The 288358-nt window shown below is 43.2% G+C and overlaps 1 protein-coding gene across 2 annotated transcripts; it reads left to right on the top strand.

Annotated features, from left to right (window-relative positions):
- The first annotated feature begins 57369 nt into the window (after positions 1-57369).
- LOC142074787 (protein mono-ADP-ribosyltransferase PARP8-like) lies at positions 57370-261704 on the top strand. 2 transcript variants are annotated; one of them, XM_075135664.1, is made up of 26 exons: positions 57370-57466; positions 58305-58359; positions 176516-176553; positions 181742-181831; positions 183133-183203; positions 185604-185681; positions 190182-190276; positions 206547-206607; positions 207670-207760; positions 210741-210807; positions 212531-212656; positions 214766-215330; positions 217635-217688; positions 217792-217887; positions 239907-239999; positions 244025-244150; positions 245684-245749; positions 247082-247149; positions 247499-247547; positions 248370-248482; positions 248649-248721; positions 250698-250767; positions 253719-253795; positions 254741-254810; positions 260401-260485; positions 261495-261704. In XM_075135664.1, the coding sequence occupies exons 1-26, from the start codon at positions 57376-57378 to the stop codon at positions 261595-261597; spliced, it is 2571 nt and encodes an 856-aa protein (XP_074991765.1). In that variant the 5' UTR covers positions 57370-57375; the 3' UTR covers positions 261598-261704. The 2 variants fall into 2 exon arrangements, with proteins under 2 accessions (XP_074991765.1, XP_074991764.1); XM_075135663.1 differs by lacking the exon at positions 244025-244150 and having other exon boundaries at positions 57376-57466.
- Positions 261705-288358: the final 26654 nt, after the last annotated feature.

The raw sequence follows: 288358 nt of genomic DNA, 5'->3' as shown, positions 1-288358 counted from the left end.
AGGGGCGGATGTCTCGATAATTCAAAGATCTGAATGGTCCTCTGATTGGCCATTAGTACAAGTTTTTGCTGCCGTTACCGGAGTTGGTGGTACCCAAATACCATGGCAGAGTTTGCATTCTTTACTGGTGGAAGGTCCGGAAAATAAACATGCCATGCTGAAACCCTATGTTTTAAATGTCCCATGTACCCTATGGGGACGTGATCTGTTGCAACAATGGAATGTAGCACTTACGACACATTTTTAATGAAGGCCACTGAAATACAGCCGCGCCTGAAACTGACTTGGCTTACAGACAAGCCAGTGTGGGTTGATCAGTGGCCTTTGAAAGGTGAGCGGCTAGAAAAAGCTTGGGAATTAGTACAGGAGCAATTACAATTAGGACACATAGTGCCATCCACCAGTCCTTGGAACACGCCTATTTTTGTCATACCTAAAAAATCAGGAAAATGGAGATTGTTACAGGATTTGCGAGCTATTAATGCCCTTATGGTATCCATGGGGGCCTTGCAGCCCGGGACCCCAAATCCTACCATGATCCCTGATGATTGGCATTTAAAAGTTATTGATCTCAAAGATTGTTTTTTTACAATTTATCTACACCCAGAGGATTGTATTCTGTTTGCTTTTTCTGTTCCTACAATTAACAATGATCGACCTATGCAACGGTTCCATTGGGTTGTTTTACCTCAAGGCATGAAGAATAGTCCTACCATTTGTCAAATAGTGGTGGGAGAGGCACTTTTGTCAATTCGTCAACGGTATAAAAATATTGTATTGTATCATTATATGGATGATATCTTGTTGGCAGCTGAGACAGAATCATATCTCTCTCAAATTTTTGAGTGTTTGTCCACAGAATTACATCGATATGGATTTCAGATAGCAGCAGAGAAGGTACAGTCAGTTTCTCCTTGGAAATACCTAGGCTGGAAACTCTTCGAGTCGCATGTGTGTCCACAAGCCTTGCGGCTTGCTACTACTGTAAGTACTCTGAACGATCTACAGAAGTTGTTGGGCACAATCAATTGGGTGCGACCTCTATTGGGAATTACCACTCATGAACTGTCACCCTTGTTCTCGTTGCTGAAAGGGGATCCTGATTTGGCATCCCCCAGATCTCTTTCGGAACCAGGCCAAGAAGCATTGCAACAGGTAATGGATAAAATTAATGATACCTTCGCACATCGAATCCGGCTATCGTTGCCAGTTCGATTGTTCCTTATTTACCACTCTTTTCAGCCGTTTGCCTTACTGGGACAATGGGATGCTAGGGTACAAACTGAAAAGGATGCCTTATGCATTCTGGAATGGCTGTTTTTACCTCACTCCTTTAGTAAGACGTTGACCACTGCAATTGAAATGATCTCTCGTTTGATATCACAAGGCCGACTACGATGTCAACAATTGACAGGTCGAGATCCAGATGTTATGCATTTGCCTTTCACAGGAGATGAATTTTGGACATTATTACAAAACAGCCTGAGTTTTCAGATTGCAATGGCGGATTACATTAACTCCATAGAACACAACTTACCACGCCATCGACTTTTGAATTCCTTACAGTCTCTACCACTACAGCCACGCATATTATTAAGTTCTGTGCCTATTCCACAGGCGCAAACTGTTTTCATTGATGGATCTGGAAAAACAGGTAAAGCTGTAGTGGCGTGGAAGACGCCGGGAGGACGGAAAACGTCTGAACACCAAGTGGAGGAAGCAGATCAGGCCCCCTGGTCTTCGGATGTTACTTCTCTACCTGGATCTACGCAGGTAGTTGAATTAGCAGCTGCTGTTCGCGCTTTTGAATTGTTTTCTCAAATACCACTTAATATAGTGGCAGACTCAGCTTATGTCACAGGCATAGTACAGCGCATAGAGACTGCATTTATTCGAGAAGTAGATAATAAGCAACTATTTTCTTTACTAATACAGTTAGCACAGCTGCTGCGTGTTAGACGATTTCCATATTTTATTATGCATATCCAATCTCATACTAATTTACCAGGACCGCTCATTTCCGGTAATGCTGCTGCGGATGCACTCACTCTGATGGCAGTCCTACCTCGCCGTTTGGAACAAGCAAAATTATCCCATGAATTTTTTCATCAGAATGCTCGCTCCTTACGGAAGCAGTTTTCTCTTACAGCTGAACAGGCCCAGGACATCGTTCGTGCTTGCCTGGATTGTCAGCGGCTCACGCCAATGCCAGTAGTATCTGCTGTGAATCCCAGGGGACTGACTTCCAATGAACTATGGCAGATGGATGTTACTCATGGTTCCTCCTTTGGTCGTTTGCGCTTTGTTCATGTGTCTGTTGATACCTTTTCTGGGTTTTTGGTCGCAACGGCTCATACGGGTGAACGTGTTCGTGATGTTATCAAACATCTTCTTCGATGCTTTGCAGTATTGGGGGTCCCCCGTAAACTCAAAACAGATAATGGACCTGCCTATGTCTCTAAACGGTTGTTATTATTCCTACAGGCATGGGGCGTGTATCACGTTACAGGTATTCCGCATTCCCCCACAGGTCAAGCAATTGTGGAACGTGCTCACTCTTCCTTAAAGCTGATTCTTGAAAAACAAAAAAGGGGGAATCCGCTGGGAACTACCCCTCAAGAGATGTTAGATAAAGCCACATATGTATTAAATTTTTTAAATTTGTCAGGGACAAAGCAGCAATATCATTCAGCTGCTGACCGGCATTTTCGAACAGGAGAGGTTACTGAAGTGTATCCGAAGGTATTTTATAAACACTTAGAATCTGGTCTATGGAAAGGTCCGGTTCCCTTGCTTACCTGGGGACGGGGATACGCTTGTGTTTCTCTTCCTACAGGCCCATATTGGGTCCCTGCGAAGAATGTCAAGCCAGCGCAAGTGTTGGCAGATGGCCCAGAAAAAGGACCCGAGGAAAAACAACGAGAGGATGCTGCTCCTACGACAGTTCGGTAATGCAATCAGGTCAACATTAGTAATATGGTCTACAGTGCTGTTTTCTGTTCAATCTTGTCCCACGATAATGCTATGGGGAATTGGCACTACCATGATGTTTCAACCTGTGGAAGCTCACGTTTATTGGGCACATGTGGTGGACCCTCCTTTTTTCCGACCTTTGACATGGTGGGACGCGTCATTACCGATTAGCAATAGTGATACTTTATGGTCAGGTGGCATTTGGGTTCCCCCATCTCTAGATGGGAAAGATGATACATATTATGCTAATGACACAATGTTTGTTTCTGATTTTCCTCCATTATGTCTTACCGTAGATAATAAGTCAGAGTATTGTGTGATCGTTGAAACACAGCAACACTTAGTAGCAGTGTCACATGGAAGACGGGCGAACCTTACTATGGTCACCATTCCTGGGTTGGCATCAAAAAATACTATTAATAATGATATGTTAATTGGTGACTTTGTTCCTGATTTTCCGCAATGCATTTTGCACAAACTCTCATCGATCACACAATTTGGTTGGAAGCCATGCTTGGGAGAACGGCCTCGAGAGCAAAATCTAACCGTTGGTCGTATTATAGATTGGGGCCCTTATGGGTCATTTTGGGATCCATCTTTGAATCAATCTGTTTTGCCTTTTCAGAAAGCCAATCATTCAATAGTCTGGCACAATGGTGGGTCCGCAGGACCCATCCTGCAGATGGAGTATAATGGTTCATTTTCTCCTCCACAACCGAATGTGTGGCGTTTAGCTTTGCCCTTTTTTTACGAGGCAACTATCTCAAGTATGGATTGTCAACAAAACACAAGCTAATCTGAGTATAATACATGAAATTAATGTGACGGTATGTACTACTCATCCTTATCTTTTTGCTATGACTTCGCGTGTAAACATTACTCGATGTAATCACTCCTTTTGTATTCAGCTTTATTCTCCTTCTTTTAGAAGTTGTATATCTAAACATGATTTTAATGAAACTGCTTATATTTTTCCCCTTCGACGTCGGGCAGAACTATGGATACCAGTTAATTTAACCAGACAGTGGGAAGGGGAGGATGGTTTGGGTAGATTTGTTAGAATTCTAGTAGAAGATATAGATAAGTCTAAGAAAAGAGCAAAACGATTCTTAGGTTGGTTAATTTTTGCAATTATTTCTGCTGTTATTATTTTAGCAAGTGCCACTGCAGCTATCGCTTCCTTGACACAATCTGTAAAAACTGCACATGAGGTAAGTGAGGCATTAACCAATGTTACTAAAGAATTCCAAATTCAAGAGAAAGTTGATGAGGAGGTATTATCTCGGCTACAAGCCCTAGAGGCTACTGTGATGTGGTTGGGGGATCGGCAGGAAGCGTTAAAAACGAGAATTAGTCTGCCGTGTGATTGGGAACACGTACACAAATCTTTATGTGTAACCCCCTTACCATGGAATTCATCACAACATGATTGGACTTTTATTAAGCAACATTTGATGGGAGCATTCGATTTGTCATTGCAGCGAAATATTCAATCTTTACATGATCAGCTGCAGGATCAGATTCACAGATTACAGGAACTGACTAGCCAAAGTGTGTTTGACAGGTTACAGCAAGACTTGGCTTGGATAAATCCAAAAAATTGGTTTAATGGCCTCAATCTACGCATGTGGGTGTTTATTGGCATAGGGGCAGGAATGTTTATTTTGTTCCTAGTGTTCCTGCAGGTCCTTCGGTCTGCGATCCGCAACGTGCGCAAAATGGAAGCTCGCATCATGGTGACCCTACTTGCCAATGGGGTGGTGATAAACAAAAAAGGGGGAGATGTGGAGAAGAATTGTGGAGTTGGGAGTTTCGGCCAAGATAAGACAGGAATTCGGCCTGTGCGCTGAGAACTAGCAGACACGCACGTAAGCCTGAGATAAGACCTGAACACCTGGCTTAGTTGTCTCCTCTGTAAGGAAACTGAAAAACATCAAGAGAATTATGTAACTGGTTAACCGTGAGAATAAGCGGATCTGAGAGCAGTCGTGTGGATCTTTGCCAAAAGGAAGAGAGACTGTTTTTCTTAGTTAATAAGGGATACGAATTGGGTGATGATTGGGGGAGACAGCGGGACCTCCCCGTTATGGTAAAGGATATATTCTCCTGTATTGTAACAATAAAGGATTCTGTGCATGCTTATGTGAGAGTCCGTGCAACCATACACCACAGTAACTAGCGATAGGACAAGAGGAAATGGCGTCAAGTTGCGCCAGGAGTGGTTTAGATTGGACATTAGGAAAAATTTCTTTACTGAAAGAGTGGTCAAGCCTTGGAACAGGCTGCCCAGGGAAGTGGTTGAGTCACCATCCCTGGAAGTATTTAAAAGACGTGTAGATGAGGTGCTTAGGGACATGGTGTAGTGGGCATGGTGGTGTTAAGTTGACGGTTGGACTCGATGATCTTAGAGGTCTTTTCCAACCTTAATGATTCTATGATCTCCTGTTTAATTTGTTCAAAGGCTTGTCGTTGATCAGGGCCCCACTTGAAATCGTTCTTCTTCCAGATGACTTGGTACAGAGGGCTTACAATCAGGCTGTAATCTGGAATACGCATTCTCCAAAAGCCCACAACGCCTAAGAAAGCTTGTGTTTCCTTCTTGCTAGTTGGTGGGGACATGGCTGTTATTTTGTTGATCACATCCATTGGGATCTGACGACGTCCATCTTGCCATTTTATTCCTAAAAACTGGATCTCCTGTGCAGGTCCCTTGACCTTACTTTGTTTTATGGCAAAACCAGCCTTCAGAAGGATTTGGACTATTTTCTTCCCTTTCTCAAAAACTTCTTCTGCTGTGTTGCCCCATACGATGATGTCATCAATGTATTGCAGGTGTTCTGGAGCCTCACCCTGTTCCAGTGCAGTGTGGATCAGTCCATGGCAAATGGTAGGGCCGTGTTTCCACCCCTGGGGCAGTCGATTCCAGGTGTACTGGACGCCCCTCCAAGTGAAAGCAAACTGTGGCCTGCACTCTGCTGCCAAATGGATTGAGAAGAATGCATTAGCAATATCATTTGTGGCGTACCACTTGGCTGCCTTTGACTCCAGTTCGTATTTAAATTCTAGCATGTCCGGCACGGCAGCACTCAGTGGCGGCGTGACTTCGTTCAGGCCATGATAGTCCACTGTTAGTCTCCGCTCTCCATTGGACTTTCGCACTGTGGCCATATGGGACTGTGAAAGGGTGAGCGAGTCTTGCTGATCACTCCTTGGCTCTCCAGTCGACGAATCAGCTCATGGATGGGAATCAGGGAGTCTCGGTTGGTGCGATATTGCCACCGGTGCACTGTTGTGGTAGCGATTGGTACCTGTTGTTCTTTGACCCTCAGCAACCCCACAACGGAAGGGTCCTCCGAGATACCAGGCAAGGTAGACAGCTGTTTAATTTCCTCCATCTCCAGGGCAGCTATACCAAAAGCCCACTGGTACCCTTTTGGGTCCTTGAAATATCCTCTCCTGAGGTAGTCTATGCCAAGGATGCACGGAGCCTCTGGGCCAGTCACAATGGGGTGCTTCTGCCACTCATTCCTGGTTAGGCTCACTTCGGCCTCCAATACAGTTAACTCTTGGGATCCCCCTGTCACTCCAGAAATACAAATGGGTTCTGCCCCTTTATAGCCCGATGGCATCAGGGTACACTGTGCACCGGTGTCTACGAGAGCCTTATACTCCTGTGGCTCTGATGTGCCAGGCCATCGAATCCACACAGTCCAGTAAACCCAGTTGTCCCTTTCCTCCACCTGGCCGGAGGCAGGGCCCCTCTCGTCCTGGTCATTCTATTCGCTACCCACTTCTTGTAAGTATGAATCCGAAGTCCCTTCATTAAGGTCGGCAGTGGAATCAGGCCTTCTACTCTGTCTGGGGAACTGCTCTCTGGAGACTGGAGCAGCACTTTTCCTGGGAGAACCCCCTTGTGTGATTGTTTTTCCTTGCAACTCACGTACCCGTGCCTCTAGGGTCGAGGTAGATTTTCCATCCCACTGCCTCATGTCCTCTCTGTGGTCACGCAGGTGAAGCCACAGGGTGCCCCATGGTGTGTACTCTCTATATCCTCTCTCTTGAGCAGAAGAAGGCTGACTCCTAATGGCTGAGATACTGGTCCATACAGGTGGGGAGCAGGACATATCTTCTTTGAAGTGCTGGAACTTCTGGGACAGTTTCTCCACAGCAGAGACAAGGGAGGAAGAAATATTTGCTTCGTATTGCCAGAGTTGGCCAGCTGCTTCATCCACCGTTGGTGTCTCTCCATCTTTCCAGGTTAGTATTGCCAATGAGTTGGCATACGATGTTGGTGCGCTCCCTACCAAATTCCCCCACACGGTTTGTGTCCACCGGACTTCATCTGGATCTCTGGATAGTTGCTCGTTGTCCAGGTCATCATAAATCACCTCCAGCATGGCTAATTCCCTCAGGTACTGGATACTTCTCTCCATGGTGGTCCCCTTGCCTGGGTGGCATATAACATCTTCCTTGAAGGGATACCTTTCCTTCACGCCTGACAGCAGTCGCCTCCAGAGGCTGAGGGCCTGTGTCCCTTTTCCAATCGCTTTGTCAATGTCCCCTTCCCTAGCAAGGGATCCCATCTGTCTGACTTCCTTCCCCTCTAATTCCGGGGTACTGGCCCCATTATCCCAGCATCGGAGCAGCCAGGTGACAATGTGCTCGCCTGGACGATGGCTGAAATCTTTCCGCATATCTCGCAACTCACTCAGGGATAGCGATCAGGTGGTTTCCGTTTCGTTTATGAGTTCTTCCTCTTCCTCCTCCCCTCCTCGTGATGGCCCTGCTTTTCCATCATCCCTTTTTAAATGACCTGACTTTCGCTTCCAAGATTTCTTGTTGTGTATAGGGGCGACTGATACCACCAAGGGTTGGTCCTCTGGTTCAGCTGCAGTACCCGTTGCAGGGGTTGAAATATCCGCAGTGCTTGTTGTGGGGGTTGAATTAGCCGCAGTGCCTGTCGCCAGGGTTGGAGTAGCCGCAGTGTCTATTGGTTTGTTTTCCTTCTCTTCTCCCTAAGGGTGCTGTACAATACCGAGCAGTGTTTGGTAGATACTAGCCGGGGCCCAGCACAGTGCAATAAGTTGTGCCTCTTTGGAATAACCACGGCATTTTTTTTTTCAAGCATTCTATCATTTCATCTGTATCCTGTAGTTGTTCAGGAGTAAAGTTCCAGACCATTGGAGGTGAGAAGTTCTCTAAGTACCTGTCTGTATTCTCCCACATGCCGTGCCACCCATGACCATCCAGCCTCGGGGCAGGTCTCTGGGTGATTTTTTAAAATATTTGTTTAACCCTAAACAAGACCTGAAACACATTCAGGAGACGTAGCAATAGGAGCATGCTGGCTTGAACATCCCAAGGATATTCAAAATTCTCAAAAGCTGGTGTAACTAGCCTGAAGGAGAAAGGGAAGGTGAAAGAACGGGGGAAAGCATCCCCCTCTGTCTTCCCCATAGACTGGTTCTCTGAGGAGAAAAGGTGAAGAGTTTCATTATTAATAATTTCCAAGAGATGGTGCCCGAGGTACCGAGATGACATCAATACCAAATACAGATACCAAATTAATTTTTTTACCAATAATATTATCGTATCATAAGCCGATGTTACACAGTACAGCAAAGAGATAATCCTGACCCATCTCCCAGAAGTGATTGATAAACAGTACCACAGGGAATACATACTGCAAATAAGGGTTTACATAATACAACCATGCGAACAAATAAAACAACATTGTGACCAGCGACTATTAAATGCTTATAACAAATTTATTTTAACACAGTCTGGTCTGATCTGTCGTTATCTCAACCCTTCGTGCCCCACATTGGGTGTCAAAAAGGACTGTTGTGGTTTAACCCCAGTCGGCAACTAAGCACCACGCAGCCGCTCGCTCACCCCCCCACCCCCTCCCCTTAGTGGGATGGGGGAGAGAATCGGAAGGGCAGAAGTACGAAAACTTGTGGGTTGAGATAAGAACAGTTTAATACTTGAAATAATAAAATAATAATAATAATTATTATTATTGTTGTTGTTGTTGTTGTTGTTGTTGTTATTAGTAATGAAGAGGAAAACAACGAGAGAGAGAGAAACAAAACCCAGGGAAAAAAAACAAGTGATGCAACCACTCACCACCCGCCGAACGATGCCCAGCCAGTTCCTGAGCAGCGATCGCGCCCCCCGGCCAACTCCCCCCAGTTTATATACTGAGCATGACATCATATGGTATGGAATATCCCTTTGGTCAGTTTGGATCAGCTGTCTTGGCTGTGCCCCCTCCCAACTTCTTGTGCACCTGGCAGAGCATGGGAAGCTGAAAAGTCCTTGACTAGCATAAGCACTACTTAGCAACAACTAAAACATCAGTGTGTTATCAACATTATTCTCATACTAAATCTAAAACACAGCACTATACCAACTACTAGGAAGAAAATTAACTCTATCCCAGCCAAAACCAGGACATTCAGAAATGATAAGGTTAGTGATAACAAACTATGAGAAAACAGAATATTGGGTATATTAAAAAAAATCAGCTGTCTTAAGTGCTTGCATTTGGAAACACTGACTGGTGAGTAATTAGGAATTTTAGGAAAAGTATCTCTATTTAAACTTTACATACTAAGACTAATCCACTCCATGTATTAACATCCAGTGTATTTTCTTCTTCTCTCTCAAGCTAATTCTTTTCTCTCCCTTCCAGAGAGAAACTTTGACTTGTTCTCACATGGCAATTACTTGGCAAATGTGACAGCTGTTTTAGAACAAGGATTCATATGTTGAACCATACTCTGGATTATAAGAACACTTTTCTATTTAATAAAACCTCTGATACAGGGAAATTGCTAGTTTATTTATCTGGAAAAACTTTGCTAAAAGTTTTCATGTCAGAAGGAAAATAAATGAAGCTCTGAAAATTGCTGTGATGTGTTGATTATTGGCTGAAGAAAAATCCAGATGATAATTTGTACTTTTGCAGCTCTTTTTTTCCAACAACCACTTTTATGTTCTCAAAGCCCAGTCATTTCCGTTCGTTTATTTCTCTTAATAACTAAAGCAGTAAAATAACCAAAGGACATACATGATCCAGCAGTTTCCTTAGCTGAATGTATACTTTTATAAAATCCACTCAAATTGTGAAAGGGCAACTAATGCACATGTAAGAAGAACAGGGAAAAGGAAGAAACAGTCAAAAGGGACTGAAAACCTCTTGAGGTGGCAGTTCTGATATGTTTCAGGGATGGTGCTTAGTTGCTTTCAGTATCTGAAGCTGAATCATCAAGACCTTATTAGACTCTAGCTAGATTTTTCTAATGTTCGAGGAACTTTAACGAGGAGGTAACATTTATTTATGGATACAAAATTTTTAATTGGAAAAGCATGAAAATAAACAGTGGGAAATAGGAGAAACAATTTAGGATTACTTCAGAAATAAGTCTTGCAAGTATGGCCAGGAGATAATTTTGCAAGGCCAGGAGATAATATGTGTTACTAATCTGTGGACCACTATCAAAAAGATGTGCCAGTGTAAATGCTATGCAACATCTAGATGGGTTCCCCATTCTGAGGTAATAGGTTATAATAAAATAAAAAACAATGCAGAATGTACATGGTCTTGAAGCCAACGCAATATATTGAATGATACAAGACTACAAAACAGAATTTTATTGTCTTCCCCAAACATTTATCTTTTGCTTGCTCTCTCTGAAGTATTTAACTAAACTGACCTCTTGGCTGGATTTAAAATTACAGGCCACATTATGCAATCTGCATACTCTGCAATTGCTTACTCTGCAATGTCTGCATACTGCCAAATGGCTGTAAATCCCAGTATCTCCTGTCACCTCCTAGAAAGCAATTTGCAAGATTAAGCATATAATCTCTATTGAGAATTCTGCCATTTATCAAATGTTTAATGTCACTTCTAAGATTTGAGCTGTACATGAAATAAAAATTTGGGCTGTAGTGCTTTAGAAACATATTTCTTAAAAATCTTAAGTCAGATTGGCAATACTGATCGTACAAGACACTATATGAATTGTTATTGTGCAGGTTTTGATTTTGTGCAGGGTTGCAGATGGCTCTGCTCAGAAAAGGCTTTGTTCACATGGCAAACACACCGTTATCAGAAACTGGCAACCAGAATGTCAGTCAAGTAAAATTTTTGGCAAACAGTTCTTTTTGCCTCTCCCCCCCACCCTAATGAAGCCTGAACAAAATTGACATTTTTTAATGGAAAATATAATGAAAAAACAATATTTTGTTTAAAACACAACTTAGATTGAAACCTTATGTACAGACATCTAAAGGATTTTCTACAATCTGTTAGTTTAATGTAGAAATGAAGTTCACTGTGATACCAATGCATGCCACCCCATCACAGGGTTTGTTTTGCAAGCTGTTGCTTCAAAATGTGCAGAAAATATTTTAAGTGTCTCAAGCAAGACCAGATTTTGAGGGAGGTAGTATCTTTCATTACAGTAATGTACCTGGAAAAAGTAAGCCAGCCTCTGATCTGAATACAATTTGAGAACAATTACTCTGTGTAATTGTAATTATACTGAGGGCATGTAGTCTCACCTACTGCTTTAATATCAGGAAGAAGATCACCTCTGATAAGTCTTTCTTTTTCATGATTTTTGCATTTTCCAACCTTTCAAACTCTTAAAAATAGTTTCTCTTTTGTTGCAAAGATAAAAATAATGAGAGGTCTTGTATACAATAAACTATACAGGAAAGTCTCCTCTATTGTGCTACTGTACTTGCTCAATTATTAGTAGCAGTAAGTGAGAGCACTAAATTGTCTAGTGAAACAGGCCTTGTTTACATCATTGAAATTAGGCTATGTGGGGCTCCTGCTCTGGGGGAAGTAATGCATGTGCTACACAAGATAATGCTTTTCTGGGTTTTTTTTGTGGGTGTGGAAGCTGTATGGAAGGGAGAAGAAAAAAGAAAGAAAAAAGAAAAAGGATTGCAAAAGTTGTGATAAAATCTTCGACACTTTTACTGACTGCAGAGTCATCATAGCCAAAACTGAAGAACTAAAGTGGGAAGAACTATGCTGTCATTTGGTCACTTCATAACTTCACAGAACACAGGTAAAATATGTCTCTATCCTCATCAGCACAGAGGCAGAGACCTCAGTCCATATGCATTAGGAATATCTAACAGTAGTGACTCTGAGTGAATGTGAATATTCACTCTCCTAAAACTTAAGAATCCGTATATGTGTTGGCAGAACCACGCCATCTAAGACAGCGCAAACAAATGTACCCTGGAATCTGCACGCTACAGGAATATACCCATGTTTCTTGTACGATACAATTTCTGTTAAAGAGAAAATTCAGTTTCAGGGTTTACCACAGTGATGATTCTCATAGCTTTTAATTCACCCAAATGTAACATCTATGTAACAGGTACAGAACTATTTAAATACTCTCTGAAATTATGCGTACTCAGAATTGGATAGCTTAGTACTTTAATAAAAAAGTATGTTGGTCCAGAGAGAGGTGGTTTTGGATATTTTTCTTTGTGTGGGAAGGAAAACACCATTCTAAAACAAAACAGCCTACAAACATTTCTAGTTCTTCACATGTAGAAGAGCTTCTTTTAGAAATTGATTGTTGTCCAGTTTGCAAATATTTTGTTTGGAGAAGTGGAAACTGCATGTAGCAAACAGAGTTCAGACAAAGGAAGGAAAGCCACCAGAACTCTAATAAAGAAACTTCCTTGTCTGCAATAAGAAAGAGTATCAGGAGTCAAGCTTTGCATGTCTAGAATTTGTGGAATATTTATTTGTAAAAAACCATTTTCCCTTGTTGTCTTTTTCAATCTGACTATGCATAATAATCCTACAGTTTCTCTGATGCCTAAAGCAGTACATGCTCTTTAATTCATCTAGAGCCATAAACTGCCACATTAGAAGTGTCCAGTGGGAACTGTGAGAGAGGAACTACTGGGCTGTGGTACATTCATCTTACGTATCCATTTAGTCCTATTAATACATAAATTTTACTTGACACTGGTAATAATGGAGTTAAAAATGCACTTTACAGCTGAGCTTATGTCACACCAGAAGGCTTCAAAGATGAACTTCTGAAGGTGACTTTTTAAGAGCAAATTTGATCTGGGAGGCATTTCCACGAAGGATTCATCAGGGTTATAATATAACTTGTACAATTTTATCAATATTTCCAGGGAAAAAATACATATATATTTTTAAGCAGAAGATGCCTAGAATAGATTAGTATTTAGAATGTGAATTTCAAAGGGAAAAAGAATGGTAATAAGTAATTTTTACTTTTAGGTCCGATTCAGCAATTGTTAATATATTTCCAAATATTTCTGAATGAAGCAGCTGGGGAAGGATTAAGCAAAGATAACTTATCATAATTGAGTTTTACCTTTCAATACAACAATTTAAAAAAAAAAGTCCTTATGAAGAGAAGAATGTGCAGAACATATCAATAGTGAAAAATCTACAAAGGCAATTGTATTGGGCTTACGTGGCAAGGTTTTGGTAGCGGGGGGACTACAGGGGTGGCTTCTGTGAGAAGATGCCAGAAGCTGCCCCCATGTCAGGCGGAGCCAGTTTCAGCTGGCTCCAAGACGGACCCACCGCTGGCCAAGGCTGAGCCAATCAGCCACTGTGGTAGCACCTCTGTGATAACATATTTAAAAAGGGGAAAAAACTGCTGTGCAACAGCAGCCAGAAGAGAGGAGTGAGAATGCGCGAGAGAAACAACTCTGCAGACACCAAGGTCAGTGAAGAAGGAGGGGGAGGAGGTGCTCCAGGCACCGGAGCAGAGATTCCCCTGCAGCCTGTGGTGAAGACCATGGTGAAGCAGGTTGTCCCCCTGCAGCCCATGGAGGTCCATGGTGGAGCAGATATCCACCTGCAGCCCATGGAGGACCCCACACCAGAGCAGGTGGATGAGAGTTACTGGAACCAATAGTAAACTCTATTGTAGAATTTCAATTTACAGTATAAGACTTAGTTTGTTGTAATTATTGCATTTTAATTAATTCAGCCACAAGTTAGAATCAGTAATGCTAAGAAAGCTTTTTAGAAGAAAAAATCATTTTGTTTTGACATCGGTAAGACTTTAGAAAGTGTATTGCTAAGGGTTGTGTAATTATTTACTGGAAAATAAGGTTTCGTAGAAAAATGTAAATCTGTCTACTGTGAGAATGTTGGGTCATTCTGACTATTTGGATGACATATATTCCTCTGACTGACTTCTCATAGTGTTTGAAACAAGTCTGTCACAGGAAAATGTGATCTCTCTATGTGGACCCCATTCCCATGCTTGACAACATTTAATGTGTTTGTCCTCACATCAGCCTTGTGGGTAATGTTAACTCCGGTGAGACATTAAGTGGCTCACCTGAGATAACTCAGGAAAAGGGTTACACTTGACTGTTCTTTTCTAGCTTGTTCTGTCCTGTGCCAGGTTCTTTTTGATTCCCCAGGATAAAGCTGGGTAGATAGAAAAGACTACTCAGGGTGCACTGAAAAAGTCAGAGGCATTCCCTGCTGACCTGTTTTATTACTCCTCTTTCTTTTAGGAGAGAGCGAGTCATGCCCTTCGTACAGACAGCATGTTTGGACTAGAATTGAGTTGCCCCCTCTAACAAACAGCACAGACTGCAAGGTGAGCATCTGAGACTGCAGACAGCTGTGTGAACATGGTGATTTTCATGCAAGCAAATGTTTGAGTGCTTTTACACATTGGCATTATGTTGGAAATTAGATTCCAAGTACGAGTGGCCTGAAAAATTGCTGTTGTGCAACAGGTTCGTTATGCTCTAGGATTTCTGCAAGGGATTTGATTGTTTGTAGATCTCTAGGACTTAATGGTTACTGGTCTCCTGGACTTACAGCTAGTGTAGTATATCAACTAGGAAAAAGGCTATTTTTGAAGCTGAAGCTTCTTGCAGAGGTGTCTTTTCTGGGCTTTACAGATAGATACTGTCCAGCTTTACTCTAAAAGTGGTGTGCTCACTCCTACATTTGAATTGTCCTGGGGTCTTCAAACTGGAAATAAAATTTCAGTTACAGTTTCTTATTGGTACACACTTCTTTTAAACATGCCTGAAAGTTTCATAAAATTATTTAAAGCTTCTCATGAAGTTGCTAAAACAAAGCCTATTAATTCTAAATTACTTTAATGCTTTTTTCTTCTCTTGATAATACACCCTTGAGGATGATGGTGCCTCACTATTACAATGCATCAAGCCAGGGGCAGTGCAGGTGTTAATTACATTATTTAAAGTAATCATTAAATAGTTTGTACTTCACACAGAGACTATGACCTCCATGCAGTAAGTTAATTGAATTTAGTAGTAGGAAAATAGGAGAATATATCTGGATTGCAGAAGTCACTGCCTGAAATCTGTGACTAGAGTGGTTGGAAAATACATGATACTCTTTTCATAGGCCTTTCTTAGTCAGTGTTCTACTTAATCTTGATAAGGGAAAAATGGACTCTTTATATGAGTATGGACAAACCTCCTGCATCATCTAGTACATCCCAGTTTATCAGTGCAGCATAATTCATCACTATTTCTACAGCTTCTCTGCAGACCCATCCTTGAACAGTGAAAGAGAAACTAGTTCTAAGGCAGCTCTCATTACAGTGCAGTAATTTTTCCAGCTGTTGTGTGCTGCAGAAGTTGCTCTACCTACTGAAACTCCATGAATCACATCTTTCCTTCCTAGTAGGAAAAAAAATGATTCATGTGCATTTATTACTTTTATGGCAGTTTCCCCTTTAGGCTATGTATTCGTTCTTGAAGACCTTTGTGCTCTTTAGCAGACCTTCAAAGCATGCTCTGTGATGTCTCGGGTAGAAGCAATACAGGTGTTATTACTGGAGAAACAGGGATCCTTGCAAGGAAAGCCCATCTCTAGATGGCCTTGTAACAGGGAACATGATACGGCCCATACAACACTTAATCTCACTAACAGATTAAGTAATGACCTTTCAATTATCTCATTTCACACTTTTTTTTGCAAGTTGCAAAAGTGAATCTCTTTTCAAGTACTTTTTGGTGGTGTTAAGCTGATGTCAGAAGAAAGGGGGACATTTTTACCGTCTACGTTTTCCTAAAACACATACTGCGTAACATTGTATAACACACAAAAAACCCACCACACTCGGAGCTTTTCAAAAGAGGAACTTTTCAAAAGAGACAGGATCTTGTAATGGCAACCTGAAGTCAACTGAAGCCGGAAACATCACCGTTTCCAATTCTTTGTCTGTATGACAAGTATGCAGCTTATCTGATTCACAGTATGACTGTCCACATTTAGTCCTAAACAGGCATCCTCTGTAGTTCAAAAAATTAAACTTCTGGGCTTTTAAAAAGGAAGCAAAGTACAAAAGGGAGATATCTCACAAAAGGACTGGATTTGTCTGGGAACTGAGCAAACATTTTTTCCAGAAGATTTCTACTGAGAACAGCAGTGCTATCGAGTAACACTTTTATGTTAGGACAGTCTCTTATTCAGATAATGCCTTTGTGCAGTGTTTGCTATTTTTTCACTCCTACAGCAGAAGCTAGAAAATAATGTTTATCAACTGCATATTTGTTTCTTGCTCTCTTGATGTTACCTGCCTGCGATAGCTTTCGCCATTTTTTTTGCGTGTGCATATGAGTATAATTTGAATGAACAAGTACAGACATTAGTTGTATTTCTTATTGGAGAAGATGAGATAAGAAATGTGAATATCATCCCCTTAATGCTAAGTTTATATAGTATTTTTTTCTTTATCACTCTTCTTCCTACATAGACCTAGAGGGAAAATGCTGTCTGTAGAATACTATCCGATCATGAACTACAGGCACAAAAAAATGGCTTATAGGAAACATGCATTAAGTTCTTCACAGTGTCTCTGAGGCAGCAGTTTTACTGTCAGTAGGCACTGATCAGAGAGCAGGCAGGAACGTACTTGGGATCATACTAAACTGTAGTGTGTGATTCGCTGTCCTTTTAGGAATGGTCAAATCTCACCCAAAGTCCATGGACTTCTGGCATGGATGAACTTGGACTTGAGTTCTGTATCTGAAAGGCAGTGTAGATGCATCCAAAACAAGCCATGTTTATATAGACCCCAACTAACAAGGAATATGCAAATCAGGCTTAAAACAAAGCAAGAAACCTTTCTCCAAAGCAAAATTAACTTTTTGTATGATAATGACAAGTCATTAGTTTCCTTTCACAGATAACAGTAATCTGCCCTGGGGCACAACTCTGCAGGAAAGAAAACCTCCTCTTTATAGGTTCTGCCTTGTTATCCCTAGGCAACTTCACTGCCAATACTGACATATTGACTTTCCAGCATGCTGGATTCAGTGACAGTAGAGAGGGTAGATGGGTAGTGGCAGATGTTTTATTTTGGGGAAGAAGGTGGTCTCTGCTCAGCTGGGAAATTAATTGACTTTTATCACAGTATATCTTCCACTAAACATATTTTAAAATTGCAATCTCTGTTTTTCAAATCAGTAAGCTCTGTTAAGCTAACAATAGGAAAAAGTGCACATATCTGCAACAATTAAATGGTGGGTTAAACTCGTGCATAAAGAAATCACTGATACATATCAAGAAAAACTTTCCCTTTTAAAGACGACTGAGAGTAACATCCATCTCAAAATCATACACAATCTGCCCTTCTCTGTGAGTTCTTACCAATTCTTGTTGCAAATATTTATCATTACTCTGACAGAAAATTAGAAAAGAAAAATGGATTTGTTTTGACTTCTTTGCACTTTCTGCTGCACTTTATGTAGGGCACATTTATGCTTTCTGGCTAGGCGAGCGCATGTCTGAACCTGAGCTCTGTCTAATGAGTTAGAGGAATATCCTACTCCTGGCACGCCATCTAGTTTCCTCTGTGATTATGACTAGAAATCTTCTCAGAGTAGAGCCAGCCCTCCTGGGGGAGCTTGATCTCTCCCTGATATTCAGTGTAAATTGTGAACCTCCTGAATTCCAGCTCTGAACAACAGAGGCGCAGTGCCTTGCAGCAAACAGCCCTGCAGCCAGGCTGTGTTTGGACACCAGACACCAGCGGGTTAGGAGCAGAGGCCCTCGTAGCTGGTCCAAGCTCAGCAGGCACTGTGAATGCACTTTTGAATGGTATTTCCCTTGTTCGTGTTTGTCTGAGACTGCAGAGAAACTCCTGGGACTACAATGTCTGATACTATTTTAAACACAGCTAAGAATTTGATAGCATTCCTCTATTATAATAAATAACTTTCTTGTACATTTTTGTACATAGTCACCTGCGACGAGCGAGGGAAGGCAGGCAGTCGACTCAATGTGAGTGATAAGGCCAGCTTCAACTTTATTGTAAAACCCTACACATATTTATACACTAAGTTCTACCTTATGCATACTTGTCTCACAATCATTGGCTTAGCTCTAAAAATTACATTATCATATTCCTCCTACTTTCGGTTACTGCTATGTGGTCCGGGTTCCATCCTGTTTTCCCTATACTGTACTTTCTCAAAGTTGCTTATCTGCACAGAGCAAGGTCAGCATAACTTTCTTTTCTCCCTTGTCTGCATGACTCAGAATTTTCCCACCGCGGCCTAGTCTGGCTAACTTTCTCCAACATTTCCCCCTTTTTCTTTTTGGACCACCAATACATTGTGGTTCATTTTTACAACATTATTTAAAATACAGTGATATGCTATTTTTACTATAACTATAATTGTTAATAAAATACCAAGCCAGCGCTTGCGCAGTGCCTATGTTAGGCACTAGGGAAGCAAATACATTGGCTGTGGTTGACCATAATTCTATATTGTCGTTACAATCTGCTTGCAATTGATGTATAGACCTTTTGTGTCGATTTGTCGCTACTGTAGTTATATTAAGCCAACTTTGTCGGCTAACTGTGAGCAGAGTTAATTTACCTACATAACAAGGCCCTCCAAAGGCGTTCTTTGGAATGCCAGGCCATGCTCGATCCCCACAGATCAAAAAATATCCGGGGGGAAGAGCTTTGGCCATATCATTGTTCCACAAAGAGTTATTGGTTCCCTTCATACTCCGTCCATAGGCACCGAGTGTTTTGGAAGCGTTATAATTCCCACTATATTGGCCTATTTCGAATCCTTTCGTAAAAGGTGAAACAACAGTCCAACCGGTGGTATTAACAAAAGGGTTGTTATCATCAGTGCGGCTGCTTATGCCGATCAATGACTGAAAGGTCTGGGCCTGTGCGGCAAAGCGGCTAAAACTGCCAAACACAAAACATGTCTGAGTAGTAACGTTATCAGTTGCATTTCCAATTTTTTCTGACCCCAAAAGGTCAATTTCTTGGGGGTCCCAAGGGAGAGTATGATTTAGGGCTCTTATTAGTTGTACCGAGCAATTTGCTACAGTAACATTTATACAATTAACTGTTACAGACGTCCAATTATCAAAATCTCTGGCAATAATTTCAGGAAAGCCTATCAGACATGTTTTAAAGGGCTCAGTTGCCGTAGCTGAACTCAGGCAAAAATCTGTCATCCCAGTTTTATTTGCCCACGCCACCCATAAGTTCGCACGGCTGGGCAACGGCATCGCTGGGATCAGTACAGACAGAGCTGCATTGATCATCATCAGCAACAGCAGCTTTGGTCCAGCGGCTTGGAATCCACTTCGGCCCTGTGGGAGTAAGTACACACATATAACCTCTACCCATATACTTCACTTCTGCTGGACCTTTCCACAGTCCGGTTGCTGGATCTCTATACATAACGAAAACTGGCTTGTCATCCTTATTTTCTTTAGGATAACCATGCACCCATGCTGGTGGCTCTTTCTGATCTGCAAAAATACATAAATGATTTAGCACAAAAAGAGTCTTAACAAGTCTTTCTTGTACATCTGAGATTTCCCTAAATTTTTGCAAATATTGTTTCAGCGTTTGATGCGCCCTTTCAATGATAGCTTGTCCCGTGGGTGAGTGCGGAATACCAGCAGTATGTCGCACTCCCCATGTTTGGAAAAAACGTTTCACTTTGGCGCTTATGTATGCAGGGCCATTGTCAGTTTTTATCGTTTGTGGCACTCCCATAACTGCAAAACAACTAGTCAAATGTCGCATTACGTGGAGTGCTCGTTCTCCTGTTTGTGCCGTGGCCCATATAAATTTGCTATAGGTGTCAATCGTAACATGTATATATCTCAGTCTGCCAAAGTCAGCAACGTGAGTCACATCCACTTGCCACAATTCTCTGGCCTCGAGTCCCCTGGGATTCACGCCGATTCCGAGACCAGGCCCATGGTGGCTACACGTAGGACAGGCCCGCACAATCCCCTGTAAAATGTCCATAAAATATCCATAAATGTACACAAAATGTCCACTGCATTCATTTAGTCCATGACTTTGGGCTCCATCTGTTACGGTGGTCACTCAGGTCAGCAGAGGTGGTGCGTTGCGTGGAGTTACTGGGCACCAAAGTTGGCTCAGGTCGGGTCACTGCTGCACTTGCGCTGCTTCTTGTAAAGTTTGTCCTCCGTTGGTTCAGGTGGTTCCTGATGCTTGGGCATGGGCTTATCCACAGTCACAGACGCCTCGGGGCGTCCTGTCCCGCATGGACTCAGCCACAGGTCACAGTCCCTTCGATTCGAGTTCACGCTGCAGTTCCAGCCTGTCCAGCACAGCAGCACAGAAGCAGCAGCGATGCCCTGGCCATCTGCCAGCCCAGGCGCATCCCCATTGCTGTTATCAGAACGTTCCCAGGCACAGCACAGTAAGACGATCAGCAGTGCAGCAGTACAGCAAGCAGCGACAGCAAAAAAGCAGCCACTAATGAGCACAAGACTCTAATACACATTAAGGCAAGCAAGCCCCATGGCAAGCACAAGAGCCTGCGAATTAATAGCTAAACAGCAGTAACAGCTATAAATTCAATCTAGCACATTCCAATCAAACGTGTCGTTATCTTGAATTGTAGTCTTTGGTTGCTATATTTGGTTACTATATTCCAGTAAATATCCATTCTAATACTCTCACAGTCTCCCCCTTTTTCTTTTTGCACTGCGTGAGTGCACCAATAAAATGTGTGGGGCCGTGCAAAACGGTTAAGTCCACAGGTAAGTCAGGGTCAATACGATCCACTGCTCGGTCAACGATGTGGGTACTGAGTTTTTGAATCACAATCGATAAGTCCTCGTAATATAAAAAGTCCTTGGAGACCACTGGATGATCGCCCCAACAACAACGCTCCATGAGATTGTCCATTGATAACTATGGGCCCTTTAATTCCTGTAGCAATTTTTTCGCGGCCAGTCGTCAATTAGCGTGACATCTACTGCTGTTGCCAGATCCAGTCCGAGGCTCCCCCTGGTTGCTGGTCGAAGTTGGGTAATGGCGTCTGGTATCTCTGCACTGTCATTTGGTTGGGGGCTGCCGTTGGCCTGAAGGTGACCGGAGCCGCGATTGGTGTCGGCGCGCTGCGGCTCTTGGCGCTCGGTTTCCCGTTTCCCGAATGCCGGCAGACCGTAGTATTATGATTATTCATTTGACAGTTCTGGCAGCTCCCGACATTGTCGACGCAGATGTCCTGGGTAGCCACATCGGAAGCACTTATACTCTCGTCAGCCAGTCGTCTTACTTTGGTGGGCATCCGGAGGCTTCAGTGGGGCAAGAGCTGCAAACGCCTGTCCCTGCGCCTTGACTAATTTTTCCCCTAGTTCTCTGGTTGTTTCAACTAACATGGCTTGAGCTCCTACAGGAACTCTACTCATTCGCTCTAACATGACTTCTATGGTGGCGTCTAAGGGTAAGGTGACAAGGATGCCCTTCGTATAAGTATTACAATTCTCTAATACACACTGTCTCAGCAAAGGTCCTTTCATAAAATCTGCCATATCTGCGCGGTCAATAGCGTCTGTGACTCTTTCTACAAAAGATGCAAAAGGCTCCTCTCTTCCTTGTTTAATTGACATATATGAGGGAGGAGCTGGTGTAGTTTTAACTTTCTGCAAGGCTTCTCGTGCTAATTTCATAGATTCTAACAACACGTCTGGGCCAGTTTGCATCTGCATTTCTACAGAGGCAAAAGGACCTATACCCATTAGTTGTTCTACAGTTACTCCAGCTAAACGATCATTTGGGGCTCGGGGCGAGTGCGCAGATATTTCACAAAGTCTTTGCCAGTGAGCTTGCCAAAGTAATTGTTGCGATTGCTTCAAAATAAGCCTCATTATGTTCTTAATATCTTCTGGACATAGCATTCCGCTACCCCAGATATAGTTCAGCATTTGCCTTGCACATTAACTGTGTTTCGCAATTGATTTAATATTTTCCAATCTAGGGCCTGATGCACCCCAGTCATAGCCCCCGCGTTATCTACCTGGTAGATTACCGGGAAGGCTTGAGGGCTAATTTGATCTAATAAATCAAAATCTTTTTGTTCAACAGCTTCTCGTGCTATTTTGTCCCAACCAACCCGCACTACACGCGGCTGTTGATGAGCTTGGGACGGGGGGGGGTGGGGGGGAGGTGGGTGGGGTGGGGTGGGGGGGGTGAGGGGTGGGGGGGTGTGGGGGGGGTGAGGCCTTTAGAAGACTTTCAGCTTGAGCAGTCTCCTGTCCGCTACCGTCTACCCTCTCATTTTCACTTGGACCCTCCCCCTCCCTTTCCCCCGGCGGTGCGGAGGGACAAGCCCTTTCTGTCGGCGGATCAGGAGGGGGACGAGAGGGTCGGCAAACAACGGGAACAGGAATTCCCGAAGGCGGAGGTGAAAAGTAGTCACCCCCTGCTGTGAGACGTCCAGCGGCAGGATCGGACTGCTCAAGCCGATCTGAGGCGGCTGTAGCTATTCGCCTTTCAGTTTTATATCTTTTTATACAATTAATAACATCTCTCCAAGATTTCATTAATTTTCTTGCTGATTTATCATCATCAATTACTAGATCCCACAAACAATCTCCATAAAAACGCCACTCGTCTACTTCAAACATACTTTCAGGGTCTTTAAAAAACCCTTTCGCTTTCCCTAACGCAATTAACCCAGCCAGGTCTTTTAATTGGCTTACTCCCCGCTCTTCTAAAAAGCATTTTAAAATATCAAAGGCTACCTCTACTTCCATTGCGCGCTTCTCCTGACCCTCTTAATTATCCGGTCGTTTGCAGCCTTTTCCCACGGGTAGCCTTCTATCGGACGGCGAACCCCTTCTTAATTATCCTGGGTTCAAGCACGGATCAGGCACGCCGCGACAGCGTCTACTGATCTTCTGCTCCCTGGTCGCTGCTACCAGTGCTTCTCCGATCTCGCTGTCCGGTGGAAAACAGGGATGGGGGGTCCCTGTTCGGGCGCCACTTGCGACGAGCGAGGGAAGGCAGGCAGTCGACTCAATGTGAGTGATAAGGCCAGCTTCAACTTTATTGTAAAACCCTACACATATTTATACACTAAGTTCTACCTTATGCATACTTGTCTCACAATCATTGGCTTAGCTCTAAAAATTACATTATCATATTCCTCCTACTTTCGGTTACTGCTATGTGGTCCGGGTTCCATCCTGTTTTCCCTATACTGTACTTTCTCAAAGTTGCTTATCTGCACAGAGCAAGGTCAGCATAACTTTCTTTTCTCCCTTGTCTGCATGACTCAGAATTTTCCCACCGCGGCCTAGTCTGGCTAACTTTCTCCAACAGTCACCAACCAGTTCTAGATTCCTACCGTGTTTTGTTATCTCATTGGACACTTACACATTTAGTCCCTTTATTGTTCTATTTTAAAACTTCAAAAATAGCTGAGCAGCCCATGTTTGTCTTCCTTTTTCTGAGCTTTCTATTTCTTCTTTTAGATAGGATGTGTCTAAAAGTGAATATTCCACTTGTTTTTAAATGTGCTAAAATTATCTATATAGAGTGCAATATAGTTGCACTCCATATAGTGCAATAATGTTTTGGTGTAAAAAGCTCAGAATGCAACAAGACTTTATAGTGCATTATATCAAGCACTGAATACTTTTATGAAGGTAACAGCATTCACTCATTGCTGAGACAAGCTAGTTTTGAACTGCTGACCTGTAAGATAAAAGGAGAGGTGATCATTCTCTGGAGACACCTAAACAACTCTGTAGTTTTAAATGTAAAAAAATTTCATTGCTCCTTGCTAGAAGATACTGCATGTTTGGTTGTTTTGGGAGATCATTTTTTTTTTTTTTGAGTGGAGGGGACAAGAGTCAGGTGAGACTGGTTGTGGTAAATCATGCATTTAGTGAAACGTCACAGTCATAGCATGAATGTTCCTAATAACTGAATTTTACTGATTGTATTGAACTGCTGAAGTGTCAGTTTTCTCTGACTTGCATTACATTGTTCTGCTGAGTATTGCATAAAAATTTTGAAGCTATGATACAATGTACAAGACATTTTAAAAATGAGCACTTTATTGTACGGGTGGTTTAAAAGGAGGTGTGGAGAGTTTATGGTCAAAACAGAGGGGAAAGGCTAGAATAAGAAATTAGCTGTGTGGTTTTATAGGGGTCTTTTATTCCTAGATTTGAATGCAGTTTCAATATTGATTACTTTCATAGTGAGCTCTAACAAAGAAACAGAACTGGCACTTGAGCTTGCAGAGAATTTCAAAAAAGCAGCAGAAATACCATGGTCATGAAGAACTAGTACAACCATGAAGAAACAAAATGAACTTTTTTAAACAGAGTGTTTTCAATAGAAGTTAGTTTGGTGACAGTTGAAAATCTTTCTACTTTTCAATGTGTATCAAACCCCTGCATTTTGCTCAGTCAAGAGAAATGGACATTGTAAGTATGCAGGATTGCATCTAAGAATGTCTCATTTCTTCTTGATAGCAAGCTATAAGATGATGAATATTGGTCATGTGACTAGATCAAGAAGTGTAAATGTTTTAACATGGTCTGTGTGATCTTTTTGCTGTTATTTCTGATAATGCTTACATCACCTAAACTTTTTTAAGCATTATTCATCTCTCTTATGCCTATTATAATAGTAAGTTGGATTGTGACTGTGTTGGGTCTGTTTCACATGCTTAGAAATCTGAGAGGATACTGAACACAGAATGTCGGCAAAGACCTCTCTTTGTAGCAATCAACACAAAATGAGGAGATGGCCTTAGAAACGATGCTTTGGCTCTTCCTTGTGAACACTAAAATGCATTGTTTCAAACATTGAATGCTATGGTTAATGCTGACATATCTGCCTAAATGCTACTGAGGACATCCCTGTAATCTGATAATTACCAAAGCAAAGCCTTAGTTATCTAGTTGTAGTTGATAATTCCAGAGTTCTAGTGATGGTGATAAATACATTGTGAAAAATTTCAGCACAGGAGCTTTTGAGAGTTTTCATTTCTTTTAGAGAGAAAAAAAATTGCAAAAATTTTGGGTCAGGTCCTTAAAGGTCATTTGGCACAGCACCTTAAATATCTTTAAGTGCTAGATGCTTCATGTTGCAGACATCTAGTGAAACCAGTGGGAAACCTAGGGAAACCACTCTTGGGAAATAGTGGTGGTTGTGCGTCTCTCAATTTCTTTGCATGCCTTTCTGTATGTGTAAAGTCAGCACCTACTTATTTCTGGTTTTTTCCCTTCCTGTACCTACCTAAACCTCCATGCATTCAATGTTTTCCCCTTTTCCCTTCATGGTGAGAAAAGTTGTGACTTGAGAAAGTTATACCCCAGAGTAAGACTCGTGTCCTTTTTTCTTGTCTTTGCTTGCACTAAGTTCTCTCTCTGATTATAATTCAAATGCTGTTCTAGATTTCGTCTCGATTGTTTATTTTCTTGGAGCAAGGAATTCACGTACTCCTGCACATGAAAATCTGTTCACCTATCATTATGCTGAATTTAGAACAGCCTATTCAGTACCACAGTCAGCAGTTTGCCTATGTTTTTATGCATGTAGTCCGTCATCATTTGTATCTTCTCAGGGCTCACACTTCCCCCCCTCAACAAAGGATTGTCATTTTTCTTCCCTATCCCTCAGGCTTGTCCTGACACTTCAGAGCTTTGTCCTTTTAACAGATTCCCTTCTGTCCCAGGTCCAAGAATGAAGACAATGCTTTTATTTTTGTACCTACTTGGCATTGTTTGTGAATTTTTTCATTGTTTTGGTAGCTATGCTTGTACAGACACTTCAGAATATATTGATTTCCTTAAAGAAGAAGGTAAAGCAAATCTGCCTTTGTCTCTCTAATACAGTACTAAAAGTACATAACCAGATATTGCAAGCTCATTTTCAAGGCAAGAGTTATTGATAACAACATCCCAACTAAATTGCACTTACTACATTTATAGTTAGAACAGATGTAGAGATCTAAATTCTGTAAACTACACAGATATAGCTCTTGGCACAATATTTCATACTGACAAGAGAATGCTGAAAGAGAAATGTAGCTGGATAAACTCCTAAAATACTCAGCACTGATTTATGCATTTTGGTAAACTCAGTCACAAGAGCAGAGCTAGGTAAATAATAGGAAAAATTATTCATGGAGACATTTACAAATCCCTTACAATTTGGCTATTGTCCCACCCCTTATACTTGCTTGTTTAAAAAAAAATATTCAGCAGGATTGTTTTATTGGATGATGTCAATATTCAGCCATTATAATTCTTGTACCAATATTAGTATTTACATTTGAGCCAGAAAATTATTTTCTTCTGTTTACATGGTCAAGAAAGACACAATATTATGTAACATAATTCCAACACATATCATAGATAAAGTATTATAATTGATTAAAGATATGATTAGAGTGAACAGTTTTCAAGCAATACAGTACTTAATAGCTGTTCACATAAAGGTGTTTAAATAATGAAGAAGTGATAAATACGTTCATAAAAATGACAGGGCAAAGGTCTTCAGCATTCTGAGGTCCTTTCAACTGGGACTTCTGCTGTTGAATCAAAGAAAAAGGAAAATCATATTTGGTTTGTATCAAGCTAAACTTATTTTTGTCATCTCTTTTTTGTCATTGAAAGAGGAGATAGAGAAGTTATGGTCCATTTGACACAAAATTGTTCTTTTCAGCCTGAAACAAAAAGTTTCATTTTGGGACACTCATTTTAGGAAAAACAAGAAGTCATAAAACTGCACTATGAATAAACATCCTTTTATTTTATAGCTTACAAGGCCTGAGGAGACCTCATGTTGTTTGTCTCACATTGCCTTTTGACATTTATTGAAGTATTTTATAGAAGGTGAAACAGCTTCAACAGGAGCACCCTGCTCCAGAAAATTCCCCCAGCTTCTAGGTAGAATACTTGGTAGAAGCCAGGTTTGGTTTTGTTCCTGCCCTGAGTGGAAAAGAGCTTTTATTTGAGCTGCATGTGAAGGGAGAAGCAATGAACCTTCAGCTCTGTTGTTTGAACAGTCACTCGGGAGGATTCCAGGCCCTTGCTCAATGTACTTTTGGTTTAGACAAAGAGAAACAGCTTTACAAACACAGAGCAAGAGCACTTGTCCGAGAGCAGTGTATTTATAGCATTGTGGTGGTGCATTCATACCCCCCTTCTTCCCTGGGCCACTTGTTGATCTGGGCCGCCTGTTGATCTCAGAAATTTCCATGAAACCTCGGCCTTGGTGTATTGAGTCTGGCAGTTGAGCACTCCTTGACTGTATCAGAAACTCTGCACAGCTGAGGCTGGGAACATACTCCTACTGTCTGGCCCGGGTGTCCAGCAGAACAACACCGAAACCTTGAGAATTCTTTAGTAATTACCACCTGGGACTGTGGCCAGGATGGAAATTTACGGATGACTAAAGCCAACCATCTTGCGAACCTATAAACGGTGGTCCTGAGTGAGGCCCTTTGAGCTCTCCTGGACCGCAGCAGCTGCACCCAGCATCTCCCTCTGAGTGGGACGCCTCTCAGAGCTTGCGATCTTTCAGGCCTGCGATATTCGGAGGACCACTGGATCCTGGGTGAGTCCCTTTCGAAGCTCAACCCTTCGCCCGTTGAGAGGGAATGCCTAGACATTCGACGTGAATATTTCTTCACTGAAATCGAGGGGAATTTTTAACAGGTATACCTTCTGTATATTTTTATATATATATATATGTTTCTCTGTGTGTGTGAACTAATAGTAAGCATAATCTGTAATTAAGTTGTGATGGTAGTAGACTTACTAACCTATTTTGCAAATATTGAATAGTTAATGATTAGGCGTTACTAAAGTTTGTTAATGATTAGTTGATAACTAAGTGTTGCTAAATTGTGAATGAAACCTAGACTGTCCCTGAAATATAAACCCTTAGATGATTTTCCCTTGTATGTTTCACCCATGTAATAAGTAATAGAGTGAACCTTGCCATCGAATTCTATTAGGTTGCACCTTTATAAATCTCTATTAAAATCACTTTCTGCTAATTTCTTTGACGGTGATTCTTTAAGCGGCCTCTAAACCACTCACTCGCGACAAATTGGCGTAGTCGGCAGGATGGCAAGTAGTATCACTGATTACTTACTCTGTTCATAACCGTAAGATCTAAGTCTCCTGAAGAGGAAGGAACTCAGTTCAACTTTCCCATATCTTGAGTGAATGCACTAGCCACATTACTCAATGAAGGAGAAGATTATTTTCTGCTGGGAACCAGAATAAATAATTCAAGATCTCCCTTAGAAGGCATTTTTGTTACTTGATAAAAAGATCAATTGTTCATATATCACTCCTAAGAAGGAAGAAGGAACAAGTAAGAGGAATGTCCAGGAAAACAAGGTACAGTTTGAGCACCTCTGGAGTTTGGAAATCCTTGACTCTCAGAAAAATATTTGATTGACATAGTCATTAGTGTTCTCTAAGGCCATGTTTCTCAAACAGTGGTCTAGGGTCAAAATATGATCAGTGAAAATGGCTGTAAAATAGAAGCAGGGAAACAAACACAAAAGAGGATAAAGGGATAAAGAGATAAAAGCAAAAAAAAATCAGATTAAACTTTGAATATGCATTTATATGTGAATGTAAACAACAGCCACTGCAACATACTGTACAAGGTAGTTCCTTCATTCCCCTCCCCTCCTCCTCCCCCACAATGATGATGACATTTCACAGATTAAGTTCAAGCTTCCACAGTCCACTTACTTACCTTCTACCTTTGGCTGTGTTTTAAGACCCTTTGCTAGGCCAGCATAGGAACTTGTGCAAACCCACAATGAGCTGGTGCGGGGAATGAAACCAAAAAATCAGGTATACAGAAAAAGCAATTTTGGGCGAGATCAGTTCTTGAAGTGGCTTATTACAGCACTATACATTAAGCAACATGCTGGTTCAAGACAGGGGACAGGACCACAGCAGACCCCATTGATAAGTTGTAGCTATTCTGAGAAATTTCCCAAGTCCAAACTTGATCTCGCATACACTGATTACAGTCAAGTAGTCTACTTCTTGCACAGGCAAGAACATAAATCTTATAGTCTAAAACATTGTCCTGGTTTCAGCTGGGATAGAGTTAATTTTCTCTCTAGTAGCTGGGATAGTGCTGTGTTTTGGATTTAGTATGAGAATAATGTTGATAACACACTGATGTTTGAGTTGTTGCTAAGTAGTGCTTACGCTGGTCAAGGACTTTTCAGCTTCCCATGCTCTGCCAGGTGCACAAGAAGCTGGCAGGGAGCATAGCTAGGACAGCTAACCCAACTGGCCAACGGGGTATTCCATACCATATGATGTCATGCTCAGTATATAAGCTGGGGGGAGTTGGTCGGGGGGCCACTGCTTGGGAACTGGCTGGGCATTGGTTGGTGGGTGGTGACCAATTGTATTGTACATCACTCATTTTGTATATTCTTTTATTATTATTATTATTATTATTATTATTATTACTATTCTCCCTTCCTTTTCTGTCCTATTAAACTGTCTTTATCTCAACCCACGAATCTTACTTCCCCGCCCCCCCCAATTCTCTCCCCCATCCCACCGGGGGGAGGGGAGTGAGCAAGCGGCTGTGTGGTGTTTGGCTGCCTGCCGGGTTAAACCATGACAGTCCTTTTGGTGCCCAACATGGGTCTCGACAGGTTGACATAATGACAGATCTGACCAGAGCGCATTAGAACAAATTTGTTATAAACATTCATTATATTAGTTTGATAGTTGCTGGTCACAATGCTGATTAATTTGCTCTAAAAGTTGTTGTGCTTGTTCTCAGAGTTGTGTTATGTAACACCTTACTTGCATTATATGTTCCCTGTTGTGCTGTTTATCACCTCTGGGAGCTGGGTCAAGGTTATAATTTTGCTGTACTTTGTAGCACTGGCTTATGATATGATAAAATGGCTGGTCATGAGACTAATCTGGTATTTGTACTCAGCATTGTCGTAATCTCCGTACTTCAGGAGCCATCTCTCGGAAACTATTAATAATTACACTTTTTACCTTTTCTCCTCGGAGAGCCAATCTACGGGGGAGACAGCTTCCTTCATCTTCACCATCTCCTCCAGGCTGATTACAATAGCTCTTGAGGATTTTGAAAATCCTTGGGATGTTCAAACCAGCATGTTCCTGTTGCTCCTACTCCTGAATGTGTTTCAGGTCTTGTTTAAAGTTAAATAACTATTTAAGAATACCACCCAGGGATCTGCCCCGAGGCTGGATAGTTATGAGTGGCAGGGTGTGTGGGATAGCATGGGCAAGTGCCTAGGACAGTGGCCACCTCCAATGTTTTGGAACTTCACCCCTGAACAAGTGCAGAATCCTGAAAAACTAGTAAAGCATTTGGAAAAAGTATGCTGTCACCCTGGCAATTCCAGAGAGACACAAATCACTACAACGTGCTGGGGCCTGACCCATGCCTACCGAGCCCTGTTCAACACTATCCAGAACCCTCAAGGGGAAGAGAAGGTCTCCGGATCTGATGACAAAATGACAGGCACTGTGGTTACTCCAACCCCCGCAACAGGCACTGTGGCTACTCCAACTTGCTCTTTCACCACCGTGGGCTCCAGCCCCATCCCTCACTCCCTAACCCCAGCGTGTCCCCACCCCCTCTGCCATAGCTCTTACATTTGTCACAGCGTAATTAAAGATTAATTGGGCCAAAGAGACGGACTGAAAGGGAGCATGAATCTGTGGCCGTGCGGTCAAAGCACTCACTAGGGAGTGACTGGAAATACCCTAAATCCCGTTTATGTACTTTGTTTGGTAACTGTTCTTGAAACAGCGTTGGAAATCCAATTTTTCATTTAATTTCATATTTCAAATTTTCCTTTCAGAGCGAGTCTTATCCAGTAGGTATCAAGCCATGTTTTTCCTGTACCAAAAACATTTTTCAGCCCTGTGGTGGGAAGCAGAAGAAGCCCCGGTGGCAGGGGAAGGTGCCGAGCCCCAGCCCTGAGGTGTTCATGGCACTCTTGGGAACTCCAGCACCTCTGAGTACAAATTTGAAAATAAGCATTTCTTCACAGGTCAGAAAGCAGAAGACAAACTAAGTATGAAGCGGTAGAGGCAGTGCCCTCCTCTTCCCTCCCCATGAGGCCTGTCCTGTGTGTGACAGGCCCAGAGGGCACCAGCAGGCCCTGCCCGGCCCCCCGGCCTCTCCCCACCCTGCCCGTGCCCAGGACCCCGTTTCCACCCAGACCAGTCTGTCAGCCCCTGCCTGGGCTACGTTTTTGGTGTGCCTGTCTTGGGTCCTGCCCACAGGGTGGAGGTTAGGCCCCTGTTACAGCTTGTCTGCAGTCCAGCTCCTCTCACTCCTGACAGGGCTCCCCTGGAAGGCCCCAGAGCCTGGCTGGGGCTGTCGATGGGCACTGTGACCAGACGTCTGCCTCTAGAAGAGAAGCAATATGCCCTGTTCCCTGATGGAATATCCCTTTGGCCAGTTTGTGTCAGCTGTCCTGGCTGTGCCCCCTCCCGGCTTCATGTGCATCTCCAGCCTTCTCAATCGGTAGAGCATGAGAAGCTGAGAAGTCCTTGACTAGCGTAAGCACTACTTAGCAACAACTAAAACATCAGTGTGTTATCAACATTATTCTCATACTAAATCCAAAACACAGCACTATACCAGCTACTAGGAAGAAAATTAACTCTATCCCAGCCGAAACCAGGATAGTATCCACCCCTTATTCTATACCATCTTCGTCATGCCCAGGTCTTGCATTTTCCAATACATTCCAATTAATCACCACCACTCTTCCTGTCTTTTGATATGTACACACAGATATCATTCCCTTAGTCTATGAGCCATCCCTCTAATGTGTTCGTTGAGTTCATTTAGTCCATGACTTTGGGCTCCATCTGTCATAACAGTCTTTCAGGGCAGGAGAGATGGTGTGTGGTGTCGGATTCTTGCATGCTGAAGCAAGTTCTGGTTCCATCACCACTGCACTTTGCTCGGTTTCATCAAAGTTCATTCTTCATTAATCTGGGTGATTCTTACTGCAATTCCATTGATATGACATATAGCAACCATAGAAGTGATGACATACAGTATTATATAACAATTAACATCATACAATTCAGATCATTGGCTATTTTCACCCAAAATCAAATCCCCTTGAGGTACACACTGGACTTCCCCATCCTTTCGCATTACCCACCAAGGGCACCCAGGTCCTTGAGCAAAAGCAATCCCACGAATGGGTTTTCCCTTGCCAGAGGCAGGAGTAACCCAGACTGTCTTCCCCAGCATATTTCTTATGTGCACGACAGGGACTTTATCCCCCTCTACAGTACGTAAGGGTTTGGATTGGGCAGGGCCAGCTCGAGTGACAGATCCCCTAGTGTTGACTAACCAGGTGGCCTTTGCTAAACGTGTATCCCTATGCTTGAATGTCCCACCACCCATTGCTCTCAGTATAGTCTTTAGCAGCTCGATTTTCCCAGAGGCTGGTGCGTGATAGGGGATGTGATATACCCACTCAATGCTATGCTCTTTGGCCCAGGTGTCTAGGAGGGTGTTTCAGAAATGAGTCCCGTTGTCTGACTCAATTCTTTCTGGGGTGCCATGTCGCCATAGGACTTGCTTATCAAGGCTCAGAATGGTGTTCCTGGTGGTGGCATGGGGCACAGGATATGTTTCCAGCCATCCGGTGGTTCCTTCCACCGTGGTGAGCACATAGCGCTTGCCTTGGCAGGTTTGTGGGAGTGTGATATAATCAATCTGCCAGGCCTCCCCATATTTATATTTCAACCATCGTCCTCCATACCAGAGAGGCTTTAATCGCTTGGCTTGCTCGATGGCAGCGCATGTTTCACATTCATGGATAACCTGTGCAATAGCGTCCACGGTTAAGTCCACCCCTCGATCACGAGCCCATCTATATGTTGCATCTCTTCCTTGATGGCCTGAGGTGTCATGGGCCCACCGAGCTATAAATAATTCACCCTTATGTTGCCAGTCCAGATCCACCTGGGCCACTTCAATCTTAGCAGCCTGGTCCACCTGCTGGTTGTTTTGATGTTCTTCAGTGGCCCGACTCTTGGGTACGTGAGCATCTACGTGACGTACTTTTCCAACCAGGTTCTCTACCCGGGCAGCAATATTGTGCCACAACGCGGCAGCCCAGATGGGTTTACCTCTGCGCTGCCAGTTGTTCTGCTTCCACTGCTGCAACCACCCCCACAGGGCATTTGCCACCATCCATGAGTCAGTATAGAGATAAAGTTCTGGCCTTTTTTCTCTGTCAGCAATGTCTAAAGCCAGCTGGATGGCTTTCACCTCTGCAAACTGGCTCGATTCACCTTCTCCTTAAGCAGTTTCTGTGACTTGTCCTATAGGACTCCATACAGCAGCCTTCCATCTCCGATGCTTTCCTACAATATGAAAGGATACATCGGTGAACAGGGCATTTTGTTTCTCATTTTCTGGTAGTTTGTTATATGGTGGGGCCTCTTCAGCACGCGTCACCTCCTCCCCTGGGGATATTCCGAAATCTTTGCCTTCTGGCCAGTTCGTGATCACCTCCAAGATTCCTGGGCGATTGGGGTTTCCTATTCGAGCCCGTTGTGTGATCAGTGCAACCCACTTACTCCATGTAGCATCGGCTGCATGATGTGTAGAGGGGACCCTCCCTTTGAACATCCAGCCCAGCACCGGCAGTCGGGGTGCCAGGAGGAGCTGTGCTTCAGTACCAACCACTTCCGAAGCAGCTCGAACCCCTTCATATGCTGCCAATATCTCCTTCTCAGTTGGAGTGTAGCGGGCCTCGGATCCTCTGTATCCCCGACTCCAGAACCCTAAGGGTCGACCTCGAGTCTCCCCTGGTGCTTTCTGCCAGAGGCTCCAGGTAGGGCCATTCTCCCCGGCTGCGGTGTAGAGCACATTTTTTACGCCTTGTCCTGCCCGGACTGGCCCAAGGGCTGCTGCATGAACTATCTCCTGTTTAATTTGCTCAAAGGCTTGTTGTTGCTCAGGGCCCCACTTGAAATCGTTCTTCTTCCTGGTCACTTGATAGAGAGGGCTTACGATCAGGCTGTAATCTGGAATATGCATTCTCCAAAAGCCCACAACGCCTAAGAAAGCTTGTGTTTCCTTCTTGCTAGTTGGTGGGGACATGGCTGTTATTTTGTTGATCACATCCATTGGGATCTGACGACGTCCATCTTGCCATTTTATTCCTAAAAACTGGATCTCCTGTGCAGGTCCCTTGACCTTACTTTGTTTTATGGCAAAACCGGCCTTCAGAAGGATTTGGACTATTCTCTCCCCTTTCTCAAAAACTTCTTCTGCTCTTTTAGCCCATACGATGATGTCATCAATGTATTGCAGGTGTTCTGGAGCCTCACCCTGTTCCAGTGCGGTGTGGATCAGTCCATGGCAAATGGTAGGGCTGTGTTTCTACCCCTGAGGCAGTCGGTTCCAGGTGTACTGGACGCCCCTCCAAGTGAAAGCAAACTGTGGCCTGCACTCTGCTGCCAAAGGGATTGAGAAGAACGCATTAGCGATATCATTTGTGGCATACCACTTGGCTGCCTTTGACTCCAGTTCGTATTGGAGTTCTAGCATGTCCAGCACGGCAGCACTCAGTGGCGGCGTGACTTCGTTCAGGCCACGGTAGTCTACTGTTAGTCTCCACTCTCCATTAGACTTTCGCACTGGCCATATGGGACTGTGAAAGGGTGAGCGAGTCTTGCTGATCACTCCTTGGCTCTCCAGTTGACGAATCAGCTCATGGATAGGGATCAGGGAATCTCGGTTGGTGCGATATTGTCGCCGGTGCACCATTGTGGTAGCGATTGGTACCTGCTGTTCTTCAACCCTCAACAACCCCACAACAGAAGGGTCCTCTGAGAGACCGGGCAAGGTGGACAGCCGTTTAATTTCCTCCGTCTCCAGGGCAGCTATACCAAAAGCCCACCGGTACCCTTTTGGGTCCTTAAAATACCCTCTCCTGAGGTAGTCTATGCCAAGGATGCACGGAGCCTCTGGGCCAGTCACAATGGGGTGCTTCTGCCACTCATTCCCGGTTAGGCTCACTTCGGCCTCCAATACAGTTAACTCTTGGAATCCCCCTGTCACTCCAGAAATACAAATGGGTTCTGCCCCTTTATAGCCTGATGGCATCAGGGTACACTGTGCACCGGTGTCTACGAGAGCCTTATACTCCTGTGGGTCTGATGTGCCAGGCCATAGAATCCACACAGTCCAGTAAACCCGGTTGTCCCTTTTCTCCACCTGGTCGGAGGCAGGGCCCCTCTAGTTCTGGTCATAGTATCCGCTTCTCACTTCTTGCAAACGTGAGTCAAGAATTCCTTCATTACAATCCAAAGTAAGATCAGCCCTTCTACTCTGTCTGGGGAACTGTTCACTGGAAACTGGACCGTCGTGAGACAGGGTTTTCCTGAAAACTGGAGCAGCATTTTTCCTGAGAGAACCCCCTTGTGTCATTGTTTTTCCTTGCAACTCACGTACACGTGCCTCTAGGGTCAAGGTAGGTTTTCCATCCCACTGCCTCATGTCCTCTCCGTGGTCACGCAGGTAAAACCACAGGGTGCCCCGTGGTGTGTACTTTCGATATCCTCTCTCTTGAGGAGAAAAACGCTGACTCTTAATGGCTGAGATACTGGTCCGTACAGGTGGGGAATAGGACCTATCGTCTCTGAGTTGCTGGACCTCCCGGGACAGTTTCTCCACAGCCGAGACAAGGGAGGAGGAGATAGTTTCTTCGAAATCCCGAAGTCTGCTAACTAAGACATCCACCGTTGGTGCTTCTTCCTCTGCCCAGGACAGTACTGCCAATGAACTGGCATACGATGCTGGTGCGCTCCGTACCAACGTCCGCCACATGGGTCGCGTGCACTGGACGTCATCTGGATCTTTGGGCGTTTGGTCGTTGTCCAGGTCACTATAAACCACCTCCAGCACGCCTAGTTCTCTCAGGTACTGGATACCTCTCTCCATAGTGGTCCATTTGCCTGGGCGATATATAACATCTTCCTTGAAGGGATACCTTTCATTCACACCTGACAGCAGTCGCCTCCAGAGGCTGAGGACCTGTGTCCCTTTTCCAATTGCTTTGTCAATGCCTCCTTCCCTAGCAAGGGATCCCAGCTGTTTGGCTTCCTTCTCCTCTAATTCCAGGCTACTGGCCCCATTATCCCAGCATCGGAGCAGCCAGGTAACAATATGCTCGCCTGGACGACGGCTGAAATCTTTCCGCATATCTCGCAGCTCACTCAGGGATAGGGATCGGGTGGTTTCCGTCTCGTTTATGAGTTCTTCCTCTTCCTCCTCCTCTCCTCTTTCATCATCCCTTTCTAAACGACCTGACCTCCGCTTCCAAGATTTCCTCTTCTGTACAGGGGCAACGGATACCAGCAAGGGTTGGTCCTCTGGTTCAGCTGTAGTGCCTGTTGCTGGGGTTTGGGTAGCTGCAGTGCTTGTCATGGGGGTTGGAGTAACTGTAGTGCCTGTTGCCGGAGTTTGAGTGGCTGCAGTGCCTGTCGCAGGGGTTGGAGAAGCTACGGTGACTGTTGCTGGGGTTTGAGTAGCCACAGGGGTTGTCGTGGGGGTTGAAGTAGCCGCAGTACCTGTCGTGGGGTTTTGAGTAGCTACCGTGTCTGTTGCCGGGGTTGATCTCCCGCTGCCCACCGCCCCTGAGACTCGCCGCTCCGCCCGCCCCGACGAGGCACCGCCGTTTGCCCTCCCTCTTTTCTTGTTCCTGAGGGTTGATCTCTGGACAGTATTCCTGAATAGTTGTTTAACCCTAAACAAGGCCTGAACAACATGCAGGATACATAGCAATATGAACATGCTTGTTTGAACATCCCAAGGATATTCAAAATTCTCAGGGAATAGTGTGGACATCTTTGTGAAGAGGATAGAAGAAAAAGGAGTTTCTGACAATATGGAAGGGAAGATGAACAAGTGGGAGAAAGTGTCCCATCCTGTCTCCCCCTTAAATTCATCCTCCGAGGAGAAAAAAGTGCAATTACTAATAGTTTCTAAGAGGTGGTTCCCGAGGTACAGAGATGACGGCAGTGCCGAGTACAGATACCAGATTAGACTTACGACAAATGATTTTATCACCTCATAAAACAGCAGCAAAATGATAATCTTGGCCCAGTTCCGAATAATGATAAACAGCACAAAAGGGAACACATACTGCAAGCAAGGTATTACATAACCCAACATTGAGAGCCAGCCCCACAACTTTGACAGCCAATACATCAACATTGTGACCAATCAATATAACGAATGCTTATAACAATTTTTCCTTAACACACTTTGGTCAGATGTGTCGTTATCTCAACCCTTCGAGCCCCACGTTGGGCGCCAAAAAGGACTGTCGTGGTTTAACCTGGCAGGTAGCCAAATACCACGCAGCCGCTCACTCACTCCCCCCCCCCGCTCCCCCCAGTGGGACGGGGAGAGAATCGGAAGGGTAAGAGTGAGAAAAACTCGTGGGTTGAGATAAAGACAGATTAATAGAACAGAAAAGGGAAAATAATGATAATAAATAATGATAGAATATACAATATGAGTGATGCACAATGCAATTGCTCACCACCCGCGCTGACCGATAACCAAGTAGCGATCGGTGCTTCCTGGATCACGCCTACCGTTCATATACTGAGCATGACGTCACATGGTATGGAATACCCCATTAGCCAGCTGGGCTGGCTGTCCTGATTATGTTCCCTCCCATCTTGTGTACCTAGCTCAGTCAGTAGGCATAGGAGCTGTCCTTGGACTAGGAGGGCACTTAGCAACAACTGAAAACATCAGTGTGTTATCAACATTCTTCTCATACTAAATCCAAAACACAGCACTAGGAAGAAATTTAACCCTATCCCAGCCAAAACCGGGACAACCCTAGAGGCACGGGTACGTGAGTTGCAAGGAAAAACAATCACAAAAGGGGGTTCTCCCAGGAAAAGTGCTGCTCCAGTCTCCAGAGAGCAGTTCCCCAGACAGAGTAGAAGGCCTGATTCCACTGCCGACCTTAATGAAGGGACTTAGGATTCATACTTACAGGAAGTGGGTAGCGAATATGATGACCAGGACTAGAGGGGCCCTGCCTCCGACCAGGTGGAGAAAAGGGACAACCGGGTTTACTGGACTGTGTGGATTCTATGGCCTGGCACATCAGACCCACAGGAGTATAAGGCTCTCGTAGACACCGGTGCACAGTGTACCCTGATGCCATCAGGCTATAAAGGGGCAGAACCCATTTGTATTTCTGGAGTGACAGGGGGATCCCAAGAGTTAACTGTATTGGAGGCCGAAGTGAGCCTAACCGGGAATGAGTGGCAGAAGCACCCCATTGTGACTGGCCCAGAGGCTCCGTGCATCCTTGGAATAGACTACCTCAGGAGAGGGTATTTTAAGGACCCAAAAGGGTACCGGTGGGCTTTTGGTATAGCTGCCCTGGAGACGGAGGAAATTAAACGGCTGTCCACCTTGCCCGGTCTCTCAGAGGACCCTTCTGTTGTGGGGTTGTTGAGGGTTGAAGAACAGCAGGTACCAATCGCTACCACAATGGTGCACCGGCGACAATATCGCACCAACCGAGATTCCCTGATCCCTATCCATGAGCTGATTCGTCAACTGGAGAGCCAAGGAGTGATCAGCAAGACTCGCTCACCCTTTCACAGTCCCATATGGCCAGTGCGAAAGTCTAATGGAGAGTGGAGACTAACAGTAGACTACCGTGGCCTGAACGAAGTCACGCCGCCACTGAGTGCTGCCGTGCTGGACATGCTAGAACTCCAATACGAACTGGAGTCAAAGGCAGCCAAGTGGTATGCCACAAATGATATCGCTAATGCGTTCTTCTCAATCCCTTTGGCAGCAGAGTGCAGGCCACAGTTTGCTTTCACTTGGAGGGGCGTCCAGTACACCTGGAACCAACTGCCTCAGGGGTAGAAACACAGCCCTACCATTTGCCATGGACTGATCCACACCGCACTGGAACAGGGTGAGGCTCCAGAACACCTGCAATACATTGATGACATCATCGTATGGGCTAAAAGAGCAGAAGAAGTTTTTGAGAAAGGGGAGAGAATAGTCCAAATCCTTCTGAAGGCCGGTTTTGCCATAAAACAAAGTAAGGTCAAGGGACCTGCACAGGAGATCCAGTTTTTAGGAATAAAATGGCAAGATGGACGTCGTCAGATCCCAATGGATGTGATCAACAAAATAACAGCCATGTCCCCACCAACTAGCAAGAAGGAAACACAAGCTTTCTTAGGCGTTGTGGGCTTTTGGAGAATGCATATTCCAGATTACAGCCTGATCGTAAGCCCTCTCTATCAAGTGACCAGGAAGAAGAACGATTTCAAGTGGGGCCCTGAGCAACAACAAGCCTTTGAGCAAATTAAACAGGAGATAGTTCATGCAGCAGCCCTTGGGCCAGTCCGGGCAGGACAAGGCGTAAAAAATGTGCTCTACACCGCAGCCGGGGAGAATGGCCCTACCTGGAGCCTCTGGCAGAAAGCACCAGGGGAGACTCGAGGTCGACCCTTAGGGTTCTGGAGTCGGGGATACAGAGGATCCGAGGCCCACTACACTCCAACTGAGAAGGAGGTATTGGCAGCATATGAAGGGGTTCGAGCTGCTTCGGAAGTGGTTGGTACTGAAGCACAGCTCCTCCTGGCACCCCGACTGCCGGTGCTGGGCTGGATGTTCAAAGGGAGGGTCCCCTCTACACATCATGCAGCCGATGCTACATGGAGTAAGTGGGTTGCACTGATCACACAACGGGCTCGAATAGGAAACCCCAATCGCCCAGGAATCTTGGAGGTGATCACGAACTGGCCAGAAGGCAAAGATTTCGGAATATCCCCAGGGGAGGAGGTGACGCGTGCTGAAGAGGCCCCACCATATAACAAACTACCAGAAAATGAGAAACAAAATGCCCTGTTCACCGATGTATCCTTTCATATTGTAGGAAAGCATCGGAGATGGAAGGCTGCTGTATGGAGTCCTATAGGACAAGTCACAGAAACTGCTTAAGGAGAAGGTGAATCGAGCCAGTTTGCAGAGGTGAAAGCCATCCAGCTGGCTTTAGACATTGCTGACAGAGAAAAAAGGCCAGAACTTTATCTCTATACTGACTCATGGATGGTGGCAAATGCCCTGTGGGGGTGGTTGCAGCAGTGGAAGCAGAACAACTGGCAGCGCAGAGGTAAACCCATCTGGGCTGCCGCGTTGTGGCACAATATTGCTGCCCGGGTAGAGAACCTGGTTGGAAAAGTACGTCACGTAGATGCTCACGTACCCAAGAGTCGGGCCACTGAAGAACATCAAAACAACCAGCAGGTGGACCAGGCTGCTAAGATTGAAGTGGCCCAGGTGGATCTGGACTGGCAACATAAGGGTGAATTATTTATAGCTCGGTGGGCCCATGACACCTCAGGCCATCAAGGAAGAGATGCAACATATAGATGGGCTCGTGATCGAGGGGTGGACTTAACCGTGGACGCTATTGCACAGGTTATCCATGAATGTGAAACATGCGCTGCCATCGAGCAAGCCAAGCGATTAAAGCCTCTCTGGTATGGAGGACGATGGTTGAAATATAAATATGGGGAGGCCTGGCAGATTGATTATATCACACTCCCACAAACCTGCCAAGGCAAGCGCTATGTGCTCACCACGGTGGAAGGAACCACCGGATGGCTGGAAACATATCCTGTGCCCCATGCCACCACCAGGAACACCATTCTGAGCCTTGATAAGCAAGTCCTATGGCGACATGGCACCCCAGAAAGAATTGAGTCAGACAACGGGACTCATTTCTGAAACACCCTCCTAGACACCTGGGCCAAAGAGCATAGCATTGAGTGGGTATATCACATCCCCTATCACGCACCAGCCTCTGGGAAAATCGAGCTGCTAAAGACTATACTGAGAGCAATGGGTGGTGGGACATTCAAGCATAGGGATACACGTTTAGCAAAGGCCACCTGGTTAGTCAACACTAGGGGATCTGTCACTCGAGCTGGCCCTGCCCAATCCAAACCCTTACGTACTGTAGAGGGGGATAAAGTCCCTGTCGTGCACATAAGAAATATGCTGGGGAAGACAGTCTGGGTTACTCCTGCCTCTGGCAAGGGAAAACCCATTCGTGGGATTGCTTTTGCTCAAGGACCTGGGTGCCCTTGGTGGGTAATGCGAAAGGATGGGGAAGTCCAGTGTGTACCTCAAGGGGATTTGATTTTGGGTGAAAATAGCCAATGATCTGAATTGTATGATGTTAATTGTTATATAATACTGTATGTCATCACTTCTATGGTTGCTATATGTCATATCAATGGAATTGCAGTAAGAATCACCCAGATTAATGAAGAATGAACTTTGATGAAACCGAGCAAAGTGCAGTGGTGATGGAACCAGAACTTGCTTCAGCATGCAAGAATCCGACACCACACACCATCTCTCCTGCCCTGAAAGACTGTTATGACAGATGGAGCCCAAAGTCATGGACTAAATGAACTCAACGAACACATTAGAGGGATGGCTCATAGACTAAGGGAATGATATCTGTGTGTACATATCAAAAGACAGGAAGAGTGGTGGTGATTAATTGGAATGTATTGGAAAATGCAAGACCTGGGCATGACGAAGATGGTATAGAATAAGGGGTGGATACTATCCTGGTTTCGGCTGGGATAGAGTTAATTTTCTTCCTAGTAGCTGGTATAGTGCTGTGTTTTGGATTTAGTATGAGAATAATGTTGATAACACACTGATGTTTTAGTTGTTGCTAAGTAGTGCTTACGCTAGTCAAGGACTTCTCAGCTTCTCATGCTCTACCGATTGAGAAGGCTGGAGATGCACATGAAGCCGGGAGGGGGCACAGCCAGGACAGCTGACACAAACTGGCCAAAGGGATATTCCATCAGGGAACAGGGCATATTGCTTCTCTTCTAGAGGCAGACGTCTGGTCACAGTGCCCATCGACAGCCCCAGCCAGGCTCTGGGGCCTTCCAGGGGAGCCCTGTCAGGAGTGAGAGGAGCTGGACTGCAGACAAGCTGTAACAGGGGCCTAACCTCCACCCTGTGGGCAGGACCCAAGACAGGCACACCAAAAACGTAGCCCAGGCAGGGGCTGACAGACTGGTCTGGGTGGAAACGGGGTCCTGGGCACGGGCAGGGTGGGGAGAGGCCGGGGGGCCGGGCAGGGCCTGCTGGTGCCCTCTGGGCCTGTCACACACAGGACAGGCCTCATGGGGAGGGAAGAGGAGGGCACTGCCTCTACCGCTTCATACTTAGTTTGTCTTCTGCTTTCTGACCTGTGAAGAAATGCTTATTTTCAAATTTGTACTCAGAGGTGCTGGAGTTCCCAAGAGTGCCATGAACACCTCAGGGCTGGGGCTCGGCACCTTCCCCTGCCACCGGGGCTTCTTCTGCTTCCCACCACAGGGCTGAAAAATGTTTTTGGTACAGGAAAAACATGGCTTGATACCTACTGGATAAGACTCGCTCTGAAAGGAAAATTTGAAATATGAAATTAAATGAAAAATTGGATTTCCAACGCTGTTTCAAGAACAGTTACCAAACAAAGTACATAAACGGGATTTAGGGTATTTCCAGTCACTCCCTAGTGAGTGCTTTGACCGCACGGCCACAGATTCATGCTCCCTTTCAGTCCGTCTCTTTGGCCCAATTAATCTTTAATTACGCTGTGACAAATGTAAGAGCTATGGCAGAGGGGGTGGGGACACGCTGGGGTTAGGGAGTGAGGGATGGGGCTGGAGCCCACGGTGGTGAAAGAGCAAGTTGGAGTAGCCACAGTGCCTGTTGCGGGGGTTGGAGTAACCACAGTGCCTGTCATTTTGTCATCAGATCCGGAGACCTTCTCTTCCCCTTGAGGGTTCTGGATAGTGTTGAACAGGGCTCGGTAGGCATGGGTCAGGCCCCAGCACGTTGTAGTGATTTGTGTCTCTCTGGAATTGCCAGGGTGACAGCATACTTTTTCCAAATGCTTTACTAGTTTTTCAGGATTCTGCACTTGTTCAGGGGTGAAGTTCCAAAACATTGGAGGTGGCCACTGTCCTAGGCACTTGCCCATGCTATCCCACACACCCTGCCACTCATAACTATCCAGCCTCGGGGCAGATCCCTGGGTGGTATTCTTAAATAGTTATTTAACTTTAAACAAGACCTGAAACACATTCAGGAGTAGGAGCAACAGGAACATGCTGGTTTGAACATCCCAAGGATTTTCAAAATCCTCAAGAGCTATTGTAATCAGCCTGGAGGAGATGGTGAAGATGAAGGAAGCTGTCTCCCCCGTAGATTGGCTCTCCGAGGAGAAAAGGTAAAAAGTGTAATTATTAATAGTTTCCGAGAGATGGCTCCTGAAGTACGGAGATTACGACAATGCTGAGTACAAATACCAGATTAGTCTCATGACCAGCCATTTTATCATATCATAAGCCAGTGCTACAAAGTACAGCAAAATTATAACCTTGACCCAGCTCCCAGAGGTGATAAACAGCACAACAGGGAACATATAATGCAAGTAAGGTGTTACATAACACAACTCTGAGAACAAGCACAACAACTTTTAGAGCAAATTAATCAGCATTGTGACCAGCAACTATCAAACTAATATAATGAATGTTTATAACAAATTTGTTCTAATGCGCTCTGGTCAGATCTGTCATTATGTCAACCTGTCGAGACCCATGTTGGGCACCAAAAGGACTGTCATGGTTTAACCCGGCAGGCAGCCAAACACCACACAGCCGCTTGCTCACTCCCCTCCCCCCGGTGGGATGGGGGAGAGAATTGGGGGGGGCGGGGAAGTAAGATTCGTGGGTTGAGATAAAGACAGTTTAATAGGACAGAAAAGGAAGGGAGAATAGTAATAATAATAATAATAATAATAATAATAATAAAAGAATATACAAAATGAGTGATGTACAATACAATTGGTCACCACCCACCAACCAATGCCCAGCCAGTTCCCAAGCAGTGGCCCCCCGACCAACTCCCCCCAGCTTATATACTGAGCATGACATCATATGGTATGGAATACCCCGTTGGCCAGTTGGGTTAGCTGTCCTAGCTATGCTCCCTGCCAGCTTCTTGTGCACCTGGCAGAGCATGGGAAGCTGAAAAGTCCTTGACCAGCGTAAGCACTACTTAGCAACAACTCAAACATCAGTGTGTTATCAACATTATTCTCATACTAAATCCAAAACACAGCACTATCCCAGCTACTAGAGAGAAAATTAACTCTATCCCAGCTGAAACCAGGACAATGTTTTAGACTATAAGATTTATGTTCTTGCCTGTGCAAGAAGTAGACTACTTGACTGTAATCAGTGTATGCGAGATCAAGTTTGGACTTGGGAAATTTCTCAGAATAGCTACAACTTATCAATGGGGTCTGCTGTGGTCCTGTCCCCTGTCTTGAACCAGCATGTTGCTTAATGTATAGTGCTGTAATAAGCCACTTCAAGAACTGATCTCGCCCAAAATTGCTTTTTCTGTATACCTGATTTTTTGGTTTCATTCCCCGCACCAGCTCATTGTGGGTTTGCACAAGTTCCTATGCTGGCCTAGCAAAGGGTCTTAAAACACAGCCAAAGGTAGAAGGTAAGTAAGTGGACTGTGGAAGCTTGAACTTAATCTGTGAAATGTCATCATCATTGTGGGGGAGGAGGAGGGGAGGGGAATGAAGGAACTACCTTGTACAGTATGTTGCAGTGGCTGTTGTTTACATTCACATATAAATGCATATTCAAAGTTTAATCTGATTTTTTTTTGCTTTTATCTCTTTATCCCTTTATCCTCTTTTGTGTTTGTTTCCCTGCTTCTATTTTACAGCCATTTTCACTGATCATATTTTGACCCTAGACCACTGTTTGAGAAACATGGCCTTAGAGAACACTAATGACTATGTCAATCAAATATTTTTCTGAGAGTCAAGGATTTCCAAACTCCAGAGGTGCTCAAACTGTACCTTGTTTTCCTGGACATTCCTCTTACTTGTTCCTTCTTCCTTCTTAGGAGTGATATATGAACAATTGATCTTTTTATCAAGTAACAAAAATGCCTTCTAAGGGAGATCTTGAATTATTTATTCTGGTTCCCAGCAGAAAATAATCTTCTCCTTCATTGAGTAATGTGGCTAGTGCATTCACTCAAGATATGGGAAAGTTGAACTGAGTTCCTTCCTCTTCAGGAGACTTAGATCTTACGGTTATGAACAGAGTAAGTAATCAGTGATACTACTTGCCATCCTGCCGACTACGCCAATTTGTCGCGAGTGAGTGGTTTAGAGGCCGCTTAAAGAATCACCGTCAAAGAAATTAGCAGAAAGTGATTTTAATAGAGATTTATAAAGGTGCAACCTAATAGAATTCGATGGCAAGGTTCACTCTATTACTTATTACATGGGTGAAACATACAAGGGAAAATCATCTAAGGGTTTATATTTCAGGGACAGTCTAGGTTTCATTCACAATTTAGCAACACTTAGTTATCAACTAATCATTAACAAACTTTAGTAACGCCTAATCATTAACTATTCAATATTTGCAAAATAGGTTAGTAAGTCTACTACCATCACAACTTAATTACAGATTATGCTTACTATTAGTTCACACACACAGAGAAACATATATATATATATAAAAATATACAGAAGGTATACCTGTTAAAAATTCCCCTCGATTTCAGTGAAGAAATATTCACGTCGAATGTCTAGGCATTCCCTCTCAACGGGCGAAGGGTTGAGCTTCGAAAGGGACTCACCCAGGATCCAGTGGTCCTCCGAATATCGCAGGCCTGAAAGATCGCAAGCTCTGAGAGGCGTCCCACTCAGAGGGAGATGCTGGGTGCAGCTGCTGCGGTCCAGGAGAGCTCAAAGGGCCTCACTCAGGACCACCGTTTATAGGTTCGCAAGATGGTTGGCTTTAGTCATCCGTAAATTTCCATCCTGGCCACAGTCCCAGGTGGTAATTACTAAAGAATTCTCAAGGTTTCGGTGTTGTTCTGCTGGACACCCGGGCCAGACAGTAGGAGTATGTTCCCAGCCTCAGCTGTGCAGAGTTTCTGATACAGTCAAGGAGTGCTCAACTGCCAGACTCAATACACCAAGGCCGAGGTTTCATGGAAATTTCTGAGATCAACAGGCGGCCCAGATCAACAAGTGGCCCAGGGAAGAAGGGGGGTATGAATGCACCACCACAATGCTATAAATACACTGCTCTCGGACAAGTGCTCTTGCTCTGTGTTTGTAAAGCTGTTTCTCTTTGTCTAAACCAAAAGTACATTGAGCAAGGGCCTGGAATCCTCCCGAGTGACTGTTCAAACAACAGAGCTGAAGGTTCATTGCTTCTCCCTTCACATGCAGCTCAAATAAAAGCTCTTTTCCACTCAGGGCAGGAACAAAACCAAACCTGGCTTCTACCAAGTATTCTACCTAGAAGCTGGGGGAATTTTCTGGAGCAGGGTGCTCCTGTTGAAGCTGTTTCACCTTCTATAAAATACTTCAATAAATGTCAAAAGGCAATGTGAGACAAACAACATGAGGTCTCCTCAGGCCTTGTAAGCTATAAAATAAAAGGATGTTTATTCATAGTGCAGTTTTATGACTTCTTGTTTTTCCTAAAATGAGTGTCCCAAAATGAAACTTTTTGTTTCAGGCTGAAAAGAACAATTTTGTGTCAAATGGACCATAACTTCTCTATCTCCTCTTTCAATGACAAAAAAGAGATGACAAAAATAAGTTTAGCTTGATACAAACCAAATATGATTTTCCTTTTTCTTTGATTCAACAGCAGAAGTCCCAGTTGAAAGGACCTCAGAATGCTGAAGACCTTTGCCCTGTCATTTTTATGAACGTATTTATCACTTCTTCATTATTTAAACACCTTTATGTGAACAGCTATTAAGTACTGTATTGCTTGAAAACTGTTCACTCTAATCATATCTTTAATCAATTATAATACTTTATCTATGATATGTGTTGGAATTATGTTACATAATATTGTGTCTTTCTTGACCATGTAAACAGAAGAAAATAATTTTCTGGCTCAAATGTAAATACTAATATTGGTACAAGAATTATAATGGCTGAATATTGACATCATCCAATAAAACAATCCTGCTGAATATTTTTTTTTAAACAAGCAAGTATAAGGGGTGGGACAATAGCCAAATTGTAAGGGATTTGTAAATGTCTCCATGAATAATTTTTCCTATTATTTACCTAGCTCTGCTCTTGTGACTGAGTTTACCAAAATGCATAAATCAGTGCTGAGTATTTTAGGAGTTTATCCAGCTACATTTCTCTTTCAGCATTCTCTTGTCAGTATGAAATATTGTGCCAAGAGCTATATCTGTGTAGTTTACAGAATTTAGATAATTATGTAGGAAGATGAAAAATTAATTTAATTAAAAAAAATAGGGTTATAGTATAGAACTGTCTGTAGCTGCATAAAAAAACCCACCAAGACACAGGAGCTAAGATAAATCTCCTTATGTAACATTTTATCACTGTTTTGCACACCAAAACCTTATAGAGCATCTATAAAACTGAAATAGTTTAAAGACAATGATGGACACATTAATAATTGATTTTGGGGAACAGTAAATGTATAAAGAAAAGTTTGTTGAAACACTATCAACTAATTATTTTACTGGAAATTTCTTTTCAGCCTTGAAAATTTTTTAAAGATTTATGTGTTAGCCTCATGGTTTTCACCATTTTGAAAGAAAAAAAGGAAAGCATCAAATGTAAAATGCTATATAAAAATATATAATAACTAAAGTTTACATCTAGAAATCAGTAATAATGACCTAGTTTCAATTGTGGCTGTTTTTCTATACTATTCCCATAGACTAATTGAGTCAGTCTGTTTACACAACTATATATTTTATGTTGTGAATGTTAGAAGAAATTGGTCTCATACTACACAAGTTTTAGTATAAACACACTGTAAGCCTTGTAAAACAACCTTATCAGTCACAAGACAGCTCATCTACATTTTATAATATATTGAATTAGTGTTTATGGGTGTTAGATGGGACAAAATAAATACAAAGTTCAACCAAAGCAGATGGGGCTCCAACAGGATTTGTAAAATGGGTTACTTCACTGCTGGCAGCCTAGATCTCATTTCAGAGAAAAATAAAAGCAGAACTGAGGAAGAAGAGGAAAGAGAAAAAGGTCACATAGAAGATCTGAAAAACACACTTAATCCAGAAACATTTTTTGCATTTTTTCCTCATTAATTTTGTGGTTTTGAAGTAATATGCCACCCCTCTGGGCTAAGGTAGAGGAATTGCCTTCAAGAGGGTATCTTTACTTTACTTTTAGGATATAACCTTGGTCTAATTGCATGTTTTGTATATCAGAGAAGGAACTGAGAAGGTAGATAGCATTGTGAATGCTCAAACCCTCACACTATATAGGCATTGCTTCATTAATGGGCATAGCCCAACCTCCTTCCTCACAAAGGCATTTATGAATCTTTTCAACAGTGACAGTGAATTATTTTGATATCCTTTTCAAGAATATATTGTATTTAAGGAGAGTTACTTTTAGTATTTATTTAAATAATATTATTAGAAATATATAGAAATAATATTATTGGAATAGGCAGAGCTTCACTAGGCTTACAGAAAATGCCACTTTTTTTATATGCTGCACGCAAATATATGGGGTTTAAAAATCAGTATGGCTGTGGCACAACTAAGACCTGTGTTTAAAAACTAATTAATTGTTTCATTTTAATTCACAACTTGTCTTGTTCACATCAGTAGGACTACTCATGCTGAAAGCTTAGATGTGATTTGCAAAAGCAAGGTCTAACTGAATTCACAATTTCTGCAATGAAGGCTTGGTCTTCAATATTAATTTTTAATACACATGGACATTATTTTTTTAATAAGAAGCAAGAATACTGACATGATCTCCTTTAAAAAAAATCAAGTGAAGTACTTAAATATTTCTCCTCTTCCAAGTAAAAGCAATCTTACTCCTTTTCTCCCAGTTATTTCTGGATTTTTTTTATTAACTCCTCTACCTTTTTTCTCCCCTTCCTCCCTTCCTTTCCCCCCGCCAAACTGTAAATTTACCTCTGACGGATCTTTTTCTTGTAAACATTGTACACTTTCTTTTGCATTTGATACATACGTCTTTGAGGGGTGTCAGGTTTTGTTTCATTGCCACTTCTTCTGTTTCACCCATTTCCTATCTTGTAGACAGCCAGCAGTCTCACCACTGGACATCTTAGACTGGTCATCTACTGAAAAACCTTCTGAAGTTGAAGTTACCACATGGTTTTAAAAGGAAAGACATCTACTTTATATGTGGTAAGCATGATTTTGTACTTAAACTGTACAAAGTGCCTCAAATACATAAAAGGGAGTGGATTTGTTTCTCCAAATACTTTGGTGGTTTTGACTTATAACTCCACAGCCTTTTTGCCTAAGAATTTTTTAATTGTTCCAGTCTGTTTGGGGTATAGCAAAGACTGCAGATTTTTACTAGTTTAGGTTATGGTGTTATTTAGTTTTTAATAGCGACTTCTGCATTCTGGATACTGTTGGCTCACACTGTACCTCAGAGTTAAGATAACAGGGAAACCAGGGAATGGGTTGACTTGTAGTAACCATGAACGTGGCCTGCAAACAAATTATCTGGATAACTACCAAAAGATATGGTCAATGGGATGAATACTGTACACTGTACACATTTGCCTGGGTTTCCTAGCAGCTAAAGAAATAAGCAAAAACCCACACAATGTACTCCCTTGTATGAGTTTAATGTTAAATACAATACCTGAGCTATTATTTATAAAGAAAAAAACCTACTCTGGCTCCTGCCAGGTTACACAACTGTTTTACCAGATGAGAAACAGCCATAAAAGATGGCCTATAAACAGCTAAAAAGCTAAAACCCTTTTCTTAGCCATAGGGGCACTGGACAGGAGACTGTGGGAAAGTGACTAAAGAAGACATCCATATGGAGTCTGAAAGTTAGGCTGTTGTATGCAAGCTTGGGATGCTTTTGGTAAGAGTTAGATGAGACAGTTTCATACACTCATTAATTATTGTAAATGTCACTTTATTTTATGTTTAGTTCCTTAAGATTAAAGAGTGCTTTGGTTTAAGAAGACTGACTGAACATTGCATTAACCCCTGGTCCCAATCTTCTGAAGGGAACAAATGCAGGCACCCAAATCTAATTACATCTATGGGGTTAAACACAGTTGGTTGTGCAGCAATAGCTGAGCAAATGCTAAATGAGTTTGCTTGGGTACAGGAAACAGTGTAGTTGCAGCAGCATGAAACTCTGCATGTGCTAATTTTCCCTCTTTCCTGGCCTCTCATTTAGAGTTAGGTCAGAGATCAAAACAGTACCCCACCGCTTGCAGTATGAGACATGGTCTACTGATGGAATTAGTCCTCAGTTTCTAAGGGCTAATCTTGCAAGGCACTGAGTGCTTCCCACCCTATCATTTTCAGCTAAACTGAGAGTACTTGGCAGTTCCTTTTAATTTTGGATTATAAATTCTTAGTTAAGATCATGCACAGGTTGGCTACAATGGAGGTTGTTATAGCAGGAAAGCATCAGTACCTGATAACAGATGGTGACATGGTGAATCATATTTACTGTTGCAGAAAATTGACTAAATGGAATATTTTTAGCAAGGTAAATATTTTACAGTTTGAGTACTTTCTGGCATGACTATTTGCAATTAAGAAATTGCAATCTGGATATAGGCAACAGAGGAGTTTTGTTTTAAGGGTTTTTTTAACCATGCATTTGCTCAGCAATTGAGAAATTTGCCAGGTAATAGGAGAAATGAGGGTAACGGGCAGAGACTGAAAGATGAGATGACATTAGTGAAAGAGGAAAAACAAGAACAAGTTAAAACCATCATTAGAAAGTGTAATGCTAAGAGTTACAATAAATTGTGGCATCATTTGGGACTCTGCATTATATACTGAACATTGCTGAGGGCATTTATCATGCCAGCAGCCATAGGCTTAGCTATTGTGGGCTTCAGTGACATCTGGAAGGATGAGTACTTGGTCTTTGATGGAAAGTTAGAGGTCACTGTCATAGCAACCCACACATCTGTGTGTAGCACCTGTACATCCTTTTGCTTTGTTTGAGGTGACTACTACTGCTGTTTAATATGAGATTTTTTTTTAAAGAAAAAAAAAATACGATCACTTTGGAAATTTCAACACTGAATTGAAAAAAACCCAAAGCCTTGGTCCTCTGGTACATCACTTCAATGCTTTTTTTTTTTTTTCCTCCACTGCTATTCCAAAAAAAAGCAAATAAAATATGTAATGTTAAAATATGTTAGCTGAAGGTTTCCCCCCCCAGGCTAGATGAGAAGGCTTAAAATAATTTTTAAAACCTTATGGTGGATTGGACAGATGATAGTTTAAGCTATTGTTTCATATTGTAATCTAAGTCATTACTTCAGTTTTTATCACGCAAAAATATTTAAAGCTTTTATTAACTATTAAGCAGTATTTTAAGTCATGTTATTAATTCCATTTTAACTGGCATGCTTTTTTTAAAAGCTATGGCTTTTTATCAATGGACCAGTGCTAACCCACTGAAAAAATCAGTTAAGATGCTTTATTCACAGTGAAATTCACTCTTAAATCAGGTCCACCATGCTAGTGTGTTTTTAATCCAAGTCATCACAGACTTACAGTGACCAATCTATTAATACCCATTTAAAAATTTTATAACTTCATCATGATTTGAGTGGCTTTTATGGACTGCTTTGGCTAAGGATTGTGGCTACATAGAGTGGCAATGACTACTTGGAAGGACAACTAAGAGCAGTGGTGTAGAAGACAGCTGCCTTGAAATCTGTCTAAAACTGGAACAGGCTTAAAGAAAATTAACTATAAACTCAGAGTGTTTACTTGAATATTATCTTACATCAGAATATTAGATTATAGCTGCTAATAATAGAGTTCTAGTGAAAATTATACTAAAGTTTAAAGCCAAATATTTTTTTATGCTTTGTGTCACTTCTCTGTTGGTGGGAACAATTAAGTGTGGCTCCTACATCTCTCACAACTTAGTGCTTATGTTTTCAGACTTTAATGCCACAGTGTCATTTAGAAATGACTGTGTCATTTTGAGGAAGCTTACTGGAAGGGTAGCATTGTGCTTTATGCTGTAAGAGTGGAATGGTATTGATCCTTTAAATGTTTCACCTCTCAGAGCTCATTGTCTACAGACATCAGTGAGCTTTGCTGTATTGGTGACTGGCAAATAGTGCTTGAAACTGGAGAAAAAGCAGAGTTTTAGTTTGTTTTGTACTAGAGTTTTGTCTGGGGCATGTAAAAGTGGAGACAGGGTTTTTTAATTGTTTTGGAGGGTTGATGGCAGTTTTGTGTTTTGGAGGGGTTTGGATTCTTTTCCCTCTCTCTGCCCTTTTGAATACTCTCCCATATTAGAAATATAGGATATCTGCCAAATTATCTCGTTGCCCTGAGTTCTGTATATTCCCTTCAATGGCAAGTCTGCATATTTTTTATTTTTCTTAAGACTCCTAATATGTATTTATATGTAAGAGGAACATGTTTAGAAAAATATATAAAGAAAATACTTTGGGACAGAACAGGGTGTCCTGATGCTTACTGAAACATTTCTAACAGCTTTACTAATAGGTGGAAAGGGGTTTTTTTCCTCTGCATAAAATGAAAAAAATCTGCTTAGTCTAAAGGAGGCAGAAATTGGCTGACCAGAATGAGCAGAAATTGGCTGACCTGTGCATTTCCTCAATAACTTTCTCAGTCATTGCTCACACATTATTGAAACACATTCACTGTGTTGTTTCTCTCTCTTTAGATAGTTTGCCCATTACATTTTGAGCCAATCTTCTCACATAAATTTTATAATCATGTAACTCCACAGATTTCAATTTCTTTTTATCTGCTTTACACCTCTGTAAATGTTATCAAGTTCCCAGGAATACAAACATAAAAGTTACTTTTGTTTCTTTTTTACTTAATTGGGGTAATCAGTTCAGTACAATCTAACTGAGCTGAGCTGAACTTGAGACAAAACTAGAAACAACATGGGATGATTTTCAAGACTGAGAAAGCAATTGAAAAGACATACATTGAATTCCCTTGAGCCAAGACCATTACTTCCAAGACCAACTGTCCTATTGTTCATGAAATTACTTGTAAAACTCTTCAGAAAGTTTCTTCAAGAGGGTGGTATAATTTACATCGTTATAGGGATTACAGCACACATACAGACACTGTTGCAATAACACTTAGGGTACTTGGATATCAGCAATGTCAGCAGCTCGTCAATCTGTACAAATTTAAGGATCAACTCTAACTCTGAAGATTCACCTTGATTTTCTAACACTTCCATTTTCAGTATTTTAATCAACAGAATAACCTCAATATATAATCTAGCTTTTCCTCACTGAAATCAACCATTCCTCCTATAACAGTACTAGAGTCATCAGATAAATCAAGGGCCAAATTGGCTAAGAATCTAGAAATTTAAGAGCCACTTACAATAGATAATAATAAATGGAATAAATAACCAACCATATTTCCAGACTTCTCATTCTATTCAGTTGATGCTGTGAAACCAGATACCAACCATATTAGTTTTCCTGAAGACAGTAGTGTTTCTTTGTGGATGACTTTTTAATTCACTGTTACCAAGTCTATGAAAATAGTCGAAGGCTTAAAAAGGCAGTCAAGAATTGTGTTAACTGACACAACACTGAAAAGAACCCTGTGGTCAGAATAAGCTGTGAGCAGAATTGTCAGCATAAATATCCTGTAACTATCTAATAACCTTCCCCCCTTCCCAATCCACATGGGAAGGATAACAGACACCTTTCTCTACAAGGTTCAGGACCAAAACCCCACCAGAATAAATCAAGTTCTGATTACATCTTCTAATTATGATTAAGGGGAAGGCAGCAAGTATGGCTGCTGATGTCCTAGCTTGAATAGCTAGAAAAAACTCTAGAAAAGCATCACTCGTTGACCAAGCTGGCATAACTTGACAGAATGACAGTTTTACTGTATTACACTGTATTTCTGACTACAGTGAGAAGTTCTGTATCCTACCTTGGAAAAGTCTTGCCGCAGTAGAAGAGAATTTAGTGAACAGCACTGAAAAGTAGTCTGGAAATCTCCCTTCAAAGATAAATTGTCCTGTTCAATATCTTTATCAACGATCTGGATGAGGGGATCAAGTGCTCCCTCAGTAAGTTTGCAGACGACACCAAGTTGGGCGGGAGTGTTGATCTGCTCGAGGGTAGGAAGGCTCTGCAGAGGGACCTGGACAGGCTGGATCGATGGGCTGAGGCCAGTTGTATGAGATTCAACAAGGCCAAGTGCCGGGTCCTGCACTTTGGCCACAACAACCCCATGCAACGCTACAGGCTTGGGGAAGAGTGGCTGGAAAACTGCCCAGAGGAAAAGGACCTGGGGGTGCTGGTTGACAGCCAGCTGAACATGAGCCGGCAGTGTGCCCAGGTGGCCAAGAAGGCCAACAGCATCCTGGCCTATATCAGAAATAGTGTGGCCAGCAGGAGCAGGGAGGTGATCGTGCCCCTGTACTCGGCACTGGTGAGGCCGCACCTCGAATACTGTGTTCCGTTTTGGGCCCCTCACTACAAGAAGGACATGGAGGTGCTGGAGCGTGTCCAGAGAAGGGCAACGAAGCTGGTGAAGGGTCTGGTGCACAAGTCTTATGAGGAGCGGCTGAGGGAACTGGGACTGTTTAGTCTGGAGAAGAGGAGGCTGAGGGGGGACCTCATCGCGCTCTACAACTACCTGGAAGGAGGTTGTAGCGTGGTGGGGGTTGGTCTCTTCTGCCAAGTAACTAGCGATAGGACGAGAGGAAATGGCCTCAAGTTGCGCCAAGGGAGGTTTAGGCTGGACATTAGGAGAAATTTCTTTACTGAAAGAGTGGTCAGGCCTTGGAACAGGCTGCCCAGGGAAGTGGTTGAGTCACCATCCCTGGAAGTATTTAAAAGACGTGTAGATGAGGCGCTTAGGGACATGGTATAGTGGGCATGGTGGTGTTGGGTTGACGGTTGGACTCGATGATCTTAGAGGTCTTTTCCAACCTTTATGATTCTATGATTCTATGATTCTAAATTATTTTCTTAGAGGCAGAGAGTTATATCACGTGATGGATTTTTGTTTTCTTTAAACACTACCTGCTTTTTCTTATAATTTCCCTTCTGTTCCCTCCTTCAGACATGAAATCTTTTCAAGATAGGAATAAATATGGAATCTTTTTAACCTCACTTTTTTAGCTATTTCCACTTAAGAACAAATAACAAAATAATGATTGTGTTTCTCCCCTGTATTTGAAATCAACGATACATGATTAATACAGACTTGCTTAATGAAAAAACACTAAAACTACTGGGGTCAGTAATGAATAATCCATGGGAGCTGTTTAGAGCTGGGTGAATACATAAAAAATGAATTTTATGAATATTCTTTTGATTTTTTTAATCAAATCTGTTTCCACTGTGTTCACACCCTTTTTTTTTTTTTTATTAATTAATTATTCCCTTTGCTCTTTGGCTGATGAAAAATATTTGGTTTTGCAGACTTGACCATTCCTTCTGAGTTATATTACGGTCATTACTTGTATTGCATTAGCACCCAAAGCCTCTAGCCTGGATTAGTGCTGACTGCTAGGCACTGTACCGACAGCCTGAGTCCTCTCCCGAAGCCCTTAGGTTTGAGAGACAGGTTTGCTGAAGACTGACGGGAGGGGAGCGAGATTAAATATCACGGTGGTTAGAGACGGGTTATAAACACGTTAATTCTCTTTTTATTGTTTCAATGGGCACGCATCCCCGTCGATAGGACGGACGCGGAGAAAGGCAGGGGATGGCACTCTGGTAAGGGTAGGCTGCCCGATTTTCCTGCCCGGGGAAGGGCCAGGCAAAGGAGCTCTGCCCGCGGTGGGGCCGGGGTGCCGCTTGCCGACGCCGCCCTCAGTGGCGGGTAGGAGCGCACACACCGCGGGGGCGGAAGGGCGCGGACGCAGGCGGAAGGGGAGCTGCGGAGGGGAGAGCCGCAGGGGGCCGCTCGCAGCGCCAGCCCCGCTGGGAGCCAGACGGCGTTCCCCCTGGGACAAAGGGCGAGCGGCCCCCGCTGCGGGGCCCTGCCCGTCCGGGAAGTGCCCCCTTCCCCCGTGCCCCGCCGGCGGCGGACTTGCGCAGCACGGCGCTGCCCGCTTCCTCTCCGGTGCCGGCCTGGGAGCCGCGCCGCCGTCTAGATCACTTGCCATTTGCATTTCTCCGCTGCTCGGGAGGAGGCGACAGCCTATGGCCGGGGCCGGGGCGGGGGGAGGAGGCGAGGGCCGGCAGCGGGGCCGAGGCCATCGAGCCGCCGCCTCACAGGCTGCCCGCATGGCTCTGTGCATCCGCCTCTTCCTTCCCCCGCGCTGCCTCCGCCCGGGGAGCCGGCGGGTGCCGTACGTGTCGGGCCGGAGCGAGGGGAGGGTCTGCGGCTCGGCGTCGCTGCAGCAGTGCCGGCCCCGCCGTGCCGCCAGGGACCGGGTGCGGGCGCCGCCGCCGGCTCTCCGCGCTGCTGCTGCGCGGCGATCGCCGCTGCTGGCGGGAGGGGCAGGGATGTGAGCGGTCGGGTCGGCTTGCCCCCCCCCCTTTATTTTTTTTTTTCCTTCCAAAAACAGACCAAACCAGCCAACCAACCCCCCAAAACCTAGAGGGCGTGGGGGGTGGGGGGATCCCGCCACCCTCCGCTGGATCTATTGTGAGGAAATTGCCATTCGCCGGCAGCGGCGGCACATCTGGGCGGGCACTTCTGGGCATGCAACATCGGCTCCCGCCGCCTTCCTCCTCCGTCCTCCAGCCGGCCGAGCGGATCCCTCCGGGGCGCGGGGAGACTCCTGCTCGCCAGCCCCAGGGTCCGTCTTTCGGACTGAATATTAAAACTGGCAGCGCGGGGGGTGGGGTGGAAATAAAGGCTGCTTTTTTTTTCCTCTGGGATTTATTTCATGGGGATGTGTTCAAGGCAAGAGAGGATTCAGAAGGATATTGACGTTGTGATCCAAAAGTGCAAGGCGGAGAAGGACTGCCTGTTTGCAGGTGAGTTTCTCTCCCGGGCGCCAGGTTGGCGGCGCGGAGGCTGCCGCCGCCGCCCGCCCGTCCCAGACCCCGCTCCCGCCTCGGCGCGGCTGCCCGGGCTGTGCCCGTGCCCTTCGCTGCCGTTCCCGGGAGCGGGGGCCGCCGCCGAGCCGGCTTGTGCCTGCCCTCAGCCCCCTTCTTCCTCTTCCTCCTCTCCTTCCGAGGGCATTTGAGGGCAGATGAGACCAGGCGCCGGCTGGGAAAGCGGGGGGGCATCCCGAGTCAGGGAGCGTGGCAGTGGCCACGCGCAAAACCGGGCGGGTGTGTGCGAGTGTGCGTGCCCCCCACTGCCTGGCGCAGCCCGCAGCTGCTGGGGCGAGCGCCCAGCCGAGCGCAGCCCTGGTGCTTTTTGCTCCGGCGGGCGCTACACGGCTGTTTTCCGGGCGGCCGGGTTCCTGCCATCCTCGGTGCATGCCTTTATCCCCGCACGCCCGCCTGGCTTCAGGGATGGGGGCATAGCAAGCGGTAAACGTCCCCCCTTCCGTGCAAAAAAAACCCGGGGTTTCGCCGCTTTCTTGGCGGGGACATGGAGGTGCCGGCAGTGGTTTACCGTCGCAGGAGCCCGGTTTGTGGCTGCCTGTTGCCGTTTCTGACAATGGAAATCCCTGCCGTTGCCATAGCACCGGGCACTTGTTGCGAGGGGCTGGAGGGGGGGGAGTTGCTGCATTTCCTCTGATTCATGCCGACCCCCCACCCCCCCACACACCCCGTGTCGGTAGCAGAATGCTGGTCTGCAAAACCTCAGCTATTTCAGCCAAAATAAAGACAAGTTGTAATAACGCAGCTCTTTGTATTTCAGATTTCAGGTACTCAGACTCCACCTTTACCTTCACCTATATTGGAGGCTCCAAAAGGTACTTTTTTTTACAGTAATGACTCCCTCCATTTCCTGCTGGCAGTGAGGTGCAGTGGTTCAATACCGTGGCAGGCTTTTTTGTTTCCTTTCCTTTCGCAAAGAGGATCAATAAATCATCTGCCTTCGTGCAAATGTAAACTGAGGAGGAAGTGTCGAGGGATCAGAAAGGTGATCCTAGTTGTTGGAGGCTTGTACCTCTGAGTGCTGCCCTGTGGCGCTTCACCGTTTCTCTTTTTTTAATTTATGTGTATATGTAGAATTTCTGCCATATGTAAACTTAACAGAAACACAGCAAAGGCATCAACATATGAAATATAAAGTTAATTCATCTTAAAAAACTGGAAAAAGTTATTATTTTAATAACAAATAGGCCAAATTTCACATCAGCACCTTATTCTCTTGCATGAGAGCCATATTTAGTCCCATGACAGATGCGAGACTGTGTGCAATTGACCAAATTAAACTACTGAGACATTAAGTGAAACGTCAGTATAGCTTCTAAGGCTAAAAAGATGTTTTACTGAATGGTAGTTTAAATATTATTTCTGAGTGGTTACGAGCTTTTGGTTATAAACTGGATTGTGCATGTACGCTTTTTTTTATTATATTTCACCATTTGCTGTGTTTTTCTGTTTTCAAAAGGAAATATATGTAAAAGCTTGAACACACATCCTTTTTGTTTCCCTGGCTCTTAGTTACCTTTTACTTAATATGGTATTTACAGTATATGCTAGGTCGTCCTCTTATCTTTTAGCTGAATTTCATTAGACTTGGCAAGATGTCTTGGTTTTATTTTTTTTGTTTTAATTTTTTTTTCTCAGACAGTTCATCTGATATCTTTGGTGATTGTTTTTCTTTACTGGGGTACGTCAGGTTAAAGTGTTGTATTCTTTGCAAGTGAACGTTCCTACAGCAACGTTCCTACAGCCATCGGTTCTCCCTTGTGCATGCTTCGGGGCCTGGCTGCAGGACCAGGCTCCCAGATGGTCCCCAGGCTGCGAGACTGCTCAGAAAAATGCTTTCCCACCTCACTACCCTGCCTCTTCCTACTAAAGGAAAAGACAACTTCTATCATTTTCAGTGGAGTAGAATAGTTCAGTTCACCCAGTAGCTGAGAATCAGACGTATTTTCAGGTTGCTTGTAGTACACTTTAATTTAGGGATTTAGTATATGTTTTGTTTTGGTCTTGTTTGAAAAGACAATGTTGAAAGGCTCGATACAGTAAAAATTATCTAACAAATATTATTTATCATGTAATTAAAACAATCAAATTTGAAAGTTACTTTGCACTGTTTTCTAAACCAAATATTGCAGCAAGAAACCAGGAAGTGAAACCTGTCTATTGTTTCCATTTTCCAAGCTGAATAAAGTAAAAAGCCTAAGGGCATAACTGATGTAAAACAGACTGGTTTATAAATGTTGAAACAAAACGTTGTCACTTCTACAACGAGAGACGGAAGATGGCCTTACATCCTGCAGCCTTGAATTTTAACTGGGATCAGCATTTGCTTAAGGAAACTGTTGACTGGAAACTAGTCTCAGGATCTTGAAAATTCAAACTGAATTGAGAAATAAAAGTTATGCTTAGAGAAATTGGTGAAAGCGGGTTGTTACTTAGAGCATACTCAAATTTCACTTTCCTTTTGACATTTTAAAGACATTTAAAAGGCATCCTTTGAGAGAAGGGTTTCATGTTCTCTGCTTGTTTGTATTTTGATTTAGAAAGATGTTTTACAATATTCTTAGTATACAGTGGTGTACTGAGCAGCAAGTTTATGGTAGTAAGCTCTCTTGTGAAGTACATAAAATGAAAACCCTAAGCCTTGACCATTAAGGGCCAAACTTTTCTTTCTCACATCGAAGAAGAGTTAGTGGTTTCTTCTTAGAGAAGGTGCTTGCTGAGCAGCGGCTATGCTGTACCGTGCGTAGTGTTCGGGCAGGTCTCCAGTAGTGGTGGGTTGACCTTGGCTGGTCACTCTATCACTCCCCTCCTCAGCAGGATGGGGGGGGAGAAAATAAGATGGAAAAAACTCGTGGGTCAAGATAAAGGCAGTTTAATAAAGCAAAAGCAAAGGCCCTGCGTGGAAGCAAAGGAGAACAAAAGATTTATTCTCTACTTCCCATCAGCAGGTGATGTCCAGCCACTTCCCAAGAAGCAGGGCTTCAGTATGCGTAGCGGTTGTTCCGGAAGACAAATGTCATAATAACGAATGCCTCCCCTCCTCCTACTTTCTCTTAGCTTTTATTGCTGAGCAGATGTCATATGGTATGGAATATCCCTTTGGTCAGTTTGGGTCAGCTGTCCTGGCTATGTCCCCTCCCAAGATCTTGCCCACCCCCAGCCTACTGGTGAGGGGGGAATGTTGGAGAGACAGCCTTGATGCTGTGTGAGCACTGCTCAGCAGTAGCCAAAACACTGGTGTGTTATCAATACCTTTCTAGCTACCAATACAAAGCACAGAACTATGAGCCTGCTATGGGGAAAATTAACTCCATCTCAGCTAGTCCCAATATACCAGTACAGGCTCTACGAGGGTCAACAACGGTGACATGTATGTGGTATCAATTCGGGAGAGCACAAGGCTATCTAAGGATCTTTTTCTTGCATTTGGCCATGATTTTTTTTCCTACTACCGTTGCTGCATCTGTGGACTTCCTGAGTGGTGACCCCATTCTTTTACTATTGCACTCAGGAATTGTCCCTAAATGACAAAACCTCTATTAGCTTGTGATCAGAGACTTGAGTATCAGCTGACAGGCCTTGTCCTGTTACTTCAGATATTTAGCCTGATGACTTTGTTTTTCGAACCAACAGGAACACAGGCTTTTGAGTAATGGGCAAAGGGGTGGATGTTCACTGGATGGATGTTCAAACCAAGAAACAGATTTAAATGAGTAAGAGTTGAAATGGTGTATAAGGAAGATTACAGTACTTTAGCACTCACTAGCCATGCTTGGAACTAAGTCTTTTTCATGTTTTATTTCCTTTAGATGTTCCTTTAGGTCAGTGTGTAACATGGCTTTGTTTTAGCCATAGTGGTTAGATACAAGAGCAGAGACCCCTGAAAGAAGACAATATGTTTTCTGTTTGAGAAGGAGGATTCTTTGTCTTACCCTTGTAAAAAGGCAGGTTACAATACTAGCAAGTTAAACATCACTGGGGGTTTTCCTCTGCATACTGTAGTTGTCCCTAGTGCCCATTAAGTCCATTTATCAGTGGTCTTAATTTATAAACTCAGAGCCAGATTCTTAGCAAATCAGTGTAAGTCCATGGAAGTCAGTGTACCAGTATTATTTCAGTTACAATGAGGACCTAAGATTTGTGTTTGTTCTTTAAACAGTTAAGTTTATCTGTGTGAGATTTTTTTTCTTGGGACCAGCTTCTCTGACTATCTGATTTTTCCCTGTTGCTTGGATTGATTGCACAGCCCCTTCTTACGTTAGTACTATTCAAATATTTAGGTGGTACATAACCACGCTGCAGATCAATCCAAATAGATAGGCCTGATCCGGAGCACATTTATCATAGCTTCAGTGGAGTTAACTTTTATTCCCACAGTAAAGTCCCGAACCAAACCCTGAGGGCATGATTTAGCTTTTGTTCAAGTACAGAGGTTCCAGTGAAACCAACTGAGAAGTATTATTTTTTAATTCATTATATAGACCTGTTCCAACATTTGACCTTTAGGTGATATTAAGCTATTATATTGTGTAAATAATATATGTGTAAATGATCACTGGATGGGCATAAATATGCTTCAAGGAGATTCTGCATTTGTAGGATTTTTCTTGAAATGTTAGAAGGGAAGAATCTCTGTAAGTACAAACATATTTGTATTGTGTGAATTATCATAAATAATCCTTTACCTATGTAGTTCAGTTAATCCTTTTGGACTGTATTTCATGTTCAGGCTGTACTTTTTTTTTTTTAAAATGCACTGTGTTCACACTTCTAAATTATTAGAGTTGTTTGACACTGCAGAGATGATTCCTGGTTTGGGAAGGTTGTAATCAGAAATTTATTAGTGAAGCACATCTTTGTGCATAATGTGGGCACTAAATATGGGGCAGATTGTTTATCAATTTAATAATTTTTAATTTCATTGTCAGAAAGCGATAGGTAGGGTGATAGATTTCTTATAAAGTGAGGTGTTCATTCGGGTGCTGTGACTGTGCAAGATTTACTTTTTAACTACATCTGGCAGAATATCAGAAATGGCTGGATTCTTTATGCTTTTTACTGCAGGATCTAAAAAGGATATTACAGTGTGAACATGTCAAGTTTTCTTTTTTTTTAAAAGGATCTCATTTCCTTTTTCCCATTATCTGCCCCTGTATGAAACATTGCTCCTCCAGGAACCCTGTAGACCGAACAGAACTGCTTATCTGTCATCTTTCAAATAGATATGCGTGATGCCCTGAAGTTGTTTTCACTTTATATGTCATTTGACATGGTTTACATAAAAGCAGTGCTTGGTTGTCCTGAAAAAAAGATGTTTCCTTTTTTTTAGTGTTTTTCTCACCCCCTTTTTTTTTCTGAGGCTAAAAAAGGACATCATATCAGTTCTGAAATACCTCTTTATTCAAATATGTACTTAACTCTCATTGGCAGTAAGGGACAGTGACAATAAGGCTGCACATGAGAACAGATCTAATACTGCAGCATATTGTAAAGAAACTAGATAAGACCTGTAAGAAGTAAACACACAGAATAATTTTGTCAGCAAAATTCCCTGTTGTGTTCTGCTTTCCCTACATGAGCACAAAGATTATAATAATGGCAGTTCTGCAGATGCAAGGAAAGTTGAATTTCAGTCTGAATTAATTGTTTATTTTTGCTTAAAATAATGAAAAATTGTTAACTTACACTGTTTTGATTTTGAATATTTGGCTATTTGTTTTTATTCAAGGGGTTATACATAGTGCTTAATATTGTAGTATCAGAAATTCTCATGTAAATTGATGAATGAATTCCCACCTCACTGTAGTAGTGAAATATTTCACAGTTGGGGAGCTGTGCCACTGAAAGAATAACTAAATTGCTTGTGGCTTTCTACAGCTAGAGATGAAAACCACTGTCTGAAGTCCTAGCGCATTATGTCCACCAGGTGTTTGAACCACTTGATGATAAATACATACAGATAATGTTTTTTTCCCCTTTAGTGGTATGCCCTATTGCTACTTACATGAATCTAATAAAACTCTGCCTACATCAGAGATTCCATTTGGTGAATAATTTTGAAATTCTCGTGTCACTATGATAATGCTGAAAGTCTTCAATACAAAAAAATGGTGAAGAAAAATGGTTTCGGGCTAATTGATGTGTGTTTTTATTTGAAAATTTATGTTCAATTTATATATACTGTAACAAAAAAGGAGAGAGAGAACTGAAAAATATTTTTAAAACTGAAACACTTTCCTGAACATTTTCATTTTTTTTTCCTTTCTAACCTAGCTCATCTGTCTGGTTCATTGCATGGCAATGTGTTTACTGGCTATGCAAGGTTTGGGAAGAGAAGGTTGGACTGCTCCTTTTAGAAACAGTGATGGCTTACATTAGATTAAAGTGTCCATGAAAGCATGACTTAAAAAGAGGAGAAAACAATTTTTATGGAGTCCATTGCTCTGAATGGTTTTAGTTTAGCCGGAACCATTTTTATACAGGGCTTAGGAAGGGCTGGCGTGAGTAGAGGTCATCTTCTGTTGCTGATGGCTGCGCTTAAATTTTGCTCAGGTTATTAAATATGTAATTACATTCCTAAAATCTATCTCTACTACAGTAAGATAGGGATGAAAACTAGACACACAGTGTCCCGGTTTCGGCTGGGATAGGGTTAAATTTCTTCCTAGTGCTGTGTTTTGGATTTAGTATGAGAAGAATGTTGATAACACACTGATGTTTTTAGTTGTTGCTAAGTGCCCTCCTAGTCCAAGGACAGCTCCTATGCCTACTGACTGAGCTAGGTACACAAGATGGGAGGGAACATAATCAGGACAGCCAGCCCAGCTGGCTAATGGGGTATTCCATACCATGTGACGTCATGCTCAGTATATGGACGGTAGGCGTGATCCAGGAAGTACCGATCGCTACTTGGTTATCGGTCAGCGCGAGTGGTGAGCAATTGCATTGTGCATCACTCATATTGTATATTCTATCATTATTTATTATCATTATTTTCCCTTTTCTGTTCTATTAAACTGTCTTTATCTCAACCCGTGAGTTTTTCTCACTCTTACCCTTCTGATTCTCTCCCCGTCCCGCTGGGGATAGGGGGAGTGAGTGAGCGGCTGCGTGGTATTTGGCTGCCTGCCAGGTTAAACCACGACAGTCCTTTTTTGGCGCCCAACGTGGGGCTCGAAGGGTTGAGATAACGATAGATCTGACCAAAGTGTGTTAAGGAAAAATTGTTATAAGCATTCGTTATATTGATTGGTCACAATGTTGATGTATTGGCTGTGAAAGTTGTGGGGCTGGCTCTCAATGTTGGGTCATGTAATACCTTGCTTGCAGTATATGTTCCCTTTTGTGCTGTTTATCATCAGTCGGAACTGGGCCAAGATTATAATTTTGCTGCTGTTTTATGAGGTGATAAAATCATTGGTTGTAAGTCTAATCTGGTATCTGTACTCGGCACTGCCGTCATCTCTGTACCTCGGGAACCACCTCTTAGAAATTATTAGTAATTGCACTTTTTTCTCCTCGGAGAATGAATTTAAGAGGGAGACAGGATGGGACACTTTCTCCCACTTGTTCATCTTCCCTTCCATATTGTCAGAAACTCCTTTTTCTTCTATCCTCTTCACGAAGATGTCCACACTATTCCCTGAGAATTTTGAATATCCTTGGGATGTTCAAACAAGCATGTTCATATTGCTATGTCTCCTGAATGTTGTTCAGGCCTTGTTTAGGGTTAAACAACTATTCAGGAATACTGTCCAGAGATCAACCCTCAGGAACAAGAAAAGAGGGAGGGCAAATGGCGTTGCCTCGTCGGGGCGGGCGGAGCGGCGAGACTCAGGGGCGGTGGGCAGCGGGAGATCAACCCCAGCAACAGACACGGTAGCTACTCAAAACCCCACGACAGGTACTGCAGCTACTTCAACCCCCACGACAACCCCTGTGGCTACTCAAACCCCAGCAACAGTCACCGTAGCTTCTCCAACCCCTGCGACAGGCACTGCAGCCACTCAAACTCCTGCAACAGGCACTACAGTTACTCCAACCCCCATGACAAGCACTGCAGCTACCCAAACCCCAGCAACAGGCACTACAGCTGAACCAGAGGACCAACCCTTGCTGGTATCCGTTGCCCCTGTACAGAAGAGGAAATCTTGGAAGCGGAGGTCAGGTCGTTTAGAAAGGGATGATGAAAGAGGAGAGGAGGAGGAAGAGGAAGAACTCATAAACGAGACGGAAACCACCCGATCCCTATCCCTGAGTGAGCTGCGAGATATGCGGAAAGATTTCAGCCGTCGTCCAGGCGAGCATATTGTTACCTGGCTGCTCCGATGCTGGGATAATGGGGCCAGTAGCCTGGAATTAGAGGAGAAGGAAGCCAAACAGCTGGGATCCCTTGCTAGGGAAGGAGGCATTGACAAAGCAATTGGAAAAGGGACACAGGTCCTCAGCCTCAGGAGGCGACTGCTGTCAGGCGTGAAGGAAAGGTATCCCTTCAAGGAAGATGTTATATATCGCCTAGGCAAATGGACCACTATGGAGAGAGGTATCCAGTACCTGAGAGAACTAGGCGTGCTGGAGGTGGTTTATAGTGACCTGGACAACGACCAAACGCCCAAAGATCCAGATGACATCCAGTGCACGCGACCCATGTGGCGGACGTTGGTACGGAGCGCACCAGCATCGTATGCCAGTTCATTGGCAGTACTGTCCTGGGCAGAGGAAGAAGCACCAACGGTGGATGTCTTAGTTAGCAGACTTCGGGATTTCGAAGAAACTGTCTCCTCCTCCCTTGTCTCGGCTGTGGAGAAACTGTCCCGGGAGGTCCAGCAACTCAGAGACGATAGGTCCTATTCCCCACCTGTACGGACCAGTATCTCAGCCATTAAGAGTCAGCGTTTTTCTCCTCAAGAGAGAGGATATCGAAAGTACACACCACGGGGCACCCTGTGGTTTTACCTGCGTGACCACGGAGAGGACATGAGGCAGTGGGATGGAAAACCTACCTTGACCCTAGAGGCACGTGTACGTGAGTTGCAAGGAAAAACAATGACACAAGGGGGTTCTCTCAGGAAAAATGCTGCTCCAGTTTTCAGGAAAACCCTGTCTCACGACGGTCCAGTTTCCAGTGAACAGTTCCCCAGACAGAGTAGAAGGGCTGATCTTTGGATTGTAATGAAGGAATTCTTGACTCACGTTTGCAAGAAGTGAGAAGCGGATACTATGACCAGAACTAGAGGGGCCCTGCCTCCAGCCAGGTGGAGGAAAGGGACAACCGGGTTTACTGGACTGTGTGGATTCGATGGACTGGCATATCAGAGCCACAGGAGTATAAGGCTCTCGTAGACACCGGTGCACAGTGTACCCTGATGCCATCAGGCTATAAAGGGGCAGAACCCATTTGTATTTCTGGAGTGACAGGGGGATCCCAAGAGTTAACTGTATTGGAGGCCGAAGTGAGCCTAACCAGGAATGAGTGGCAGAAGCACCCCATTGTGACTGGCCCAGAGGCTCCGTGCATCCTTGGCATAGACTACCTCAGGAGAGGGTATTTTAAGGACCCAAAAGGGTACCGGTGGGCTTTTGGTATAGCTGCCCTGGAGACGGAGGAAACTAAACAGCTGTCCACCTTGCCCAGTCTCTCGGAGGACCCTTCTGTTGTGGGGTTGCTGAGGGTTGAAGAACAATGGGTGCTGACTGCTATCACAACAGCGTACCAGCAGCAATATCACACCAAACGAGAATCCTCATATGGCCAGTGCGAAAGTCTAATGGAGAGTGGAGACTAACAGTAGATTATCGTGGCCTGAATGAAGTCACGCCGCCACTGAGTGCTGCCGTGCTGGACATGCTAGAACTCCAATACGAACTGGAGTCAAAGGCAGCCAAGTGGTATGCCACAAATGATATCGCTAATGCGTTCTTCTCAATCCCTTTGGCAGCAGAGTGCAGGCCACAGTTTGCTTTCACTTGGAGGGGCATCCAGTACACCTGGAACCGACTGCCCCAGGGGTGGAAACACAGCCCTACCATTTGCCATGGACTGATCCACACCACACTGGAACAGGGTGAGGCTCCAGAACACCTGCAATACATTGATGACATCATTGTGTGGGGCAACACAGCAGAAGAAGTTTTTGAGAAAGGGGAGAGAATAATTCAAATCCTTCTGAAGGCTGGTTTTGCCATAAAACAAAGTAAGGTCAAGGGACCTGCAGAGGAGATCCAGTTTTTAGGAATAAAATGGCAAGATGGACGTCGTCAGAGCCCAATAGATGTGATCAACAAAATAACAGCCATGTCCCCACCAACTAGCAAAAGGGAAACACAAGCTTTCTTAGGCGTTGTGGGTTTTTGGAGAATGCATATTCCAGATTACAGCCTGATTGTAAGCCCCCTCTATCAAGTGACCAGGATGAAGAACGACTTCAAATGGGGCCCTGAGCAACAACAAGGCTTTGAACAAATTAAACAGGAGATAGTTCATGCAGTAGCCCTTGGGCCAGTCCGGGCAGGAGAAGATGTGAAGAATGTGCTCTACACCGCAGCCGGGGAGAATGGCCCTACCTGGAGCCTCTGGCAGAAAGCACCAGGGGAGACTCGAGGTCGACCCTTAGGGTTCTGGAGTCGGGAAAACAGAGGATCCGAGGCCCACTACACTCCAACTGAGAAGGAGGTATTGGCATCATATGAAGGGATTCGAGCTGCTTCAGAAGTGGTTGGTACTGAAGCACAGCTCCTCCTGGCACCCCGACTGCCGGTGCTGGGCTGGATGTTCAAAGGGAGGGTGCCCTCTACACATCATGCAACCGATGCTACGTGGAGTAAGTGGGTCACACTGATCACACAACGGGCCCGAATAGGAAACCCCAGTCGCCCAGGAATCTTGGAAGTGATCACGAACTGGCCAGAAGGCAAAGATTTCGGAATATCCCCAGGGGAGGAGGTGACGCGTGCTGAAGAAGCCCCACTGTATAACAAACTACCAGAAAATGAGAAGCAATATGCCCTGTTCACTGATGGGTCCTGTCGCCTTGTGGGAAAGCATCGGAGGTGGAAAGCTGCTGTGTGGAGTCCTATACGCCAAGTTGCAGAAACTGCTGAAGGAGAAGGTGAATCGAGCCAGTTTGCAGAGGTGAAAGCCATCCAGCTGGCCTTGGATATTGCTGAACAAGAAAAATGGCCAGAACTTTATCTCTATACTGACTCATGGATGGTGGCAAATGCCCTGTGGGGGTGGTTGCAGCAGTGGAAGCAGAACAACTGGCAGCGCAGAGGTAAACCCATCTGGGCTGCCGCATTGTGGCAAGATATTGCTGCCCGGGTAGAGAACCTGGTTGTAAAAGTACGTCATGTAGATGCTCATGTACCCAAGAGTCGGGCCACTGAAGAACATCAAAACAACCTGCAGGTGGACCAGGCTGCTAAGATTGAAGTGGCTCAGGTGGATCTGGACTGGCAACATAAGGGTGAATTATTTATAGCTCGGTGGGCCCATGACACCTCAGGCCATCAAGGAAGAGATGCAACATATAGATGGGCTCGTGATCGAGGGGTGGACTTAACCATGGACGCTATTGCACAGGTTATCCATGAATGTGAAATATGCGCTGCAATCAAACAAGCCAAGCGAGTAAGGCCTCTTTGGTATGGAGGACGATGGTTGAAATACAAATATGGGGAGGCCTGGCAGATTGATTATATCACACTCCCACAAACCCGCCACGGCAAGCGCTATGTGCTCACCATGGTGGAAGCAACCACCGGATGGCTGGAAACATATCCTGTGCCCCATGCCAGCACCAGGAACACCATCCTGGGCCTTGAAAAGCAAGTCCTGTGGCGACACGGCACCCCAGAAAGAATTGAGTCAGACAACGGGACTCATTTCTGAAACACCCTCCTAGACACCTGGGCCAAAGAGCATGGCATTGAGTGGGTCTATCACATCCCCTACCACGCACCAGCCTCCGGGAAAATCGAACGATACAACGGGCTGCTAAAGACAACACTGAGGGCAATGGGTGGTGGGACATTCAAGCATTGGGATACACATTTAGCAAAAGCCACCTGGTTAGTCAACACTAGGGGATCTTTCAATCGAGCTGGCCCTGCCCAATTCAAACCCTTACGTACTGTAGAGGGGAATAAAGTCCCTGTCGTGCACATAAGAAATATGCTGGGGAAGACAGTCTGGGTTACTCCTGCCTCTGGCAAGGGAAAACCCATCCGTGGGATTGCTTTTGCTCAAGGACCTGGGTGCCCTTGGTGGGTGATGCGAAAGGATGGGCAAGTCCGGTGTGTACCTCAAGGGGATTTGATTTTGGGTGAAAATAGCCAATGAACTGAATTTTATTATGTCAATTGTTATATGATATTGTATATCATCATTTCTATGGTTGCTATCAATGGTATAGCAGTGAGAATCACCCAGATTAACGAAGAACGAACTAACTCTGTTGAAACCGAGCAAAGTGCAACGATGATAGAACTGAACGAGTGCAGCAGTACCGAAATGAGAACTAGCTTCAGGATGCAACAGCCCAACACCACACACCATCTCTCCTACCCTGAAAGACTATTATGACAGATGGAGCCCAAAGTTGTGGACTAAATGAACTCAATGGACATTTGTATATATTTATGTGTATATATGTATTATATGTATATATGTATGTATATGTATTATATATGTATATATATAAAAAAGATAGTGGTGATTAATTGAAATGTATCGAAAAATGTGAGACCTAAGCATAACGTAAATGGTATGGAATAAGGGGTGGATACTGTCCCGGTTTCGGCTGGGATAGGGTTAAATTTCTTCCTAGTGCTGTGTTTTGGATTTAGTATGAGAAGAATGTTGATAACACACTGATGTTTTTAGTTGTTGCTAAGTGCCCTCCTAGTCCAAGGACAGCTCCCGTGCCTACTGACTGAGCTAGGTACACAAGATGGGAGGGAACATAATCAGGACAGCCAGCCCAGCTGGCTAATGGGGTATTCCATACCATGTGACGTCATGCTCAGTATATGAACGGTAGGCGTGATCCAGGAAGTACCGATTGCTACTTGGTTATCGGTCAGCACGGGTGGTGAGCAATTGTGTTGTGTATCACGCATTTTGTATATTCTATCATTATTTATTATCATTATTTTCCCTTTTCTGTTCTATTAAACTGTCTTTATCTCAACCCACGAGTTTTTCTCACTCTTACCCTTCCGATTCTCTCCCCGTCCCACTGGGGGGGGGCGGGGGGGAGTGAGTGTGCGGCTGCGTAGTATTTGGCTGCCTGCCAGGTTAAACCACGAGAACAGCTTGTACTTAGCCCTCTGTTTATTGCTATTTCAGAATACCTGGGAGATTGTACATCGTCTTTCAATTTTAACTTTCCTATCAAATAGGGCTTAACAGTTTTGCCAGGATAGCACCATTTCCTGGAAGAGAAATCTGTGATATGAGACAGGAATCTAGTTTAGATATAACATGGAAAGTATTGTGATTTTAATTTCTTCATTAACGATTCTGTAGATGAAGTAATGTTGAATACAGCCTTGGGTATTTTTAAAAAACAAGCAATGTTGAGGGTTTGTGAAAAGCAAAATCCATGCCATTCCACTCACAGTCTCATTGAGCTCGCCTTTTTTTGATGATCTTGTTTTTGACAGATCCTTCTTGCCTTGCTGTTAGAAAATCAGCGGTGTCTGAAATTAACCCAATCCCCATCAGTGCATCTTGTAAAAATTACATACTTCAGTGATATTATAGACTTGTGGAAATCTCTTTCTAGTCTGGTGAAGTGAGGGGCTATCCTCTTTCAGCTGCATACTGTACTGATACTAAGAACAATACCTTCAAATTGTGAATGTCTGCCTTTCTGTGAGAAAAATGTGGTTTAAGGCACTTAAATGAATGATCTAGTTTTCAGAAGTGCCGAACTCCCACACCAGATAGTGGTCTCAGTATTACTGTGCATTGCTTAGCACTTTTAAAAAGCAACAGGTTCTTTATGCAGGTGTTTTTGTCGTACAAATCATAGAATAGAATCATAGAATAGTTTGGATTGGAAGGGACCTTTAAAGGTCATCTAGTCCAACCCCACTGCCGTGGGCAGGGACACGTATGCACTTGTCCTGGTTTTGGCTGGGATAGAGTTAATTTTCTTCCTAGTAGCTGGTATAGTGCTGTGTTTTGGATTTAGTATGAGAAGAATGTTGATAACACACTGATGTTTTAGCTGTTGCTAAGTGGTGCTTATCTAGTCAAGGACTTTTCAGCTTCTCGGGCCCTGCCAGCGAGAAGCTGGGATGGGGCGCAGCCAGGACAGCTGACCCAAACTGACCAAAGGGATATTCCATAGCATATGTTTTCATGCTCAGTATATAAGCTGGGGGGAGTTGGCCGGGGGGAGACCGCTGCTCGGGAACTGGCTGGGCATCGGTCGGCGGGTGGTGAGCAATTGCACTGTGCATCACTTATTTTGTATATTCTTTTATCATTGTTATTATCATTATTTTCCCTTCCTTTTCTGTCCTATTAAACTGTCTTTATCTCAATCCACAAATTTTACTTTTTTTTTCCTGATTCTCTCCCCCATCCCACTGGCAGGGAGGGGAGTGAGCGAGCGGCTGCGTGGTGTTTGGCTGCCTGCCAGGTTAAACCACGACAGTCCTTTTTGGCACCCAACGCGGGGCACGAAGGGTTGAGGTAACGACAGATCTCACCAGAGCGTGTTAAAACAAATTTGTTATAAGCATTCGTTTTATCAGTTTAGTAGTCGCTGGTCACGATGTTGGTTTATTTGCTCTCAAAGTTGTTGTATTTGTTCTCAGAGTTGTGTTATGTAACACCTTACTTGCCGTATATCCTGTTTATCAGTATTTATGTGCTGTTTATCACCTATGGGAAGTGGATTAAGGTTATTGCTTTGCTGTACTGTGTAACACTGGCTTATGGTATGATAAAATTATTGGTCGTGAGGTCAATCTGGTATTTGTACTCAGAATTGCCGTCATCTCTGTACTTCGGGAGCCATCTATCGGTAATTATTAATAATTACACTTTTTACTTTTTCTCCTCGGAGAGCCAACCTATGGGGGAGACACCTTCCACCATCTTCCCCTTCTCCTCAAGGCTAATTACAAGAGCTCTTCAGAATTTTGAATATCCTTGGGATGTTCAAACCAGCATGTTCCTATTGCTATATCTCCTGAATGTGGTTCAGGTCTTGTTTAGGGTTAAACAACTATTTAGGAATACCGTCCAGAGATCAACCCTCAGGAACAGACACGGTGGATACTCAAACCCCCACGACAGGCACTGTGGCTACTTCAACCCCCACAACAACCACTGTGGCTACTCAAACCCCCGCAACAGGCACTGTGGCTACTCAAAATTCGGCGACAGGCACTGCAGCTATTCCAACCCCCACAACAGGCACTGCAGGTACTCAAACCCCGGCGACAGGCACTGCAGCTGAACCAGAGAACCAACCCATGCCAGTATCAGTCACCCCTATACACAAGAAGAAATAAACAAGAAAATTAGCTCATTTAGTAAGGGATGAAGATGAGCCAGGGCCATCACGAGAACAGGAGGAGCAAGAGGAAGAACTCATAAACGAGGCAGAAACCACCTGATTCCTATCCCTGGGTGAGCTGTGAGACACGCGAAAAGATTTCAGTCGTCGTCCAGGCGAGCACATTGTCACCTGGCTGCTCCGATGCTGGGATAATGGGGCCAGTAGCCTGGAATTAGAGGGTAGGGAAGCCAAGCAGCTGGGATCCCTTTCTAGGGAAGGGGGCATTGACAAAGCGATTGGACAAGGGGCACAAGCCCTCAGCCTCTGGAGGCGACTCCTGTCAGGCGTGAAGGAAAGGTATCCCTTCAAGGAAGATGTTATATATCGCCCAGGCAAGTGGACCACCATGGAGAGAGGTATCCAGTACCTGAGGGAATTAGCCATGCTGGAGGTGATTTATGATGACCTGAACAACGAGCAGTTACCCAAAGATCCAGATGAAGTCAAATGCACCCAACCCATGTGGTGGAAGTTTGTACGGAGCGCACCAGCGTCGCATGCAAACTCATTGGCAGTAATGACCTGGAAAGATGGAGAGGAACAAACGGTGGATGAATTGGCTGGCCAACTCCGTCAATATGAAGAAAGTCTCTCTTCCTCTCTACGGGCCTGCATCTCTGCTGTGGAAAAACTGTCCGAAAAACTGTCCTGGGTGTTCCAGCAACTCAAAGAGGATATGTCCTACTCCCCACCTGCACGGGCCAGTATCTCAGCCATTAGGAGTAAGCGTCCCTCTGCTCAAGAGAGGAGACATCGTGGGTACACACCCCGGGGCACCCTGTGGTTTTACCTGCATGACCACGGAGAGGACATGAGGAAGTGGGATGGAAAACCTACCTCGACCCTAGAGGCACAGTGGCGCGAGTGAGTGGTTTAGAGGTCTGAACTAAAAGGATTATACTTATCTCGACTAAAAGGAAAAATAAAATTGGGGTGGGGAGATGCTGCTGCTGTTGTTGTTGCCATCGGTATAGGTTCATGTTCTCCTGTTAAAAAAAAAAAAAAAAGATGTTTCGGTGGGGAAGGCCGAACAGGTTACCCCTTTTAGAAAGAAGGAAAAATCCACCTAGTACTGATTTTATATTTTGCACCACTGCTAGCAGTAGCTTCCCAAGCCAGTGGGCCACGGGGTTTAGTTAAAGTCATAGGCACAGTTCCAATTTGTGGTAAATTTACCATAACAGGTTGTCCTGGCTGTAACGTTAGCAGACATTTTCTTTCATCAGTAGGGGGGGTATTAGATTTAGCTTTTACAAAGAATGCTCAGCTCACAGGGCTTCCAGTGGGTCCGTATCGATTGTTTAATTGATGGAGTACTTCGGAAAGTCGTGTATCCCACCGGACTTTGTGTGGCTTAAGGCTCTGTTTTAATAAGCCATTAGCTCGTTCTATCATCCCATTTGATTGGGGGTAGTAGTGGGTGTGGAATACCCATCGAATTTCTTTCTGTTTTGCCCATTCTTGCACTTCCCTATTTGTGAAATGTGAGCCATTATCACTTTGGATAGCATCAGGAGTAGGTAGACTAGAGAACCAAGAAGATAGTCCTCGTACTGTGTCTTTTCTATCAGCTTTTCGGCATTTAGTTGCCATAAGCAAGCTGGAGACTACTTCTACCCCTGTGAGGATATATCGATATCCTGCAGAAGATTTTAGTGGCCCAATGTAATCAATTTGCCATGTAGACCACAGAGTCTTTCCCTGACTGATATGTAAGGAGGGTGCTTTAGCAGGGTGATTCGTTTGTAATTTTAATCTACATTGAGGACATTCTGTAAGAATAATTTCACAGGTTTTCCTGTTTAGGGGCCAACCCTTACTTTGTGCAGCAAAATAAAGTGCTGCTTTACCTGTATGACCTAATTTTTGATGTAGCCATTCTCCCAATCGATACCACTCAGAATTTAAGGAATTTCCTATTTTTATTTTTCTATTTTTCGCCAATTCATCTACCTTTTGATTCCAATTTGTGGCTGGTTCATTATTTTTGGCATGAGCTTTCACCCATCCCATCTTGAATGGAGTGTCTCTGGCTATTTTAAGTAATAGTTGCCAATCTTGAGATCTCCAAACTGGAGATCTATTTACTTCCCAGTTCAGGACTTCCCACTGACAAAGCCACTGCGTGGCACCTGCCCACACGGCATAGGAGTCGACATAGATAACTTTTGCTCCGTTTTGTGCTGCTAGAACAACTGCCCTTAATTCTCCTACTTGTGCACTACCTTCACCTTCTTCTGTGATTTGTTTGCCAGTGTTGATGTTTAATGCAGCAGCCTTGTATTGCCATCTGCCATCTATTCTCCTTGCTGAGGCATCAGTAAGCCAAATATCTTCTGATGGTGTTCCCTCGGTAAAGGGAGGTGCATTTAAAATAGGTGAGGGTTTAAAAGGTTGTTGTAATGCTAATGGGTCTGCATTTATAGGCATCTGTAATTTAGAGAGTTTAGTGTGTCCTTCAGTTAATCTCATTTCTTCTGCAATTCCTGTCAAATAAGCATACCATTTCCTAATTGTAGGCTTTTGTGCAATTCCTTCTGTGGGAGCAGTCCCCTTTAGAACTGCTTCTAATAAATTAAATGGACCTCTGGTTTGTACAGGTTGTTCCTGGTGTATTTTCTCAGCTTGTTTCACTGCTCGGACTAAAGACAAAAGTCCCTTTTCCCGCTCGGAATATCTCTGTTCTGTCTCTTTAAATGCAGTCGAACTGAACATCAAAGGTCTTTTTGGTCCACCAGGGCCAGCTTGGAACAGGTTACAGTAAGTACCGTGTTCAGCGAAACCCCATTCTGCTATAATAGGGTCGTGGGGGTGTACTGGTCCCAATGATTGATATGCTTTTAATTCCTGAATTAGAGTTTTGACTGCCTCTTCATGTTCTGAATTCCATTCCCATGATTTTCCTTTTCGTAAAAGTGAATATTAGTGGGCGAGCAATGATAAAAAATCCAGGTACATGTTTTCTCCAATATCCTAAAGTACCCATAAGCTGTTGTAATTCTTTTCTAGATTGGGGCATCTGCAATTGTTCTATTTTACTTAGGGTGTCCGGTGGAATTGTTGCACTACCTGCAATCCACCAAATACCTAAAAATTTTACCTCTTTACTTGGTCCCTGACATTTCTCAGAGGGAATTTCAATTTCTGCTTTATGTAACACTTGCCATACTGCTGTTGCTGCTTCCCCTACCTCTTCAGAGGAATCTCCTCCAATTAGAATATCATCTATATATTGGTACAGTTTCACATTCTGTGGAAGTGAGACTGTTTGTAAAAGCTCAGCAAGCGCGGCATGAGCAATTGTGGGTGAATGTTTATACCCCTGTGGGAGTCTGTTAAAGGTGTATTGTATACCTTCCCAAGTAAAAGCAAATTTCTCTTCATCTTTTTCCTGCAAGGGGACCATAAAGAACATATCCTTTACATCTAATGCTGCCATCCATGGGTGTGCGGCTGCTTGTAATGTGGCTGTTAAAGTTGCAATATTAGGTACGGCAGCCGTTAGCGGAGCTGTGTTGGCATTTAAGCGCCGATAATCAATTGTTAATCGCCACCTCCCATCCGGTTTTCGCACTGGCCAAACTGGTGAATTATATGCGGAGTGGGTTTTGGAAATAATGTGCCATTTTTCCAGATCTGCTATTACTTCAGAGATCCCAGCTCGTGCCGCAGCAGAAATCGGATACTGCGGAACGTTGGTGATTTTTGAATCAGGGAGTACAGGAGCTGCACGGAGTACGCGCACTATCATTTCCTGATTTTTATCAGGGTTAGGGTCGACATTTGAACTGAAGGACCACACGCTGCCATCCGACAGACGCCAGGTTCGACCATTCAAAACATCAAAACCTAAAATATTTTCATTGTAAACTTTAATTGCAAAGCAAATAGATGATATACGCTTCTCACCCGGGAGCCATAAATTAACTTTTGCAGTTTGGCACATAACACTTGCTCCGTTCACTCCAGTGATTTTAACTCTTTGCCGTCCGGGTCGTATACCCAGCTTCTCGGCATCTTGCTGTGTTAATATTGAAACTTGTGCTCCCATATCTATTAAAAATTTTACCAATTGTTGTCGAGGACCAACTGGAATTAAAATATATTTTGCTTTAATGATGGGTCTAGCCTCATATTCAGAGGAATCTGAGGGGAACAAGGGGTCATCATTTCCCTCATCATAGTCATCAGGATCACCACAAATATCACCATTCAATTCCTCAGGGGATACAATTAATTTCCTAATCTGTACAATGTCAGGGGGATTGGGAGCCCACATAAGCATCATCTCGATCTTTTCTTCCAACTTTTGTGATTTCTCCTTTTCTTCCTGTAACTGTTTTTGCAGCTGCTCGATTTTCAAGGACAGTATTAATTCAGCTTCCTTTCTGCCTTCTATTTCTTCTTTCAGGTCCTGCTCCCTTCTATTGTTATTCTTTCTGTACTGATAAGCAGCTTCCAAACAGGTGCCTAACATTTTGCAAATAATTCCTTTTCCATCTTTTATATAGCCCCTGGCTACGTTTAGTTGTTTTTCCACAGCTTCCCAATCATGCCAATTATTACAAGCCCATTCTTCTGAGAATTTGGGACTTGGATTTATTCCATGTTTTTGTAAGTAATCAGTGATACTACTTGCCATCCTGCTGACTACACCAATTTGTCGTGAATGAGTGGTTTAGAGGCCGCTTAAAGAATCACCGTCAAAGAAATTAGCAGAAAGTGATTTTAATAGAGATTTATAAAGGTGCGACCTAATAGAATTCGATGGCAAGGTTCACTCTATTACTTATTACATGGGTGAAACATACAAGGGAAAATCATCTAAGGGTTTATATTTCAGGGACAGTCTAGGTTTCATTCACAATTTAGCAACACTTAATTATCAACTAATCATTAACAAACTTTAGTAACGCCTAATCATTAACTATTCAATATTTGCAAAGTAGGTTAGTAAGTCTACTACAATCACAACTTAATTACAGATTATGCTTACTATTAGTTCACACACACAGAGAAACATATATATATATATAAAAATATACAGAAGGTATACCTGTTAAAAATTCCCCTCGATTTCAGTGAAGAAATATTCACGTCGAATGTCTAGGCATTCCCTCTCAACGGGTGAAGGGTTGAGCTTTGAAAGGGACTCACCCAGGACCCAGTGGTCCTCCGAATATCGTAGGCCTGAAAGATCGCAAGCTCTGAGAGGCATCTCACTCAGAGGGAGATGCTGGGTGCAGCCGCTGCGGTCCAGGAGAGCTCAAAGGGCCTCACTTAGGACCACCGTTTATAGGTTCGCAAGATGGTTGGCTTTAGTCATCTGTAAATTTCCATCCTGGCCACAGTCCCAGGTGGCAATTACTAAAAAATTCTCAAGGTTTTGGTGTTGTTCTGCTGGACACCTGGGCCAGACAGTAGGAATATGTTCCCAGCCTCAGCTATGCAGAGTTTCTGATACAGTCAAGGAGTGCTCAACTGCCAGACTCAATACACCAAGGCCGAGGTTTCATGGAAATTTCTGAGATCAACAGGCGGCCCAGATCAACAAGTGGCCCAGGGAAGAAAGGGGGGGTATGAATGCACCACCACACACGGGTACGTGAGTTGCACGGAAAAACAACCACAAAAGGGGGTTCTTCCAGGAAAACTGCTGCACCAGTCTCCAGTGAGCACTTTCCCAGACAGAGTAGAAGGGCTGATTCCACTTCCGATCTTAATAAAAGGACTTCTGACTTAATGAAGGGACTTGTGACTCGTATTTACAAGAAGTGAGTAGCAAATACTATGACCAGAACTAGAGGGGCCCTGCCTCCAGCCAGGTGGAGGAAAGGGACAACCAGGTTTACCAGACTGTGTGGATTCGATGGCCTGGCACATCAGACCCACAGGAGTATAAGGCTCTCGTAGACACCGGTGCACAGTGTACCCTGATGCCATCAGGCTATAAAGGGGCAGAACCCATTTGTTTTTCTGGAGTGACAGGGGGATCCCAAGAGTTAACTGTATTGGAGGCCGAAGTGAGCCTAGCCAGGAATGAGTGGCAGAAGCACCGCATTGTGACTGGCCCAGAGGCTCCGCGCATCCTTGGCATAGACTACCTCAGGAGAGGGTATTTCAAGGACCCAAAAGGGTACCGGTGGGCTTTTGGTATAGCTGCCCTGGAGATGGAGGAAATTAAACAGCTGTCTACCTTGCCCGCTCTCTGGGAGGACCCTTCTGTTGTGGAGTTGCTGAGGGTCAAAGAACAACAGGTGCCGATCGCTACCACAACAGTACACCGGTGGCAATATCGCACCAACCGAGACTCCCTGATCCCCATCCATGAGCTGATTCGTCGACTGGAGCTCCAAGGAGTGATCAGCAAGACTCGCTCACCCTTTCACAGTCCCATATGGCCAGTGCGAAAGTCCAATGGAGAGTGGAGACTAACAGTAGACTACCGTGGCCTGAACGAAGTCACGCCGCCACTGAGTGCTGCCGTGCCGGACATGCTAGAACTCCAATACGAACTGGAGTCAAAGGCAGCCAAGTGGTATGCCACGACTGATATCACTAATGCATTTTTCCCAATCCCTTTGGCAGCAGAGTACAGGCCTGGTTTCGGCTGGGATAGATTTAATTTTCTTCCTAGTAGCTGATATACTGCTGTGTTTTGGATTTAGTATGAGAATAATGTTGATAACACACTGATGTTTGAGTTGTTGCTAAGTAGTGCTTACGCTAGTCACGGACTTTTCAGCTTCCCATGCTCTGCCAGGTGCACAGGAAGCTGGGAGGGAGAATAGTCAGGACAGCTAACCCAACTGGCCAATGGGGTATTCAATACCATATGATGTCATGCTCAGTATATAAGCTGGGGGGTTGGCTGGGGAGGGGCGATCGCTGCTCGGGGACTGGCTGGGCATCGGTCGGTGGGTGGTGAGCAATTGCATTGTGCATCACTTATTTTGTATATTCCATCATTATTATTATTAGTATTATTATTATCATTATTATTTTCCCTTCCTTTTCTGTTCTATTAATCTGTCCTTATCTCAATCCATGAATTTTACTTTTTTTTTCCCCATTCTTTTCCCCCTCCCACTGTGTGGGGGGCGGAGTGAGCGAGTGGCTGTGTGGTGTTCGGCTACCTGTCGGGTTAAACCACAACACACTTGGAGGGGTGTCCAGCACACCTGGAACCAACTGCCCCAGGGGGTGGAAACACAGCCCTACCATTTGCCATGGACTGATCCACACCACACTGGAACAGGGTGAGGCTCCAGAACACCTGCAATACATTGATGACATCATTGTGTGGGGCAACACAGGAGAAGAAGTTTTTGAGAAAGGGGAAAGAATAGTCCAAATCCTTCTGAAGGCCGGTTTTGCCATAAAACAAAGTAAAGGTCAAGGGACCTGCACAGGAGATCCAGTTTTTAGGAATAAAATGGCAAGATGGACGTCGTCAGATCCCAATGGATGTGATCAACAAAATAACAGCCATGTCCCCACCAACTAGCAAAAAGGAAACACAAGCTTTCTTAGGCGTGGTGGGTTTTTGGAGAATGCATATTCCAGATTACAGCCTAATTGTAAGCCCTCTCTATCAAGTGACCAGGAAGAAGAACGATTTCAAATGGGGCCCTGAGCAACAACAAGCCTTTTTACAAATTAAACAGTAGCCCTTGGGCCAGTCCGGGTAGGACAAGATGTAAAGAATGTGCTCTACAACGCAGCCGGGGAGAATGGCCCTACCTGGAGCCTCTGGCAGAAAGCACCAGGGGAGACTCAAGGTCAACCCTTAGGGTTCTGGAGTCGGGGATACAGAGGATCCAAGGCCCACTACACTCCAACTGAGAAGGAGATATTGGCAGCATATGAAGGGGTTCGAGCTGCTTCGGAAGTGATTGGTACCGAAGCACAGCTCCTCCTGGCACCCCGACTGCCCGTGCTGTGCGGGATGTTCAAAGGGAGCGTCCCCTCTACACATCATGCAATCGATGCTACGTGGAGTAAGTGGGTTGCACTGATCACACAACGGGCTTGAATAGGAAACCCCAGTCGCCCAGGAATCTTGGAAGTGATCACGAACTGGCCAGAAGGCAAAGATTTTGGAATATCCCCAGGGGAGGAGATGACGCGTGCTGAAGAGGCCCCACTGTATAACAAACTACCAGAAAATGAGAAGGAATATGCCCTGTTCACTGATGGGTCCTGTCATCTGGTGGGAAAGCATCGGAGATGGAAGGCTGCTGTATGGAGTCCTATACGCCAAGTCACAGAAACTGCTGAAGGAGAAGGTGAATCGAGCCAGTTTGCAGAGGTGAAAGCCATCCAGCTGGCTTTGGATATTGCTGAATGAGAAAAATGGCCAGTACTTTATCTCTATACTGACTCATGGATGGTGGCAAATGCCCTGTGGGGGTAGTTGCAGCAGTGGAAGCAGAACAACTGGCAGCGCAGAGGTAAACCCATCTGGGCCGCCGCATTGTGGCAAGATATTGCTGCCCGAGTAGAGAATCTGGTTGTAAAAGTACGTCACGTAGATGCTCACGTACCCAAGAGTCAGGCCACTGAAGAACATCAAAACAACCAGCAGGTGGATCAGGCTGCTAAGATTGGAGTGGCTCAGGTGGATCTGGACTGGCAATATAAGGGTGAATTATTGATAGCTCGGTGAGCCCATGACGCCTCAGGCCATCAAGGAAGAGATGCAACATACAGATGGGCTCGTGATCGAGGGGTGGACTTGACCATGGACGCTATTGCACAGGTTATCCATGAATGTGAAACATGCGCTGCCATCAAGCAAGCCAAGCGAGTAAAGCCTCTCTGGTATGGGGGATTATGGTTGAAATATAAATATGGGGAGGCCTGGCAGATTTATTATATCACACTCAGACTACGCTGAGAGCAATGGGTGGTGGGATATTCAAGCATTGGGATACACAGTTAGCAAAGGCCACCTGGTTAGTCAACACTAGGGGATCTGTCACTCGAGCTGGCCCTGCCCAATCCAAACCCTTACGTAATGTAGAGGGGGATAAAGTCCCTGTCGTGCACATAAAAAATATGCTGGGGAAGACAGTCTGGGTTACTCCTGCCTCAGGCAAAAGTAAACCCATTTGTGGGAGTGCTTTTGCTCAAGGACCTGGGTGCCCTTGGTGGGTGATGTGAAAGGATGGGGAAGTCCGATGTGTACCTCAAGGGGATTTGATTTTGGGTGAGAATAGCCAATGGATTAAATTTTATGATGTTAATTGCTATATAATACTTTATATCATCACTTCTATGGTGGCTATATGCCATATCAACGGAATTGCAGTAAGAATCACCCAGATTAATGAAGAATGAACTTTAATGAAACCAAGCAAAGTGCAACGATAAGAGAACTGGACGAGCGCATTGATAATGGAACCAGAACTTGCTTCAGCATGCAAGAATCCGACACCACACACCATCTCTCCTGCCCTCAAAGACTGTTATGACAGATGGATCCCAAAGTCATGGACTAAATGAACTCAACAAACATTTTAGAGGGATGGCCCATAGTCTAAGGGAATGAAATCTGTGTGTACATATGAAAAGGCAGGAAAAGTGGTGATGATTAATTGGAATGTATTGGAAAATGTGGGACGTGGCCATGACGTAGATGGTATGGTATAAGGGGTGGATACTGTCCTGTTTTTAGCTGGGATAGAGTTAATTTTCTTCCTAGTAGCTGGTATAGTGCTGCGTTTTGGATTTAGTATGAGAAGAATGTTGATAACACACTGATATTTTAGTTGTTGCTAAGTAGTGCTTACTCTAGTCAAGGACTTTTCAGCTTCTCATGCCCTGGCAACGAGAAGCTGGGAGGGTTTACAGCCAGGAGAGCTGACCCAAACTGGCCAAAGGGATATTCCATACCATATGATGTCATGCTCAGTATATAAGCTGGGGGGAGTTGGCTGGGGCGTGGTGGGGACCGCTGCTCAGGAACTGGCTGGGCATCGGTTGGCGTGTGGTGAGCAATTGCATCGTGCATCACCTGCTTTGTATATTCTTTTATCATTATTATTATTATTGTTATTATTATTATCTCTTCCTTTTCTGTCCTATTAAACTGTCTTTATGTCAACCCATGAATTTTACTTTTTTTTTCCGATTCTCTCTCCCATCCCACTGGCAGGGAGGGGAGTAAGCAAACAGCTGTGTGGTGTTTAGCTGCCTGCTGGGTTAAACCATAATACTTGCCTATGGACTGATAACAATTGTAGCTTTCATGAGTCAGACTTCTCCTGGGAGGACCCATTATCTCCAGGGAGCTTTATGTCAGACATTGTGTTCCCCTACTGCAAGGGCTAAACATCATCATACGTGCTTTTGGCATTACGTAATCCCATGGTCTTGCACGTGCTCACATACGGTAACGGAGAAAACAGTCTTGGGTAAAGGTTGGAGGGTGAGCATCTTTCTGTAGCTTACTTCAAGGCAGAGTACCTGTGTGAGCCCTGTAGAAGGCTTTGGCTTCTCCCATGTGTGGCGTGTCCTGGCAATTAGGATTGAGCTGAATCCCTTCGATGAAGTTCTTCTGAGGGAGACTTCTGTGGTGCTCAGTGGGAGCCTGTCTGGAGCAAAGAATTGAGGGCAAAGAGGAAGCTCAAAGAAACTAGCAAGCCCTCCGGATGTCTCCTTCCAGCCTCAAGGCATTGATCAGAAATAAAAGGAGCAACAGTATGTCTCTGTGTAATGAATTGTACTGTTTGCCAAAAGAGAGTACAAAAATGGTGATATACCATTTGTAAAAAGTAGTATATAATTAAAGAATAAGTTCCTTTCAAACTGTGTAGCATTCTGCATTTTATCTCATATCTTGTTTTACCCAGTAAGGTATTTGTGACAGACAGCATTTGCTCTCAAGTAGAAAAAATAGCCTATGGATTAGAGATGGTATTCCGGGTCATTAGCTTTTCTGCAAATGATAGAATATTTAATTTTAGGGTTTTTTGTGGGTTTGCTCTTTCTTTTTCCTTAATGTTGAAAAATCCATCTTTGATGGGGAGTAATCCCACTCATGTGATGGAGCTCACTTGGGTCCTCAGCGATACTCATGAATTTTTGATTTGGCCCTGACTACTCCTAGTGAATGGCAATCCAGGTGATTTTCTTCACCTGGGGGGAGTTACGAAGACCAGAGTTCTGTTTTCTGCCATCTTTGCAGATGTATTCTCATTTTGAGTACTTTCCTGGATGGTGGGAGAGCTGCAATTTATCCAAGGAAAAAGGCTTGCTTTCATGCATTCTTATCAAGTCGCTGTTGTTGCAGAGGGCACAGATAGAAGGCCAGTTGTCAAAACCATGCTTTTCTTCCTGTATCTTTTTAGCCTTAGCATCTGAAATCCTGGTTGTCACAGAGTCCTCTTTTAAGAATGTAATTTGCTGGGCCACATGAAAACCTCTTTACCTGTCACTCAGAATCAGTATTAAGCTGAGTCCCAAAATGGTTTCAGAGCTTTTTGTAGATTATAACTATTAGTTGAAATAGAAATGGTGATTTCTTCAAGAGGACTATTCTTTGAAAACACCTGAAAAGATTAAATTAAGTTTGTCCAGATTAAAACTGTGTGAAATCTGGACATTTCAATATATATTTGTACAAAACAGTGGGAACATAAAAAAACAGAAGAGTTTTACAGTACTTCAGACCAATTTTACAGTACTTCAGACCAAAAAATATTTGGTTAATGCCTTAGTACACCAGTTATGGACACTATCAACAGCCTTCCCTTATAGATAGGGAGTTATATAAATTAATGTTGTCTACTGGCTTAATATGGTTCTATTAATATTACATGAAATCTTTCGTACATGGTTGTAGCTCTAATGAAGTTACAGCTGAAAACTGAGCTTATTAATTCTTTTCTTTTAAGAAGGTACGATGTTAGAGAATTATTTTACTATAAAGACTTTTTAACCATCCTATAGAACAAGGCTTGTTAGGCTTGGCATAAAATTTCAGTAGTAGGATTTTGTAGGCTTATATGTTGAAAAAGGACTCATGTTTTATCAGTGGATGACAGGAAGAGTGAAATTGTATATTTTTAGGTGGCAACAGGAGGAACATAACCTCTGCAAGAATCTTCTTGGGCATACGCTAGTTTTGTTAACTCAGGCCAACAGAAGTTTTAAATTAGTTTAGTATTGGTCTCTAGAGTACAAAGTAGAGAGTCACAATAATCAGCCTACCAAAGATGCAAGCTCTCTTGCCTTTAGCAGACCTATGTGCACATGTGGGATCTACCTGAAGTGACCGTCTTTGATCAAAGAGGTTTCAGAGCAGGACAGAAAGCTGCTCCAGGTGGAGTGGCATGGTGCCCTGGTGCGCTTCCCCGGTGGCTGCCCACCGCAGGCTGCGGGGCAGAGCCTGGCAGCCTGCCATCAGAGCATGCGCATCCAAATGACTGCTCTCCTCCCATGTCAGGAAAAGTGTGACTCGTGGCAGGCTGAAAGATAGCATAGCTCCACAGGACTGTTTGGTGGGAGTTGGTCAGGTAAAATAAATAATTAACTACTTTGATGAAATAATATGGGGGGAAAACCTTTTGTTGCCAGCAAAAAGATCATCAGGCAAATGGAAGGAATTCTGTGAGTTCAGTATCTGTGAAATTTGGAAAAAAAGAGTTGAAGATGGATCACAGACCTTTCTCATTGCCTCTGCTTCCCAGAGTCTCTGAGTCCTTCAGGTTGAGCATAAAATATTTTCTCCTGGAGAGGAGCTAAGCAGAGAGTATTTCTTTTCCATTGCTAATGGAGCAAAGCCACCGAGGCGAAGGGCTCCGGAGCGGAGGATCGCGCCGGGGGACCCTTCCTGAAGCGGCAAAACCACGGCAAAAACCGCGAAGGCAAAAGCGCAGGGAGCGAAAGGGTGCCCCAGCCCCCCACCCCCGAGCCGGAGGAGAGAGCTCGTGACGAGCGGCAGCTCTGACTCAGCGTGGGCGAGGACGGGAGGGACGGCGGCAGTTTAAAACCCGGGGTACCCGCCATTTCATTCGAAGCCACCGAGGCGAAGGGCTCCGGAGCGGAGGATCGCGCCGGGGGACCCTTCCTAATGCGGCAAAACCGCGGCAAAAACCGCGAAGGCAAAAGCGCAGGGAGCGAGAGGGTGCTCCAGCCCCCCTCCCCCGAGCCGGAGGAGCGAGCTCCTGACGAGCGGCAGCTCTGACTCAGCGTGGGCGGGGACAGGAGGGACAGCGGCCAAACCCCCTCAGGTACAAGAGCAGCCCCCAGGGAGCATGAGCGACCCGGAGCGCGGCGAACAGGGCGCGGCGCGGCAGTTTGCGCCGGCAGGGCGCAGCCCCCCTCCAGGCTCCAGAGGCTAGCTCAACTCGTGGTCGTCGCCCTCCCAGGACCTGGCCATGGTATCCACTCGGCCGAAAGCCATCGCCAGGAGAAACGTGGCGACCCAGACGGAGCCCCCACACAAACATACATCTGTCCAGGTCTCCGGCTGCAGGGAGTGCCTGAGGCTGTCCCTTGTACAGGAGGGCAGCAGAGATGACGCCTGTGTGCGGTGTGACCAGGTGGATGATCTGCTCAGCCTGGTGGCAGAGCTGAAAGAGGAAGTGGAGAGGCTAAGGAGCATCAGGGAGTGTGAGAGTGAGATAGATTGGTGGAGCCGCACCCTGCCGTCCCTGAGGTAAGGGCAGCACACGGAGGCTCCGCAAGAACCGGAGGAACCCCTACCCTCTTGCCACCAGGCAGAAGGAGGAGACCCAGGCGATGGAGGGGAATGGACACAGGTCCCTGCTCGGGGTGCCAGGCGAACCCCCGCCCAGCCTCCCTCACCTCAACCTTCCCAGCTGCCCCTACACAACAGATATGGGGCTCTGGAACTTGAGGGCCAGACGAACGAGGACGAAGATGAAGGCCCATCCAGGGGGTTGCCCGAGGTGAGGCAGCCAGCCCCACAAATTACGACTGCCTCCGCTAAGAAAAAAAGGAGGGTAATTGTCATTGGTGATTCCCTTCTGAGGGGGACCGAGGGCCCAATTTGTCGCCCAGACCCATCCCACAGGGAAGTCTGCTGCCTCCCTGGGGCCCAGGTTAAGGACATTACTAGGAAGCTCCCTAGTCTCGTGCAGGCCTCCGATTACTACCCGCTACTGGTTATACAGGCTGGCAGTGAGGAGGTTGCAGAGAGAAGTCCCGAAGGGATCAAAAGGGACTTCAGGGCACTGGGGCGACTGGTGGGAGGATCGGGAGCACAGGTAGCGTTTTCCTCGATCCCTTTAGTGGCAGGGCGGAACACTGAAAGGAACAGGAAAACTCATCGGATCAACACGTGGCTCAGGGGCTGGTGCCATCGGCAGAATTTTGGCTTCTTTGATCATGGGGAGGTTTACACTGCACCGGGCCTGCTGGCGACGGACGGAGTTCAGCTGTCTCACAGGGGGAAAAGGATTCTCGCGTGTGAGTTGGCAGGGCTCATCGAGAGGGCTTTAAACTAGATTCGAAGGGGGAAGGGGATAAAACCAGGCTCACTAGAGAAGAGCCTAGGGACCGCACGCCAATGTCGGGGGAGAAATCGGCAGCCCAGCTCAAGTGCATCTACACCAATGCACGCAGCATGGGCGGCAAACAGGAGGAGCTGGAAGCCATTGTGCAGCAGGGTAGCTATGACTTAGTCGCCATCACGGAAACGTGGTGGGATGAGTCTCACGATTGGAGTGCTGCAATGGATGGCTATAAGCTCTTCAGAAGGGACAGGCGAGGAAGGAGAGGCGGTGGGGTAGCCCTGTATGTTAGGGAGTGCTTCGACTGTCTAGAGCTCAATGGTAGTGATGACGAGGTCGAGTGCTTGTGGGTAAGGATGAGGGGGAAGGCCAACAAGGCAGATATCCTGCTGGGAGTCTGTTATAGACCACCTAGCCAGGATGAGGAGGCAGACGAAATATTCTACCAGAGGCTGGCAGAAGTCTCCCAGTCGCTAGCCCTTGTTCTCGTGGGGGACTTCAACTTTCCAGACATCTGCTGGAAATACCACACGGCAGAGAGGAAACAGTCGAGGAGGTTCCTGGAGTGTGTGGAGGATAACTTCCTGACGCAGCTGGTAAGCGAGCCTACCAGGGGAGATGCCTCGCTTGACCTGCTGTTCACGAACAGAGAAGGGCTGGTGGGAGATGTGGTGGTCGGAGGCCGTCTTGGGCTTAGCGACCATGAAATGGTAGAATTCTCGATACTTGGTGAAGTAAAGAGGGGGGCCAGCAAAACCGCTACCATGGACTTCCGGAGGGCGGACTTTGGCCTGCTCAGGACACTGGTTGAGAGGGTCCCTTGGGAGACAGTCCTGAAGGGCAAAGGGGTCCAGGAAGGCTGGACGTTCTTCAAGAAGGAAGTCTTAAAGGCGCAGGAGCGGGCTGTCCCCATGTGCCGCAAGAAGAACGGGCGGGGAAGGCGACCGGCCTGGCTGAACGGGGAGCTCTGGCTGGGACTCAGGAAAAAAAGGAGAGTTTATCACTTGTGGAAGAAGGGGCAGGCAACTCAGGAAGAGTACAGGGATCGCGTTAGGTCGTGCAGAGAGGAAATTAGAAAGGCAAAAGCCCAGCTTGAACTCAACCTGGCCACTGTCGTGAGAGACAACAAAAAATGCTTTTATAAGTATCTCAATGACAAAAGGAGAGCCAAGGAGAATCTCCATCCTCTATTGGATGCGGGGGGGTACATTGCCACCAAGGATGAGGAAAAGGCTGAGGTACTCAACGTCTTCTTTGCCTCAGTCTTTAGTAGTCAGAGTGGTTATCCTCAGGGTACTCAGCCCCCTGAGCTGGAAGACAGGGACGACGAGCAGGATAAACCCCCCATAATTCAAGAGGATGAAGTTAATGACCTGCTAGGCCACCTGGATGTTCACAAGTCTATGGGGCCGGATGGGATCCACCCAAGGGTACTGAGGGAGCTGGCAGAGGAGCTTGCCAAGCCACTCTCCATCATTTACCAGCAGTCCTGGTTAACTGGGGAGGTCCCGGATGACTGGAGGCTCGCCAATGTGACGCCGATCTATAAGAAGGGCCGGAAGGAGGATCCGGGGAACTACAGACCGGTCAGCCTGACCTCGGTGCTGGGGAAGATCATGGAGCGGTTGGTTTTGAGGGTGCTCACGAGCCATGTCCGGGACAACCAGGGGATCAGGCCCAGCCAGCACGGGTTCATGGAAGACAGGTCCTGCTTGACCAACCTGATCTCCTTCTATGACCAGGTGACCTGCCTAGTGGATGAGGGAAAGGCAGTGGATGTGGTCTACCTGGACTTCAGTAAAGCCTTTGACACTGTCTCCCACAGCATTCTCCTAGAGAAGCTGGCGGCTCACAGCCTAGACAGGTACACTCTTCGCTGGGTAAAAAACTGGCTGGACGGCCGAGCCCAGAGAGTTGTGGTCAACAGAGTTAAATCCAGTTGGCGGCCGGTCACAAGCGGTGTTCCCCAGGGCTCAGTACTGGGGCTGGTCTTGTTCAATATCTTTATCGACGATCTGGACGAGGGGATCGAGTGCTCCCTCAGTAAGTTTGCAGACGACACCAAGTTGGGTGGGAGTGTTGATCTGCTCGAGGGTAGGAAGGCTCTGCAGAGGGACCTGGACAGGCTGGATCGATGGGCCGAGGCCAATTGTATGAGGTTCAACAAGGCCAAGTGCCGGGTCCTGCACTTCGGCCACAACAACCCCAGGCAACGCTACAGGCTTGGGGAAGAGTGGCTGGAAAACTGCCCAGAGGAAAAGGACCTGGGGGTGCTGATTGACAGCCGGCTGAACATGAGCCAGCAGTGTGCTCAGGTGGCCAAGAAGGCCAACGGCATCCTGGCCTGTATCAGAAATAGTGTGGCCAGCAGGAGCAGGGAGGTGATCGTGCCCCTGTACTCGGCACTGGTGAGGCTGCACCTCGAATACTGTGTTCAGTTTTGGGCCCCTCACTACAAGAAGGACATGGAGGTGCTGGAGCGTGTCCAGAGGAGGGCAACGAAGCTGGTGAAGGGCCTGGAGCACAAGTCTTATGAGGAGCGGCTGAGGGAACTGGGGTTGTTTAGTCTGGAGAAGAGGAGGCTGAGGGGAGACCTCATCGCGCTCTACAACTACCTGAAAGGAGGTTGTAGCGAGGTGGGTGTTGGTCTCTTCTGCCAAGTAACTAGCGATAGGACGAGAGGAAATGGCCTCAAGTTGCGCCAAGGGAGGTTTAGATTGGACATTAGGAAAAATTTCTTTACTGAAAGAGTGGTCAGGCCTTGGAACAGGCTGCCCAGGGAAGTGGTGGAGTCACCATCCCTGGAGGTATTTAAAAGACGTGTAGATGAGGCCCTTAGGGACATGGTTTAGTGGGCATGGTGTGTTGGGTTGACGGTTGGACACAATGATCTTAGAGGTCTTTTCCAACCTGTATGATTCTATGATTCTATGATTCTAATTTTATATAGTAATCTAGTGTGCACAAACCTGCAGCATATGTAGCCGCTTCAGACCATATCCAGTGCGTGCATGCATGTTGATTTTAGACAAGCAGTGTCAGCTTTCTTTTTAGCATTCTGTCCTTTCTTCTTTCTCAGAGGTTTTATAGCTCTGAATACATCTGTAGTGCTCCATAATAACTCTCTCTTTTTTTTCTTTTTTTTTCCCTCTGATTCAAATTTGTGTGCGTTTTTTAAATGTGCATGCAAATGAGTTTTGCCCCTCAGTTTCCTGGTAAGTTGCCACAATGGCCAGGAGGCTGGCATAGGTTCTGCACCATTGCTTGGGGGAGTGCTAATTTGTGACCAAACGTGGCAGAGCCTCGTCACAGGAAGAGGTTCACTGTTTCCTTTTTGTTGTTGCTGCTGTTGCATGAAGGACTATAGAAGAGAAATCTGGAGGGAGTGGTGAAAAGAAAAAGCATGGGTCGGCATTCAGCTCTGAGCTACATCACTGCAAAGTGGAAGTAATGGCATTCACTTCAGTCTGGCTGTGTGTGGAACGGCATCTTTACTAAAGAGATTGTGTGTTAAACACTGAAGACAGGATAAGATGTTATTTGTTGCCATATACTTTCATCTACAATTAAAATACTTTAAAAGACAATAACCACAATGTAAATATCTGTTTTCTCATTATCTGTTTACCTCTGTATTTTCTCCAAGAGCTGTTTATCATTTATTTTTAATGATAATGAATACTTCTGGCAGGAGGTTGAAACTGGGCATGTTGCATATTATGGTAGTGTTATTTCCTTCAGAGACACATTGCCAGGTTTTGTTTCATTTTATTTTGAAGGGCTGAGGATGACCAATACCACATTTTATTCTAATATTTCTAAATAAAATTTAAAAAAATAATAATTTATGCATCTGACTGACATGCCTTCAAGGCTCAGGTAGGTAAAACAGTCGAGCTGTTCTGCCCCTAGTATTTTTAAGTTCGTGTTGGAACAGTACATTGATTGGGACATTAGTTGCTACTGAGTGAGAATCCTTTACACCTCTCAAACTTCAGTGATTTCAATGTCTAATGATTGCAATATGGTCGCGATTAACTAGACAATATACTCTAGTGAAAAATTCTTGAATTGTGAGGTGAAGGCTGAGTGGGCTGGGGTGATGTTGGGACTTTCCTGCATAGATTATTTCTATTTTGAGGTCAATCGGTCAGAACTGCTGAGGTTTTTATTGTTGTACTTGATAAGTTTCAGGAGATTATTGCATAAAGATTTTCATTTTGCTGGTGATTGATTGGTATTTTGACTGAAATTAAATACATAAAAGGTTTCTACATTTAGCCTGTTCCTCTCCACCTCAAGACTATGTAAATTGATGAGATGACATAAGCCTAATTAAAGAGAAAGTGCAGTATAATTTCCTTTATATGGTTATATTTTGCCTTTATATTCCACTGATTTCAGTTAGACATTATTGGAGTAACTGAGGCAAATATTTAACGTTTGGCCAAATTTCATTTTGAAATAATTCTATTTATAGGTTGAATTGCTTTGATGTATTTTGCTGTCTTAATACCTGTAGCTGCAGTCATCTGCATAAAGGTGAAGCAATGATACTGGTTTTATTTACACTTGAAGAACTTAACCCTATGTATCTGCCTGGCCATCTAGCTATATATGTAATATATATTTATTTACAGAGGCTTCAGATACTCAGTAATTCCTTTGTTAGTATTATTTTCATTAACATTGACCATCTCACATGGTCAATGTCATGGTCAATAGCATTTTGAGAGAAGAATAAATGGTCAGGGGACTATCTATTAATTAAACTTGTGAGGGATTTTACTTTATCTGAGATTTCCGTCAGGATTCTCCAACATGTAACATGCCATGTTTATGTTCCTGATACAAGTATATGTTCATGTTGATGATGGGAAGTTGGGTCACTGAACTTTCAGCTTTCATTATTTCATAACCAGCTACTTCACAGTTACACTAGTAAAATGGCAAATGATCCTGCAGAGGTGTCTTGAGAAACAGCATGGTAAAAACATTCATCTTTAAGAATAAAATCTAAGAACTTTATTTTCTGTTGAAAGTAAAGATGGATGAACATACCAAGCAAGTGCCAGTGTACTAGTAAGAATGCAGTGGGGCATTTGCATCAGAGAAACTTATACTTGTTGGCCTTTTGAACCATTCTCAAAGTATCTGTGGAATGAAATTTATTTATTTCTTATAGCACCTGTCTCACAACACGTACTGGCCCTGTGTCTGGTTTCCTGTGCATCGGAGCTGCCAGTGTGGGGACCCAGCTTCCGGGAGGAGTGGCAGGCTGCCGAGAAGAGGCTTTGCAAAGCCTCAGCAAATGAAGAGGGAATGTCCTGAGGTGCCTGATAGGAAAAGCTGCCAGGCTTGTGTTGGGACACGCACTCTTAGGGAATTTAGGTACTTGCCTCCTGTCCAGAGTCTTGAAGCGTTAAGTATCTACGCTAGCCCTTTTGTTCCAAAATATGGCTAAATATTTTGTGGCAGTGGTTCCCTTTCCTTCGGTAGCGTATGATCCACTTTGAGAGTGCATTCCTGCTCTAATCCCCGGGGTAAAGGTATTAGGATGTTCAACTGTGAGACTCCACAGTACTTCCAGCCCCACAATTAGGCTGCTCTGGCCTGAAAACAGAGCTGGAGCCACTGGAGGAACCCAGCGCCTAAAAGTTTCTTAAAACCTCTGTATTGTCCAGGCCCCTTCTCGTTTGTCATTTAGCTGTGGAGGTTTCTAAAATTTGGTCTCACAATCCCTAAATCTTTTTGTATGCCTGTGACTAATTGTGTAAGACTGCTTGGATGCAGGCTCTGGAGCAGAAATGTAGGTGCTTAGGGGACATGGCTGGTTAGGAATGGAGATGTCAAAAGACTTTTTAATGAGCATTCAATCTTCTGTCTCCTGGGTCAGCCAATGAGTTCCTTTTGTGAAGTGAAACTCATCTGATGTCAGTTGACATAGCTTCATGTATTTTTCCATGGAATTTTGCTCTAAATCCATCTTTTAATACAAAGCAGTTGTGAGATCCTTGCCTCACTGTGGTGTTTCGAGTAAAATGGCAGTTGCAGCTCCAGCGTACCGTCTGTGTGAGATTTGGAAGCCACTGAATTGTTAAGGATACATCAAGCCCTTGACATCTAGGATATGTTTTATCAGTAAAGAAAAATAACAGATTATTTTTTTCACTGGTAAAGTCTGTGTATTCTGATCCCCAAATAAATAGATCTCATTCTTACAACTTAGCCTCAAACTGCCTTGGTGCAACATGGTTTATAACCAGTTTCTGCTCTCATGTGTTCTCCTTCTCAGATGGTATTTTTTAAAAAGGTTAGAGATAATGGAGGAGAAGGTCTAGATTAGATTATCATTCACAGATGGGTATTGCGTTGATGAAACAATGTAATCCAATCATGAGCTTATGAACCCGAGGATCTGTACTGTATGAATGTGTATACTTGCATTCAGATATTTGAAATCATGTTTAAGGTGTTATTTAATGGCATAGGGGAGGGTGACATATAGTTGCAGCAGCATGGACATCTGTGGATTTCAATGATTAGGAATGCTGTTAGGTCAATTTTAAAGCAATATGACTATGCAAATCTTGCCCTAATGTAGCTTTGGTGTATGTCTCACAACTAAATGGATGCTGTTGTCACATTTCATTATGAAGTCTACAAATGCAAAGGTTTAGTGACATCAGAGGATGTCACTGGCTTCACTGGAATGCTTTGGGACATTGCAGGAATAATGCTTTCTCACTGTCCCACGTCCAGCTTCATGCCTTCCAGTAGCTACACGGATTGAAAATCCAACTCGGGCCATAGCTCAGCCTAGATGATACACAAAAACAATCCTCAGCTGGGTGTGCTAGAGCTGCCTTACCTCCAGTCAGAGTCAGAACGGGTGTAGAGAAGGGTGTAACAAGGAGACAGTGGTGGAGAAAGTGGGGGAGAATGGGGAGCAGAAGATGGCTGGATACTGATAGGAAGGACAGAGGGAATGACAAGGAGATACACACGTACATTGGAAGGGGAAATGGAAAGACATGTGTAAGAGCTTGAGGCAGAGAGAAAACGCCGCCAACAAGAGCATGTGAGGAAAGATCGTGTCTGGAAAAAAAAGAAACCCTCTTGAGAAAAAAGGAGAGGATTTTAAAATGTGTTATATTCTAAAGAAATGTACCATTCCACATCAAAATGATTAAAATAGGCTAGGAATAGGAGTAAAGGGAAAAATATATTTTGTTGCTATATTTACAGAGACAAAACAAGCTACAGAAAAATAAAATAGAGCGAAAATCCTCAGAACCAGCATTTTTGTTTCCAGCAAACAAATTAAAACTGTGTTAATTATAGAATAGCTTTTGGACGTATATGGCCTAGGTTTCTTATTAAAATACCTTACTTTTTGGCTGCAGTCTGAAAACTAAATACTTGCATACTTGTATGCATAAAGATGAAGGAGAAGTTTGTAGCATCTGTCTAATTGTCAATGGGATTTTAAATATGGATTGCGATCCCGATTCACATAAATTTACTCGTATAAAGAGGTTACAGCAGGGGATGCTCAGGTAAGGATTCAGAACGAAGTCTGCAGAAGTATGTGGGGACTGTGGTAGGTAGAGTTACTGACAGGAGCTGCAGTGAGGTATGGGTCTGTTGCTGGTGCTATTATGCATATTTTAAAAGCAGCTCATGGTATTCCAAAAGTAAAAACCTGAGACAAGACTGGGCATCATTTAAAAGGTAATATCCTTGATGCTTTTCAAAGTTCCTTTTAAAGTGGAGATGGACAGTCTTGCTGTGACCTACATGAGTTAAAATAGAGAAGAAAGATAAGAAAAGTGGATCTGGATGGATTTGAAGATTTACAAAAACGTTTGGAGACATTCGTATTGCTACAAGAAATCAAAGTTCACAGCACATACTGTTATGATCTGTCTCCTACCATTATACCTGTTGTGGGTTAACCCTGGTGGGCAGCTCAGCCCCACACAGCCGCTCATTCACTCCCCCCCAGTGGGAGTCCAGCTGTCCCAGCTGTGTCCCCTCCCAACTTCTTGTGCACCCCCAGCCTACTCGCTGTCAGGGCAGTGTGAGAAGCAGAAAAGGCTTTGATGCCGTGTAAGCATTGCTCAGCAATAACTAAAACATCCCTGTGTTATCAACACTGTTTCCAGCACAAATCCAAAACATAGCCCCATACTAGCTACTATGAAGAAAATTAACTCTATCCCAGCCAAAACCAGTACAGTACCATACTTTCATACTGATAATTCAAGAAATATCTAACACATAAACTAAGAGGATGTGTGTCAGTCTGCACTGACGCTGGCATTTATGGGAATTTTTCCCCCTACAGGAAGAAGGAAATAAGTTGCTAATTATTTCGCAGCTCAGCAAGTCCATTTCTCCCCTTACTAATGACATTTAAATTGCAAACAATTTCCTTTGAAATGAATAAAGTTTGATGGAAGTATAACCAAGCAAAAAAAGAAGAAACTCATTCTCTTTTAATCTTTTTGTATGCTTCCCTTCCCACATCTCAGACTGTAGATCACGTTGATCCTAAATTGTAACAATTCCTACCTACCTGGATTTACATAAAATCCATAATAATGTTTTAAAGTATAATTGAAGCATGTTAAACAAATATTTGTATATGTTCCTAAGATTGCTTTAATTTATATAACTCGTATTTCACATAGGTGTAGCCACTAAATCTGCATGAAACAAAGGTCGTCTTTGGTGAAGTGAGACACCAGGGCACTTTTCCAGATTCAGGGAAATTAAGTTAGGTCAGGATAGCATTCTGCATTTTATTCTTCAGAGGATTTATTTACCTGACCAAAAGCTATTTTGCCTCCACTGATTCACTTTAAAATAAACCTTTGAGCACTTCTGTTCAACAGACATGGAAAAAAGTATGCCTGAGGGAGAATCTGATTTAACTCAGATCTTCCTTTTTAATTTAAGACTTCCGGTAGCAATGGGAACTTAGAGCTATTCAGTGGACCTGAAAGAAAGATGAATGACATTTTTATGCTGTCATGTATTTAATCCATCAGTGCTGAGACACTTTAAAATTAAAATATATGGTCCCATTAACTGTTTCTTACTGTATACATTTCTTAAAGAAGAGTGTCTGATGTGCACCCTTAGAGCAGTGCAGGGCTGTGGGTTAGAGCCAGTCATCTGTGTACTCTCTGGAAGCAGTGGTGGGAACATCAGCCCCCTGGCTCCCATTCTTTGAAGAGTTTCCTCTTTTCTGAAAGAGGAATAAGATTTATGTAAATGGATGCTGCCAATGCTGTTTCTTAACAGCCTCCCTTCCAAAGCATTTCATTAAGATCTGCTGCTGAAACTGCATGACCACTGAGGTCTGTAGGTAGTCACATTTGCAGGCAGAGGAGGAGCTCTGTGTTTCTGCCGTGTGGAACTGCTGTATCTGAAGGGTGGGATGTACTGGTCACTCTCCTAGTTTACTCTTTGCTGTCTTGCATAGGAAGCCCATATGTATAACCAAATATTCTCTGTACCAAAGCTTAGACTCTCCTAACCTTGCTCCCATTTAAGCATAAGTGCTCCAATTCTGCTGTGAAAGTGGCCTCTGTCTACCTGTAGATATATATATTAAAATACCTGTAGATATATAATATAATATCTGTAGATATTTATATATATGAATATATATGATCTATAGATGATATATATATGACATATATTATATATGATATATATTATATATGTAGATATAGGGAACTGGCGGATGAAGTTGCTAAGCCACTATCCATCGTATTTGAGAAGTCGTGGCAGTCCGGTGAAGTTCCCACTGGCTGGAAAAGGGAAACATAACCCCCATTTTTAAAAAGGGAAAAAAGGAAGACCCGGGGAACTACAGGCCAGTCAGTCTCACCTCTGTGCCTGGGAAGATCATGGAACAGATCCTCCTGGAAGCTATGCTAAGGCACATGGAGGACAGGGAGGTGCTTCGAGACAGCCAGCATGGCTTCCCCAAGGGCAAGTCCTGCCTGACCAACCTAGTGGCCTTCTATGATGGAGTGACTACATCAGTGGACATGGGAAGAGCTACAGATGTCATCTATCTGGACCTCTGTAAGGCCTTTGACACGGTCCCCCACAACATCCTTCTCTCTAAACTGGAGAGGTATGGATTTGATGGGTGGACTGTCCAGTGGGTGAGGAATTGGTTGGATGGACGCATCCAGAGGGTAGTGGTCAACGGCTCAATGTCCAGATGGAGATCGGTGACAAGTGGTGTCCCTCAGGGGTCCGTATTGGGACCAGTACTGTTTAATATCTTCATCAATGACATAGACAGTGGGATCGAGTGCACCCTCAGCAAGTTTGCAGATGACAACAAGCTGAGTGGTGCGGTTGACACGCCTGAGGGACCGGATGCCATCCAGAGGGACCTGGACAAGCTCGAGAAGTGGGCCTGTGTGAACCTCATGAGGTTCAACAAGGCCAAGTGCAGGGTCCTGCACCTGGGTCGGGGCAACCCCCGGTATCAATACAGGCTGGGGGATGAAGGGATTGAGAGCAGCCCTGCCGAGAAGGACTTGGGGGTACTGGCGGAGGAAAAGCTGGACATGAGCCGACAATGTGAGCTAGCAGCCCAGGCGGCCAACCGTATCCTGGGCTGCATCAAAAGAAGCATGGCCAGCAGGTCGAGGGAGGTGATTCTGCCCCTCTACTCTGCTCTGGTGAGACCCCACCTGGAGTACTGCGTCCAGCTCTGGAGCCCTCAGCACAAGAAAGACATGGACCTGTTGGAGTGGGTCCAGAGGAGGGCCACAAAAATGATCAGGGGGATGGAACGCCTCTCCTATGAGGAAAGGCTGAGAGAGTTGGGATTATTCAGCCTGGAGAAGAGAAGACTTCGGGGAGACCTTATTGCGGCCTTTCAGTACTTAAAGGGGGCTTATAAGAAAGATGGCGGCAAACTTTTTAGCAGGGCCTGTTGCGACAGGACAAGGGGGAATGGTTTTAAACTAGAAGAGGGTAGATTTAGACTAGATAGAAGGAAGAAATTTTTTACAATGAGGGTGGTGAAACATTGGAACAGGTTGCCCAGAGAGGTGGTAGATGCCCCATCCCTGGAAACATTCAGGGTGAGGTTGGACGGGGCTCTGAACAACCTGATCTAGTTGAAGATGTCCCTGCTCATTGCAGGGGGGTTGGACTAGATGACCTTTAAAGGTCCCTTCCAATCCAAACTATTCTATGATATTTGGCTTCTTTTTCTGAGGAACCTGAGGCTCTTCTGTACAAAGTAGCTCTCGTTATTGAATAGTCCGCCCTTTGTGAGAAGTTTTTCTATTGCTGTGCCTTCTGCATAGAAAGCATTTTGCGTTGTGAATGTTGTTTTAGGTGTGTTAGAAATGCTTTGTCTGACAGGAAAGGGTTATCATGTTTCCTAAAGATGCTCAGAGTGTGAATTCAGCTGACCTCCCCTAGGGAAGTCAGATTTTCCCAGGTGAGTGTTTTGTCCTTGGCTGTCATATACAGGTCTACCTGGTCATCCATTGTGTTTTTGAACAAGCACCATTGTCTGAGCAGCGTCTAATAGGTCTTCCTAGCTAGATCCTGATCTTTCAGAGAACCAAAGCAGTTTTTCGGGGGACACACTTTATATTGGTAGAAGCTTTTTAGAGACAGGTCAGACTTACTAGCTTCATCTCTTCACTGGTGTGGGTCTTCCTCCAAAAGTGAAGTGGTGGGGGTGAGAAAAGGGTAAACCAGGACAGGGAGTGGGATGCAAGGACACAACAAGTAAAGCTGTAGGGCTGCTGTTACCACAGCCTCCTCCTGTATGGTCAGTGGGAGATGGAGTTTGGGTCATGTAAATTATAGCTTCCACATTTCTTTGGGTTTTGTAGAGGCTACCACTCTTTTTTTTTCTCCACATGTTCCTTGAGCATGGGCACTCTGTTGTTACCCTTCCAGGCTTGGGACCGTGTAGCCTACAGGTCCCAATGCTGCTGCTGCTGCCTCAGGCGCTGCACTGCTTATTAACATTTGTTTCCAGAGGTTCACCTCCAGAGTGGATTTATGCTTTAACAAGTAGCTGTCAAGCGAGAAGTAAAAGAAACAAGTAGAAGGGTAGGTTCAACATGGGTTTCTTGTCTCAGTTTTGCTTAATTTAGCCTGTATTATAAACAGAGGCTGACTGGCTTATTTCATAGAATCATAGAATCATTAAGGTTGGAAAAGACCTCTAAGATCATCGAGTCCAACCGTCAACCCAACACCACCATGCCCACTACACCATGTCCCTAAGCGCCTCATCTACACGTCTTTTAAATACCTCCAGGGATGGAGACTCAACCACTTCCCTGGGCAGCCTGTTCCAAGGCCTGACCACTCTTTCAGTAAAGAAATTTCTCCTAATGTCCAATCTAAACCTCCCTTGGCGCAACTTTCTTTGCTGCTATGAAAAATTCTGTGGCCCTGGGCTGGGGTCTTCTGTGCTGGCTCTTGTCTGTGTAAACCACCTTCCCAGAGCCCAGGCTGATCCCCAAATTTGAGGCTTGCCTGCCTGCTGGGAAAGCCCTACCTTTCAGCCTGAGTTCAGCTTGGCATGTCTGTCTGTACATCCTTCCCCTCAGTGCCTCGGAAATCGCAAAAGGCAGCATCGGAGCCTGGACTCTTTTTTTGTTGTTGTGGAACATAACACCTTTTTCAGAAAAAACAGAAAAGCCATTTTGTGTTGAAGTAACCTTACTCATTACTTACTAGCTCTTAATTACTGCGGTGGGTTTTTTCCTGACAAATTGGTAGTTGTTATTGTTATTTTTTTTAGCGGAAGGAACACAATTCAATACGCTGTGAGAGTGAAAAGCAGCTGTTAGACATAAAAAGCGAGGCAGTTCATAAAGGCAAAACAGAATTCATGTGTTTTATATATACAGATTCACCCACAGCACTACAGACAGCATTTTCACGGTTTGCTTGTGCTATCTCCTTTTCTCTGTATTGATCGTTTTTAACTAAGGCGTTTGAACACTGCTGTAAAATTTTTGTCATGCTTTCAGTTGTACACGCATTTTTTAATCTGCAAAAATACAGGCTTCAGATGCCCGATGCAGATACTCTTTTGTTCTAAGTCCTTCCCTCTTGCACATTGCTTTCTGCTGTCTTGGCTTACTTTGGGTTTTTTGTGCCTCGGTAGAGACTTGAAACTTGAGGGGGGACAAATGCACCTAGCATTATGCAACATTCCTCTCCTCTAGCTGCAGTTGCTGCCATCCTGCACAGCAAACCCCGCACAGAATCACACAGGTCTTATGTGTGTGAGGGCAGAAAGAAAGGCTGACATACTCGTCAGGGAAGATGCTACCTCTGTGTGCTGAACATAGTTTTGGAGAAGGAAACTATCAGTTTCAGAGGGATTACTGTATGGGTAGGACCTAATAGTATGTTGCCAAAATTAATCCGATGAGCACAGAAGATTTTTTGAAAGGCTACTTTTTCCGTATGCGTAGCTGTTTACACAGTGACTTTACAATAGAGATTTGGCAGAAAGGTTAGTATGTTTTAAGCACCAAAGAGTTCCTGTTTTGTAGTATACAGTTAACCTGGTTTCGGCTGGGATAGGGTTAAATTTATTCCTAGTGCTGCGTTTTGGATTTAGTATGAGAAGAATGTTGATAACACACTGATGTTTTCAGTTGTTGCTAAGTGCCCTCCTAGTCCAAGGACAGCTCCGATGCCTACTGACTGAGCTAGGTACACAAGATGGGAGGGAACATAACCAGGACAGCCAGCCCAGCCGGCCAACGGGGTATTCCATACCATGTGACATCATGCTCAGTATATGAATGATAGGCGTGATCCAGGAAGTAGCGATCGCTACTTGGTTATCGGTCAGCGCGGGTGGTGAGCAATTGCATTGTGCGTCACTCATTTTGTATATTCTATCATCATTATTATTATTTTCCCTTTTCTGTTCTATTAAACTGTCTTTATCTCAACCCACGAGTTTTTCTCACTCTTACCCTTCCAATTCTCTCCCCGTCCCATCGGGGAGGGGGAGTGAGCGAGCGGCTGCGTGGGGTTTGGCTGCCTGCCAGGTTAAACCACGACAGTCCTTTTTGGTGCCCAACGTGGGGCTCGAAGGGTTGAGATAACGATAGATCTGACCAAAGTGTGTTAAGGCAAAATTGTTATAAGCATTCATTATATTGATTGGTCACAATGTTGATGTATTGGCTGTCAAAGTTGTGGGGCTGGCTCTCAATGTTGGGTCATGTAATACCTTGCTTGCAGTATATGTTCCCTTTTGTGCTGTTTATCATTATTCGGAACTGGGCCAAGAATATAATTATGCTGCTGTTTTATGAGGTGATAAGATTATTGGTCGCAAGTCTGATCTGGTACCTGTAATCAGCGCTGCCGTCATCTCTGTACCTCGGGAACCACCTCTTAGAAACTATTAGTAATAACACTTTTTTCTCCTCGGAGAATGAATTTAAGGGGGAGACAGGATGGGACACTTTCTCCCACTTGTTCATCTTCCCTTCCATATCTTCAGAAACTCCCTTTTCTTTTTTCTTCATGAAGATGTCCGCAATATTCCCTGAGAATTTTGCATATCCTTGGGATGTTCAAAGAAGCGTGTTCATATTGCTATGTCTCCTGAATGTGGTTCAGGCCTTGTTTAGGGTTAAACAACTATTCAGGAATACTGTCCAGAGATGAGCCCTCAGCAACAAGAAAAGAGGGAGGGCGAACGGCGGCGCCTCATCGGGGCGGGCAGAGTAGCGGGTCCCGGGAGCGGCGAGCGGCAGGAGATCAACCCCAGCAACAGACACGGTGGCTGCTCAAACCCCCAAAACAGGCACTGCGGCTACATCAACCCCCTGCGGCTACTTCAACCCCCTGTGGCTACTCAAACCCCTGTAACAGTCACTGTAGCTTCTCCAACGCCCACGACAGGCACTATGGCTACTCAAACCCCGGCGACAGACACCACAGGTACTCCAACCCCCGTCACAAGCACTGCAGCCACTCAAACCCTGGCAACAGGCACTACAGTTACTCCAACCCCCATGACAAGCACTGCAGCTACCCAAACCCCAGCAACAGGTACTACAGCTGAACTGACAGCTGGTATCCGACGCCCCTGTAGAGAAGAAGAAATCTTTGAAGCGGAAGTCAGGTCGTTTAGAAAGGGATGATGGAAAAGCAGGGCCATCACGAGGAGGGGAGGAGAAAGAACTCATAAACGAGACGGAAACCACCCGATCCCTATCCCTGGGTGAGCTGCAAGATATGCAAAGATTTCAGCCATCATCCAGGCGAGCATATTGTTACCTGGCTGCTCCGATGCTGGGATAATGGGGCCAGTAGCCTGGAATTAGAGGGGAAGGAAGCCAAACAGCTGGGATCCCTTGCTAGGGAAGGGGGCATTGACAAAGCCATTGGAAAAGGGACACAGGTCCTCAGCCTCTGGAGGCGACTGCTGTCAGGCGTGAAGGAAAGGTATCCCTTCAAGGAAGATGTTATATATCGCCCAGGCAAATGGACCACTATGGAGAGAGGTATCCAGTACCTGAGAGAATTAGGCGTGCTGGAGGTGGTTTATAGTGACCTGGACAACGACCAAACGCCCAAAGGTCCAGATGAAGTCCAGGGCACGCGACCCATGTGGAGGAAGTTGGTACGGAGCGCACCAGCGTCATATGCCAGTTCGTTGGCAGTACTGTGCTGGAAAGAGGAAGAAGCACCAACGGTGGATGACGTTGTGAGCAGACTCCGGGAATATGAAGACAGCGTCTCCTCCTCCCTTGTCTCGGCTGTGGAGAAACTGTCCCGGAAGGTCCAGCAACTTGAAGAGGATATGTCCTATTCTCCACCTGTATGGACCAGTATCTCAGCCATTAGGAGTCAGTGTTCTTCTGCTCAAGAGAGAGGATATAGAAAGTACACACCACGGGGCACCCTGTGGTTTTACCTGCGTGACCACGGAGAGGACATGAGGCAGTGGGATGGAAAACCTGCCTTGACCCTAGAGGCACGGGTACGTGAGTTGCAAGGAAAAACAATGACACAAGGGTGTTCTCTCAGGAAAAATGCTGCTCCAGTTTTCAGGAAAAACCTGTCTCACGACGGTCCAGTTTCCAGTGAACAGCTCCGTAGACAGAGGAGAAAGGCTGATCTTACTTTGGAGTGTAACGGAGAAATTCATGACTCACGTTTGCAAGAAGTGAGAAGCGGATACTATGACCAGAACTAGAGGGGCCCTGCCTCCAGCCAGGTGGAGGAAAGGGACAACCGGGTTTACTGGACTGTGTGGATTCGATGGCCGGGCACATCAGATCCACAGGAGTATAAGGCTCTAGTAGACACCGGTGCACAGTGTACCCTGATGCCATCAAGCTATGAAGGGGCAGAACCCATTTGTTTTTCTGGAGTGACAGGGGGATCCCAAGAGTTAACTGTATTGGAGGCCGAAGTGAGCCTAACCAGGAATGAGTGGCAGAAGCACCCCATTGTGACTGGCCCAGAGGCTCCGTGCATCCTTGGCATAGACTACCTCAGGAGAGGGTATTTCAAGGACCCAAAAGGGTACCGGTGGGCTTTTGGTAGAGCTGCCCTGGAGACGGAGGAAATTAAACAGCTGTCCATTGTTGGAGAAAATTAGCCAGACTAGGCCGCGGTGGGAAAATTCTGAGTCATGTTGACAAGGGAGAAAAGAAAGTTATGCTGACCTTGCTCTGTGCAGATAAGCAACTTTGAGAAAGTACAGTATAAGGAAAACAGGATGGAACCCGGACCACGTAGCAGTAACCGAAAGTAGGAGGAATATGATAATGTAATTTTTAGAGCTAAGCCAATGATTGTGAGACAAGTATGCATAAGGTAGAACTTAGTGTATAAATATGTGTAGGGTTTTACAATAAAGTTGAAGCTGGCCTTATCACTCACATTGAGTCGACTGCCTGCCTTCCCTCGCTCGTCGCAAGTGGCGCCCGAACAGGGACCCCCCATCCCTGTTTTCCACCGGACAGCGAGATCGGAGAAGCACTGGTAGCAGCGACCAGGGAGCAGAAGATCAGTAGACGCTGTCGCGGCGTGCCTGATCCGTGCTTGAACCCAGGATAATTAAGAGGGGGTTCGCCGTCCGATAGAAGGCTACCCGTGGGAAAAGGCTGCAAACGACCGGATAATTAAGAGGGTCAGGAGAAGCGCGCAATGGAAGTAGAGGTAGCCTTCGATATTTTAAAATGCTTTTTAGAAAAGCGGGGAGTAAGCCAATTAAAAGACCTGGCTGGTTTAATTGCGTTAGGGAAAGCGAAAGGGTTTTTTTTAAAGACCCTGAAAGTATGTTTGAAGTAGACGAGTGGCGTTCTTATGGAGATTGTTTGTGGGATCTAGTAATTGATGATGATAAATCAGCAAGAAAATTAATGAAATCTTGGAGAGATGTTATTAATTGTATAAAAAGATATAAAACTGAAAGGCGAATAGCTACAGCCGCCTCAGATCGGCTTGAGCAGTCCGATCCTGCCGCTGGACGTCTCACAGCAGGGGGTGACTACTTTTCACCTCCGCCTTCGGGAATTCCTGTTCCCGTTGTTTGCCGACCCTCTCGTCCCCCTCCTGATCCGCCGACAGAAAGGGCTTATCCCTCCGCACCGCCGGGGGAAAGGGAGGGGGAGGGTCCAAGTGAAAATGAGAGGGTAGACGGTAGCGGACAGGAGACTGCTCAAGCTGAAAGTCTTCTAAAGGCCTCACCCCCCCCACCCCCCCACCCCTCACCCCCCCCACCCCCACCCCCCCCACCCCCCACCCCCCACCCCCGTCCCAAGCTCATCAACAGCCGCGTTTAGTGCGGGTTAGTTGGGACAAAATAGCACGAGAAGCTGTTGAACAAAAAGATTTTGATTTATTAGATCAAATTAGCCCTCAAGCCTTCCCGGTAATCTACCAGGTAGATAACGCGGGGGCTATGACTGGGGTGCATCAGGCCCTAGATTGGAAAATATTAAATCAATTGCGAAACACAGTTAATGTGCAAGGCAAATGCTGAACTATATCTGGGGTAGCGGAATGCTATGTCCAGAAGATATTAAGAACATAATGAGGCTTATTTTGAAGCAATCACAACAATTACTTTGGCAAGCTCACTGGCAAAGACTTTGTGAAATATCTGCGCGCTCGCCCCGAGCCCCAAATGATCGTTTAGCTGGAGTAACTGTAGAACAACTAATGGGTATAGGTCCTTTTGCCTCTGTAGAAATGCAGATGCAAACTGGCCCAGACGTGTTGTTAGAATCTATGAAATTAGCACGAGAAGCCTTGCAGAAAGTTAAAACTACACCAGCTCCTCCCTCATATATGTCAATTAAACAAGGAAGAGAGGAGCCTTTTGCATCTTTTGTAGATAGAGTCACAGACGCTATTGACCACGCAGATATGGCAGATTTTATGAAAGGACCTTTGCTGAGACAGTGTGTATTAGAGAATTGTAATACTTATACGAAGGGCATCCTTGTCACCTTACCCTTAGACGCCACCATAGAAGTCATGTTAGAGCGAATGAGTAGAGTTCCTGTAGGAGCTCAAGCCATGTTAGTTGAAACAACCAGAGAACTAGGGGAAAAATTAGTCAAGGCGCAGGGACAGGCGTTTGCAGCTCTTGCCCCACTGAAGCCTCCGGATGCCCACCAAAGTAAGACGACTGGCCGACAAGAGTATAAGTGCTTCCGATGTGGCTACCCAGGACATCTGCGTCGACAATGTCGGGAGCTGCCAGAACTGTCAAATGAATAATCATAATACTACGGTCTGCCGGCGTTCGGGAAACGGGAAACCGAGCGCCAAGAGCCGCAGCGCGCCGACACCAATCGCGGCTCCGGTCACCTTCAGGCCAACGGCAGCGCCCAACCAAACGACAGTGCAGAGATACCAGACGCCATTGCCCAGCTTCGACCAGCAACCAGGGGGAGCCTCGGACTGGATCTGGCAACAGCAGTAGATGTCACGCTAATTGACGACCGGCCGCGAAAAATTGCTACAGGAATTAAAGGACCCATAGTTATCAATGGACAATCTCATGGAGCGTTGTTGTTGGGGCGATCATCCAGTGGTCTCCAAGGACTTTTTATATTACGAGGACTTATCGATTGTGATTCAAAAACTCAGTACCCACATCGTTGACCGAGCAGTGGATCGTATTGACCCTGACTTACCTGTGGACTTAACCGTTTTGCACGGCCCCACACATTTTATTGGTGCACTCACGCAGTGCAAAAAGAAAAAGGGGGAGACTGTGAGAGTATTAGAATGGATATTTACTGGAATATAGTAACCAAATATAGCAACCAAAGACTACAATTCAAGATAACGATACCTTTGATTGGAATGTGCTAGATTGAATTTATAGCTGTTACTGCTGTTTAGCTATTAATTCGCAGGCTCTTTTGCTTGCCATGGGGCTTGCTTGCCTTAATGTGTGTTAGAGTCTTGTGCTCGTTAGTGGCTGCTTTTTTGCTCTCGCTGCTTGCTGTACTGCTGCACTGCTGATCGTCTTACTGTGCTGTGCCTGGGAACGTTCTGATAACAGCAATGGGGATGCGCCTGGGCTGGCAGATGGCCAGGGCATCGCTGCTGCTTCTGTGCTGCTGTGCTGGACAGGCTGGAACTGCAGCGTGAACTCGAATCAAAGGGACTGTGACCTGTGGCTGAGTCCATGCGGGACAGGACACCCCGAGGTGTCTGTGACTGTGGATAAGCCCATGCCCAAGCAGCAGGAACCACCTGAACCAACGGAGGACAAACTTTACAAGAAGCAGCGCAAGTGCAGCAGTGACCCGACCTGAGCCGGCTTTGGTGCCCAGTAACTCCACGCAACGCACCACCTCTGCTGACCTGAGTGACCACCATAACAGATGGAGCCCAAAGTCATGGACTAAATGAACGCAGTGGACATTTTGTGTACATTTATGGATATTTTATGGACATTTTACAGGGGATTGTGCGGGCCTGTCCTACGTGTAGCCACCATGGGCCTGGTCTCGGAATCGGCGTGAATCCCAGGGGACTCGAGGCCAGAGAATTGTGGCAAGTGGATGTGACTCACATTGCTGACTTTGGCAGACTGAGATATATACATGTTACGATTGACACCTATAGCAAATTTATATGGGCCACGGCACAAACAGGAGAACGAGCACTCCACGTAATGCGACATTTGACTAGTTGTTTTGCAGTTATGGGAGTGCCACAAACGATAAAAACTGACAATGGCCCTGCATACACAAGCGCCAAAGTGAAACGTTTTTTCCAAACATGGGGAGTGCGACATACTGCTGGTATTCCGCACTCACCCACGGGACAAGCTATCATTGAAAGGGCGCATCAAACGCTGAAACAATATTTGCAAAAATTTAGGGAAATCTCAGATGTACAAGAAAGACTTGTTAAGACTCTTTTTGTGCTAAATCATTTACGTATTTTTGCAGATCAGAAAGAGCCACCAGCATGGGTGCATGGTTATCCTAAAGAAAATAAGGATGACAAGCCAGTTTTCGTTATGTATAGAGATCCAGCAACCGGACTGTGGAAAGGTCCAGCAGAAGTGAAGTATATGGGTAGAGGTTATATGTGTGTACTTACTCCCACAGGGCCGAAGTGGATTCCAAGCCGCTGGACCAAAGCTGCTGTTGCTGATGATGATCAATGCAGCTCTGTCTGTACTGATCCCAGCGATGCCGTTGCCCAGCCGTGCGAACTTATGGGTGGCGTGGGCGAATAAAACTGGGATGACAGATTTTTGCCTGAGTTCAGCTACGGCAACTGAGCCCTTTAAAACATGTCTGATAGGCTTTCCTGAAATTATTGCCAGAGATTTTGATAATTGGACGTCTGTAACAGTTAATTGTATAAATGTTACTGTAGCAGATTGCTCGGTACAACTAATAAGAGCCCTAAATCACACTCTCCCTTGGGACCCCCAGGAAATTGACCTTTTGGGGTCAGAAAAAACTGGAAATGCAACTGATAATGTTACTACTCAGACATGTTTTGTGTTTGGCAGCTTTAGCCGCTTTGCCGCACAGGCCCAGACCTTTCAGTCATTGATCGGCATAAGCAGCCGCACTGATGATAACAACCCTTTTGTTAATACCACCGGTTGGACTGTTGTTTCACCTTTTACGAAAGGATTCGAAATAGGCCAATATAGTGGGAATTATAACGCTTCCAAAACATTCAGTGCCTATGGACGGAGTATGAAGGGAACCAGTAACTCTTTGTGGAACAATGATACAGCCAAAGCTCTTCCCCCCGGATATTTTTTGATCTGTGGGGATCGAGCATGGCCTGGCATTCCAAAGAACGCCTTTGGAGGGCCTTGTTATGTAGGTAAATTAACTCTGCTCACAGTTAGCCGACAAAGTTGGCTCAATATAACTACAGTAGCGACAAATCGACACAAAAGGTCTATACATCAATTGCAAGCAGATTGTAACGACAATATAGAATTATGGTCAACCACAGCCAATGTATTTGCTTCCCTAGTGCCTAACATAGGCACTGCGCAAGCGCTGGCTTGGTATTTTATTAACAATTATAGTAAAAATAGCATATCACTGTATTTTAAATAATGTTGTAAAAATGAACCACAATGTATTGGTGGTCCAAAAAGAAAAAGGGGGAAATGTTGGAGAAAATTAGCCAGACTAGGCCGCGGTGGGAAAATTCTGAGTCATGCTGACAAGGGAGAAAAGAAAGTTATGCTGACCTTGCTCTGTGCAGATAAGCAACTTTGAGAAAGTACAGTATAAGGAAAACAGGATGGAACCCGGACCACGTAGCAGTAACCGAAAGTAGGAGGAATATGATAATGTAATTTTTAGAGCTAAGCCAATGATTGTGAGACAAGTATGCATAAGGTAGAACTTAGTGTATAAATATGTGTAGGGTTTTACAATAAAGTTGAAGCTGGCCTTATCACTCACATTGAGTCGACTGCCTGCCTTCCCTCGCTCGTCGCAGTCCATCTTGCCTGGTCTCTCGGGGGATCCTTCTGTTGTGGGGTTACTGAGGGTTGAAGAAGAACCGGTGCCAATCGCTACCACAACAGTGCACCGGCGACAATATTGCACCAACTGAGACTCCCCGATTCCCACCAATAAGCTGATTCATCGACTGGAGAGCCAAGGAGTGATCAGCAAGACTCGCTCACCATTTCACAGTCCCATATGGCCAGTGCGAAAGTCCAATGGAGAGTGGAGACTAACAGTAGACTACCATGGCCTGAACGAAGTCATGCCGCCACCGAGTGCTGCCATGCCGGACATGCTGGAACTGCAATACGAACTGGAGTCAAAGGCAGCCAAGTGGTACGCCACAAATGATATCGCTAATGCGTTCTTCTCAATCCCTTTGGCAGCAGAGTGCAGGCCACAGTTTGCTTTCACGTGGAGGGGCGTCCAGTACACCTGGAACCGACTGCCCCAGGGGTGGAAACACAGCCCTACCATTTGCCATGGACTGATCCACACTGCACTGGAACAGGGTGAGGCTCCAGAACACCTGCAATACATTGATGACATCATCGTATGGGGCAGCACAGCAGAAAAAGTTTTTGAGAAAGGGAAGAAAATAATTCAAATTCTTCTGAAGGCTGGTTTTGCCATAAAACAAAGTAAGGTCAAGGGACCTGCACAGGAGATCCAGTTTTTAGGAATAAAATGGCAAGATGGATGTCATCAGATCCCAATGGATGTGATCAACAAAATAACAGGCATGTCCCCACCAACAAGCAAAAGGGAAACACAAGCTTTCTTAGGCGTTGTGGGCTTTTGGAGAATGCATATTCCAGATTACAGCCTGATTGTAAGCCCTCTCTATCAAGTGACCAGGAAGAAGAACGATTTCAAATGGGGCCCTGAGCAGCAACAAGCCTTTGAACAAATTAAACAGGAGATAGTTCAGGCAGTAGCCCTTGGGCCAGTCCAGGCAGGACAAGATGTGAAGAATGTGCTCTACACCGCAGCCGGGGAGAATGGCCCTACCTGGAGCCTCTGGCAGAAAGCACCAGGGGAGACTCGAGTTCGACCCTTAGGGTTCTGGAGTCGGGGATACAGAGGATCTGAGGCCCGCTACACTCCAACTGAGAAGGAGATATTGGCAGCATATGAAGGGGTTCAAGCTGCTTTGGAAGTGGTTGGTACTGAAGCACAGCTCCTCCTGGCACCCCGACTGCCGGTGCTGTGCGGGATGTTCAAAGGGAGGGTCCCCTCTACACATCATGCAACCGATGCTACGTGGAGTAAGTGGGTTGCACTGATCACAGAATGGGCCCGAATAGGAAACCCCAGTCGCCCAGGAATCTTGGAGGTGATCACGAACTGGCCAGAAGGCAAAGATATCGGAATATCCCCAGAGGAGGAGGTGACGCGTGCTGAAGAGGCCCCACCATATAACAAACTACCAGAAAACGAGAAGCAATATGCCCTGTTCACTGATGGGTCCTGTCACCTTGTGGGAAAGCATCGGAGGTGGAAGGCTGCTGTGTGGAGTCCTATACGCCAAGTTGCAGAAACTGCTGAAGGAGAAGGTGAATCGAGCCAGTTTGCAGAGGTGAAAGCCATCCAGCTGGCCTTGGATATTGCTGAACAAGAAAAATGGCCAGTACTTTATCTCTATACTGACTCATGGATGGTGGCAAATGCCCTGTGGGGGTGGTTGCAGCAGTGGAAGCAGAACAACTGGCAGCGCAGAGGTAAACCCATCTGGGCTGCCGCATTGTGGCAAGATATTGCTGCCCGGGTAGAGAACCTGGTTGTGAAAGTATGTCACGTAGATGCTCACATACCCAAGAGTCAGGCCACTGAAGAACATCAAAACAACCAGCAGGTGGACCAGGCTGCTAAGATTGAAGTGGCCCAGGTGGATCTGGACTGGCTACATAAGGGTGAATTATTTATAGCTCAGTGGGCCCATGACACCTCAGGCCATCAAGGAAGAGATGCAACATATAGATGGGCTCGTGATCAAGGGGTGGACTTGACCATGGACGCTATTGCACAGGTTATCCATGAATGTGAACCGTGCGCTGCAATCAAGCAAGCCAAGCGAGTAAAGCCTCTCTGGTATGGAGGACGATGGTTGAAATATAAATATGGGGAGGCTTGGCAGATTGATTATATCACGCTCCCAGAAACCCGACAGGGCAAGCGCTATGTGCTCACCATGGTAGAAGTAACCACAGGATGGCTGGAAACATATCCTGTGCCCCATGCCACCGCCCGGAACACCATCCTGGGCCTTGAAAAACAAGTCCTATGGCGACATGGCACCCCAGAAAGAATTGAGTCAGACAACGGGACTCATTTCTGAAACACCCTCCTAGACACCTGGGCCAAAGAGCATGGCATTGAGTGGGTCTATCACATCCCCTACCATGCACCAGCCCCCGGAAAAATGGAACGATACAACAGGCTGTTAAAGACAACACTCAGGGCAATGGGTGGTGGGACATTCAAGCATTGGGGGACACATTTAGCAAAGGCCACCTGGTTAGTCAACACCAGGGGATCTGTCACTCGAGCTGGCCCTGCCCAATCCAAACCCTTACGTGCTATAGAGGGGGATAAAGTCCCTGTCGTGCATATGAGAAATATGCTGGGGACGACAGTCTGGGTTACTCCTGACTCTGGCAAGGGAAAACCCATTCGTGGGATTGCTTTTGCTCAGGGACCTGGGTGCACTTGGTGGGTGATGAGAAAGGATGGGGAAGTCCTGTGTGTACCTCAAGGGGATTTAATTTTGGGTGAAAATAGCCAATGAACTGAATTGTACGATGTTAGTTATTACATAGTACTGTATGTCATCACTTCTATGGTTACCATATGCCATATTAACAGTATTACAGTAAGAATCACCCAGATTAATGTAGGATGAACTCCGATGAAACTGAGCAAGGTGCAACAATGATAGAACCGGACGAGCGCCCGGAACTGGCCTCCACATGCAAGAGTCCCACACCACACACCATCTCTCCTGCCCTGCAAGACTGTTATGACAGGTGGAACCCGAAGTCATGGACTAAATGAACTCAACGGACGTTTTAGAGGGATGGCCCATGGACTAAGGGAATGATATCTCTGTTTGTGTATATATATCAAAAGGCAGGGAAAAGTAGCGGTGACTAATTGGAATGTATGGGAAAATGTGAGACCTGGGCATGATGTAGATGGTATAGAATAAGGGGTGGATATTGTCCTGGTTCCAGCTGGGACAGGGTTAACTTTCTTCCCAGTAGCTTGGGGGGTGTGCTGTGTTTTGGGTTCGGTGTGAAAGGAGCATTGATGGCCCATTGATGCTTTGGCTGTTGCTGGGTGATGCTTGCACCGGGAGGGGGGAGCACAGCCGGGGTGGTGGACCCAGCTGGCCAATGGGGTATTCTATACCATGTGACATCATGCTCAGTATAAAAACCAGGTGTGGGGGGGGGCTCGCCCCCCGTTCGTGACACGTGGTCGGCGGTCGGTTAGCGGCTGCATTGTGCATTGCCTGTTTTGTGTATTCTGTTATTGTTGTTGTTCTCATTGTTATTATTGCTGTTCTACTTAGTTTTATTTCAATTATTAAACTGTTTTTATCTCAACCCGGGAGCTTTCCTACTTGTGCCCTCCCGATTCTCTCCCCCATCCCACCGGGGGGGGGTGGTGATCGAGCTGCTGCGTGGAGTTTATTTTTGCTGGCTGGGGTTAAACCACGACACACACTCATCTCAACTTTTTTTTTCTTGGCCTCCTTGGTTGGTTGGATTCTTCTTGTAAGGACGATTCTCCCTCTGCCGGATCATTCAGTTTGGGAACAGCTGTGAAGAACCTGGGACATGAGGTCTGATTTCAGACTGCAAAATAAACTCCCATCTTCATCTTTGCACTTTGGCTTATTATATTAGGTAGGGCCTATTAAATCAGTAGGAAATGTTTATTAACTGCACCTTTGACAAGTATATATGATTAAAAGAAAGACACTTGTAAATTAGAGGTGTTTAACTGAAGGCCATAGCTTCTTGTTCATGGCTGTATTTCATTTATTCTGCTCAGCTGGAAAAGATTTCAGCCATTTAAAAAGCAGCAGCTGTTAACCTAGCATCTCATAAGGGAATGTTTGCATTTTCTTTTGCACCATCTGTTCTTAGTATCAGACAGTAGTGTAAATTAAGGAACTTCAGTATTGTCTAACGGTCTTGTTTGTTGGACTTGGCTGTTCCATTGTAACAACTTACTTAAAATACAGTTTGATAAGTTGTAGATTCACGTATGGTAGAGGTGGAAGGAAGAGTCTGTGGAGTGAAGAAGTACTTTAATGCAAGCATCTGTTGCACTGGGTTCTGCTAATAAAAATTTTATCTAGAAAATCTATCCTAATGATTAATGGGATTGTTGTCCCTCAAGCGGGGTTCGTTACCCGGTGTGCAATAAGCCAATCTCACACACAGAGCCAAGATATTTGTTTCTTTCGTGTCTGCGCATGGGTGCTAGGTGGTAACTCCACAAAGCTAGTGTTGTCCCTCAAGCGGGGTTCGTTACCTGGTGTGCAACAAGCCAATCTCACACACAGAGCAGAACAGTGGAGGTTCCCACTGAATTTTTCTTGGGGGGATTAATGCTCCTATTAGTTGTCCTGTCATTGCAATCTTTTTCATCTGCTTTCTGATTTCCTTTAACTACTTCTGTTTGTCCTTTCTGGTGGGCTTTGCAATGTATAAGTGCACCACCACACTGCTTTCTGGGCAGAAGTATTTGGAGGTAATATTTGGGCTTCAATTTCATCCCGCATACCCAGCTTTTTGCTCTCCATTAACCATAAAGCTACTCCCATCTCTAAAGAGTTCAATTTCTGGATCCGTTAGTGGCACATCCTTTAAATCAGGTCGGCTAGAGTATCCCCAGGTCCCTTAATAGACCACTTGGGCCTTTTTCTGGGATACCCGGTATCCAGCTAAACCCCAAAAAATTCAACAAATCAATATTTGCAGTTTTACATTCGTGTTCAGTCCTTGCTCCGAGCAAGATGTCATCCACATATTGCAACAAAGTGATGGAAGGATTCTTACCTTGCCAATCTTCCAGTTCTTTAGCAAGTACATTACCAAACAGTGTCGGGCTATTCTTGAATCCTTATGGTAACACAGTCCAGCAAAGCTGTATTTTCCTCCCAGTGGTAGGGCTCTCCCATTCAAAGGCTTAGAAGCCCATACTAGGGGTATCACAGCTTCCAGGATTTGTACTGGGATCCTGGTCCTCTCCTCTCCTTTCTTAGTCAGCAGACACAATTGGGCCTTCCATGCAGTCTCATCAGGCACATGTAGCTGAATAGACGTATCAGAGAACGTTAGTTTACACAGTAAGTTGCATCCCAATAATGGTAGAGGGCATTCTGGCATATATAGAAATTCATGAGTCAATGTAGTGTTTCCAATTGTACATTCCATAGGTTTTAAAAATGGCCTAAGGGCTCGTTTTCCCGTGACCCCAACAACTGGCATGCAAGTTTTACTTAGGGGTCCTTTACAACTAGTTACTACAGAGTGTGTTGCTCCACTATCTACTAAGAAATCTATAACTGCATTCCCCAGCTCCATTGGAACCAGGGGATCAGCTGGGGAGATCTTAATACTTTCCCCTAGTCCTCTTCATTCTGAGTCAGAGGTTCCCAACATAATCAGGTTAGCATCTGTCTCTTGCCCCCCCTTTCTCCGTAGATTCAACAAACCGTTTTTCCCTCCACGGACATTAATTTTTCCAATGTCCCTCCTTTTTACAAAAAGCACACTGGTCAGGGCCCAAAGGGGCACGGTTCGAGGGATTCTGTCCTCACCCTACCCCGTTCCATCCACTTCCTCCTCTCTCTCTGCCTGAATTTCCAGTGATTGCAGCTGCTAGCAATGCGGCTTGTAATTTTATTCCTTTCTGTTTTTCTTTAAGTTTTTCTCTTTTTTCCCCCTCATCTCTATTATTGTATACCTTGTACTCTATTTCAATTAATTGTGATGCAGACATTTCCCCAGCTTCATCTACTCGCTGCAGTTTCTTTCTAATATCAGAGGCCGATTGTCCCATACATCTATTAGCTTCATCCTCTGGATCTAAATCCGTCCATCTATGAGCAGTTTCACAGAATCTTTCATAAAAGGCTGAGGGATTCTCCTCTGACCCCTGCCTTATTTCATGTAACTTTGCCTTCCCTCCTTTCTACTGGACCCCCCTTGGGGACCAACATTTGCACATCTTCAGCCTCCCCACAGTCCATAACACATTCCTTTCCTTTTTTCACATCTCTCTCAACAATTCTTTTTATTTCCTTTCTTTTTCTTTCCTTTCTGCTAACATATACATTCCATTTGCATCATTCATCATCAGTTTACATTTCTTACGAGTTTCATGATCATTTCTCAAAGTGAAAAACAAATCAACATATATATAACTTCATTCCATTTCTCCATTCTTCTACAAAACAACATTAATTGCAAAATAGTATTATAATTCACCGATCCATTTTCTGGCCAGACCTCACCATCGTCCAATTTATAATATGGCCACCATTGGTTACAATAAGTTCTCAACCTATCTTTCCTTAGGGGATCCCCTCCAAACTTATTCCAATTTTTCCGGATGCATCCTAAAGGAGAGCATAGGGGGGTACCTTAGTGGAAGCAGCCGCACCCATATTACGCGTAATATTTTTTCCAAGAATTCCTCGGCTTCATACACTCAGCTCTGGCTCCCTGCCAGCAAAGGTAAAATCTTACTACTCACCCAGCGCCGACCCACTGTCGGTAAAGGTGAAATCTCACCACGCACTCAGCTCCGACCCCCTGTCAGTAAAGGCAAGATTTTTACTGCGCAAATCTTACCACGCACTCAGCTTCGACCCCCTGTCGGTAAAAAGATTTTACCACGCATCTACATGAGAAGCCATTACTTGAGCTCCAGCTGCGGGCCTTTTTTCTAGGCGCGTCTTATGCAGAGCAATCCCGAAAAGCAGCTACTTACCCCTGCAGTCCCTTACCTCCTTGCAAATATCTCGTATTGTGGCGTTGCACCGTTGCGTTGCCTGTCGCCCGTCAGTGGAGAGGAACTGGCGAGGTCCCCGATCAAGAGGTCGGTGCATGCTGGAGTCCTACCCGGTCCCGTCTCCCGTCCGGAACGGCAGGACAATCTGGGCAAGGCTAGAACGGCAGTCCCATCTGGGTCACCAAAACTGTTGTCCCTCAAGCGGGGTTCGTTACCCGGTGTGCAATAAGCCAATCTAACACACAGAGCCGAGATATTTTTCTTTCATGTCTGCACAGAGATGGGTGCTAGGTGGTAACTCCACAAAGCTAGCACACCTCAGTTAACACACAGTAAGTATTTTATACATTCCGAGCAACAGTTATCAGTACTTTTTACATTTACACTTAGTCATCCTTGCTTCTATTGGTTCTTGTATGCCTCATCTTCACTTAAAGTCACAGTGTCCTTTCTTTTTACTGCGCATATTCAGTGGGGAAGGGGCTTTGTTGGGTAGGGGGGCTTTCCTGCCCGTGAGTGGGTTTTTTTACTATGCTAATTAGGATAGTTCACCCGTAGTTCAAGTAGTTGTTTCTTTTTCTGTTCTTTTAGTGCTTATCTTGGTACTCCCTTATTTGGCCGACTTAGCATGTTTCTTCCAAGGCCATGCCCAGTTAACTCTCTACAGAAGTCGAATAATGTCTTGTTTCATTTCTCACCAGAACCTTCCTGGGATTCACCATCCTTGGTTCATCGAATCCCTAAGATAAACAATGTCAATGTAACCTAAAAGCTAACTATTTGGTTAGACTACAGGATGGCTGTCACTTTCTTTTTCTTTTATATAAAAAATGGAAATGTTAGGATAAAATTAAAGCAAGTGCAAATATATATGAATACTTTATATTTCACATAGTTGGTTTTCTGACCTTGGTGGAGAGTCTCAATACATGGCATATAGACATAGTCCAAAACTGGCTGTAGTAGTACTTTGTTTTCCCCTGAGGCTAAAAAAATAAAAGCTCCAGCACCATTTTTTTTTCATTGGTGTGTATTTTGTACTTGCACCTGATATGCTACATATAATAAAACTATGCTTGGATTTATATTTACTTCTACTTTGCATATTAAGGAATGGTGTAAGCTAGTTCTTGCATTCTTCACTAGAGCCACAGTGATGCATGAGCTGCAGACTGGGCCCTCAGCCAAGATTCATTTCATATGTGTACTTCTATGTGCAAGGACGTGCCTTCATTCTCAATGCATGTCTTCAAAGTTTGCAGGGTTTCTTGACACGGACATAGATGTATTCCACCTAGCTTTAGGTACTTACCTGGAACTGATGCTTCTGCTCAATAGGTGGAATTGATGTGAAGACTATTTTATTTAATATAACTCTCTAACTTTATTGCATTAATATAGCATTTTGTTCTTTCTTACATTTACTCTCTAATATTTTTGCCTTCTGATTTTGGTTATTTGATTCTGTGATATTTGACTATGTGAAGAGTGAATGATCAAAATAAGCTGGTTTTCTTTGTGCATTCTCTCTTCAGCTGTTCTGTTTTCCTCAGTGTCGTGGTTTAACCCCAGCCAGCAACTAAGCACCACACAGCCGCTCACTCACTCCCCCCACAATGGGATGGGGGAGAGAATCGGAAGGGTAAAAGGGAGAAGACTCGTGGGTTGAGATAAAGACAGTTTAATAGGGAAAGCAAAAGCCACGCACACAAGCAAAGCAAACCAAGGAATCCATTCACTACTTCCCATCGGCAGGCAGGTATTCAGCCATCTCCAGGAAAGCAGGGCTCCATCACGCGTAACAGTTACTTGGGAAGACAAACGCCATCACTCCGAACATCCCCCCTCCTTCTTCTTCCCCAGCTTTATATATTGAGCATGACGTCATACGGTATGGAATACCCCATTGGCCAGTTGGGCTAGCTGTCCCGGCTATGCTCCCTCCCAGCCTCTGAAGAGTACTTGACTAGCAGGGTACTTAGCAACAACTGAAAACATCAGTGTGTTATCAACATTCTTCTCATACTAAATCCAAAACACAGCACTATACCAGCTACTGGAAAGAAAATTAACTCTCTCCCAGCTGAAACCGGGACACTCAGGGAAACAATCTATTTTCCCCTCTCTGCATTTTAGAGAAAGCAAGGAGTTACAAATCTGTCTTTTTGTGCAAGCCTTTCAGAGTCCTGTATTATATCAATAGATGCTCTCCTCTTTGAAATCCATGATTTCTAGACTCTTTACTGAAGTGGGACCATTTAGCCTGTGTCCCGATCCAATGTCGGGGGAGGTTTCGATATGATCCCAAGAGCGAGATTAAGACACAAATGAGGTCAAATGCCGCATATCCTAAACAACTTTTATTATCAAAAGTAAAAATTGGTAGCGATAGGATAGATCAAAACAAAGACAGAAATCAAGCAAGCATTCGGGATAGAATTGCAAGAATAGTCACCACCATGTGATGCGCGGAAACAAACTCTACAACTCACAGAGAGTTATAAAGCAGGTATGTTTATTACGGCGCCGGGTGCAAGGGGGATCGCTCCTCCTAACTTGCACACCGGATCATGAAACAAGCATCCATTTATTACACAAAACATGCGTATTCATTATGGTAGGTTGGGTTATTACGATTAATGGGCGTAACTATGATGTCATCCTCAGGTACTCAGTATCATAAATCTCCTCCTTCTGGCGCTTGCGCACTGCCATCGGGTGGTCGTCTGTTGGGGTCTTTTGGATGAAGGCTCACAGTCTTCTTCACCATGTATTTTCACGTTTGGCCCAGAATGCTGAGTTGGCTGAGTTCCAAATCGCAAAACCCGGTCTCAGCCAGATGACTGCTTCTTGTAGACAATGGAGTTCCTGTTATCTATGCAAGTCTTGCTTGCACCAAGGTTGCAGCGTCTTGCCTTATTCTTCAGTGTGTTTACAACAGCATCTATCTTATCTAAGTTGCTAAGCTACAAATAGGTCGCGTTAACTTTTATCATCCTATTCTTCAATTCACATGGATCCGCGATGTCTCGGGAGCCCAAGTCTTTCGGTGCTTCGGCGGTGGGCGGTCGCGGCGGGGTCGGCGGTGGGCGATCGCCTCGGGCTAGTCTTGTCAGTCCCTTTTATTACTGTTCAAGGGCTGCAGTTTCCATGGCAACGGCACGTTGCTACATTCCTGTGCAACACGGAGTCTTGCACATAGCGCAGCCCCTGCAAACCGGAGGCCTCCGTGGCCTTGCAGCTGCTCTTCTTAGATAAGCAGTCTTTGAGACAAATGTTCTACAGTTCAGTCTCTCACAGCCTGGCATGCCATATTAAATCATGCAGTGCTGTAGCTTTTGTTTCAGTTCTGCATTTCTGTGTAATGAAGATAATTTAGCACTGTTGACACAGTATATGCTTGTGTGTGAGTTGTGTCAATAATATATTTCTAATATATTTTGTAGAAAGATTAATTAAGAAAGGAATTTTAATAATGCATGGAGAAGGTAAGGGTTCTGCTAATGAACAGACTCTAAAGTAACCAAGACAGTAATTTAGCTAGGATCCATTTTAGTGTATTTGTAAGTAGGCAAAATGTGAAACTTGTTTGGAACTCTAGGATGATCATATTAAATGGCCTTAATAGCTTTGCACTAATATTATAATTTAGTCATTATGGGGACAGTGGGATTTGGGTTTTGTGCTTTATTTCCTTACTTGACCAATATAGCCTATGTGGCAAGTCTCAAGGGAATAATAAATATACCTTCTATACCCTCAGGTTGTGGAGAGTTTCCTGTGCTCACACCAGCATTGTTGTTATTATTTTTTATTATCACTGACACTTAGATGGGAATTGTTAATTCTGTGTCCTAATATGAATGGAGAAAAGAGGGAGAATATTAATAATACAGAAGTCTGTGTATTCTCTAATGAGGCTTATGCATCTCATCCCCTTTAGTGTTTTTGAGTAAATACTCTATAATACTTGGAAGTATAGCTCAGGGAGGATTTTAATTGTAAAGTGCAATTTTCAGCTGAAGTTTGTTTTTCTCTCCCACCAAGAGGCAAAAAAGTCCCTGGTGGAAGTGGTGCTGAGATAAGTTTTAGAAAGACTGAATAAACTGAGGGGATGGAGTGGTACTAGGCCTCCCTGACAACTTAGTTCAAACTTGCTTTGCCATACACCTTATTTCTTAGTCATTGGCATATACTAAGAATTCGGGGAGAACTGGTCCTAGTTGCATAGCAGTTTTTATTATGTATAGAAATATTCACTGAAAGCTATTACACTTATTTCACTGTTTAGTCTCCTAAGATATTAGTTACTGCGGTGAAGATTTATCAGTGGTTATCTGCAGGAGTTTGAAAATATCATCTTAGTGCCTCCTACCAGAGCATAGGATCTCACTGCTGAGTTTTATGGCTGTCACTGTCAGGTCATCCATCCTGTTAGGCAGGAAAATAATTGGAAGGTCTAGGTCAGTCATCTGTCCAACATATATAGGCGAACCTACATTAAAGTCAGAAAAGTCACATCGTCTTATGCATTATGTATTTGCAAAGTCCTGGTATGGACATTCCTTCCCTGCTTACATGCAGGATCTCACATCTAAATCCATGAGTTTTAGTCCAGTTTTGCTGTGTGTTTGTGTGTTTCTGTAGTATGAGACCTTGATCGAAATGAGATGATAGCTTTGCTCGGATAGGTACTCTCGTAATATATATCTGTGCAAGGCACAGGGAGCCCTACTCTTGCCTGAGTTAATGTTGTACAAGTAATTAATTTAAGCTGTTCATAATTAAATTCAATTAAAGTGATTTTTCATAATAAATTGTCTAATTGTAAAAGTTTGTAAACATCTCAGCTTAGATACTGGCCTAATATTATTTCTTGTCTTCCTTATTGTGTTACTGGCAAGGAAATTGCAAAACAAACATATGTTACTGTTCCTGGTGACCCCTGGGCTGTTCCTGTGTCCTTTGTACTTGCCTTACCTGGCAGCTCAATGCGACAAAGTTGCCCCAGTGTAAACTTCTTATTTCAGCCCAAGATATTTTGCACATTGGCTCCCATGGAGCTTCTGCTCCTGTTTTCCCTCTAGAGTTCCTTTTATTATCTCTTTGCAATGAAATGTGTATTTGGTTGGTTGGTTATTTGCCTTGGGTGATGCATCATGTGCAAGAGGGTCTGCCACTGTGTTAAATATGGGATACTTAATCCGTTCAGGCCACAGAGGACATGAGGTTCCTCAACTACAATTTCCAGGATGCACTGAGGCCATATAAAAACATTTCAGTTGGAAGATATTTACCATTTTGATTGAAAACTCATCTGTAGGAAGCATATGCTTCTCATGGAATTTTTTGGTTTAGTGGAGACATGATTTTCAATGTTTAAATAAATAATGAGGAATTTTTAAACCCTTTCCATTTAGCATAATGAACTATAGCCCTTTTAGAGCTCTATGCAGACCAAGAGAGGAGAAATGGATGAGAAGAGAAGGTGAGAAAATAAAATGCAGAAGAAAATTGGGAAGGAGGAAGAGAATCTGATAGGCAAAACAGGAAGAAAGACGTCTTGGGGAAGAGAGGGAATGGAGGGTTTGACTGTCTTGCCATATTAGAATGAATTGAAGTTTGTCTGTATATCAGTAAGTGATTAAAAGAACAGAACAAAGAGAAACAAAAATTATCCCTTCAGTAATTTTAAAGCAATGTAATTTGAAGTGCAGGAATCCTTACCAAAAGTCTGTTAAATAATTTCTTTCATAAACAAATGTGCACTTTAAAACTGTAAATATAAACTGTAAGAAAAATGCTTTGGAAATCTTAGCTTTCCACAAAATCTGCAGGCTTCTATTTTCATGGGCAACAATGCTTTCCCAGTGTTATTTTGTATTTGAAATTTAGATTTTAGAAACTGTCAAATTAATGCAACCAGATTTTATTTGTATGCTGAAAATATAGTAACATACACATTTTTAAGTTAAAAATAGTCCTGAATTTATTGTTGCTTAGGTTTTTCTACATGATAGAGAAGCAAGTTAGCATGGAATATGAATAGTATTTTTTCAGGCTGCTCAGTCCTGAGAATTAGATTAGGTGGGAATGTGGAAAACAAGTGTTGTTCTATCTCCTGGCTGAGGGTGACAGAGGCCCCTGGGTCACCTGGGAGAGCTCAGTTGGCATTCTTTACAGAAAGCCAAGTGTTGCACTACATCTAAACAAAATGCTTTATATTGGAGGAAAGGGATGCGTGTTTTTTTTTCTTTTAATATTAAAAATAATCTCCGAGGCCCCTACAGGATTGTGACGTGCGGAAAACAGACTCCACAACCTAAAAGGTTATAAAGTAGGTATGTTTATTCAGCGCTGGGCAGCACAGGGGGTAGTCCCACCAAAGTCGTGCTGCACCAGGGTACTTAACTTACAGGGGTTATATGCAATCAATATATACATATTCATTACATTCCTCAGAAAAGGTGGTCTTATGGTAATGAGTTCCTGGAAGTCATTTACATAGTCCAAGCATGCGCAGTAAAATTAGGGTTAGGGTTTTTTCCTTCTCCGGTGGTCGTCCATAGTCTTCTTCACTGTGTCTGTTAGTTGAACTCTAGGCTTCCTTTGTCTATGTATGGTCACTTAATTAACTCATCAGTTCCTCGACTCTTGGAATGTAACGAGGCATCAGGTTATCTTGTCCTTTAACACTTATCCCTTCACAGTTGTTCATTGTTAGTGATTTACATAGGACACTTATCTCATCACAGGTGTTACATAGGAGGCCTAACGAGCCAGCTCAAGGTCTATCCTCTCTTATCAAGTGGGAGGATGCACTACAGTAAGGTCTCAGTCAGGAATTGTTAGTTAGTTTAGTAATTCAAGGATCCTGTTATCTACACAGCCTTTGTAACTTCTGCTTACAATATTTATTATGCTTATAACAGCATCTTGTCTATCCGAGTTGCTAGCTACAAAAGATTGCACTAGCAAGCCAGACAATGGCTCTGCTATTAACCCTTAAGTGTTAGTTCCCTCTATCAATTGTGTGTCATATTTGCCATTGGCTTTCTTCTATTTTTATTCCAGTGCCTTTTGTTTCCTTTCTGTTTCTCATATTGCTCATTGTGAAATACATATCAGCAAAGATATTTCTGCCAGACTTCTGACCTCAACATATCTAAATGAAGTGCCAAGGGTGAAAAGTTTATCTCTCTGCAAAGGAGGTAACAAGCTATCACTGAAAGTACAAGATTGTCATCTAAATCAGTTTGAAACTGAGGGAAAGAGAAAGAAACCATTTTCCATTCTTGTTTGTGTTAGGGTGTAGGGCATGAATGGATTAAAAAGCCCTCTGAGATAAGAATTTGCAGATGTTTCATATTTTGCTTGAGGGCTCTGTTCTGACCTGCGCGTAAAAGAAATAAAGTATAATACAATACCTTGAAAGACATGAATCTTTAAGCCCTGTGAGGACAAATCTTGTGTTCTTCAGTGATATATTGGTTTGGAGGATCACAACTAAGGAGAGATTTGATAAGCCTGCAAATATTTTAGATGAGTTATGACTACTCATGACTATCATGGAATTTGAATCCTGAGTGAAGACGTTGTCCTTGGACAATGGTCCAGTGAAACCTGAGCTCTCTGAAGTTCTACAGATCTTCTGAAAACAGTTGTCTCCTGTTTGACAGATGATCTGTGTTTAGCCAGTATTTCTGTACCATAGATTCAGACAGATATGGACAGCATATGGCCCATGTTTATGACTCTAGACTTACAAGGTGAATGTACTCTATTTATTGTGGCTATATGTCTAATCCTGGAAGATACGTCTAGGGTAGTTTCTTCACTGGGCTCAATATAGAATAGTAACTCATACTAGATTTTCTTGGCCTAGCACCTGCATTTGTCAAGATTTCAGAAGTTAAAAGGATCACCAAGAGAAATAACCATCCACATACGACAGCTGTCAGCTCTTTGACTGTATCAGCAGGTTTCAAGAAAATCATACTTGAACTGGAAATGCAGTGAACAGAAAACCTTAGTGCCTCTTCTGATGCACTGTTTTGCAGTTTGGTAGTGCTCGTGCCTCTGTTGTTTCTTTTTTTGTTTCTTTATCACATTGTACAAACATTAGTGAATCCATTTGGTGTTACCCACCTTTGGGTCTGCAGTCAGTAAAAAGTGCCTGGGTTATTCTCACGTTGGGAAATAAATCTGTAGATGTGTATTTGGTATTGACTTGAGAGATGAAGAATGTGAAAAGGCATCTTCAGATCTGCTCTCAGATCAGAAGCTGCTGGGTTGAGGAGTTTATACACACAGGCAACTGATTATTCTGTCTATATCTTTAGGGCTGCTCGAACTAACGCTCTCTGAAAGCACTACTCTTTTGGGTATACCTGTGGTTGCTTGTGAAAATTTTTGTCTCTGCCTGAAAGCACCTGTCCTCTCTCTTTGTATGAGCAAACCTTGATCCTTTCCCCTTATAAATGTAAAATCAAAGTCAGTCTGCAAGGCTGTACTATCTCAGATAGAGATCTATGAACCGTGTCAAATATTTGTTATTGGACAGGTTTAACTGGACACCTGCATTTTTAAAGGTTGTAACAGAGCATGTACCTGGTGCTGTGTAATGTTTAAACCTGAATAAATAAATAAGTTTATCTACCAAATAAGAAAAGAGCATGGGAAGGAATTCCCAAGTCATCACAGGCAACTCTATAATGTAATGACTTTTGCAACACAGCAAAGCATTAGAGAAAATGGTCTCAAAATAACAAGAGACACTTGAATTTAAATTAATATATATTCATATTTCACTGAAAATGAGCATAAATGCCTTCCCTCTTAAGCTAAGAACAAGGCAACTCTTGATTTATGTTCATGTACAAAGCGTAGGACTTGTTTGGGGCAATCTGCGTTTTGATCGCCTCCTGTACAGAGGGAGTTCCTCTGCCTCCTTCTCCATGCAGAAAAGTTTCTTCTTTTTAATGCTTGCTCCTTCCGTGGTGACAAGGAACAAAGTGTACTGGCCTCCCCCTTGGCTGGCCTCGGCCTCTCCCCTCCGCAGCAGGCAGGGAGGCACATGTGGGTAAGGGCAGAAAGGATGCTCAGTGTGTGGGAAGCAGAGTGGCTCTTCGGGTTGCAGAAGAGGTGTGGGCTGGGGTCCCCACCTTTCTGTTGGAGGAAAGGGATACTGGAGGTGTATGGGGGCAGTGTGCGATACTGAAGGGCAAGAGGTGCCCGCTGCTGCTTACCACCTGATGAGAGCTTTCTGATCCCCTTGAAACTAGCTCCTCCTATCCCCCTACCTTTCCAAAAAAAACCCACTTTTTCTGTCATCCCCTTTCAACCCACTGGAGTTTCATTACTGCCGCTCCAGGATGCATGCTTTGCCATTGCTGGGAAAGACTCTGTGCCTGTGCTGCTGAGAAACAATGAGTCAGCTTGCTCAAGGGAAGGAGGAGGAGATGAGGAAATTTCCTTTTATGATAAGTCTTCTCATACTTCCTGCTGATTCTGTTTTGGGCACACTGGTTCCAGAAGCTGTGGGTTGTTTTCTGCCCAGCTTCTGAGTGTATGAAAATTGTTCCTTCCCTATGAGGATGCTGGGCTCACCTACTTCTCCTGATTCTAGGTGTTAATATCCTACACCTTTTGTCATCTAGAACAAAAGGGATTATGTTATCATCTCCACTTGAAGTGTAGTGTAGCAGGGGGGCGCTGGGACAGGAGGCAGAAAGCCCTTGCTGATCTCTGTAGAGTTTGAGAGTCCAGCGATGTTGCAGAGGTTTTCTGAGGCACTCCTTACTCTGAGAGGCTATTGTTTAGGGTCTAATCCTGTGGGATAAATATATTCCCATTAAATTCATTCATTCTTAACTTAACTAAAGCATGACTGGACTCACAACACTAATAGCAAAGAAGTTTTTGCAAATAATGCACCATCCATTTGATGGATGCAATAAAAACCCCACCTCTGCCTCTGTGTTTGGAAGGTCAGATTCTGAGGGTGAGCGTAACAGTGATGAAATGATTTGAATATAATATGCATCTAGATAAAAATGATGACAAAAGAGGTAACAAAATAGTGTTGTTCAGTTCACTTGCTGGAAACATCTTGCAAGTGCTTCATTTCTATTTCATGCTGGAGTTTAGAACTGCTACAATAGTGACAGAAGGAAAAAAAAATAGAATTACTTCAGCTCTGTTCTTTGACCCACAGATATTCTTTAGTGTGGAAAATGAGTCATGAAGAAAAGATATTTTTACTTTGCAATGGACATTAGAGAAATGTTGATCTTCAAACAAACAGTGTGTCAATTGATTTACCAGTCAAAAGGTCTGGTCCTGCTTTCATCCCCTTACACAGATCTTCTTTTCTTTGAAACCGCTGGGAAGTCACAGCAAGAAGTGACCAACTTGAGCTGCCCAGAATTCACAAACAGCTCAGACATGGCTCCAACTTTGGCAGTTGTATGACATGGCTGACGTGAGGGCTGTGCCAAGCTGCTGGGCTATCTGAGTCTCTGTGGAAGAAACTGGGGCAGAACCTTGGCAGAGATTGATTGTCCCAGGCCCTTTTGCAAGCGCTGCCCCAGCCCACCCCGCGGTGGCGTGGTGGGGCTGCCAGGACAGGGCTCACTCGCCAGCTCTGCCTAGGCTCTGTTGGATGCGGCCAGGGTTGTTAGTTGCTTTTGCAGGTGGAGGCTTTGACATATCACAGCTTTGCAAGCAGTTTTTGAGAAGTCTTCTGTCACAGGTGAAAAGTAAAGTAAGAACTGATTTGTGAGCTGGCCTCTTGGTTTGAGAAAATTATCAGCTGGGATTGGGGGGAGGCTGCTGTTTACCATCTAAGAATTTGGCTGCTAATTTACTTTTACTTTGTATTTTATTTTGGAGTAAAAGGCTTCAATATAATGTGTACTAAACATAGGCTTTTCATCTGTAGTTTTCAAAGCATTTTGCAGAAAGGGAAGAGGAAGCATGAGACTCAAAGCCATGTAAAGGAGTTTATCAGTTGCCAGGTGCAAAGCTCAGAACTCATCCTCATTTGTTTTCACTGGGCCATGCTTTTATAAGTCTCAGCTGTTCAAAGATGCTGATGGCTCAGCTGAATGTAAAGCTACAAACTTACAACCACAAACCAGTATTTATCACCCCAAACTTGTTTTCTGGCAAGCTAATGTAACTTTCCCCAGTAGAAGTGTAGATCTTTTATTACAGTTTCTACATCATTATTACACTATTATTACATTATTAGATTTGTTAGTATTTACTCTCAGATTTCAAGTTTGCACAGGTAGAACATCTGGAAAGCTTTCTATATTGTTCCATGATAACTGATTGTCGTGGTTTAACCCCAGCCAGCAAAAATAAACCCCACGCAGCCGCTCGATCACCCCCCACCTCCGGTAGGATGGGGGAGAGAATCGGGAGGGCACAAGTAGGAAAGCTCCCGGGTTGAGATAAAAACAGTTTAATAATTGAAATAAAACTAAGTAGAACAGTAATAATAACAATGAGAACAACAACAATAACAGAATATACAAAGCAGGCAACGCGCAATGCAACTGCTCACCGACCGCGTGTCACGAACGGGGGGGGGGGCGAGCCCTCCCCCACCTGGTTTTTATACTGAGCATGATGTCACATTGTATAGAATACCCCATTGGCCAGCTGGGTCCACCACCCCGGCTGTGCTCCCCCCTCCCCGGTGCAAGCACCACCCAGCAACAGCCAAAGCATCAATGGGCCATCAACGCTCCTTTCACACCGAACCCAAAACACAGCACACCCCCCAAGCTACTGGGAAGAAAGTTAACCCTGTCCCAGCCGGAACCAGGACACTGATCTTTGGAAGTTTGTGAGCTGTGAGGATTATAGTTATATCCTTAACCATACTTTGGTTGGTATATTGGTTCTTCCTATTTGGATATCAAATGAGGAGTTCACAATTATTTATGTAAATCCTGTGCAAAGATGGTATCTGCTCGGAGTTGCTGACCCTTGTAGCCTGCCAGAGGTGAGGCTGCCACAGCTCCATGTCCCCAAGTCCACCTGGTAGCGAGGTTGAGCATGTATTCCCAGTAGGCACAATATGCGCATGTAGAGAGAGAGAGAGAGAGATATAGGCCCCCCAGCCTCCTATCCTGCTCACCAGCTAGTTCAGCTTGGTGCTTATGACAGGCCAGCCTGCGCTGAGCTGGCACAGAGCATGGCCAGACAAGCATACTGACCTGTTGACACAGGACCAGCCTCTTTTATCACCCTGTCCCTCTGTTTTCCCTTGTTTGTTCCCCCCCAACCACCTTTCCCAACCTTTGGTCCTTCCCTTAAGCAACCCATCATAAGTCCTGGGCAGTTTCGAAGTGCTCTTCCCCAGCACCCCATAATGTGTCCCATGCACCCTGGCAGTAACCCCTCAGTCTGTAGGGTGCTGCGGGGAGCCTCTCCCATTGACCCCCCATGTTGTGTGTCAGCCCCAGCCCATGGGGCTGATGGCTCCCTGGGGCAACCCCAGCTCCCCTGGGGCTCCCTTGCTTGGACCAGGCTATCGGGGTTCCTCTGCCAGCTGTCATGCCTGCGTGTTCCTGGGTGTGTGTGTAGAGATGATCACCTAACCTGCCAGTAACCCGAGTGAAGTGCGGAGTGCCCCGGTTTCCATTACAGCTGTTTAACGCTTCCCACCGCCAGCTCCAGAGAGCTGCGTGCTGCTGCCAGTGGCTTCAGCTGTAGACCTTGTTGTCACAGGCACTCATCATGTGTGAAAGCTGTGGAGATCTCCCTCAGCTGCTGAGTCATACTGACTCATCAGGCCATTTTCGGATGGTTTTATCTGTCTATTAATAAACCAGCTTGCATTACTTTCACTTGTGCCTAGTCAGAGCTGAACCCCTTGAACCCTTTTGTCTGTTTATTTAAATTAAGTTATTTAAATTAAATTTGAGTGCATACTGATTTGGGCAAATTATCTTTTTTTCTCCTTTTTTTTCTATATGGCTAGGTCCCTTAATGGATCATAAAGCAAAGAGCCAGTTCACTTTCATCCCTCATACTGGATGCTCACTTACTGAAACCTCTACTTGCCTGATTCTGTATGAAGCTTTTTAACTGCATGGAAGCAGTTCTTCCCCTATGGAAATGGATGTCGGGGCTCCCACTTGTTTTAGGGGCAGTTTAGTTTAGAAATGTAATTGCTAAGCATTCCCAGTTCACATCGCTCTCCACATCTTTTCAGCCCCACACATTCTTTAGGTTAAAGCATACCCTCTCCTTGCCCCTCTCTTCCTGTGTCCTCTCCTATAAAAGAGGTGTTGGTATGTTGTTTTCAGTTCTTTCTTAAGGAAAGGAGGAGGTTCATTTATGCCTGTGGATTTGAAAGAAGAGGCTGTAAAAGGAGAGGCAAACAACCTTTGACTTAGAATTCTGTTTTTCTGACAGTGTAAGATCCACTGAGGTCAATGGGGGGATTGCATGACCCTGAAAAGAAGAATAGACTCCTAAATTAAATAGTTTACATGCCTAGACCTCTAGTTGCCTGAACGAGCTGTGCCCTTTATTTTTTCTTTTTAGCTTTAGACTTTAGTTTCTGCTTACACAAATACTTTGATAAAAACAAATATAGCTCACTGGAAATACATTGTCCAAGTTGTTGATGCCTGTGTTTACCTACTTTATTAGGCACATTTACAGTATGCTACTGCATTTCCGCTTCTCTCCTGATCTAATAAAGTAAATATAGTACATCAAATGAAATTAGCTTCATTTCATACTTACTCAATAGTGGATCCAGTGTCCTGCAGGATCTGCTTTTTATTTTTAAAACAAATCAAACAAAATGTAGTTATTTCTCTATAATTTCATTTCTTTCTAATTATTATTTTGGGAGGCAAGTGGTTTTGATGTTAGAAAGATGTAGTATGCATTACGCTGATGTTCATTAGGTTAAAATGATATGGTGAATTCACAGAAGGTGAAGAACAACAAATTAAGAGATTGAATTTGAATTATAGTAATTTTTCATTAAAGCTAGGATTCATTAATGATGTGAAGTATATTGTACAAGAGTGGTTTTCATTCTCATATTTCAATCTGATCCATATTGCAAAGAATGTTTTCAAAAAAAAAAGAAGAAAATCTATAACAGAGGATTTTTTTGTCTCTAAAGTCACTTAACTGGCTCTGTATGATTTTTCTTCCGATTTTGCTTACCAATTTTCTATAGTGTTGTTATATCTGCAAGCTCTGTATTGGGCTTGCTACTGCTGTAAAGCTTATGGCGATGATAGTGTTGTCGATTTTAAGCCCTCAAAACACACTAAACAAGCATGTTTAGAGAGGAGACATTGCTTTATTCTGCGCAGGGTGGATATTTTCCACAAATCAAGCACACCGCCACAAACTCCAGGCTCTCCTTTATAGTAGAAAATTAGCAAAACCACGCCTAAAGCCATGCCTAACTAATACATATTCATGAGATTATATAAGCGTTACTTCTTCTCTTCCTTGGCATTCTTCCTAGCCCTTCTGCGCTTGCATGGGGGTCTCTGGTGGTCGTCGGTGGTTGTTTGGGGAAGCACCCCCTCCTCATTTTGAAGCAAAGTTCAGTTTTAGGGCACAGGTTTGCTGCTTTATCAGGGACGATCCTGGCAACCATTCAAGTCTTATTAAAACAGTCTTTGAAATACAGCCTTTTCTATATGTTCAGGTCATCTTGACACTGCTTATCTCAGGGACTAAGGATGATGTATTCCAGGAAGGTTTGGGAGGAACAGAAGAGCTACATCCTTGATAAGAGAATGACAATTCATCGTTAAGCTTATAACTGTCTTACACATAATTTACATAATTTGCAACTGTCCAAGGCTTCAATAGGATCGGTCCTTTAGGTAGGACTATGCAAGAGTGCTCATCCTCAGTAAACTCTTGTATAAATGCATTGTCCTAATTATAAGAGGTATAGCTATACCTCTTATTCCCAGTGGAAGTACCTCTTGTTCCCATTGCCTCTTATACTACTTACAGCACATAATGTTTGTAAAATTTTCAAGCTTTTAAAAAATCAAACTGATTACCACTCATCTAATTCTATTTGTAGACAGTTTAGCAAATGTGAATTCAGTAAAATCCCCTTGCTCTGGGAAGCAGTGGCAATTGAATGGTCAACTGCTGTGACTATGTTTGGTGGAAGTTTGGTAAAAAATGTATAGTGGGTATTCCTAAAGTAAAACTCAAAATCTTTATTTTATTGAAAATGCATAGCAGTTGCCTTCATGTAAGCCTTTCTACTTTGTTATTTCAAAAAGGGAAGTGATAGGGTTTTGCAGTTTGCAGAGGAACAAAGCAGTGTTGTCTGTATTGGAATTTCATTGCACAACATATTCATGGTTGGATATATGTAGCTAAATTAGGCAGATAGTAGATGTAACATTTTGATTACATAGCTGATGACTTGAAAAATGTAGCGAAAACTCAGTCAACTCTAAACCTTCTATTGAGATAGAAAATACCTGTATTTGGCAAGAATCAATCAATGTGAAAGACTCTCATCCTGTGGATAACAATAGTTTTGCCAGCATTGAAGACTGAGAAAGGATGGTCTTCCAGCTGGTGCTTGTGATCTCTTGTTATCTACCACTGACTATCTGTGTGAGCTGAAACAGTTCAGTGTTGTTCCTGGGTATTTGTTTCCCACCTATAAAACAGGAGGGATATCAATGGCTTTCCCACCAAAGCATTGTCCCAGCACTTTTGATAGTGTTTCCACAAGTACTGAGGCCCAGAGAGAATGCAGTTGAGAAAGAGAGCAATAGGTATGTCTTCTGGTGGTCAAGCAACTAGAGAAATTGGGAGGGGGGGGAGAGAGGCTTATTTCTATCTCCTTCAACTCAACCAGAGTTTTGCTGCTGAGTAATATGGGAGGGGAATTAGTCAGTGCTAAGTTTTGGGTTTTTTTTAAAAAAATGCTTGAAATTTGTTTGCTTACATTGCTAACCACGTTCTTGTTAGATGTTGTTAATTAATGCTGCTTGATCCGATTGAGTCATTTAAGTTACTTTAGGTTAGATTTTCCTTTGAGCATTGAGGGCCCTATCTTGCAAAGTGCTAAGTATCCTCTGTTCCCACAGGCTTCTCAGTAGGAGCAGAGAACACAGCATATCCCAGGAGGTGGCTGGGTCCTCACGAGGCTGGATCGCACACAGTCTAGCATAATTTAAAAATACGATGAAGCTTTTCAAATGTGTTTTGATTAATACATCATGAACTCTCCCACAGTAATAATTTCTGTGCCTTAATATATCACTGTAAGTATTTCGTTAAGCAGTAAAATCTTGCTATATTTTTCAGGCCCTCTGCTATACGTGTCCTGGTGTGAAAGGAAACTGCTATTTTTTCCTTTTAATTTCTCTGGTGCAAATAAGTGATACAGCTTTACTGTTCCATTTCACCCCAGGCAGTAATTTTGAACGGTTATCCCACTTCTCTTGGGCTTAATGACACTATGAGGTGATGGAAAGTGAGTGACCTTTCAAACTGGAGTGAACTATAATCAGTTTGCCACCAGGCTCCTGATTTTCTGTTCTGGAGGAGCAGCCTCTGCAGTAGCCCCATAGCACCTGACAGGGCTGTGAAAGAAATCAGGATGTTTCTTGATCTAGGTGCTCGCATGACTCATATCACTGATGCATCTGATGATAAACAATTGTGTGAGCAGGTGAGCAGTTCGACTCATGTCTGCTGGTAAGTTTTTCAGGGGAATTTTTTGAGGACATTAAAATGCAACATACCCACCCACTTGGGGCAATATTACCTGAATTTTTTTCTTTGTGAACTCTCCTTCCTCAAGAAAAACCTGAGACCCCAACCCTCAAGCTAAAAAAAAAAATAATAATCTTCCCAAGTGTTCATGTTTACATTATTTTGACTCTGCCTACTTTGAAATATTTGCAGTTCACTTACTGTGCTGTGTATATTTTATGTATCCCAACATGCCTGAGAAGACAGTTTGGATCTTGGTAAAACTGGCCCAGATTTTAAGATGTAGATGTCTGAATCAGATTTTTGAATCTCTATATTTAGGTTTTGCAGTACAATGGCCTCAGTAAACAGGGTGACAAGCACTTGCAGCTGCATTACTGCTTCCATTGATGTTTTCTCTGCAGTCTGGGGCACTGCTGGCTGAACAGTTCTTCAAGTCATTGCAAGTGCATGTGGTGTCAGTGAAGCATCAAGAAAGGAGGAGTTATTCTTTGGTGTTTGATCCTTTTTCTTTTTTATTTCATTCTATAGGTTAATTGTTTTTGTTCTCTTTATAATATCTCATTTTTTACATTAGTCTTCGTATCTCTGTCTTTATTAAAGGCTCTGAGGAGATCTTCAGATTAAGAGCTCTGTATTAGTGAAGGACTTACTGGTTTTAATCTCACATTAGCAGAAGACTGAAGTTTTCTGTTCATGTTTACTCTCATTCTCTAGATTTACTGGAAATACTTCATGATAGAATGTCTTGATTATAAACTTATCACTTAGAGGTCATTTCCCATCTTCAGGATGCTTTCCAAATTTTGGTGATCATTTTGGTGGCTGAGTGTGCTAAACTGTACAGATAGAGCAAGGAGTAAGGAAGGGATGAAGGGAGTACATCATCTCTGAAATTTTTTTTATTGCAGATTTGCTGGTGAAGAAGCTGAGATAAGGCTAAACCTTCACTTTTTTGAAGTCAGTGAGAGTTTTGCCAATTGAATTTCATGGGGCCGGGATTTCATTGTGTGTTTTGAAAAGTATGTACCAATTTTGAGTGCCTTAGCGTGAATCTTATTTTACCAGTTTCTCAAAGGTATTTACATGCCAGCCTCATAAAAGATGCTTAGGTAGCCAAATCCCTTTTAAGATAACTAAATTTCTATAGAAATCCATTATGAAATGGATATTTTTATACCTTTGTAAGTATACTGAATTATCTAAAATGGTGAATATGTACTGATGGGATTTTCAAGGGAATATAAACAGTTTAAGTGTCTAACTGCCATTTCTGCACAAATTTTGTTGCCTAATTATTTTTTAAATCTGGACTATAAAGCCTTATTTTTCAAAACTGTTGATGGTTTCCGCTGATTTCTGTTGGAGATGTAGAGGTTCAGCACACATGAAAGGTAAATCAGTGTCTAGAACACTTTGTAGTTACTGATCACCTTTTGAAAATGTGTGCATTTTTTCTTGCTGGGAGGCATATAGCAAGTCACTGTAACAGAGCTGGGAATAGAACTACCTCTGCCTTTGCAAGAATACAGGGGCTTCCTAAGCCAGTGTTTCATCTGACATGTAATTAGTTTTATGGGAAGACAGGGATCTAATTAAGACTAGTGGAGGGATTTTTTAATTGTATCTTTACAAATTAAAATGGTATTCAAAATCTAACTACATGTTGGGGTAGGGTACTGAAATTATCTTTTGTTATTTGTCCTATACTTTGCTTAGCATTTTCTGTAGCAATGTCTGCCAGACTATATCCAGGTATGGTTGTCTGAGTATAGTATGAAATTAATATTCTGTGAGCAGTGATGCATCTAGAAGCATTCTTTAGCCCAAGAACAGCCCATATATTTAAGAATTGTTCCTTATTAGATGGGCTGTGTCCTGGTTCTGGCTGGGACAGAGTTAACTTTCTTCTCAGTAGCTGAGGGGGGGTGCTGTGTTTTGGGTTTGGTATTGTCACGAATGGGTGGTTTTAAGGCCGCATAAAGAATCACTGGCAAAGGTATTGGCAAAGGGTGATTTTAATAGAAATTTATAGAAACGTGACTTAACAGAATTTGATGGCAAGGTTCACTCTATTACTTATTACATGGATTAAGTATACACAGGGGAAAATCGTATCAGAACTGTGTTGGAGTGATTTGTACAGAGATTGAGGATAAAAGGGTAAGGGGGGACCCTCCCATTGAGTCACGAGGTTCAGAGAAGATCTGACTGGACCCAATCTTAGTCTCAGACTTGGACAATGGTTTGTGTCTAATACAAAAGGGGATAGGAAGGCCCTCCCGTTGGGTCACGAGGTTCAGAGTAGACCCCCTTGCTTTCTAAACTCCTTCTCGGAGAGGAGCCTAGGTGCAGCTGGATCTACCCTTAGTCTCAGACCTGGGCAACGGTTTATGACTAAAGGGTTAAGGGTGTTTAGCAGCAACTTAGAGTCTAACAATGCTTAAACATTAATCAATTTGACAGCTATACAAAGAATTAGTCAAGTTACTACAAATACTAAAATAACTTAACTACAGATTATACTTGTTAGTAACTGTACAGATAAGCACGCAGAAAGATCTAGATCAATCAATACGTATATATATGCATATGAATATGGTACCAAAGCTAAATGAAAGGCCTAGGATTAGCTAATTTATAAAGGTATACCTGTTAAAAATTCCTCTCGAGTCCCGTGAAATACTCACGCTAAATGCCTTGGCATTTCCCAACGGGCGAAGGGTTGAGCCCCGATGAGTGTTTCAGCCCAAGTCTCAGTGATCCTCCGAGTATCGCAAATTCGAGTTTGCAGACACTGAGAGGCGTCCCACTCAGAGGGAGATTTTGGCTGCAGCCCGCTGCGGTCCAGGAGAGCTCAAAGGGTCTCACTTGGTACCGCTCTTTATAGGTTTGCAAGATGATTGGCTTTAGTCATCAGTAAATTTCCATTTTGGCTACTATCCGAGGTGGTCCAGGGTAGTAATTATGGTACTGTTTCACGGTAACAATGGTATTGTTCCACTTGAGCTATGATCCAGGTAGGGAATGCTCCAGAGCCGTCAGAGATGACGGATTATCTCTTGTTTCTGTTCCCTACTTTGATCATGTAGCTAGTGTCCCTGGTACGATCAGTGTTGTTCCCCACCTTAGCCATGCAAGAGCGCTTGGTACAGCCAAGGGACGCTCAACTGCCCAACTCATACACAATGGCTAAAGCTTAACAGAAGGTTCTGAGATCGTATCGTAGCCCAGAGGAAAAGAGGGGGGGAGGAATGCACCACCACAATCCACCCCGTGACTAAAGTCAATCCATCTGTCCCTCACAGAGTGGTGGTGTGGTCGCCTCTTGTCTCTGTGCCTATAAACAGATTAATGCCATATTCCAATTGTAATTGAAGGAAATTTTTGGTCGGTTTGTTTGATTATTAAGATTTTGTTAAATGTGATAGAGCAATGTTATATGTGCGAGGAGGTTTTGGTAACAGTGCTGCCTGTTTAGCTATTTTCCACACTCTGACATAAAGAATAATGTTTAACAACAAGCATAATATAACAGAAATTAGTAAAATTACAATGGGGTGTAAAATTCGATTTAAAGTCCCTGTTGCAGTCGGCGACCATCCAAATAAAGTGTCCCACCAATGATGTTCTCCATCTTTCTTCACTCTTTCTAAGACACTGTGTATTTCTTTTGTATCATGATGGACAGTAATTAGAGTCTTTTGTCCATGATTTTGAATTCGTTGTAGTACTTGGTTCAGGTCGTCGTGTTGCAACAGTTTTCTCACCAATGTGAGGTTCATTCCAATGGGGGTAGGTAGTAAATTTTGATAGGGTGTGTAGTTTGATTGTAGCATCTGATGAGTTGTGACAGGGGCTGAATAGTTGAAGTCACATCCTATGATTTTGGTGAAATTACAAATACAGACATTTGAATGATTATTTGTTTTTACAGTGGTGTTATCTGTAAGTATAGAATCACAAAGAGTTCTTAAACAAATGCATCCGTTTCCAACATATATTAGTACAGTTTCGGGGGTTTCATCAGGATGTATTTCAAAATGACAAATACTTTGTTCAGTGTCAAGACAAATGTCTTGGGCTTTTAGGGTATTGCCTTCACAAATGAATCCTTGTTGTTTTCGTACAACACATGCATCTACATCAATAGTTTGCCATTTGTTTTTATTTTGTTGGGCCCATACTCTATGTTCTAGTGGATAGAGTACAGTTCCGTTGTGGTTCAATCGTAGCGCAATGATTGGATATATGGTGTATACCGAAGCATTGCGTATTGTCAAGACAAAAGCTGTTACTTTGTTATCAGTGGGGTTATAAGTGAAATTAACTAAATGCCATCAGGATTGGAATTCCCTTTCAAATTTAGTTGCATTATCCCAAATTGCCTTTTGGGTTTCAGTGGGCAAGGTGCCTTTATTGCTTTCCCTTATAATTGTTGTTACAGTAGATTGCACCCACAACTGAGAAACGTGTATGGTGCAGAATGTACTGTAGTTACCACATTGATTAGCATGAACAAAGGAAGTGAGGGTCTCCACCCCGTGCGTTGGGTTTGTTGGTGTATAAGCCAAATTTGGTTTATGCTGGCAATGATTGCTCCTGTGAGAAGGATAAGCAATCCTTTGATGGTTAACCCAATCTCCAAGGGAGGTGTGTTGGTATCACTCCTGGTATCGAAAGGGAAAACAATACAAGTCTCGGCAGGGTTTTTCCAGACGGGTTACCCCTTAGTGGTTTAACTTGTTTAACTGCTTGGACTAAAGATAATAGTCCCTTTTCCCACTTGGAATATCTCTGTTCTGTTTCTTTAAATGCAGTCGAGCTGAACATCAAAGGTCTTTTCAGTCCGTCAGGGCTAGTTTGGAACAGGTGGCAGTAAGTACCATGTTCAGCAAAACTCCATTCTGCTGTAATAGGGTCGTGGGAGTGTACTGGTCCCAGTGGCTGACATAGCTTTAATTCCTGTACTACAGTTTTGACTGCCTCTTCATGTTCTGAATTCCATTTCCACGGTTTTTCCCTTTCGTAAAAGTGAGTATATTGGGCGAGCAATGATAGGAAATTTAGGTATATGTTTTTTCCAGTATCCTAAAGTACCTATAAGCTGTTGTAATTCTTTCTTAGATTGGGGCATCTGCAATTGTTCTAATTTACTTAGGGTGTCTGGTGGAACTGTTGCACTACCTGCAATCCACCAAGTACCTAAAAATTTTACTTCCTTACTTGGTCCCTGACATTTCTCTGGTGGAATTTCGACTTCTGCCTTTTGTAGCGCTTGCCATACTGTTGTTGTTGCTTTCCCTACTTCTTCAGGGGAATCTCCTCCAACCAGAATATCATCTATGTACTGGTACAGTTTCACATTCTGAGGAAGTGAGACTGTTTGTAAAAGTTCAGCAAGCGCAGCATGAGCAATGGTAGGTGAATATTTATATCCTTGTGGGAGTCTGTTAAAGGTATATTGTGTACCTTCCCAAGTAAAAGCAAATTTTTCTTTATCTTTTTCCTGCAAGGGAACCATAAAGAACATGTCTTTTACATCTAGGGTTGCCATCCAGGGGTGTGCAGCTGCTTGCAGTGTGACTGTTAAAACTGCAATATTGGGTACTGCAGCCGTTAGCGGAGCTGTGTTAGCATTTAGGTGCCGATAATCAATTGTTAATCGCCACCTCCCATATGGTTTTCGGACTGGCCAAATTGGTGAATTATAAGGGGAGTGGGTTCTGGAGATGATTTGTCGTTTTTCCAAATCAGCTATGACTTCAGAGATTCCAGCTCATGCCGCAGCAGAAATTGGATACTGTGGGACGTTGGTGACTTTTGAGTCAGGGAGCGCAGGGGCTGCGTGGAGTAGACGCACTACAGCCTTCCTCCTTGTATTAGGGTCGACATTTGAACCAAAGGAACACACGCTGCTGTCCGGCAGAGGCCAGGTTTGGTTGTTCAAAACATCAAAACCTAAAATATTTTCATTGTGATCTTTAACTGCAAAGCGAGTAGATGATATGTGCTTCTCGCCTGGGAGCCATAAATTAATTTTTGAAGTCTGGCATATAACACTTGCTCCGTTCAGTCCGGTAACTTTAACTTTTTGCCATCCGGGTCACACACCCAGCTTCTTGGCATCTTGTTGTGTTAGTATTGAAATTTGTGCTCCCATATCTATTAGAAATTTTACCAATTGTTGTTGTCGGCTAACTGGAATTAAAATATATCCTGCTTTAATGATGGGTGTAGCGTTATATTCAGAGGAATATGAGGGGAACAAGGGGTTACCATTTCCCTCATCATAGTCATCAGGATCACCCCAAATATCACCATCCCATTCCTCAGGGGATACAATTAATTTTCTAATCTGAACGATGTTAGGGGGATTGGGAGCCCGCATAAGCATCATCTCAACCTTTTCTTCCAACTTTTGTGTTTTCTCCTTTTCTTCCTGTAACTGTTTTTGCAGCTGCTCAATTTTTGACAGGTATGAGAGGAACACTGATGGCCCATTGATGTCTTCCTTGTTGCCAAGTGGCGCTTGCACTGGGGACTTTTTGGCTTCCCATGCTCTGCCAGGTGCATGGGAAGCTGGGGCGGGGGGAGCATAGCCGGGGCAGCTGACCCAACTGGCCAATGGGGTATTCCATACCATGTGACGACATGCTCAGTATATAATTAGGAGGCATGGTCCGGGAAAAAGGGGGGGCTCTCGCAGTTCGGGACACGCGGGACGTCGGTCAGCGGGTGGTGAGCAGTTGCATTGTGCATCGCCTGCTTTGTATATTCTGCTATTGTTGTGGTTATCATTGTTGTTATTACTGTTCTACTTTGGTTTATTTCCATTATTAAACTGTTTTTATCTCAACCCACGAGTTTTCCTACTTGTGCCCTCCTGATTCTCTCCCCCATCCTACCGGAGCAGGGGGATGAGCAAGCGGCTGCATGGTGTTTAGTTGCTGGCTAGGGTTAAACCACGACAGCTGTTACTAAATATGCCTAAACGTAAAAAAAAATAGTGCAGTATGCTTTCTGTTGCATTCTGTCATGAAGAAGAAATCAGAGAGTGTGATAATCAAGAGCAGCTACAATTAATGAGAAGTTAGTGGAAGAACTGTTTCAGATCTTAGCCAATGCTTCCACTTAAAATGCATAAAAAGCTCTTGAACTGAAATTCCCTGCTGCTATTATTTTGCACACTATTGAAATATAGTACAGGGGTATGCTTTGAATTTTTTTCCATGAGTAACATTGAGAGTCATGAATGTCATATTCAACCTGCAACTTTGTTCTCCGAGCTACTAGTGAGAAAGGCAAGTAACATTTTACTCATTCATAACTCGTTGAAACTAGCAATGGGAAACATATTAGTTAGTAACCTTGCCAATGCAAAATTTTTCCATAAATTTTATTTAAGCTCCTTTTCCAACCTGACTTTAAATGGCTATGTGATTAGCCCTCTACCCCTTCCCTGGGAGACTAATTCACTGTTTAATGGGGTTCTCCATTTCTGATTTTCAGGCAAGTTATACTTTTTCCTCTAATTTCACCTGAATATGGATTGCCATTTTCCCTTGGGCCATTGTGTAAATATGATATCCATCTTCATGTTTGCACTCTGGAAAACATGTCTCAGCAGTCATCACATTTTCTACCACACTTGCTCATTGATTTGCCACAGTCTGTATACCTAGTTGTCTGAACCCGTTTAAATTTTTTTCCTCGTTGGCCTGTTCTGCCAGATTGGCAATTGTTTCTTGATGATTTCTGAACTCCCCCCAGTTTACTGGCATCTTTCTAATGCTAAGGACACCCAGGACTGAATGTTGTATTTGAAGTGTTACTTCACCTGTGCCCTCAAACTGAAACTGTCAAAGCTGAAAAGAAAAAGAAAAAAAAGATTGTCTTTTCTTGTCATCTCATACTGAATTTTACATTTTATTTGTTGTTCATGAGTCCATGCTGTTCATGACTGTGGTATAGTGAGAGAGATGTTACAAGTATCCCAGTGTGGCTCCAGGGGTGAGAGTTTGACCCGCTCTCATGCTTCATATTGTCCCTTGCACCACTGTAGTTCTTGGGTCTATATGAGCCAACCCCTCAGTTTTGCAAGTAATCCTTGCAGCCGTGTAGCATAGTAGTCGGGAACAGCGATTGTTGCCTTGGATTAAAATGTGTGCAGGATATGGGTCCGTGGTGTATCATAATCTAGCAGTTCTCAGAGGTGCTGGGTGCCACCTTATTGACTTGACCAGGAGACTGTGTGTACCTGTAAGCAACAGATAAATAGCTGGCTGTAGGTATGCCAGTGGTCCTGAATTATGTGAATGCATTATATTGGCATGAATAAACTGGGTTGGACAATTTCAATGTAACATCGATTGAAAATCTTGCCCTATGTGATTTTCTTATGTTGAACGTGTGCATTTTTTAGTTTAGAGTATTCAAAAAAACTATAGTTTGACATCCAAATTCTATATTTGGAAGTTATATATTCAGTTTGCACTGATGTTAATGGAAGCTGTATGTATGGAACTTACAGAAAAAAATAGTTTTAGTCCATAAATACAATATTTCAGCTATACTAAGAAGTATTGGGGACTTTATTTATGAAAAAAAAAAAAGGAAAAATTTGGATTCTGTCAGATATCTCAAAGAACTGAAGAGCAAGAGTATTTTGATTTGTTACTTTTTCCCTGCACAGCAGTGGCTGTCGCACACCTCATTAGATAAACAAGCAAAATGCCAAATAATTAATGAATGTGTTGAGTGGTCTAAGAAGGATGCCTAGCACTTTTCTCCTTTGCCGAACACTGCATGTAAAGGAAAGGAACCATTCCACTTGTTAGGGTGTGGGGAGACGATCCAGACCGAGTGGCAGTGCTTTGGTTGGGGGTCTGACCTTTCGTTGTGCTGGGCCCAAGCTTGCCCGGCAACAGTGAGTCCCCAGTTTGCCTGGCAACAGCGAAATGATACCGCTAGGCAGTGACCATAGAAACCACTGAGGAAAGGTACATAAACCACTCCCCAAGAGCCTGATTCGAGCACTCCTGAGGAACGGCTGGCCCTCACCTTGGTGATCTCCCCTTACTTGGGACACCAGGTAAGGATACTTTCCTGGGAACTGAGTAATACCTATTAGGTAGATTATAAGGAATTTGGAACAGAAGCAGAATAGTCCCCACTCACAGGGTGGTGTAATTGTTATCCACTTAATAAGTGCCTTATCCCAATAAACCTCACTTTGTACCTCAGGCTCGGAACCTTATTCCTTCAAGGGGTGGATAGCGGCAGAGGGTCTGACCACGACATAGGGACACAATGAAGTTAAACAGTGAATGTCTCCAGGGATTTATATGAGCTTTATTTATGTTTTTAATGATTAGTAAGATGCTGGAATTATCTGCTAAAATGATCAGGTAAAACTTCCTATGACGACACTCTCTTCTTTTGCTTGGTTCATTGTTAAACTATAACTGTTCAGTTTGCAATTTGCCTTGTGTCTCTGCCTTGGGATCGTGGTTGTTTCTTTTTGTGTCCTTTTATTTTTATTTTGAAAGATCTCAACACAGAGGCTTCGTACAGGGGCTGGACAAGGGGTTTCTGTTCAATTGATCTGAATTGAAAACTGAGTTACTAGAATTACAGTCACAAGAGCCTCAGAACAGCCTTCCAATAGGAACAATGTGGACCAAAACTTCATGGCTTTAAGATAACTCTTAACTGGCTCCAAAAAGAGCATATCGTGGTTGCTTCTGACAGCACTGCTCCAAAAGGAAAAGAAAGAAACTGAAGAGAGGAAAAAATTTTTTCCTTAAAAAAACCAAACCAAACCAAACCAAAACCCCAAAACCAAACCAAAACAAACCAAACAAAACAAAAAAACCCCCCACAAAACTCTAGAAAACACATAGTGGAAGAAGATGGGCCCAACCCTGGAAATAAGGTGCCTAATGGCTGTGATCAAATAGGCTGCTCTGGCTGCAGCTGAGCTGGGTTAAGAGGTTACTGTCCCGAGTTTGTTTTGCGTTCTGTGTCCTGGGGAAGACTGAAATTAAATGAAGAGCTAATGGGTAGGATGGAGGGACAATTCAAACCAGTGGGAATAGTGGAGAGAAGGAAGAACACAGAAGAGAGGTTTAAAGAGAAACTGTCAACAGGAAGGAGCTAGACCTGGTCAGACAGGGTGACTGCAAGAAGAGGCTGCTTTTTTACTTCTGGATTAAAGGGTCTGATTCTGGTATAGTCTGATTATGGACAACCTCGCTTTGCACATGTAGCCATATTTTAGTGTCATGGTTTAACCTGGCAGGCAGCCAAATACCACGCAGCCGCTCACTCACTCCCCCCGCTGGTGGGGCGGGGAGAGAATCAGAAGGGTAAGAGTGAGAAAAACTCATGGGTTGAGATAAAGACAGTTTAATAGAACAGAAAAAGGGTAAATAATAATCATAATGATAGAATATACAAAATGAGTGATGCACAATGCAATTGCTCACCACCCGCGCTGACCGATAACCAAGTAGCGATCGCTACTTCCTGGATCACGCCTACCATTCATATACTGAGCATGACGTCACATGGGATGGAATACCCCATTAGCCAGCTGGGCTGGCTGTCCTGATTATGTTCCCTCCCATCTTGTGTACCTAGCTCAGTCAGTAGGCATGGGAGCTGTCCTTGGACTAGGAGGGCACTTAGCAACAACTGAAAACATCAGTGTGTTATCAACATTCTCCTCATACTAAATCCAAAACACAGCACTAGGAAGAAATTTAACCCTATCCCAGCCGGAACCAGGACAGTATCCACCCCTTATTCCATACCATTTACGTTGTGCTTAGGTCTCACATTTTTCGATACCTTTCAATTAATCACCACTATCTTTCTTTTTATATATATATATATATATATGCACACACAGATATCATTCCCTTAGTCTATGGACTATCCCTTTAAAATGTCCATTGACTTCATTTAGTCCATGACTTTGGGCTCCATCTGTCATAACAGTCTTTCAGGGCAGGAGAGATGGTGTATGGTGTTGGGCTGTTGCATCCTGAAGCCAGTTCTCATTTCGGTACTGCTGCACTCGTCCGGTTCTATCATCGTTGCACTTTGCTCGGTTTCATCAGAGTTAGTTCATTCTTCATTAATCTGGGTGATTTTCACTGCTATACCATTGATAGCAACCATAGAAATAATGATATACAATTGACATCATACAATTCAGTTCATTTTCACCCAAAATCAAATCCCCTTGAGGTACACACTGGACTTCCCCATCCTTTCGCATTACCCACCAAGAGCACCCAGGTCCTTGAGCAAAAGCAATCCCACAAATGGGTTTTCCCTTGCCAGAGGCAGGAGTAACCCAGACTGTCTTCCCCAGCATATTTCTTATGTGCACGACAGGGACTTTATCTCCATCTACAGTAGGTAAGGGTTTTGATTGGGCAGGGCCATCTCGATTAACAGATCCCCTGGTGTTGACTAACCAGGTGGCTTTTGCTAAATGTGTGTCCCAATGCTTGAATGTCCCACCACCCATTGCCCTCAGTGTTGTCTTTAGCAGTCCATTGTATTGTTCGATTTTCCGAGAGGCTGGTGCATGATAGGGGATGTGATATACCCACTCAATGCCATGCTCTTTGGCCCAGGTGTCTATGAGGGTGTTTCGGAAATGAGTCCCCTTGTCTGACTCAATTCTTTCTGGGGTGCCATGTCGCCATAGGACTTGCTTATCAAGGCCCAGGATGGTGTTCCGGGCGGTGGCATGGGGCACAGGGTATGTTTCTAGCCATCCGGTGGTTGCTTCCACCATGGTGGGCACATAGCACTTGCATTGTCAGGTTTGTGGGAGTGTGATATAATCAATCTGCCAAGCCTCCCCATATTTGTATTTCAACCATCGTCCTCCATACCAGAGAGGCTTTACTCGCTTGGCTTGCTTGATGGCAGCGCATGTTTCACATTCGTGGATAACCTGTGCAATAGCGTCCATGGTCAAGTCCACCCCTCGATCACGAGCCCATCTATATGTTGCATCTCTTCCTTGATGGCCTGAGGTGTCATGGGCCCACCAAGCTATAAATAATTCACCCTTATGTTGCCAGTCCAGATCCACCTGAGCCACTTCAATCTTAGCAGCCTGGTCCACCTGCTGGTTGTTTTGGTGTTCTTCAGTGGCCCGACTCTTGGGTACGTGAGCATCTATGTGACGTACTTTTACAACCAGGTTCTCTACCCGGGCAGCAATATCTTGCCACAATGCGGGCAGCCCAGATGGGTTTACCTCCGCGCTGCCAGTTGTTCTGCTTCCACTGCTGCAACCACCCCCACAGGGCATTTGCCACCATCCATGAGTCAGTATAGAGATAAAGTATTGGCCATTTTTCTTGTTCAGCAATGTCCAAGGCCAGCTGGATGGCTTTCACCTCTGCAAACTGGCTCGATTCACCTTCTCCTTCAGCAGTTTCTGCAACTTGGCGTATAGGACTCCATACAGCAGCTTTCCACCTCCAATGCTTTCCCACAAGACGACAGGACCCATCAGTGAACAGGGCATATTGCTTCTCGTTTTCTGGTAGTTGATTATACAGTGGGGCCTCTTCAGCACATGTCACCTCCTCCTCTGGGGATATTCCTAAATCTTTGCCTTCTGGCCAGTTCGTGATCACTTCCAAGATTCCTGGGCGACTGGGGTTTCCTATTCGGGCCCGTTGTGTGATCAGTGCGACCCACTTACTCCACGTAGCATCGGTTGCATGATGTGTAGAGGGGACCCTCCCTTTGAACATCCAGCCCAGCACCGGCAGTCGGGGTGCCAGGAGGAGCTGTGCTTCAGTACCAACCACTTCTGAAGCAGCTCGAACCCCTTCATATGCTGCCAATATCTCCTTCTCAGTTGGAGTGTAGCGGGCCTCGGATCCTCTGTATCCCCGACTCCAGAACCCTAAGGGTCGACCTCGAGTCTCCCCTGGTGCTTTCTGCCAGAGGCTCCAGGTAGGGCCATTCTCCCCGGCTGCGGTGTAGAGCACATTCTTCACATCTTGTCCTGCCCGGACTGGCCCAAGGGCTACTGCCTGAACTATCTCCTGTTTAATTTGTTCAAAGCCTTGTTGTTGCTCAGGGCCCCATTTGAAGTCGTTCTTCATCCTGGTCACTTGATAGAGGGGGCTTACAATCAGGCTGTAATCTGGAATATGCATTCTCCAAAAGCCCACAACGCCTAAGAAAGCTTGTGTTTCCTTCTTGCTAGTTGGTGGGGACATGGCTGTTATTTTGTTGATCACATCCATTGGGATCTGACGGCGTCCATCTTGCCATTTTATTCCTAAAAACTGGATCTCCTCTGCAGGTCCCTTGACCTTACTTTGTTTTATGGCAAAACCGGCCTTCAGAAGGATTTGGACTATTTTCTTCCATTTCTCAAAAGCTTCTTCTCTGTGTTGCCCCACACGATGATGTCATCAATGTACTGCAGGTGTTCTGGAGCCTCACCCTGTTCCAGTGTGGTGTGGATCAGTCCATGGCAAATGGTAGGGCTGTGTTTCCACCCCTGGGGCAGTCGGTTCCAGGTGTACTGGACGCCCCTCCAAGTGAAAGCAAACTGTGGCCTGCACTCCGCCACCAAAGGGATTGAGAAGAAGGCATTGGCGATATATTTTGTGGCGTACCATTTGACTGCCTTTGACTCCAGTTCGTATTGAAGTTCTAGCATGTCCGGCACAGCAGCACTCAGTGGCGGCGTGACTTCGTTCAGGCCACGGTAGTCTACTGCTAGTCTCCACTCTCCATTGGACTTTCGCACTGGTCATATGGGACTGTGAAAGGGTGAGCGAGTCTTGCTGATCATTCCTTGGCTCTCCAGTTGACGAATCAGCTCATGGATGGGGATCAGGGAGTCTCGGTTGGTGCGGTATTGTCGCCGGTGCACTGTTGTGGTAGCGATTGGTACCTGTTGTTCTTCAACCCTCAGCAACCCCACAACAGAAGGGTCCTCTGAGAGACCAGGCAAGGTAGACAGCTGTTTAGTTTCCTCCATCTCCAGGGCAGCTATACCAAAAGCCCACCTGTACCCTTTTGGGTCCTTGAAATACCCTCTCCTGAGGTAGTCTATGCCAAAGATGCACGGAGTCTCTGGGCCAGTCACAATGGGGTGCTTCTGCCACTCATTCCCGGTTAGGCTCACTTCGGCCTCCAATACAGTTAACTCTTGGGATCCCCCTGTCACTCCAGAAATACAAATGGGTTCTGCCCCTCTATAGCTTGATGGCTTTAGGGTACGCTGTGCACCGGTGTCTACGAGAGCCTTATACTCCTGTGGGTCTGATGTGCTCGGCCATCAAATCCACACAGTCCAGTAAACCCAGTTGTCCCTTTCCTCCACCTGGCTGGAGGCAGGGCCCCTCTAGTTCTGGTCATAGTATCCGTTTCTCACTTCTTGCAAACGTCAGTCAAGAATTTCTCCGTTACAACCCAAGGTAAGATCAGCCCTTCTACTCTGTCTGGGGAACTGTTCACTGGAAACTGGACCGTCGTGAGACAGGTTTTTCCTGAAAACTGGAGCAGCATTTTTCCTGAGAGAACCCCCTTGTGTGATTGTTTTTCCTTGCAACTCACGTACACGTGCCTCTAGGGTCAAGGTAGGTTTTCCATCCCACTTCCTCATGTCCTCTCCGTGGTCATGCAGGTAAAACCACAGGGTGCCCCGTGGTGTGTACTTTCTATATCCTTTCTCTTGAGCAGAAAAACTTTGACTCCTAATGGCTGAGATACTGGTCCATACAGGTGGAGAATAGGACCTATCGTCTTTGAGTTGCTTGACCTCCCAGGACAGTTTCTCCACAGCCAAGACAAGGGAGGAGGAGACAGTTTCTTCGTATTCCCGGAGTCTACCAACCACGTCACCCACCGTTGGTGCTTCTTCCTCTTTCCATCACAATACTGCCATCGAACTGGCATATGATACTGGTGCGCTCCATACTAACTTCCGCCACATGGGTCGCGTGCACTGGACGTCATCTGGGTCTTTGGGCATTTGGTCGTTGTCCAGGTCACTATAAACCACCTCCAGCACGCCTAATTCTCTCAGGTACTGGATACCTCTCTCCATAGTGGTCCATTTGCCTAGGCGATATATAACATCTTCCTTGAAGGGATACCTTTCCTTCATGCCTGACAGCAGTCGCCTCCAGAGGCTGAGGACCTGTGTCCCTTTTCCAACTGCTTTGTCAACGCCCCCTTCCCTAGCAAGGGATCCCAGCTGTTTGGCTTCCTTCCCCTCTAATTCCAGGCTACTGGCCCCATCATCCCAGCATCGGAGCAGCCAGGTAACAATATGCTCACCTGGACGACGGCTGAAATCTTTCCGCATATCTCGCAACTCACCCAGGGATAGCGATCGGGTGGTTTCCGTCTCGTTTATGAGTTCTTCCTCTTCCTCCTCCCCTCCTCGTGATGGCCCTGCTTTTCCATCATCCCTTTCTAAACGACCTGACTTCCGCTTCCAAGATTTCCTCTTCTGTACAGGGGCGACGGATACCAGCAATGGTTGGTCCTCTGGTTCAGCTGTAGTGCCTGTTGCTGGGGTTTGGGTAGCTGCAGTGCTTGTCATGGGGGTTGGAGTAACTGTAGTGCCTGTTGCCGGGGTTTGAGTGGCTGCAGTGCCTGTCACAGGGGTTGGAGAAGCTACGGTGCCTGTTGTGGGGGTTTGAGTAGCCACAGTGCTTGTCGTGGGGGTTGTAGTAGCCGCAGTGCCTGTCGTGGGGGTTTGAGCGGCCACCGTGTGTGTTGCCGGGGTTGATCTCCCGCTGCCCGCCGCCCCCGGGACCCGCCGCTCCGCCCGCCCCGACGAGGCACTGCCATTTGCCCTCCCTCTTTTCTTGTTCCTGAGGGTTGATCTCTGGACAGTATTCCTGAATAGTTGTTTAACCCTAAACAAGGCCTGAACCACATTCAGGAGACATAGCAATATGAACATGCTTGTTTGAACATCCCAAGGATATTCAAAATTCTCAGGGAATAGTGTGGACATCTTTGTGAAGAGGATAGAAGAAAAAGGAGTTTCTGACGATATGGAAGGGAAGATGAACAAGTGGGAGAAAGTGTCCCATCCTGTCTCCCCCTTAAATTCATTCTCCGAGGAGAAAAAAGTGCAATTACTAATAATTTCTAAGAGGTGGTTCCCGAGGTACAGAGATGACGGCAGTGCCGAGTACAGATACCAGATTAGACTTATGACCAATGATTTTATCACCTCATAAAACAGCAGCAAAATGATAATCTTGGCCCAGTTCCGAATAATGATAAACAGCACAAACGGGAACATATACTGCAAGCAAGGTATTACATGACCCAACATTGAGAGCCAGCCCCACAACTTTGAGAGCCAATACATCAACATTGTGACCAATCAATATAATGAATGCTTGTAACAATCTTACCTTAACACACTTTAGTCAGATCTATCGTTATCTCAACCCTTTGAGCCCCACGTTGGGCGCCAAAAAGGACTGTCGTGGTTTAACCTGGCAGGCAGCCAAACCAGGTCTGATTCTGGTATAGTCTGATTATGGTCAACCTGGCTTTGCACATGTCGCCATATTTTAGTGTAAGTCTTTCTATGTATAAAATGAGTGACACACAGCACACATTTTTTCCCCCCAAGTGTCTTTGGTTTGCTTATTTCATAAGTGTTTTTTTTACTTCTAGGAGTGCCCTCATGTTTGTTGGAGTGATGATTAATCCTGTAGACTTCTGTGCATTTACTAGAAGTTGTCATGCTTTTTTCATTGGAAGCTTTGAAAAGGGAAATGGTTGAGTTGCAGTCTTCTGTATCCCCTTTATTTGAATAACATGCTAAATCAAGCAGGGCTTTATGAATAATGTTCACCATTTGATTCAGATGCACTTTGTGTGAAAGGACCAGTAGCGATATTATTCTTAGTGACAAATGCAAACATATAATAACTTTGACTCAGCACCTCTATTCCTCCAGGTTATGTCAAGAAATAAAAAGCATTGCCATTTTTGACGTATTGACACTGCTCATCTCTCTTTGGAATAGTTCTCATTTGTCATTAATAGATTTGCCTGGGACTTTTCATATTTCATCACACACACACATTCTCTAACATCCAGAGGAAAAGATTACTCAGAGTCACTTGTTATTTTCTGTATAATTGCAGGTGCACCATGGGGAGTTTTGATATATAGTGAAAAGAAGAAAAGTGTGTGGACAAATTTCAGTTCTTTGCAAGCACCTGGCTCTATCTAGCAGCAAAAAATAGCTGTGACTGATGCTGGGTCATCAGTTACTGGATCACAGGGGATACGGAAACTCATTGAACTAATGTGTTTCAGAAAGAGATTTAAGGTGGCCTATATATCTGAAAACAAATTGCTGAGATGCAGACACGCACATTCAAAACATTTTAAAGGGTACTTAAAAAGCTGTTTAGAAATCCATGAAACTTGTTTTAATCAGGAATCCAGAAAAAAGCATGGATGTGAAATGGTTCACAGGCCAGTTGTATAGCAAGCTGCAAATATAAAAAAAAAAAAAGAAAAAAAGTGCTGACCAAAATTTGCACCTTTTGGAATACATCTTGAAATTTTTAGCAAAGTGATTAAGTACTTGTTTTTAGAAATACCAGGAGCGTGGCAGGGGCCAGAAGTCTTGTATTTTCTGTGCAACTTGTCTGTAATCTTCTTTGTCAAGTACTAAAGACTCCCTTGGACTTCAGTGGGATTTAATTCAAGTTCTAAATTCTGTAACAGAAAAGAAAATAAATTTTAATATAGTGAGAATATTCTTGCTGCCCTTGATTAACAGTCACTTTTTCCATAGCTGTGCTAATATGTGCATGAAAACTTAGGTCTACCTCCTTTTAATTTTTGTCTTATTTGTGGAGACTTCTAATTCTCATTTCCAGAAGATAAGAAGGTTTTTTTTCAGTAATTGTTATTTTATTTAATTACATCAGTTTTTATTTCACTGTTTAAAAAAAAGCACAAGTCCTCTGCTTCAATAGTTATTTCACTGTGTGAAAGAGCAAAAAGCCTGTATGTTTATTTGTATTTTAAAAAGCCTTATGCAAACTTTTATTTTCAGAACCATGTCATGTCATGTCATGTCACGTGCTATCTTCCGTATTTCTAACTCACGTGATTCTAAGTACTGTTCGTTTGTCTATCTGTTTGGAGATGCACATCACACTGTAGTTAGTGTTTTATGCAACTGGAACTTTTTTCAGTTCCATTTATATTTTTGTCACATTACTAGGACTGTACTGTAAAGGTATCATGAATGAACGGAATGCAGTACTTGCTGATCTTTACACTTGTATTTGCTAATAGTATTTACTTCACTCATGAATGTGATTTGCAACACATAAAAAATATGTTATATTATTATAAATGTACATTTATAAATACATTTTAAAAGTCTTCCATATTTTTTACTAAAGACATTATGAAGTTAGTAGTAGCAATAGTTGATTAAATAATTTACCTAATAAGAAAATTCAGAATACTGCCATAGTTTTATGTATATTTCTGAAAATAGGCTTCAGTGGAGTGCTTCCTCAGCTGATGTGTGCTGAGTAGGATGGATTTTTTCAAAAGCTCCAGAGTGGAAGAGCAAGATTGTTCTTCCTGTAGCATGACTGCATTCTTTTTTAAGAGCTCCATAGAAAGTTAATGAAGTATTTAACAGCACAGTAGTTGTACATACCAAGTGATGAAGTATTTTGCTAATTCACTTGTTCATAAATTGTCAAAAAACCTAACATTTATCATTCACTCGTGGTTGTGACAATTAAGCACCAAAAGGAGAGTTGGCATTAAGTTTCTTTAGCCTAACTGTAAGTAATACAGTAGTAATTTTTGCTTATTTTTCAATTGCTTTTATAGTGGCTTTTTTTTTCGTCCTGTTTTCAACATAGAACAAAATGGTTGTCTCCAGAATGCGATTTTGGAAAGTTTGTCTTTTGGCAGTGTCCATTAAGCAAAAGAGATCTTTTTGCCATAGAAAATTGCTGCTTATGGCTGCTGGGTCTCTTCTGCTGTTATTTGCATGCATGTCATCTTCGTACAAATTGGAAGAAAGACTTGATTTTGAAGGCTTTTGCAGTGTGTTTAACTATTAGTTTTGAATTGTAATTCTCTTCAGAGAATTTCCTAATTCAAATAAGGTCAATTAAAAAAAAAAAAAAAGATTAATGGATTTTGTTTCTTGTTAAGTATTCCAAATTTTTTGTGTAAATAGCCTACCTAGTTTTTCAGCTGGCCAATACCTAAATGCCTTCATCTCCTACCAATTCTCAAGGCACTTGTTCAAAGGTCAGACATTTCAGGAATGTGATTTGAAAGTTTTGTTAAGTTTTGTTTGGATGGGATCCCACAGTACATCTTCTGAAAATCATAATTTCCACCTTGTATTTGTGATATGATTTATTGCCAAGCTATTAGGTTTCAAACTGGATCTCAGACCAGTTACTAGAAAAGAGAGTGGCTGTGTTCGTGGTGGAATCCTTTTGGAACCAGTTTTCTTTCATTTGAGGAAAAAGTCTGGTCAGAAGTAAAATAGTAGGAAGGGTCTGACTTCAGGATCAAACTGTGGTCTTGTTGAAGTAGAAGATGAGGCTAAAGGGTGTGAAAGTAATAAGAATCCATTGAAAGATTTGGAAGCATTTTCAAAGATAAGGAAACAAAGGAGTGTCCTGGTTCCGGCTAGGACAGAATTAACTTTCTTCCCAGTAGCTTGTGGGGTATGCTGTGTTTTGGGTTTGGTATGAAAGGAACATTGATGGCCCATTGATGCTTTGGCTGTTGCTGGGTGGTGCTTGCACCGGGGAGGGGGGAGCACAGCCGGGGTGGTGGACCCAGCTGGCCAATGGGGTATTCTATACCATGTGACATCATGCTCAGTATAAAAACCAGGTGGGGGGGGGGCTCGCCCCCAGTTCGTGACACGCGGTCGGCGGTCGGTGAGCAGTTGCATTGTGCATTGCCTGCTTTGTATGTTCTGTTATTTGTTGTTCTCATTGTCATTATTACTGTTCTACTTTGTTTTATTTCAATTATTAAACTGTTTTTATCTCAACCCGGGAGTTTTCCTACTTGTGCCCTCCCGATTCTCTCCCCCATCCCACCGGAGGTCAGTCCTTTTTGGCACCCAACGTGGGGCAGCGAAGGGTTGAGATAACAACAGATTAATTAGAGCATATTAAGGAATTTATATCTGGTAACATATTAATTTGTTCTGCACCATGCTCTTGTTTTTACTGTACCTGTTAAAGATTGGAGTTGGGTTTTGCAGTCTGCTGTGCTCTGCAGTGATTAATGATGTTTTGCCAGGGAGATTTGTTACTAAAACGCTGGCATTGGGGGTTATTTGGTATTTGGGATTCGTAATGAAGCTGTTACTGTATTTCGGGTACCACCTCATGGAGGCCATTAGCAATTATACCTCTTCCTCTGAGAGATTTTTTATGGAGGAAATAGAGAATGGCACCCTCACTACCTTCCTCTATGATGTCGTCTCCTTTGTTAAAATAACTTCTCAGTACCTTGAACATCCCTGGGTAGTTAAGATACATCTATTGGTGCTCCTTGGGAATATTGTTTTGGTTTTATCCAAGGTTAGTAAGCAATTTAAGAATGTCATCCAGAGATCTGCCCCAAGGCTGGATAGTTATGAGTGGCAGGGCGAGTGGGATAGCATGGGCAAATGCCTAGGACGGTGGGCACCCCCAGTGTTTTGGAACTTCACCCCTGAACAAGTGCAGAATCCTGAAAAATTAGTAGGATATTTGGAAAAAGTATGCTGTCAATCTGGCCATTCTAGGGAGACACAAATCACTGCAATGTGCTGGGGCCTGGCCCACGCCTACCGAGCCCTGTTCAACACCACTCAGAACCCCCAAGGGGAAGGAAACGTCTCTGCAGCTGATGACAAAGCAACAGGCCCTGTGGCTCCCCCACCCCCCATGGCAAGCACAGCGGCTACCCCAGCCCCATGGCAGGCACGGCAGCTACTCCGCCCCCTGCAACAGGGAACCAACCTGTGCCAGTATCAGTCACCCCTATACAAAAAAGAAAACGCACAAGAAAATCAGCTCGTTTAGTAAGGGATGAAGATGAACCAGGGCCATCATGAGAACAGGAGGAGGAGGAGGCAGAACCCATAAATGAGATGGTAACCACCCGATCCCTATCCCTGGATGAGCTGCGAGATATGCAAAAAGACTTCAGCCGTCGTCCAGGCGAGCACATTGTCACCTGGCTGCTCCGATGCTGGGATAAGGGGGCCAGTAGCCTGGAATTAGAAGGTAGGGAAGCCAAGCAGCTGGGATCCCTTTCTAGGGAAGGGGTCATTGACAAAGCAATTGGACAAGGGGCACAAGTCCTCAGCCTCTGGAGGCGACTCCTGTCAGGCGTGAAGGAAAGGTATCCCTTCAAGGAAGATGTTATATGCCACCCAGGCAAGTGGACCACTATGGAGAGAGGTATCCAGTACCTGAGGGAATTAGGCGTGCTGGAGGTGATTTATGATGACCTGAACAACAAGCAGTTACCCAAAGATCCAGATGAAGTCAAATGCACCTGACCCATGTGGCGAAAGTTTGTACGGAGTGCACCACTGTCACATGCAAACTCATTGGCAATAATGACCTGGAAAGATGGAGAGGAACAAACAGTGGATGAATTGGCTGGCCAACCACAGCAATATGAAGAAAGTCTTTCTTCCGCTCTACGGGCCTGTGTCTCTGCTATGGAGAAACAGTCTCAGGAGGTCCAGAAACTCAAAGAGGATATGTCCTGCTCCCCGCCTGCACGGGCCAGTGTCTCAGCCATTAGGATTAAGTGTCCCTCTGCTCAAGAGAGGAGATATCGTGGGTACACACCCCGGGGCACCCTGTGGTTTTACCTGCGTGACCACGGAGAGGACATGAGGAAGTGGGATGGAAAACCTACCTCAGTCCTACAGGCATGGGTACGTGAGTTGCAAGGAAAAACAATGACAAAAGGGGGTTCTCCCAGTAAAACTGCTGCTCCAGTCTCCAGTGAGCAGTTTGCCAGACAGAGTAGAAGGGCTGATTCCACTTCCGACCTTAATAAAGGGACTTCTGATTCGTACTTACAAGAAGTGGATAGCGAATACTATAACCAGGACTAGAGGGGCCCTGCCTCCAGCCCGGTGGAGGAAAGGGACAACCGGGTTTACTGGACTGTGTGGATTCAATGGCCTGGCACATCAGACCCACAGGAGTATAAGGCTCTCGTAGACACCGGTGCACAGTGTACCCTGATGCTATCAAGCTATGAAGGGTAAGAACCCATCTGTATTTCTGGAGTGACAGGGGGATCCCAAGAGTTAACTGTGTTGGAGACCGAAGTGAGCCTAACCAGGAATGAGTGGCAGAAGCACCCCATTGTGACTGGCCCAGAGGCTCCGTGCATCTTTGGCATAGACTACCTCAGGAGAGGGTATTTTAAGGACCCAAAAGTGTACCAGTGGGCTTTTGGTATAGCTGCAAGGAGATGGAGGAAATTAAACAGCTGTCCACCTTGCCCGGTCTCTCAGAGGATCCTTCTGTTTTGGGGTTTTTGAAGGTCAAAGAACAACAGGTACCAATTGCTACCACAACAGTGCACCGGCGACAATACCGCACCAACCGAGACCCCCTGATCCCTATCCAGAAGCTGATTCGTCAACTGGAGAGCCAAGGAGTGATCAGCAAGACACGCTCACCCTTCAACAGTCCCATATGGCCAGTGCGAAAGTCCAATGGAGAGTGGAGACTAGCAGTAGACTACTGTGGCCTGAACGAAGTCACGCCGCCACTGAGTGCTGCCGTGCCGGACATGCTAGAACTCCAATACGAACTGGAGTCAAAGGCAGCCAAGTGGTACGCCACAAATGATATTGCTAATGCATTCTTCTCAATCCCTTTGGTGGCAGAGTGCAGGCCACAGTTTGCTTTCACTTGGAGGGGCGTCCAGTACACCTGGAACCGACTGCCCCAGGGGTGGAAACACAGCCCTACCATTTGCCATGGACTGATCCAAACCGCACTGGAACAGGGTGAGGCTCCGGAACACCTGCAATACATTGATGACATCATTGTGTGGGGCAGCACAGCAGAAAAAGTTTTTGAGAAAGGGGAGAGAATAGTCCAAATCCTTCTGAAGGCCGGCTTTGCCATAAAACGAAGTAAGGTCAAGGGACCTGCACAGGAGATCCAGTTTTTAGGAATAAAATGGCAAGATGGTGTCGCGAATGCATGGTTTAGAGACCGCTTAAAGAATCACCATCAAAAATATTAGCAGAAAGTGATTTTAATAGAGATTTATAAAGGTGCGACCTAACAGAATTCGATGGCAAGGTTCACTCTATTACTTATTACACGAATGAAACATATAAAGGAAAATCATCTAAGGGTTTATATTTCAGGGACAGTCTAGGTTTCATTCACAATTTAGCAACACTTAATTATCAACTAATCATTAACAAACTTTAGTAACGCTTAATCATTGACTAATTCAGTATTTGCAAAGTGAGTTAGTAAGTCTACTACAATCACAACTTAATTACAGATTATGCTTACTATTAGTTCACACACACAGAGAAACATATATATATAAAAAAATATACAGAAGGTACCTGTTAAAAATTCCCCTCGATTTCAGTGAAGAAATATTCATGTCGAATGTCTAGGCATTCCCTCTCAACGGGCGAAGGGTTGAGCTTCGAAAGGGACTCAGCCCAGGACCCAGCGGTCCTCCGAATATCATAGGCCTGAAAGATCGCAAGCTCTGAGAGGCGTCCCACTCAGAGGGAGATGCTGGGTGCAGCCCGCTGCGGTCCAGGAGAGCTCAAAGGGCCTCACTTAGGACCACCATTTATAGGTTTGCAAGATGGTTGGCTTTAGTCATCCGTAAATTTCCATCCTGGCCACAGTCCCAGGTGGTAATTACTAAAAAATTCTCAAGATTTCGGTGTTGTTCTACTGGACACCTGGGCCAGGCAGTAGGAGTATGTTCCCAGCCTCAGCTATGCAGAGTTTCTGATACAGTCAAGGAGTGCTCAACTGCCAGACTCAATACACCAAGGCCGAGGTTTCATGGAAATTTCTGAGATCAACAGGCGGCCCAGATCAACAAGTGGCCCAGGGAAGTAAGGGGGGGGTACGAATGCACCACCACAATCCACCCCGTGACTAAAGTCAATCCATCTTGATCACAGAGTGGCGGTGTGGTTGCCTCTTGCCTCTTGCCTCTGTGCCTATAAACAGATCAATGTCATATTCCAATTGTAATTTGAGGGAAATTTTTGGTTGATATACTTAATTATTAATATACTTAACTATTAAGGTTTTATTAAGTACAATTAAGCAATGTTATATATGCGAGGAGGTTTTGGTATTAGTGCCATTTGTTTAGTTATTTAACACATAGAATAATGTTCAACAATAAGCATAGCACAATAGAAATTAGTAAAATTGTCATGGGATGTAAAACCCAATTCAAAGTTCCTATTGCTTTTGGTGACCATCCAAATAAAACATCCCACCAGTGATGTTCTCCATCCTTCTTCACCTTTTCTAGGACATGATGTATCCTCTCTGCATCATGATGGACTGTAATCAGAGTTCTTTGTCCGTTGTTTCGAATCTGGTTTAGCAATTGACTCAGGTCATCATGTTGTAACAGTTTTCGTACTAATGTAAGATTCATTCCAATGGGGGTAGGTAGTAGATCTTGATAAGAGGTATAGCTTGATTGTAGCAACTGATGGGTTGTAACAGGAGCTGAATAGTTGAAGTCGCATCCCATAATCTTAGTAAAATTACAAACACAGATATTTGAGTGGTTAGATGTTTCCACAATTACGTTATCTGTAAATATAGAATCACAAAGAGTTCTCATGCAAACACATCCATGTCCAACATATATAAGTACAGTTTCAGGGGTTTCATCAGGATGTATTTCAAAATTACAAACATTTTGTTCAGTGTCAAGACAAATGTCTTGAGCTTTCATGGTATTGCTTTCACAAATAAATCCCTGTTGTTCTCGCACAACACATGCATCAACATCAATAGTTTGCCATTTATTCCCATTTTGTTGGGCCCATACTCTATGTTCTAATGGGTAGAGTACCATTCCATTGTGATTTAATCCCAGCGCAATGATTGGGTATATGATATATACCGAAGCATTGCGTATTGTCAAAAGAAAAGCTGTGACTTTGCTGTCAGTGGGGTCATAAGTAAAATTGACTAGACGCCACCAAGATTGAAATTCTTTTTCAAATTTAGTTGCATTATCCCAAACTACCTTTCAGATTTCAGTGGGCAAGGTGCCCTCATCACCTTCCCTTATAATTGCTGCCACGGTAGATTGTATCCATAATTGAGCCCGGATGCAGCTAAGAGCTAGAGAAATGTTATTTTGAATTGTGTCAAATGCGTTTGTGATTAGTCGGTGGTCCTTTTCATTAATTCTTTCCCATGTAGGCAATATATTAGCCAAAAGCCACTGGCTCGTTCCTAGTGCTGTCAAAGAAGATCGTAATGGGTGTTCTAATTTATGTAAATCACTTGTTGCCGAATTTATTTTGTTTGCTTAAAACTTCAGCATCCATGCTGTTCAATATTCCTAGTCCCGTTCCCAGGATGCCAGTTACATCTCTCCTTGATCGTTTTGGAGAGGTGAGGGTTCGTCCATGCAGCCACGCTAACCATCCTGTAAAAGACGTATTCAGGAATGGTGAGCAAGCAGGTTTAATTGTAGAGATATCAACTTGCATTGATAGCTCCACTCGTTTTAGAGACCACGATGGATTAAATAGCACTTGCTGTTGTCCTATGTTCTTGATTATATAGGGACCAATGTTATAAATGTAAGGAGACAGTTTGATAGGAGGCTGAGTTGGTGAATGTGGTTGTGCGGTATCAATCCTGAATTGAAAACCTAATCTGGAATGAGAGTTAGAGTTTGTCCAAAGACACATTACGAGTACTGAATGGGATATAGTAAAAGTATACCAGCATTTGTGTTTAAAAGGACAGGTATATATGTCGTCTTTTCCTTCAACGTTGTTTACAACAATGTGTAAGGTTGCTGTCATACATTTAGTGTGATTTTCAATTCGGCATCCTATTGAAATGGTGTCTCCTTTGGTTCCCTTTAAGGATGGAATTTATTGGTTTTCATTTTCAACTTTAATAATCCATTCCTGCCTATGAAAGGTGATGTTATTGTGTAGTGCTATTGCAGATAAATTTAGATCAGGTGTAGGTTTAAAAAGTATGTATGCATCAACCCACGACCACCCCGTCGTACACAAATTCCAAATTGTGTGCTCGCTAATCATAAAATCAAACAATAGTTCTACACCACGATTACTTCAGAAGCAAAATGCGAGTACAGGTTGTGTGAAAGTGAAATTGTACCAACAATCTGGTTCTGGTGTCTTATAGCAAGACTTCTCATTGTTTTTAGGTTTAGAGAAATTGGTGTAGTATATTTTAATTTCGGTGGGTTTTTTGTGGGTAGATCCATTGATTGCATGGCACCCTGTTTTTATTTCTTTCCCTGGTGTGGCTTGAAGTGATAAAATTTGATGAATGTTATTATTAATTTCTTTCCAGTGTAGTGTCTCCCATCTCCATTCATCCTTTGGATATGCCTCATTCCCATGTATAACTAAAATAGCAAGGTTCAGGTTTGTCTTATCTGTTGGCACGATTCCCAGACTTCCAGTATAATTTAGTAGTGCATGGTCCCAAGGATCTTGTGTCTGAACTAGAAGGATTATATTTGTCCTGATTAAGAGGGAAAACAAAATGGAGTTGGGGGCATGCTGCTGCTGTTGTTGCCATCGATACAGATTCATCTTCTCCTGTTAAAGAAAAAGAAAGAAGATGTTTCGGTGGGGAAGGCCGAACAGGTTACCCCTTTTAGAAAGAAGGAAAAATCCATCTAGTACTGATTCTATATTTTGCACCACTGCTAGCAGTAGCTTCCCAAGCCAGTGGGCCACGGGGTTTAGTTAAAGTCATAGGCACAGTTCCAATTTGTGGTAAATTTACCATAACAGGTTGTCCTGGCTGTAACGTTAGCAGACATTTTCTTTCATCAGTAGGGGGGGTATTAGATTTAGCTTTTACAAAGAATGCTCAGCTCACAGGGCTTCCAGTGGGTCCGTATCGATTGTTTAATTGATGGAGTACTTCGGAAAGTCGTGTATCCCACCGGACTTTGTGTGGCTTAAGGCTCTGTTTTAATAAGCCATTAGCTCGTTCTATCATCCCATTTGATTGGGGGTAGTAGTGGGTGTGGAATACCCATCGAATTTCTTTCTGTTTTGCCCATTCTTGCACTTCCCTATTTGTGAAATGTGAGCCATTATCACTTTGGATAGCATCAGGAGTAGGTAGACTAGAGAACCAAGAAGATAGTCCTCGTACTGTGTCTTTTCTATCAGCTTTTCGGCATTTAGTTGCCATAAGCAAGCTGGAGACTACTTCTACCCCTGTGAGGATATATCGATATCCTGCAGAAGATTTTAGTGGCCCAATGTAATCAATTTGCCATGTAGACCACAGAGTCTTTCCCTGACTGATATGTAAGGAGGGTGCTTTAGCAGGGTGATTCGTTTGTAATTTTAATCTACATTGAGGACATTCTGTAAGAATAATTTCACAGGTTTTCCTGTTTAGGGGCCAACCCTTACTTTGTGCAGCAAAATAAAGTGCTGCTTTACCTGTATGACCTAATTTTTGATGTAGCCATTCTCCCAATCGATACCACTCAGAATTTAAGGAATTTCCTATTTTTATTTTTCTATTTTTCGCCAATTCATCTACCTTTTGATTCCAATTTGTGGCTGGTTCATTATTTTTGGCATGAGCTTTCACCCATCCCATCTTGAATGGAGTGTCTCTGGCTATTTTAAGTAATAGTTGCCAATCTTGAGATCTCCAAACTGGAGATCTATTTACTTCCCAGTTCAGGACTTCCCACTGACAAAGCCACTGCGTGGCACCTGCCCACACGGCATAGGAGTCGACATAGATAACTTTTGCTCCGTTTTGTGCTGCTAGAACAACTGCCCTTAATTCTCCTACTTGTGCACTACCTTCACCTTCTTCTGTGATTTGTTTGCCAGTGTTGATGTTTAATGCAGCAGCCTTGTATTGCCATCTGCCATCTATTCTCCTTGCTGAGGCATCAGTAAGCCAAATATCTTCTGATGGTGTTCCCTCGGTAAAGGGAGGTGCATTTAAAATAGGTGAGGGTTTAAAAGGTTGTTGTAATGCTAATGGGTCTGCATTTATAGGCATCTGTAATTTAGAGAGTTTAGTGTGTCCTTCAGTTAATCTCATTTCTTCTGCAATTCCTGTCAAATAAGCATACCATTTCCTAATTGTAGGCTTTTGTGCAATTCCTTCTGTGGGAGCAGTCCCCTTTAGAACTGCTTCTAATAAATTAAATGGACCTCTGGTTTGTACAGGTTGTTCCTGGTGTATTTTCTCAGCTTGTTTCACTGCTCGGACTAAAGACAAAAGTCCCTTTTCCCGCTCGGAATATCTCTGTTCTGTCTCTTTAAATGCAGTCGAACTGAACATCAAAGGTCTTTTTGGTCCACCAGGGCCAGCTTGGAACAGGTTACAGTAAGTACCGTGTTCAGCGAAACCCCATTCTGCTATAATAGGGTCGTGGGGGTGTACTGGTCCCAATGATTGATATGCTTTTAATTCCTGAATTAGAGTTTTGACTGCCTCTTCATGTTCTGAATTCCATTCCCATGATTTTCCTTTTCGTAAAAGTGAATATTAGTGGGCGAGCAATGATAGAAAATCCAGGTACATGTTTTCTCCAATATCCTAAAGTACCCATAAGCTGTTGTAATTCTTTTCTAGATTGGGGCATCTGCAATTGTTCTATTTTACTTAGGGTGTCCGGTGGAATTGTTGCACTACCTGCAATCCACCAAATACCTAAAAATTTTACCTCTTTACTTGGTCCCTGACATTTCTCAGAGGGAATTTCAATTTCTGCTTTATGTAACACTTGCCATACTGCTGTTGCTGCTTCCCCTACCTCTTCAGAGGAATCTCCTCCAATTAGAATATCATCTATATATTGGTACAGTTTCACATTCTGTGGAAGTGAGACTGTTTGTAAAAGCTCAGCAAGCGCGGCATGAGCAATTGTGGGTGAATGTTTATACCCCTGTGGGAGTCTGTTAAAGGTGTATTGTATACCTTCCCAAGTAAAAGCAAATTTCTCTTCATCTTTTTCCTGCAAGGGGACCATAAAGAACATATCCTTTACATCTAATGCTGCCATCCATGGGTGTGCGGCTGCTTGTAATGTGGCTGTTAAAGTTGCAATATTAGGTACAGCAGCCGTTAGCGGAGCTGTGTTGGCATTTAAGCGCCGATAATCAATTGTTAATCGCCACCTCCCATCCGGTTTTCGCACTGGCCAAACTGGTGAATTATATGCGGAGTGGGTTCTGGAAATAATATGCCATTTTTCCAGATCTGCTATTACTTCAGAGATCCCAGCTCGTGCCGCAGCAGAAATCGGATACTGCGGAACGTTGGTGATTTTTGAATCAGGGAGTACAGGAGCTGCACGGAGTACGCGCACTATCATTTCCTGATTTTTATCAGGGTTAGGGTCGACATTTGAACTGAAGGACCACACGCTGCCGTCCGGCAGACGCCAGGTTCGACCGTTCAAAACATCGAAACCTAAAATATTTTCACTGTGATCTTTAATTGCAAAGTGAGTGGAAGATATACGCTTCTCACCCGGGAGCCATAAATTAACTTTTGCAGTTTGGCACATAACACTTGCTCCGTTCACTCCAGTGATTTTAACTCTTTGCCGTCCGGGTCGTATACCCAGCTTCTCGGCATCTTGCTGTGTTAATACTGAATCTATTAAAAAATTTACTAATCGTTGCTGAAGGCCAACTGGAATCAAAATGTATTTTACTTTAATGATGGGTCTAGCCTCATATTCAGAGGAATCTGAGGGGAACAAGGGGTCATCATTTCCCTCATCATAGTCATCAGGATCACCGCAAATATCACCATCCCATTCCTCAGGGGATACAATTAATTTCCTAATCTGTACAATGTCAGGGGGATTGGGAGCCCACATAAGCATCATCTCGATCTTTTCTTCCAACTTTTGTGATTTCTCCTTTTCTTCCTGTAACTGTTTTTGCAGCTGCTCGATTTTCAAGGACAGTATTAATTCAGCTTCCTTTCTGCCTTCTATTTCTTCTTTCAGGTCCTGCTCCCTTCTATTGTTATTCTTTCTGTACTGATAAGCAGCTTCCAAACAGGTGCCTAACATTTTGCAAATAATTCCTTTTCCATCTTTTATATAGCCCCTGGCTACGTTTAGTTGTTTTTCCACAGCTTCCCAATCATGCCAATTATTACAAGCCCATTCTTCTGAGAATTTGGGACTTGGATTTATTCCATGTTTTTGTAAGTAATCAGTGATACTACTTGCCATCCTGCTGACTACACCAATTTGTCGTGAATGAGTGGTTTAGAGGCCGCTTAAAGAATCACCATCAAAGGTATTAGCAGAAAGTGATTTTAATAGAGATTTATAAAGGTGCAACCTAACAGAATTCGATGGCAAGGTTCACTCTATTACTTATTACACGAATGAAACATATAAAGGAAAATCATCTAAGGGTTTATATTTCAGGGACAGTCTAGGTTTCATTCACAATTTAGCAACACTTAATTATCAACTAATCATTAACAAACTTTAGTAACGCTTAATGATTAACTAATTCAATATTTGCAAAGTGAGTTAGTAAGTCTACTACAATCACAACTTAATTACAGATTATGCTTACTATTAGTTCACACACACAGAGAAACATATATATATAAAAAAATATACAGAAGGTACCTGTTAAAAATTTCCCTCGATTTCAGTGAAGAAATATTCATGTCGAATGTCTAGGCATTCCCTCTCAACGGGCGAAGGGTTGAGCTTTGAAAGGGACTCACCCAGGACCCAGCGGTCCTCCGAATATCGCAGGCCTGAAAGATCGCAAGCTCTGAGAGGCGTCCCACTCAGAGGGAGATGCTGGGTGCAGCCCGCTGCGGTCCAGGAGAGCTCAAAGGGCCTCACTTAGGACCACCGTTTATAGGTTCGCAAGATGATTGGCTTTAGTCATCCGTAAATTTCCATCCTGGCCACAGTCCCAGGTGGTAATTACTAAAAAATTCTCAAGGTTTCGGTGTTGTTCTACTGGACACCTGGGCCAGGCAGTAGGAGTATGTTCCCAGCCTCAGCTATGCAGAGTTTCTGATACAGTCAAGGAGTGCTCAACTGCCAGACTCAATACACCAAGGCCGAGGTTTCATGGAAATTTCTGAGATCAACAAGCGGCCCAGATCAACAAGTGGCCCAGGGAAGAAAGGGGGGTACGAATGCACCACCACAGATGGACGTCGTCAGATCCCAACAGATGTGAGCAACAAAATAACAGCCATGTCCCCACCAACTAGCAAAAAGGAAACACAAGCTTTCTTAGGCATTGTGGGCTTTTGGAGAATGCATATTCCAAATTACAGTCAGATCATAAGCCCTCTCTATCACATGACCAGGAAGAAGAACGATTTCAAATGGGGCCCTGAGCAATGACAAGCCTTTGAACAAATTAAACAGGAGATAGTTCAGGCAGTAGCCCTTGGGCCAGTCTGGGCAGGACAAGATGTGAAGAATGTGCTCTACACCGCAGCCGGGGAGAATGGCCCTACCTGGAGCCTCTGGCAGAAAGCACCAGGGGAGACTCGAGGTCGACCCTTAGCGTTTTGGAGTCGGGGATACAGAGGATCCGAGGCCCGCTACACTCCAACTGAGAAGGAGATATTGGCAGCATATGAAGGGGTTCAAGCTGCTTCAGAAGTGGTTGGTACTGAAGCACAGCTCCTCCTGGCACCCCGACTGCCGGTGCTGGGCTGGATGTTCAAAGGGAGGGTCCCCTCTACACATCATGCAATCGATGCTACGTGGAGTAAGTGGGTCGCGCTGATCACACAACGGGCCCGAATAGGAAACCCCAGTCGCCCAGGAATCTTGGAAGTGATCACGAACTGGCCAGAAGGCAAAGATTTTGGAATATCCCCAGAGGAGGAGGTGACGCATGCTGAAGAGGCCCCACTGTATAACAAACTATCAGAAAATGAGAGGCAATATGCCCTGTTCACTGATGGGTCCTGTCGCCTTGTGGGAAAGCATCGGAGGTGGAAAGCTGCTGTGTGGAGTCCTATACACCAAGTCTCAGAAACTGCTGAAGGAGAAGGTGAGTCGAGTCAGTTTGCAGAGGTGAAAGCCATCCAGCTGGCCTTGGACATTGCTGAATGAGAAAAATGGCCAATACTTTATCTCTATACTGACTCATGGATGGTGGCAAATGCCCTGTGGGGGTCGTTGCAGCATTGGAAGCGGAACAACTGGCAGCGCAGAGGTAAACCCATCTGGGCTGCCGCATTGTGGCAAGATATTGCTGCCCGGGTAGAAAACCTGACTGTAAAAGTACGTCACATAGATGCTCACGTACCCAAGAGTCAGGCCACTGAAGAACATCAAAACAACCAGCAGGTGGACCAGGCTGCTAAGATTGAAGTGGCTCAGGTGGATCTGGACTGGCAACATAAGGGTGAATTATTTATAGCTCGGTGGGCCCATGATGCCTCAGGCCATCAAGGAAGAGATGCAACATATAGATGGGCTCGTGATCGAGGGGTGGACTTGACCATGGATGCTATTGCACAGGTTATCCATGAATGTGAAACATGCGCTGCAATCAAGCAAGCCAAGCGAGTAAGGCCTCTTTGGTATGGAGGACGATGGTTGAAATATAAATATGGGGAGGCCTGGCAGATTGATTATATCAGACTCCCACAGACCCGCTATGTGCTCACCATGGTGGAAGCAACCACAGGATGGCTGGAAACATATCCTGTGCCCCATGCCACCGCCCGGAACACCATCCTGGGCCTTGAAAAGCAAGTCCTGTGGCGACATGGCACCCCAGAAAGAATTGAGTCAGACAAGGGGACTCATTTCCGAAACACCCTCATAGACACCTGGGCCAAAGAACATGGCATTGAGTGGGTCTATCACATCCCCTACCATGCACCAACCTCTGGAAAAATTGAACGATACAATGGACTGCTAAAGACAACACTGAGGGCAATGGGTGGTGGGACATTCAAGCATTGGGATACACATTTAGCAAAAGCCACCTGGTTAGTCAACACTAGGGGATCTGTCACTTGAGCTGGCCCTGCCCAATCCAAACCCTTACCTACTGTGGAGGGGGATAAAGTCCCTGTCGTGCATATGAGAAATATGCTGGGGAAGACAGTCTGGGTTACTCCTGCCTCTGGCAAGGGAAAACCCATCCGTGGGATTGCTTTTGCTCAAGGACCTGGGTGCCCTTGGTGGGTGATGCGAAAGAATGGGGAAGTCCGGTGTGTACCTCAAGGGGGTTTAATTTTGGGTGAAAATAGCCAATGAATTGAACTGTATGATGTTAGTTACTATATAATACTGTATGTCATCACTTCTATGGTTGCTGTATGTCATATTAACAGTATTACAGTAAGAATCACCCAGATTAATGTAGGATGAACTGCGATGAAACTGAGCAAAGTGCAACGATGATAGAACCGGACGAGTGCCCGGAACTGGCCTCCGCATGCAACAGCCCAACACCACACACCATCTCTCCTGCCCTGAAAGACTGTTATGACAGATGGAACCCTAAGTCATGGACTAAATGATCTCAATGGACATTTTAGAGGGATGGCCCATGGACTTAGGGAATGATATCTGTGTGTGTATATATATAAAAGGCAGGAAAAGTGGTGATGACTAGTTGGAATGTATTGGAAAATGTGAGACCTGGGCATGATGTAGATGGTATAGAATAAGGGGTGGATATTGTCCTGGTTCCAGCTGGGACAGAGTTAACTTTCTTCCCAGTAGCTTGGGGGGTGTGCTGTGTTTTGGGTTTGGTGTGAAAGGAGTGTTGATGGCCCATTGATGCTTTGGCTGTTGCTGGGTGATGCTTGCACCGGGAGCCGTGGTGATAGACTCAGCTGGGCAACGGGGTATTCTATACCATGTGACATCATGGTCAGTATAAAAACCAGGTGGGGGGGGGGCTCGGCCCCCATTCGTGACACGCGGTCGGTGGTCGGTGAGCAGTTGCATTGTGCATTGCCTGTTTTGTGTGTTCTGTTATTGTTGTTGTTCTCATTGTTATTATTACTGTTCTACTTTGTTTTATTTCAATTATTAAACTGTTTTTATCTCAACCCGGGAGTTTTCCTACTTGTGCCCTCCCGATTCTCTCCCCCATCCCACCGGAGGTGGGGGGGTGAGCGAGCGGCTGCGTGGGGTTTATTTTCTGGCTCGGGTTAAACCACGACAAGGAGTAAAGATGGAATTGGAAATATTTGCTGTATAATTAGTGGACATTCATGAAATGTTGTTCTTCTGTTGCATGTTATGTGTAGATACTAAAGATGAGTAGTAATTTTGAGAATTTATAGCTAGAAATTGGTAAAAGAATACAATTTCAGTTGCATCTGTTCAACTGGACCTTGTTGTTATTCCTTCTTATTGCCTCATCTAGAAGAGAGTAAAAACATCAGGTCTATATCATGCTGTGCTTTCAGAAATATTATACAGGTCATTAAAAAGGCTCTTCAGCCCAACGTTTTCACCAGTATAATTTTATTTTTCTTATCAAGGTTTTACTAATCTTTTTTTTAGCTCCCTAACTTGTTCAGAAGTTGACCCTGCCATATAATCAATACCACAGTAGCATTTAGTCTTACATATTTGTTCATAGCTTACTTTGCTGAGTCTTATTATTTTTCTTCAGGTATAGAGCTTCGTGCAACTTATTGCATTACTTCATTGATGAGCTAGATCTAGGGTTTTTTTTATATTGTAAACAAAAAATAATCTCTTCTGAATTCTGTAGCTCCAGATGCATTAAGTCTTATTTACGCTCTTCTTCTATCTTGTTATAGATTGGCATTAGACTATCATAAGATTCCACATGACAAAAAATCTTGTTTCCTTTCTTCAGCAAGTTTGTGAGCTACAACATTAGCACATGGAGCTCTGGCTCTAGTAGAGACAGCTAAAACTGGAATAGAAACTAGATCACAATTTCCACACTTAATAAGGCAGGAAGTCAGCTGTTGCCATGGGACAGAGCTGGTGGAATTGTCATAACCATAGGTTATTGTCATAGGCATAAATCTTAGACTTGCGCCAGATGCTTCATGCTGTTCCTACTGTGCAAAACAGCTGGATATTCAGCTTAAAGGATTTATTTTCTAGAGAGAAACTACAGGTAGCATAGAGTTGAGATAACGTGAATTTGATGGGAAGTTACGTCATATACTTCAGCTCCAGCGTCACTGTTGTGGCTTCAGGATGCATGTCTGATTCTGGGGTTTATACTGTGATGGGTAAAAACTGCAGTTCAAGGCACGGGAAACAATCTTACAAATTGATGTAAAGAGATGAAGCTGGTACTTTTCCTTTTTATGAACATGCTTTGTCGCAGTAACTTTTGCTTTGCTGCCTTTTACAGTTTTCATGGATTTTTTTCTTTGCCCAAGAGCTTACATTTTGGGGTAATATTTTTCCTGGTAGTATAATCAGTTTGAACTCTGGGCTCCTTTTTAACTAGCTTTGAGAAATTATAGCAATGTTAAATGCAGGTGAATCTGCTTGTTCTGTATCAAAATGGGACAGATTAATCTGAAAAATAGCAATTATGTTGTGGATCCCCATCTAGTTTATGAATTAGTTCTCAAATGCAGATAGACCTTTGCAGGATAATCTCTCTGAAGAAGGAACAGATATGGTTAAAACACATTAGAAAAAGCTTGCAAGAAATGTCTTGTGAATAGAATTGTTACTAAGTGTATTGGGTTTGCACGGCAAGGTTTTGGTAGTGGGGGAGCTACAGGGGTGGCTTCTGTGAGAAGATGCCAGAAGCTTCCCCCATGTCTGATAAAGCCAGTGCCAGCCGGCTCCAAGACGGACCTGCCGCTGGCCAAAGCTGAGCCAATCAGCAACGGTGGTAGCACCTCTGTCATAACATATTTAAGAAGGGGAAAAAAAACTGCTGCGGAACAGCAACCGTAAGAGAGGAGAATGTGTGAGAGAAACAACTCTGCAGACACCAAGGTCAATGAAGAAGGAGGGGGAGGAGGTCCTCCAGGCACCAGAGCAGAGATTCCCCTGAAGCCCGTGGTGAAGACCATGGAGAAGCAGGTTGTCCCCCTGCAGCCCATGGAGGTCCACAGTGGAGCAGATATCCACCTGCAGCCCATGGAGGACCCCACACCAGAGCAGGTGGATGCCTGAAGGAGGCCGTGACCCTGTGGAGAGGAGCCCATGCTGGAGCAGGTTTTCTGGCAGGACTTGTGACCCCGTGGGGGACCCACGCTGGAGCAGAGTGTGAGGAGGAAGGAGCGGCAGAGACAACATGTAATGAACTGACCGCAACCCCCATTCCCCATCCCCCTGTGCCGCTCAGGGGGAGGAGGTAGAGAAATCGGGTGTGAAGTTGAGCCCGGGAAGAAGGGAGGGGTGGGGGGAAGGTGTTTTAAGATTTGGTTTTATTTCTCATTATCCTACTCTGATTTGATTGGTAATAAATTAAATGAATTTTCCCCAAGTCGAGTCTGTTTTGCCTGTGATGGTAATTGCTGAGCGATCTCCCTGTCCTTATCTCGACCCACGAGCCTTTTGTCATATTTTCTCTCCCCTGTCCAGTTGAGGAGGGGGAGCAATAGAGCAGCTTTCGTGGGCACCTGGCATCCAGCCAAGGTCAACCCACCACACTAAGCTAAGGCTGGGGCTCTACACGTTAATATTATTTCAAGCAATACGAAGTTTACATTAAAAACTCATAAGCAGTTAAACATGACAACTCTCACTAGTTTCTCATATGGTGCTTTACTGTATGTTAAATAACAAAAATTTTACAAGGCCATTTCTAGTATGAAGCTTGTTCAGAGCTTAAGGGTTGAGAAATATATGTACTGTAGGATGCCTTCTGCAGAGGGGCTAAGCCGAATAAAACAAATAACACAATCACTGAGGCTTTGTTTACACCCAGGAGCTTAACTATGTTCATGTAGCTAAAGCAATATAACTAAACGAGCAAGGATGATGGTTGTCTGGTTAGAATGTGTTTATGGGAATGGAAATAAATTATAGTGCTATAAGCTGTATTTATAGCAATATAACTGCAATAGGGTTGTACAGAGGAACTGCATTGCCAGAAGGAAAAAACACATCCCTCACTGGAATAATCATGTTGTACTTCTACGTGGAGGCCAGGCCTAAATTAATTCCAGTTGCATTTCTGAGTATTTAAACGAGAAAGCAGCTTCAGTAAAGGCTTGCTTTGGCTCTGAGAGGATTTGACACCGAGAGGTGTTGAACATCTGCATCTTCACTGAAGTCTGTGCTTTTTGAAGGTGCTGTAAGCCATCACAGTCCTGTGTTTCTGTCTTGGCTCTAAATCTCACTGAAGTCAGCAGGAAAACGCTTCAGTGGCTGCAGGACTGGAACCTCTTAAGAGACCTTAGTTAGCCTGGTATATTTGTTTTCTGTCCTGGTTTCGGCTGGGATGGAGTTAACTTTCTTTCTAGTAGCGGGGGGTGCTGTGTTTGGGTTTGGTATGAGGGAACGTTGATGGCCCACTGATGTTTTCATTGTTACTGAGTGGTGCTTGCACCAGGGACTTTTCGGCCCGGCCATGCTCTGCCAGGTGCATGGGAAGCTGCGCGAGTGGAGCATAGCTGGGGCGGTTGACCCAGCTGGCCAATGGGGTATTCCATACCATGTGATGTCATGCTCAGTATATAATTAGGAGGCGTGGTCCGGGAAAAAGGAGGGGCTCTCGCGGTTCGGGACGGGCTGGGTGTCGGTCGGCGGGTGGTGAGCAGTTGCATTGTGCATTGCCTGCTTTGTATATTCTACTATTGTTGTTGTTATCATTGTTATTATTACTGTTCTACTTTGTTTTATTTCCATTATTAAACTGTTTTTATCTCAACCCGAGAGTTTTCCTACTTGTGCCCTCCCTATTCTCTCCCCCATCCCACCGGAGCAGGGGGGTGAGCGAGCAGCTGTGTGGTGTTTAGTTGCTGGCTGGGGTTAAACCACGACAGGCCTTTTTGGCACCCAATGTGGGGCACGAAGGGTTTCAGATAACAACAGATTAACTAGAGCGTATTAAGGAATTTATATCTGTTAACAGTTGCCGGTCACAATATTGATTCATCCGTTCTCGATATTAATTTGTCTGATCTGCACCATGCTCTTGTTTTTGCTGTACCTCTTAAAGATTGGTGTTGGGTTTTGCAGTCTGCTGTGCTCTGCAGTGATTAATGATGTTTTGCCTAGGAGATTTGTTATTAAAAACACTGGCATTGGGGGTTATTTGGTATTTGGGATTCGTAATGAAGCTGTTACTGTATTTCGGGTACCACCTCATAGAGACAATTAGCAATTATACCTCTTCCTCTGAGGGGTTTTTTATGGAGGAAATAGAGAATGGCCCCTTCACTACCTTCCTCTATGATGTTTTCTGCTTCGTTGCAATAACTTGTCAGTACCTTGAACATCCCTGGGTAGTTAAGATACATCTATTGGTATTCCTTGGGAATATTGTTTTGGTTTTGTCCAAGGTTAATAAGCAATTTAAGAATGTCATCCAGAGATCTGCCCCAAGGCTGGATAGTTATGAGTGGCAGGGTGTGTGGGATAGCATGGGCAAATGCCTAGGACAGTGGGCACCCCCAGTGTTCTGGAACTTCACCCCTGAACAAGTGCAGAATCCTGAAAAACTAGTAGAATATTTGGAAGAAGTATGCTGTCACCCTGGCCATTCTAGGGAGACACAAATCACTACAATGTGCTGGGGCCTGGCCCACGCCTACCGAGCCCTGTTCAACACCACTCAGAACGCTCAAGGGGAAGAAAAGGTCTCTGGATCTGATGACAAAACAACAGGCCCTGCGGCTCCCCCACCCCCCACGGCAGGCCCTGCGACTACCCCAACCCCCACGGCAGGCAAGGCGGCTACTCCGCCCCCTGAGACAGAGAACCAACCCGTGCCCGTATCAGTCGCCCCTATACAAAAAAGAAAATGCACAAGAAAATCAGCTCGTTTAGTAAGGGATGAAGATGAACCAGGGCCATCACGAGAACAGGAGGAAGAGGAAGAACTCATAAACGAGGCAGAAACCACCCGATCCCTATCCCTGGGTGAGCTGCGAGATATGCGGAAAGATTTCAGCTGTCATCCAGGCGAGCACATTGTCACCTGGCTGCTCGGATGCTGGGATAACGGGGCCAGTATCCTGGAATTAGAGGGTAGGGAAGCCAAGCAGCTGGGATCCCTTTCTAGGGAAGGGGGCATTGACAAAGCGATTGGACAAGGGGCACAAGCCCTCAGCCTCTGGAGGCGACTCTTGTCAGGTGTGAAGGAAAGGTATCCCTTCAAGGAAGATGTTATATGTCACCCAGGCAAGTGGACCACCATGGAGAGAGGTATCCAGTACCTGAGGGAATTAGCCATGCTGGAGGTGGTTTATAGTGAACTGAACAACAAGCAGTTACCCAAAGATCCAGATGAAGTCAAATGCATCCGACCCATGTGGCGGAAGTTTGTACGGCGCGCACCAGCGTCGCATGCAATCTCACTGGCAATAATGACCTGGAAAGATGGAGAGGAACAAACGGTGGATGAATTGGCTGGCCAACTCCGTCAATATGAAGAAAGTCTCTCTTCCTCTCTACGGGCCTGTGTCTCTGCTGTGGAGAAACTGTCTCGGGAGGTCCAGCAACTCAAAGAGCATATGTCCTACTCCCCACCTGTATGGACCAGTATCTCAGCCATTAGGAGTAAGCATCCCTCTGCTCAAGAGAGGAGATATCGTGGGTACACACCCCGGGGCACCCTGTGGTTTTACCTGCGTGACCATGGAGAGGACATGAAGAAGTGGGATGGAAAATCTACCTCAATCCTAGAGGCACGGGTACATGAGTTGCAAGGAAAAAGAACCACAAAAGGGGGTTCTTTCAGGAAAACTGCTGCTCCAGTCTCCAGTGAGCAGTTCCCCAGACAGAGTAGAAGGGCTGATTCCACTTCCAATCTTAATAAAGGGACTTCTGATTCGTACTTGCAAGAAGTGGGTAGCGAATACGATGACCAGGACTACAGAGGTCCTGCCTCCAGCCAGGTGGAGGAAAGGGACAACCGGGTTTACTGGACTGTGTGGATTCGATGGCCTGGCACATCAGACCCACAGGAATATAAGGCTCTCGTAGACACCGGTGCACTATGTACCCTTCTGTTGTGAGGTTGCTGAGGGTCGATGGAGGTGGCATCAGATTTTGGTGACAAAATTTTTTTCTGTAGGGGGACTTTTTATTACTGGGATCACAGAATAATTTTACTTTATATGATTTTTATCTTTCCTTTCCCCTCTCTGATAATATTCATCTTAGTAGTGAGACCACTACTGGATTCAGTGGGCACTGGATCAGACCCTGAATTTGCTTGCAGTCATTACAGGATCTGGTTTGAGACTATTTCTAACCTGCATCTTCATGAACCTTTTCATTTTAGTTCCATCTCACAAGACCTACAGTATATTTTTTTCTCATTAATTTCCATTTAATGTCGCCACAGCTGCTGCTGTCACAGATACCACATGATGAAGAAGAAGGAAGAGAAACACACTTTCATAGGGTTTCTGCACATAGGAGCATAGAGTAATTATGGGGGGGATGACCTGTGCAGACTACCTGGTCCACCCCCCACTCAAAGCAGAACCAGCTTCAAAGTTAAGTCCAGCTTCAAAGTTAGATTACGTTGCTGAGGGCCTTATCCAAGTTGAGTTTTGAATATCTTCACTGATAGAAATTCTGTAACTTCTCTAGCCCCTGTTCCTGTCCTCAATATGAAGAACTTTTTTTTTTTTTAATATGTACGTGGAATTTCCCTGCTTTGCTGCAGCTTTTAAATTGGATTGAGATAGTTTTTAAATTTGAACATGGAGTAATTCCTGAGTTCTAGAAAGATTTTTCTTTTCTTAGAATAAAAGTCCACACTCGAAGAAAATCCTATATAACAATAGTAAAACAAACTTATACACAGCAATTCTGGAGGCAGCAAAGAGGTGTGGCAAGCAGTCAGTCTAAAAGAATAAGACTGAAGTACTTTTGGTAGTAGAAGAAAGAAGTCATGGTTACAAACACAATGTCTAGAAGATAGTTTTTGGTAAGAACAGGCCCTTAGTTAACTTCTTGGGGGCTTTTTTGGTGGGGGTTTTTTGCGCCACAGGACAAAATTCTCCATACGTGACTGCACTGAGATATAACATTTCCTTATTTTGGAATATTTCCCTATTTAAAATAGTGATATTTTATGCCATTACAGATTAATTAGATTTAAATACCCCAGTCTTTAGGGAAAATACTCCAAGATGAGGGGATACAGATGCTGCCTATTCCAAATGTCTGAATAATAATTAAAGAGAAAAGTCACAAAATGTTGAATTTACACAGCGATGGGATTTAATTCTGGCTTGACTGAGGCTGTCAGGAGTTGTGTGGCTAAATCTGTTGTTAGCTGTAATAAACACTCTCTCTGCTTCAATTTATGTGAACATTTGCAGCTGTTGAAGAAACGGGCATCTTTGCTTCTTGGTCAAACAATACATAAAATGAATTATGCTAGAACAGATTATGTGCAAAAGCAGGTGACAGAGCTGTGTGGTAATAGATCGACTTATGGAAGAAAGTATGAGACCTACTTTTTCATATTGATTGCCTCTTCCAGTCATTGGATAGTGAAAGTAGACCTCATTTAACGGAAGTCCTTGAGAGAGAAAAATAAAAAAATCATCCATGGTTTTATTTTATAATCTACATGGAAGTTGTATTCATGTAATTTAGAAAGATCCACTAAATCAATTTTCAGCAATGTACAATACATACCAAAATTTGAGGACTGTGCCATCCTGCCTTTTTCTGTCTGCTTAACTCACTACAGACATGAACACACATCATGTATTATTTAAATGTGTAGGTTGACACATACAATTTATAGGATTTAGAAGTGGAAAGAACATGAATTATACAACAGAAAGCTTTCAGCATGCTGCAGAGTTGAATGTTTTTAATGCAAAATGAAGATGCACATTAACCTTAAAAAAATCAAAGGGACTTGGTGGGTACTTAGATAACTGAGCAGACCATCATGCCCATTTGTCCTGCTCTCAGCAGTGAGTTTAGTGAACATCTCACTGGGTGGTAGGGAAAGCACGTGGGCTGAGCTGGAGGACTGGGACAGTATGTTTGTATGTCCGTTTTCTGATGAAACAGATTCAGGTAATCCATGTAGTGAAGCTACCCTTTAGTGTGACCGTGGCTCTTTCAAATTTGATTTGAACTCAGCTTGACAGAGAGGTAGAGGTATCAAATAAGATTGCCACAACTGTTATAAATATGGGGGTTTGATGAGAGGAAGGAGTCCAAACCATACAGAGCCTTTGCTGAGACTAACAGGAATGTACAGAAGTACTACTGAGCCTTGAGTAAACCCCAGAAACAGATGCAGAGAAAACTGGGCTTTTCTAGTTCTGGTGTTCAAAGAGCAACTTTTTTTTTTTTTTTAAGCATAAGTACAGACATTATGAAATATTACTCTAAAGTGAATATAATGCAGTCTTAATATTCTTTTTACAAAGGTTGAAATAGGGATGTGCCAATTTAGCAAAGTAAGCTTTCAAAATGGGCATGACACTTTTTTTTTAGCTGCACACTTCAAAAGCCATCAAAATAGCTGTTACCTTCTGTCCTGGAAACTCTCAGGAACCTATAAATAAACATAAAATAATACAGGAGCAAGAAAAGAATCTTATGCCAGCAGTTAATGTTGTTGTTATTAATTCTGTTGTTTCTTTTTTTTTCTTTTTACAGTGTATCCTATTCAGTGCATGTCTCTGAGGATTACCCAGGTACAATGCAACGTTCTTGTCCATGACACTTGTATGCATGTTACTGCAATTTGGAATATTCAGATGAGAATATTTGAAAGGGTGTTAATGTCTTCCAGGTGCATCCTTGTGCTAATTGTTTTCCATTAGTTAGATTATTTTCACGGTCATTTCTCCTTTTCAGGCGTCATTTATCAACTGGGTCAGGGTGAGAAAACCTGGTTCACAAGTTTACAGAGACCAGAGCTTGTGATGCTTTCCGTGTCTGGAGCCAACAGTGATAGGAGTGAGAAAGTGCCCAACTCCTCTTTGGCATGGTAGATAAAGCTTGATCTTTCAAGAGGCTGCACAGTCTGGCGTGGGGCCAGCAAAGCACTTCTGTGTTAGACCTTAATGAGACTACTCACGTTCTTCAAGTTAAGCCTGTGGACTGTGCGTTGATGCTTCTCAGGGCCTGTTGCAGCCAAGGGTTTGTGTATGGGTATGTCTTTGGTAACATAAGCTTGCAAAGTTGTTCCCAGCTGCTCAGTCCTGCCTCCCTGTCATACCCTGAGCTGGGTTGGCAAAAGCATTTGTGTTACCATGTGGCCAACCCAGACAAGGGGAATTATCCATATGAAAGACAACCAGGAAAGAGCAAAAGCTAGTTTTCAGCTAGCTTGTTTCCCTGATTTCCTTCACAAAGAGACTGCACAGATACTTCAGGTGGCACAGAGGTTAGCAGAAGCAGGAGGGGGAAGTGAGGGTGAGGGCAGAAAGGCACTGTGCAAGTAAAGGTACACGGTAGTACTGTTGGATTGCACCATATTGTGTATTTTGCACCTGGGAGTATTTAATAGTGTAAAAGTACCGTGAATGATATGAAACCCTCTGGCCTTTTTTGATCATTATCCGTAACATCTCTGTAATATTTCTAAAAGAAATATTTCTTGTTTCTTTTAGAATCTCTAAAGAAATGAGGCTTTGATCTTCTTCACTGATAAGCAGGAGCAGACTATGTTCAAAACACCAGTGTTTGAAGCAGATGCAGAGAGAAATCAGCATCAGCAGTGATGCTAAATACAATGGATTATGTGAAAGAATGCTCACAACCTTTGTGAGATTTTTTTTTGGACCAGTAAAAAATGGAGGAAAAACTGATACTAATAATAATCTATTCAACATGTAGTAAGCAGAGAAACTGAGATTCATAAAATACACAGTCATACCAGTGATAAATTGATTCACTGATTACTCCATTGACCTGACAATGAAAGGAGGGACAAATAGTTGAAAAAAATCTGCATCATATTTTATTAACGGTTTGTTTTATTAAACGTCCGTAATGGATTTATTCATTTCAGGGATTAAGCTATTATGAAGGCACTGAACTTGATCTCTATGAACCCCTAAACTAAATGGCAAGCTGGAGCACTGAACCAGCAGTTACTCCTATAGCACATAAGATCTCATCTCCTGGCAAGCTCTTCTGTCTGACAGACCTCAAACTTTCCTTACAGATGCTGTTTGCAGCATGCCCTGATGGCCTACAAGCCTGAGTGACTTTGGTGGCTCTAAAACCTAATGAATATTCTCTGCCATCACCCCCTATATTTTAAAGCCAGATAGAATTTGAACATTTTACAATGTAGCTAACTTGGGGGGGGGGGGTGTAAACCAGCTGTGCATGTTTACTGATTAAAAATCTAACCCTTCAACCCCTTGGAAGAGCTGATTTCATTCATATCTCAAGCTTTTGCAGTATGTATGTTTGCTTTGTGATGAAGAGGTGTTTAGTGTGTTAGGAAGGATTTGCCATTTTACAGCCATTTTACAGCTTTGATCCTAAAAATACTCGCTTTGACTTGGTGAGCCAGATTCTTTGTCTCTTCTCTTTGTCCTAAATCTTTAACTTAACATTACTGCTGACTGTGGCTATCTCTTCTCTGGCATGTATTTTAAGGGATGTTTCAGGGACATGTCAGGGTGTGATGGTGTCAAGCCTGGGAAGCTCTATGCTGGTATGCTCCTCAACTGGAAGATGATCTTCAAGTATTGCTGCTAGTTGCTAGAGTTCAGAGCAGCATATGCTCATCAAATTAAATTTCTCACGGGATAAGTCTTTACAGATCAAGGTTTAAGTCCATTAGTGTGTAGCTATATCAAAGTCATATCCTTTGGAGATTAAGAGTGTGTAATACACATTGGATCAAATTTGGAAATCCGTGAGAAGGCTGTCAGAGTTGATCATCAGATAATATATGAAAACAGAAAAGATTAAGTTACTATACAAATGATGTTCATTCAGCCGAAAGTGATACCACCACAAGTAAATTTTAGATATTATAAGAAGAGCTTTGGATACTGCGTATACTCTAGCTCCATGCATTGCTGTTATGTATGCAGCATCACCGCTTTGGCACTGATAACAGTGTGTAGCTATTGCTGAATTGCTTCACAAAGCATCAAAAGATTACAAACAGCTGAGCGTTAAATCATACCTATGGGAACTGTAATATGACATGACAACTTTCAATAATGGAAGGTGTTTGAATGTTTCATAATTATGAGTGAAAGCTAAAAATATACTCACAAAGGCACACTGAAGAACTTAATAGGAATAGTGTTGAGACAGCAATGTCTCAAAGTTATATATACATTGCTGAAATTGTGAAAATATCACTGAAAATTTGAGAGGCAGGTAATATCAGTTCCAGCAAAATATCTTTGTAACCATTTTCTCATAACATTGACACAACTGGGGAAAAATAATGCTCCTAAGGAGCAGTTATAGAATATAACATCAGTGAGTAGACTAAAGTTCCATTAATATGAGTGGATCATGACTCCTGTGAGAACCATTACAGCAGCAAGCATTTTGCTAATGAATATATGTTCTGAGTGATACATGTTGGCTGCCATAAACTTGTAGAACTGCTGTAGTCTTTTATCCCAGTGATTTGTGGGTTGCACATGTGTTAACAGAAACATCATTTTTCTTAGACCTTGTTAGATTGCAGCAGAGACAGAGAGAACCAGTTTGGCATCGAGTGGTTTGTTGCATCCCTCCACTAGGTCCAGGCAGACTCCACTTAAGAGGATAGGTGTTCCTGGGTGTAGTGTGTTAGAAACTGGATGTTGAAGAAAGCAAACCAAACCCAGTATCTTAATTTCAAGTTTCATTAGACTGATGGAAGGAAAGAAAAAAAACCCCAATGGTTGCCAAATAGAAAAGGAAAACAAAAACTTGGCAGTGAAAAGTATATTATCCAGCTGCCAAGAAAGAATGACAAACAATGGAAATAAAAATATAATTAAAATCCATATATGTATATCTTGATAATTGTATATTCTGTACAGCACATATTGTTGTTCTTCCTACTTTTTCATACAGCAATAAGTTCTAGCACATGGATTTCCTTTCTCCCATCCATATTTATGGTATATTTAGAGTAAAATGCTGACCTTGGTTATTCCAGCTCATTAGACTACCAGTAAGTTACACTCCCAAACCCAGGAAAGGAATGGGCATGTGTTGTATACCCAGAGCCATCCAGTATGGTGAGGCTGATACTGAAATGATGGCAGCAAGGTGGAGCATGCAAATAGAGGCAAGGCAGGGGTTCGTGGAGAGGGTGAGATGCAGCTGTCCTGGAGGCATAGTTTACAGCCTGTCCTGCCGACAGACAAAAGTAGGAGAAGAAGGAGTGAATGCTGGCAGATGTCTGGAGGGACCCTGTTTTATTCACACAATGCTGTGGCTCTAAAACACATCCCTGTGCCAAGCGTGTAGCCGAGCAGACACAAACTGAGCAGATGGAGCAGGTTGCTGTGCCCACTGGAGTGCAGTGCTCAGGGAAAAGTGGTGTCAGCCTCCTGCAGCAATTGCCTGCTCGCAATATGTTTGTTGAGCTGAGCTCAGATTACCTCATGGGACAGCGCAGGAGTAGAAGTAGGTGAAGGTGTGGGATAGTGTCAGACTCGGTAGATGTGTGTGAATGTGGCAGAAAGGCTGTTTCACAGGCGGTGGGCTGGGAAAGCCCCATGTGCCTGTCTGTGTGTGGCAGTGCAGCTGCTAGTCTGCAAAGGCAGCGTGGCACACCTGTGCGAGAAAGGGGCGGCAACACCAGGGTTTCATCTTGATACAGGCTGCCAAGAACCACTGTAATACAAATAATAATATTGCTGAATTTACTGATCAATTAATGTTAACATTTTTAACATTTCACTGGAAGCACTGTGGTCAAAGGCTTTGAGATTGCAGCAGTATGCTTAAAATTATGTGTGAGTTCACGCACTTTGCTGATGTGGGACCAGAGTGTTCGGAATTATGATAGATCAAGTCCTTGTTTCAGTTCTCTTATTTGTCTCTTTATCTGCGATTATCTTAATTGTCAGCCTTTCTGCTCTAGAGCGTACGTTTCAATTCAGCCCAGATCAGTAGAAAACAAAATCTTATTACTTTCATAGGCAGTTCAGCAATTAATGCAAAATAAGCTTCTGCAGATACTGCATAAAAACTTGCTGCTCCTTGTTTGTTGTTACTAAATATTTGGCTGGAAAGAAAAAAAAAAGAAAAAAAAAGAAAAAAAAAAGAAAAAAAAATCACAGCCTAATCTCCACATTTTGTAAGAAAGTTTGGAATAGACTTTCCATATTCATATCCATACCTAACGTTTTTGTTAAGTGGGAGGAAAGATTTTTTTTTTCCTGAATTAGGCATAAGAAAGGTTATCCACTGATTAGAAGATACTTCAAACATCCTTTATGTGACTAGGCAAAATGAGGCACAGATATTTTGCATAATGGGCTGTTAACACCCAGGTCTGAACGCAGTCTTCACTCTGCACACCAGACCTAGCTTGAGTTTTAGTGTCAGGCATGACAAAAAGCGTAGAACAATTCTTCATTTTGGAAAAGGTTGGCTCAAACCCCCATAAGCCTTGTGGGACAGTTCAGAGCAGCGCTTGGTGTGATTCCTGAAAGCCATGACAACGGACTCCAGGGGTTTGCTTTTATAAAATTTGAGTCCAAATCTTCCATCCTTTTGGTATTTTTCTTTTCATTAGCAATCTCAGCAGAAAAAAACACACCGGGAAGATGATAGTGATGGGCTTCCCTAACCACATGGGAAGTGGTTCCTTATGGTACAAGGGTGGGATGGGCAACGTTGGAAGGAGCTGGCAGAGCACAATTGGACTTCACCATGCAAGGTGTTTTTCTTTTGTAGATAACACTTATGTTTCCAGTTCTGATAACAATGAAGATGTGTTAGTTACAACAGAGCCAATTCCAGTAATTTTCCACCAAATCGCTACAGGTAATCTTATGTCCCGAGTGTTTTATCAAGTTCATATTTTGTGAGGAAAGACAAGATGTTGCCTGTACGTAAAGGGAGATATGTTAATGTGTGTACAGTTTGCTATTTTCTCACAGTCTTGCTGTAGTAAATTGTCCTACATTTCAGAATAGAAGAAATTAAAATATTTCTTTTGGGGATCAACACGATTGTGTAGGCAGAATGTTAAAAGACATTCTTTTAATGTCTTGCAGTCTGTGCTAAAGCAATTCTCCTTGAATACAGTTAGAGGTGCTTAATACTTCCCAATTATAAGTTTTCACGCTCACTTGCTTAAAACTTCACTAAATCTTCACCATTGGGTATGAAACAGTCTATAACTACCACTGCCTCTGGTGAATTATTTCACGAAATTTCAAACAAAATGATTCAGCTGTTTCACTAAATGAGACTATAGAAAAAATATATTTTTTCCCAGTGATTTTGGGAAAAAAATACTTTCAAAAAGTATTTGATACATGAAAGGGCATGCTTTTCAGACATCTAGGCACATTTATACGATATATAATCAAGATTTGTGCATACCCCATAGAGATTTTTTTAGATTTTAGCAGCCAAATTCCCTGATGATTTCAGGCTGCAGGAGAAACTGCATAGAGCAGTCTTAATTCTGGCAATTCTTCAGATAGGAACACTTGACTTTGCAGACTTTTTATTATTATTACAATATTTCAGGGCTTTTTTTGCGTAACACAGAATTACTTTGAATTCCACTGGGAAACCAATATGATCTTCAGTCTCTGATCTCATTTATACTGATGTAAATAAAAAATAATTTTAGTGAAGTCAGTGGAGTGGCACCCAAACAAAAACCGGCCATTATAGTCAGAAGTTTAAGATAAATTTTACTTGCAAATATATCTGTAATTTAAAAAGAAATAAAGCCTGCCATTTAAAATAGAATAAAACCCTATTTTTTATATAGAAGATGATCTGATTTAATTTTGCTGAGGGATTTTGATTTTTTGTTCTTTTATAAAATATACAAAATTAATGAATGACACTGAAGTGTAAATTACAGATTGGGAAAAACAAATCTCCTAGATGGACCAGCTGAGTTTCATTTCACAGTTAAAAATATGAGTCTTCTGAGATGTTGGGGCTTCTTAATTTTAGACTGTTGTATTGTAAACTCTGGTGCTTTTCATATCTGTAACTTTTTGTTCCTTATTTGCTCTACTACTCCAAGTATTTCAAGTCTGCATATGCAAAATTATTTCACATTTTTCACATATGTTCCCTATTTTCCCCTTTCTTTTAAGAATTAAGAAAAACCAGTGATGTCAACTATTGCTTATCCATAAAATCAAAATTACAGAGGGAGAATGGAGAGGTATGTATTTCTTGTATGTATATTTTAACAAGTTATTTTAAGAAACAACAGAAAATAATAAAATATGAATATTTACCATAGATTTCCTGTCAAATCTATGCTTACCCAAACTGTAGGTTTACACATTTTATAAGGTGAGCGTAGTTCTCTGGGTTTCATACGTGGATTAACCAGTGAATCACTTAGTTGGGATAGGGATGCTCCCATCCTAGGAGATATGGTTTTGACGTTTATTTTTTTTTTTGTTCAGTAGTGGCGTAGACCCTGTCTGCCCTAAAAATACAGCTTTCCTGGAGAAGTAGATCATGATGCCATTACCTTTTAACCTAGTCTTGCACATAGGACCACATCCCATTTATTAGCTCATTGCTTCTTCACGTGGCCTACAGCAGTCCCGCTGGAGTCTCTGGACCTCTGCATGACACTATTCACCATAAGTAGCGTCTGGAGTATTAAGGCCTTCCAGTCACAGTTGTATTTGTGCTGTACCTCTAACATGGGTCCCTGACCAGTCTCACTGAGACATTAACTCAAGAAAGAAGTGGCACTAACATAAGGTATACAGGGGTTGACAGTGTTATGGGCTCGAAGAAAGTACCATATAGGCTCCCACCCCAAGCAAGAAATTGAGCACTGTATCAAGAATTCAAGTGCTTGACTTAAAGACTTCCTTTGGTAAGGGTGGTTGCTTTGTTTGGAATACTTGTTTCTTGACTACTGCTGTTTAGACTCCGATCTGTATTTGATCCTGGAAAAGGCAGATAAGCATGTTCAGATATGATAATGGGTATGGTTGGGTTTTTTTGTAGATGAAACCTGATTTGATGTAAAAAGTTGCACTGGAAATATTTTGCTTCTGCTGCCTCATAATTGTATTCAGTGCTCTGTAAACATTGGAAACTCAAGCACAGTAAAAATTTACCCTTTTGATTAAAAGCCTGAGATACAGTTAGCTTCTATGGGACAGTTTGAGCTTTTATTTATTTATTTTTCCAGTTGAACAAGGTACTTAAGTATGAAAGTACTGAAAAAAGCCTTTAAATAAAAGACTGACCATTTCTGTTGTCTAGACAGTTAGAGGTTTTGGTTAGGATAGGATGGGTTTGTCACTATTGTAGTGCGATAGTTTCATTTCTTTTTGGTTTGCATTGAATTTTTGTTCAGTTGAGTTCTCTTTTAACACAGACTTCCCCTTGAGATAAGGTTATTATGAAACAAAGACGACTGAAGTCATTTTGTTTCTTTCCAGTAAAGTAGAAGCAGAAATTATTTTTATGTCTTGTCTTAGAAAATTGCCATGAAATTGGCTGAAATAATACAATTTTTGTTCTATGTATACATACAGTGAATAGAGCAGGAATTTAGAGACAAAGGTAAGGAAATGGGATTGGAATGTCTGACCATAGAAATTGGTGATAAGAGTATATTTGACATTTATGAATATATGGGATTTAGGGGTAACTTCTAATCTTTGATTCATACATCTGATTTCTATTCCCTTATGGCAGTTCTGTGCAGGACATAAATAAAAAATATGCAATAAATGCATCATGTTCAGGTTGAAGTGAAGAATTATGATTTTATCAGGTATTCTTTATGGGATCCTTGTCAGCATAGGGCCTAGAAATAATAAATGGATTGTGGGAAACAAGAATTAATATCTTCAAGCAATTACATAATTATAAGCAAAGGTTCCATTGGTAGGAAGCAGAATATAACACTTCAGCTCATGCTGAGTTGCAGTCTGTACCATGATCAGTTCTATTTACTTGAGTGTAATTATTCACAGAGCAGCCTATTTAGAGCAGGTTTTACTTGGGTAAGCATATTACTTTCTAATCCTTAATTTTCGAAGTCTTAGAACAGAGCTAGTCAGAAAATTAAGTTTGAACTTTTCTGGCAACAGGCTGGTACTTCTGTTAAAAATAATAATTAAGCAGCAGTGTGTCAGAGAGTTTTTCACAGAAAGGAACTTAAGAGATCCCATGCACAGGCTTGAATTATTTCCTTAAACTATTAGAATTGATTTACCAGAAAAAAGTAAAGTAAATTTTTTTTAGGTCACTGAAACACCAAATGTATTAAGTCCAGAACCTCTCTTGGTGGGTAAATTCTGCTTTGTTTAGCAGAAGCACAGTGTGAAGTATCCCTGCATAGTCTACTGAATTCTCCAGTTCCATAAAATACCACACTGTGTCTGTACTCAGACAAAGTATTATTTCTCCAACATATATTCAGGGTATTTTTATGTACCTAGTTAATGGGTGCTTGTTTTGTCTGAGTTCTCTTAATAAAGGGTGCTTAGGGCTTATTTGTAAAAACATAATTACTGTAGTTAGAACTATAAATGCAAGATAAACATATCGCTTGTATCATTGTTAACTTTCCTTTTCCATTAAGGAGTCACAGCACAACAGCACAGTTGAAGAAGACTCTGAAGGAGATAATGATTCTGAGGATTTTTATTATGGAGGACAGGTAATGGAGGATATTTTTGCACAAGTTTCAAGAAATTAATATTTGAAAGCTTCCGTGGTTCATTCCATTATAAATTTATGATAATAATTAATTTCTTATGTTTATTCAACATAGAATAGAATGCCGTGTATATATACATAGTATTTTATAGTAGAAGTATACTGTATAATTATATAAAATTTAAAATAAGATGAGTTTGTTTACATTTGTAAAGCTGTAAGAATAGAAAAACCAAGTGCTCTTCAGGACGTTTGAAAATAGAAGCCAGTTGCTTACTTCCAGGAAATAGATATTCACTCTTTAAAGCATATCCCATTATTGATACAAATGGGAAGGCAGTCTGGATCCAAATCTGTTTCCTTCTGGAGGACTGCCATTTTGTAAAGTCAAGAGCACTGGAATTTAATGGTAAAACGGTTATTACAAAACAGTTTTGATCTAGGCAATAGTGCATTCTTTTTCTGAGCTCTACAGTTAAATTCACCTTGAAATATGCTGCATATTTTTAGATGAATGTACTGCTCTGTGTCTTTACTTCTTGTTCCCTCAGCAGAATTAGTTATTATTACATTCTCTTATGTATTGGGAAATAAAATCTCTTCATATCTTTTCCTTTTGCAATGTCAATAGAGCGCTTCACGCCGCTAGTCTCTCTATTCAGATTTTTCTTATCTTTTTAGTCTATTGCCCCAAAGGAATCATTCCTCACTTATGTTATTAGAACTGTTTATTTCGATGAACATTTTAACAAATTACAGTCGCTGTTTATGAAAGTTGTCACTGCCTCAGCCTTGAGGCTGAAGCCATCTGTGCCCTGGGTGCGCAGAGCCGAGGCTGCAGGAGTGTGCCAGCCGGTTGGGTTGGTGCAGAGAGCGTGGGATGCTGATGAGCAGGACATCACTGAGCCTCTTCTCTTGCAGAGCCAACAGCATGGTGGGGTTTGAACACAAAATACATGTTGAGGTGCTTTATTCTAAAAAAAAGCATGCCCCTAAAAAGCTATTAAAAGTGATATTGAAACTGGAACTGAAAGAATGTATTATTTTCAATGTCAGAAAATAACTGACATGGGGTATTGACTCATGTTCACTTTAGAAATGACTGCAGGAAACGCCTCCCTTCAGCTGCTGACTCCTACGGCCCCGCGGAGAGCTGGGAAGGACCGTGTACACATACTTCAGTGCAAAGACCGGTGTCTTATTTTAATCTGCCTGAAAGGAAAAATCTTCTGATTTTGCCCTGTAGTGATGAGTTGTGTGTACTGGCTTCATTTTTCAACTCTGCAGAAAGGGCAGTAACCTTAAGGTGAAGGAAAAGGCAGCAAACAGCTGGGAGTGCTTAATTCTTGAACCAGCGCAAATACATTTAGTAAAGGATGCCTGCCAGTGCCCAAATGAATGAATAAATATTAACGCTGCCTATGCGATATGAACACAGAGAGCAGTAAATCATTTTGCAAGGTGTAAAAGAGCTGTGTAGTAGGAAATACTGGTTAGAATTTAGTTGCCTTATATTTGAAGTGGAAACTACATTATATTGCGTTGTCATTTTTTTAAGGTAGTATGTTTAATTGAAGGAATGATAACTGGCAAAAAAAAGCAGTAAAATTACAATTAAATCAGCAATAAAAATAAAATATCAGATGACTGTGAATGTCTTGAGTATAGAATACTCAAAAAGCAAAATAAGGAGAACAAACAAACAAAAAAACCCAAAGACATCACAGAAAGTATTTAACAAGAGAGAAAAAAGGAAATTTTTAATTTAAAATTTCATGGTTAAAAAGACAAAATTCTAAAGAGGAATTTAAAAAAAAGATTGAGGAAATAAATAGGAAATCAGATAATGAGCAAAGTCCCTTGAGAGATAAAAAGAACAGTCCTTTTTCAAAGAAATTGTTTGTAAGAGTTATTAAGTGAGCACCAGGTATATTGGAAAAACAAAGTAGTTGACTGTATATGTGGGGAACCAGTAAGGTAAGCTGCTTCATTTGAGACAAGTGTGTGCTGTGCCCACAGAGAAAGGGGACAAAAATATTGACTTTAGCAACTGGAGGGAATAGATGCTAGTGTAATTGTGTGCAATACACTTGGAAAAGGTGGAGGTCAGGGATAATTCTAACATTTCTAAGTGGTTACAGCTGGAAAGACAAGAGAGCAACTGATGATGAAACAAGGACCATGGAAAATGGGAAATGGCATTTGATGGGCAGTGAAAACAAGATACGACCTTTTGGTCATAAATTAAATGTTTGTATCCGCTTCCTAGGCACCTGCTTGTAATCCTCCCTAAGGATTTAATGGATAAATACTTTGAAGTAGCTAAGTGATTCAATAGCCTAAGTCCTATTGATTTTCAATGGGTCATTATGTGGGACAAAATAATTTGAATCAGGTCTCATTAAAAACTGAGACTTTCTAAACACAGACCCTTCAGACACAGCAAAGTTATCAGACTTTTTTAGCTTTTATATTCACTTTCTCTGAGACTTTGTTAATTCTTACTTTGAATCTCTATCTTCTACATTTGCAAAAGAGAACAGGAGATTGAAACAGTAATACTACTGCCTTTGGCACTCTCTCTCCCTCTCTCTTGTGCTTCAGTTACAGGACATACTTGCAAATGCAGATATACAAAACTCTGGCAGTCTCCTCTGCGTACATCAGCATGTCTGTGGCACTAATTCAGGGATGGAAAATACCACGCTGTGATCTTACAATTTGCCAGAACACTGCTTTGTTTCCTTTTTGAGTTCATAACCTCTTACCATCAGAAAATAGATTGGAGAAAGCATTATGTTGAGCAGTTCCATGTTCTGCATAGTGTTCCTTTTGGATTTTACTATTATTGATACAGAAGACTGCTTAAAAAATGTGGTTTAGGACCAACAAAGGTGACGGGTGAGCCACAGCTACAATTTGTGAAATGATTGCTGTGCTCTCTTTGGAAGCAGGACAGCAATTATTGATGCATCTTTAAAGAATTCATCTTTGAGTAATGAGCATGTAAAAAGGATTGGTTTGCTCCTACCTTAAGTGGAAAAAAAAATTATAATAAAAGTTTTCTTCCTGTGCTCTTCTACTTGGGAAATTATTCTGACATGCCTGCCCAAACAAGGCAGGGATACTTGGCTTATACCCTTCTGGTCATGAATATCGTTGATATCTCTGATAAATACATGCCCATGCTATGCTGATTAATTCTGTGCCTTATATTTGAAGTATTCTAACTCTAATCAAATTATTCTTTGCTAATTTTCACATGTAAAAAGTGATTGGCTGATTATTATTTTAATTCTATTGAAATTTATTTAGTTAGATTGAAAAGTACATCTCTAGGTATCAGAGATGAAAGTGTCACAGCACTGGTCTCCTACAGATTTGGATGTACAAATGGAAGAAACAGTACTGCAGTTAGATACAATTCTGCAATAGCAAGAATTCTCAGCAGGAATTCCTGTATAAGGATGTATATATGTCTAAAGGGGTAAATTGCACTCTTGTGCTTTGCTCTCTGAATTTGTCAAAGGTACAAGCCAAATCCTACTCTCATTTCTGAATCTGTCCAAATGTAGGGAGTTCATCGACTTTTGTGGAATTATTGTCATTCTAATTGATGTAAAGAAGTAAAATTAGGCTCACACAATCAGGAGCATATTGCTTAAAGAGAAAGTAGTAATAGACTTTTAATAGATTGTTACAAGCCTAAAAAGGTATTTTGGTCCTTGTAGAAGATAGGAGGATATTAATTATTTTGACTTCATACAGCCCAACCAAACCAGCTCACAATTTTTCTTTATAGTGTAAACACTAACATAACTGTTTCCACTTTCCATGCAGAGTTTTAAAAAATGGGGATGATGTCTAAACACGTTTCTTTACACCTTCTCTGGTAAAATACTTAAAATGGGAAAGTGTTCTTTAATAATTTTTCTTTTTGATCTTACATAATTGCATTGGTAGATAGAATAGTCAAATACAGCCAATGAGTAGATTGCAAATGTAACTTAGATGCTGAGACACTTGGTATATAGTATAGTCTTGTGCTTCTCTTGTTGAGCCCAAGCCATTCTGTGTCTAAAATATATGAGTGTGACAACAAGCAAGAGGGAGCAAACCTTTGTCCTGTAGTGGTTGGACTGGGTTGCTATGACTGGGGAGATCTGGTTCTTCTCCTACTTACCAGTTTTAAAATGCACAAGTGGTCCAGAACAGACCCCAGGACAAGACAGGACAGAGGGATGAGTCCTTTGCAGCTTCTCTTCCCATAAACAGGAGCGGGACCCTCTGGAATTTCGATGCAAAGTGCCTGCTTTGCACATCGCATTGCTTAGGAGAGCTAGACCACCTCAGTGCTTCAGCTTATCAGCACAGTGTCCTTTCTGAGCATGGCAATAAGGAATCTTTATGCAGCATATTTTGCAGGGGGAACTTTCAAGAGCCTAGATTAGGTGCCAGTAATGAAATAAATAAGAACTCCTAGAATATTTTTTTCCGGTAGGTTAGCTATGATGGAGAACTTCACAAGCACCCACAGCTGGAAGCTGATTTGACAGCAGTGAGAGAGATCTATGGACCTAATGCAGTATCTCTCAGGTATGTCATTGACCCTTCTGTATTGTGGAACCTTTAACGTTTTGGAGATTGACTTCCATGTGGACCTTCCCTCACTGCCAAAACACAAGTCTCTTCTGATGATTTCTGTATATTGTGGCAAAAGGAAGGAGCACTGCTGGCTAGCAATAATGCTGGTTTTGTTTTTTCTTTTTGTGATTGAGTACTGATACAACTGGCTATGCTGAGAACAAGCCCTGGAAGCTTGTTCTAAAACATTATTGTCTTTTGCAGTTCAGTCGGTATTTGATAAGGCTGTTGTATTTTGTTGAAAATTACTATTCAGCATTAGTCTAAACCCTTGTTAAACTTCTTTTCTGTCATATCCTGTCTTTTACCCTGGAGATGAACAAGAGGAATGATAAGAGATTTAGTAAATGTTTTCCCTAGGGAAAGATTGAAGGAATTGGATTTTTCTAGTCTGGAAAAAAGACAGAAGGAGAGGACATAATAACAGTTCTTCAAAAAATAAAGCTGACTGTAGATAGGAGGAGTGATCAAGTGTTCTCTATTGTCATCATGAGAGAGACAATCAGAAACTAGCTTTGTTAGCAACAAACAAGAATTTGATTAGATTTTAGGAGAACCTTCTAATTGTGGGAAACGAAAGTATCCTACAAAGGGAAGTGGTGGAACCTCAGTCAGGGGTGGATTGCAAAGAGTAATTACACAAAAATTCTGTTGGGCATATATGAGTGTGCATGATTCTGCCATAGGGCATAGCTGTATGATATTTTTAATATGCTTCAGGTCTTTTATAACTTCATTTTCCATCTATGTAATCTTAATAATTTCATAAAAATAACAGGTAGGCAAGATGGAACAGACCTGTCAGATGTATTACAAAGAAAATATCAAAGTTGTCATACAAACCAAGTAATAAAATAGAGAGAAGATAATAACCTTAGGCATACATATATTGCAAGTAACAATTCCCATTAACCTCTAAACAATAAGCTCTGTTATTTTAGTCTAAGAAGAGAGAGCATGTCTACAACTATGGTGTACTATACCTTTTCAAATTAAGTGGAAATTCATTACATTTTGAGGACCTGGGGAATTAAAATCCAAATAGTTGTATATGGGTTTAGGAAATTGTAGAATCATAGAATCATAGAATGATAGAATAGTTTGGGTTGGAAGGGACCCTTAAAGGTCATCTAGTCCAACCCCCCTGCAATGAGCAGGGACATCTTCAACGAGATCAGGTTGCTCAGAGCCCTGTACAACCTGACCTTGAATGTTTCCAGGGATGGGGCATCTACCACCTCTCTGAGCAACCTGTTCCAGTGTTTCACCACCCTCATTGTGAAAAATTTCTTCCTTATATCTAGTCTAAATCTACCCTCTGTCCTGGTTCTGGCTGGGACAGAGTTAACTTTCTTCCCAGTAGCTTGGGGGGGTGTGTGTGCTGTGTTTTGGGTTTGGTATGAGAGGAGCATTGATGGCCCATTGATGCTTTGGTTGTTGCTGGGTGGTGCTTGCACCAGCGACTTTTCGGCCTCCCATGCTCTGCCAAGTGCAGGGGGAGGGGGGAGCATAGCCGGGGCAGTTGACCCAAATGGCCAATGGGGTATTCTATACCATGTGACATCATGCTCAGAATAAAAACTAGGGGGGGCTCGCCCCCCTGTTCACGAAACGCGGTCAGCGAGTGGTGAGCAGTTGCATTGTGCATTGCCTGCTTTGTATATTCTGTTATTGCTGTTGTTATCATTGTTATTATTACTGTTCTACTTTGGTTTATTTCCATTATTAAACTGTTTTTATCTCAACTCACGAGTTTTCCTACTTGTGCCCTCCCGATTCTCTCCCCCATCCTACCGGAGCAGGGGGGTGAGCGAGCAGCTGCGTGGTGTTTAGTTGCTGGCTAGGGTTAAACCACAACACCCTCTTTTAGTTTAAAACCATTACCCCTTGTCCTGTTGCAACAGGCCCTGCTAAAAAGTCTGTCCCCATCTTTCTTATAAGCCCCCTTTAAGTACTGAAAGGCTGCAATAAGGTCTCCCCGAAGCCTTCTCTTCTCCAGGCTGAACAACCCCAACTCTCTCAGCCTTTCCTCATAGGAGAGGTGTTCCATCCCCCTGATCATTTTTGTGGCCCTCCTCTGGACCCACTCCAACAGGTCCATGTCTTTCTTGTGCTGAGGACTCCAGAGCTGGACGCAGTACTCCAGGTGGGGTCTCACCAGAGCGGAGTAGAGGGGCAGAATCACCTCCCTCGACCTGCTGGCCATGCTTCTTTTGATGCAGCCCAGGATACGGTTGGCTTTCTGGGCTGCTAGCGCACATTGTCGGCTCATGTCCAGCTTTTCCTCCGCCAGTACCCCCAAGTCCTTCTCAGCAGGGCTGCTCTCAATCCCTTCATCCCCCAGCCTGTATTGATACCGGGGGTTGCCCCGACCCAGGTGCAGGACCTTGCACTTGGCCTTATTGAACCTCATGAGGTTCACACGGGCCCACTTCTTGAGCTTGTCCAGGTCCCTCTGGATGGCATCCGGTCCCTCAGGTGTGTCAACCGCACCACTCAGCTTGTTGTCATCTGCAAACTTGCTGAGGGTGCACTTGATCCCACAATGTTACTGATGAAGATATTAAACAGTACTGGTCCCAATACGGACCCCTGCGGGACACCACTCATCACCAATCTCCATCTGGACATTGAGCCGTTGACCACTACCCTCTGGATGCAACCATCCAGCCTATTCCTCACCCACCGGACAGTCCACTCATCAAATCCATCTCTCTCCAGTTTAGAGAGAAGGATGTTGTGGTGGACCATGTCAAACGCCTTACAGAGGTCCAGATAGATGACATCGGTAGCCCTTCCCTTGTCCACTGATGTAGTCACTCCATCATAGAAGGCCACTAGGTTGGTCAGGCAAGACTTGCCCTTGGTGAAGCCATGCTGGCTGTCTCGAATCACCTCCCTGTCCTCCATGTGCCTTAGCATAGCTTCCATGATCTTCCCAGGCACAGAGGTGAGGCTGACAGGTCGGTAGTTCCCAGGGTCCTCCTTTCTACCCTTTTTAAAAATGGGTGCAATGTTTCCCTTTTTCCAGTCACCGGGGACTTCACCTGGCTGCCATGACTTTTCAAATATCATGGATAGTGGCTTGGCAACTACATCAGCCAATTCCCTCAGGACTCTGGGATGCATCTTGTCATGTCCCATAGACTTATGTATGTTCAGGTTCCTCGGGTGGTCTCAAACCTGATCTTCTCTTACAGTGGGAGGGACTTTGCTCCCCCAGTCCCTGCCTTGCGGTCCATCCACTCGAGAGGTGTGGGAAGAGAGATTGCCAGTGAAGACTGAGGCAAAAAAGTTGTTGAGTACCTCAGCCTTCTCCTCGTCCATTGTTACCAGTTTGCCAGTCGTGTTCATCAGCGGGGGTACGCTTTCTTTGACCTTCCTTTTCTGGCTGACATACCTGTAGAAGCCCTTCTTGTTATTCTTTGCGTCCCTTGCCAAGTTCAGCTCCAGCCGCGCCTTGGCCTTCCTGACCCCACCCCTACACAACCGGGCAGCATCCCTATCCTCTTCCCAGGATACCTGTCCCTGCTTCCTCTGCCTGTGCATTTCCTTCTTGCCCTTTAGTTTGACCAGCAGGTCTCAACTCGTCCATGTTGGTCTCTTGCCTTCTTTTCCTGATTTCTTACACCTGGGGATCGAGAGCTCTTGCGCTCTATGGAAAGCGTCCTTAAAGATCTGCCAGCTCTGTTCTGCTCCCTTGTCCCTGAGGGCAGTTTCCCAGGGGGTCCTACTGACTAACTCCTTGAACAGCTGGAAGTTTGCTTTCCTAAAATTCAGGGTCCTGACTTTACTCTTCGCCTGACCCATATCCCTCAGGACTGCGAACTCCACCAGTGCATGATCACTGCAGCCCAGGCTGCCTCCAATCTTGACGTCACCGATTAGCTCACTTGCGTTGGTGACCATCAGGTCCAGTATCGTATCCCCTCTGGTAGGGCTGTCTATTACCTTGTGGTGTATGATTGCACAGACTCTCACATAAGCATGCACAGAATCATTTATTGCACGGACTCTCACATAAGCATGCGCAGAATCCTTTATTGTTACAATACAGGAGAATATATCCTTTACCATAACGGGGAGGTCCCGCTGTCTCCCCCAGTCATCACCCAATACGTATCCCTTATTAACTAAGAAAAACAGTCTCTCTTCCTTTTGGCAAAGATCCACATGACTGCTCTCAGATCCGCTTATTCTCACGGTTAACCAGTTACATAATTCTCTTGATGTTTTCAGTTTCCTTACAGAGGAGACAACTAAGCCAGGTGTTCTCGTCTTATCTCAGGCGTATGTGCGCGTCTGCTAGTTCTCAGCGCACAGGCCGAATTCCTGTCTTATCTTGGCCGAAACTCCCAACTCCACAATTCTTCTCCACATCTCCCCCTTTTTTTTTTATCACCACCCCATTGGTAAGTAGGGTCACCATGATGCAAGCTTCTATTTTACGCACGTTGCGGATCGCAGACCGAAGGACCTGCAGGAACACTAGGAACAAAATAAACATTCCTGCCCCTATGCCAATAAACACCCACATGCGTAGATTGAGGCCATTAAACCAATTTTTTGGATTTATCCAAGACAAGTCTTGCTGTAACCTGTCAAACACACTTTGGCTAGTCAGTTCCTGTAATCTGTGAATCTGATCCTGCAGCTGATCGTGTAAAGATTGAATATTTTGCTGCAATGACAAATCGAATGCTCCCATCAAATGTCGCTTAATAAAAGACCAATCACGTTGTGATGAATTCCATGGTAAGGGGGTTACACATAAAGATTTGTGTACGTGTTCCCAATCACACGGCAGACGTAATTCTTGTTTTTAACGCTTCCTGCCGATCCCCCAACCACATCACAGTAGCCTCTAGGGCTTGTAGCCGAGATAATACCTCCTCATCAACTTTCTCTTGAATTTGGAATTCTTTAGTAACATTGGTTAATGCCTCACTTACCTCATGTGCAGTTTTTACAGATTGTGTCAAGGAAGCGATAGCTGCAGTGGCACTTGCTAAAATAATAACAGCAGAAATAATTGCAAAAATTAACCAACCTAAGAATCGTTTTGCTCTTTTCTTAGACTTATCTATATCTTCTACTAGAATTCTAACAAATCTACCCAAACCATCCTCCCCTTCCCACTGTCTGGTTAAATTAACTGGTATCCATAGTTCTGCCCGACGTCGAAGGGGAAAAATATAAGCAGTTTCATTAAAATCATGTTTAGATATACAACTTCTAAAAGAAGGAGAATAAAGCTGAATACAAAAGGAGTGATTACATCGAGTAATGTTTACACGCGAAGTCATAGCAAAAAGATAAGGATGAGTAGTACATACCGTCACATTAATTTCATGTATTATACTCAGATTAGCTTGTGTTTTGTTGACAATCCATACTTGAGATAGTTGCCTCGTAAAAAAAGGGCAAAGCTAAATGCCACACATTCGGTTGTGGAGGAGAAAATGAACCATTATACTCCATCTGCAGGATGGGTCCTGCGGACCCACCATTGTGCCAGACTATTGAATGATTGGCTTTCTGAAAAGGCAAAACAGATTGATTCAAAGATGGATCCCAAAATGACCCATGAGGGCCCCAATCTATAATACGACCAACGGTTAGATTTTGTTCTCGAGGCCGTTCTCCCAAGCATGGCTTCCAACCAAATTGTGTGATCGATGAGAGTTTGTGCAAAATGCATTGCGGAAAATCAGGAACAAAGTCACCAATTAACATATCATTATCAATAGTATTTTTTGATGCCAACCCAGGAATGGTGACCATAGTAAGGTTCGCCCGTTTCCCATGTGACACTGCTACTAAGTGTTGCTGTGTTTCAACGATCACACTTATCTACGGTAAGACATAATGGAGGAAAATCAGAAACAAACATTGTGTCATTAGCATAATATGTATCATCTTTCCCATCTAGAGATGGGGGAATCCAAATGCCACCTGACCATAAAGTATCACTATTGCTAATCAGTAACGACGTGTCCCACCATGTCAAAGGTCGGAAAAAAGGAGGGTCCACCACATGTGCCCAATAAACGTGAGCTTCCACAGGTTGAAACATCATGGTAGTGCCAATTCCCCATAGCATTATCGTGGGACAAGATTGAACAGAAAAAAGCACTGTAGACCATATTACTAATGTTGACCTGATTGCATTACCGAACCGTCGTAGGAGCAGCATCCTCTCGTTGTTTTTCCTCGGGTCCTTTTTCTGGGCCATCTTCCAACACTTGCGCTGGCTTGACATTCTTCGCAGGGACCCAATATGGGCCTGTAGGAAGAGAAACACAAGCGTATCCCCATCCCCAGGTAAGCAAGGGAACCGGACCTTTCCATAGACCAGATTCTAAGTGTTTATAAAATACCTTCGGATACACTTCAGTAACCTCTCCTGTTCGAAAATGCCGGTCAGCAGCTGAATGATATTTAATACATATGTGGCTTTATCTAACATCTCCTGAGGCGTAGTTCCCAGCGGATTCCCCCTTTTTTGTTTTTCAAGAATCAGCTTTAAGGAAGAGTGATCACGTTCCACAATTGCTTGACCTGTGGGGGAATGCAGAATACCTGTAACGTGATACACGCCCCATGCCTGTAGGAATAATAACAACCGTTTAGAGACATAGGCAGGTCCATTATCTGTTTTGAGTTTACGGGGGACCCCCAATACTGCAAAGCATCGAAGAAGATGTTTGATAACATCACGAGCACGTTCACCCATATGAGCCGTTGCGACCAAAAACCCAGAAAAGGTATCAACAGACACATGAACAAAGCGCAAACGACCAAAGGAGGAACCATGAGTAACATCCATCTGCCATAGTTCATTGGAAGTCAGTCCCCTGGGATTCACAGCAGATACTACTGGCATTGGCGTGAGCCGCTGACAATCCGGGCAAGCACGAACGATGTCCTGGGCCTGTTCAGCTGTAAGAGAAAACTGCTTCCGTAAGGAGCAAGCATTCTGATGAAAAAATTCATGGGATAATTTTGCTTCTTCCAAACGGCGAGGTAGGACTGCCATCAGAGTGAGTGCATCTGCAGCAGCATTACCGGAAATGAGCGGTCCTGGTAAATTAGTATGAGATCGGATATGCATAATAAAATATGGAAATCGTCTAACACGCAGCAGCTGTGCTAACTGTATTAGTAAAGAAAATAGTTGCTTATTATCTACTTCTCGAATAAATGCAGTCTCTATGCGCTGTACTGTGCCTGTGACATAAGCTGAGTCTGCCACTATATTAAGTGGTATTTGAGAAAACAATTCAAAAGCGCGAACAGCAGCTGCTAATTCAACTACCTGCGTAGATCCAGGTAGAGAAGTAACATCCGAAGACCAGGAGGCCTGATCTGCCTCTTCCACTTGGTCTTCAGATGTTTTCCGTCCTCCCGGCGTCTTCCACGCCACTACAGCTTTACCTGTTTTTCCAGATCCATCAATGAAAACAGTTTGCGCCTGTGGAATAGGCACAGAACTTAATAATATGCGTGGCTGTAGTGGTAGAGACTGTAAGGAATTCAAAAGTCGATGGCGTGGTAAGTTGTGTTCTATGGAGTTAACGTAATCCGCCATTGCAATCTGAAAACTCAGGCTGTTTTGTAATAATGTCCAAAATTCATCTCCTGTGAAAGGCAAATGCATAACATCTGGATCTCGACCTGTCAATTGTTGACATCGTAGTCGGCCTTGTGATATCAAACGAGAGATCATTTCAATTGCAGTGGTCAACGTCTTACTAAAGGAGTGAGGTAAAAACAGCCATTCCAGAATGCATAAGGCATCCTTTTCAGTTTGTACCCTAGCATCCCATTGTCCCAGTAAGGCAAACAGCTGAAAAGAGTGGTAAATAAGGAACAATCGAACTGGCAACGATAGCCGGATTCGATGTGCGAAGGTATCATTAATTTTATCCATTACCTGTTGCAATGCTTCTTGGCCTGGTTCCGAAAGAGATCTGGGGGATGCCAAATCAGGATCCCCTTTCAGCAACGAGAACAAGGGTGACAGTTCATGAGTGGTAATTCCCAATAGAGGTCGCACCCAATTGATTGTGCCCAACAACTTCTGTAGATCGTTCAGAGTACTTACAGTAGTAGCAAGCCGCAAGGCTTGTGGACACACATGCGACTCGAAGAGTTTCCAGCCTAGGTATTTCCAAGGAGAAACTGACTGTACCTTCTCTGCTGCTATCTGAAATCCATATCGATGCAATTCTGTGGACAAACACTCTAAGATTTGAGAGAGATATGATTCTGTCTCAGCTGCCAACAAGATATCATCCATATAATGATACAATACAATATTTTTATACCGTTGACGAATTGACAAAAGTGCTTCCCCCACCACTATTTGACAAATGGTAGGACTATTCTTCATGCCTTGAGGTAAAACAACCCAATGGAACCGTTGCATAGGTCGATCATTGTTAATTGTAGGAACAGAAAAAGCAAACAGAATACAATCCTCTGGGTGTAGATAAATTGTAAAAAAGCAGTCTTTGAGATCAATAACTTTTAAATGCCAATCATCAGGGATCATGGTAGGATTTGGGGTCCCGGGCTGCAAGGCCCCCATGGATACCATAACGGCATTAATAGCTCGCAAATCCTGTAACAATCTCCATTTTCCTGATTTTTTAGGTATGACAAAAATAGGCGTGTTCCAAGGACTGGTGGATGGCACTATGTGTCCTAATTGTAATTGCTCCTGTACTAATTCCCAAGCTTTTTCTAGCAGCTCACCTTTCAAAGGCCACTGATCAACCCACACTGGCTTGTCTGTAAGCCAAGTCAGTTTCAGGTGCAGCTGTACTTCAGTGGCCTTCATTAAAAATGTGTCGTAAGTGCTACATTCCATTGTTGCAACAGATCACGTCCCCATAGGGTACATGGGACATTTAAAACATAGGGTTTCAGCATGGCATGTTTATTTTCCGGACCTTCCACCAGTAAAGAATGCAAACTCTGCCATGGTATTTGGGTACCACCAACTCTGGTAACGGCAGCAAAAACTTGTACTAATGGCTAATCAGAGGGCCATTCAGATCTTTGAATTATCGAGACATCCGCCCCTGTATCCACCAGTCCAGTAAAAGCACGGCCATTTACTTTACACATCAACATAGGCTGACCCGTAGTTATCTTTTGAGTCCAGAATATTCGAGGCAAACCTGTGCTTCCAAATCCTGCTGACCCCCTCTGCTGGCCTAATATAGGATCTCCCTTCTCCCTTTGAACATTAGGTAACAAAATTAGCTGAGCAATGCGCTCCCCCGCGGGAATAGTACACAGAGGAGTAGGAGTCCAAGCCATGAGTTTAATTTCCCCAGTATAATCAGTATCAATCACCCCAGGAAGAACAAAAAGTCCTGCCTGAGAGGTTGAGGAACGTCCTATCAATAAGGCACAAAACCCTGCTGGTAAAGGACCATACACTCCGGTGGGGAGTATGTTAACAGATTGATCTCGTATTACTGTTGATTGGCTGGTGGCCAGATCCAACCCAGCGCTTCTGAATGTAGCTGGCTTAAGGGCATGGATGGTTGGCAATTGTTGACATTTGCTTCGTGCGAATTCACCGCCCAGGTTGAGGCTTGAGCCACCGGCCCTGAAATCGGGGTCCTGTTGAAGGTTCTCGGGGCGCCGGACCTCGCGCCCCTCCTCCCGTTTCCCTGCATCAGTCCTGATGGTCCTGCAGGTTACCATCCTTATCAAATTTGGATCGACATTGGTTACCCCAGTGATATCCCTTCTGACAACGAGGACACAGCTGAGCGGGACCTTTAATTTGGCCCTTTGTTCCTCGTCTTGCTCTGGGGCAATCTTTTTTAATATGACCTTCCCGGCCACATACAAAACACTTAGTCGCTGCTCAAGCCACCGTTAGTTGTTGAGCCAACGCCGCTGCTAATATCTCCGCTTTAAACTGTTCTGACCACACATTTTGACAAGCTCTGATCAAATCAGTTAAAGTCTTTGCCCGATTCCGAACGGGATCTATAGCTTTTCTACAATCAGAATTAGCATTCTCAATTGCAAGCTGAAAAAGCAACAACTCGGCGGCTTCAGGAGACTCTATCTGATGTTGTATAGCAGTTTGTAATCGATCTAAAAATTGCACATAGGGTTCTTGCGCCCCTTGCCGGATCGTAGCAAATGATGATTCCGGCTTGCCAGAATCCGGCACTCGCCTTAATGCTTTCATAGCCAAATCAGCCGCCTGTGTAAGCAGTTCATGGGGTAAGGTGGCTTGTGCAGCAGTTGTCGCCCAATTCCCTTCACCTAACATTTCATCTCGCCCATAGGGTAGTTGCAAATTGTCCAAATTGTCCATTACCTTTGCAATAACAAGTTCACGATACTCAAAAAACCACACAGAATACTGCACCGCTGACAAAACAAGGCGTAATATAGACTTCCAATCTAAAGGAGTCGTCGTATAAGATTCCCCTAATGCTTGCAATAAGTTTATAGTAAATGAAGCCTGTAACCCGTACTCCTTTATCGATTTGCGCACCTCCTTAATCACCTCATATGGTAAATGAGCATACTCTGGCGCTCTGCCAGGTCGATAAATTACAGGCATTGCCTGGAGAAGTGTTATATCCCCCTTTTTTAATGCCTCCGTACGACACTCATCAAAGGACAGCCTTGGCGCTACCGTACCTAAAGGCTGATACGTGGGGGGGGTGCGCGGATCGCCGCAGCGGATCTCCTCGCGGGGGGAAGGCGCAAATGGTGGTGGTTTCATGACGGACAACCGAGAAAGTGTCTTTTGTCTCTGTCGATGTGCGGATGCAGCCATTGCTTTAACTGGCGAGAGTGGAGGGTATAAATCAGGCTCTCGTTCGGGGCCTATCGAGCCCGTGTCAAAGGGATCGTCTGGCTCCGAATCATCCTTCAGAGGCGGGGGCTCCGCGTGAGTCATTACAGTTTCATCAGGAGCCAACAGTTCAAACAAATCTCCCCCATCTTTTGATTCTCCCACCGGTATTGCTGGATCAGTCACATTTTGCAACACCTGTTCGGCAGGGCGTAACTTTTGCAGAGCCGTATACACAACTTGCCAGGTAATCAATATTCCCTCTGGAACTTCTAGTTGCAAAATCTGTTTAGTCTGTAATTCCTCGCCCACTTTTTGCCATTGCTTTAAATCATAACACCCAGCCGTTCCTACAGAAGGGAACCAAGGGCAGTGATCCCGGACCCACGCAAGGAGTCTCACCAATTGTATTGGAGCGACCTTAAAACCTTGTTCCTTTAAAATACGTTGAAATATTTCAAGTTGAAGCTTCTGTGACTGAGATGCCGACTGCCCCATGACTAATGTATAAAGTTCGTATAACTTCCCCGCGGCTGCTCACCTGAATCGTCCTGCGACCGGTGATGAATCGAGCTCGATATGTTGATCCTCCGTTTATCCTCCATCCAGCTCAACAGGGGTACACCACCGGATATTTCTATTTCCTTTCTTCAAGACCTTCTTTCTTCAGGTTGTCGTCTTTTTTTTTTTCACTCGTGCCCCACGTTGGGCGCCATTTGTGGTGTATGATTGCACGGACTCTCACATAAGCATGCGCAGAAGCATTTATTGTTACAATACAGGAGAATATATCCTTTACCATAACGGGGAGGTCCCGCTGTCTCCCCCAATCATCACCCAATTCGTATCCCTTATTAACTAAGAAAAACAGTCTCTCTTCCTTTTGGCAAAGATCCACATGACTGCTCTCAGATCCGCTTATTCTCACGGTTAACCAGTTACATAATTCTCTTGATGTTTTCAGTTTCCTTACACAGGAGACAACTAAGCCAGGTGTTCACGTCTTATCTCAGGCGTATGTGCGCGTCTGCTAGTTCTCAGCGCACAGGCCGAATTCCTGTCTTATCTTAGAATCATAGAATCATAGAGGTTGGAAAAGACCTCTAAGATCATCGTGTCCAACCATCAACCCAACACACCATGCCCACTACACCATGTCCCTAAGCGCCTCATCTACACGTCTTATAAATACTTCCAGGGATGGAGACTCAACCACTTCCCTGGGCAGCCTGTTCCAAGGCCTGACCACTCTTTCAGTAAAGAAATTTCTCCTAATGTCCAATCTAAACCTCCCTTGGCGCAACTTGAGGCCATTTCCTCTCGTCCTATCGCTAGTTACTTGGCAGAAGAGACCAACACCCACCTCACTACAACCTCCTTCCAGGTAGTTGTAGAGCGCAATGAGGTCTCCCCTCAGCCTCCTCTTCTCCAGGCTAAACAACTCCAGTTCCCTCAGCCGCTCCTCATAAGGCTTGTGCTCCAGGCCCTTCACCAGCTTCGTTGCCCTCCTCTGGACACGCTCCAGCACCTCCATGTCCTTCTTGTAGTGAGGGGCCCAAAACTGAACACAGTATTCGAGGTGCAGCCTCACCAGTGCCAAGTACAGGGGCACGATCACCTCCCTACTCCTGCTGGCCACACTATTCCTGATACAGGCCAGGATGCTGTTGGCCTTCTTGGCCACCTGGACACACTGCCGGCTCATGTTCAGCCGGCTGTCAATCAGCACCCCCAGGTCCTTTTCCTCCGGGCAGCTTTCCAGCCACTCTTCCCCAAGCCTGTAGCGTTGCCTGGGGTTGTTGTGGCCCAAGTGCAGGACCCGGCACTTGGCCTTGTTGAACCTCATACAGTTGGCCTCAGCCCATCGATCCAGTCTGTCCAGGTCCCTCTGCAGAGCCTTCCTACCCTCGAGCAGATCAACACTCCCGCCCAGCTTGGTGTCGTCTGCAAACTTACTGAGGGAGCACTCGATCCCCTCATCCAGATCATTGATAAAGATATTGAACGAGACCGGCCCCAGTACTGAGCCCTGGGGAACACCGCTCGTGACCGGCCGCCAACTGGATTTAACTCCATTGACCACAACTCTCTGGGCTCTTGGCCGAAACTCCCAACTTCACAATTCTTCTCCACATTACCTGGCTTAAGAAGTTATCCTCAACGCACTCCAGGAGTCTCCTGGATTGCCTGCAGCTCGCCGTGCTACTTTTCCAGCAGATGTCGGGGTGGTTGAAGTCCCCCAGTAGGATGAGAGCCTGCGAGCGCGATGCCTCCTGTAGCTGGAGTAAGGAGGCTTCATCAATAGGCTCCCCTTGATCAGGCGGCCTGTAGTAAGCACCAACCACAAGGTTCCCTTTGTTGCCTCGGTCTCTAATTCTTACCCATAAGCTTTCAACCTGCTCGTGCCTATTCTTCAGAGGCAGCTCTTCACAATCTATCCATTTCTTGATGTAGAGGGCAACCCCTCCACCCCTCCTTCCTCGCCTGTCCCTTCTGAACAGCCTGTAGCCATCGATAGCCGCACTCCAGTCATGGGATTCGTCCCACCAAGTTTCAGTAATGGCAACTAGGTCGTAGCTTTCTAGCAGCACGGTGGCTTCCAACTCCTCCTGTTTGTTGCCCATGCTGCGTGCATTGGTGTAGAGGCACTTTCAGCTGGGCTGTCGGCCGTGTCACCTTCTTAGAGGAACACCCCTTAATTCCTTTGAGGTATTTCACTGGTGTTTCCCTGTTGGCTCCTATTACCTCAGGAGCCCCTGGCTCATCTCTAAGACTTCAAGTGTGCTCCAGTGTACCCAGCAAGTCTCGGAGCGACAGGCTGAGGGCCCTCACTAGCACCCCATCCCTCTAGCCTTGGCGTGTCGTCCCACAGCTTGTCACGGGCAAGCCTGATATTATCCCCCTCCCCCTTCAAGTCTAGTTTAAAGCTCTGTCAATGAGCCCCACTAGCTCGTGAGCAAAGAATGAGATATTCAAGCAAATGAATTAGATATAAATGTTTAGTTGCCAGACTGATAACTATGAAATTGAGAATGCCTTGATAATAGGCTCTCTCAGGCTCCTAAAACTGAAACATTATATGTAACCTTTCAATAACTTTAATGCATCTAGTTTATTGAATCAGCTGTTTCATTGGAAGCATTGTGATCTCCTTGGGCTCACTGTAGTAGAAATTGGCATCTGTGGCTGCTTTTAGCATGTGGAAAACTTTCATGCTTCTTCCACTCTGATGCAGTTGAAAATATTCATAAATTCTTGGAAATGACAAACACAGCATTAAGCATTCAGTTTCATCCCTCTCCTGCAGCTCCACTTCTGTGACTGCAACAAGTCTGTCTGACAGTGACACCCACTAAGATGCATATTTCCTAGACAGTTGACCCTCTTTTAGTAGTCTCCTGCTGTCAGAGAGTCAACTGTACATATAAAAGGGAAATTCCTAAAATTCCTATACCTGCATGCTTTTCACCACTGCCCTTTGAAATCTGGCCACCAAAGCCGTGAGAAAGCCCTGTGGACCGACTGATCCAAACTCTTCAGTATCTATTTACATTGCTTATGCATTGATGGACAGAGGACCTCTGGGAGCTTCAAAATCAAGATGTGTTCTTGGAGCCATTGTAGGCAGCAGTTCATAAGCTTCAGGTGCTGGAAGAAAACATGATTTCCTCCTCCCTTTCAGCTTGGAGAAGTAAAACTAGAGTCAGCATCATGTGTCTAAAATCCATTTTCTATGATGGTAATGGAGTGGGGGCAAAGGGATTTCAGTGAGTATGGAAATTCCAAAGTTGTAACTTATTTTTATCTTATCCTTTCCTCCACTAATATTTCTTTGTTTAGTTAGTTCAACTATGTTTCTCTTTAATTTATAAAATTATGCCTGTTCACAGCCTTTTGAATCTCAGTCATGTGAGTAACACCAGCCTGCGTTCATAAATATTACTTAGGAGTTCATAGCAATCTGTTCTTTGGATCTTCTGGGAAATTTACAAAAAAATCTGAGGCTACTGTTGTGTAGCATAGTGGCTAAGCCATTCAGTAGGTGGAGAATTTCACTGTTTCCAAGTCAGGTCTTCAGTGAGCTGTAGGAGGTCAGCGAGTGCCTGTATGGTTCTGGGTGAGCGGACTCTGGGGCAGCCGTAAGGGTGGCTGGGAAGCCTCCAGGTAATACAGCCCTGCTCAGCCATTCACCTGCCCTGTGTGTGCCATGTTTGAACGCGTCTGATCTAGAGAGAGACTTTGGGTTTGACCTTACCAGAGAGAACCACTGGGATGCCGAGGTTTGGTGGAAGGGGTTTCCCTCCAAAAAATTTCACAAGAGGTCAAGGCATTTCCAGTGCGAGCTAGGTCCTACCATGAACTGAGAGGCCACTTTGTTAGGAGATAGTTATATTCACAAAAATATTTTTGTATTTCAAAATTACCTTATCAACTTATTTATGCACAACTGCTACTGTGCACTGTCTTAGTCTAGTTTAATAGAAAAATGTGGAAGTCATTGTGAGAACAAGCGTATAAATGCAGTGTAAAGCAAAAACCTAGTGACTAGACGCTAATTTGTGAAAAATTGAGTGTGATTGCACTTTTACAGAATTGTCCACTTAAGTAATTTAAATGAAAAGGAAAGTAATTTTTTATTTAGGTATATGAATCAGTATTTTCTAGCCCTGTTTTTCAGAAGTCTTCAAGTACGTTGGGGGAGGGCAATCAGAATGAGTCAGAAAATGAGAGGCAGAAAAGTCACACTTTAAATGTAAGATTTCAGACAGCAATGAAACACCTATGAGCATAAGTTAAATCTGCGCCTTGGGGATTCCAGCAATACTACATGTAACAGATAAAATAAGGTAACTATTGCCTTGAGTGCATTACAGGGCAATCTTTATGTTTTGACAAACAAATTCTTGAATGTATGAAGCAATACCACAGGTATAATATGCCACCCTCTAGGCTATGTTGTATTTGTCTTCAATGATTTATCTCAAGCCTCTCCTTAGGTTGCTGGCTGTTAACCTAAAATACTTTTGAAAATTAACTAGGGTTTTCTTTTGTCATAAATAGGAGCAGCATGTGACCATTATTGTTTTCTTGATTTATTTGTGCAATGTGTGAGACAAAAATACATAGCAATGGAGAGAGAATTTGGGGGAATTAGTAGAAAAAAGATTTAGCCTATTTAAGCAAGATCTACTGAAAGAAGGTTTCAGTGCAGCAGACAGTCACCCACTGGGAATATTGATCCAATCTATGTATATGTGTATTTTACCACCATTCTGATTTTACAGACAAGATTATCCTTTATAAAATCTTCTCTGTTATAAGTACTTCTGGGCTGAGGAATATCTTAAAGAGCTCTAATGTAATGTAATTCTTTCCTTTCAGGGAATATGGAGCCATTGATGATGTAGATATTGATCTGCATATTGATGTTAGCTTTCTTGATGTAAGTAATCTAATCACAGGATTACATAATGAACATTAATACCCATTTAATTCTGCTACACGTCAGACTAGACAACCACTGAGACGTTCCTTTTTCAGAGGCTTGATCTTCACAAGTGACTGTCACATTATTGATTGCTACTCAGTGGAAAGGTTTCCTTTTCCTTTTATGATCACATTGTTAAAAAGTTTTGTAGGCTTTTATTTACTGCATATGTATTTCCTTTCAAACATGCTTTGTGAATGGTAAATGTTTTAACTGATATAAATGAAATACTTTTTTTTTTTTTTTGCTATCCTAGACATTAGTTAGGTGAAAGCACTTCATAGAGTCCTGGAGGGAAGACGACCTTGGCTGGAGCTTTCCTGTGTGCTTCTCAACATCTGCAGCTGATTAGGGAGAGGCTTGAGTGGCAAAGGAGACAGGACAGTGCTGCTGTCAACTGGCAGCATGGCTTCTGTAACAGTTATGCTGTCATTAACTCCACACTTCCTCACCTCATCTGTGCAGTAACTTCCTGTCCTCTAGATGCAGAATGAAAATTAGTGCTTTTAGGGGCATCATTAGCTTTTGCACAGATATGTCATATTCTCAGGTCAGCACAGCACATAAGTTCTCAGGCTCTTCTAAAATTTAAGAAAATCTGATCATACCTTGAATTATTTTAATCAGTCTTAAGAAGGAGCAAATGTTTCTTTTGCCCTGTGTTATGGGATGAGTTTTCTTTCCATCTTTATTTGCTCCTTTGCTTCTCAGCTTTGAAGCAGTATCTCTTGATAGATGGGAACATGTCTGCCTGCACTGCAGATGTAGTGTTGTGTAGAAACCTGTGCTCAGTTTAAATGAGCATACTCAAGAACTGGAAGCAGTCTAACACTACTCTTAGGGGCATCAGCAGGCAATAGTTTGTCCTAAGTCTCAAGTTTAAAGTTGGAGTAGATATTCCATGACTGGGTAAATGGATGGATAGTGTTTATAACAACCCTAAGGTAGACTGACAAAATGCAACAGTTCCTCATGATGGCTAATGGTGTCTGTTGTTTTCTTTTTATCTTGAACTAGGAAGAGATTGCTGTGGCTTGGGATGTAATTCGCACAGAGCCTATAATAGTGCGATTGCACTGTTCACTTACACAGTACTTAAATGGTCCAGGTTAGTCACCTGTGTATTCTTCATGTGCCTTGTATGGTGTCTCGGTCTGAGCCACGTACTAGGTCATAGATACTCATTCACTGCCAATTCTTTGACCCTGCATGTGCTTAAATCTACTGCTGAGAGCAGTCCTACTGATTTGAAATTATGCTTACATATATTTGCATGGCTAGGCCCTCAATAATGACGTGGGCATCTAGTTTAAACTTTCATAGGTTGAGTTTTGGAACTTGTTTTCTTGATATCCTTTGAAATGCAGCTGCTTCCCCTAGGAACCAGGGGTTAAGGAATAAAGATCAACAGTTTCTAATATGTGTTTTCCTGATTTTGGAAATCAGGGATCATCTTCACAGATGCAGATATCATTGATAAGGTATACATACACAGATCTGTGCAGCACATTAATATGCCCTTTTTCATGCACCTTCGAAGAATCAGGCTGTGATAATTATCCTGCCAGCTTCTGATTTCTGTATGACTGTGTGAACTCTGGGGATCTTTAAATTTGAATGAGAATTTTAAATGTTATGTTGACATCCTACTCTCTGGTTGTTATATGAGTAAAGCTTCCTCATGAGAGTAAAAATGGTCAAATGGTCAAACTCATGAAGAATCAACTGAGATGACTGAAGATTTGGAAACGTTCATATGCAAGAGTCAACTTCAGATATATTTTTACAATGGGAAGTCAGAACTAAGTGTGTAATTTGGATCATAACTTGCCCGGCTTTGGAGGCTTCCAGTGCAAGCTGTCAGTTCAGGCTTGTATCTGTGGGAGAATTCTGCCTCTGGAAAATGAATAGATATTTCCAGTCATAATATGTTTAGCAAAAACTGTCCCAATGAGCTATTTTTATAGGATATGTTGTCTGCTGATTCTAACTATAAGCTATATGCTGTTCATTCAAATAAGCATTTCATTACATCAGTCATTATTTTTTTTGCTTGACTTTGGTCTTTTTGTCAGTATTTTATTGCTTCAATCTTTTTTGTAAATATGCAGATCTTAAAATATGTATTTGCCATAGCAGGTAGCAGTGTTAGTATTCAGAATATTTCTATCAAAATGTAATTTAAAAAAAAAAAAGTGCAGCAAATAAGAGATGGTGAAGTGTGAAGAGCAGCATGCAGTAAGAAATGATTTAGTGAAATGAGAAGTAACAACAAGATATCTATCTTCTGCACCATTGACAAGGTTAAAACAGGAAGCTTAGTTCCCAGTCCTGCAGCTGACTGTGGGAGTGCCTGAGTACCGAGAAAGGCAAGATCAGGGCCAGAGGCAAGTATTTTGCTGCTACTGGTTTTATGAGCTCAGCTGCTGTTGCAGCCATGTTTCTTTATTTACCAGAAAAGGACAATGAGAGCCACCATCTTTTGTGTTAACAAAACCCGTTCTCTGTGTATTCCTCTTCCCCCTTAATTATGTTGCTTAGAGACTACTGGGCCATAACTTTATGCTACATATTTTTCTCCTATAGTACTTTCTGTTCATTGATAAAAGAAACAGAAATGCAGTATACTCCAAAGCACAATGGGAGGTATACATACCACATTGTAGCTGTTTAATATCCTGATTTTAGATAGTCATTCTACTAGTTAATACCTTGTCTCATTATTGTACCTGTGGGCAGTTCCTCCCACGTGCCTTAGAAACCTGTCTTACATTAGGATGAATCAGCCTTTGGAGGTACCGGGCTGTCTCCTCTGGCTGTAGAGTTTAGACAGCAATTGTAGTCTAGATGTCAGATTTTAAGATTGCTGATCTAGGTATGATGATTCTCATATTGAAAATATTCTCCCCCTACCATGTGTCCTAAATTTGACAATCTAAAGACATTGCTACCCCTAATCAAATAATTTATCCCTTTTGAAAAATTCATCAGTTTGTCTTTAAAAGATGAGATTATATTTGAATAACAACATTAGAGAAAGGGTATCTACAGTGCTTTGAACTAAGTGAAATTGGATGGCCAGGTTATATATATATTGTATTTTATTTTTAAAATTAATTTATTAAAGTGAAATTAAAGGATAAAGTTTGACATTCTGAATAAAATATGGCTTTCTGAGTGATCAGAATAATATAGATTTTAAAATACTGATTTTCTTTTTCTAATGAAATTGGAACCAACCCCAGATTTTTTGTTTTCATTCCTTTTCATTTTACTATAGTGATTACTTCACTAATACAAAATATAAAGTCTATTCGTGCTTGTAATATGTGTTGGCTGTTGTCCTACCTTGAGGACCTGAGACTCTCGACAAGTGCTGGATTCCATCTGCCACTTCTATTTAGTAAATGTTATTAAAGGATTTTAGTAATACCAGGAGCTAATTTCCAGCCTTCACCCCTTACACTTTCAATTTTCTGACAGATGAATATGGATATACCAAGGTTAGGATGGGTCTTGAGGAAAATTCAGTGTAATCCTTGGCCACTGGAATTCATACATCAGGCACTTAGATGATGATTATGAATCTTGTATTAAAACGCCCTCAGAAAGAAAACCCAGATATTAGTTAATTCAGTTTATTCCACTCTGGGTTTTCTTCATAGTCACAGGAACTGTAGTGTGTAAAGACTACTTACTTTGAAGAAAGTTTAAGAGATTAGATGAGATGAATTACCAGTCCAGATAGATACATTTAATCTGATGCTGCTCTCTAGTACTTCCGTAATATAAAAAAAAAAAAAGATACATTTATGTAATTAAAGTTAGTGGGAAGAGATACATTTTGGGGAATTCAATTTCTAAAATACTCATTTGTAAAATTACAAATTATATTGGCTAATATTCCAAAAAGGACCATTCATTTCTTCATAGACTTAGATGACATGTCTGCTTTCACCATTGCTTCAATGGCATGGCCTATAGTAAAGGTCCAGATAGAACAGGGTCCTTAAATATGACTTGTATGCTCATGAGTTCTTGATTATTGCTTTAAGTTCATATATCAACAATATCTCCTTTTTCCATAGTGCCAACTGTGGATGTATTTCAGATCTCTACTAAGGAAAGATTTGGGCTGGGACATCAGCTGAAAAAGTAAGTCTGGAAAAGTGTAAACCCCTGTTTTTAAGTAAATATTACACTCTCTTAGTTCCCAGACCATGTCAAGTAGGATAAAATTCACAGGTTGTCAGGTTAGTTGGATCAAAGTGTTCTGAATTTATTTTTCTTTAAATAAAAAATAACAGGTTTTGCCTGTTTTTAAGTTCAGTTTTGACAGTTGTTGGAGAGAACTTGGTTTGTGCTGCCTGCCAGGGTTTTCTGTCACTTTACTGCCATTTAGGAAGTAAGCTACAAAAGTTCAAAAAGACTGTAGGTAGGAGTGTTCAATTTCATGTTTTTGCTTAGATTGTGAAGCCTCTGGAGCAGGAATCTTTTTTAGCATCATGCATACCCTAAGGGGGCTATGCTTTCATGGTGGGCTCTAGGATGTACCACAGTAATTAGGCCATCCATGTTTTGAGGACAAGAGGGAAGAATAGTTGAAAAAATTAGCAGTTTCATGTGTTCATGATACAATTCAATTTAATAACATTTTGCTGAGTCATCTTTTCACATATGCTTGTGTACGTGTAATAAAGTGACAAGAATATAGGCTTTAATATCTGTCCCTTATAACAGTAAGAATCCCTTAAGAAAAAAATCTTTTGCTGTTTGGTGTTTAAAGAAATTCAGTGCAGCATTTTCGTAATCATACAAATGAAGCAATGTTATTAAAATCTCTATGGTACATGACTTTGAAGAAAAAAATAAAAAGCTCCCCAGGCACGAAAAGTCTCTTAAAACATTTCAGTACTTACACTGTCTCTGATTTGTGCACTGGGTAATTACCAAAGGTTCCCATAAGACATTTTCAGGTACATATCTGCATAATTCACAGTTGAGCGGAAGTCAGAATACCTATGAACTCTGCGGCCCCTCATGGCTGTGAGCAACAGGATATTCATCTTTGAAGAGTCGGTAAAATTTTTATATAGTCCATACCAACTTCCACTTTGACTTTATCACTCATAGACCCGCACTGCTAGATTAGAGTCACAAAGTAATTTGGTTTAGAAGGGACTGCTGGAGATCACCTAGTGCAACCTCCTGCTCCAAGTATTGCTGACTTCCAAGTTATATTAGTTCACTTCAGGGCCTCAGGCAGCTGAGCTGTGAAAATCTCCAGCCTTTGTGGGCAACCTGTTGTACTTAACTACTCTTCTGTGGATGTCTTTTCTTTATAGCCTTTATGTTTTTTAGCTTCACTTGCTACAACTTGTGACCACTGCCTTTTGCTGTGCATCTCTGGGAAGTATCTGGCTCTGTCTTCTCTGTAAATCCCTTTGGGTAGTGTAATATTCGACATCCCTACCGTCATGTTTGTGCTTTAGGAGAATATGCTCCTATTTGAGTAGTATGGATGCTGTAGCCTACCTCTGTAGTCACTGGAGAGACAGACGCCTATAGTTGGATAGAACGCCTTTGAATCAGTTTGTCTCTAGATCTCCATGAGAGGCATAATTATGTAAGTCTTGCAGTGGTTGTTTACACAGACGGTATTCTCAATAAGAGTTCCATGTGAATTAGCTTTATGTGGGAAAAAAAAAAGCATTTTTGACAAGCTGAAGCAACCAATCATCAGTCCACATATGTGACAGAGAAACTGTCTGAGGACGTTGCACCATGTCGCCTACGTGGTGAACTGAGACACCCTAGTATTAAAGTGAGTATGTCTTGGCTAGGATAAGAAAATCTTTTTTTCTTTCTTAATTTGCAGAATCATGCAGACATTTGTTACACAACAGTGGAAGAACAGCAAAGAGAAATCTAATTGTATGCACAATAAGAAGGTGTCTGACAAAAAGGTGAAATCCCCTCTGCACATCTTTTCTACATTGCGCAGGTAATAGCAAGGAAAATGAGCTGTTACCACCATATCCTGTTAAAAATCCACAGCAGACTTCACAAGGTGAAATGTTGACTTTTCTCCACAGAGAAGTGCTCTATTTATATCTTACCTCATAGGTTTACAGTCCTTGCCTTGCATGACATCAAAAGCGAACTAGGTACTATCACAACTTCTAAGACTATTTGAAGGCAGAGCATTTCAGTGCCCTGCTCTCTGAAACAGCCATGATTCATCTAGAATTGGAAATAATTCATTTTATATTACTTTACTTGGTTGTATTTGTATCTTTACTAGCTTGGTAGCATTTGACTGTTACTTGAATAGCAAGAATATATATATAAAATATATATATATTATATATATACTTTATATATATATAATTTTGTGGTTGTCTAGCTTTTCTTTCCACAGCTGTGTATATTTTTAATTTTTTAAGACTAGAATGGTCATTAATGAAAGACTGATCTTTAGAGCTGCTGAGCACCCACCCCTCTCCACTGTTTGAGTACATGAATGTTCACCACTTCTGAAATGCAGGCACAGAATTTCAAAGAACAAAGGCATTAAAAACATAAATAGTAGTTTGTGAATAATTCATTTGAATTCATTATGACTTCTGCCAGTTACTCATACTCTTTAAAAAGTGTCTGTAAAATCAGGCTCTGATTTTACCTCTTTCAAGAATGTGACTATTTACTCTAGCGTGTTTTCCTGACTATGAAGGGTTGACAGATCACCCCTTCTGTACATTTGAATTGAATGCTTCTTTGAACATTCCTTCTTTTTGATGAATTTTGCCATTCTAAATTCCGTGTATAAAAAAGAGAGGGAGTACAGTGATCACTCACGTTGAAGAAATGTCAAAGATAACAAAAGATTATTTGTCTTTTCAAAGGTAGAAGAGGAAGATGGTGTTTTAAGTAGAAAACTTACCTATTCCCTACCATGCCTAGCGCAGGCTGTAACTTGGGGTTTGGTTTTATTCAGAAAGGGCATACAAAAGCCAGCCTGATCTTTCTCCTCTTGATTTGGCTGCTGCTGCAGTGCCTGTCCAAAGACCGCTCAGCCCAAACACAGGGACCCTCTCTCTCCCGCTAGAGCACCATTCCTACCTCCTGTCTGCCCAAGGATGGTAATGAGCCAACTGCAACAGTGAGTCAGCAACCTCCACGTGCATTTTCCACTGTCACCACTTGCTAACAGGGTGGTGAAACCTGTTAGCCTCTCCCCTTGGGGTTTCACTTCTTTTCTATTTGATCAAAGCCCAAAAAATACTCCAAAGATTAGGGTTGCTTGTAAAGTGTAGAAAAATGATTCAGCATACCTGATACCAGTTCTTGCTTTGCAAGGACAGGTGAACGTGAACCTTATAGAAATGTGTCAGTTCATGTGAATGTTGTTTCATAAAAACCTTTTGCTCTTTACTTTCTGCATTCATAATTTAGGTCCCTCACATTCTCATTTCTAGTGTTACAGAGCTAGAATTTGTCTAAAACAGGACAGAAGGGCATCAAATTGTTTTCCACAAAGCACCCAGATTATTGTGAAGTTTTTTAAAAAAATGTTCATTTCAGCTGAATTAAATTTTATTTACTGCCTGCAAGTTTCACTGCTCATTATATCTTCCATTGGATCTGGACATAGAATTTGTTATGCCGTGTCCAGAAGACAATAACTTTAATGGGATCATGCCATGATGATTACATAGGAAAGATAGATTTTGATAAGAAAAATGTGATATAATCTTGTGTGAAATATGTGGTTTTCATTTCAAAGATAATCTCCTGAATAAATGGTTTGTTTAGAGACATAGGGACCTTTACAAAGAGCTGTAAGGATATAGCTCTAACTTGTCTTAAGTAGTTAGTCATCTTTTCAATGGATAGGTTTGTGTATAAATAGGAATAAGATGTCTATTTGGTATTGGGAAATTAGTCCTACATACAGTTGCTCATTTTTTTAATGTTGGGCTGTGTTTATCACTAGTGAAATACATAAAGACAGGTGGCACTTAAAAATTTGTACATATGTCTGGACTTACTTGTTTGATTTGCACAAGACGGATTATTCTCCAACTACATCTTCCCCTTCTTTATTTTTAAGGTCGCCAAGTTATCCTCCACCTGGCTGTGGTAAAAATAAATCAAAACTGAAGTCAGAACAGGATGGGATCTCCAAAACTCACAAGCTACTGAGAAGGACTTACTCTAGCACAGTTAAGGCAGAGGATGTGTGTGCCACAAAATCTCACAGAACCTTTGGCCGCTCGTTATCGAGTGACCCTAGGGCTGAACAGACAATGGCTATTAAATCACACAAACTGTTGAACCGTTCTTGCTCTGCAGCCGTCAAGCAGGAGGAGTGCATCACTTTAAAGCCCCATAAGCTATTAAGTAGGTCATGTTCTGGGGACCCTCGATGTGAGCACAACAGTACCTTGAAGCCCCACAAACTTTTAAGCAGGTCCTACTCCAGTAATCTTAGAATGGAAGAATTGGATGGATTGAAGAATCACAAGTTACTCAGCAAGACTTACTCCAATGCCCCTAAATCATCCAAAATGGAGCCTTACAAGGAGTCCACCATAGCAGAGGGCAGGAGTCTCTCTCTTACCTCAGGGCTTATTGGTATCTTAACACCATCTTCATCGTCACCTTCACAAGCTGCTGTGTGTAATAATTTTTTTATTCCGCTCATTTTATTCTCCTATTATTTTCCAAATGTACTATTATGCTTATTATGCAAAGGCATTAATACTTAGGACATATGTTAGTGAATATATTGGATATATTGAATATATTGGAAGACAAGAGCAATGGAGTCAGCTTTTTAAGGAGGATTTAAACTGTGCATGCACATATATTTAAGTTATAAAACCAGAATTTGCTTAGGTCAAGACAGAGATTTTACACCTCACGTTGAATACAGCTCAATGTACAGCTGCTAGCCATGGGAAAAGTTCAATCATCCACTTCCTTCCCTGCCTCCTTTCTTGCTGCAGGAAGAAGGGAGAGTGTGAGCTTCTGTGCTGCAAAATTGGCTTGGTCACACAGGTCTTTTCTCATTTCCCTGTTTGCTTCGTGGGGGAAGCAACTATCCATTGGCTCGTTCGGGTGCCAAGTCACCTCTCCTTCTGGTCTTTTCAGCTCTGATCATCATTGTACTGGAAGGAATGCAGTCATGATTCAGCTCACCTCTTGCGCATTTGTGCTTTGTGAAAGGTTTAACTTTCAAATGCGATGATGACAGCCGGAGGTTGGGGAAGGAATTAGGCCCACACTGGCCCCCTTTCTTTCCCCAGAGACATGATCGATTGGGAAAACAAAGGGTAGCACATATTCTTAAATTTAAGAAAGAGCTCTCAAAGTTAATTCTTCTGCCTCTGCCTCTTAAAAGATGGCTTTTATACTTTAGAGGAAAGAGTGGGTCTGTCTGTGCTCTTTCAAGGCACCGGTCTGTTTTCTGTGTTAGACCTGGGGAGAGACGCTTAGGAGACAGTCCTCTCCACTCCCTTAGCCTGGTGGTACCTTGATGTTCTCAGTGTGCAAAAGCTGATTCTTGCTTGAAATACCATACATATATTCAAAATAGTGTATTCTGAATAATGAAGTTACATTGAGTGTGTTATGTCTCATGGTAAATTGGTTTAATAAGCTGTGAGCTATATTCATCAAATCTAAAAGCAGTGATATACTATCATAAAATCATTTATATACATGCTGTGTGGTTGGTTCCTGTAATGTGCACAACAAAATTAATTTAAGGTGAGCCAATAGACTTTTTACTTGTCACAGTTTAGAGATTCATTTTTTTCTGAATCAGCAAAGGATGTCTTAACTTAGCAGACTTTTCTCTCCTGAAGTTAATATAAAAAGTCTCATTGGTTTTGATAAGATAATGAAGAGTTGACTAAGTGGTTTCATTACTGATATTATCAGCTGATATGGAAAAAATGCAAGCCCTGCTTGACAGTCTATAAAAATTACCAGTAATTTATTGCTATAATGCATTTACTTTGAGGCAAAATCATCACATGCATGGTCAGGTGCAGTTTGACTGATGTTAGCAGAAGGGCATTAAGAGTTTATTTCACATTTTACATTCAGGCACCAGATATATGATTAGCCTGGGTGCCTAACTGCGATTTGAAGTCAGTGGAATGTGGAAGCGATGAATCAGGACCCTAACTTCTCTTCAGTTCTCAGCTTAAATATTTGAATCTCATATATGCATACAATTAGGAGGATTATTTCCCAGGAGAAAAAAGGGAAAAGTTTCCCAAATAAGCAGTTAGAGAAATGAAAGGAAATAAGACTATAAACAAAAACAAAACCCAAAAAAGCTGTAAATGCAGCTGATCTGATTCTTATTCAAAACAAGGGTTGATTGAGATAGGTATCAGCCCAGAGGGAATTTTGTACCTTAATGACTCCTATAACAAAAGTTCCTTCTAATTTATTTGTTGTACATTGAAATAAAAAGGCAGAAAGAACCTGAGTGGGATCTGAGCACAGAGGTCTGTCAGCGTGGTGCTCACAGAAGTGAGATCTTAGTAAATATATAAAAGAAAAAGATTTTCAGCTGTTCTGAGAGTTACATTAGTCATTCAAGCCTAATCATATAGCCCATATTTGGACAGACAATACACAGTTAAAATTTAAAGGAAGTTACCAAATGCCAGTTTATTAGAATGGAGTGAAGGCACTGGTGGCATTTGAGATTAAAGGTTTCGGGATGCTGAGATACAAAACATCATCAGATTTAAGAACTAAAAAGAAACGCTAAAAATCTACCCCACATTCAGCAAACAGTAAAAGGATTGATTATTTGTAATGGTTGGTTTATGCAAATGAGAGATCTTTTTAGATGCAAATATTGTTTAACATATTTGCACGTAGAAAATACAAATGTTTTACCATTTCCTTATAATTAGTCTATCAACACTGAAGTCGCCTGAACTTTTCCCTTGCAGCAAAATTATGGTGCAAAATGCATTCTGGTACGAGACCGTGGCTTTCTTGTGCAGGTAGGATGTCATATCTTACCCATTTACGAAACACTGTGGAGCATGAGCTGACTGTTAATTATTTTTAAGCAGATGTTGTTTTTCTCTTTTTCATTGTTCTCAGACTATCGAATTTGCTGAGCAACGGATACCAGTATTGAACGAATACTGTGTAGTTTGTGACGAACCCCATGTGTTCCAGAATGGCCCTATGCTGAGGGTAAGTGGTGTGCTTTCTAGGATAAACAATGCATTTTCTAATGCCTTAAATAGCAATGGACGATACAAACCTGTTATAAAACTATTCGACTATAAAATTATTTCAGATGTGTTTCATCCTAATATCCTTTTAAGATGCAAAAATGTAATGCATATTAACTAGATTTTACTGAAAATTTGAAAAAAATGTATTGCAAGCAAGGGAGATGGAAAGCAGGCTTGTATAATAATCATAGAAACATAAAGGAGGGTTGTATTTCACTGAACGCTATTGTGCTAGAGTAGTCATAACTGGATAAGCTAGAGGAAGTGCATTAGAGTGCTTTCCCGGTCCTCTGGCACTCTTTTAAAAGCTTAGGGTCACCTAAGTCCTTCAGCTTCTATCAAGCCATGACCAGGGTATTCAGATACATGGGTGTTAATGCTACAAGGTCATGAAGTTCTTCTGATGCTCTTTTGCTCGTGGGCCACTGGAATGAACCATCCTCCATAATGTGATAAAAAAGGCAGTAGAAGGAGATGCTCTGTGAAGTGTCTGATCTAGCAGTGACCTAGTCCAGGGGCACTGTTGTGGTTCAGTATGCCCAAGGACTGGCCAGTTACACAGCTCTTCCTTCCTTTCATTCCTGTATAACTGGGAACCAGGAATTTTGCATGCTGAATGTTGCACCCTCTCATGCTGCTGATGAATGCATAGTAAAAAAGAATAAGATTGGTCATGAAAGACACACCCTGCCTGGAGCTACTGGATCAGTGCAGCTTTGTAAAAGAGTATATAGGAGAATAAAATTCTTACCTTTAGGACTGACCTTGCAGTTTAGAATCCTTCTTGTTTCACCTGTCCTGAATCCTATGGAAACCTGAGTAACCTTAAAAGATTAAAGCCATGGAAAACTGTTTAATATCAGTGTGTGAATGGTCTGACACCTCATCTGCCAATTTCTCCACAGTGTGGTGAGCAACTACATATAAGATGAAGCAGACATCATCTGTGATAGTTCCATGGAACTAAATTCAGGAAGGTTATTGCTTACATGGTAGCAGAAGTCACCTCAGCATCATCCCCCGTGACACTCAGTGGCACCACAGTCAGGCATTCTGACTGCAGGCAGGGTATGTAAATAGGCTGCTAATAGGATTTGCAAAAGCATCTACATATTCAATTAACACCATTTTAAGTCATGGTTAAACCTCTGTACTTTTGAAAATCCTATCAGGTGTTTATTTGCCTCTTCAAGCTCATATCTACCTTTTAAAAACATGTTTTTCTGCCAGATTTATCAGCAACCAAACCCTGATTAGAAGCCTATAGAAAAGGCACCAGTTCCTTGTTGTTTGTCTTTGAATGCACTGCTATGCATATTACCTGTGACAGGATGAGATAAGACAAATTGAATAATATGCGAAGTTTGGATAATATAATTATTTAAATTATTAGGTTTTATCTGTTGTCCATAGGACAAAGCAAACAGTAGGATTTATTCCTGTTCACATGATGAAAAGAAAACAGAATGGAAAGTCATCTGCTCTAAATTAAAAAATCGTAATTCTTCTTGCTTTCCCACCTTAGAGATCGAAATCCCTCAGAATGACTTTTCTCTGTCTTCAACTTAAAGAGGGGTCATTTTAGCCATCCATTTGAGAGTTTGTCAGTGCTTCAAAACAGAGGAAAGTGCAAACATGTTTGCCACTGTTGTGGTTTAACCTGGCAGGCAGCTAAACACCACACAGCCGTTCGCTCACACCCCCCCAGTGGGATGGGGGAGAGAATCGGAAAAAAGGTAAAACTTGTGGGTTGAGATAAAGACAATTTAATAGGACAGAAAAGGAAGGGAAAATAATAATAATGATAAAAGAATATAAAAAACAAGTGATGCACAATGCAATTGCTCACCACCCGCTGACCGATGCCCAGCCAGTTCCCGAGCAGCGGCCATGCCCCCCCGGCCAACTCCCCCCATTTTTTTTGTTCAGCATGACGTCATATGGTATGGAATATCCCTTTGGCCAGTTTGGGTCAACTGTCCTGGCTGTGCCCCCTCCCAGCTTCTTGTGCACCTACAGCCTCCTCGCTGGCAGGGCAGTATGAGAAGCTGAAAAGTCCTTGACTAGCGTAAGCACTACTTAGCAACAACTCAAACATCAGTGTGTTATCAACATTATTCTCATCCTAAATCCAAAACACAGTACTATACCAGCTACTAGGAAGAAAATTAACTCTATCCCAGCTGAAACCAGGACAGCCACTAAACACATATTCATCAGTGCCTTTGCAAGCAGCATAACCTAGCAAGCTTTGCAAAAATGAAAGAGTGTCTTTATATAACCCAGGAAGAAATCTAGCATGCTCTGTGTATGCTTGAATGACTCAGTAAGCAATATAGAGCCATTAATGAGTTTGCAGTTCTGTAGAAGGTGAGAAAGGATCTCAGTTTGAATAGAGCATGAGTTTGCCAAAGAGTCTTAAGGAAATTTATGCTTCATTCTACTGAGAGCTCTGGCAGAGGCAGCCTAAAGTAGTCAATTGTAGGGTTTATTTACATGCTTCAGCTGCACACACACATACACATACATACATATATATAATGTATGTAAAGGGAATAAAGAATGACCCAACTGAAAGAGCGCTTTATGTTTAATACTGCTGCAACAGCAGATCTCAGAAATACAGTACTTTATTAAGCAGAATGCAGGGGGCTTTCATTTAAGGTAAGGCTACATGCGATCTAGCCTTGTGTCACTTAATGGATCCCATATGTAGTATCCCTAGCCTTCATAAAGAGCTTTAGAGTGTTCATAGTTTTGATACCACAGTAACTTCATCAGATTTCATAATGATTAGAACCTTGCTATGGTCTGCTTATATTTTTAGATTCTGTGTCTTGATCCCATTTTCTACAGATATCCATATCTCAAAGACATTACTTAGACTCTATCTGTAGTTGGTTGTATCACAAGAGATGCCACAGACTAAATAGTTCTGGATGGTTCAACAGTCTCTTCCTTTAAAGAATAGCTCCTCCACACAGATGCGCACAGGGTCATGTCTGGGTGTGTGTATCCTTAATGATGAGTTTCCCTTCTACCTTCTGGACCTTTTTTTCAACAACAAAGAAAGCATATGAATTTATAAAAGCATAGAAAAGTTATTGCTTGAGAAGTTCTTTTTGAATGTATTTAGGTTTGCTTTTCTGGTATTTAATGGAGTTTTATGCAATTGCAAAGAAGCCATACTCATTGATGCCAGTAAGGAATTTGATTTTGTAATCCTCCAGTATGTCAGCCTGACACCTTTCCTGAACTATAGTGTAGTTTAATTAATTGTCTTGAAATGCAGTTTAAAAAATTCAACAATCACCATCACACAATAATTACACTCTTTTAATACTGTAAACTCCCATACCTGGGTGTAATTTTTTGTGCTGGTTATTAATGACTTGCATAATTCTGATGTCTCATCCTCAGGACTGCTGAAGATAGCAAGTGAAACTGTGAGATAAAGTTTTTCCTTTCTGCAGATTTGCTCTACAGGCTATGTTTTTATCTTAGTTATACAGTATCTTTAAATCAGGCTCTCTCAGCACAAGCTTTCTTCTCAGTATTGTGTGGTCTGTTTTTAATATCTATTTCAATTTACTTTGCTTTCTTAAAATCTTGATATCTTCTTTCCCATAAGATAAGAGCAACTTGATGACAACAAGATGTGTCTTTTTTTTCTATAGCTTAATTTAGACACTAGATCCACATTGACATGATTGTATGGAAGATGTCTGTTGCAGAACAGCTGCATAACACAATTGTATACGTTTGGCTTTATGCTCTTGGACGCCTGTCTTTCTCTGGAGCCCATGGTACTAATCTAATCATGCAAATCATAGAATCATAGAATAGTTTGGGTTGGAAGGGACCTTTAAAGGTCATCTAGTCCAACCCCCCTGCAATGAAATGTTGCCTGCTGGTTCAGGGATCCTGTTGTACACAGGAATCTTTGGATGTTGTTAGGCTATCTTAGTCACTTATTAAGGGTAAATAAAGAGGCTCTCTTAATGACTTACTGAAGACGAATAAAGACAAAATTCTTAGATTTCTCTTGGGAATTTCTTTACAGAACAAAGTATGGATCTTTCAGGACAAAGAGTTTTCTTTTGAGCTCCAAAAGTTCCCTGAAATACAGAAGACCGGAATTACAGATACAGTCCCTGTGTGTACTTTACAAGTGCGTGTGTAGATAAAAACACATTATGTAGATGGGGTAACTTCAAAACACTCACAAACTGTCGTGGTTTAACCCCAGCCAGCAAATAAACCCCACGCAGCCGCTCGCTCACCCCCCACCTCCGGTGGGATGGGGGAGAGAATCGGGAGGGCACAAGTAGGAAAACTCCCAGGTTGAGATAAAAACAGTTTAATAATTGAAATAAAACGAAGTAGAACAGTAATAATAACAATGATAACAACAACAATAGCAGAATACACAAAGCAGGCAATGCACAATGCAACTGCTCACTGACCGCCGACCGCGTGTCACGAACGGGGGGCGAGCCCCCCCACACCCCTGGTTTTTATACTGAGCATGATGTCACATGGTATAGAATACCCCATTGGCCAGCTGGGTCAACAACCCCAGCTATGCTCCCCACACACACAGCTTCCCCTGCACTTGGCAGGGCATGGGAGGCCAAAAAGAGAAACAAAAAGTCCCCGGTGCAAGCACCACCCAGCAACAACCAAAGCATCAATGGGCCATCAATGCTTCTCTCATACCAAACCCGAAACACAGCACACCCCCCAAGCTACTGGGAAGAAAGTTAACTCTGTCCCAGCCGGAACCAGGACACAAACCTAATGCTTTCACAAGGAACTGCAGCTGTATTACTGTGAAGGGGAAGGATAAAGGTTCTCTGGAATGAAAGGAGTCTTAGAAAAGTACTATAATGCATTATGAAGCTGTAACACTCTTCTTTATAAAGGTCTATGGTCCATTACTTCATTTCATCCCCTTTTTAAAAAAGCCAGTAAAGTAGGCGATGCTTTCCTGTAGGTATTCACACCTTTCCCGTATGAGATGAGGATGAATGTAATTTCTCATCACAGCATGTTTCTTTAGTATTTATTTCAAGACACAGTGATATCTAATGATTATTTACAGTGCACTCAAAGTTATAAAAGCTAAATTGGATGTTTAGAGATACACACTTATATAGAATGCCACCGAAAACTGCAAATTCCCTGAAATCACTGCATGGCATGATTTGCAGTCTTTCTGCAAAGCACAGGAAAAATTCAATGAATACATGGATCCTAAGAAGAAAAAGTATTATTTAACCTCTTGAATAGCATAGGCCATACTATTTCATGCAGTTATTCCTAACGGTGATCAGAATCCTACATATTTCACTTTTCATAAACGGATTAAGAAACAGCTTTGAAATCATTAGCAAGCGTTGGGACTGCAGCCTTTATATCCAAAACGCTCCTTTTTCTCATGTAAAGAATCACAGAGAAAGAGGCTGCATCTTCCCGCAAGGCGACCTGTGCTGCACAGTTCTCAGGAGCTCTGTCATGAGTCTCTTCTGAAGTTCTCATGAGCTCTTTGCTCAGCTTTGAAAAACAGTGGGAAGTACAAGGTGAGACATAGGTTTTATGCTGAGGCAAGATGGAGAAGGCAGACCTGGTAAACCTAATGAAAACAGTAAGAGTCTACTCATTTGAATCGTTAGACAGTGCCTTGTGTTACTGTCTTTGAATTTGTTCTCAAAAGAGAAGTTGTTTAGATGAGTGAGACATGGACTAATATTTGTTTGTAATTAATGGCTAGATTTGAACTGTTTCAAAAACATATTTTGAAATGCTTTTTTCTGACATTTTCAAACAGTTGGTATCTCATTCACATATGTGTTGTTAAAATAGATTATCCTGATTTCTGTCAAACTAACATATTAGACTAAACTTAGGAAATTTTAACCTCCACAAAGCCCATTCTGAAGTACTGAGATATTCTCCCATGGGGCAGGTGTCTCTAGTGAAAAGCCCCTGAAACTGGAGCTTGTTTCATCCACTGCCTTTCACTGGCTTTTTAATATCTCCAGGGGTGGAGACTCCACAACCTCTCTGGTCAACCTGTTCCAGTGCTTGATAAAGCATTAGAGAAAGCTAATTTTAGCTTTATCAAAAATTTTAGATAAAGTTTAGATAAAGCTAGTCCTGTATGAGAGAATAAAAGGACTAACGGACCTCCAAAGGTCCTTCCCAACCATATAATTTGGTTCATCTAGCTAAAAAATGTATTTTGCAAAGCAGATATAATAACGTACTGTCGTGGTTTAACCCCAGCCAGCAAATAAACCCCACGCAGCGGGGAAGATTTGAATTATTCTCTCCCCTTTCTCAAAAACATCTTCTGCTGTGTTGCCCCATACAATGATGTCATCAATGTACTGCAGGTGTTCTGGAGCCTCATCCTGTTCCAGTGCGGTGTGGATCAGTCCATGGCAAATGGTAGGGCTGTGTTTCCACCCCTGGGGCACTCGGTTCCAGGGTCGCGTGCACTGGACTTCATCTGGATCTTTGGGCGTTTGGTCATTGTCCAGGTCACTATAAACCACCTCCAGCACGCCTAGTTCTCTCAGGTACTGGATAGCTCTCTCCATAGTGGTCCATTTGCCTGGGCGATATATAACATCTTCCTTGAAGGGATACCTTTCCTTCACGCCTGACAGCAGTCGCCTCCAGAGGCTGAGGGCCTGTGTCCCTTTTCCAATTGCTTTGTCAATGCCTCCTTCCCTAGCAAGGGATCCCAGCTGTTTGGCTTCCTTCCCCTCTAATTCCAGGCTACTGGCCCCATTATCCCAGCATCGGAGCAGCCAGGTAACAATATGCTCGCCTGGATGATGGCTGAAATCTTTCCGCATATCTCGCAGCTCACTCAGGGATAGGGATCCGGTGGTTTCCGTCTCGTTTATGAGTTCTTCCTCTTCCTCCTCCTCTCCTCGTGATGGCCCTGCTCTTCCATCATCCCTTTCTAAATGACCTGACCTCCGCTTCCAAGATTTCCTCTTCTGTACAGGGGCAACGGATACCAGCAAGGGTTGGTCCTCTGGTTCAGCTGTAGTGCCTGTTGCTGGGGTTTGGGTAGCTGCAGTGCTTGTCATGGGGGTTGGAGTAACTGTAGTGCCTGTTGCCGGAGCTTGAGTGGCTGCAGTGCCTGTCGCAGGGGTTGGAGAAGCTACGGTGACTGTTGCCGGGGTTTGAGTAGCCACAGGGGTTGTCGTGGGGGTTGAAGTAGCCACCGTGTCTGTTGCCGGGGTTGATCTCCCGCTGCCCGCCGCCCCCGGGACCCGCCGCTCCCCCCACCCCGACGAGGCACTGCCATTTCCCCTCCCTCTTTTCTTGTTCCTGAGGGTTGATCTCTGGACAGTATTCCTGAATAGTTGTTTAACCCTAAACAAGGCCTGAACCACATTCAGGAGACATAGCAATATGAACATGCTTGTTTGAACATCCCAAGGATATTCAAAATTCTCAGGGAATATTGTGGACATCTTCATGAAGAGGATAGAAAAAGGAGTTTCTGACGATATGGAAGGGAAGATGAACAAGTGGGAGAAAGTGTCCCATCCTGTCTCCCCCTTAAATTCATTCTCCGAGGAGAAAAAAGTGCAATTACTAATAGTTTCTAAGAGGTGGTTCCCGAGGTACAGAGATGATGGCAGTGCCGAGTACAGATACCAGATTAGACTTACGACCAATGATTTTATCACCTCATAAAACAGCAGCAAAATGACAATCTTGGCCCAGTTCCGAATAATGATAAACAGCACAAAAGGGAACATATACTGCAGGCAAGGTATTACATGACCCAACATTGAGAGCCAGCCCCACAACTTTGAGAGCCAATACATCAACATTGTGACCAATCAATATAATGGATGCTTATAACAATTTTGCCTTAACACACTTTGGTCAGATCTATCGTTATCTCAACCCTTCGAGCCCCACATTGGGCGCCCAAAAGGACTGTCGTGGTTTAACCTGGCAGGTAGCCAAATACCATGCAGCTGCTCACTCACTCCCCCTCCAGTGGGACGGGGAGAGAATCAGAAGGGTAAGAGTGAGAAAAGCTTGTGGGTTGAGATAAAGACAGTTTAACAGAACAGAAAAAGGGAAAATAATAATAATAATAATGATAGAATATACAAAATGAGTGATGCACAATGCAATTGCTCACCACCTGTGCTGACCGATAACCAAGTAGCGATCGGTGCTTCCTGGATCACGCCTACCATTCATATACTGAGCATGACATCACATGGTATGGAATACCCCATTGGCCAGCTGGGCTGGCTGTCCTGGTTATGTTCCCTCCCATCTTGTGTACCTAGCTCAGTCAGTAAGCATGGGAGCTGTCCTTGGACTAGGAGGGCACTTAGCAACAACTGAAAACATCAGTGTGTTATCAAAATTCTTCTCATACTAAATCCAAAACACAGCACTAGGAAGAAATTTAACCCTATCCCAGCCGAAACCAGGACAGGAGTCGCCTCCAGAGGCTGGGGACTTGTGCCCCTTGTCCAATCGCTTTGTCAATGCCCCCTTCCCTAGAAAGGGAACCCAGCTGCTTGGCTTCCCTACCCTCTAATTCCAGGCTACTGGCCCCGTTATCCCAGCATCCGAACAGCCAGGTGACAATGTGCTCACCTGGACAACGGCTGAAGTCTTTTCGCATATCTCGCAGCTCACTCAGGGATAGGGATCAGGTGGTTACCATCTCATTTATGGGTTCTGCCTCCTCCTCCTCCTGTTCTCGTGATGGCCCTGGTTCATCTTCATCCCTTACTAAACGAGCTGATTTTCTTGTGCATTTTCTTTTTTGTATAGGGGCGCCTGATACCGGCATGGGTTGGTTCCCTGTTGCAGGGGGCAGAGTAGCTGCCGTGCCTTCCGTGGGGGGTGGGGTAGCCGCTGTGCTTGCCGTGGGGGGTGGGGGAGCCACAGGGCCTGTTGCTTTGTCATCAGCTGCAGAGACGTTTCCTTCCCCTTGGGGGTTCTGAGTGGTGTTGAACAGGGCTCGGTAGGCGTGGGCCAGGCCCCAGCACATTGCAGTGCTTTGTGTCTCCCTAGAATGGCCAGATTGAGAGCATACTTTTTCCAAATATCCTACTAATTTTTTAGGATTCTGCACTTGTTCAGGGGTGAAGTTCCAAAACACTGGGGGTGCCCACCGTCCTAGGCATTTGCCCATGCTATCCCACTCGCCCTGCCACTCATAACTATCCAGCCTTGGGGCAGATCTCTGGATGACATTCTTAAATTGCTTACTAACCTTGGATAAAACCAAAACAATATTCCCAAGGAGCACCAACAGATGTATCTTAACTACCCAGGGATGTTCAAGGTACTGAGAAGTTATTTTAACAAAGGAGATGACATCATAGAGGAAGGTAGTGAGGGTGCCATTCTCTATTTCCTCCATAAAAAATCTCTCAGAGGAAAAGGTATAATTGCTAATGGTCTCCATGAGGTGGTACCCAAAATACAGTAATGGCTTCATTACAAATCCCAAATACCAAATAACCCCCAATGCCAGCGTTTTAGTAACAAATCTCCCAGGCAAAACATCATTAATCACGGCAGAGCACAGCAGACTACAAAACCCAACTCCAATCTTTAAGAGGCACAGCAAATACTAGAGCATGGTGCAGAACAAATTAATATGTTACCAGATATAAATTCCTTAATATGCTCTAATTAATCTGTTGTTATCTCAACCCTTCGCTGCCCCACGTTGGGTGCCAAAAAGGACTGTCATGGTTTAACCCCAGCCAGCAAATAAACCCCACGCAGCCGCTCGCTCACCCACCACCTCCAGTGGGATGGGGGAGAGAATTGGGAGGGCACAAGTAGGAAAACTCCCGGGTTGAGATAAAAACAGTTTAATAATTGAAATAAAACAAAGTAGAACAGTAATAATAACAGAGAACAACAACAATAACAGAATACACAAAGGAGGCGATGCACAATGCAACTGCTCACCGACTGCCGACCGCGTGTCACGAATCGGAGGCGAGCCCCCCCCCCACCCCTAGTTTTTATACTGAGCATGATGTCACATGGTATAGAATACCCCATTGGCCTGCTGGGTCCACCACCCCGGCTGTGCTCCCCCCTCCTGTTGCAAGCACTACCCAGCAACAACCATAGCATCAATGGGCCATCAACGCTCCTCTCATACCAAACCCAAACCACAGAACTACCCCAGCTACTGTGAAGAAAGTTAACTCTGTCCCAGCCGGAACCGGGACACGTACTAAAGAAACTTCAACATTATTTGGTTCTATATTAAAAGGCTATTAACATTTTTTTAATGCCATTTGAAATTCTTCCTGTTACTCTAGAGCTGGTAATAATATTCTAAGGATGGATTACGTTGCATTTTAATAATGCAACAGTTTTGCTGCTATATTAGTAGAGACATATCTTGTTTTAGGAATTCAGCATGTGATAACAGTACTTTTATTACAAACATTTAAATATAATGAAATCATGAGTCATTAATAAAAGTGGTTATTATATTTAAGGATCTGATTAAAATAAGTATAATAAAAATATATTATCATATTTGAAGACTGGAGGAAAGCAAATGTCACTCCTATCTTCAAGAAGGGCAAGAAGGAGGACCCAGGGAACTACACACTGGTCACCCTCACCTTGATCCCTGGGAAGGTGATGGAACAGCTAAGCCTGGAAACCATTTCCAGGCACATTAAGGACAAGAAAATCATCAGGAGTAGTTGTTGTCCGAAATGCGGATTCGTGCCCGGCGTGCAAGTAACCAATTCCACACGCTCAGGAGAGATATTGTTTTATTCAGGCCTGGGTGCTCGGTGGACTTGCCACAAATCAAGCACACCTGGTCTAGTCACCTTTCTGTTTATAGCCATGCTTCTCATACATATTTTTAAATTTCTCTTTTACATATTCATTACATTTCCGAGAATTAATTATAATATTACATCATCTTAAACACATGCGCACTAAAGTCTTTAGGGTCTCCTTGAGGGTCTCGGGTGGTCTCTGGTGGTCGGCAGGGTAGTGAACTCTTCATGAACTTATTTCATCCTTTCCTTATAGGGTCGCAATTTGTCCCTGAGCAATGCTTGGACCACGTTTGTTTATAGTTTCCATAGCTAAAATTAATTATCACTACCTCTAAAACACACAGATTATAATTAATTACTACTCCACACAATTACAAACACACACCTGTTAGTTATCTAACTTCTAAGCAACAAATCTTCATTGTTTAAAATTACAGAAGCGAGCAATATAGAATCCACAACAAACTAAACTATCTATCACCATAGTGTTCTTAAATGAAAACATATACATCTTGATCTCCTCCAATCAAACACCCACTCACTAGCTTCATCATTCTGATTTCTTATTAACTGGTTTTTTTAACCCAGTTCTGGGCAAGGGCTATACACAGGACAATAACACTTTGAGGATTAACGTTGATTATGATTAACATTAACATAGTCAGCATGGCTTCACCAAGGGGAAGTCATGCTTGACCAACTCGATAAACTTCTATGATGAAATGACTAGCCTGGTAGATGAGGGGAGAGCAGTGGATATTGTCTATCTGGACTTCAGTAAGGCCTTTGACACTGTCTTTCATAAGATCCTCATAGACAAGCTGTTGATGCATGGACTGGATGAGCAAACAGTGAGGTGGATTGAAAACTGGCTGGACGGTTGGCCTCAGAGGGTGGTGATCAGCGGCACAAAGTCTAGTTGGAGGCCAGTAACTAGTGGTGTACCCCAGGGGTCAATACTGGGTCCAGTCCTGTTTAACACCTTCATTAATTATCTGGATGATGGAGCAGAGTGTACCCTTAGCAAGTTTGCATATGACGCAAAACTGGGAGAAGTGGGTGATACTCCAGAGGGTTGTGCTGCCATTCAGAGGGACCTCGACAGGCTGGAGAAATGGGCTGACAGGAACCTCATGCAGTTCAACAAGGAGAAGTGCAAAGTCCTGCACCTAGGGAAGAACAACCCCAGGCACCAATATATGATGGAGGCCACACAGCTGGAAAGCAGCTTTGCAGAAAAGGCCCTGGGGGTCCTGGTGGACACCAAGTTGAACATGAGTCAGCAATGTGCCCTTGTGGCAAGGAAGATTAATGGTATCCTGGGCTGCATTAGATAATAAAATTGCCAGCAGGTGGAGGGAGGTGATCCTTCCCCTCTACCCAGCACTGGTGAGGCCACACCTGCAGTATTGTGTCCAGTTCTGGGCTCCCTAGTACAAGAGAGACATGGACATGCTGGATAGAGTCCAGCAAAGGGCCACTAAGATGATTAAGGGACTGGAGCATCTCACATAGGAGGAAAAGCTGAGAGAGCTGGGACTGTGTAGCCTGGAGAAGAGAAGGCTCAGGCAGGATCTTATTAATGTAGGGAGGGTGCAAAGAGGATGGAGCCGGGCTCTTTTCAGTGATGCCCAGTGACAGGACCAAAGACAATGGGCACAAACTGAAACACAGGAGGTTCCATCTGAACATCAGGAAACACTTCCCCACCTTTTTCACCTTTTCTGAGGGTGATTGAGTATGGGAACAAGTTGCCCAGGGAGGTTGTGGAGTCTCCATCCATGGAGATATTCAGAAGACATTTGGACATGGTCCTGGGCAACTGGCTCCAGGTGAGCCTGCTTGAGCAGGGGTGTTGGACCAGATGACCTCTGGAGGTCCCTTCCAACCTCAATCATTCTGTAATTCTGCGATCTTATACAGCTTTTACATAGTATAATTTAAGATGCGTAGCTAATGACTATCTTACTGTCTGTATGCCTTCCCGAATTCCTCATTTACAAATACTAAAGCCATTGGTAAAACAGCAACATTGAATGGATTTTAAAGACCTGTGAGACAATTATATAGGACAAAAAATTCTTGAAATGTATTCAATAAGATGATAAAAAAAACCCTCTGGGTATCAATAATTTTTCTTGCAGTCAAGAAGTCTCTTTAGAGTGCCATCTTGTGTTAGAATCATAGAATCATAGAATCATTAAGGTTGGAAAAGACCTCTAAGATCATTGAGTCCATCCATCAACCCAACACCACCATGCCCACTAAACCATGTCCCTAAGTGCCTCATCTACACGTCTTTTAAATACTTCCAGGGATGGTGACTCTACCACTTCCCTGGGCAGCCTGTTCCAAGGCTTGACCACTCTTTCAGTAAAGAAATTTTTCCTAATGTCCAATCTAAACCTCCCTTGGCGCAACTTGAGGCCATTTCCTCTCGTCCTATCGCTAGTTACTTGGCAGAAGAGACCAACCCCCACCTCGCTACAACCTCCTTCCAGGTAGTTGTAGAGCGCAATGAGGTCTCCCCTCAGCCTCCTCTTCTCCAGGCTAAACAACCCCAGTTCCCTCAGCCGCTCCTCATGAGGCTTGTGCTCCAGGCCCTTCACCAGCTTCATTGCCCTCCTCTGGACACGCTCCAGCACCTCCATGTCCTTCTTGTAGTGAGGGGCCCAAAACTGAACACAGTATTCGAGGTGCGGCCTCACCAGTGCCGAGTACAGGGGCACGATCACCTCCCTACTCCTGCTGGCCACACTATTTCTGATACAGGCCAGGATGCCGTTGGCCTTCTTGGCCACCTGGGCACACTGCCGGCTCATGTTCAGCCGGCTGTCAACCAGCACCCCCGGTTGAACTGGTGTTTCAGACTGAGGCCTCTTTAGAACAAAGCAGGAAATAGTAAAAAAACTTAGCAAAACTAAATATTGGAGCTAGTTCCTTGAAATTTGTTCATCTCTGCTGTTTAAAGTTTTTCCCATAAAATATGAATGGTAAAATAGTGTAAAACAATATTTGAAATACCTGTTGTTTGCATTTCACTGTAAAAATAAGTACAATCTGGTAATTCTGGTATATGTGTACTTATATTAATAACCTTACATTTTTAGAATGTTTTTCATCCCAAACTGCTCAGTTATGATTTATTCATTATGGGTGAAATCTTGGCCTCAGTGAGTTCCTGTTGACTTGAATAGGTCTTGGATTTCTCTGTCCTTTGAATATAAGTTTCTTAGCCACCACTGAAACACAGTAGCAATGATGTTCCAGAAACAATACACCACTTAGGGGTGGGAGGTTTTTGGAGTAGAATAAACATCATTGAACTATGGAGAAAAGTGTAGGTATACAAATATATTTAGCCAGACTGGAGTTTAGCCAAGATGCTTGTGGAATTCCAAGATTCTTGTGGGATAACGCCATGATCCTTCTTATCCTTAGTCCACAATATAACCTGGTTTTATCTCTTTTTATGAAAAAAAGCCTCTCCAGTTGCAATCAGTACTTTAGCAGAATGGACTTCAATCACTTTATTGTTTACTGAGAGAGTAAAATGGCTGCAGTATAGCTTCTCCTGTTGCCAAGAACTTACCAAAGCTTGCCTTGCCCAGCTAGCACTCCATAATGCTTATTTGCCATCTATTTATGTATCTAGCAACTAAAAAGAATTTTTTAAAAGTGTCTAAGCTGTCCAAGAATGCAGAAAAAAACGAAAAGCAGAAAATAAAATCTGGCTCAGCCAAAATAAAACCAAACAGAACAAGTGGTATCTCCCACATCTTTCAGCAGTGTGTTCCACGTATCACATGAATATTGTGAGATTGTTCAGAGAGCTTATCTTACAGATTTATAGTGAGACAGGTTATTAAATAAATTATTCCTGCTCTCTGGCAGTGTGTATACCCATATAGAACTTGAGTCAGTAGTTTGACTTCATTTGAAAATTCAGGACACAGGTGTACTTCTTGGTAATTATCTAGTTTTAAAGCAATTCCTAAATCTGTGTAAGTTTAGGCCATAGTATACAATGCTATCATAAAATATTTAATTTTGAATAAGTTTATTTCAATATATGTATTATAGTATAAAACAAAAACTTGTCAATAAAAGTTATTAAAATACAAAGCTGAATTTTAATTTTAATAAATCAGAGGTTTTTAAATCCACTATGAGCTAGTGCCAGATGCTTCACTTGGAAGTATAAACCATGGCAGAGTAGGCAGATGTGCATTTAACTTGCCTTTCAAAATAATCTTGATCATTAATAATTAAAAATTGCTTAAACTCTGAAGCTTGATGAACCTTATGTTACAGTAAATGGTAATTCTGGATGGTTTCAGTAGTGATTTAAGTACACAAATCATACACTTTCAACTCTTAAATCTTTATCTTGTAATTCTGTGGGAGTGTGTTCCAAGATACACATTACCTAAAACTTTTTATTTTATCAATTTTGAATTGAATTGCCCCTTGTGTTATACTATAGGAAATGTAAAAGTCTTAAACTCATAAATGTTCTTTGCTCTAGTCCTCTTACAGAGAATGAGAATTTTACATATGACGTTTAAGTAGCACTGGTAGAAATTATACAAACGCCTCATTAGTGCCTGCCTTCCAGGTACCGTTTTTACCTCGTATGTCAGATCTGTAGATACAACTGAGGTTTCTGTAGCATTTGTTAATTCATCTAAAAGCGTGACTAACAGATGTAAGCTATGAGACAGCCAGAAGAGAGCCTTTCCTACAGCTCTGGATTCTGTTTCAGATGTGGTAATGTTATCCTTATTGGTCCAAATATAATTGATCCTTTAGGTAATACGGACTCAGGTGGTAGAGAATTGGCATCCAATCTTATTTTGCCTTTTCTTACAAATATAGCTAAGACAGACATTTATCTAAAAAATCCATAACTGACACAAACTGTGAAATAAACCTCAAAAACTTGAAAGCTCCCTTGCAAAAGAAACCTTTACCTACCAGACTCCTTTCCTCTCTCCCTCCCTCTCTCTCACTTACTTTCCCACTCTCTTTCTCTCTCTCTTTTTCTTTCTCTCTCTTTCTTTCTTTTTCTCTCTTTTTCTTTCTCTTTCTCTCTGTATCTGTCTATCCACATTTTCAATATTATTGCTGCTGTGTTATATCCTCATCCTTCTAGTGAGTGTAATGAACAGAAAGAGAGAAGTTTCTCCTATGGAAAAACTGACAATTACCATGGTTGAAAGTAGGAAACAGAACAGGGTTTTGAAGATATGTTTAATCTTCACTGCCTGTTGCTTTCATTAGGAGAAGTGAGATGGTCGCTAATAGTTTCACCTTTACCATTTGTTACATTTGCTGTAAGTCAGGCTATGAGCCTTCCCTGAGCTTCTCCGTTTAGATCAAGAGTTTTTAGGTGTGTCAGTCATGTTGCAGCCTCATTAGTGTCTGTGTGACATCCCTCAGGATACAGGAGAGGGTGTCACATTGCTCTTCCGAGCACAGCTGCAGCACACATTAGAAAGTAGCAAGATAGATCAATATCGGCTATGAAAGTTTAAACTTTTTCGAATTGAAAGAATGTCTGGAAAATATTTTAAGTAAGTAATGCATGAGTCCAGGAACCAGAATATGTCATAGTAGCTAGGTGGTTTGCCTGTCTGCCATTCACAGTCACTGCTGTAAGAAGTGACACTTGCATTGTCGCATGCGGAAATTCTGATTGAGCCCTTTTTTGTCACAGCAGCAGTTGGGTGGGTGCTACTGAGCATGCAAAGAATGGGGGTGGCTAAAGGAAAACTCCAAAAACCTTACTCTGCTCAAAAAATGCTTTCTGCTTCTGTCAGTGCCTTCTGCTTCCGAGCATTTGCGGTCTCAGGTTAACTGTCCAGCTCTTATTTTCTTCTGGCTTTTCCCCACTGGAATAATTATCCTTCTAAATAGTCTTTCAGCACCAATGATCTTCACTTAGCTAATAGTTTTGTGGAAGCCAATGGCTTTATGTTAATTTTCTCCTTTCAAGTTAAAAATAAAGTATATGTGAGACCACTGGCTGCTGCTGTTGAAGAGGAGTTACAGCTGCCCTCTTCAGGTAGTGGGGAACAAAGTTGCCCAGCTAGTCAGCTCTGCGTGTCTTCTAGGTGATGGTTGTAATCTGTAAAATTCTGCGTGCACCTAAGATGAGGTTCACATTCGGAAACATATACTTAAGTGTGTAAAACCTATTTAGTCATGTATTTTCCCTTTGAAAACAATGGAACTAGTAATCTAATAGAAGTTGGCTATTGTGTACCTTTGTGGATATTGATCCACATCGGTAAGAACATGTCTATACTTTCATGTACGTACACGAAAGTTCTTAGTTCAGCTTGCTGAATAGTATGTGGACTTGAACCAAAATAAGAGTATCCAGAAATGACATTGGAACAACTTAGCATTTATAAATGTGTTACTGTTGTTGTTCTTGTTTGTTTACTGTGGGTAGGGGCATTTCTCATATTTATGATATGAAGTCAAAACAAGACTGTTCCTGTCCCAAGGGCTCACATCCTGTAATAAGAAAAGAGACAAGTGGATGCCATAAAGGGAAACACACTGGCAGTATGCAAAACACTAGCAGCAGTGTAAGAGTGGCCTTGAATCCCAGTTTTACCATAAAGCTTGTGATTTTCTTTAAGCTCTGTCTTCTAGAATTGATTTATTAACTTTGTTTTCATATGTTTTCATTGGTTCTAGCATGCACGGTTGCGGACAAAACCAAAATATGGAAATGTGACACTGAATAGATGTGTCACCATCGTGTGACAAACAAAAGCCCTCCAAATGTTTGCTTCTTAATTGTAAGCCAATCTTTTCATTTTGAAGGGAAAGAGATGAGTTTAAATGCTTGAACCTAACTAATGACTGGAGTAGAGGACAGTGAAATGGCCATACCAACATGTCTTGGAAGACTCTACTAACACTTGTGGGAAATTTAAGTTAAAAGCTTCTGATTTGGTTAAATTGGGACAAATGTCAGAAACAAGATCCAAAAGTGCTCTTAAAATGGCTGGAGTTCGAGTAAAAAGGCATCCAGGGTGGATATATGAAGGCAGGCTATTGAAGTGTCTGGGTTTGGGTTATTTTCCCCATTAGACTGGCAGAGCCCAGATGTTTTCATCTAATGCAAAACTATGTATTTGCTCCAGCTTTTAGTTGAAGAGAGTATGTAGAATGCAGACATTGTATAGAGTTCAATTTTTTGTGTAGTTCTTTTTGTGTTTTTTCTTTAACCAATGCCACTTCAAACAGGGATTTAATGATTTCTGAAATTAGACAGAATCTACCATAGAAATGCTTTAAAGATGTAGTGAGTCAAGGGAGACAAATTCAGACTAGAGATACCTTAAATTTTTTAACAGCAAGTTTAAAAATTGGAGAAAATAATCTGGAAATGGTGTTTATTCTTTACTAGAATTTTGTGCAGCAAAACTATGTAGCTTCCTGAAGTATATGTTGTTTCTCAAATAGAAATGGGTTTGGTGAAACCCATTCCCGTTACTGGGAAAAGTTGTTTTTTCTTGTGTTTTGAAGGAGGTAGACAAAGATAGCAAAGCAGTTCCTCTGGTTTTATTATCACATCGTTTATTGTATATTATATCGTGCTTACTAAAATGTGAGGTTCTAGTGAATGTTTTGGGAGCTCTTGAATGATTTTGTGTTCAATTTCAAGGTATTTTCTGTACATGTATTGTCTGAATATTGAAATAGATACTAGGTTGTGAGCAACTTGGAAATGTAGTGATCCATCACTCTTTCCATTGTTTAAAATGTTATTTTATCAGCATTGTCTTGTGAAGTCTTTATTCTAAAAAATATTCAGTGGACATAAAGGTTCATCAAATGCATAAAATCAAAAGAATTGTATAGACCCTAACAGTAATGTCTGTTCCTCTTCAGAGCTCAAATTTTGCTGTCTTGCTTCTCCTCATACTTACAGTTCTCCAGCCTTAAGATCTTAGCCCCAGTGTCCACCTGTCAGAAAAAAAGCCTTTCAAATGTCAAACATAAGTACAATGACCATTTTCCTAACTTCCCTCTTCCAGATACTCAGACATTTCTGGGATCATAACACAGGAAGGAAAAAAAAAAAGAGCAAAGATGACAAATCCTGTGTTCCATTTGCCATCTTTAAGTCTCAGGGTAACTTACTTTGTTGAGGTTATAAACAAAATGACAACAATAAGTATTTTCTTAACGCTTTTCTTCATGGCAAGCATGGCTAAACTTAGATTGCTCTGCTATTCCAGAGCAATCCCTTGCTCTGGAATAAAAGGGAGTCTGTGTATACTGTTGATTATGATAGTCAAGGTGGTAGTGCCACCATACTTCCCCAACTAAGCAAGTGATTTAACCACCTTCTGAATGTGGAAAACCTAAGAATAATGACAATAATAAATACTTTTTCTCTAGTGTGCCATGGCACAGTGAATTGGATCATGTTAGGCTTTGTATGCTGCCTAATACAATGTAACATAGCAGATAAAATAAATCAAATTACTCTATTAGACTTGAAAGATGATAGCTCTTGTAAAGCAACTGATGTGAGAATATGTCAATGCAGTAGATTTCAGATGTTTATTGAAGTCTAGAATATTTGAAACCCAACAAATGCATATGAAACAAGTGACTACAAATACAGCAGTATGCTTATTACTGACAAAGCTATTGCCTGAAATGGAATTCAACTAAATTTTATGTTTTCTTTGTGTGCTCAATAAATTTTTTCATTTCTGCAAGTGCTTCCTAGAGACATTGGCTTGAACTTCAAAGCGTATCGCTACGAATGCTTTAGTGATAATTGTGGTAGCTAGACTCAGAATTTTTAGTTATAAAAGTTCAGTAGTGCCTACCAAAGATCATTTTAAGTTTCAGTGAGTTAGGATTTAATAATATGGATTCAAACAAATAGTATCCAAAAAATTTTTTTTATTATTTTCAACATTGTAATAAAAAGTTATGTTTATTGGGGTCAATTTTAAGGAAGGTTTTAATTTATGTTTCTTTCTTTTATTTCTTTCAATTGTTTGTTCATTTTGAATGCTTATAACAATTCACTTTGTGTGATTCATTACTTGAGCTGCTAATTATCTTTCAGTAAATAAGCGTGGAGTTGCTGTAAGGGATGTAACCAATTAGGAAGCTTATGAAGATATGCCTATTCTCTTTACTTAAAGCTGAGTTCTTTTTTGTTTCTGCTTTGTTTGCTTTATGAAGGCAGAACACTCAATTCTCACTCAATATACAGAAGTTTAATTACGTTGTTTTATTTGATCATTGTGATAGCAATTGTGAGTTAAATTTTTCAAAAAGATAGGCAAAAAAATGGTTCAATAGCAAGGTTTTTTTGATTTTTTTTAATATCTGAAAAAAGGGTGCAAGTGCCTTTATTTATAAAGTAACATGTGGCCTTCCCAAATACAGTGCTTATTCTATAAAAATATAATGCATTTTCTTAAAGTTTACAAATAAATTGTTAAATTAGTGTGGTGGGTTGACCTTGGCTGGATGCCAGGTGCCCACCAAGCCGCTCTATCCCTCCCCCTCCTCAACTGGACAGGGGAGATAAAATATGACAAAAGGCTCATGGGTTGAGATAAAGATGGGGAGATCACTGACCAATTACCATCACGGGCAAAACAGACTTGACTCGGGGAAATTAGTTTAATTTATTACCAATCAAAATCAGAGTAGGATAATGAGAAATAAAACCAAATCTTAAAACACCTTCCCCCCAACCCTCCCTTCTTCCTGGGCTCAACTTCACTCCCGATTTTCTCTACCTCCTCCCCCCGAGCGGCGCAGGGGGATAGGGAATGGGGGTTGCAGTCAGTTCATCACACATTGTCTCTGCCACTCCTTCCTCACTCTTCCCCTGCTGCAGTGTGGGGTCCCTCCCATGGGAGACAGTCCTCCATGAACTTCTCCAACATGGGTCCTTCCCAGGGGCTGCAGTTCTTCATGAACTGCTCCAGCATGAGTCCTTTCCACAGGGTGCAGTCCTTCAGGAAGACTGCTCCAGCGTGGGTCCCCCATGGGGTCACAAGTCCTGCCAGAAAACCTGCTCCAGCATGGGCTCCTCTCCATGGGTCCACAGGTCCTGCCAGGAGCCTGCTCCAGCGCAGGCTCTCCACGGGGTCACAGCCTCCTTCAGGCACATCCACCTGCTCTGGCGTGGGGTCCTCCATGGGCTGCAGGTGGATATCTGCTCCACCATTAACCTCCACGGGCTGCAGGGGGACAACCTGCTTTACCATGGTCTTCACCATGGTCTTCACCATGGGCTGCAGGGGAATCTCTGCTCCGGCACCTGGAGCACCTCCTCCCCCTCCTTCTTCACTGACCTTGGTGTCTGCAGAGTTGTTTCTCTCACATATTCTCAGTCCTCTCTCTTCCAGCTGCTGTTGTGCAGTTTTTTCCCCTTCTTAAATATGTTATCACAGAGGCGCTACCACCATCGCTGATTGGCTCAACTTTGGCCAGCAGCGGGTCCATCTTGGAGCCGGCTGGCACCGTCTCTATCGGACATGGGGGAAGCTTCTGGCATCTTCTCACAGAAGCCACCCCTGTAGCCCCCCTGCTACCAAAACCTTGCCGTGCAAACCCAATACAATTAGTTAAAAATTAAATTAAAAGTAGCTTCTTCAAGAAATTTGTCTTCTGGATCATATTTTTATGTGTGTTCTCAACAGCAGAATAACAATCTGTGAAGAATAAACCTTCATTTATGAAGGGGGTGTGCCCCCATTAGTTTCTGGATTTGTTCTCCATTAATTTTAATTATGTAGGAAGTTTTCAGAGTCTGATAGGACAGTGTTAAGGATATTTGGGTACTATGACTGTAATTTTGATTTTGTAATCTGTTTGGATTTCTTTTAAGTTTAGCCTCTGTGAATACTTATGAGTTTTAGAGTTCTTAACACTTGTTCTTCAGATTATTAAAATGCTTCTCTAATGTATCTTCCTCAATAATTGACATGTATTCATAATTTGAAATTAATGTTGCAGTTAATATCTGAAGAAAAAAATTAACATTAAATGTGTTTGGTTTTTGTTGTAGGTATTGCATGATAAAACCAATAACCCAAAACTAGAACAAAAATATAATTAACTTACTTTCTCTGTGTAGCCCACTGTTTGTGAACGGGAGCTCTGTGTATTTGCTTTCCAAACATTAGGAGTGATGAACGAAGCTGCTGATGAAATTGCAACTGGGGCTCAGGTAGAATTATCTAATGCTTATTACATGTCTGATTTTCTATAGTATACTCAGTCTTCTCAATCTCTTCTAGTATTTATTTTGACTTGTATTCCCCATATGAGTACTCTTTGGTAAGTATTATTTATTTGTCCACTCTTATAGCTGTAAATACACTGTTTTATGCATGGCATTTTCAAACAGTACTAATGAGGTGCTTCCATTGTTTTGCTTCCATGTAATTAGAGTAACCCTGTTTTCTTGTTCTGTTGTATTCAATTGGGTCACCTAGGTTGTTAATAAAGGCAGTCATTGTCATTTGGAAATTATTCCCATTTATTTTCACCTAATGAGCCATTACTACTCTCATGCAATTAATAAGCTACTTCCTGTTCATGGTGTTGGGATGCAGCTATCCACTGAGCATCTGTTGTTTTGATCATTAAATAACAGTGGGAAAGTCCTTACTGATGTTGCTACATAGGTTTTTTTCTCTTTTCTCAAGGATCAGAAATTTAATGTAAGCTTGCTTCCTGACTCTAAGTTCAGTTATTAATGTAGTTATAACCATATCATTGTTTTCTTTCATAATTTTGTATGTGCCTTAAAACAAAGTATTTTAAACTATGTTTCCAAATCACCATTTAACCTTAGATTACAATAGTTACAGGACTTCAGTAAATTAAAAAATTAAAAGATCTTATGTTTAAGATCTTTTTAAGATCTTAAGTTAAAAATTTACACATCTTATGGAAAAGTGCATTCATCTCTGATTTCCTAAACATGTGTCACTCACTGTGCACTTACGTAGTAAGCAACATGGTTTTTGGAAGAGCAAATGTTCAGTTCAGTTAACTTTAACTAGTACTAGTGAGTCTAGCCACTGGAAATAAACTATTCGGCTAAGTGCCTGTATACCACCTATGGGCACATCCTCAAAGGAAGAAACTTGCAGCAGTGTACACCAGCTTCTTCACTTGAGTATATAACTGTGGGATCTGAACATCAGCTCATCTGATGTCTGAAGACAGTTAGATGGCTATATTTGCAACATCTAGCATGCCAAACATTGGGATACCTGTGCAAGCTTGTAAGAAATGTAGAGAGGTGTGCTGATGAAGCCCCACCTCTTCCCCAGCCTGAAGTCCTCTGAAGACCTCAGCTATGTGTTTCTGTGGAGCTAGAGTTTTATTTTTTGAATGTAGACACTTACATGGTATTTAGGTACAAACAAGTAGCTCTCACTTCTCTTTTTAAATACAGCTGGCAGGAGAAGTGGTCCTGATTAGCACTCACTCTGTGTTTTGTGTAGGTATCACTGTTGCAGGCATATGCAGAGCTTGCTCTAGATCTCTAGAGTACCTCTACATCTACAGAGCTTTGCTGAAGAGTACTGAAGTGATTACAACCTTAATAGTACTTAAAAGAGTTAGATAAGAGGTTTTGTAGATTGTCCCATTGGACCTAGATGACTAAATTTTGCTAAGTCTCACTCTAGTGACAGCATTGCACCCAGCTCACTACATCTGATCTGGTTGAGCTCCCATTCCTGTTTGCAGAAAGAATTTAACACTTTTAGGGTTTGATTCATCTGAGCTATTTTTTACATTAGTTTAGGATGGTGTGAATCACAGCATAGACTATCAGCACAGTAGTTATTTTCTCCATTGATTATAAAGAGAGCCTAGGCTGACTAGAAAGAGGTAGGTGTTCGCATTGTGAATCTCTACATTTCGTCAGATGAATCTTCCTCCAAATCATTTTGTGCAGTGAAAGAGCCTAAATATAGATTCCCATTATTAGAAATCACATCCTGTTCTTTCTGCTGTGCTTTCAGCTAGTTTCCTAAGGTATACACCCCTACTTTGTCACTCCCAATATTCTGATGGCTCCTTCTTAATAATAAGAGATTGTACTTTCTAAAACTTTCAAGCCTGAACTCACCTTGCCTTATTTTAGTCACGTAGTCAAAATGCCTGAAAATTAAATGTCTGATTTGTTGATAGTTCAGACTCCCTGTAGAGAGTCTCTGGAGAGAGAGAGGCACTGTCTGAGAGACTGATGTCGTAAGAGAGAATTGTCATCAGCAAGTGTCATCTTGTCCTCCTTGAAAATATTTAAATCCTAACTTATGTACTTCAGTACCTACTGTTAAGAAATTCAGGCCCAGCTATAAGGACATTTACTATATCCACAGCACTTCCTATTACCAAGGAACGCATACGCAAGTTTGTATTATAATGTTTGTATTAGACTTACCTCCCAGTTTAAGTTCCTCTGCCTTCCATCAGCTCAAAACAATGTTCTCAGGGGAAATCAGGGGTTTAATTAAGCCTGATCTATGCATGTTTTCCCCCAAGTCAGAACAATATGCTGGTATCATGGTAAGAAACAATGTAGGAGTCAACAGGTTTTTTTAATGAGGGCTTTGGGATGGCGTTCTAAGAACTGTGCCAATTTTAAGACAAAGTCCCATTGTGCAAATCATAAAGCAAGACAACTTTGGGTCATTGTATTAAGAGGTTTGGGGACTCAAACAACTCTTCCCTAGTAGTGTTTTGCAACTGGAGGCTAAGAAGTGCTTCTGAGAAGCAGGGTGTATGAACTCAGGCTCAATTTCATGGTAATACATTTACACAATTGCAGGCCTGTTGCTTGACCTGGCTGTGGATGCAGACTCCTGGTCTTCTTTGCAAATACTAATGCGGATGCCCTATTTTGAAACATTCATCACACTTGTAGGTATTATAAACTGGAAAGAAATCAGAGCACCATGGAGGAAGGAATCATTATTTAAATAACTTCATTTTTCAATATATATGAGATATTTAGTAACTGGAGCTAACAGAATATTTTTAAACTGATGGAGAAAATTGTCCATTCATGCTAAAGGAGCAGAGGAGGAGAATGGCAACAGTATGACTCACTGCAGCGCAGTTCCTTTTCCCTTTCATCATGATTCTTATTTTCGTTCTGCTTCTCTAAAGGACCATCAATTTTTTTTACTCCAAATGATCAGATACAATGGCAGATATATAATAACTTCTAGAACAGCTTGAGCTGTGAGATGAGATCTGATCCGTGTGGAACTGTGGGAGGAACCAGGGATGCCTACTAAGTATGGCTCATCTCAGCTTTTCCTTTCTTTCATGGAAAAGTCTGTTTTCACACAGGAATGTTTTCAGAAGACACAGAGAAACCAGGGGGAAATGAGCTAATTTGCAGCTACGTTTTTATGTAGCAACTTTGGATTTCATTATGAGCTGGATTTGGGTTTCACAGTTGCCAGAAAGCTGCATTCTCTCTGTTTTGTGATTGCTGTAGTCTATTTTTAACCTCTGAGTTACAAATTTTGAAACAATTATACAGAAATCTGTTGCTAAGTTGTATATGTGCCTATGTGCATATATGTGAATACATGCCTGTGTACACATTACATGCATGATCTTACGGTGAAATCTTGGAAATCATAGATATTCAAAGCAATGTCATAATTTTGTACAACAGGAAGGAAGGAAAAGGATCTCCTAGTGTGAGCCATGCAAATGACTGTTAAATCACTGCACTGTTCTGGCTTTAGCAGAAGCAATGTTTGCTAGTGTTTCCATGATTACAATCTTCAGGAGAACAGCGGGCAGTGGTACAGATTCACAATCTCTTTCCTGAGCAACATTTTTCACTGGCATCTACTACACAAAGATACACAAATCCAGGACAACTTCATTTCCCTAGAGAATTAATTTCATCCAGGAATTAGCACGTGTACACAAGAGAAAGCAGGACTGCAAGCAATGTATTTGATGTGATAATACATTTAGGACCAGATACTGGTCCTACTTATGCACCTGGAATAATGTACCAGGGCTGGACCCAAAGCCTGTTGAGGTCAATGGAAAAATTTCAGTCCTAAACTATGTCCTGTGGATAACATGGTTTGGGTGATATAGATAACAATGAAATATGGTATTACTGTAATGTGTAAAAAAAGCAGACTGGATGATACAATATGAAAGTACATATATTAAATAAATATTTTTCTTTATCCCTAGGTGGTTGATCTGTTAGTATCCATGTGTCGGTCTGCGTTAGAGTCACCTAGGAAAGTTGTCATTTTTGAGCCATATCCTTCTGTAGTTGATCCTAATGATCCTCAGATGCTGGCCTTTAATCCCAGGGTAAGTAGTTATCTTTCATTATGTCATAGCTTGGTTTCAGTCATGCGTTAGATTTCAAAGCAAAGCCTTCTTCTGGAGGAGTCTCCTTTACTGTAAGAGATACAGCTCCAGAATATAGCACAAGCGTGTGACTATTTTCAGAACTTTGTAGTTTTTTTAATTGTCTCTGAGAAGGTATTTGTGAATAAACTGTAAGTTGCATTCAAAGTTATGTTGAAGCCGAGAACTTCTTTTAGGGTACAAATTCCAGGTGCAAAATTTTATATTCTTAGTGTCTTTCTCTCAGTGTACACATTGGACACAAAGAGAAAGATGGCCTTTGGGAGGTGTAGACCATGTAGACTGGGGGATTTCCAGTCCATCTTTTTATTCTTAAAGTGGTTATTGCTGTCATCTCATTTTCTCTTTGCAAACAATTATGTCCTTAAACTTAATTTTATCAAATATTGGACATAACAGTCGAGTTTTGTACAAGCATCAAATTATGAAGTAAAGAATTCTGTTTGCACTACTTGCTCCTCAGGCTGCAAATGCTGCCTCTCAGGGAAGCCGTGAACTATTACAGCTCACTTGAGCCATCCTCAAGGGCATAAATGAGAACTTTGGACATCCTGCATTGTGATGCATTTCACTTTTTCTGAACAAAGGCCAGTTAGCAGTGGTCTTTCTCTGAGGAAGGGGTGAGTGTGTTCTGTAGCGTGCAGGAAGGAAGACTTGCCAGGAGATGCTTGGAAAGGGGCTGATGAGGAGACAGCTAGTCTGGCGGCTAGGCAGGGCAGGGGTTTGAAGCAGATGAGGGAATGTGAAAAGGGGTCATACCAGAAGAGGAGTGGAGAGAGCTCCTGGGCTGGCAGGGCGCGCACAACCTCCTCCCAGCTTCTTGCCAGCATGGGCAAGGTGAAAGCCCATGGGCAGAAGTTGGCAAGACCCAAAGATGGGGAACAATGAGGCTCCTGAAGGCGACGTGGCATGTGGAGATGGTGAAGCATGGACTGTTAAGCTCATCTGCTCAGAAAAGGTGGGGCCCTCTGGTAGCGGTTCCCAGTCAGAAGGTAGACAAGGGTCAGGGTGAGGCAGAGGGACAACTGAAGGACCTCTGAAGTCTTATAGAGCTGTTAGCAAAGTAAACACATCTGCTTATTTAGCATTTTATTTAAAATCTATTTGTTCACTGCATTATTTAACTTAATAGCATATTGTCCAAATAACTGGCAGAGCCTGTGTTTAGTTACAAATATTTGTTTAAAAAGTGACCTAATTTTTTAAGTGAGTCACATTGTTGTGTGTTGGGGATTCCAGTGAAATTCAAAGAAAAACCATCATGATAATATTTTTCCAGGGAATTTTCCTGGACTATGAATGAGACAGTCTGAGTAAGGTGGAAGGAAGCTATTGGTTAGAAATGTTTGAAAGGATTGGTTTGCTGAACATTCGTCCTAACTTTGGTTTTATACGCACTCAAAGAATTCAGGTTTTTGTAGAGCCAAAGACCAATATTCTTTTAATTTATTTGCTTATTTTATGCTACATCAGAAGAAGAATTATGATCGAGTCATGAAAGCATTGGATAGTATCACTTCTATTAGAGAGATGACGCAGGTGAGTTTAAAAATCTTTACATAACTTAATCACCATTTCTAGAACTAGGAAGATGTTTTTATTGCTTGCCTATGATGAGTGGGGAAGTCAATAGTATCATCTCTTTCCTATAAAGCTGTAATAATATTAAAATGTGTGTTAAAAATAAAAAACCTAGAGTATCCATAACGGCAGTCAAATAAAAGTGATGAAGTAGAACTCAGATCTTTTGAAGTTTAAATAAGAGATAACAACAGCAAAATGGGACATTGTAACAAGATGATCACCAACTGCTGCATTTCTGGAAATATCAAAGTCAAACTGGGTCTTTTATTTCCAAAGCAAAAGAAATTGATTTTGTGATGGTGTTCTGAATGATAGCTTTATTTCTATTATAAAAAAACACTTGATCAGCTAAGTATGGTTGGGGACTTGGAAGGTTGGGTCTCTTGGGATTACTACCATACAATTTCTCAATATTCACAGTGGGACAGAATCTGATAGCTGTACTTATGTTTATTGTTACACTTCCTTTCCTAAACAGCCCAGCTGATTATATGTGATTATTGAAACCTCTCCCATGTACCTTGCTTTTCCAACTGTTATATAAATGTATCCTCACAAGAGTTTATAAATCTTATTCTGTATATATTCATAAAGTACTTTGGGATTCTGGAATGAAGAATGATGTGTATAGAGAGCAGTAAAATACATTGAAAATTAAAATTCAGATATTTTTGTTACTTAATGTAACCTCTTGTAAAAATTTAAAAAATCAGGTATTTCTGTTACCTAATACAATGTCTTTTAAAAAGAAAAATAACCACGATTTTGCATTTTTTTGATGTTAAAATAATTCTTGGACTGAAGAGTTTTAAAGGGATGCCTTTGCACTGTGATTGAAATCAAGAAAGGTTTTCAAAGGGATTATAAACTGATACGGTATTTTACTTTACCAGTTTATACCATAAAACAGTTAACAAATTGGAGTGGATTATCTTGGGGTATTTTGAGAGACTTAATTTTGTGAAGTTCCAGTCCAATTTCTTATTCCAAGAGCCAAACATAAATAGACATCTTCTGCTGTTGTCCCTGAGATCACCAATGTTTGCTATAATGTACTCATTTTGATGCTTATTATTTTATTCCAGGGAAAATAATTGCTATATTAATTCTTCTTGTTTTCAAAACACATTTATAACTGTACAACGCTAAATGTCAGTAAAACTGTGATTTAAGCCTAATAATGAGTCCCATGTATTCATTTTAATAGATGAAATCATGGGCAATGTAACATAAAATTTGACTTTATGATTTCAACTAGAAATAAAGAACGTAATTACTCTTTTCTAGGCACCTTACTTGGAAATAAAGAAGCAGATGGATAAACAAGACCCGCTTGCACATCCTCTTCTACAGTGGTATAAAATTGACTCACATGAGATGATAATTATTAAAGTACCAAGTTGAATGAATAATCACTTCACCAGTTTAATTTGGTATAAGCTCACCCTAAGAATTAACGTCAGGGTTGATATTTGCAACTGCATTTGTTTCTGGACCTCATCTGGGCCCTCTGAAAACACTGGAAAGACTCCAGCTTATTTGTATGGCCTCAGATCTGATTTTCTAGTCAAGATTTGGTCTACTTCCATCTGATAGGTTCAAAGGCCTGCAGCTGAGTGCTTTGTGGTGGCCATTCATAACACATGCTTAAGAAGAAAATTTCTGTTTGTTTATCATGTCTAATACATCTGTTTCTTATTTTAGGGTTATTTCTAGTAATAGATCACATATTGTGAAGCTACCGGTGAATAGGGTAAGTGTCTGTGGGTTCTTTATTATTTTCTCATTTCTCATAGCTCGTATTAGCATTTTAGGTGGGAGTCTCCTGTCCAAATGTAGGTGTCTACATTCAAATTAATCACACAGACTCCATTAATAGACAGGGGAGAGAAATAGGCAGTTTCAGGTCATGACTCATAGAATCATGTTGTGAATATCTAAAATAGGTCAAAGGAATAATGCTCAGAAAAAGCCTATTTGAGGTGAGTAGCTCAAATGCAAGTGTCTACCTTGTAGCCACCTGAGATTGGGCAAGAAGAACATCACTATTTGTTTTGTTATCATATAGAATATTAGATACAGAATTGTACAAAAAGCAGTGCACACAAACATGATGTACCAGGAGATCCACATATGAGTACACTGTAAAAAGAATATAGCTCTAGAATTTTAGAGGGATGGTGCTGAGATTCATTTCTGAGTATGTGTGCTTCTGATCCTCTGATTAAGGGCGTAGTAATCTGCAGCCTTTCAATTCTGAACCTTAATTCAAAGCCAGCTCTGATCAGAATACCATGATGAAATTGTTCAATTTAATTACTTTACTAGAGCCATATTAGGCTGAAATATGTTTCAGAAACTTCCATATGTTTCATAAACTGAAGGACATTTTTACTGTTTGATTTCGGGTAAAAACTATGGTAATGAGACCAATTTCAACTTAGTTCATGTAGTTATTTAGATGCAGTCATATATTGTATGAAACAGCATGGTATCTTAAGAACTACCATTATGGAAATACAATGCTTTTGTGTTAATCAACTTCTTTTCACTTGTACACTGTTATATTTTACAGCAACTGAAGTTTATGCACACTCCCCACCAGTTCCTACTTCTCAGCAGTCCACCAGCCAAAGAATCCAATTTCCGAGCTGCTAAAAATCTCTATGGAAGTACCTTTGCATTTCAGTGAGTATATATATTCATATTAATCAAAGTTTAACAAAATGCCATGCTATTTTTTTGTTCTTGCCATTTGAGGTTTACAGCTGGGAATTTATTGTTTTAAAGGATTACTGATTTCATTTTGCATTTTACACTGTGGATTTTAACGCATTCTCTTTCATTTTTTCAGTGGTTCACACATTGAAAATTGGCATTCCATCCTGAGGAACGGCTTAGTTGTTGCTTCCAATACGAGGCTGCAGGTAAATAGTAGACTAAGTAGACTTTAGCTAACCTGTGCGCGTTTGATTACATATTAAGCTTAGGCGAGTTTTCAAGGGATCTGGTTCTGGTAGTCATATATGTGGCAAAAAGGGGTGATTTCAAATACCCTCATGTTTCCTGGAAAAGGTACTTTTCTGAAGCAATTAAAATGAAATAATGTGTCTGCTAAAATGGCTAAAAAATCCCATCGGTGGAATCAGTGTTTCAATTTTACATTGCACAGCAGCACCTCCAGGAGGCTTAGCTCAGTACTGCTTAAAAGCAGTCTCAGGGATTAAAATTTAGAGCTACATAAACTATGTCTATGTTATAGGATCCAAGAGCATACTAGATTTACAGAATCTGGCTTTACAGCATCTTCTCTTCTCCTCTGGTTTCCTTGGGAAGGGAATATGAGTGTACTGGCCAGGAGGGAGCTATTGCAAACTTCAGTTTGGTTTCTCAGACTGAATCATCAGGAGACCACTATTGCAGAGCAAAGTAGGCAGTATCAGAGGGACTGGGGAGCTGTAATTCGGAGTATTTTAACATCAGGGTTTTGACAGCTCTTTCCCCGGAGCTGAGTCCATGATACCTTGGAGGAGGATCCTGGGGTGCTGACTAAGGATCGGGGAACAGGAAACACTGAAAAAAGGGAATGGAAATCTCTGCTGTTCCTCTTAGTGGTTTGGGTGTTTTTATTAGCATCTTTGTAAGATACTTTCCCAAGTAAGCAGGATTTACACACCAAAATTCACCAAAGTAAAACCCTTTGTTCATGCTTATTTTTTTGTTCAGGGTTGAGATACTGGAAAGAGGAGGAAGCAGTAAAGCCCTGTTTTATACAAGTCATCATTTTTAAATCTCTCACACAACTAGGGAATATCCTGAGCCCAGTTCATTCTGCTTACCCCAGTACCAACCAGTCAGGAAAAAAAATCTACTCACCAAGTATCCTATACAACATTGTAGGATCTGGAGGAGTGAGAGCATGATTGCACATTCCTATGGGAGCTCTGGCACATTGCAGAGATGATGTAAATGTCATTGGGTCAGAGGAAAGAAATAAGGGTGAGCATGACTCTGAAGCCCAGTGGTCATAATATCTACCTGGGTAGGAGATACTCTGGGTTCTCGTTTGTGCTACAACAACTACTTTGTGTGTTTTCTTTAAAGACTTTTCCACATAAAGCAGTCAGTCTCCGGAGGAGAAACGAAACCCATACTTCCCCTTTCCAGACAAGAAAATGACCACAGCGCTAATAAAAAGTGCTCAGTTTTGTTGCTTAGCCCAAGCTCCATGACATGGAGCAGTGATGTTGGTGAAGAGTCTTCCCTTTCCTCTCTTCTTTTCAGGCAGCTGGTAGCTTTGTGGCTAAAGCACAGTCCTGCAGTGATGGGATATGCATGTCTGAATTGGCTCAGGCAAAAGCTTGATTGAACCCATTCCTCCAGTACTCAGACTGAACTAGTGACTGAATTTTTCTATGGCATATGAGCAGTGTTATCACCATCTCTTCATTGCTTACCTTAAAGAAAAGAAAAGTAATTGTTGCTGATGATGATTCACAAAGACTGGCTTAAGCTGTGGTTCCTGCCAAGGTTTTGATGTGAGATACATGCTGAGCTTGCTCAGCCTTGTTAAGGCTAAGGTGTATTTGGCCATCTACAGAAGCACCCTCTGTAGGCATCCTCCATGGTAATGTTAGATTTAAAAACAGAAAATGCAATTTTATATATAAATCTGATGTAAAATTATCTTTGGGCATTTGGACATGGTTTCCAGAATATACAGTATCTTAGTTATATATTCACAGCATGATTTTTTTAAAGACTTCTTTGAACACCATTTATTACCAGACAATAAATTAGTGCAGTGGGGCAGATGCTTATCTACATTAGGACCTGTGCCTATCATTATTATTTTGTCCAGATAACCAAATTAATGTTAAACAATCACTCCGCTCTTTTTCAGCTCCATGGTGCAATGTTTGGAAGTGGAATCTACCTTAGTCCATTGTCAAGCATATCATTTGGTTACTCAGGTGATATTTATAAATCCCTCTAAAGTTGGAGAAATATAGGGGGGTATCTTCGTCTACTGCTTTTCTTACCAGCTTCACTGTTTACAACACTGTAGTAAATTTTATCTTTGTAAGCCAGGATTTAATTTATTTAAAAAAGAGAAAATCTAAGTTCCCTTATTAAATATCTGTCCTCATTTTCCAAGGTACTGAGTATCTTAACACTGTGCTTGAAGTAAATAGTAGCCAATACTGGATGCTGTGTGTAATGGAGCAGGTCATGATTATATAGTGGAAATCCAACTTTGTGTTTGTGATTTTTTGTCAGTATCTGCCTAAGTCCATCTAACATTATCTATGGATTCATGGGCTTTTAGGACCTGATCTGACAAAACAAATATTCATCAATAGTCATGTTCAACTGTGTATATTTAAGAATATTCTCAAGTATCGCCATGTCAGGGTTACATAGAAAGTACAGGACAGTGTGTTTATTTTAGCATGAGAAGGGGAGGGAACATAATTTATCCCACTAATAAATCCAAAAGTGAGTGATGCAGAGTTTTCCATGTAAGAATAAAATCATAAATAGAAGCACAATAGAAACATGATACACCAATGTATATATTAAGAAACTTTCGTAGAGATTTTAAATTACAGTGACTTTTTCCTTTAGTTATGTTGTATTTACCATTTCATAGAATCATAGAATCATAGAATGGTTTGAGTTGGAAGGGACCTTAAAGATCATCTAGTTCTAACCCCCCTGCCATGGGCAGGGACACCTTCTACTAGATCAGGTTGCTCAAAGCCTCATCCAACCTGGCCTTGAACACTTCCAGGGAGGGGGCATCCACAACTTCTCTGGGCAACCTGTTCCAGTGTCTCACCACTCTCACAGTAAAGAATCTCTTCCTAATATCTAATCTAAATCTACCCTCTTTCAGTTTAAAACCATTACCCCTCATCCTATCACTACACTCCCCAATAAAGAGTCCCTCCCCATCTTTCCTGTAGGCTCCCTTTAAGTACTGCAAGGCTGCTATAAGGTCTCCCTGGAGCCTTCTCTTCTCTAGGCTAAACAACCCCAATTCTCTCAGCCTGTCCTCATAGGGGAGGTGCTCCATCCCCCTGATCATCTTTGTGGCCCTCCTCTGGACCCGCTCCAACAGGTCCATGTCTTTCTTATGCTGGGGGCCCCAGAGCTGAACACAGTACTCCAGGTGGGGTCTCACGAGAGTGGAGTAGAGGGGGAGAATCATCTCCCTCGACCTGCTGGCCACGCTTCTTTTGATGTAGCCCAGGATGCGATTGGCTTTCTGGGCTGCTAGTGCACATTGCTGGCTCATGTCCAGCTTTTCCTCCGCCAGTACCCCCAAGTCCTTCTCTGCAGGGCTGCTCTCAATCCCTTCATCCCCCAGCCTGTATTGATACCGGGGGTTGCCCCGACCCAGGTGCAGGACCTTGCACTTGGCCTTATTGAACCTCATGAGGTTCACACGGGCCCACCTCTCTAGCCTGTCAAGGTCCCTCCGGATGGCGCCCTTTCCCTCTAGAGTATCAACCACACCACTCAGCTTGGTGTCATCCGCAAACTTGCTGAGGGTGCACTCAATCCCACTGTCCATGTCCCCGACAAAGATGTTAAATAATACCGGTCCCAATACGGACCCCTGAGGGACACCACCCGTCACTGGTCTCCACCCGGACATCGAGCCATTGACCACAACTGTTTAAGTGTGACCATCCAGCCAATTCCTTATCCACCAAATACATGTCTCTCCATTTCCTCAGAGATGAAAGTGTTGGTATAGTTGAATGTGTGTTTGTGTGCATGTAGATAAATTTAATTCTGAGAGTTTTAGTTATGCTTTCTGATTTTTGGTATTTTTAGGTAATGTCACGATTCATTTTGAGAGCTCAGCATTTTTTACTAGTATTTATTGAATTTCAATGTCAGTAATCTTAAATGCACTTTTAGCTTTTCAGAGATTACACAAGTATGGAAGCTCTTTAGGACTCACTAAAAGTGCAGGTTGCAGTATCATTATCTAACAAAATGCCCTTCTTTTTGGACAACATTGCTTTGTCAGCTTCAATGTGTTTTTTCTCATCTCTACCTTTTTTGGTCCCTTCCATCCAGTCTCCTCTAGAAAGGAGGCCTGTATTCCCATGAAGTATATAATACTTGATGCCAATAAAAACCATGGAGGAGTCCTACACTCCCTGTTATTTCAAAGACTTAAACTTCTCCATAATTCAGTCTGTGTTTGCAAACTGCCAAGAAATATGGGATACTGGAAAAGCAAGGAAGCCTGTAGTAGCATACAATACAGGAATTTTATATAAACCAACATGAGGAATTATAAGAGACATGTAAGGCACAAATGTAGGTGTTTAGATTTCTGAGATGGAAATTGGATCAAAGGTGGCTGACAAATAATTTAATACTTTTACCTGTAGATAAATTAATTAAACCAAGGTAGACTTTAAAACTACCTGTAAAAAAATAAACTACTCCTAAAAATTATTTAGACTTTTAATAAGTCTAAACACAGTGTTAAAGATTAATATCTAAAGTTCCTTCTCTCATGATTTTACTGTCCCATCCACCGTAAATCAGACTGTGTTACTTCAGCCTGAATAGGGTCAGTTAAACTCAAGACATGCTGACACGCAACTCTGTTAAGCAACCACCTAAGAGCATTCCTGAGCTGAATTCAATGGCATTATCTGCTTTTACACCTGCTTAATACTAATTTGACTTTCCTAAGGTCTTTGCAACACATGCAGATGTGTTGGTAATTTGCAGGATTAAATCGAAATATTCTATGACAAAGTTAACTAGCTTTTTGACTGCCATGCAAAGGACTATGATTCCCACTGTGCTACCTGTTTCATTCTCCATACTTAACTTTGCTTATGAAGGTATTTATATGCCAGGGTATCTTACATGATTTTAATATTCTTAGGGATGAACAAGAAGCAGCAGAAGGTGTCAGCTAAAGATGAACCAGCTTCAGGCAGTAAGGGCAGTAATACATCACAGGTACAGTACATCAACCATCTCTGGAAGATTTATGGTTTTATGTTTGGGAACTTGATAGCTGAAAAGGAGCCAATATTCCCTTTGTGAAAGCTAACAGTTTTATTTTATTGAATGAAATCAACAACTTCAGAGACTGCAACCATCAAATACAGCCCAACTGCTTTTAGTAACAATTTACAGAGTATACTGCAGGTCCCTGTGCCCTTCTTTTCCAAGTAGTAGTATTTGGGAAGAGAAAGAAAATGAAATACAGATTGCATTATGACCCTTAGCAAGCCCTTGCTTTCTGAGTTCTAGACTTGGAGAAGAACGATGCAAAAGGAATTGAGAGTGGTTATTGCTGAAAAATGAGTAGCATTTCATTGATAGCAAGTCAGTTTTTCTTTTTCATAGTTTTTACATATTAAACCATTAGAATTCTGCTTTATCTAAAGCAAACTCATAGCATTTATGTGAAGGGCTAAATTTTGAGAAAGAAATCTTACATCTGTCTCTATAGTTAACATGTAAAAACTACAGAATAATCTGGCTTTGGAGAGAGATTGGTATGTAACAGCAGAAGCCCTCAGAAATGAGAAGGCCAGTAAAATATCAGGGTAGTGGCCAAAGAATTGATGATCAAATTCACCTTGTAATTATTTTTTTCTGCTATCAATTTGTTTGTCAGTAACACTCTGATATTTCTAATAATATTATTCATTCTGCAATAATTAGGAACTTTTCTTTCTGGATAAAGGACTTCAAATCCCTCCTACGATAATCCAAAAAAAAAAAGTTTTTAGAAATTCTATTACATTTAGAAATACAATAGAAATGTTTTAGAAAGACTGCCTCTATCTTTGTTCATTAATAAACCACTGAAAATAGCAGCCCTCTCCTTTGTTACTTTTTCACTCAGTTTGTCTTACTGCACTAATTAAGTTTTCTCATGTTTTTACATCTCAGTCACAGAAGAAAGGACAACAGTCACAATTTTTGCAAAGCCGTAACTTAAAATGCATAGCCTTATGTGAAGGTAAGCTGAAAGCCCTTGAAAAACTTTTTTAGTCATGGACACAGTGTTACTGGATGCAAATCAGTGAGACCTTTAGTTCCAGTATTGGTTGTTTTTAGGTAAGAGACTACTGGTAGGCGTGCAAGTACTTGCTTAATAGCTGACCTTTATATTTCATAGAATCATAGAATCACAGAATAGTTTCGGTTGGAAGGGACCTTTAAAGGTCATCTAGAATCATAGAATCATAGAATCATACAGGTTGGAAAAGACCTCTAAGATCATCGCGTCCAACCGTCAACCCAACACCACCATGCCCACTACACCATGTCCCTAAGGGCCTCATCTACACGTCTTTTAAATACCTCCAGGGATGGTGACTCCACCACTTCCCTGGGCAGCCTGTTCCAAGGCCTGACCACTCTTTCAGTAAAGAAATTTTTTCTAATGTTCAATCTAAACCTCCCTTGGCGCAACTTGAGGCCATTTCCTCTTGTCCTATCGCTAGTTACTTGGCAGAAGAGACCAACACCCACCTCGCTACAACCTCCTTTCAGGTAGTTGTAGAGCGCGATGAGGTCTCGCCTCAGCCTCCTCTTCTCCAGACTAAACAACCCCAGTTCCCTCAGCCGCTCCTCATAAGGCTTGTGCTCCAGGCCCTTCACCAGCTTCGTTGCCCTCCTCTGGACACGCTCCAGCACCTCCATGTCCTTCTTGTAGTGAGGGGCCCAAAACGGAACACAGTATTCGAGGTGCGGCCTCACCAGTGCCGAGTACAGGGGCACAATCACCTCCCTACTCCTGCTGGCCACACTATTTCTGATACAGGCCAGGATGCCATTGGCCTTCTTGGCCACCTGGGCACACTGCCGGCTCATGTTCAGCCGGCTGTCGACCAGCACCCCCAGGTCCTTTTCCTCTGGGCAGCTTTCCAGCCACTCTTCCCCAAGCCTGTAGCGTTGCCTGGGGTTGTTGTGACCCAAGTGCAGGACCCGGCACTTGGCCTTGTTGAACCTCATACAGTTGGCCTCGGCCCATCGATCCAGCCTGTCCAGGTCCCTCTGCAGAGCCTTCCTACCCTCGAGCAGATCAACACTCCCGCCCAACTTGGTGTCGTCTGCAAACTTACTGAGGGAGCACTCGATCCCCTCGTCCAGATCATTGATGAAGATATTGAACAGGACCGGCCCCAGTACTGAGCCCTGGGGAACACCGCTCGTGACCGGCCGCCAACTGGATTTAACTCCGTTTAACTGGATTTAACTATCTAGTCCAACCCCCCTGCTGTGGGCAGGGACATCTTCAACTAGATCAGGTTGCTCAGAGCCCCGTCCAACCTCACCTTGAATGTTTCCAGGGATGGGGCATCTACCACCTCTCTGGGCAACCTGTTCCAGTGTTTCACCACCCTCATTGTTAAAAATTTCTTCCTTATAGCTAGTCTAAATCTACCCTCTTTTAGTTTAAAACCATTCCCCCTTGTCCTGTTGCAACAGGCCCTGCTAAAAAGTCTGTCCCCATCTTTCTTATAAGCCCCCTTTAAGTACTGAAAGGCTGCAATAAGGTCTCCCCGAAGCCTTCTCTTCTCCAGGCTGAACAACCCCAACTCTCTCAGCCTTTCCTCATAGGAGAGGCGTTCCATCCCCCTGATCATTTTTGTGGCCCTCCTCTGGACCCACTCCAACAGGTCCATGTCTTTCTTGTGCTGAGGACTCCAGAGCTGGACGCAGTACTCCAGGTGGGGTCTCACCAGAGCGGAGTAGAGGGGCAGAATCACCTCCCTCGACCTGCTGGCCATGCTTCTTTTGATGCAGCCCAGGATACGGTTGGCTTTCTGGGCTGCTAGCGCACATTGCTGGCTCATGTCCAGCTTTTCCTCCGCCAGTACCCCCAAGTCCTTCTCTGCAGGGCTGCTCTCAATCCCTTCATCCCCCAGCCTGTATTGATACCGGGGGTTGCCCCGACCCAGGTGCAGGACCTTGCACTTGGCCTTGTTGAACCTCATGAGGTTCACACAGGCCCACTTCTCGAGCTTGTCAAGGTCCCTCTGGATGGCATCCCGTCCCTCAGGTGTGTCAACCGCACCACTCAGCTTGTTGTCATCTGCAAACTTGCTGAGGGTGCACTCGATCCCACTGTCTATGTTACTGATGAAGATATTAAACAGTACTGGTCCCAATACGGACCCCTGAGGGACACCACTTGTCACCGATCTCCATCTGGACATTGAGCCGTTGACCACTACCCTCTGGATGCGTCCATCCAACCAATTCCTCATCCACCGGACAGTCCACCCATCAAATCCATACCTGTCCAGTTTAGAGAGAAGGATGTTGCGGGGGACCATGTCAAAGGCCTTACAGAGGTCCAGATAGATGACATCTGTAGCTCTTCCTATGTCCACTGATGTAGTCACTCCATCATAGAAGGCCACTAGGTTGGTCAGGCAGGACTTGCCCTTGGTGAAGCCATGCTGGCTGTCTCGAAGCACCTCCCTGTCCTCCATGTGCCTTAGCATAGCTTCCAGGAGGATCTGTTCCATGATCTTCCCAGGCACAGAGGTGAGACTGACTGGCCTGTAGTTCCCCGGGTCTTCCTTTTTTCCCTTTTTAAAAATGGGGGTTATGTTTCCCCTTTTCCAGTCAGCGGGAACTTCACCTGACTGCCATGAATTCTCAAATACGATGGATAGTGGCTTAGCAACTTCATCTGCCAGTTCCTTCAGGACCCGCGGATGGATCTCATCAGGTCCCATGGACTTGTGCACCTTCAGGTTCCTCGGGTGGTCTCGAACCTGATCTTCTCCTACAGTGGGCAGCTCTTTATTCTCCCAGTCCCTGCCTTTGCCTTCTGCGGCTTGGGCGGTGAGGCTTGAGCACTTGCTGGTGAAGACCAAGGCATTGAGTACCTCCGCCTTCTCCGTATCCCGGGTAACGAGGTCTCCCATTTCGTTCCGGAGAGGGCCCACATTTTCCCTAGCCTTCCTTTTATCCCCGACGTACCTATAGAAGCTTTTCTTGTTGCCCTTGACGTCCCTGGCCAGATTTAATTCCATCAGGGCTTTAGCTTTCCTAGCCTGATCCCTGGCTGCTCGGACAATTTCTCTGTATTCCTCCCAGGCTACCTGTCCTTGCTTCCACCCTCTGTAGGCTTCCTTTTTGTGTTTGAGTGTGTCCAGGAGCTCCTCGTTCATCCATGCAGGCCTCCTGGCATTTTCGCCCGATTTCCTCTTTGTTGGGATGCATCGCTCCTGAGCTTGGAGGAGGTGATCCTTGAATATGAACCAGCTTTCTTGGACCCCTCTTCCCTCCAGGGCTTTGTCCCATGGCACTCTACCAAGCAGATCCCTGAAGAGGCCCAAGTCTGCTCTCCTGAAGTCCAGGGTAGTGAGCTTGCTGTGCGCCCTCCTCGGTGCCCTAAGGATCTTGAACTCCACCATTTTGTGGTCACTGCAGCCAAGGCTGTCCTTGAGCTTCACATTCCCCACCAGCCCCTCCTTGTTGGTGAGAACAAGGTCCAGCATAGCACCTCTCCTTGTTGGCTCCTTTACCACTTGGAGAAGGAAGTTATCATCGACGCATTCCAGGAACCTCCCCGATTGCTTATGCCCTGCTGTGTTGTCCCTCCAACAGGTATCGGGGTGGTTGAAGTCCCCCATGAGGACCAGGGCTTGTGAACATGGGGCTGCTCCTATCTGTCTATAGAGGGCCTCATCCGCTCGGTCTTCCTGGTTGGGTGGCCTGTAGCAGATCCCCACCGTAATGTCACCTGTCCCTGCCCTCCCTTTAATCCTGACCCATAAGCTCTCGGTCAGCTCCTCATCCATCCCCAGGCAGAGCTCCATGCACTCCAGCTGGTCATTGACATAGAGAGCAACACCGCCTTTTTCAGTTCAGCCCCATTGCATTTCAGAATGTTTCCCTCTTCAAACAAAACCTGTAACACATGTTGAATTTTCATGAAATAATCATATGCACATAGCGACTGATCATCTGGTCTGTCTTTCAAATGTGATCATATTCCTAAGCCATCAATATAACCCAAGTTATGGTCTTTATTTGAAACAGTGACTTCTTGCAAGCTCTTGACAAATGCATTAAACACCTACAAGTCAGAAAAAACAGCTTTCCTACTGAATTTCCAAATAATTTTTCACTTCTCAGGCAAATATACTGTTCGTCTGGTAACCAGTCTGTTCTCTCTGATGGCTGCAGAAATTTTGTGAAGTTAAAATCCAGTGCATATGAGTACGGTCATTCTTGAAAGGCTTGGCTATTCTTTTAATAACTAATGAAACCTCAGCAGGTTTTGAGAACAACGAATTATGAAATTTGAATAAGAATTGTACCAGTAATTGGCAATTAGTCTCATTGGCCAAACAAAAAGAAATTATATTAAACTCAGTTTGCCCTCCATTTTGAGCATTTGTTTATTTTTAAAAGTAAAAATTCAGACAGACGGTGGAAAAGATGTTATTTCAAAATGGAAGCTTTAAGCTATATATGCTACATTTTAATATATATATTTTTGAGAATGTTCAAGTGAAATATTTAATATGATTAAGGCATGAAAATGCAATTTGATCTGGACAGAAAAATACATAAGTTTAGTTCTAAAACTTTCAGAATAAGATATGAAATGAATCTAGGGTTTACTAGAATTTACTTGGTCTTTAATGACTGAAGTTTCTAAATATAAATTACATTTTTCCCAAGGACTTTTTCATCTATGTCATTCTTTCCTCACATTTATTAATGGATTATGGATCTTATAAGGGTGAATTTTAAATATTTGGTAAAATATATTTTATGTCATTCATATTCACTTCATTTTTTTGTGAAAAGAAGTGTTTAGGGGAGGTAGTTAATATAGATTTTAAATAAAATTAATTACAAGAGAAAAATGTTTATTAAAAATTACAGTTCATGGAAGAAATGGTAGAAAAATTGAATATGCATTTATTCATGGTAGTGTTTAAATGCATTTATAGAAATCTTTTCAAATACAGATTGATAGTAAAGATTCTACCTAGCAATAATAAGATTTCTTTCCTGTGTTGTCCTAATTCTGCTGGTAAATAAGCTATCATCAAATACATTGCTGTTTTCTAAACGTTGAGCAAGTTTTGACAAGCTTTGTGATCCCCTTGAGTCATAATTGCTATGCTAATTTTTAAAAAATATTTGGTAGTATTGCAAATCCCAAATTTATGGTATCTCAGTTTCAGGCTTTATCTTTCACATCTTATTTTTGGCTCAGCCATCGTCAAACACAAAGGCTGATTAGTTGACTCAGATGCTCCTTAACAGCCCTATGGTCATTTAAAATTGGTTTTTAATAAATATACTTTTTCATTTTTCATTCCAATTAAGAACTGGCTCCCATACATCTGTGTTTTCTGGAAAATATAACATATTTTGGAAACAAGAATCAAGTTCATCTCCCTGTTTGTACTAGCAGCCAACTCGGAGTCTACACCATGCCACAGACATGCACTGGAAAACTACACATTCCCAGAAGGCTATTTAAAGTGTTTAAAAAAGCAAATCTTTTAAAGCAATATTTTCCAGGCATGTTTTCATCACTATGAAATTTATTCTTTCCCTGATAGTGATAACTTCATCCGATCTGCACAAACATGGAGAGATATGGGTAGTTCCCAATACGGATCACGTGTGTACAAGATTTTTCTTTGTGTGAGTACAAAACTTCTTTTAACATTCAACATCTGTCCATTCTAGGCCTTTTTCCTCATGTTCCCCCCAATATTTGTAAATGAAGTAGATAAAAGATGTTTCTTCCTAATTCTTTAAAGTATCACTTCATTTTTTATTTATCTCTGTACTTACTTTTGTTAGGAAATGTATGTATAAGTTAGTCACAAAGGTTTAGTAGATGTTTAGTTATAGAATAAATGAATGCAGACTTACTGTTTTTTCCCACTGTAGCATTACCTCATGTTACAGTAAGTCTAGCTATGTATCGTAAAATATCTCTTCTATTTGGGTGTATGTTTTAAAGCTGAGGAATTCATTAAAGGCTTCCTGTCTATGATGTGAGCATTTCCCCTCTCACCTATGACTTGTAATTATATATCGGCATAGATTTCAGCCCTGCAAAGAGAGTCATGTAGACCAGTGGAGGAGCACGCTGACTTCAGATTGACCAGCACTAGAGGTTTCAGTGATCAGGATTGCTTTTTCCATGCAAATCCTTAATGCAGGCGAGTTCTCATAAGGAGAAAAACCCTGGAGGTTGTCGTGGTGTCACCACTAAGTGGAGGCCCACTTGTGACAGGAGTTTGGGTACCGCAGACGTTGCAGTACATTGTACATGCTTTGGCACCAGCCTTGCGTAGGGTGGTCTGGGAGCAGCTGCAGAAACAAACAGTTCTTTCCTTTATACCTCCGGCAAGAGGGAAGCTGCTAACATGCCTTGGTGGGCCAGGTGCCGGCAGAAGTCCCCTTTGGGTCCTAGTGGGTTATTCAACCTCAGGGTTTCAATGACAATGGCAGCCCTACCACCCTTCACTCTATAGAGTTTAGGATCTGCATATAACAGTGAAGTGCAGCAGAGCATTTTAATAGGAAACATGTTAATATATGGAATAAACACTCTTGATTATTGAATGAAACAGTTTTGGATTTTTTTAGGTAGATTAATAAAACACTAATTTGATTTTATTTTCTGTTACTCTTTTTTTAGTTATGAAGATGGTCAAGTGGGTGATACAAGTATAAATACACAGGAACCAAGCATTCATAAAGAGATTCTTCGAGTCATTGGCAATCAAACTGCTACTGGTTAAAAGGACCGCTCTTATTTAATTGATGTGATTTGGAAGCCTTCCTCGGTCTCAAAGCTGGGTTTTGAACTGAAGAAGATGCAAAAAACTAATTTATTATTATTATTATTCTAAGCAAATTAACCCTTTGAATACTTACTGTTTCTTACTTAGTATTTCTTATCTCATCAAAATACCTGAGATGGTATGAATTAGCAACTGTAGGGGTGCAAAGTCTATTAATATACTACAACTAATTAAACAGGCATTTGGGTTGCTCACAATAAACAGACTTTAAAAAGGAGTTTTGTGCTGATATTTTTATATTAAACTTCAGTTGGAGGTTTTAGTACTGTATACTAGTATTTTCAATTTAGAATGACTTAATTGTAAGCAAGAGAGAAGATTTTATAGCGGAGCACCTGTATTATGCAGGATACTTTGCAATAAGTAAAATATTCCGTATTTAAACACAATAAAAGGTTGTCTGGAACATGTCAAATTAAAGAGATTGGTTACCTGCAGTTATCTTTGATTATTTTACACAGATGCAGCTAGGATTTAGAGTCAAAGGTTAAAACGACAATACATTTTTGATTTAATGATTGAAACAAAGCAAAAAGTAATGACTCTGATGGTGTATGTTTAGTTTTCTTCTCTGGAAACACTGTCTTATCCATTAAGTAGCTCAGTTGCATTTTTTAATTATATGAGCCTAGCAAACACCTGGAAATCCTGAAGCTGTTAACTTCCTTTTTACAAATTTGTTTTTTATATACTAGATTTTACAGTTTCTTTATATCAACAAGGTTCTTTAATGTTTTCATCTTAACTTCAGTGAGACTGCTCTGTGGTTAAATTTAGCCACATATTTAAAAGTACCTGCTGAATTAGGGCTTTTACATGACTGAGTTGATTGTTCGTACATCAGAAAATACAAACAAATGCAAAATTTTACTGATTTTCTCTTGGTGAAATATTTTTATTAATTTATTCCTAAAGGAAAACAAATCAAATCAAATCTTTCTGTCCTTTAAAATGACAACTGTTTTTTCCAAGTGAGCATGATGGCAACACCAGTCTCCAAGGCATAAATCACACCCTTAAATATGGAGAGCAGTTCAACTTATGCATCTATGCAATTATTACAGGCCACCTCAGAAAGCAAAAATAGACTGAATCCTCTATTATGTTATTTTCATAATAAAGATACTGAAGAGCCAAATAACAGCACAACAGAGCACAGGCCAGTGTTTGTTTCTTTTAAACAGAACTGCATTAGATATGCAGTAATGGGCGATTCCTCCTTTCTGCACTCCCTTATTCCTTGCTGTAATTGAAGTGCCCTGCAAGTAAAATAGTGTTATTGGGCCTAGGAGCACATACTTGGAGATGTATTTTAGCATTCCAGACTTATTTGCTGGGGACCTCCGTTTTTCTGGGTTCACATCCAGACTTGTAAACCCAATCCTGTTTGCAAATCCCCATTTTGCTATTGAATTTGTGTTGACTTTCACCCCCATTTGGTGGACCCCTAACTTGAGTACCACTACTCTAATCGTTATCTTTTGTGTTGGGACACAGGTTAACTTCTTGAAACAAAGAGGATTCCTGAAATTTATCTATCTACGTAAGGACTGCCCTAGGTTGTGTAACTGCACAAAATCAGCATAATTCAGAAGTGGAGCTGAAACCCTGGAATGACCATCTCTCCATAATTTGTCCTGCCATATGTGTCTGAATCACTATGTTTTGCAGAACAGAAAGAAACTAGGAAGCAAGTCCACAAAGATATCCTACATTAACTTGCTGGGCTGATAGTCCACCACTCTGGGAGGCCTCCTCAAAAAACTAGGAGAAAAGAAAGATGACTATGAGTGAACTGGAGAAGCCAAGTAAGCAGTCATCTTCCCTGCCCCCTCAAGCTGCAGCAGGGTCACAAGTGAGCACCTTGAAGGAAGAAACCTGGAATGTAGCTATAGCAGCGAGTCAGCCTTGGTTTGCACAGTGGTGTCATGATACTGGCCATGCATGGTGCTATCGTAAGTACAACCACTGGAAAGAGGAGGGAAAATACATCTCTGCCAAATTTTAAGATTGCTCCAAGGATTGATTTAAATGGATGACCAGAAGGAAAGGACAGCGTGGAGGAAAGCAGGGCTCTGAGGTATACAGGGAGGCCTTGCTGTTGTAAGGTGCTCACTTCAGGTCCCACCCCGTGCATGGCAGGAAAAGGGACTGGAGAACAAAGCTGCAGCGTGGGGAGAGCACAGCACACGGGCAGCACCATGCCTGGGGCAGCTGGGCCACCTGGGGAGGTGTTACAGTGTAGGGGACAGTGCAAGGACACAAGCCCAGTGTTACACACAAACAGCAATGGAATTAAACCAAAATTAACTTGCTACACAATAATTCAGTCACTTTTTTTCTTTAGCCAAAATATTAACAGGAAACTTCTTCTAAGGTGTTATATTATCTGCAGGTGAACATGAGTCTTCAGATCGTTCCTTTAACAAAGTATTAGTTCTCATCATTTTTAAAAGGTGAAGGGAAAGAGGGAGGTTCTTTGGAGGTCTGTTACTCAAAAATAAATAGCCCTTCTATAGCAAACTTCAAAACTGAAGCAAAGACTTTATCACCAAGAACTGAAATGAAAAAGCCTGAGGAAGAGATTTTCTTTGAAGGCTTTTTCCCTAGTGGTTTTATCCAAGGGTGGAAGTCGCATATTGCCAAATTCTTCCAAATACTTATATTTGCATGGATTCCAGGGGATGAAAAATAAAAAGCCAGGCTCATCTGAGCAAAGTCCCTGTGTTATCCGTAAAGCCCTTGCATTTCCCTTCCTCTGTTATCATGCACGCATATTGGTGATAGAGCAATCTTTATAACTCCCGCAGTAAAGATGTAGGCTTTTCACGAACAGCTTTTAATCACAGAGAGAAAATAGAGCCCCAGGCTTTACTACCTTTCTTGGTAGAAATCTCCATGAAGCCATAGCTATCTAGCTGTGACAATGTCCAGCACGGAGCAACCGAGAGAATTCTTGGGAAAGAACTTTCTAACTTCTTCCTACATCCCACAACAAATTACAAGCCCTCAAATGGGGAAGGTTTGACAGAAAAATTATGTTAATACCTTAATATTGTACCCTAATTACAAATTACCATATTTATATTTCTATGAGTATTTTAAACATTGAGAAAGGAATAAAAAAAGATGCTTTTAAACCTTTCTTGAAATTCAGGCAGATATTTAGCATTCAAGGGGTTAAGCAATTTGAGTTATCTTCTTCTATGTTATGAATCAGCATAGCTCTATTTTCTTCAGCAGTGCTACACTGCTTTGATCACCTGAGTCTTTGGCTCCATATTACTTACCATAAAATGGCCAGTTTGTGTAATATTCTGCTTATTTTACAGGAACTAGTCAATGACACCAGAATTGTTTATGGCTGTATTTTTCTCTAAAGCCCTTGAAAAACTGTTATTGATGCTGTATAATTTTAATATTATAGCTGTTGGTACTAAAAATGCATCTGATGAATAATGCTAAGATTATGCTTTTGTTAATACAAATATAAGATCACTCTAAATGAAGACCTTGTGCTTAGATCAATTATACTTTGCTTACAAACCACTTCCTACTGCGGAAATAATTGGCATACTTCCAACATGGATGAGTACAAAGTGCAAAAAAAAAGGGACAACTGAATGAAGAGATTCATGATTTAAAAAGAAACACTAAAAAAAAACCCTAAACAAATATAAAAACAGTATCTAGTTACTTAACCATTATATTAATTTAGATGGATTTCTTCTTGGCTCTAGAAAATGTAAGTCAAATACAAAGAATACTTGTCATGACTGGCAGGGAAGTAACTCTACAGGAGCAAAAGCACTCTTTAATCTTAGCATTTTCACAACATATAGGTTTGGGGTCTGATCCTGCATTGTGCTGAACACCCATCAGAGGTGCTGAGGGTTAGGCCCTTGAACAAACATTAAGTGTTTTTTGTACTAGTCATTCCTCACTCTCATGGTAAGTTTTTTAAAAGCCTCTGAGGCAAAGGCCCATTGCAGATGGGATCAGTGTGCAGATGCCTGTGCATTGCCTGGCCCATACGCCTGGGCGGGATCTAGCAGGACTGAGCTTCTTGGCTGCGTGAGGGTGGGACGGCAGCTGTGGTGGTGAAGGTGAGGGGGAGAAGGGTCTGGGAGGGCCCTGGCACACAGGGTCGAGCCTTGCCACGCTCCTGCAGGCACCACGCGGCCCCTCCACCAACTGCTGCCACTGCGGGCAGCGTGCCAGGAGCACTGCAGCGACCTGGCTGGCACTGGCCACATTTCCACTTGTCTCTTGGGGCACTTAGGGTTCTGCGACGCTTTATTTTCAAAAATGAGGTGTTAATTTGGTGTCCTGCACAATTTCTTCATTACAAACACTACCTCAAGGTGAAAGATGAGCTTGTTGACTAAACTAAGCAAGGGTTTTTGTTTGGAGAGCAGTTAAAATATGTGTAGGGCTGAAAGTTGTTCAAAAAGTATCTTGAGTCTAGTCAGACAGGGCTGTAATAATAATCAAATTTATTCCTTAAAGCGCTCAGGAGTGGAGGGAAACTTGTGCTTCAGAATGGGATAAATAAAAATGGGAAGATTTACTTGAAACAAAGCAGTGTTCTGCAAGCACAGTGTCATATAAAATGCACAAGAATGTCACCAGTAGTTTGAATTTCTGGATTTGGTTTTGGAAACTTTAGGTCTGAAAGTGCTGAGCTCCTTTGTCTTTCCTTGGATAGCAGTTTCTTACTCTGCTCACCAGCTGAAGCAACAGCCACGGACAAGAGCAGATGGAATAAAATATGTTGAGCTGCTGTTTCGTGTGACAAACATAATATTTGATTGTGTGTTCCTGTTAAGTTTTCGTCTGCCGCGGAATGGCTATGATGTAAATTACTACCCATTACACTTTGCATTGGGATTTTGTATCCAGTATGACATATTAGGTGTAAGACTTTTGTAAGAAAAAAAAAAGAATTCAAGTAGTTTTTAGATTAACATATCTAGCGTGTGAAAACCCTGTTGAAGAATAGATTACATTAAACATTTACCAGCAAGTCAGTAAAAACAGTCTTTATACACAGACATTCAATATAATGTTCTAAAAATAATTTTTAAATGTACCCAGTATGTATTGTATCTTTGAATTTTAAGAAGCAGCCATTCCTTTATGTAAACATAAAATATGCTTATGTTTCTTTTAACTCTACAGCCTTCTTTTCTCCAAATAAATTTATTAATTTTTTGTGCACAAGACAGTACTGCAGCCGGCTATTTAGCCTATGGTGCCTTAGAGTTACTACAAATATTTAACAAAATATACATAATGTAAATACTGCCAGAAGATCACTAAGGCCAAATATTTTCTCTATTCACTTTTTACTGCACTTGCTTTCTATTGCTATTTAAGCCTCTTTTATCCAGCTTTGTAACAGTTATAACATTGTAGCCAATGTAAATGTTTACTTTCAATAAATCAGAATTTGTTCAACAAATACCGTGCATTTGGGCAGTATTTTGAGAAATCTGTTCAAAGTTAAAACAGACGTCTAAGAATTAAACTGAGTCTGAAGCAGTTCCTTGACTTTTACTAATGTCCTGGTTCCGGCTGGGACAGAGTTAACTTTCTTCCCAGTAGCTTGGGGGGTGTGCTGTGTTTTGGGTTTGGTGTGAAAGGAGTGTTGATGGCCCATTGATGCTTTGGCTGTTGCTGGGTGATGCTTGCACCGGGGAGGTGGAGCACAGCCGGGGTGGTGGACCCAGCTGGCCAATGGGGTATTCTATACCATCCAACATCATGCTCAGTATAAAAACCAGGTGTGGGGGGGGGGGCTTGGCCCCGGTTCGTGACACGCGGTCGGCGGTCGGTGAGCAGTTGCATTGTGCATTGCCTGCTTTGTGTATTCTGTTATTGTTGTTGTTCTCATTGTTATTATTACTGTTCTACTTTGTTTTATTTCAATTATTAAACTGTTTTTATCTCAACCCGGGAGTTTTCCTACTTGTGCCCTCCCAATTCTCTCCCCCATCCCACCGGAGGTGGGCTCACCGGAGGTGGGTTACAGATGGGCTCGTGATCGAGGGGTGGACTTAACCATGGACGCTATTGCACAGGTTATCCATGAATGTGAACCGTGCGCTGCAATCAAGCAAGCCAAGCGAGTAAAGCCTCTCCGGTATGGAGGACGATGGCTGAAATATAAATATGGGGAGGCCTGGCAGATTGATTATATCATGCTCCCACAGACCCGCCAAGGCAAGCGCTACGTGCTCACTATGGTGGAAGCAACCACAGGATGGCTGGAAACATATCCCGTGCCCCATGCCACCGCCCGGAACACCATCCTGGGCCTTGAAAAGCAAGTCCTATGGCGACATGGCACCCCAGAAAGAATTGAGTCAGACAACAGGACTCATTTCCGAAACACCCTCATAGACACCTGGGCCAAAGAGCATGGCATTGAGTGGGTCTATCACATTCCCTACCATGCACCAGCCTCCGGGAAAATTGAACGATACAACGGGCTGTTAAAGACAACACTCAGGGCAATGGGTGGTGGGACATTCAAGCATTGGGATACACATTTAGCAAAGGCCACCTGGTTAGTCAACACTAGGGGATCTGTCACTCGAGCTGGCCCTGCCCAATCCAAACCCTTACGTACTGTGGAGGGGGATAAAGTCCCTGTCGTGCATATGAGAAATATGCTGGGGAAGACAGTCTGGGTTACTCCTGCCTCTGGCAAGGGAAAACCCATCCGTGGGATTGCTTTTGCTCAAGGACCTGGGTGCACTTGGTGGGTGATGCGAAAGAATGGGGAGGTCCGGTGTGTACCTCAAGGGGGTTTAATTTTGGGTGAAAATAGCCAATGAACTGAATTGTATGATGTTAGTTACTATATAATACTGTATGTCATCACTTATATGGTTGCTGTATGTCATATTAACAGTATTACAGTAAGAATCACCCAGATTAATGTAGGATGAACTCCAATGAAACTGAGCAAAGTGCAATGATGATAGAACCGGACGAGCGCCCGGAACTGGCGTCAGCATGCAACAATCCAACACCACACACCATCTCTCCTGCCCTGAAAGACTGTTATGTCAGATGGAACCCGAAGTCATGGACTAAATGAACTCAATGGACATTTTAGAGGGATGGCCCATGGACTAAGGGAATGATATCTGTGTGTGTATATATATAAAAGGCAGGAAAAGTGGTGATGACTAGTTGGAATGTATTGGAAAATGTGAGACCTGGGCATGATGTAGATGGTATAGAATAAGGGGTGGGTATTGTCCTGGTTCCAGCTGGGACAGAGTTAACTTTCTTCCCAGTAGCTTGGGGGGTGTGCTGTGTTTTGGGTTTGGTGTGAAAGGAGTGTTGATGGCCCATTGATGCTTTGGCTGTTGCTGGCACTGGGAGCTGGGAGCCGGGGTGGTGGACTCAGCTGGCCAATGGGGTATTCTATACCATGCGACATCATGCTCAGTATAAAAACCAGGTGGGGGGGGGGCTCGGCCCCCGTTCGTGACACGCGGTCGGTGGTCGGTGAGCAGTTGCATTGTGCATTGCCTGCTTTGTGTATTCTGTTATTGTTGTTGTTCTCATTGTTATTATTACTGTTCTACTTAGTTTTATTTCAATTATTAAACTGTTTTTATCTCAACCCGGGAGTTTTCCTACTTGTGCCCTCCCAATTCTCTCCCCCATCCCACCGGAGGTGGGGGTGAGCAAGTGGCTGCGTGGGGTTTATTTGCTGGCTGGGGTTAAACCACGACAGTCCTTTTTGGCGCCCAACGTGGGGCAGCAAAGGGTTGAGATAACAACAGATTAATTAGAGCATATTAAGGAATTTATATCTGGTAACATATTAATTTGTTCTGCACCATGCTCTTGTTTTTACTGTACCTGTTAAAGATTGGAGTTGGGTTTTGTAGTCTGTTGTGCTCTGCCGTGATTAATGATGTTTTGCCTGGGAGGTTTGTTACTAAAACGCTGGCATTGGGGGTTATTTGGTATTTTGGATTCGTAATGAAGCTGTTACTGTATTTCGGGTACCACCTCATGGAGACCATTAGCAATTATACCTTTTCCTCTGAGAGATTTTTTATGGAGGAAATAGAGAATGGCACCCTCACTACCTTCCTCTATGATGTCATCTCCTTTGTTAAAATAACTTCTCAGTACCTTGAACATCCCTGGGTAGTTAAGATACATCTGTTGGTGCTCCTTGGGAATATTGTTTTGGTTTTATCCAAGGTTAGTAAGCAATTTAAGAATGTCATCCAGAGATCTGCCCCAAGGCTGGATAGTTATGAGTGGCAGGGCGAGTGGGATAGCATGGGCAAATGCCTAGGACGGTGGGCACCCCCAGTGTTTTGGAACTTCACCCCTGAACAAGTGCAGAATCCTAAAAAATTAGTAGAATATTTGGAAAAAGTATGCTGTCAATCTGGCCATTCTAGGGAGACACAAATCACTACAATGTGCTGGGGCCTGGCCCACGCCTACCGAGCCCTGTTCAACACCACTCAGAACCCCCAAGGGGAAGGAAACGTCTCTGCAGCTGATGACAAAGCAACAGGCCCTGTGGCTCCCCCACCCCCCACGGCAAGCACAGCGGCTACCCCACCCCCCACGGCAGGCACGGCAGCTACTCTGCCCCCTGCAACAGGGAACCAACCCATGCCGGTATCAGTCGCCCCTATACAAAAAAGAAAATGCACAAGAAAATCAGCTCATTTAGTAAGGGATGAAAATGAACCAGGGCCATCACGAGAACAGGAGGAGGAGGAGGCAGAACCCATAAATGAGATGGTAACCACCTGATCCCTATCCCTGAGTGAGCTGCGAGATATGCGAAAAGACTTCAGCCGTCGTCCAGGCGAGCACATTGTCACCTGGCTGCTCCGATGCTGGGATAACGGGGCCAGTAGCCTGGAATTAGAGGGTAGGGAAGCCAAGCAGCTGGGATCCCTTTCTAGGGAAGGGGGCATTGACAAAGCGATTGGACAAGGGGCACAAGTCCTCAGCCTCTGGAGGCGACTCCTGTCAGGTGTGAAGGAAAGGTATCCCTTCAAGGAAGATGTTATATGTCACCCAGGCAAGTGGACCACCATGGTGTCGCCTTCGTACGGCGTGGCGACCTGGTTCAGGAATGGCACGGCGACCCCCCTCCCCGGGGCGCTCGGGCCATCGACTCGCAGACACCAATGTGGTGGACGGCAAATGGCGTTTATTGGTAGATAACACGGTGTTATATACCTTGGGTTTACGACGTCATTTCCGCCTGCTTACTTCACACCTAAATGCTACTGGCTATTAGGGGAGGGGGTCCTATCTTTCCGTACAGCGCGATATCTTCCGGCCGCCTGATCCTAACTACCCACATTTCCCCCCTCCCTATGCCTAATGAAACTAGCTAAATGTAAAAATCTTAAAAAGATATATATCATAATCTTGGGTAAAAAACGTTGAAATATATACTATAAACTTGAATAGAAAATATAAGGCACGCTAATACAAGGGATAACTAGGGTGTAACAGGGAATAACAGGGCAATTAGAGGTAGAACTAGAGGTAGGTAAAAAATTCTAAGCAAGAATATTCTTAGAGCAATTGCCGGCGTTCTATCATCATGATGTTAACTTGTTCTAGCCGGCTCTTGGCAAACGACACGAGCTTATTCAATATACAGGGTCCGAAGATCAATGCTATTATGATTGTTACTACTGGCCCTACCAGGGTAGATATCAGGGTGGCAAGCCACGGTGAATGGTTAAACCATGATGCGAACCAATTTTGCTGCGCCTCTCGTTCCCTTTTTCGTTTTTCCAGTCCTTCTCGCAATTTGGCCATGGTGTCTCTCACTATTCCAGTGTGGTCGGCATATACACAGCATTCTTCTCTCAGCGCGGCGCATACTCCTCCTTGTTGTAAGAACACTAGGTCTAACCCTCTCCGATTTTGTAGCACTACTTCAGATAGTGATCTAATTGAACTTTCTAACGCACTTATTGATTGTTCGATTCTAGCTAAGTCCTCATCTACTGCCATTCTCAAGGCACTGAATTCTTTATTTTGTTGCACTAAGGATGCTACTCCTGTACCCATTCCCGTCCCTGCTATGATCATTAGAGTGGCTACTGTTAGTGCTGTAAAGAGTTCCCGTTTTGACAGATGGTGTGCTGGGGTAATCTGTGAGTCATAGACAAAGTCTTCGGAATGGTAAAAGATTTTAGGGATTATAGCTACCTGGACACAATATTCCGAGGATTCATCAAATTTGTCCAACGACAAACAGGGTGTAACTCCCATAATAGAACAAACCCACTTGGTATTGTCGGCCGGTATTAACCACTTTGCAGGAGTTTTATCCTGTGTCTCATTAACACATAGTTGTTTTTTGTGGTTTGGGACTTTACCCACACACACGCCGCTTCCTACTACTTCTGCTAATGTAATCCCTTGTTTTTCTATGTCCCATGTGCACTGGGCTGGATTTGAACCATTTACTCGCATGGGCTTGTTATTTACTCCTACAGCCTCGTAAAAGGGTGGCCGTATTCCGTAACACAACCAACAATGCTCCGTAAGATTGGGGTTAGTTTTGTTCAGCAGCTGATAGCTAGCTTGCATCATTTTCCAGAGAGAATGTTGGTCAGAAATTACGGCAGTCTGTGCAGTAAGTCTGGTGGTGTGTACAATATGTTCGGTACTACTTACAGTACTATGTGGCAATGGTGCAGGTATTGTCGGGTCAGGTATTTTTGGGTGAGGAACCGGGTTAGGCTTAATTACTCGGTTGGGGCCTGCTGGCAGTGGATCTTTCGGAACAATCTCCTTTTTTATGAGGATAAAACCACCTCTGTCTGACCCTGATTCTAGATACCTTACTCCCCACATTTTCCCAAGAAGCCAAGCGTCTTCTCGGGGGTTGGTAACATTTAGAAAGAGGAATGAGCAATCTCCCTTTCTTTGTGATGTCGCTCGTCCTGGCCCTTGTGATGGGGCACGCCCCCATTTTGCACGTCCCGACGCTGCTCGCGGTGGAGAACACTTATGCGGACCCCACTGGACTTTTAGGTATTTATCCTTACCATCACCCGGTATCCAAGTAGGGGCTATGGTCTCACATCCCCAATGACCGCAAAAATATTGATCAGGGTAGTTACAGTAACCTTTCCCAGGATTAGAGCTGGGGCACATATAAAATCCTGAGTATTCCCAGCATGGGTTTATCGGGACAAGCTGACACAGAATGGTAGTGAAGCTCGGTGCACTTGATGTAATCTGAGTAGCGATAACGTGCTGATCTTCAACTCGAATGAGGGACCATTTAAATGGACGATGAGGATGGTGTTCTGATGCTGCTTGTCCTATAGTGACGAGCCCTACAATGAAGATTATACATTGTGGGTGTAAACATTGTAGCCTCTGCTTATGGGGGTTGTGTCGCCGTTGTCCGGATTCTGCCGGTGCGGAACTCTCAGCTGTGGGCAGGACGTTTGCTGATTTGTCGTCTTCTCCTGCTACCGGAGCATACGGATTACGAGGGCGTCCGATAATCCGGTTCTGTGGAGAAAAACTCACAATTTTTATTAGTTTTATTCTGGAGGTCTGGTTTGATGGACTTAAGCGGACACCACTTAACTGTTCCATCTCTTTTGACCGCGGCATATCCTCGCCCTGTAAGGACTAGCCTCCACCCTTGTTCCCATTCTCCTAGCTCATTTCTGACTATGACCAACGGGCCTTCTTCCAGCGCCCGAGTGGCCCAATGTTTTTGGGTGGGGCTATTTTTCTCTTCCCCCCTAGGAAATTGATTTAGTGCTAAAAGAGCAGTTGCTAACAGGCGTGCTTGGTCTCCCGGGGGAATGGCGCTGGTGAAACCTTCTGTTTTTGCCAGTACCTCTAATTTAGACTTTAGAGTGTGATTCGCTCGTTCGACTATGGCCTGTCCCGTGCTATTATACGGAATGCCGTGTGTCAGGGTAATACCCCATTTCAAAGCAAATGCCTGAACTGATTTGGAGACAAAATTCGGACCGTTGTCTGTTTTGATCTGCTTAGGAATGCCAAGCCACGCCATAACCGTTAACCAATGTTGGATGGTTGCTTTGGAGTTGGTTCTAAGGTGTTGTGTGGCTACGATCATTCCGCTATATGTATCTACAGTTACTGCTAGCCACGCTCGGGGTTTTAGCAACTGACAGAGCGTGAAATCTGTTTGCCACAATTCGGAGGCTTTGAGACCTCTGGGGTTGACTCCACTGGACCACAGTGGTGTTTTCTGACAGTGGGGACATGTGGCTACTACATGTTTTGCGTCAGTGACCGAGATTCCGCATCTCTTCGCTAGCGCTTTAGCTCCGATGTGGAGAGACTCGTGTAGCTGACGGGCGTTCCTTAGCGTCCACAACCCTTTCGCTGCGGCGTCTGCTTTGTCGTTACCGGTTTGGAAAAACCCTTTGATTGGGTCGTGGCTGTTAACGTGGATGACCGATATGGTGCCCTTTCGAGAAAAAAGTGCTTCTTCCAGCATCAGGGCTGTTGTGGATGTTGACACGCCGGGCCCCGCCATGGCCAAGCAAAGTTTGGCCACGAACATTGAATCGGTCACGATATTGAGATGTTCCTCTGGGAATAGTCCACACGCCAGCACTACGGCCATCGCTTCTAGCTGCTGGGCTGAAAGCGCACAGTCGGTCATTTTAATGCAGTGCCATTTTTCTCCAGATTGCCATACTGCCGCCGCGGTTGAGGTTGTTGAGGATGCATCTGTAAAGACCGTTGGTCCCTGTTGGGGTCGGTCCATGATCTTCTGTGGGAGGTCGATGTCGACAATGGCTAGCATTTGAGTCCAGGGGGGCTTTGTAGCATACCGGACTTCTCCGCCAAACCCAACAAGAGCTATAGCTAGATACTCTGACATCGCTACTGATTGCTTTGGGAGCTGCTTGCGGAAGGGTAGGTATATCTTGGCGGGTTCGATGCCTAGGTGTCTTAGGGCGAGTTTTCTGCCTTTCATGATGAGATTACCAAGGCACTCGACTCCTGGAGAGAATGCACGTGACGGTTTTCCCAGGACTACCCATTGTATTGGTCGAGCCTTTTCAGGGGGCCCCTGAGCTAATGCCCCTACTCCCCCGCCCTCCGTGAAATGTACATACAGATCAAGCGGTACACCTGGGTTCCACCTGGCGAGCGTGCTTGACGATACCTGTTGGTCGATAAAGTCAAGAGAGTTCATTGCTTCCGTCGTCAGAGCTTTTTGGTCCCAGGGGTTTTTTCCTTTCAGGAGATCGTATAGGGGGGCCATGATTTCAGGAGGGATCAGGACAATGTTACGGAGCCACTGCAAGGATCCCACCAATTGCTGCATATCATGGAGTGTTTTGATGTTCCGACGGATTTTTATTTGGGGGGGGGTTACGTAAGAACTGGTGATCCCCACCCCCAGGAAAGTTACACATGGTCCCCTTTTAACTTTCGCGCCTGCGATTTCGAACCCGTTCGTTTTTAAAGTTTCCGAAACCGCTGTTACTAGCTGGTTCACCTGATTCTCTGTCGGCGCGGCGATTAGAATATCGTCCATGTATTGAATGATAGTCGCAGTTGGATCATTGTGCCGAACCGGTGCTACTGCGCGGTCCACTATAATTTGGCAGATAGTAGGCGAGTTGATCATTCCTTGAGGCAGCACTTTCCACTGGAAACGTAGGTTAGGGCGTGAGCTGTTTGGGAACACTACAGAAAAAGCAAACCGCTCTTTGTCCTCCTCATGCAGTGGTATTGAAAAGAAACAGTCTTTAATATCAAGGACGGCACACGGTTGTCCTTCTGGTATCATAGAGTTCATGGGCAGCAGTGTTTGGACGGGACCCATTGGTTGAATTTTCTTGTTTACTTCGCGCAGGTCATGGAGGAGACGAAACCCCTCGCCAGTTCATTTGGGTATTACAAAAACTGGGGTGTTCCATGGGCTAGTGGAAGGCTCTATATGACCTCGCTGTAACTCGCGGTCGACTAGCTTAAGAAGAGCGTCCATTCGAGGCTTTGACAGGGGCCACTGCTCGACCCACACTGGGTCGGACGATTTCCACGTCAGTCTAATAGGTGGAAGTGGGTGTGCGGCAGTGGCCCTCACAATAAATTTGTCACCCTGGCTTTCAAAAGGGCTAGAGCGTCCCTTCCCAGCAGGGGTGGGACTCCTGACATAACATATGGGAAGAGGGTAATGGTTTTCTCCGGCCCTTTTTCAGTGTGAAGCGTGATTGCTGTTAGTTGAGCACTTTTCCGAGCCCGGGTTAACCCCCCGACTCCACCCACCATGGGGGCATTTTCTAATTTCCAATGCGGGGGCCAGTTTGTCTCGGGAATAACTGTAACATCTGCTCCGGTGTCAATCAAAAAGGGGACACTAATGGTGGTGTCATCTAGGGTATTATAGAGGGAACAGATGCCCCACACTACTGGCGGGCTATCGCATTTTACAGCCAGGGCCACCCTGGGGTCTCGCCCCCAGGAGATGGTTGTTGCTGCCCTTGAGATAGGGACTGGTTCGGATGGATCGTCGGTTGAGCCATAAAGTTGGTCGTGTCTCGAGGGGGCAGCGGGTTCGGGGGTGTTGTGCCCCATCCGGGGTTGGCATAACTGGGCCGCATTATGTCCCAAGTGGGAGAGGGCTGTGCGCGGCCCGAGTGCCCTCTCCCCTTCCCATTTCCCTGCTTTTTAGATCTGCAGTCTTTGGCGAAATGCCCTTTCTTTCCACAGGCCCAACACGGTCCTCTCGGTCGATTTTGGCGCGGGGGGAGTGCTGTGGGCAGGTTCCCCAACCGAGGGCAGTTTGCCACCACGTGGCCCACCTGACCACAATTAAAACATGTCATCACATTAGCTATCGCAGTGCGAACAGCTACCTGAATTGGGGCTAAGTGCTCTTCCTTTGTGACATGCTTGATCATGTCTGCGATATTTGACCCCACTGGCAGTGATCGTAGGATCTCTTTGGTTGCCGAATTACACTGCTGACGTAAGCAATCTGCAACAACCGGGCCTTTCGCCTCCGCGGGCAGGGACGAGGAGTCGACCGCTGCCTGAAGGCGATCCACAAACTGCGTAAAGCTCTCGCTTTCATTTTGCTTAATTGTGGACCACGGCGACGGCTTGGCAATAACTTTAGAAGCGGTGCGAATGGCTTCTCTAGCCGCGCGGGTAGTTGTCATAATTTCATGGGCCCGCAGGCCCTGGGCCTGCGCCTGGGGGGTAATCATGGTGGGGTCTGTACCCATCAGGCGCTGCAGGCTGGAACCATGCAGCGGGTGATCCGCCCCGGCCACTTGGGCTAATTGTCTCGCACAGTTGTCCTCCCATTCTTGTTTAAAAACGATCATCCCTGCCCCATCAAAAATCAATCTACAAGTTTTTTTTATATCGAATGGGAGCATATCGTCTCCCCAAAAGACACCATCTATGAGGGTGGAGACCATGGCAGAATTAAGGCCTTTATCTGCAATCGACTTAACGATCGCTTGTATATCTTTAGGGTTTACTGGCGAGTAAATCCTCTGTCCCCCGTCCGTCACTCGGACCGGGAACGCTAGCCTGGCTGATGGAATCCACTCGGCACACACAGTCTTTATTTTCCTCCAGTCGGTGAGGGGGAGGTTTTTGTTTTTATTTTGGATGAAAGTGTTTTGGCTTTTGACTGTGTGTACTCCCATTTCCTCCTCCTCTGAGCTTGGATCAGTCACGAGCCACTCGTCCCAGCTAGTGTCTGATCCGGAGCCGGAACTCGACTGACCGGCTGCTTCCGGTTTCTGATACCTTTTTGTCGGGCTCCAGCCCCGCCCGCTTCTCCTGCGGGCGAGCCATTCCCTCCCTCTTGGCCCGCCCCTCCTTGCTGGTTCGCCCCGCCCTTTGCCCGGGGGGGTGTCTGCCCTCTGAGGGCATTTTTTCAGATGGTCGCTCTGATTGGCTTTCCGCCCTTCGCTCACGCTCCCCTCCTCCTCCTGGCCACTCCCGCCGCCTTTCTTCTTCTCGTTCTCCTCCCCTTTTTGTTCATGTGCGCTTGTTAATGCTAGCGCCTCCTCCCAGTTCCCGCCGCGGGCATCTTCGGCCCGCCCATCCCCTTTGTGCTCGGCGCCATCTTGGGGCGTATAGGGTGGTGGTTTAGCCCGGGCTTCCTCAGACTCCATCCTTTTCGTAACGCCCCTGGCTTCCTCAGCCAGCCCTCCCCAGAAGGATTTAGCTCTCTCTTGCGCCTCCGTAAGCGGGTCAGGGTTCAGGGATTGAGGGGACATGGCACCCTCTTTCAGATCTTTAGGCTCGGCAGAATCATCACCATCTAAGGGGTGCAAAGTCTGCGTGGCTGCCCCGACTCCCAATTTCGGGATGGCCAGCAAACAGTCCTTTGCCGCCCTCCAAGTCTCCTGTTCTTGTATTGCCTTCTGCAGAGCCTGTACGACTTTCCCCCACAACTTAAGGGTTTTCCCACAACCCGAGGACATCGTCTCCTCGGCTAACGCTTTAGTACATTTATCCCACACTTCAGGGTGAAGGATATCGACCGGCTGGTCAATGGTCCCAATGTGTAAAAGCCTCGCAACGGCGAGGGTAAAATCTTTGGGCCTACAATCAATACCCCACTGCTTATGTAATTGCGATACGACCTTCACAAGAGCTTCCATCCTCCTTGTTGGTCCGGGAGCGTCCTCCCCGCCGGGCTGGTCCTGCCGCTCCGGCCACCGTTCACCCGATTCCAGGTGGGCTTTCCCGGGTTTCGGCACCACTTGTCGCCTTCGTACGGCGTGGCGACCTGGTTCAGGAACGGCACGGCGACCCCCCTCCCCGGGGCGCTCGGGCCATCGACTCGCAGACACCAATGTGGTGGACGGCAAATGGCGTTTATTGGTAGATAACACGGTGTTATATACCTTGGGTTTACGACGTCATTTCTGCCTGCTTACTTCACACCTAAATGCTACTGGCTATTAGGGGAGGGGGTCCTATCTTTCCGTACAGCGCGATATCTTCCGGCCGCCTGATCCTAACTACCCACACCATGGAGAGAGGTATCCAGTACCTGAGGGAATTAGCCGTGCTGGAGGTGGTTTATAGTGAACTGAACAACAAGCAGTTACCCAAAGATCCAGATGAAGTCAAATGCACCCGACCCATGTAGCGGAAGTTTGTACGGAGCACACCAGCATCACATGCAAACTCATTGGCAATAATGACCTGGAAAGACGGAGAGGAACAAACAGTGGATGAATTGGCTGGCCAACTCCAGCAATACGAAGAAAGTCTCTCTTACTCCCTACGGGCCTGTATCTCTGCTCTGGAGAAACAGTCTCAGGAGGTCCAGAAACTCAAAGAGGATATGTCCTGCTCCCCACCTGCACGGGCCAGTGTCTCAGCCATTAAGAGCAAGCATCCCTCTGCTCAAGAGAGGAGATATCGTGGGTACACACCCCGGGGCACCCTGTGGTTTTACCTGCGTGACCACGGAGAGGACATGAGGCAGTGGGATGGAAAACCTACCTCAACCCTAGAGGCACGGGTACATGAGTTGCAAGGAAAAAGAACCACAAAAGGGGGTTCTTCCTGGAAAACTGCTGCTCCAGTCTCCAGTGAGCAGTTCCCCAGACAGAGTAGAAGGGCTGATTCCACTTCCGACCTTAACAAAGGGACTTCTGACTCATACTTACAAGAAGTGGGTAGCGAATATGATGTCCAGGACTAGAGGGGCCCTGCCTCCAGCCAGGTGGAGGAAAGGGACAACCGGGTTTACTGGACTGTGTGGATTCCATGGCCCGGCACATCAGACCCACAGGAGTATAAGGCTCTTGTAGACACCAGTGCACAGTGTACCCTGATGCCATCATGCTATGAAGGGGCAGAACCCATTTGTATTTCTGGAGTGACAGGGGTATCCCAAGAGTTAACTGTATTGGAGGCCGAAGTGAGCCTAACCGGGAACGAGTGGCAGAAGCACCCCATTGTGACTGGCCCAGAGGCTCCGTGCATCCTTGGCATAGACTACCTCAGGAGAGGGTATTTCAAGGACCCAAAAGGGTACCGGTGGGCTTTTGGTATAGCTGCCCTGGAGACGGAGGAAATTAAACAGCTGTCCACCTTGCCCGGTCTCTCGGAGGATCCTTCTGTTGTGGGGTTGTTGAAGGTTGAAGAACAGCAGGTACCAATCACTACCACGACAGTGCACCGGCAGCAATATCGCACCAACCGAGACTCCCTGATCCCCATCCATGAGCTGATTTGTCGACTGGAGAGCCAAGGAGTGATCAGCAAGACTCGCTCACCCTTTCACAGTCCCATATGGCCAGTGCAAAAGTCCAATGGAGAGTGGAGACTAACAGTAGACTACCGTGGCCTGAACGAAGTCACGCTGCCACTGAGTGCTGCCATGCCGGACGTGCTAGAACTCCAATACGAACTGGAGTCAAAGGCAGCCAAGTGGTACGTCACAAATGATATCGCTAATGCGTTCTTCTCAATCCCTTTGGCAGCAGAGTGCAGGCCACAGTTTGCTTTCACTTGGACGGGCGTCCAGCACACCTGGAACCGACTGCCCCAGGGGTGGAAACACAGCCCTACCATTTGCCATGGACTGATCCACACCGCACTGGAACAGGGTGAGGCTCCGGAACACCTGCAATACATTGATGACATCATTGTGTGGGGCAACACAGCAGAAGAAGTTTTTGAGAAAGGGGAGAGAATAGTCCGAATCCTTCTGAAGGCCGGCTTTGCAATAAAACGAAGGTCAAGGGACCTGCACAGGAGATCCAGTTTTTAGGAATAAAATGGCAAGATGGACGTCGTCAGAGCCCAACGGATGTGATCAACAAAATAACAGCCACATCGACACCAACTAGCAAAAAGGAAACACAAGCTTTCTTAGGCGTTGTGGGCTTTTGGAGAATGCATATTCCAGATTACAGCCAAATCGTAAGCCCCCTCTATCAAGTGACCAGGAAGAAGGACTTCAAATGGGGCCCTGAGCAACAACAAGCCTTTGAGCAAATTAAACAGGAGATAGTTCATGCAGCAGCCCTTGGGCCAGTCCGGGCAGGACAAGGCGTAAAAAATGTGCTCTACACCGCAGCCGGGGAGAATGGCCCTACCTGGAGCCTCTGGCAGAAAGCACCAGGGGAGACTCGAGGTTGACCCTTAGGGTTCTGGAGTCGGGGATACAGAGGATCTGAGGCCCGCTACACTCCAACTGAGAAGGAGATATTGGCAGCATATGAAGGGATTCGAGCTGCTTCAGAAGTGGTTGGTACTGAAGCACAGCTCCTCCTGGCACCCCGACTGCCGGTGCTGTGCGGGATGTTCAAAGGGAGGGTCCCCTCTACACATCATGCAACCGATGCTACGTGGAGTAAGTGGGTCGCACTGATCACACAACGGGCCCGAATAGGAAACCCCAGTCGCCCAGGAATCTTGGAGGTGATCACGACCTGGCCAGAAGGCAAAGATTTCGGAATATCCCCAGGGGAGGAGGTGACGCATGCTGAAGAGGCCCCACTGTATAACAAACTACCAGAAAATGAGAAGCAATGTGCCCTGTTCACTGATGGGTCCTGTCGTCTTGTGGGAAAGCATCGGAGGTGGAAAGCTGCTGTATGGAGTCCTATACGCCAAGTTGCAGAAACTGCTTAAGGAGAAGGTGAATCGAGTCAGTTTGCAGAGGTGAAAGCCATCCAGCTGGCCTTGGACATTGATGAACGAGAAAAATGGCCAGTACTTTATCTCTGTACTGACTCATGGATGGTGGCAAATGCCCTGTGGGGGTGGTTGCAGCAGTGGAAGCAGAACAACTGGCAGCGCAGAGGTAAACCCATCTGGGCTGCCGCATTGTGGCAAGATATTGCTGCCTGAGTAGAGAACCTGACTGTAAAAGTACGTCACGTAGATGCTCACGTACCCAAGAGTCAGGCCCCTGAAGAACATCAAAACAACCAGCAGGTGGACCAGGCTGCTAAGATCCAAGTGGCCCAGGTGGATCTGGACTGGCAACATAAGGGTGAATTATTTATAGCTCAGTGGGCCCATGATGCCTCAGGCCAACAACTAATCTCAACAACATCTAAAGGTTATGCCATGCTTTTACACATATTATTGGAGTAAAATTTTTCTGCAGCGATCTTTTTAAAAACACTTAGATGAACAGTAAAACCAGCTTTCCATGCTGTTTCTATCTGAATGTGTTACACGACTGGTTCAAAATAGAGATACCGGAATTAAAGCAGTATTTTGCATGTACAGTATCATATAAAATGCATAAGAATGTTTCAAGATGCATTTTATAATTGCTTTTAAAGAAGAAGTCCTCTGCCTTTCTTTTTCTGTAGAACTGGTTTTGTCATGAAAACAGCAAACATATGAAGAACCATGTCTTACTTTAATATGGGTATGCACATCTGCAGTTCATAAAATATGCAGACATTTGTGGGACAGGTTATTAATTTAGTGAGTGTACTATTTTTTTCACTGCCTATGAGCGCATTTTAATTATGTGGGTGGATATTAACTTGTATCTTTTGAAAGTTTTAGCTTTTGCTTTGTTAAATTTATTATTTTGTTTATTGCAGATTTTGGATTGGAAAAGTTAAAGTGATATACTATTATTTTGAATGCTGATAAGTATTTTACACAAATATAACTATGGGAGAGAGGAAAAAATACATCATTGCTACCCTAAATGACTGATAATTTGCCTTTGATTGGAGTCTACAGGCTAGAGCTTGAATTCTGTAATGGAAGAGATATTCCGTGTTTTGGGGACCTTAAGGTTGGAAGAAACAGTGACTTCCAAGCTTGCAAACCAAGAGTTGAATCAGTGGTGAAATCTCAGACTCCACTAAAATCAGTACTCACAGATAGCAGGAGGGACAGGATTCGTGCCAGCTTTGGCTTAGCTGCTACTCCATTTCCAAGTCGCTGCGTTGCAAGCTCTCTGAATATGCATCAATAGACAATTTTCCGTTGAGAAAGTTTATGGCATATTGTATTCACCTTTTGAACAGTTCAGTGTGGGACCCAAGAGATTAATAATCCAAACGTTAATTCACAGCAATACAAAATTATTGCAATGGAGCAGAGCTGCTTTCAAATGCACACATTGCCTTTTTGACAGGAGGAAGAGCAGAAAATCTGCTAAGAAAAGATCTTATGGCCGTTGGAAAGAGTACGTGCTGTATTCATTAAACTGTGTTTGCACACTTGGCCAACTTCTTTTTTGCGAATTACTGTACAGTGCAGATTGCAGCAAATAATTTTGCACAGGTCACACAGCTGAGGCCCCCTCCAAGAGAGATTTGTCCACCTGAAATATAGGGAGGCTGCTTAAATAGAGCTGCAGTAAATGAATGAAGCCAATAGTAGCTGAGGGCCACAACTTTGCTATGCCCCAGCTCTCAGCACAGTGCAAGCTCTTTAGTTACTAGAGAGAAGAAATCTTAAGGAATATAACAAAGGTTTACTTTAGGGCTCAGTGCCTTGCAAAAGCTTAGTGTCAAAACAGGTGAAAAAGTGGAACAGCATGTGAAAAAAAAAATACAGTAGATTTTAAACCGGCATTTTTAATTAGCCCACATAATAGCTCCCTCAGGATGATTTTCTTAAATGTGGCAAACATTTTCCATTCACGTTTGAGGGAGAGAAGTGTAATTCAACACAAGGAAATTGAAGCCTCTGAAAGGGGCATAAGACCCTTTTAGTAGCAGCACTGAATGTAGCGAGCCCTTGTACAAGGCATCAGCTATTGGATTTCAGCCAGAAAACTGGCATTTTGCAAAATGCTGAAGCAGTGGGAATAACACTAGCAGCAGGAACAGAGACTGCTGCAGAAGCAAGAGCAGCACAAGTCTCAAGAGATCATGTCTGGAAAAAAATGCAGGAACTTCTGGCTTAAGGTTTGCTCAACAGAAGCCAGAGCAATTCTAATTTGTAACTTTTAAAGAGAAAGCTTTCCATTGTTTGGGAGAAATGAGGAAAAAAATGTTAGTTTTCTTCTGAGAGAAGGGGCTAAGGGAATTTTAGTAGTTGAATGATAGATAGTAGTTAAAGGATTGAATTAGTAGGTAAATTTTGATACTTTGTTAACTATTGTGCAAATTAACTGTGACTCCTCACAAGGATAGTTCCTGATAAGCTTTGTTAACTATTGTGTGTAAATTAACTGTGACTCCTCACAAGGACAGTTCCTGATAAGAACTAAGAACTTGCCTTAAGAGACCAGCTAAAACCGACCCTACGGTTTGGGCAAGAGCCAAGGAACAACTGAGCCTGCGCAAGAACAAAAGGTTACTAGCGGTGACGAAGAGGAACCACTAACCTTCATCCCCACGACCCCCAACGACCACCACTAGGAGGCAATGCGCAAGCGCAGATGGGAGGGGCTCATGGAAATAACGTCTTGGAACTCATTTTAATACGAAGCGGGGATAGGTCATGCATATGTATAGGCGTATTGCGAAACTTTATGTATATACAACACTTCGCTGTATATATTTCTGGCAAGTACCGTGTTGGGGCGCGCACGACTTTGGTGGGACTACCCCCCGTGCTGCCCAGCGCTGAATAAACATACCTACTTTACAATCTTATAGATTGTGGAGTCTGGTTTCCGCAAGTCACTTCAACCTGCTGTCCTGTAGCTGTATAGTTCAGTCTAATAGCATGCTTGGGGCAATATCCCACTGTACTTGCACGTAGCAGGCTTGCTTACAGCAGTAGCGACTTTCTTATAGATCTTGGGCAGAATGAAGAATGGCTCAGCTGACATTTCCTTGGAGCTTGTCTCATATTTTATTTACATATTCTGATGGAGTCTGTACAGGTAAAACAGTCCAGAAAGGGAATAGGTGGCTGATATTTTCCTTGCTGGTTTTCAACTCTGATCAGATTATTCTTCCCATGTGAGCTGTTGAACAAACAATTTTTCTGACTGTTTAAGAAAAAAATATTGTTCCCTCCTTCTCTCCTAGACAAATAGCTTGGGGTTTGGGAAGATTTCAGCTCACAATCATCTACCAAGGTTAATTCAGTATGAAGAATTTTGAGGATAAGAGGAGTCAGAGCCCAAGCTAATTTAAATATATATTTAAATGTAAATATGTAGATATATATTTAAATTTATTTGCATCTATATATATGAATGTAAATTAAAATAGTTCTATTGACTCAAAACTAAGGATCAGGATATCACTATTTACAACACACTTTTGACAAATGCAGTGTGTTACAAATGCAGAGTTTTTAACAACTACCCTATTGTGATAGCTTTTGGTAGGTCTGATTTGCGGTCTTTTTGGCAACGAAATGTTTTGCTAGAGGCTTTTAAATTCTTGCCCATGGGGAATTTCAAGGGGCCAGTCATGCATCCTCTGTACATGTTACTGCGTAGCTGGCATGTTGCTCTTCATGCGATATTCCATCTGTGTGAAATTGTATTATTCCACTATTTGCCTCTTTGTTATCTTCTGCAAACTTAGATTTCATGCTTGCCATGCTAATCAGTAGGACGTAAATATCAAAAAGTTCAAATCTGTTCTGTGCTTGCTGAGCTGCTCCTATTTGTAACGTGGTTTTTTTCTGCTTGAAAAGCATCTTGATTTATGGCTATTGTTTGTGAAGGAAACACCAAGGTCTCCCTTACTACCTTATCTTTTAGTATCACCCTTTCTTCAGGTTCCTTCAGATACTGTATGCTTTGGACCTTTGCATCGTTTTTTTCAGCCACATCTCTTGACAGTACCAGTAGCATTTGGCCCATTTTATGCCCCGGTTACAAAGGTCCTTGGGTGGCTGCTAAACAACTTGCTAAACCTGAGCTATGGCACTTCTCTCTCTCTGACAGGCTGGCTTATCTTTTTTGTCCTTTTTTTTTTCTTTTTTTTTCTTTTTTTTTTTTTTTAAAGTCTCCACTAGTCTCTTCCACTACCAAAAAGTTATATAAAGAAGAGAGGACTTGTTGGGGGGATGACCATTTTGCTGTTTGTTATGTTGTTCAATGACTTCATATTCTGTGTAGCTATGCTAATGCAACGTGAATTTCTAATCCGTTGCAGTTCTCTTCCCTCTTTTGCTCACACTACTAGCCTTTAGAAAAGCATCAAATATTAGCATTAAAATACAATACTGAGGATATTTCAATTAAAATGCAAAAATGCATGGCCACGAATAATAAAAAAGTATTGAAATTACAGTCCTGCAATATGAAAAGCATGTGTACAAACCATTAACTTATACATGAGAACAAGAATGTGTGGCTGAAAGAGTATGCTGAGAAGGATGCTGTTAAAAGCTAAGGAGTTTTATATACACAATTTCCTCTCATAATTTCCTTTCATCTAAGCAAAATTTGCAGTGTAAATTTAAAATACTCCCTACCTGTCGTTCTGGCTATGTCTTTAAATAGGGTTCAGGTTGGATTGCTGGTCTTTCCTTCTCAGATTCTTCTTTTCCTGTGTTATTATTAGGAAAGCTTACTGGGGTCTTAGTTACTTTAAGGAATGTTATTGATCTCCTAGATTAATCTGCTTGAACAATTTCCATAAATTGGTTTGAAATGGGCTTTTTCATCAATAAGCTACCACATGCATTTGCTTGCTTTCCACAGAGATTTTTTACGTTTGTAAACCCCAAGTCCATTTACTTGAATCAAATCCTCCTTAGAGGATTGAAAGACTTGATGGCATGTGTGTATGAGATTTATTATGAAAAATTTTTACTTGTTTCTTTGTAAGTGGAGTTTCCACGGCCTGGGCAGCAGATGCTTTAGTGTAGTGCTACAATTTATGAATTGGTCCAAATGAGGACTACTTTTGTTTTTTGCTTTTAGTGTGTCATTGACCTATTGGATAGAGCTAAAAATTCTGGCCGTTCTGATAATTCTATTATCTGTAAATGATGTCCCTTTGTGTAAACTGTTCCTTTACATTGACTGCTCTGTGAATCTTTATTCACATATATTCTTGACAACTCTAGCATGCATGAATGCAAAGAAATAAACAAAGCCACAGTAAAGATGTGGTTCATGGTCCATGCTGACTCCTGAACTGTGCCTGGAAATTGTGTGGGAGTTTATGTAGGATAAAATTGTGCAAGGGATAGCTCTAGCATTTTTACGAGCTGTACAGTCATGTTCCATGCCCAGCAATGTTCTCAAGCCTCTTCAATTTGTTTGTATAGACACAGCCATCCTGGTCAAACTCAGGAGGTTTGTTTGTCTAGACCTAGATCTTTGCCTGCTCTGTAGCAGTAAAGCTATTCCTCGGTGGAAGATTACATTTCTAAGGCACTGCCGTGCTTGCTTGTCACTTTGTACAGTCTCCTGTGGGGAAAGCAAATGCAAAATGGATGAAGGATGCTATTCTTTTGATTTGTAGCATTATTCCTACATCCTGAGTAAGTACAAGTGATTCCACAGCATTTAAGTCAATTATGATTCAGGCCTCTATAAAGACTTCAATATCAACAATAATTACCTTTGTTTTCTTTAACTATACATACATACATACACACACACACATGCATATATCCTTTTTAGTTTTGATTGGGAAGTTGGTGTTTGAATACAGGAAAGCGGGGACCATTCATTTATATATGCAGAGATTGTCTAAACTTGCAAAGACAGCTGAGCAAGTAGAGCTCAGTCATGAACGACAATTTATTCCAGTGCTCTGCTGAACAGAGACTACTGAATCCTGTGGGTGGTTTTATAAAAAAATGTGAGCCAATGTTGTTGTGGTTTAACCCCAGCTGGCGACTAAGCACCACACAGCTGCTCACTCACTCCCCCCACAGTGGGATGGGGGAGAGAATCGGAAGAGTAAAAAGCGAGAAAACTCACGGGTTGAGATAAAGACAGTTTAATAGGGAAAGCAAAAGCTGCGCACGCAAGCAAAGCAAAACAAGGAATTCATTCACTACTTCCCATTGGCAGGCAGGTGTTCAGCCATCCCCAGGAAAGCAGGGCTCCATCACACGTAATGGTTACTTGAGAAGACAAAACGCCATCACTCCAAACGTCACCCCCTTCTTTCTTCTTCCCCCAGCTTTATAGGCTGAGCATGACGTCATATGGTATGGAATATCCCTTTGGTCAGTTGGGGTCAGCTGTCCCAGCTGTGTCCCCTCCCAGCTTCTTGTGCACCCCCAGCCTACTCGCTGGTGGGGTGGTGTGAGAGTCAGAAAAGGCCTTGACTGTGTAAGCACTGCTCAGCAATAACGAAAACATCCCTGTATTATCAACACTGTTTTCAGCACAAATCCAAAACATAGCCCCATACTAGCTTTTATGAAGAAAATTAACTCTAACCCAGCCAAACCCAGTACATTCTCCACCCCTTATTCCATACCATTTACGTCATGCTCAGGTCCCACACTATCCAATACAACCTCATTACCCACCACCACCCTTCCCATCCTTTGATATAATACACAGATATCATTCCCCTAGTCTATGGACCACCCCCGTGAAATGTCCATGAAATGTCCATAAAATGTCCATAAATGTCCACAAAAAAGTCCACTGAGTTCATTTAGTCCATGACTTTGGGCTCCATCTGTTATGGTGGTCACTCAGGACAGGAGAGATGGTGTGTTGCATGGAGTTACTGGGCACCAAAGCCAGCTCAGGTTGGGTCACTGCTGCACTTGCACTGCTTCTTGTAAGGCTTCTCCTCCATTG

This window comes from Calonectris borealis, chromosome W (assembly GCF_964195595.1).
Source record: "Calonectris borealis chromosome W, bCalBor7.hap1.2, whole genome shotgun sequence".
Taxonomy (NCBI): domain Eukaryota; kingdom Metazoa; phylum Chordata; class Aves; order Procellariiformes; family Procellariidae; genus Calonectris; species Calonectris borealis.
The sequence above is the reverse complement of the archived record's forward strand: the minus strand, read 5'-3'. Positions and strand labels throughout refer to the sequence as shown.

Coding starts and splice junctions, on each gene's coding strand:
- LOC142074787 (XM_075135664.1), top strand. CDS start 57,376: ATGGGGATGTGTTCAAGGCAAGAGAGGATTCAGAAGGATATTGACGTT. Junction 207,761..210,740: donor ACAGTACTTAAATGGTCCAG/GTTAGTCACCTG, acceptor CTTTTTCCATAG/TGCCAACTGTGGATGTATTT. Junction 217,689..217,791: donor ACCGTGGCTTTCTTGTGCAG/GTAGGATGTCAT, acceptor CATTGTTCTCAG/ACTATCGAATTTGCTGAGCA.